The 288,358-nt window shown below is 42.1% G+C and overlaps 2 long non-coding RNA genes across 2 annotated transcripts; both read left to right on the top strand.

The window, feature by feature from the left end:
* Window positions 1-78,924: 78,924 nt before the first annotated feature.
* Window positions 78,925-215,960, top strand: LOC140906683 (uncharacterized). The gene is made up of 5 exons (XR_012157204.1): window positions 78,925-78,981; window positions 130,785-130,841; window positions 151,041-151,079; window positions 154,182-154,301; window positions 215,888-215,960. It is a non-coding gene; the product is annotated as an uncharacterized lncRNA (long non-coding RNA).
* A 1,437-nt stretch (window positions 215,961-217,397) lies between these two features.
* LOC140906686 (uncharacterized) lies at window positions 217,398-218,824 on the top strand. The gene is made up of 2 exons (XR_012157207.1): window positions 217,398-217,684; window positions 218,273-218,824. It is a non-coding gene; the product is annotated as an uncharacterized lncRNA (long non-coding RNA).
* The last annotated feature ends 69,534 nt before the right edge of the window (window positions 218,825-288,358 follow it).

Here is a 288,358-nt window from a genome sequence, read left to right on the forward strand (position 1 = left end):
ACTTGTCTCCTCATTGGTCATTTTGGTCAGGTGCCAGCGAGGTTATCCTAGCTTCTTAATCCTTTACAGGTGAAAGGGTTTTGCCTCTGGCCAGGAGGGATTTTATAGTTCTGTATACAGAAAGGTGGTTACCCTTCCCTTTATATTTATGACGGTCTTTCTTTAAGGATTCCAAAAAAGGGAGCGATGGATGGAACAACCCATCCCCTCATGATTTTGTCCACTGGTGTGGCCTAATATCTGACACCAATTTTGGTTCATTCATTTCTGGTTGCACATTTTGTGTTTTTACCAAGGATGATTTCAACATAGTCCTTGTATCATATAAACATGGTCTTTTTTTGTTTGGAGTAATTTAGCCTCTCTGTCTGGTTCTATTGCACCTGTTTATAACATTCATTGCTGAAAATAGCTTGACCATCTTTTCCTCATTTGTTATGATAGGTTATTGAAACATCTTATGAACTTTAATATACTTTTACAATTGAGCTTACAGTTAGGGTAAATTTGTAGGTTCAATTATCATAACAGTTCTTACTGTCAGTTTTATGTTCTATCAGAGCCGGGCATTAGGGCGATTTACTTAGAATCATAGAATATCAGAGTTGGAAGGGACCTCTGGAGGTCATCTAGTCCAAGCCCCTGCCCAGAGCAGGACCAATCCCCAACTAAATCATCCCAGCCAGGGCTTTGTCAAGCTTGACCTTAAAAACTTCTAAGGAAGGGGATTCCACCACCTCCCGAGGTAACGCATTCCAGTGTTTCACCACCCTCTTAGTGAAAAAGTTTTCATACTCATGGAATTAGTAGCATCTTCATTTGTCTGCCCCCAGTCCTCCACCATATTCCAGTCTGAATTGTATTTTGTTTCTGTCTCTAAATGGAATCTAAAGGAGTATTCTGTTTCTTGGGATATGCTAAACTTTGCAGTGACATACAGTGTACAGTCTCATGTAAATTAGAGCACGATTGAGCCCTACAATTCTCTAGGGATCTCTTTGTGTGACTATTTATAAATAATGTTAAAAGAGAGCTGACATCACATGTAATTAGGGTTAAAGTTTGGAAAACTTCCTGAGGTTTCCTACACAATTTTTTCAGTGAAACTTAAAAATTGTACAATCTTGCATTTTTGATCTGTAAACAGACTGCCAATTTCTTCAGATTTTATATGTTCATCATCATTGGAAGATGTCTAGCTGTTTCATGCAAGTTTGTTTATTTACAAAAATTGCCTTTGGTCAATGACAAACCCTAGAAAAATGTTAGCAGAGCAGAATAATTTTGTTTTCCTTTTTCAAGATTGGTGGAAACCTCAGAGCACCTCAGTCTGTTATTTCAGTAGGGCAAAGTATATTAAGGAATCCCTCTTGTCTTTGGACAGCTGGGTAAGCCCCTAACTAGGACAAACACATTGGGATGCAAATTGTAGAAACAGCTTGAATCAACAACAGGAGTCCATTTTATTTTCTTTAATGAACAGGATCCTTAGCAAATTTTTGCTTGAAGGCACTAATAAATCTGTTCTCGGAAAAATCTGTATCATCATACCATGGTTCCTTTCCTCAAGGTAAAGAAGATTTCCTTTCTCATACATTACTTATCTAAGCTTTAACCTTTCTCCTATCCCCTGAGTTAACTTACAATACAGGTTTTTCTGCAATGATTTATATATTATATTATAAAATATTCAAAGTAAAGTATGCTTTTACTCAAATAGCCCCTTAAGTCAATTTAATTTGCCCTTCTGGATATTTTAAAAAAAAATATTATTGATTGTGTTTTATTCACTGAGTTTTTTTAAAACAAAACCATTTTTGAACTAGATAGTCTTGCCTTATTAATGCTTATTTTTCAAATAAGCTACCAAATCCACCTCACTTATACATATGCTTGAGTTTTTTTAAAAAATGAATTTTAATGTTGAAAATAATTACTAATTTCTTGACACTAGGAATTTTAACTGGGGCACTGATGTGCGTATAGATTAGAGGTACGACTGGGGATTGCAGTTCTTGAGCTGAGAAGCAGAAGCCCCTGACAGAGTGATAGGCTCTGATAGAATAGACACAAGGGAGTCTGGACTGAGTAGGAGTTCAGCATTGAAGGAGTAGGGAGTTTAATTAGTTGAGTGGAATAAGTAAAGATCTGTTAAACTATGTAAAGCACTAAAAGCTTAATTTCAGCTTGAACATAAAGATAACACTTAATGCAGTCTAGGCCCCCAGTTAATGGTATCAGTTTACAATGCACATTGAAGAGGCAGTGTGGGCCAGTAGATAGCGCACTGGAGTGGAACTTGAGAGATATTGGTTCTAGTTCTTGTTTTGCCACTGACCCAGCATGTGATATTGGGCAAGTCACTGTACCTCTATTTACCTTCCCTCCCTTTTTGGGTATGTCTACACTTACAGCTGAGGGTCTGATTACCAGCTTGAGGATACATAATTGTGCAACCTGTCATCAAGCTGGCATGCTAAAAACAGAATGAAGCCACAGAAGCACAAGTAGCAGGGAGAGCTACCTGTGCTGAGTACATACTTAACATCCCTGATGGGCATGTATTCGAGGTGGCTAGCACTTCCTGCTGCTTGCCCTGCCACGGCTACACTCTATTTTCAGTGTGCTAGCTTGATGACAGCTAGTGCAAGTATGTGTCTTTGATCTGGGAATCATGCCCCCAGCTCAAAGTGGAGACATATCCTTAGTCTTGTCTGTTTAGATTAGAAGTCCTTTGGGGCAGGTATGGTCTTTTACTGCATGTCTCTACTACCTAACACAATGGGGATCCAATTTTGATTGAGAACATTTAGGTGCTACTATAATGCAAAGAACAAGTATAGAGCAAAAGATTTAATGAATATCCATGGTAAGGGCCTGACCTATCTGACTGCAAAGCGTGTAGAAGTCACAACTATTTGCCATATGGCCAAGTGGCACATGTATGCATTCAGTGATATCAACTCACTTGGAGACCAAGAAAAGCATCTTGAGGCTACAGGTGTTGAACTAATGAAGCAGAGAGAGAGAGAGAAAAAAATATTTATAGGAAAAAATCTTAGGATACTGAAGAGAGGACCCTGCTCAAAGCTGATTACTTTGATCTTCCAGTTGAAGAAGCCATCCCTATGATAGGAGGGAATCATGCTGGAATGGAAGGACAAACTCATATAATTGGAACCCATCTTCAAGTCATGGTAGAGGAGTTTGATCATTCCTCCATGTATCAAAGAGCCTACTCCACAAGAAGGGGTTAGAGTTGTGAGATGCAGACAGATTGCAGTGATGCAGGATTTGATTATTCACTATATCAATAGCTGCGTATGTGTTGACCATAAGAAAAGTTCATTGACTTTCCTAACAAATGCAAATGTGGCGGAGCATATGAGACAGTAGAAAAGCACTGGGAAGGAGATTGTGTTGGTAGAAAGGGATAGGAAAGAGGTCCTGGAAGATAAATGTAGGTGATTATGAAAGAAGCTTAGCTTCAGAATCTCTGGGATTGCTTGCTCGGAAGTGATGTTACTTCCTGTGATGTTATTGACTTGATTTGAACTGGGACCGTACAGAACATTGTTGCAACCAAGGTCCTATAGTGGCACCAAATCTTATATAAAGGGGGTCAAATGAGGTGCCTAAGACAAGGTTATGGTTTGCTGGTTATGATTATGCTGTCTATATATGTATCATTTTTTGTGGTTGAAGTTATGAATATTGGCTATATACTATACTGTCTATATTTCAAACTTATGCTATGCTTCTGGGTGACACCCCAGACAAGTTTGTTTCAGCTCTGCCTAGCTTGCTTGATGGCCCATTAAGGACCATCAGATATACAACTGACCCATTGAGAGAAGGTCACGCCTTGGGACTCAGCAAGGTATGCAGGGACATGCCTATGGTCAGAACTCTGAGGTTTTTCCAGGCCATGTGATGGACAGCTTGTCTTTGGAACAAAGAAAGAAAGACCACATGGCAAGAGACTATAAAAAGCTACTGCAGCTCCTCCATCTTGTCTTCAGTCCTGCTTCTTACCTTTGGAGGGACTTTGCTACACTGAAGCTTTGAACCAAGGACTGAAAGACCCATCCCAGCTGTGGATGTACTCCAGAGACTTGACTTGAACCTGCAGTTTATTCTATCACTGCTGCAAGCCTGAACCAAGAACTTTTCCATTACTGTATGTAATTGATTCCATTTAACCAATTCTAGCTCTCATCTTTTTATGAATAAACCTTTAGATTTTAGATTCTAAAGGATTGGCAACAGTGTGATTTGTGAGTAAGATCTGATTTGTATATTAACTTGGGTCTGGGGCTTGGTCCTGTGGGATAGAGAGAACCTTTTTTTTTCTTTTACTGGGGTATTGGTTTTCATAACTATCTGTCCCCATAACGAGTGGCATTGGTGGTATACTGGGAAACTGGAGTGTCTAAGGGAATTGCTTGTATGACTTGTGGTTAGCCAGTGGGGTAAAACCAAAGTCCTCTCTGTCTGTCTGGTATGGTTTGCCTTAGAGGTGGAAAAACCCCAGCCTTGGGCTGTGACTGCCCCATTTTAAGCAATTTGTCCTGAATTGGCACTCTCAGTTGGAAGTGTAATGATACTGGTTCTGGCTGGACCCAAGTACAAGAAACTAGATAAAAGGATGCATCTGAATCTCAATATGTGGATGAAAAGATGGTTTAAAGAGAAGGGGTTTAAATTTATTAGGCACTTGTGTAAGGAGGAGTCAATATTCAAGGCATGGGCTCTACCTTACTCAAAGTGGAACCAGACTGTTGTCTATAGCAGACAAACAGGGGACTGAGAGATGAGTGACAAAAATTATCACAGGTATGCAAAGATCTCTTTATGAAGAGAGAATGAGAAGATGGAAACTACAGTATTTCATTGAAAAAAGAGTTGAATAAGAAGGGGAATGATAGAAGTATTCAAAATGGTGAATGGTATAGAAAAGGTAAATTGTGCACTGCTATTTACTCTTTCTCCTAGCATAAAATAAAGGGACATAACAAAAATGGAAGGGCAGCAACAAATAAAGGTAACTTTTTTTATGCAGTGCATAGTTAATCTGCGGAACTCATTGGTACCAGAGATTGTGTCGTAAAGTAGAATTAAAGAAACCTAGTTGAGGTGAGAAAATCCACAGTAACACAGAGCAAGATTAAGAAACATTAGAAGGCACATCACGTTTCATGGCATCAGCCAACCTCGAAACTTAGAGTCTAGAAAGAAACTTCCATTGTGGGTAAATGATCTCTGAATAGTTTGCTATGGGGTAGGGAAGATCAAAGAATGTTGAATGAGACATTTTCCCTTTGCAAAATGGAGTTTAATTAACATAAACATTTTCCACAGGAAAAAAAATTATTTTTGGTAGAATTTTCAAACAAAATGTTTTGTTTCAAATCCATCTATTTATCCACCGAAGCAGTGTATCATCGGAGTTGTAATATTTTGTCCCATGAGGAACCGTGCCACTCAGCCATCAGGAAAGACCATGATGTATCACAGGAGATAGGGGTAATCCAGAAACCAGGATTCAAAGGGAAAAATGGAGGGAGAAGGGACATGGAACTACATTTCCCATGAGGCACTGTGGTGGCTCATGTGGATGGAAAGAGTAATATGAACCTGAAACAAAAAAATTCCATTTGAGTGTCTCAAAATGTTTCATTTTGATTGAAAATGTTGAAATTAAACATTTGGATGCTTCTAAATACATTTTTTTGGGAAACTTTTCGTTTTGTGAAAAGTTTTTGACTTTTCATTCTGATGCCAGATAAAAACAAATGTCAAAATACCAGAACTTCCCTGCAGGGTGGAAATTCTGGTTTTTGATCAGCCCTATTATGGGATTTCTCTCCCTTGCTTTGATTCTGTCAAGTGTCAGAAACATGATACTGGACTACAGGACCACTGGTCTGATCTGTGTAGAAATTCTTACTTTTTACTTATGGTCTGAGTAGTGATGTGGAAACCACTTAATTTAAAACTTCATAAACTATATTACAACTTTTTCAAACCTCAGAAGAAATAACTCTGAAATATTAATATTTAAGCAAGAACTGATGTAGTGATCCTGTATCATTTAGATAAAAACCACCTGGAGATAGTTAAGAGCTTGAGGCTCTGACAAGGATGCTTAATAAACAGCCAGACCTTATCTAGCTGGTGCAGGCCCACTATCCTTGTTGCTAGTATAAACTGATTGTGCTGGCCAAAAAATTAACTGTCTTGCTAACATGAGACAGACGGGTCTTTTTCTTATGATTTTACAGATAGAATGGGTTTGTTTTGCTCTCAAGGAGAGAATAAATTTTCTGGGTGATGAGTTTAAAAGAAAGAAAAACATGACACCCCCAAATTAAAACAAAATTTGAATAATAAGTGTAGGAAGAAATTAAAACTTTAAAAAGTAGGCCTGATCTCATCTGGTATAAATTGACTTAGCATGGACTTTATCGGAACTATGACTTTAATGGAACTATGCCAATTTAAACTAGCTGAGGATCTGGCCCAGTATTTGTATGGTATTACTACAACAGTCTATGAAATAACTTTAAACAAAATATTAATTATACTTGTAACAATGTAGGCTTCTCTCTTCTGGCTGCTAGAAATAGGCCAGAAGCCTATAGAGACAGATGCTGCATTTTTTAATCTTTGCTCTTATTTTCTGGGTGTGTGTGTCTTTGTTTTGTCTTGTGTTCTAGGAAATGGGATTGGACTTTAATAACAACAGCAATAACAAGAGCTCCAGCCCAACTCAACTAACTTCCTCTCTTTTTTCCAGAACGGATAGTTATTACCATCTTTAATATAATCTAAAAGACTGTCAGACCATCGAGGGATTGTTCTAAAAACTAAAAAGGGGAAAAAAAAGGTGATTTAGTTAAAATGAAAGCCTTAATTAATACTTTACAGTTCAAATGCTTTAACTATTTTTCCTTCTTTTTTTTGTATGTTTAATAAAAGGTTAAAAGGATTTTTTTTATGGTGTTTGTCATAAAACTAAGAAGGCTGAGGTGTCTGTATACCAAACCCTGAATCGTGTTTAAAACTGTTTAATGTTGGACATTGACTGGGTTATGTTAACACCTTTGACTCTTTGGACCTCTTTATTCCTTCTAAATGACTGCAACAAACCAAAATGCCCTAACAATTGGGGTGCAGAGATATGTATTTAGTTTGAAAACAATTAACAGAATTTTAGGAGCGCAGTTCAGTTACCTTGGCCAGGATATCAGGTTTTTCAGGGAAACACAATCCAGTTTAAGAGTTTTTCAAAAGCAAGGTAGGACTAAAGTGCTCTCAACAAGAGATGGGAGAGATTTAATTTTAAAGCATGCCACCTATCCCTATATCCGATCATATCTAGTCATGGATGGTACCCCTCTACAGTCAGATTTTCAAAAGCACTCAGTGTTGGCCTAACTCTGCTCCTACTGACTTCAATGAGAATTGTTAGGTGAATGTTAAGGGCTTTCTGAAAAATCTCATCCATAATGCAAGACAACTGTGCAAAATGTACAATGGTTCTATGTTAAGAACTATATAATATGGAGCCAAAACATTTCACCATTTTTTGGTTTAGTGTATGTAGCAATTTGATTTTTACTATGAGTAAGGTTAGCAGGATCTGGCTTTATACATCTGGTCTTGGGATGGTTAAGGGGTATTTCCTGGCAATATTAATGTTCTACTTGTAAGCAGAATCTGAGCTCTCCCCTGATATCTAGTGATGAGCTGTGGAAGAGGACTTCAGGAGCTGATCTCAGTTGCATGGGCACACCCAATCTGTGTAGGTGCTCAGCATGGTGGGATTGCTTGCCCAAATGGTCACTTTTGGCTAGTGTTGGATTCCCAATCTCCTTGTTATTTGGGCAGGAGTAGTAAAGGGTTGTTATCCTTACTGTGTGAATTCAGGGCAGCAGAACTGTATTTGGCATTTCCCAATTGAGGACTCCCCCTCAACTAAATGGCACTCATTCGGCAACGGACATGGATTCCAAACCCCAGTAAGTTGAGAGAGGGTGGGGGCTGACTAAGGGCTCCAGACACCATCTGATCCTTCCTCTTTCTACTGTGTAACAACAGAGCTAATTTAGACTCAACTGAGAGTCTTGTTACATGCTGTAGAGCTGAAATCACTGATACTGAGGTCTAAGTATTAGACCTGTTTGGTGACAGTGTTTCTGATGCAAGAGACTACCCGGTATGCACCAGAAGTGAGACTCCCCCACTAACAGCTGAAATAACTGAGAGCTCTGTTAAGCAGTGGACCCTGAAGACATCTTGGTGAGTGGCCAGCAGGGTGGCTGGTAGAGAGGTGAAGTGAGCGGCAAGCCAGGTGGTTGGCAGAGAGGAGCAGAGTCCCACAGATGAGGGGTGGCGAGTGAGTGCCTGAGCAGTGGAGTGAGTAAGGTACCTTCTTACACCCCCCTCCACCTCCACCCAGGGTAGGAGGTGAACTCTGCGGATAACCCTCTGAACTCTGGGTCTTCACCGTCCAAGGACAATAACTATGAGTGGGTGCAGAGAAGGGATGGGCGCGTTATAGGGACTTTTGGGTTGCTGGACTTAAGAATTTGAGGGGAAAAGGACACTGGCCAACTTACTTGGGGGTGTGTCTTTCGCTCATGGTTTATGTTTATGAGCCCCGTTTGTGGTGTTTCCACAAATTAATGCTGAGTTATTTCCCTCCTTTTATTAAAAGTTTTTTGCTACACTCAGACTCTGTGCTTGTGAGAGGGGAAGTATTGCCTCTTAGAGGCGCCCAGGGAGTGGTGTGTAATTGTCCCAGCTCACTAGGTAGGGGCTCGAGATGATTTTTGTGTTGTATTGTCGAAAAGGAACCCCTAGATACTGAACCCGGCCCTTCTTGTTGCTGGCTTCACCTGGCAGAAGGGTTACATACTGAAATTACTAGTGTGTAATCTCTCTCTCTCTCCGTTTTATGGTGGCAGATGAAATATTTTTAATCTTATATTGCAGTGCATATACTTGATTTCAAGCTCCATTGAGGTATGTTATGAGGTGTATATAGTTGTAAATTATTGGCAGTTCAGGTGATTATAGTGTAGGAGGCTCAGTTACCATACTAACAGGCTTTTTTGTTTAAATGTAAAGTTATGTGTCAATGAATGCAGGCCATACTTACACAATGAGGAACTCTATCGTGGGAAGCAGTTAGGGATCATGATGGATGATTAACTGAATGTGAGCTCCCAGTGTGATGCTATGGCCAAATGGCCTAATGTGATCCTAGGATGTATAAATTGGCCAATAGTGTGCAGGAGAAGGAAGGTTATATTACGTCTGTGTTTGGCTCTGGAGCAGTGGTGGGCAACCTGTGGCCCATCGGGGTAATCTGCTGGCAGGCCTCCAGACAGTTTGTTTAAATTTGCACAGCCGTTCGTAGCTCCCAGTGGCCGCGGTTTGTCATTCCCGACCAATGGGAGCTGCAGGAAGTGGTAGTGAGCACGTCCCTGCAGCCCGCGCTGCTTCCCGCAGCTTCCATTGGCCAGGAACGGCGAACCGCAGCCACTGGGAGCTGTGGGCAGCAGTGCAAATGTAAACAAACTGTCTGGAGGCCCACCAGCGGATTATTCTGATGGGCCACAGATTGCCCACCACTGCTCTGGCGCGCTACTAGAATACTATGCCTGGTTCTGGTGTCCATGATTCAAGAAAGATGCTGATGAATTGGAGAGGGTTTAGAGAAGAGCTACCAGGATGATTAAAAGGTTGGAAAACTTTCCTTATAGTGATAGGTTGAACTTCTTGAGTCTATCTTATTTAAGAAAAGGTTAAAGGGTGCTTGATCACAGTGTATAAATATGGCCTGTTTGATGATATAGTCTGACCTCCTGTAAAAAACTGAGAAGAAAAGGAGTACTTGTGGCACCTTAGAGACTAACAAATTTATTTGAAAATAAGCTTTTGTGATTGCTTCTGGTCTTACAATCTATTAACTGTGTGTCTTTGTTCCACCAAATGAGTTTTTTGAGTCCTTAATTCCTCTAGCATGCTAATGCATGCTCCCACATATTCATGTTCTATATTTTTAGATTTTATTTAATTTCCTTTTGGGAAATCTGCTGAAAAGTTATATACAATATGAATGTAAAACTGAGTCTTTTAAAATATGCATATGATGAACAGTAATTCCTTGAAAACTTGCACCTTGAAATATAGTTAGAAAGTGAAACCCTAAGGAAATAGTAAATTGGGAACTGGCAGCGCTGCAGGCAGTTCTGTCATCACTAGTCAGTTCCTCCTGGAGCTATGAGCTAGTGGCATAAACATAAATTCAGTATATATTATGTATCATCACTTATTCTCTTTAAACAGAATTAAAAGTGAAGGAAAATGTGATAAATAAGGCTCCAATTATGATTCTGCATCATCCCAAACCCCAGGTTGATTCTTCATGTTAGCCTTCTTATTTTGGCCATGAGTCTTTTGCTTTAAGCATGTTCCCCTCTATCAGGTTCCATTTTATCACCAGCAGAACAACATCTGCATTATCTGTTTTTTAAATTTTGTACTTGAATTAGCTTTCAGAAACTGCAAGACAGAGCTGAGCTTGGCTTTCTAGGCCTCCTGTCTGTCTTCCAACTAGCCTTCTGGGAAATGGAATATCTCAAAATCTGGTTTCAGAATATAACAAGTTCTGCAGTACCAGGGAAAGTACCTTCACAATGCCACCCAAAGTAGATAAAAGGCTGCAATCCCCATGGAAAGCTCTGTTATTTTTGTAAAACTAAATGAGTAGACAGATGGATGCCTCATTGCACAGGGAAAATGAATAATTAGGAATATGACTATCAATTTTGGTTCCAATCCTGTTCCCATTTAAACCAGTAGGATGTCGCTGCTGACTTCAATAGGAATGGTAACAGTCCTTTTCTGTGTATCATAAAACATATTGTACATATTTGGAACAATGCTCAAGTAGGTACACAGGCTTTGTGAAACAGATAAAAATGTAAATTTCCAATATTTTGTACTGGTCCACTTCATGATCTATAAGTTTCATTGTTTTTCCAGCAGAAAGTTTCATAGCAAAAACATGAGAGATTTGAAATGCTGGCATCTTTGAAAATATGAAATGATCATACTGATTGAGACTGCTCAGTACACCAAGCCACTAGGATGCCAGTAGCATGCAGGTTGGCAGAACGCACTGTAGGAGATTCACAAGCTAGGCCTTGTAGGAGTAGCTATGGTGGGTCCCAATAATCACTTAGACCCATGACTAAGGGAAAGGGTATTTTACTAGGGCTGGCAGGAAGGAGAAGGTTTGCAAATACCCTAGGTACAGAGACTGAAACAGTTACAGTTCAAAGGAGCAATAGCAATTCTCTCTTGGGTCCTTGGTAGGGTGGCCAGGTGTCTGATTTTTGATCAGAAAGTCCAGTCGAAAAGGGGACCTGACACTGTCTGGTCAGATCTACTGACTGGACACCCAAAGTCCGATTACTGCGAGTGGTAGCTCATCACCAGTTCCAGCCCCTGCTCAGCCAGGGCCGCCACCTACCCGCATTCCAGGCAAGTCCCTCCTGATCTGAGCAGTGAGGGGTGGGAGGGGAAAAGCACTAATGAGAGGGGGGAGGGGGAAGAGGAGTGGATGGGGCAGGGCCTCAAGGGAAGAGGTGGTACAGGGGCAGGGCTTTGGGGGTAATAGGCGGGGCAGAGGCAGGGCTGCAGGGGGAAGAGGCAGGGCAGAAGAGGTTCCAGCACTCCTGCTGGAGTATCTGGTTTTTAAAATATTACCAAGTTGGCAACCCTAGGACGGTCCAATAATAAGTCAGGGCTCTTCAGGGCAAGTGCCTGCGGTGCCTTCTCCAGGCCAGTCTCTATTCCAGGCAAATAGGCTTTTGCAGGTTTACAAGCCAGGTTCAGTTAGCGCCTCTCATTGGGGGCTCATCTTCATGGGCTTTTTGCCCACCCCCAGCATCTCCCAACACAGACCAGCACCCGATTGTGGTATCTAGAACCCCATAGCCTGTTCCACGTACAGCTCTGCATCTGATTCCTGGGGAATGAGTTCTGAATTCAGCTTCTCTCCAGCTCCCTGCTTGCCATGCAGATGCTGCTTCAGCTTCTCTGTAGCTTCTGGATAGCCATGCAGGGGAAGGGTCCCTCCTGAACTTGGCTGGGAGGAAGTGGATGTGCAGTGGGGAGGGGATGATAGAAGTTGTAGTTGTTTTTTTTTTTAATGAGGACCACTTTTGCCCTACATAGGACTATTTAAAATTTGACCTGCAGCAGGTGGGCTGAAAGGGAAGACATCTTGGTGACATTCTTGTCTCATAGATTTGCTTTTGATCATTTCCTTAGAGGGGGTGGTCCTAGACCAGTCTTAATCCTGTGCTAACTCATCCTCTTTCTCCCCCTAGCTCAAAGAGGAATATACCCTTAAGTAGGAATGATGAATAGTGATGAATAAACCTTATATGATTGAAATTTCAACTCAGCTAAGAAATCAAACAGTTTGGGTGATTATCTGAATCATTTACAAACACACTGAGTCTGCAAAATGTATTTGTAAATTCTGTGAGGTCAGCCTTTTCATAACCGTTCTATTATTCTCTATTTCTGATCAAGCCAGTACCTTGCTACAGTACCAAGCCTTTCAGAAGTTTAAATCATCCCCTCTGCTGCAAAAAACAGTTTAACAGAAGTCAATAGAGCTATGACATTTTACACCAGCTGAGGATCTGTCTCTTGGATTTCAACTGGTGCATCAAATACGAGGAGAAGGTGTTTGGGAAATAGTTTTATCCCATCTTTATGTATTATCAGCTATGTTACGTTTGTCTATATGTATCAATAATTTAGGGTAAAATACCTTACAGCAGTGGTTCCCAAACTTCTTCCACCGCTTGTGCAGGGAAAGCCCCTGCCGGGCCGGTTTGTTTACCTGCCGGGTCCACAGGTTCAGCCAATCATGGCTCCCAGTGGCCATGGTTCGCTGCTCCAAGCCAATGGGAGCTGCTGGAAGCGGCGCGGGCCAAGCAGTTTACTGGCTGCAGCTTCCAACAGCTCCCATTTGCCTGGAGCAGCGAACCATGGTCAGTGGGAGCTGTGATCAACCAAGCCTGCAGACGCGGCAGGTAAACAAACCAGCCCGGCAGGGGATTTCCCTGCACAAGCGGCGGAACAAGTTTGGGAACCACTGCCTTACAGGATTGTTTGATTGTCCTTATGCCGAATATTATAATAGGGTTTCTGTTTTGGGGGAGGGGATTTATTAATTTTATTTTTCAGAGTTTTTTTTTTAAATTTTATGTTGAAGTCCCCAAAATAGGGTTTTGGAGGTTTCTTTTTGTATATACTGTGATGAGTAATGTACATTATATACACACTCATTACAGTAGTATATATTGTAATGAGTAATCTTTGTAATATTCTCTAGTGCAATTTAATGTAGCTGTTTCAAACAGCACTACATTAAAGCACCCTAGGGAACCGTTAGTGCATACTAGTAGGGTCTACATGTACCAGTCAATGCACAACATGTTAGAGCGCTTTAGAAATCACACGCCCTGTAGTCTGTATTACTCTTCCCATGTAGACAAGCCCTTAGATACAAGTAACCATTTCAGGTGTTTTTTGGATAAAAACAAATTTCACTGTTTTTGTATTGGGAGCATTTTGTCCATGTTTATTGAGTAAAACCAAAAATCAAAAGATCTAATTATAAACGCAGAAAATTCAAAATTAAGTTTAACCTTAAAAGAAATCCAAACATTTTTACATATGGAAATGCACAGTTAATGCACTCAAACAACTTTAATTCCTTCCTATAGTGACACTGTGATTAGAAGAAATTGTATTTTAAAGCTGCATTAGATTGTTTGTTTTTCATATTTTTCCCTCACTTTCACTACAAGGTGGAAATGAGGTTATTTCAGCTCCTTAGCTGTGCATTTCCATGCATGAATATATTTGGGCTTCTTGTTATGTTAACATTAACTATCAACCAAGTAGGTTTATAATGTTTGTTTTTGGGATAATTGCAACATCTTATTTTACTCTCAAATTCCATTTTAATATAACTTTTATCTGGGAATTTTCTTGCTTTTTTAATGATTATAAATGTCATTCATGAACAGTAAATAAGAAATGAAAGGGAATGTTACCATGCAATATTTATAATGATAGGAAGGTATACAGTATTAACCTTAAATCTTCATTTTTTCCCCTTATTTTAACTTTTAGACCCAGAATCACCAGTATGCTTTGGCTGCTTTACCTCACTCTAGAGAAGAGGAAAGCAACCAGAGCATATGCCCCTGTAGCCTCCCCTTCCTGCCATCTCTGTTGAGTAGATGTGGTGCAATTGGTTGTTTTGAAATTCTTTAGGACTAAAGACATTTTTGCTATTACTCTTCATAACTGAACATTTCTTCTTCAGTGGGGACTGGTGAGTAATGTTCCTCTACAAAGAATTCCATAAATAGCTCTCCCTTTTTTTAGAGGACTTTCATCTCCTGTTGTTCTAAATGAAAAGAAAGTCAAACTATCCTCAGGGAATATATTGGCCTCTAATGCTATCAGGGGTCACCATCTTCCTTGATAGAAAATTGTTTGTCTTTAGTGCTATTGTGAACAATTGGTGGCAGAGGCCTTTTTGGAAAAGGGAATTCTTTATGGAAATATCTATAGAGCAGTATTCATCAACCCATCCTGAAGAAGAAACTTACCAGTACTCTTCATAAATAAAATGGTTGTATATGACCTCTAATCCTTTTTAAAAAAAGTTGTCAGGAAAAGATCCTTAGGTGAAGGCCTAATAGAAAGCACATGGAAAGCAGACTTCATTGAATTCTTCTGTTGGAGGAGGTTAACTCAAGGTTCCATTCTGGTGAGAAGAATGTAGGGGAAAGGGTTGCATGACTGGAAGAAAATATCCTCATAGCAGATTTATTTTAAATTTTTTATTAACCAATTGCTTTTGATTTGTTTTTCCTCTCAGTAGGTTGCCACTCACAACCTCGCATTAAAAAGCCACTAAATTTTTTAGATCCAAATAAAAAGGTAATCTGGGAATCCAAAGAGTGATATACCATATACTTCCAGTTAATATTTTTAACACCTAAGAGCCTATCAGTTTTTATAACCTTGTAAACAAAACACCATATAAACAATATTAAGATGCACTTGTGAGGCATAAACTTCACATATATAAACATGATGGACATTTTGTAGCTATTACTCCAAGGGGTACTAGTGCTGTTATTTGAAATGAGTGCAGTTTTTGTTGAGATTGCATTACTTTTTATTTAATTACTACTTTGGTTTTAAAGATTAGGATCGTTTTGAAGACATTATTATTCTGCACAGCAGCTTATTTGAAACTCATTTATTTTCACTTCTGAATTCCCTGTGCCTTGGCATGTCAATTTTGTTCATTCTGGTGTGTGGTAAATGACAAAAGGGAGATGGTCCAGTTTGTGCTTTTTCTAACCCTTTGAGTACAGTCAAAATTGGTGTAAAAATGTTTTGTTTTTTTAATGGAATGCTAGAGAAAAAAAATGTTATGTTTTAGTGATGTTACATTTATGAATTCCAGATATAATGGAATACAATTAGTAGTTAAGAAATTAGGTATGTAAGCTTACTATGATACAGAAATTTCTAGCACCAAACATTGGAATATACTGATGGATTTACTAGGAGGGGGCTCCTTTCTCCTGGGACTGCATATCCTTCGCTTCCTAAAGACTTCTTATTGGCTGGGTGCCAGAGTTTCTATGTTAATGCATTAATGCAGATTGTACTAATGGCAATGTGAATATATGGGCTATTAAAGCCAATTATGTCACAGCCCAAACAGTATCAGAACTACATGAATGCTTGAAAAATTAATGGGTAACTAGCTCAACAATTCAAATTACAAATGTGGGAGATGGAGTCCTCATCCTGCCTCCCCCCCGCCCTTTTGAAGGCAAAACCAAGGCTTAACTTCCTATAATATTTTGTGTGAGAAAAACACAAGAAATGTAAGTACTGCACAAAATTCAGCTGTTGCTCAGGACCATGAATGCTTTCCATTTAGTGGCAAAAAATGGATTGCTTGTCTGCTGTGAAAAATAGTTTGTGCGTGAACAATAAACAACTTAGTGTTTCTTATGCTAATATCTTTATTAATTCCTTATATTTAAATGTGTGGAATGGTAGAATAGAGCCTCAGGTTACAAAAGCCCAAAGCACAAGATGGATTCCATTTCATAAAAATATTACAGGATTTTGAAAGAGAGATAAAGATATAAGAGATGCCTGTGTAACATTTTTTTAATTTTATAAAAAGTAGACTTCTAGGACCTAATGCTTCAATAGAGGTTTTGTCTGGGAATGGACAGAGAGAGTGGTTGTGTCTCTCTGAGGGAAAAGCTGTAGGAGTGAGGACTGTTTCATAAGATTCCCATTACAGATTGTAGCTGGCCTTTGTGACTCCCTGCAGGAGGCCCTGCGGTCCTACTTCACCCCGACCCTGGAAGCAGCAAAGTGACAGGAAAGGAGAAGCAAAGGTGGGTCCTCCAGGTCTCTCTAGAGAGGCCTCATGGAAGCAGCCAGTCAGTGCCCAGCAGGCTCAGATAAAAGGAGCTGCAGCGGTTGTGACAGTCCCTCAAACCTGGGGTGTTCTTTATACTGCTTTGCTGTTTTTGCCTCTACGCCAGGACTGCTCACAAACAGCCTCTAGCATGTAAGTCGTTCCAGCTATGCTTTTGTGCACTGGCAACCTGCCAGTCACACTCAGGTTTTCACTAGCCTGAATTACACTGCAGCAGGGGTGCTGGAACAATTTGTATAGTGGGGGTGCTGAGAGACATTGAACTAATCTGTAAACCCTGTATCTGATAAAAACTATTTCAAGCCAGGGGGTGTTTCCACACCCCCAGCACCTCTAGTTCCAGCACCTATAATTGCAGGGTGACCCTCCCAGCACACTCCCAGTCCCAGACTTTCCCGAGAAATGTATGTCTTGTACTGCCCAACCCTCTCTTGGACAATACAAGCTCTTCATATGAAGTCTGTCATTTTATTAATAGAAATGATATGCACAAATGCTGTTATCTCAAATGTAGTTTCCCAAACACTTCAATTCAAACACTGTTTTAGATAAAACAATAAAAAGTTTATTAATTTCAAAGAGAGACATTTTAAGTGAATACAAATATTGAGGCATAAAAGTCAGAAATGCTTAGAAGAGAAATAAGATAAAGCAGAACTAATGCCTAACTTAAACTATGTTAAAGTCAAATCAAAGTTTCTCTCACCACATGCTCTCAATAGTCTTACTAGCCAAATTTCTATGCCAGGACCCCTTCTTCTGTGTAATTGCTGCTTCCTTTGTTTCTTCTGGTGTAGTCAATCAATGGACAGAAACTGGGGGAGGGGGAGGAGGGACACCTTGGACTGTTTGTCCCTCACATTCATAGTGTCCATCTCTGTCGTCCATTGGGGGGAGTGGCCCCTCCCACTCTGGGTCTGTGGGAGGCCAATCCGCCTCACTACAGTCTCCCTCTTTGAAAACCTTTCCAGCTGAGATTCAGGAGACAAAATGTATACAGGGGAGGATATCGCATTCTGGTTTCCCTACCTGTTGGAACTCCCTTTGTGCTTGATGACTCTGTTTACTGATTAAATGCAAATTAAGCAGAGCACACTTTCTTTTGTTTGAGACAGACCTGTTTGCCACCTTCTGTTTGCTGATCCGGGCCGTGGTTTGGAACATGTGTCAATAATACCATAAAGTGGAATCTTATAACTTCACCTTACAATGTTGCCACACATTTTTTACCAGAACAATATTGACCAGTAAATTATGAGTTTTCAAATGATACCTCATAAGACATATTTTGTACAAAGATTATTACAATAGTGTGCAAGGAGTGAATACAGGGATACAGACTGTCATAGGGGTTTAGCAGGTCAGTTGCTGGCTGGGACCAGAAGAGTGAAGAAGCGGGCTCTCTCTAGCCAAAGGAGCCTGACATGTAGACTGAGTTTATGGCTTGCTGCACTTATACTGAGATTGCAGAGGAAGAAGGACCTGAGAATGTTGGTCCTGAGAGACAGCTGGAAATAAAAGAGCCTGGTAGGAAGAGGCCCAGGGAGATAGTAGCAGAGGATTGGAGTAAGTGATATGTGGCTGCTGTGTATAAGGTCCCAGGTTTGGAACCTGGAGTAGTGGGTGGGCCAGGATTCCCCTGCTGGCCACAGATAAGGTGGCATAAACCCCAGGAAGGGATGAGGTCTTATTTGGGAGCCTGAACAAAGGGACAAATTTAAAGGACCCAGTGTTGGGGCTGAAGACCCTTGTAAGGGCAAATAGACGGTTAGGTGCTGGACTCTTTAATAACCCAGAAGGGGTTCATTTGGACTTTGTGACATGGACGGAGGGCCAAGCTACTGAAGACCTCCCACAAGGTCATCTAGAAGTCTGCAGGGCACTGCAGGGCTGAGAAAAGGTCTGCAGTACTGTATCTAGTCTCTAGGAGGTACTCAAAAAGTGAGTGGTCCATTGCAATTTCTCTAGTGGGGTTGCCTCCAAATTTTTCCATTTTGGATGTGACAGGATTTATTCCCCTTCTTTTCATACACAAAGAAAATATTCCCAGCCCTCAAGCCCTGTGGATCTTCTGAGATCTGAGAATTTGATTGGAGACATGTATCTGTCCACAGGGGATCCTGGGCTTCCATATCAGCACTACGATTCTTTGCTTCTCCTGGAATTGTGCTGGCAGGAAATCTTTGTGCAGGGGATTCCATAGCCCTAGTAGGATAACAGTATGGGATAGGATTTCATGCCCGCCCCTAGGGGTTAGAGTGGAGGGAGAAGACAATGCATGGTGATCTTGCTCTCCTGTTCTCCCTATCCCATCCTGTTTGTGTGCATGGGTACCTGGAGCTGCAGAGACCTTCCATATGTTGAAAGTCAAGTCAACAATGCCAAATAGGTCTCCTTTCCTTTTGTGTGTGGATCCCCTCAGTGTGCTGATGCTGGTAGGACAATTTCTTCCATTCCTCCCTAGGATTTAGACTATACTGAAAAGTTAAATAACAGCACAGGTCACAATAACCCAGGCTATATGTTAGGCAGTATGGTATAGTGATTGTGGGGAAAATATTTCCAAAACATTGTGTCTGGATTCAGATTTCCTTTTTATTGATATACAAATTACTGAAGAGTGTTTCATGGAAGCTTTGCTACTGCATGTCATCCCATCTATTTATTTAGGGCTTTCTAAAGTGCCTTTTGCCATCACCTTAACATGAAAGGGCAGTTTTATTCTAAAAAGCAGTTGTGCAAAAATGGCACCCTATCTTCAGCACCAGAACTAATCACTCTGTGTCTTCAGTCATATCTACTGACATGTGACAAATAAGCTTTTGCTGCTTTTTACTCATTCAGCCTATAAAGACAGAATAGCTAGGAGTGAACTGAAGATTCTGCTTCATCTTGTGCATCACCATCCAGATTGTTGTTTATGTTCCAGTCAGTTATATGTGTGCAATCCCACTGAAGACAATGAAGTTGTGCACAGATGTCATTGAAATTCTATTTCATGTGCTTCGTGTTTGTTTGGTGATGGTGAATGAGATGGAAAGAACCCAGGTGGGCTCTCAGAGTCCAGGTTTAGATTGCAGGGCAGGCAGACTAAGGGAAAAACATTTTTTAACTTTTAACTGAGCACACTACATATAGAAATTATTTAGACACAATAAACCTGGAACCCTCAATGCCATTCATACAAAGTAACTTTTTAGTGTAGAAAAACACTTAAATCGTATACAAGTTTTTTTTTTTAAATGAGAAAAAGGAGAATTCAAGTACCTTTGTGTTTCCTTAATTAATTCACTTCTGGGTCTCTTTGAAAGGAAACTGACAAATGTGCCTAGCATATTGTATGGATCGTAGATCTTTTCTAAGTAATGCAGACCTCTGGGGACTGAGATCATTCAATTAATTTTACTCACTGCACCTAGAGTTTCCAGTGCTATAGAATCAACTAGGTCATTGATGAAAAGGCAGTTAAATAAGACATCCTTTCCCACTCAAGAAAAGTCTTATTTTTGCATTTAATAATAGTTGTCTGCTGGTGGTGAACAGAGAGGATTTTTTTTTAAAAAAAGTTTCAAATTGTATCTGAAATTAATTTCTCCATGTTGTCATGTAGGGTGTGATTTAGAGCATATACAGTAGTATTCTGAACAAAGAATACATTAATATTTTTCTGCCTTTCTTATTACACTGTATCTGACTATATATTCTCTGTGGCTTGCTGTTGTCTAGCAACAAACTTCTTGGCTAAATTCATTGATTTAGTTAGAATTGGGAATCATGTTTTTCAAAATGAACTAAAACCGAGTGGTTTCAGAGTAACAGCCGTGTTAGTCTGTATTCGCAAAAAGAAAAGGAGTACTTGTGGCACCTTAGAGACTAACCAATTTATTTGAGCATGAGCTTTCGTGAGCTACAGCTCACTTCATCGGATGCATGCCGTGGAAACTGTAGCAGACTTTATATATACACAGAGAATATGAAAAAATACCTCCTCCCACCCCACTGTCCAGCTGGTAATAGCTTATCTAAAGTGATCATCAGGTGGGCCATTTCCAGCACAAATCCAGGTTTTCTCACCCTCCACCCCCCCACACAAATTCACTCTCCTGCTGGTGATAGCCCATCCAAAGTGACAACTCTTTACACAATGTGCATGATAATAAAGTTGGGCCATTTCCTGCACAAATCCAGGTTCTCTCACCCCCTCACCCACCTCCCAAAAACCACACACACAAACTCACTATCCTGCTGGTAATAGCTCATCCAAAGTGACCATTCTCCCTACAATGTGCATAATTAAGGTGGGCCATTTCCAGCACAAATCCAGGTTTTCTCACATCCCCCCCCACCCCCATACACACACAAACTCACTCTCCTGCTGGTAATAGCTCTCCAAGTTTAAATCCAAGTTAAACCAGAACATCTGGGGGGGGGGGGGGGGGGGGGTAGGAAAAAACAAGAGGAAATAGGCTACCTTGCATAATGACTTAGCCACTCCCAGTCTCTATTTAAGCCTAAATTAATAGTATCCAATTTGCAAATGAATTCCAATTCAGCAGTTTCTCGCTGGAGTCTGGATTTGAAGTTTTTTTGTTTTAAGATAGCGACCTTCATGTCTGTGATTGCGTGACCAGAGAGATTGAAGTGTTCTCCGACTGGTTTATGAATGTTATAATTCTTTACATCTGATTTGTGTCCATTTATTCTTTTACATAGAGACTGTCCAGTTTGACCAATGTACATGGCAGAGGGGCATTGCTGGCACATGATGGCATATATCACATTGGTGGATGTGCAGGTATACGAGCCTCTGATAGTGTGGCTGATGTTATTAGGCCCTGTGATGGTGTCCCCTGAATAGATATGTGGGCACAATTGGCAACGGGCTTTGTTGCAAGGATAAGTTCCTGGGTTAGTGGTTCTGTTGTGTGGTATGTAGTTGTTGGTGAGTATTTGCTTCAGGTTGCGGGGCTGTCTGTAGGCAAGGACTGGCCTGTCTCCCAAGATTTGTGAGAGTGTTGGGTCATCCTTTAGGATAGGTTGTAGATCCTTAATAATGCGTTGGAGGGGTTTTAGTTGGGGGCTGAAGGTGACGGCTAGTGGCGTTCTGTTATTTTCTTTGTTAGGCCTGTCCTGTAGTAGGTAACTTCTGGGAACTCTTCTGGCTCTATCAATCTGTTTCTTTACTTCTGCAGGTGGGTATTGTAGTTGTAAGAAAGCTTGACAGAGATCTTGTAGGTGTTTGTCTCTGTCTGAGGGGTTGGAGCAAATGTGGTTGTATCGCAGAGCTTGGCTGTAGACGATGTGCTATATTGATGACATCTTCATCATCTGGACCCATGGAAAAGAAGCTCTTGAGGAATTCCACCATGATTTCAACAATTTCCATCCCACCACCAACTTCAGCCTGGTCCAGTCCACACAAGAAATCCACTTCCTGGACACTACAGTGCTAATAAACAATGGTCACATAAACACCACCCTATACCGGAAACCTACTGACCACTATTCCTACCTGCATGCCTCCAGCTTTCACCCTGACCACACCACATGATCCATCGTCTACAGCCAAGCTCTGCGATACAACCGCATTTGCTCCAACTTATCCTTGCAACAAAGCCCGTTGCCAATTGTGCCCACATATCTATTCAGGGGACACCATCACAGGGCCTAATAACATCAGCCACACTATCAGAGGCTTGTATACCTGCACATCCACCAATGTGATATATGCCATCATGTGCCAGCAATGCCCCTCTGCCATGTACATTGGTCAAACTGGACAGTCTCTACGTAAAAGAATAAATGGACACAAATCAGATGTCAAGAATTATAACATTCATAAACCAGTCGGAGAACACTTCAATCTCTCTGGTCACGCAATCACAGACATGAAGGTCGCTATCTTAAAACAAAAAAACTTCAAATCCAGACTCCAGCGAGAAACTGCTGAATTGGAATTCATTTGCAAATTGGATACTATTAATTTAGGCTTAAATAGAGACTGGGAGTGGCTAAGTCATTATGCAAGGTAGCCTATTTCCTCTTGTTTTTTCCTACCCCCCCCCCAGATGTTCTGGTTTAACTTGGATTTAAACTTGGAGAGCTATTACCAGCAGGAGAGTGAGTTTGTGTGTGTATGGGGGTGGGGGGAGATGTGAGAAAACCTGGATTTGTGCTGGAAATGGCCCACCTTAATTATGCACATTGTAGGGAGAATGGTCACTTTGGATGAGCTATTACCAGCAGGATAGTGAGTTTGTGTGTGTGGTTTTTGGGAGGGGGGTGGAGGGTGAGAAAACCTGGATTTGTGCTGGAAATGGCCCACCTGATGATCACTTTAGATAAGCTATTACCAGCTGGACAGTGGGGTGGGAGGAGGTATTTTTTCATATTCTCTGTGTATATATAAAGTCTGCTACAGTTTCCACGGCATGCATCCGATGAAGTGAGCTGTAGCTCACGAAAGCTCATGCTCAAATAAATTGGTTAGTCTCTAAGGTGCCACAAGTAAAACCGAGTGATAGGCCTTTTAAAATTATTTTTAATTAATCCAAAATATGAAGGGAGTGGTTTAAAAATATTCTCCCAAACTTTCAAACTATCAGGAACCTTATATTGGTAAAAGATGATACTCTAGTATCTCTTATTTGTGTGGTTGATTGCTGAGATATTTAAATATTGATTATTCTTTTCCTCACTTTTGGCTGCTTCTTCTCACTCTATAAGTAAATTCCTTTCTTTTCTTCTCAAATGGTATTTTCTTCTCTTGAAACTTTGGCAGTCTCCTTTGAGACTCTATTTATATGACATGGATTGGCAAACAGGCTTGAATAGCCTTAAATCTGGGAATTCACATCACCTTTCTCCAAGACTCCTCCAGTCTGAATACTGAGAGTCCCAATCCAAAGCACTCCGACACCCATGACCGATATGACTATTTTAAGCAGAGAAGCTTAATTTTGCCTGGGAGGCACAGTCCTAGGTGGGAGGCAGTATGGAAATGTACAAACCGAGCAGGAGCTTCAGAAGATATGGTGCCTGAAGCATGCACCATCCCCCTAGGAAGCACAAGAGTGCCCGGTCCTTCCACTGTCATTCGAGATATTACAGATCCCGTTCCTCTCTGTGCTTGGTCAACTTTGCTGGTTGAAACAAAGAGGACTGGATCATGGCCTGGATCCGCTCTTGCACTCTGAGGGCAGTGGCTGCTATGTGTGCAGCATGTGTGTGGTAGTGTGGAAAGGCACTAGTTCAGCCCATGCTACTTACGATAACTAGTAGCTACCTAGCCCTCAAAGTTTTGGCATGGTTAGGGCCATAACCTTAGCCACTCAGTGTTGCGATGGTTGTCCTGTGTAAATAATTTGTTTCTTTTTAAAAAAGAAATCAGTAATGCTAACTCTCATGATTTTATTGCTACTCTAGTGAGTTTGGGGTGTCTTTTTGCTTATCTGATGAAAGGTGCCACCTCATGACGTTTCCCTTATTCAAAATGGCCACCATTTTCTATTACTTTCAATAGGGCTGAAGCCAGCAAGTTGGCTGCCATTTTCCAACATTCTATCTCCTTGCGAAAGTGAACGTAATGCAAAGTCCATTTATTTGTGTGAGAGTACTGGTGACATCATAGCAGAATTTTCAGAGTCATTCTCAATCCATTGCTAACTCAACACACTCAGCAGTTGACCTTCTAGTGATCTGCCAGACTCCACCTTATCAGTCTCCTCGCTGGTCATCCCCTACTACAATGACTCACCGCTATTCCTTCCAGGATAACTTTCTCAAGATTATTTCCATATCTACGTCTGATGTGATCAAAGTACATAGGTTTGTGCCTGTTGATTTCTGATAACAGGGTCTGCTTCTCTCCAATAATATTTCTAACAGTCAGGCTGCCCTTAATAAAGCTGGCTGCACCTCCCATTGTTTTCAATGAAATTGAAGCCATGCCCACAGGTACAATGGCTGCCACTTGATGGTCTAAAGGGCTAGAAAAGGAACAAAGACTGTAAAATGCAGCAGACTATGAAAGGTGAATGTGGAGAGTGAGCAGGGCACTGTGGGAAGCAGGGAGCAGAATTAGGGGCTTCAGGGTGCCAGGAGATGTGGGGGGGGTGGGCAGGAGGAAGGCTGAGACGGGTACTGGAGTGCTGGGGATGCAGAGGACAGTGATTGTGTGGGAGATGGAGAGGACAGAATGGCAGCTCCCCCCAGCTTGGGGGCAGTGATGAGAAAGGGGAGTCCCCTCTGAGCAGCCAGGGCAAGGCAGTGTTGCCTACTCTGTTCGTACAATGATGGATCACAGGATTTTGGCTCCTGCAGGAAGAGCTCTTGCAATCCTATGAGAAAGTTCTCCAATCCCACAATTTTCAGGGCTGGAAAGATCTGGTGTGCAAGTACCTCATGACTGAGAACATAGACCTGCCCTGCCACTTATCCCTTCAGTGTATGGTTCTATTACAGTCAGTTGGACTTGGGGCAGCAGGAGGCAGTGGAGGGGTAGGATGGGGTAAACTGCTGCTGGGTCTGGGGCCCTGGACCCAGCAGCAAATCTTTCCTGCCTTGTGCTGCCTTGGTACTTCTCATCTACTTGCGATATGGGCAGAGGAGAAAACCTGGGGGCATAGGGGGTAAGTGAGCCGGGGGGCGGGTGTCAAGACAATAATAGGAAATGGGTGGCAGTTCCCACATTTGAGGGGTGAGGAGAGGGTATGTGGGATCTCCATCAGAGGTAGTACAGGCATGCATTTTTGCCTGCATTAAAGATTGACTCAACCTGAAATTATCTCGCACATGCAGCCGGAAGATAGACAGGAGTTAGTCAAAGGATAGACTACAAATTTGATTTGATCATGTTTTTAATGTCTCATGATTAGTGGTGCCAATCTCCTGACATCTTTGGGGATCTGACTCATTATTTTTGCTTTCTTGAAGTAGGCAAGGGTAAGAAACGGCATGCTAAATAATGCTCTCCCTAGTACACAGGAGGTAGTATGTTTTAACAGCCCGAATGCTTCCTGTCACCACTGCTCTGCTAATATACTAATTCCTCCCACAGTGCTGCTCAACTTCATAAGAGTATAATTTGGCCCTATTTTTTTTAATGTTCCTGCATCAGACAAGGCAGAGTGGACATGTAAGCTAAGATGCAAGAGCTATCACCAACTAGGAGAAAATAGGAAAAGAATGGATTGGAACTAGAGCAAGGAAGATGAGAACTTGGAAAGGAGGAGGGTAGGAATGAGGGGACAGGGTGAGTTCTTTGTTTCTATTTGTTTTTATGTCAAAAAACTTCAAATAATTTTTTCTTTTTATTTTTTCTCTTTTAAAATACCCCATACATTTTTTTAATTGGGTTGTAAAACATTTAGGGCCAAATTCATCCCTGAGGTAACTACACTGACTTCAGTCATGGATCTTCGACTGGAGTAACATCATTTTATTATGCTTTCATTATCTGTTTCAGGTAGCACCCACAATGGGGCTAGATAGTTTAGAAACATAACAAAAGGCATAGTCTCTTCCCCCAAAGAGTACCAGGGATTAACTGCCCAATAGAGTTTTTCCAAATGCTTATCTTCACAACTGGAATCCTGCATCTTAGTACTGCAGGTTTGCTTGGCCTCTGTTTTCCCAGGATGTTGGACTGATCATGTTTAATGCTTTACTTTTGTAAAGGTGGTTTTTGTCTGTGTTGGAGAGTAATATCCACTACAAAGGTTGTGACTTTAGAAGATGTGTGAAATGAAGTAAGTGGCACAAAGCAGTAGGTAGCAAAGCACTGTACAATTCAGTGAACAACAAGGTCAATTACTTCACATCTCCTTGTGATTCAGCACAGCTGGAGTGAAAAAAATCATAATGCCTGACTGGCATTCTGCAGCAGTTTAATGTGGAATAATAATGGAGCACAGATCATCAGTTTACAGAAAAATGTCAGTGTGACTGGGCAAACATAAAAAGAGGAAGAAGGAAGAGGGGGGAAACCCTTGGAAATAAAACCCTAGAAATGAAAGGACAGAATACAGCAAAACTTCACAGTGCTTCTTTTAATTCTGGGCCTGGAATACTAATTTTTTCCTGCAAAATTTTCTCCTAAAACTAACTGCTTAGAGTATTATGGGAGCCCACCCCATTCAAACACTATTACTAGTTCTTTGAATCAAAATAGTCTTAGCCAAGATTTTCTAAAAAATGAGCACCTGAATGAAGAGTTGAGTTGCAATGGTAAAATGCTTTAAAATAAATAACGAATGTTGTAATTATACATGTATGCTACAGAAAATGCTTCACTGGGAAACACTTGAAAACAATAAAGATTACCTTTCTAAATGCAGTCAGCTGAAGAACACAGGCAGCAGTTTAATAAGGAAGAATGTAAATAGGGAGGGGAACAGGTGAGGTCAAAACCAAAATTGGCATATGCTGATAATTAGGCAGAAACAAATCTCAAGTAATATTTCTTCTGGATAACTATAAAAAGAACAAACTGTCAATTAGAGTTTTGTGTGTCCCTTCACAGAATTCATAAGTGCTGAATGTAGATTAGGATTTTTTTTAATAGAAGATATAGCTGCACTCAAACTCAAGCTTAATGTGTACAGTGAAATGATAGTATTTGCATTTGTTTAGTATCCACTACAGATAAGGAGGAGAGCATGGATCTTATTTTATGTGTGATGTACATGACGTTTTCAACCTATGTTGCCATAGCTGTGCTTTACCATAGTAATCTACTATGATTTAGGCCACAGGATCTCCATTGTTGTTATTAAGGCCTTGTCAATGAGCTGAGTCCCTCCACATCCTCAACAGTTTATGCATCCCAAGTCAGTGTCTAAACTCACCCCTTTCCTGGGGCTTGGCTTTATTTATAACCAACCAATAACACAGAAATCTAAGCCTCAGCTAGTTCCTTGAGGGGGGAGTTCTTTGAATTTGGCTGTTCCTATGGCTTTCCTCCTGGATTATTTCTGCCCTAGATCTCTTTCCTCTCTTATATCAGATTGGAGTTAAAGAACCACACCTAACAAGTGAGTCAAGAATCCGATGTCATCTCCCTTAGAGATACTAACAGGGAGGTTCAAGAGATGCTGTATTGTGATTCAAAATTATAGCAAAACTAACTCCAGAGGCTCAATAAATACAGAAAAGTTCAACGTGCAGTGGGCAACAAAAAATACAGCCAGCTTCCTTCTTGACATGCAGTAAACTGAGGGAGATTATATAGTGCATGAGAGATTCCTGGCATGGCACTTGTAGTGGGCAAAAGTTCAAAAGTTTTGTTCATAGAAACACTCAAAAGATTGGGGATGAGATTTTTCAAAAGATCCTAAAATAGTTCAGCATTCAAATCTCAGTGGGAGATGGACACCTAACTCCTAAATTCCTTTAAAAATCCCAGCCTGGATGTTGATATGAAGCTTCATTTGAACTAATCAAATTTGTAAAACCGTCCCCTGCCCTGAACTCTTCACTAGGAACATTTTCTCCTTCATCCTTGTGACAACAGTACTCCTTGGGGAGATCCAGAAGCTTTTCACTTGCACTTGTTTTCAAGGACTAAGCCAACCGGCTTTCTGTTTGCTCCTTCTTCAGCCAACAGTCAGTCTCTACCCTTACTCTAGTCTAGAACACTCAGACCATATTCCCATTGGATTTTCCCTTAGTTCTTTAAAAATCTCAATGCCAACCTGTATCTGCACTGCTAAGTATCAGCATTTCCATTTTGAATTTGTGTGACCTGGCATGCACTGGAATCTGGAACATACAGGTATTCAAAAATGAAGTATTAGGATCTAAAACAATTATTTGGGTTTTGATGGAGTATAAACACAATGCTGGTAGAGTTGGAGAACCCAATTAGCCCATTCTGGGCACCTGGAGGGAATACGGTAATTAAGGATTAGATTCAGTGGGGAACACAAGACTGTATGGTAAAGAGGTGTGGGAAGGAGAGGAAGTTTGAAGTTTTCTCTCTAGGAAAGGAACCACAGAGGGGCCTGCAGGAAGGAGCTTGGGCCTAGAACCTCAAAGGAGCCTAAATACCTTTGAAGATATGACAGGTTTCAGAGTAACAGCCGTGTTAGTCTGTATTCACAAAAAGAAAAGGAGTACTTGTGGCACCTTAGAGACTAACCAATTTATTTGAGCATGACCTTTCGTGAGCTACAGCATCCGATGAAGTGAGCTGTAGCTCACGAAAGCTCATGCTCAAATAAATTGGTTAGTCTCTAAAGTGCCACAAGTACTCCTTTTCTTTTTTTGAAGATATGGTTAATAGAAATGTTCCTGAAAGGAGAGGGCAGCTGGGGAGAAGATGACTCCTAAAGCAGGCTTGGGTGGATAAGGAACTAGTTAAAGAGGCGACTACAACGGGCCATATGGAAAAGTGAACTGTCAGGTTGGAGGGAGGTTACTAGTGGAGTTCCTCAGAGATCGGTCTTGGGACCAATCTTATTTAACATTTTTATTACTGACCTTGTCACAAAAAGTGAGCGTGTGCAAATAAAATTTGCAGGTGACACAAAGATCAGAACTATAGCCTATACAGAGGAGGACCGGAATATCATACAAGAAGACCTGGGTGACCTTGAAAACTGGAGATGGGATGAAATTTAATAGTGAAAAGTGCCTTTAGGGACTAACAGCAAGAATTTTTGGTATAAGATGGGGGCTTATTAGTTGGAAGTGACAGAAGAGGAGAAAGACCTGGGTGTATTGGTTCATCACAGGATGACTATGAGCTGTCAATGTGATGCGGCCATGAAAAAGGCTAATGAAGTTCGAGGATGCATCAGGCGAGGTATTTCCAGTAGACACAGGAAAGTGTTAGTACCATTATACAAGGCACTGGTGAGACCTCTGGAATACTGTGGGCAATTCTGGTCTCCGATGTTTAAGAAAGATAAATTCAAACTGGACAAGTACAGAGAAGGGCTATTAGGATGATCTGAGGAATGGGAAACCTCCCTTATGAGAGGAGACTCAAAGAGCTAAATATGTTTAGCCTAACCAAAAGAAGGCTGAGGGGAGATATGATTTCTGTCTATAAATATATCAGAGAGATAAATACTAGGGAGGGAGAGGAGTTATTTAAGTTAAGCACCAGCATGGGCACAAGAACAAATGTTATAAACAGACCATCAACAAGTTTAGGCTCAAAATTAGATGAAAGTTTCTAACCATCAGAGGAGTGAAGTTCTGGAGAAGGCTTCCAAGGGGAGCAGTGGGGGGGGAAACTCTAACCGGCTTCAAGACTGAGCTTTATACGTTTATGGAGGGGATGGTATGAAGGGACTGCCTACAATGGCTTTTGGCCCATCGGCAACTGCCAGTAACAAAAATCCCCAACTGCAGGAGACAGGACACAAAATGGGGTGGCTTCTAGGTTCATATAGAGAATGCTTTCCCAGGTATCTGCCTGGTGGGCCTTGCCTACATATTCAGAGTCTAACTGATCACTGTATTTGGTATCAGGAAGAAATTTTCCTCCAGGTCAGATTGGCTAAGACCCTGGGGGTTTTTCTCCTTCCTCTGCAGCACAGGGCATGGGTCATTTGCAGGTTTAAACTAGTGTAAATGGTGAATTCTTTGTAACTTGAAGTCTTTAAACCATGATTTGAGGACTTCAGTAACTCAGCCAGAGGTTAGGGGTCTATTACAGGAGTGGATGGGTAAGGTGCGGTGGCCTGGAATGTGCAGGAGGTCAGACTAGATGACCATGATGGTCCCTTCTGATCTTAAAGCCTATAAGTCTATATAAGAGATTCTAGGGAAGAAACTGTGAGGGTCAACAGCTTGGGTGGAAGTAAGCTGTCAGGGAGAAAGCCCCAGGAGACAGCATTTTGTCACAGAGTGAGGAAGAACTTTACAGAGCCAAGGAAAAGAGTCTATGTAGGATTGAGCCTAATGTGTTTGGATGTTGTTACCCCAGAAGGGGTGGAACTCTTAGTGTGACCTGGCTGGAGGGCAAATCACTGCATAGAACACCAAAATCTGGAGGGTGAGGCAGAGGGACTGCAGTGCTGGGTCTCTGCATGAAGAGGTGCTGTGGAGTCTATAACATGGAGGTATAAAATTTTCTTGGAAGTGTAGCTGAAAACTAGGGAGGGCCATATGAATGGGATGTTGCTGTGGACCTGATCAAGGGCTGAAAGACTGCAGAGGGAGAAGTGGGAATGAGGGCCTCCCTGTGAGCTAATCCAAAACTATAAATGTTTAGGTACAAGGAATGGACCAACATTTAGGGAGCTTCTTGTCTTTTCTCAAGCAAAAGATGTCCATGTCTAGTGATAATCGGACATGTTTGACAGCAAGTATTGTCTTTTTATAGAAACAAGTCACAGTAAAACCAAGTTGTCAAGATTAAAAAAAAGCTATCCATAATACCAGCAGTAGTGTCTTGCAGACTTGCACTAAACAAATGGGGTGGTACTATATCTTTGACTCTTTAACAAAAACAGATGCCACTAAACACAGAGATCATTTCCTTATCTCTAACTACAGAGATTGTAGTGTACCACCCTCCTGAATAAGAATCACTATTCTTTTACCATTTTAAACTTAACTTGAAATCAAGTACCTGAACATTGACTAGTGACTTGCACTACCCTCCGCAGACAAGTGAGAAAAATAAAATCAGTTTAAATTAAATTAAATGTTATCCCAATTCTATATGTTGTTAAAAACTGCTAATTGAACAGATTGTTCTTCAACAAGAAAGATTCAAGGGCAATGGCTACAATCATACCCTATGCTGTCTAGTGCACATTGCAGTAGGGAGTTCCTAAGCAGCATAATGACTTGCTGAATAACCTGGTAACCACAGCAGAGCTCCGAGGGACATGTTCAAAAGCCTCAGTAAGTAGTGAGTATATGTACCCATTCATGTATGCAAGCAGAGGCTGAGCAGTTTCACTTAAGGAGCCCACCAGCTGCAGTGCCGCACTACAGGGAGCTTTTTGAATTCACCACTAAGTAAGCAGTACATGATAACATTCCCTTAGGGTGGGTTGGGTTCCAAAGCAGCCACACCTGCTTCATTTGTCAGGCCTTTAAAAATGCCCTTTGTTAGCAAATGCAGCTAAAACATTGACTAAGTGCCCCACCTAAAACATTGACTTAGGGCTATTACTTAGCAGACTGATTATATGAAGAGGAGAGGGAGAAAAGAATAATACTACTGCTACAATTTTAATTAATATACATAAGCTAAATGAAGAAATATAGGCCTCAGTTAGACTTTTTGTACAGGGGCTGTGGTGGATTGGTCACATAACTTGTGATAGCAGTGTCTGCTGCTCCCTAAACAACTGCTGTTTTTATACTGCTGTAGCTTTCTCTGTTTTAATATTTTTTAGCTTTAATGCTGTGGGTACCTGGCCTCTTTCAGTGCTATCCAGAAGTAACCCTGCCACACTGCTGCTAATCAACATAATATAACTACAATGTGCTGGGAATATCCTGCCCAGATCCTTGTTCAGGTGTTTGCAACCCCCCTCCAGTCCCCCGTCCCCCCACCAGCCCCTCCTCCCCAAGATGTCCCTAGAGAATCATTCCTAAGGTTTTTCACTGTATATAATGCATGCTGAGATGACCCTTCAGGTATTCACAGTTGAGGTGAATACCTAAATATGGTAGACAATTTCATAAAGCTTATAATTATAGACCTTGCTATCAAGTCTCAGGACTTGTCTTCATTAGGAAAAAGTGTGGTTATGTGTTAGCTAAAACATGTTAACAAACATCTATTAAAATTCTAATATAGACAAGGCAGCTGTAGTTTTAACATGTTGAGAACTTAAGAATGGCCATGCTTTAGCAGACCAGTGGTCCATCGAGCCTAGTATGCTGTCTTCTGACAGTAGCCAATGCCAGGTCCTTCAGAGGGAATGAACAGAACAAGGCAATTATTGCATGATCCATCTTGCGTCCAATCCCAGAATCTAATAGTCAGAGGCTTAGGGACACCCAAAGTATGGGGTTGCGTCCCTGACCACCTTTGGCAATAGCCATTGATGGACATATCTTCCTTGAATTTATCTAATTCTTTTTTGAACCCAGTTATACTTTTGACCTTCACAGCATCACCCGGCAACAAGTTCCGCAGACAGCTTGACTGTGCATTGTGTGAAGAAATACTTCCTTTTGTTTGTTTTAAACCTACTACCTATTAATTTAATTGGGTGACCCCTGGTTCTTGTGTTATGTGAAGTGGTAAATAACACTTCCTTGTTCACTTTCTCCACACCATTCATGATTTAATAGACCTCCATCATATCCCCTCTCAGTCATCTCTTTTCCGAACTGAACTTTCCCAGTCTTTTTAACTTCTCTTCATATGGAAGCTGTTCCATATCCCTAATCACTGTTATTGACCTTTTCCAATTCTAATATATCTCTTTGAGGTGGGTGACCAGAACCACACACAGTATTCAAGCATACAATGGATTTATATAGTGGCATTATGATATTTACTGTCTTATTATCTATCACTTTCCTAATGGTTCCTAACATTGTTAGGTTTTTTGATTGCTGATCAGATAATTTAGACCCTCATCATTTTGTATGTATAGATGGGATTATGTGTTCCAATGTGCATTACTTTGCATTTACAAAATTGAATTTCATCTGACATTTTGTTGCCCAGTCACTCAGCTCTGTGAGATCCCTTTGTAACTTTTCAAAGTCTGCTTTGGACTTAACCATCTTGAGTAAGTTTGTATCATCTGCGAACTTTGCCACCTCACTGTTTATCCCATTTTTCAGATAATTTATGAATATGTTGAACAGCACTGGTCCCAGGACAGATCCCTGGGTGACCCTGCTATTTACCAGTCTTCATTCAGAAAACTGGCCATTTATTTCTACCCTTTGTTCCCTGTCTCTTATCCAGTTACTGAGCCATGAGAGGATCTTCTCTCTTATCCCATGATTGCTTACTTTGCTTAAGAGCCTTTGGTGAGGGATCTTGTCAAAGGCTTTCTGAAAGTTCATGTACACTATATCCCCTGGATCACACTTGTTCACATGCATGTTGACCCCCCTCAGAGAATTCTAATACACTGGTGAGGCATGATTTCCCTTTAAAAAGCAATGTTGGCTCTTTCCCAGCACATTATGTTCATATATGTGTCTGATAAATCTTTTCTTCACTGTAATTTTAACCAATTTACCTGGTACTGAAATTAGATGTATTGGCCTGTAACTGCCAGGATTGCCTCTGAACCTTTTAAAAAAAATTGTAGAATAGTTAATGTGACTCCAGTCATGTGGTACAGAAGCTGATTAAGGTAATAGGTAACATACCACAGCTGGTAATTCTGCAATTTCATATTTGAGTTCTTTCAGAACTTTTGGGTGAATACCATCTGGTCCTGGTGACTTATTAATATTTAATTTATCAGTTTGTTCTAAAACCACCTCTATTAACACCTCAGTCCAGGATGGTTCCTAAGATTTGTCACCTAAAAAGAAAGGCTTAGGTGCAGGAATCTTCCTCATATTATCTGCAATGAAGACCGATGCAAAGAATTCATTTAAATCTTCCACAATGGCCTTGTCTTCCTTGTGTGCTCCTTTAGCACCTTGATCATACAGTCACCCCACTGATTGTTTGGCAGGCTTCCTAGTTCTGATGTACTTAATTTTTTTTTTCTGTTTAGTTTTTGTGCCATTTGCTAGTTGCTCTCGAAAATCTTTTGGGCCTGTCTAATTATGCTTTTACACTTTACTTGCCAGCGTTTGTGTCTTTCTATTTTCCTTGGTAGGATTTCACTTCCAATTTTTAAAGGATGCTTTTTTGACCTTTAACTGCCTCTTTTACTCTGCTGTTTAACTATGGTGGCATTTTTTTTGTTCTTCTTACTGTTTTTTTTAAATTTGGGGTATACATTTTAATTTGAGCTTCTATTATGGTATTTTTTAAAAAGTTTCCATGAAACTTGCAGGCATTTCACTCTTGTCACTGTTTCTTTTAATTTCCATTCAGCTAGTACCCCCATTTTTGTGTAGTTCCCCTGCTTGAAATAAAATGCTACTGTGGTGTGCTGCTTTTTGGTATTTCCTCCTCCCCATACAAGGATGTTAAAATTAATTACATTCTGGTAACTATTATAGAGTGGTTCAACTATATTCACCTCTTGCATCAGATCCTGTGCTCCACTTAGAACGAATTCAAGAATTGCCTCTCCCCTTGTGGCTTCTAGGACTGTTAGCTGGGCAAGATATCCCCTAGGATCTTGATAGTTTATTTTGACTAGCTAATGTGTTAAAACCAGAGCTGGGTGAGACTTTCTGGTCAAAACTTTGTTTGGAGAAAAATGCAGATTTGGATATATCAAAATATTTCACTAATTTGTGTCACTTTTGCCTAATTGTGTGTGTGTGTGGGGGGGGGGGGGGGCACATGATTTTTAAAAATGGAAAAAGTTAATTTGTTTTGAGGAGTTTGAAATGAAACATTCCACTCCTTTCCTTTCCTGGAATTGTTATACAGCTTCAGAAATGTATGAAAAACTTGAAAAAGAAGGGTCTTTTTGTCTTCTCCTCCAGTTCCTGTCCAATCTGAAACCTGGTAGTGCAGATGTGCTGGGGTTCCTTGATTCCTTCATAAGTGGAGATGGAGAAAGTGAAAGCTTAGCAAAAGAGTTTCTTAGTGAGGTATTGATTTTTTTTCTACATCTTTTTGAAGCTCAGTGATTCTACAGTTTCACAAACTGTTACTTTTGTGTGGAGGGGGCAAAGGCATCATTTGTTAGGATAGAACACAAAAAATATGGAATGATGCTATCACAGGGGCAGTAGAAACCAGAGCAATGATGGGGACTACTATGTAATACTGTTTGCGGTAGCTTTCTGTATGAGTTTAGTATTTTCATTTTAATTCTCCTACTAATATGGTTTTTACTTACTTACTCGTGCAATTTATTGGCAGGTCATTGATGCAAAACTTGATTTCAATCGAGTTTTGCTTGATGAAGAACCACAGAATTTAGCCCAGAGCTATTAAAATCTCATGCTTCAGTATAGAGGCTAATCACTGCAGAGGTAATGGAAGGAGTTGTTTTCCATCCATGAACAGTATTTCACAATTAGCTAGGTGTAGCGTGGAGTCATTTCTTTAAAACATCAAGTACTGGCCGCAGATGCAGGCATGTTGCCAGCCTAGATGGATGAATGGTCTGATCACTATGTTTATGTTCCTAAATGGACTAAAACAAGATCAACCACAGTACTATTTCATTTAGTTGCTACTCAGTCCCATGACAACAACGTATGGAGATTACCATTGACTGTCTCAAGGAAGTAGTTCTAATGCAAAGTGTAGCGGACACAGGGAAATAGGAAAAGAACAAGCCCATTATATCTTCTTGCAGCTGCTGAGATGGGAAGTGTCAGCACACTTTGTTGTTCTCATTCTGCCTTGTACCATAAGCTGGATTTTTGGCAAACTATCGAGCTACATGCTGACTACCTCTGTATTCTCCCTCTTTATGTAGGTGATGCTTTTTTCCTGTGTGATCAGAAAAAGAAAATATCACTTCCAAATCAAAATATATTAGAAAAAAGTCAATTATAATTGACTACTCTTTACTGAGAGAAGTGAGCAAACAAGATGATCCGAGCACCTGCAAAGCAATATCCTGTCGCAAATGATGAGAGAAGACAATGTTATAGTTTTTATCTGGGTTGTGCATGGAGACATGGGCACCCAAAAGTAAGAACAGACAAGTACAAGTGTATGCTCTTCTGTAACAGTTGTGATAGCAAGTGTGAGCTAGCTACTTTTAGTATCTACTATGATATGTATTAAATTTTTGTTTTGTCTGTTTTGAACAAGCTCCTTTGTCACACTGGCAAACTTCTAACTCCCTCAATTGGATCTGCACCATAAGAACATAAGAATGGCCATACTGGGTCAGACCAAAGGTCCATCTAGCCCAGTATCCAGTCTTCTGACAGTGGCCAATGCCCCAGAGGGAATGAACAGATCAGGTAATCACCAAGTGATCCATCCCCTGTCACCCATTCCCAGCTTCTGGCAAACAGAGGCTAGGGACACCATTCCTGTCCATCTTGGATAATAGGCATTGATGGACCTGTCCTCCAAGTTCTTTTTTGGAACCCTGTTATAGTCTAGGCCTTCACAACATCCTCTGGCAAAGAGTTCCACACGTTGACTGTGCGTTCTATAAAGGAATACTTCCTTTTATTTGTTTTAAACCTGCTGCCTATTAATTTCATTTGGTGACCCCTAGTTCTTGTGTTATGAGAAAGAGTAAATAACACTTCCTTATTTACTTTTTCCACACCAGTCAGTATTTTATAGACAACTATCGTTTCCTCTCTTAGTCGTGTCTCTTTTCCAATTTGAAAAGTCCCAATCTTATTAATATCTCCTCATATGGAAGCTGTTCCATACCTCTAATAATTTTTGTTGCCCTTTTCTGAACCTTTTCTAATTCCAACATATCTTTTTTGAGATGGGGCAACCACACCTGCATGCAGTATTCAAGATGTAAGCATACCATTGATTTATATAGAGGCAAGATGATATTTTCTGTCTTATTATCTATCCCTTTCTTAATGATTGCCAACATTCTGTTAGCTTTTTTGACTGCCGCTGCACATTGAGTAGATATTTTCAGAGAACTATCCACAAGGATGTCAAGATCTCTCTCTTGAGTGGTAACAGCTAATTTAGACCCCATCATTATATATGTATAGTTGGGTTTATGTTTTGCAACGTGCATTACTTTGCATTTATCAACACTGAATTTCATCTGCCATTTTTATGAGATCCCTTTATAGCTCTTCACAGTCTGCTTTGGACTTATCTTGAATAATTTTATATCATCTACAAATATTGCTACCTCATGGTTTAGCCCTTTTCCCAGATCATTTATGAATATGTTGAATAGGACTGGTCCCAGTAGAGACTCCTGGGGAACACCACTATTTACCTCTCTTCATTCTGAAAACTGACCATTTATTCCTACTCTTTGTTCCCTATCTTTTAACCAGTTACCAGTTCATGAGAGGATCTTCCCTCTTATCCCATGACTACTTACTTTGCTTAAGAGCCTTTGGTGAGGGCCTTGTCAAAGGCTTTCTGAAAATCTAAGTATACTATATTCACTGGATCCCCCTTGTTCACATGTTTGTTGACCCCCTCAAAGAATCTAGTAGATTGGTGAGGCATGATTTCCCTTTACAAAAACTATGTTGACTCTTCCCCAATAAATTATGTTCATCTATGTGTCTGACAATCCTGTTCTTTATTATAGTTTAAACCAATTTGCCTGGTACTGAAGTCAGACTTACTGACCTGTAATTGCCGGGATCACATCTGGAGCCCTTTTTAAAAAATGGTGTCACATTAGCTATCCTTCAGTCATTTGGAACAGAAGCTGATTTAAATGATAAGTTACAAACCCACAATTAGTTCTGCAGTTTAACATTTATGTGCCTTCAGAACTCTTGGGTGAATACCATCTGGTCTTGGTGACTTATTGCTGTTTAATTTATCAATTTGTTCCAAAGCCTCCTCTAATGACACTTCAATCTTGGACAGTTCCTTAGATTTGTAACCTAGAAAGAATTGCTCTGGTTTGGGAATCTCCCTCACATTCTCAACCATGAAGACTGAAGTAAAGAATTCATTTAGTTTCTCCATGATGGCCTTATTGTCTTTGAGGGCTTCTTTAGCATCTCGATCGTCCAGTGGCCACACTGGTTGTTTAGCACGCTTCCTGCTTCTGATGTACTTAAAATGTTTTTGCTTTTAGTTTTTGAGTCTTTGGATAGCTGTTTTTCAAATTCCTTTTTGGCCTTCCTAATCATATTTTTATACTTCACTTGCCAGAGTTTATGCACCTTTCTATTTTCCTCACTAGGATTTAACTTCCACTTTTTAAAGGATGCCTTTTTGCCTCTCACTGCTTCTTTTACGTTGTTGTTTAGCCATGGTGGCACTTTTTTGGTTTTCTTACTATGTTTTTTAATTTGGGCTATACATTTAAGTTGAGTCAGCAGTGTGCCCTTGTTGCCAAGAAGGCCAATAGCATTTTGGGATGTATAAGTAGGGGCATAGCGATCAGATCGAGGGACGTGATCGTCCCCCTCTATTTGACATTGGTGAGGCCTCATCTGGAGTACTGTGTCCAGTTTTGGGCCCCACACTACAAGAAGGATGTGGATAAATTGGAGAGAGTCCAACGAAGGGCAACAAAAATGATTAGGGGTCTGGAACACATGACTTATGAGGAGAGGCTGAGGGAACTGGGATTGTTTAGTCTGCAGAAGAGAAGAATGAGGGGGGATTTGATAGCTGCTTTCAACTACCTGAGAGGTGGTTCCAGAGAGGATGGTTCTAGACTATTCTCAGTGGTAGAAAAGGACAGGACAAGGAGTAATGGTCTCAAGTTGCAGTGGGGGAGATTTAGGTTGGATATTAGGAAAAACTTTTTCACTATGAGGGTGGTGAAACACTGGAATGCGTTACCTAGGGAGGTGGTAGAATCTCCTTCCTTAGAAGTTTTTAAGGTCAGGCTTGACAAAGCCCTGGCTGGGATGATTTAATTGGGGATTGGTCCTGCTTTGAGCAGGGGGTTGGACTAGATGACCTCCTGAGGTCCCTTCCAATCCTGATATTCTATGATTCTATGAGCCTCTATTATGATGTCATTAAAAAGTTTCCATGCAGCTTGCGGGATTTCACTTTGGCACTGTACCTTTTTAATTTCTTTTTAACTAACTTCCTCATTTTTGTGTAGCTCCCTTTTCTGAAATTAAATGCTACCATGTTGGGCTGCTGTGGTGTTTCCCCTGCCACAGGGATGTTAAATTTAATTATATTATGGTCACTATTACCAAGTGGCCCAGCTATATTCACCTCTTGGACCAAATCCTATGCTCCACTTAGGACTAAATCAAGAATTGCCTCTTCTCTTGTGGGTTCCAGGACTAGCTGCTCCAAGACGCAGTCATTTAAGGTGTCGAGAAACTTTATCTCTGCATCCCGTCTTGAGGTGACATGTACCCAGTCGATATGGTGATAGTTGAAATCCCCCATTATTATTGAGTTTTTTATTTTATAGCCTGTATAAAGTCCCTGAGCATTTCACAGTCACTATCACCATCCTGGTCAGGTGGTCAGTAGTATATCCCTACTGCTATATTCTTATTATTAGAGCATGGAATTACTATCCATAGAAATTCTGTGGTACAGTTTGGTTTATTTAAGATTTTTACTTCATTTGGTTCTACGCTTTCTTTCATATATAGTGCCACTCCCCCACCAGCATGACTTGCCGATATCTTTTATACCCTAGTATTACTGTGTCCCCTTGATTATCGTCATTCCACCAAGTTTCTGCGATGCTGCTTATATCAATATCTTAATTTAATATGAGGCACTCTAGTTCACCCATCTTATTATTTAGACTTCTAACATTTGCATGTAAGCACTTTAAGAACTTGTCACTTGTTAGCTGTTTACCATTACATGATGTAATTGAATAGGACTCTTTTTCATTGACTGTTTCTCATTAGATCCTACCCATATTTTATCATCTTCCATCCTCTCCTCTGTACTAGGACATAGAAAATCTCCATTAATAGATGCTCCCCTAAGGGATGTCTCTGTCTAAACCATGTGCTCTTCAGCACATGTTGGCTTTCCCTCAGCCCTTAGTTTAAAAACTGCTCTATGACCTTTTTAATTTTAAGTGCCAGTGATCTGGTTCCATTTTGGTTCCATCTCCTCTCCTCCCAATGTCACTTGTTTAAGAGACCCCTTAAAAAGTAAACTTTTTTTTAAAGTCCCCATGCTTCTGAATTCTTACTCATACACAGCGTTCATTATTTTTAAGAGGGAGAAAAATATTTTTTTCTCAATTCTATTCTCCAGTTTATAGAATCATAGAATATGAGGGTTGGAAGGGACCTCAGGAGGTCGTCTAGTCCAATCTCCTGCTCAGAGTAGGACCTAATCCCCAGCTAAATCATCCCAGCCAGGGCTTTGTCAAGCCTGACCTTAAAAACCTCTAAGGAAGGAGATTCCACCACCTCCCTAGGTAACGCATTCCAGTGCTTCACCACCCTCCTAGTGAAGAAGTTTCCTAATATCCAACCTAAATCTCCCCCACTGCAACTTGAGACGATTACTCCTGGTTCTAACATCTGGTACCACTGAGAACAGTCTAGATCCATCCTCTTTGGAACCCCCTTTCAGGTAGTTGAAAGCAGCTATCAAATTCCCCCTCATTCTTCTCTTCTGCAGACTAAATAATCCTAGTTCCCTCAGCTACTCCTCATAAATCATGTGCTCCATCCCCCTAATCATTTCTGTTGCCCTCTGCTGGACTCTTTCCAATTTATCCACATCCTTCTTGTAGTGTGGGGCCCAAAACTGGACACAGTACTTCAGATGAGGCCTCACCAATGCTGAATAGAGGGGAATGATCACGGCCCTCGATCTGCTGGCAATGCTCCTACTTATACAGCCCAAAATGCCATTAGCCTTCTTGGCAACAAGGGCACACTGCTGACTCACATCCCGCTTCTCGTCAACTGTAACCCTTAGGTCCTTTTTTGCAGAACTGTTGCCTACCCACTCAGTCCCTAGTATGTAGCAGTGCATGGGATTTTTCCTTCCTAAGTGCAAGACTCTGCACGGGTCCTTGTTGTCACCTTAATTTATTGCATTTCCCAAGCAAAGTTTCAGATATTTAAGGGAATTTTCAGTTTAGTAATAAAGGTTTAGAGAGTCTTGAAATGGGATCAAGGAACTTACCCTGGAGAGTGAGAACAGAGGATGTGGGGTCCGGAGTTGCAATAGGAAGGAGGAGAAACATAATTCAAATTCCAATTATGGGAATTAACATTAGAAGTATTGAGGAACAACAGGGTTTGGTGACATAGAGGTTCTTAGATTGGAAACTGCAGCCCTCAAGTGGTTTGTGAAAACTTTCTAGGGAGCCACCAAATGCTGAGATTTTTCATGTGAGCATGGGATGCATTTGACAAAGGAATGCATGGATTTTTCAAAAAAACAGGAGAGGTCCTTTGCTTTAGAATTCTTAAAATTAACTGGCATAAGCTTTGTATAGGTAGCTTTTTAATAACTAACTTAACATTGAATGAACAAAATTGTTGTTGTTTTTGTTTTAAATACAGAGGAGAGCTAAGAAGGGTCACAGATTAGTGGGAAGACACATCCCCAGTTTTATCCTTAAAACAACTACTGACATTGTACAGAACATTTGCTGGTAGTCCCATTGTCGGTTTAGCAAAGGTAAGATACTGCATACTGACAATCAAGCTTAAAAGCGGTATATGAAGTCTTAAGTACATCATCTGATTCTGCCACCAACCAGCTGGAAGAGCAGTTCCTTGCTCCATAGGTAGTCCCATTGAAACCAATTATGAGGAAAATTTTATTGTATAATCGAGAGCAAATGCATGCTTTTGAAGTTAATGGGAGTTCTTTCAGAGTAAGGACTAGAGGTTTTTGGCCAGATATTGTAGATTTTCAGTGGCTATCTGCAGGAAATCAACTGAGATAACTGAAGAGAATTGGGGAAAAGCAAGTGACAATTAACTGTCTGTCCCTCTGCAAGTAAGCAAACAGCTTTCAGAACCTTCTGTTAGAATTACTACACAAACCCACAAGTTATAAAATGAAGGTACAGCCATTCTGCATTATTTTGTCATGTCCTTTGTGAGGCTGGAGTGCCACTGAGCTAGACTGATGACTCCACTGAGACTCTTTCCAAAGCATATTGCCCTGCTGTATGTATATTGCCAGTATTTTGACAGATGTATGGGAAATTGCAGCACAGTAGTGGCAGCAAATTTATGGGTGAGTTCAAGGGAATCTGAGTATCTCTGAGGGTTTGGGTTTTTTTTAAAGGAATAGCTTGGTTTCATGGTAACCCTGCAGTAAGGACTTAAATTAGTTAGTTGTATTCCCCTGCAGAGTGGAATGGTCTCTGTACTGTGCTGAAGAGCATTAGAGAAGTAAATGAAAATACCTAATGCTTTGACTTCACTGCTGGCTGACGAAGATTTTGAACACTTTGAAACAAGCTGAGAATACATTATGGGGTTTTGTTTTGATTTTTCTGTCTGCAGTATATCACCAGGGCCTAAAGAGAAATGACAAGAAGAAAAGAGGAGGATTTTGTGTAAAGCCATATGAAATATGCTTCCCTGGTTTTAGATCTATATAATTGCCTGCAATATACCTCTATCTTTTTAGGCACAGAGTATCATCTTCAGGGGCCTTACTGACTCTAGGGCCAGGTTGTGTCAGTTTGCTACTTTCCTGATGCAAAGCAAAGTTGCATCACCTCATGGGGAATTTGAGGTGAGACTGTGTATAGCTGAGGTACAATCGCTCCTGGATTTCAGGGGGAGCTGAGTGAGTTGTATCTTTCTTTATAATGATGCAGCCTGTTTTCTTTCTTTACAAGCCCTCTTTGTGTATTGTGATGCATTGAGCAAGCAGTCCCTGCACTTCCGAAGCACAAGGACTGCAACTGAGAGAAGCCCTACCACAATGAACGCAAAAGAGAAAGGACCTTGAATACACGCCTTGCTTTGCATACTACTGCAAGGGCTTTATCAGGTCATGACTGACTGTTCAGCAGGCACTGTAAAACCATGATACAGATGTTCACAGGTAATATGACTCATGGCCTCAACTTGGTCTCTATTTGTATACACAACATTGAGCATGTTATTACTAGTGTGCACAAATGATAATATTTATATGCATAAAAATATATACACCATTCATGTATCTCTGATTTCTACCTCTTTGTGTATATAAACACAAAGGATTGCATGTGTACAGAGAGGCATGTTTTGAAAAAATAGCCTTTCAAAAAGCAATTTCAGAACAACCTTATGGTGTATGTGGCCGGTGGTGGTTTTTTGGGTTTTTTTGTGGTCTTCTAATAGTGGATGGCAGTGATCCTAACTGATTCATCAGGTGCTATTGGCAGAGCAGCAAGAGGTGCTTTAGACCTGGCATTCCTTCTCTGTATCACTAAGCAAATATATGTACCTCTTTTAAACGATGAGTACAACTCAATATCTTTTACATGCAACAATAATCTTTATTTCAATTTTTAAATTGTCACCTGTGCAGTGGCCTATAAAATGTTAAAGTTAATGCGATAGCAAACTCAAATAATGATATAGGAAATGTACCTGGAGTCTACTGGAGCCACACATCTTGCATTTTAAGAGGCAGCAGTTGCATGCAATATTCCATCTAATTTTTGACAGGCGGGGTGCACAAAAAATTTCTTCTGTGCAAATTTTTGTGCGTGCGGTGTTTCGCCATGTGCGCAGGGTTTATGATCTGTGTGTGCGCGCACACGCACACAGCTTAGAGGGAACAGTGGTTGCAAAAGTGAGGGTGTACTGGCCCTGATATGCCTGATCTTTCTTAATTATTTTAAAAAAAACCCTAGACTGGACTTGGTCAGTATTTGGATGGGAGAGAACTTCCAAGGGAAAAAGGGATCTGTAAAGCATGTGTCTGTATTGTGTAGTCAACTACATCTTACACTGTTCAGACAAAGGAATATATTGTTAAAGAGTTGGAGTGCAATTGGGATTTTATGCATACATAAAAAAATACAACAAATGCCGCTGGGCATTTTCAAAGGAGTGGGAAACCAGGGTGCAAGTGAGGGTAGTTATATTACTACAGATGAAGACAGAACTGTTTCTTACAGTAGTATAGTGAGTTTTTTTAGCTTTGCAAATAACTCCTACACAGAATATGGCTGGTGAACTTGTGCTTTGATGTGTGCTCCTGGGTACAACTCAGGTGCAGGTCAGAGCAAATTAATATTATATTTAGGAAGGGAAAATAAACTGCGCAAATACAAAATGGGGAATAATTGGCTAGGCAGTAGTACTGATGAAAAGGATCTAGGGTAATAATGGATCACAAATTGAATCTGAGCCAACAGTGTGGTGCAGTTGTGAAAAATGCTAACATAGTTCTGGGGTGTATTAACAGGAGTGTCATATGTAAGACACAGGAGGTCATTGTGCCTCTTTACTCAACATTGGTGAGGCCTCAACTGGAGTACTATGTCCAATTTGTTCTACACGTTAGGAAAGATGTGAACAAATTGGAGAGAGTGCAGAGGAGAGCAACAAAAATGATAAAAGGTTTAGTGAAGGTTTAGTGACTTATGAGGAAAGGTTAAAAAATGGGCATGTTTAGTCTTGAAAAAAGAAGACTGAAGGAGGACCTGATAAGTCTTCAAATATGTTAAGGGTTGTTATAAAGAGGACGGTGACAAACACCTGTCAGGGATGGTCTAGGTATATTTGAGGAGATAAATTAAATGACCTTTTGAGGTCCCTTCCAGCTGTACATTTCTATGATTCTATACTCATGACCAAGTTATATGTTTTCTTAATTTTCCAGTAAAAAATAGTGCCACTAGTAGACGAAAATCAGAAGTTAAGACTCTTGTGCACATAACCCACGGCTGCCCAAGTTTAATGCACTTGCTTTTGTGTCTCATTATAATATCTGTGCCTGTGTTTTCTGGAAGGCACCATACTCGATTAAGGAACATTTTCAACCCTTCCAGTTTGTTCTTGAAAATGAATAAGTGATCAAACCACACTCAGATCTCTGCTACTGTGTGTATGTCTGTCCGATGTAAATTTAAGCCAAATACTACATTAGGTCAATAGTGATTTTGGTATGCAAACCTGTATGCATGTGCAGTTTTTGCATATGCTCACTTGTACAGATAAACAATCAAATTTACAAGCAAAAACTCCCCCGGTGCACAACTTGTTATTCTATAAGATGAAACAAGTTCCAAATTCAAATGCTTGCTAGAATACGTTTCTCACAGTGAGCCAGAGTGTGTCCTGCTCCTCTGCAGGTGCATAGAGTGGGGAGAACGGGGTAGCTAGAGGATTCAAAAACCTCAGTCTTCATATCACCCTTGTGCAACAGTGAGGCTTAATTGAAGTACCTGTATTCCATGGAACATATACCCTATTCTTTCCGTGTGCAACCAGGGGCACAAGATACCCAAAAAGGAGGAGGAGAGCCAAGAAGAGGGGAGCACTATAGTCCTATCCCCATTATTTCTACGGAGAATATGCCGAGGGAGATGTATGTGTGCTAGGGAACTCAGGGTCAGAATTCCTCTAATCTCTTTCTTAGGGTTGCATAGCACTGCACTGTGCACAATGCAGGGCTGGGCCATAAGGCATTATTGAGCCCCCAAACTGTTCTTTACTTGATGTCAGTAAATGGGGAGTTAAGGTTTCTAAAAACTGTAGCTCTGCCCTCCTGCTATATACATACAGGTTACATTACTGAATGGTCTTATTAATGCTCAAATAACATACAATTACTATCAAATGCTATAGCCTATCTATCTAAAGACATATAAAAGACTTTTATATGTTTATCATTTCAACCTCATTAATACTTGTATAGTACCAACTGTGTGCTAAACGCTTAAAGTTGCAATAAAGATCATTTCATTTTCACAGCATATACCGTAGGTGTGCATTGGCAGATAGTAGATGTATCTCGAGATGATATTATGAAAGTTAACCATCTAGATAAGAACGTGATGGAAAAGATTTTGGTCCCAAGTCTTAGCTGCATTAGGGCTCCTTTGCACCACTTGACTAATGCAAAATGACCCTAAAGCAATTTTGCAGTGGCCTAAAACACCCAGTGGTTGGGGAAAATGAGGCACTGTGGGTGCTTCCCTGTACACTAGTGGTCCCTGACTGCCATAGAAATTCCTTGGGGCTATTGACAGCTAGTGTAATTTAGAGCAGCACTGGGGTTGCTTTGTTATATAGGAGACAAGATTTGCAAAGCAGCAAGTCTAGGACTGGTGGAGAACGTAGATGGTTTAAATCCAATTCTGAGTCCCCCTTCTAGCACATTGTGCTGTTTCCTCCTCCACAAAAGAAGAGGCTCAAGCTACTGAGTCCAATAAAACAATGCACATAACTGAATTTAAGTTTGGGATCTGTACCATGGGTTTTGTCTTCCCTAAGCTAGGGAAACCAATCTAGAAGCCATAGAAGCCACATCTGGGGCGGCGGGATGGTTTTACATGTCCCTGAAGATAAATTGATTTGGTGTTTTCTTTACACCCTGAGAACCAAAATGTGCCAGGCTTTTACATTGTTTTGACACTAATAAATGTTGAAGTTCTTTTTTAATTAAGGTACCATCATTTTGTTTAGGAAGAGTGGAATTGAGTGGACCTGGTAGATGCTAATTGAGGGTCCCATCAAACTGACAAACAGCATGTTATTAAATTAAAGACAGTCAAAATGATCAGCCATCTCTGAGATTATAATAGGCAGTAACTGACTCTGGTGACATAATGCATTTCATTAACTAGCAGCACAGCAAGCAAAGGCTCATTATTTCTGTCCCTGAAAATCCCCTCAGTAATGGGATTAGAGTTATGATGGCAGTCAAACCAGCTGATACATCAAATCCATTCTGTAATCCTGTCTCAAACTATGTTGCATTTTATGGCATGAGCATGCAGACTAATTTAAAAAACCTTCTAGGCACAATGTTGTATTAGAAGTTAGCTTATGAATCTGATTTCGTGTCTGCTGAAGGAAGCGTGAAGTTCAATATTCTGCCCTTTCAAAAACACAATATTGTGTTCAACTTTGTAGTAGTGATTACCTGAACCAATGCTCTAGAACCAAACATTCTACCCTATAGTGTAGTTCAAATAAAGGTTTAAACTTTACAGCGGGCTTATATCTCACTAATAGGCCAAGCCAAAACCCTATATGCCTCAACTCTGAGAAAGTTTGGATACATATCACTTGATCTCATATCCCTAACATTTGACTTTTCACTAAAATTCCAGGATGCTGCTTGTTTCTCATATTGAAATATGCAAAACCACTTTCTTGCTCTCAAAATGTAAAGCACGTGTTTCTTTTAATTATATATACAATTCCCCAAAAAATCAAGTTAGACTTCTGCAGAGCAGGATGTTCCTAAAGTCCTGTCCAATGTGCACCACATTGTCCCTCTTGCCCAAAGTGAGGATCCAAAGCTGGTCTATCACTCATTTATGGCTTCATCTCCCTTAGATTTTGCAACAGACTATGCAATATGTGCGTATGGAGTTGTACATACATGTTGTGGCATTCAGCGGGGTGTTCCTACTCAAAACACTTTTTCTTCCTGAATTTCCAGACAATTTGAAAGTGGAAGGCAGCTTGGGTGAAAGTGATCATGGAATGGTAGAGTTCATGATTCTAAAGAATGGTAGGAGGGAAAACAGTGCAATAAACATAATGGATTTCAAGAAGGCAGACTTTAGCAAACTCAGGAAGCTGGTACGTAAGATCTCATGGGAGACAAGTCTAAGGGGAAAAACAGTTCAGGAGAGCTGATAGTTTTTCAAAGAGACATTATTAAGGGACATTATTTCCACTGCATAGAAAAGATAGGAAGTATGGCAAGAGACCTCCCTGGCTTAACCAGGAGATCTTCAGTGATCTGAAAAAGAGTCCTACAAAAAGTGGAAACTAGGACAAATTACAAAAGAGGAGTATAAACAAATAACAGAAATATGTAGGTACAAAATTAGAAAGGCCAAGGCACAAAATGAGATTAAACTAGCTAGAGACATAAAGGGTAAAAAGGAAACATTCTGCAAATATATTAGAAGCAAGAGGAAGACTGAGGACGGGTAGGCCCATTACTTAACATGGGGCGGTGGGAGGAGAGGAGACAATAACAGAAAATGTGGAAATAGCAGAAGTGTTAAATAACTTTTATGCTTCAGTTTTCACCAAAAAGTTTGGACATCTAACTTAATGAACACCAGTGAAAGTGAGGTAGGATCAGAGATTAAAACAGGAAAAGAACAAGTTAAAAATTACTTTAAGTTAGATGTCTTCAAGTCACCTGTGCTTGGTGAAATGCTCATGGAGCTGACAAAGAGCAATTATCTTTGAAAAGTCATGGAAGATGGGAGAGATTCTAGAAGACTGGAAAAGGGCAAATATAGTGTCCATCTATAAAAAGGGGAATAAGGACAAACCAGGGAATTACAGACCAGTCAACTTAACTTCAGTACCCAGAAAGATAATGGAGCAAATAATTAAGCAATCAATTTGCAAACACCTAGAAGATAATAAGGTAATAAGTAACAGTCAGCATGGATTTGTCAAGAACAAATCATGTCAAACCAACCTGATAGCTTTCTTTGACAGGGTAACAAGCATTGTGGATGGGGGGGAAGCGGTAGATGTGGTATATCTTGACTTTAGTAAAGTTTTTGATACTGTCTTGCATGACCTTCTCATAAACAAACTAGGGAAATACAACCTAGATGGAGCTACTATAAGGTGGGTGCATAACTGGTTGGAAAATCATTTCCAGAGAGTAGTTATCAGTGGTTCACAGTCAGGCTGGAAGGGCATACTAATTGGGGCCTGCAGGGATCAGTCCTGGGTCTGGCTCTGTTCAATATCTTCATCAATGATTTAGATAATGGCATAGAGATACACTTATAATGTTTGCGGATGATACCTAACTGGGAGCGGTTGCAAGTGCTTTGGAGGGTAGAATTAAAATTCAAAATGATGTGGACAAACTGGAGAAATGCTCTGAAGTAAATAGGATGAAATTCAATGAGGACAAATGCAAAGTACTCCACTTAGGAGGGACCAATCAGTTGCAGACATATGAAATGGGGAATAACTGCTTTGGAAGGAATACTGCAGAAAGGAATCGGGGGTCATAGCAGATCACAAGCTAAATATGAGTCAACAGTATAAAACTGTTGCGAAAAAAGCAAACATCATTCTGGGATGTATTAGCAGGAGTGTTAGCAAGACATGAGAAGTAATTCTTCTGCTCTACTCTGCACTGATTAGGCCTCAACTGGGGAATTGTGTCCAGTTCTGGGCGCCACATTTCAGGAAAGATATGAACTAATTGGAGAAAGTCCAGAGAAAAGCAACAAAAATGATTAAATGTCTAGAAAACGTGACCTATGACAGAAGATTGAAAAAATTTGGTTTGCTTAGTTTGGAGAGGAGAAGACGGAGAAGGGACATCTTTGAAAACTCATGGCGATCGGGGAAGGTCCCGGATGACGGGAAAAAGGCTAATGTAGTGCCCATCTTTAGAAAAGGGAAGAAGGAGGATCCGGGGAACTACAGGCCAGTCAACCTCACCTCAGTCCCTGAAAAAATCATGGAGCAGGTCCTCAAAGAATCAATTCTGAAGCACTTAGAGGAGAGGAAAGTGATCAGGAACAGTCAGCATGGATTCACCAAGGGCAAGTCATGCCTGACTAATCTAATTGCCTTCTATGACAAGATAATTGGCTCTGTGGATGAGGGGAAAGCAGTGGACATGATATTCCTTGACTTTAGTAAAGCTTTTGACATGGTCTCCCACAGTGTTCTTGCCATCAAGTTAAAGAAATATGGGCTGGATGAATGGACTATAAGGTGGATAGAAAGCTGACTAGATCATCAGGCTCAACAGGTAGTGATCGACGGCTCGATGTCTAGTTGGCAGTTGGTATCAAGCGGAGTGCCCCAAGGGTCGGTCCTGGGGCTGGTTTTGTTCAATATCATCATTAATGATCTGGAGGATGGCGTGGACTACACCCTCAAGAAGTTTGCAGATGACACTAAACTCGGAGGAATGGTAGATACGCTGGAGAGTAGGGATAGGATAGAGAGGGACCTGGACAAATTGGAGGATTGGGCCAAAAGAAATCTGATGAGGTTCAACAAAGACAGGTGCAGAGTCCTGCACTTAGGATGGAAGAATCCCATGCACTGCTACAGACTAGGCAGCAGTTCTACAGAAAAAGACCTACGGGGTTACAGTGGATGAGAATCTGGATATGAGTCAACAATGTGCCTTTGTTGTCAAAAAGTCTAATGGCATTTTGGGCTGTATAAGTAGGGACATTGTCAGCAGATCGAGGGACATGATCGTCCCCCTCTATTCGACATTGGTGAGGCCTCATCTGGAGTACTGTGTCCAGTTTTGGGCCCCACACTACAAGAAGGATGTGGATAAATTGGAGAGAGTCCAACGAAGGGCAACAAAAATGAATAGGAGACTGGAACACATGACTTATGAGGAGAGGCTGAGGGAACTGGGATTGTTTAGTCTGCAGAAGAGAAGAATGAGGGGGGATTTGATAGCTGCTTTCAACTACCTGAAAGGAGGTTCCAAAGAGGATGGATCTAGACTGTTCTCAGTGGTAGCAGATGACAGAACGAGGAGTAATGGTCTCAAGTTGTAGTGGGGGAGGTTTAGGTTGGATATTAGGAAAAACTTTTTCACTAGGAGGGTGGTGAAGCACTAGAATGCGTTACCTAGGGAGGTGGTGGAATCTCCTTCCTTTGAGGTTTTCAAGGTCAGGCTTGACAAAGCCCTGGCTGGGATGATTTAGTTGGAAATTGGTCCTGCTTTGAGCAGGGGGTTGGACTAGATGACTTCCTGAGGTCCCTTCCAACCCTGATATTCTATGATTCGATGACATAACAGTTTTCATATGACATAACAGTTTTCAAGTATGTAAAAGGTTGTTACAAGTAGGAGGGAGGTAAATTGTTCTCATTAACTTCCGAAGATAGGACAAGAAGCAGTTGGCTTAAATTGCAACAAAGGTGGTTTAGGTTGGACATTAGGAAAAACTTCCTAATTTTCAGGGTAGTTATGCACTGGAATAAATTGCTTAGGGAGGTTGTGGAGATTTTTAAGAGCAGGTTAGCAGTTAGATGGTCTAGATAATATTTAGTCTTGACATGAATGCAGAAAACTGGACTAGAAGATCTCTCAAGGTCCCTTCCAGACCTACACTTCTATGATTCTGTGAATATCAGAATTAGACCTCTATCCTTGCCTGCAAGCAGTATCAAGCTCTTAATTTAAATACTGATTCTGACCTGGGTTCTGCTCACAGTCAGTGGACTGAAGGTGACCGTACATCCTGTCTGATGTTACAGTGGCTTTAGGCTTCCATAACTCAGTATCAGCTCTCTGGCAAGGAATCTGCACCCACCCACCATGTCAAGTCCTGCACCAAGCAGAGCTGAGCCAGTGTCAAGGATACGGGCCTTATTATGGGATTTTTCTGTGGCTGGTACAGTCAGTAGGTAAAGTATGTTGGAACTGGAGCGAGAACTTTTGCCACACCAGCCAAAGAGGAAGGGGAGCCATGGTGGAGCTCTGATGCCCCAAACTAGTTAGATGAGTGGAAACTCGGTCTGGCTTTTCAGTGAGGGAGAAGGGGTGGATGGGCTATTGTTCCCCTCACTCATCCTTACATACCCATTGCATAGTATTTTCTCACGTAGTATATCTTCATTAAAATCTATTTGGGATGAATGCTAAATGGAGGGGAGGTATTAAAAAATGGTGTCTCCGTAGTTGGTTTTTGTTGAAACTTGCACTTATCATTTGGGCACTTTCTCCTACTTTATTAGGGCCACAAGCAACTGGTTTAGATTATATTTTTAAACTCTCCAATCCCAGGTGGATTCTAGCTATGTAGCTATCTGCACAATGCGCTGAAGAAGTAAAATGCAGTATAATTTTGGTAATCCAAAAGTCATTTAAATTTAAAATTAATACTTTTTACATGCAAACAGTTCTGTTTGAAGTAAAATTGAAGGTTTGTGATAAATTCAATCTTAGAGATATTTAATTTTGTAGTTTTGCAGCATGGACTGTTACATAGCTCGATGCTATAGCTCAATGTATGTCTGAACAAAATTACCTTGAAAAATCAATAGCAAGTGTCCCTTTTTGAAGCAATAAGTTGATTTATAGCTTGAAAATCCATTTCAGGTCTTTCCTGAGCTCATAATAGGCACGTAGTTACTATTTGTTACATCAGCTTTTTAGCCATAAAGATAAATGGAATGTTACACTTAGAAAGCATCACAAAGGAAAGCAAACTAATAACGTATGGATTCTGTCTCTCTGTCATCTCACCAGCAAAAACTTAAGTCCTGACAAATTAATTTTAAAAGGCAGGCCTATGGAGTGCAGCAGTATCTCAAAACAGCTTTGCTTGCTTTCCAGGCACTTTCATTTAAAGGATCCACCATTATCAGTGGCAATATTAAAATAGTGTTGACTTTGGAGCTATGTGAAAGAAAGCTTATTATAGACAGTGACATCTATAGTACCCAAAAACTTTCTATTATAAGACCTTGTTTTTTAGTTCCTTATAACTTTGCTGAACCTTAACCATTTGGGCTGAGATTTTACATGCCAGGTGTCTGCTTCAGTCTTTTTACTTTATTTTTCCTCCCAGCAAAAATGGTTCAGCCATTTCTTAGAACAAGGTTAAGGGAAAATATTTTTTGCCCATATTAAAAAAAATCCAACAAATTTACAATCATTTTGTCAATGTCTAGTTCCTCTGTGCTTTGGAGCAGGGACTTGACGCTTAACACTTGGGTTGCCATCTGCTGAGCCTGTGGGGAAAAACATTTTAAGTTGGTAAAGTTATTAGCCTCTGAAAATTGCAGTTCACATGAGCTCAGTAGAGACTTGTACAAGTTTGGCAGCTAAATTGTCTGAGGAGTCCATCTACACTGGGCATGGTCCATCCGGGCACTGCAGAGTCTTAGCAGGACTCTTCCTGTGATTGTTCTTTTCAGCATCCAGAGACCAGGCTGTGAGACCAGGCACAGGAAATGAAAGCAGAGGGACACACTCTAGTTTGGAAAGTTACAAAGCAGTTTAACACACAAGAGCTCACTCTGGCTTTTCTTTCTACAGAAGTTGGTGCAAAAAAAAATCCCTAAATCAATATAAATAAGTGCTTTTTTTAATGAAGTTGCACAAACATGATTTTCATGCTTGTTGCCAACAGTAAGAATTCTTTCACACAGATCAAATTATAGTATATTATGCCATTCAAATGGATGACTCCAGCACACTTATATAGGGAAAAGAGACTTATGAAGATAAATTGGGCAAAATAATCAAAATATAATTATGGAAAACAGTTCAAGTTTGAGGCAAAACTATCACAGACTTTCTTTAGTTATGTTTAAGCATGGGTGGAAATATTTTCTACTTATTTTACTACAATTATGTTGAATTATTTAAAATTTGTTGTTTTGTGATGCTTGAGGTGGGGTTGGGGATTCTGTGTTCTAGGTGACTGCGCTTTAAACTTTCTGAAAAGTGGTAATGTGCCAAACGACAAAATTTCTGGAAAAAAAATGAAAGAAAAAAACCTTTATTTTTATAGCGCCTTTCACAAAATTCAGTCTGGAAATGTTTTACAGAGTTAAATTGTTGTTACACTGTTAAATGCAAAATAATAGCATAGGAAGAAAGACATGCAAGGAAGTATATGCAGAAATGCATGCACACAGTGAGCAAAGAAGTGAAGCGTCCTTAAAGCTAACATCCACACTGCTTTCTTTTGCTAGCATATAGTCTTCTGAATGGGCTTGGGTTATGTGAACAGCTAGCAGCTAAAAGCAGAGTTCCAGTAGGAGTTTTTAAGTGGGAGTTTTGGGGGGATTTTTTCTCCTCCCCTTCCTTTTCTTTTCCATAGGGACTAGGAAGAGAAGATGGCTACTGAGATAGTATTATAAGTGATCTGAGGAGTAGAGAAGACAAAAGATGGTGGGATGCAGAAGCTGTGGGATGCACATCATCTTTGAGTGGGCATCTGATAGAAGCTACTTATGCACTAAATGTCACCTGATAGAGCTCATCACAGGCAAGATTCAAGGATTAGCGATGCAGCTGGAGACAGCGATTGAATTCAGACAGGTATTTGAAGCTATAATGCAGGAGAGGAGGTAATACAGACAACTCAAGATGTGTGGACACCTGCTTAACAAAACGACCTGGAAGGTGGACTGCCAGAAGAGGAGTGGGATCCTTGAAAGCATGTGATCATGAAGACAAGGCAGAGGAAGAGACCAGCTAGCAGTGGTGAAATTGAGTTGAATAACAGCCTCGCTGTACTGGAGAATGAGGAGGAAAAAGAGGCAGAGAATGGGATGGAGAGGAGGAAAAGAAGGGAAGCGAGTCCCTGCAGAAGAGAGGAGAAAATGATGGAGATAGCCAGGAACTGAAGCTTAAGAGAAAATGAGGATGATGTACAGGGCACTGCACCAGGGCACAAAACTGATTCATACCAACATCTAGATGAGACAGGTCTATGTGACCGGGAACCTCATACTCAAGAGTCTGTCTGCCAGGAGTAAGGATATGAGATGTGGATGTGAAGCTGAAAATGGTCCTGATGGGATAGGTGAAGAATCCACTGATTGTGCTGCATGTTAGGATGAGTGGCACTGTTAGATTCCCTCTAGAATGGATCAAGAGTGACTACATTCAGCAGGATCAGGTGCTTACAGAAATGAAAGCTCAGGTGATTTTCAGCAGAATACTTCCAATCCCTTGAGAAGGAGAGAGAAGGCATGGCAAGATAATCAAGATTAACAGATGGCTCAAGGATTGGTGCTATGAGGAAAATTTGGGGGACGATGAACCACTGGGAGGCATTCACAGAAAGAAGACTTTTCTTGACTGATGGACTCTACTTGAGTACTGGGGTATTAATATTCTGGGGTCAAGGCTGGCATGATTGATAAGAAGGGCATTAAACTAGGAAATAAGGGTAGAAAGTTGGGAGAGACTTGTGAAATCTCCATGCCTGGCTTCAACACACAGGAGGACGAAAATCTGCTAAATGAAGATACAGTAAGAATTAACAGAACACAAGAAGCTAGAAAACTGGGTGAGATCTGAGAGCAGCTACTGACATGCTTGTACACAAGTGCAAGGAATTTGGGCAATAAAATGGAGGAACTGGAATGGCTGGTGCAGGAAGTAAAATAAGATATTACAGAAACATGGTTGAATAGCACTCCTGGTTGGAATACAGGTACTGAAGGGTATGTGTTCTTTAGGGGAGAGAGACATAAAAGTAAAGGTGGTGGGGTAGCATTGTAATGGGATGTAATGCAACATGGGTTTTTAACATGAAGTGGTTACCTGTAAATTAAATGAGAAATGACAGTGTGCACAAAACAGAATATGACAGGTTTCAGAGTAGGAGCCGTGTTAGTCTGTATCTGCAGAAAGAAAAGGAGTACTTGTGGCACCTTAGAGACTAACCAATTTATTTGAGCATGAGCTTTCGTGAGCTACGGCTCACTTATGCTCAAATAAATGTGTTAGTCTCTAAGGTGCCACAAGTACTCTTTTTCTTAAAACAGAATATGTTTTGAGTCAAAATCACTTTGGGGAAGAATTGTAAAAGAGTTTATGTTGGTGTCTGCTAGAGACCCCCCCAAGGGTTGGACTCAAATATGGACAGTGATCTCTTAAATACGATTGGACATATACATACGCTTGGGAATTGTCTCATAATGGGAGACTTGAACTTTCTAGATATAGATTGGAGAATAAATGCTACTAATACTCGTAGGAGCCCAGTTATTCCCAGATGTGATAGAAGACAGTTTTCTTCATCAAATTGTCACTGAATCACAAGGCGTGATGCAGTTTTAGACTTGTTTTTATTAAGTGGAAAGAACATCATAGAAGAGCTGGTCATAACAAATAACTTTGGATCAAATGACCATGAGCTGATTCAGTTTAAATTAAATGGAAAGATATTCAAAATCAGATTGTCAACTATGATTTTTTTATTTCAAAAAGGCAGACTTTTGGGGGAATTAATTCAAAAAGTCAACAGAACTGAAGAATTCAAAAACTTAAATGCTTGGCATTTCTTCAAATCAGTGATATAAAAACTGTCAGAAATTTGCATCCCAAGCAAGGGGAAAAAACTTGTAGGGAAAGGCTCCAGACCAAACTGGATAAATAACCACTTAAAAAGGTTATAAGGCATAAGCAGAGACCCTTCAGAGACTGGAAAAAGGCGTTGGTCAGCAAAGAAAGCTACATTGTGGAGGGTAGAAAATGTAGGAATAAAGTGGGAATTGCTAAAAGTCAAGCTGAATTAGTTCTTGCCAAGGAAATTAAAATAAATAATAAGAGGAGTTTTATTTATATAAATATAAAGAGAATAAGGAAGGACGAGATTGGGCCTCAATACAGCGTGCATCGGGAGGAGATTATAAATGAGATGAATAGTTTGTCTCAGTTTTTACTAAAGATGATAATATGGAGTGTGGGCATGAAGGCAGGATGCCTGTTGAAAAAGAGTACATAGAAATGGAAATTAGAGGTGAAAGAAAAACTCAGTGCTTAATGAGCTCAAATGGTGGGGTTTAACTGGATAGTTTCAATTCCAGAATATTGAAAGAACTGGCACATGAGATCGCTAGACTAGTAGCAAGGACTTTTTTTTTAAAAAATCTATATTTATATAGTCAGGCGTAGTACCGTATGACTAGAGAATAGTTAAGGTTGTACCAATATTTAAGGAAGGGGGAGGAAGCAATTCATGCAATCACAGACTTGTTAGTCTGACCTGAATAGTATGCAAGGCATTAGAACAAATTGAAAAGGAAAGAATAAGTAAATTCATGGAGGTAAAGGGAAAATGGGGTGTAATGCAACATAGGTTTTCCAAAGGCAGATTGTGCCAGACTAACCTGATTTCTTTTGAGAACATACCTTTTTTGTTTTGGTTTTGGTTTTTTATTTATAAGGGAAATGCAGAATATCTAATATACTTGGACTTCAGTAAAGCTTTTGACATGGTACCACATGGGAAATTATTAGTTAAATTAGGGAAGATGGGGATCAGAACAAGATCTGTTAAGGTGCATAAGGAAATGGCTAAAGGGCAAAAATCAATGGGGTTATGCTGAAAAGTGATTATCAGACTGGAGGGAGGCTACTATTGGAGTTCCTCACGGATTGGTCTTAGGGCCAATCCTTAGCAATATTTTTATTTATGACCTTCATATAAAAAGTAGGAGTGTGCTAAAGAAATTTGCTGATGATGCAAAGTTGGGAAACATCATCAATATAGAGGAGGATGAGAATATTATGTAGGAAGATCTGAATGACCCTGAAGACTGGAGTGACAGAAACGGAGTGAAATTCAGTAGTATAAAGTGCAAGGCCATGAATTTCTGCTGCAAACTGGGGATGCATCAGTTAGAAGTAACAGAGGAAGAGAGAGACCTGTTATGTTGGTTAATTGAAGGATGATGATGAGCCACCATTGTGATGTGGCAGCGAAAATGCAAATGTGATCCCGGGGTGTATCAGGCAAGGCATTTCCAACAGAGATAAAGAAATATTAATGCCATTGTACAAGGCACCAGTAAGACCTCATTTGGAATACTGGTCACCCGTATTCAAGAAAGATTAATTTAAACTAGAACAGCTGTAGAGAAGAGCTACTAGGATGATCAGGAGAGCAAAGGGCCTATCTTTTGATAGAAGACTGGAAGAGTTTGGCATCTTTAGTGTATCAAAAAAGGGCTGAGGGGGTAATGTGATTATTCCCTCTATAAATACCTTAGGGGGATAAATATTGGCTAGGATGAAGAGCTATTTAAGCTAAAGAACAATGTTGGCACCAGAACATATGGATATCAACTGGCCACGAACAAATTCAGGCTGGAAATTACAAGGTTTCTAACCATCAAAAGGATGAGGGTTTTTGGAGGCAAACAATTAATTTTAAGAGAGCTGGACAAATTTATGAGTGGGATTGTATGATGGGGTTACTTCTGATGGGGGAGGGCAGAGCTCAGTAGCTCACTTCCAGTTTGTTATATATTCCTAAAAGCTCATACTTCAGGGTTTCATCCAACCCCCTGCAGGAGTCAGAAAGGGATTCCTCCACCCCAATATATTCTATTTTTTTTTTTAAAAAAATCTCCTTCCTCTGAAGTGTCAGGAAGGGACACAGGTTGGGGAGGGCCTGGGCTCTGAGGTGGCATGAAGCACTCTCTCTCTCTCTCTCTCTCTCTCTCTCTCTCTCTCTCTCTCTCTCTCTCTCTCTCTCAGGTTGTTGAATAATTGGACCTTGCTCACATGTTCAGGGTCTAACTGATCACCACATGAGGGGATGAGATGGAATTATTCCCCAGGTCAGATTGGATAAAACCGATGACACACTGCCCTCTTTCTAGGACTCCAGGACTACCCTTAGGGCAGGCGGGGTGTACACACTGGTGCTGCAGATGCACTGCAGTGGCATCCAACATTAGCAGCAATATCACCTTCAGCACATGTTTTCTCAGCCTTTCCCTCTGAAGCAATGGGACTACCTCAGAAAGAGGGATAGATCCCACAGGAGGAAGCAGTGGGACTCAGGGATTGGCCAGTTCACGCACCCACTCCCCGGGCTGTCTAAGTGCCCATTTTGACTCTGTAGACCAGAGCACTGTTCCAGTTGTTGCTCCTCCCTCCTCATTCCTCTGCCCTTTTGAGGACAGGCTGGCCCAGTTTCACAAAGCTTGGATCTCGAGCCCTTTTGACAACTAGGCCCTAGACACTGTCAGGTGGAGGTTTGCCATCTAGTTCTTCTCCACATTTCCTTCCCAGCCTCCTTCCCTGTCCCTCTTCAGGGACCCCTCTCAATACTGCTCAGATACTGCTCCTCGAGCAGGTCAGCTCTCTGTTGGCTTTGGAGGAGGTTCCACCAGGACATCAGGGGGCATGGTTTTTACTCCCGGTACTTCCTGATTCCCAAAACCAAGGGAGGGAAGAGACCAATCCTCAACCTTAAAGTCTTCAACAAATATATGAAGTATATGAGGTTCCAGATGGTTACTCTATTAACTATACTTCCCATGTTGTCTCAGAATGAGTGGTTCGCTGCTCTGGACCTTCAGGACACCTGCATTCATGTGATGATTGTACCAAGCCATAGAAAGTTCCTTTGCTTCATCATGGAGCTCAATCACTAAATGATCTTCCACTACTCTACAGACTACAAGTAAATGTTCCATAGACCACCAGTGCTCCATGGGTCACTTTGGGAACCTCTGCTTTACAGAGTGTGGCCTGGAAATAAGAGATCCCAAACTCCTAATGCAACAAACAGATTATCATGACTGAGAAGGGATAGCCAAAATACTAGCATAGTTTTGATTAGTTTGGACAACTGATAAATGTGTGCCCTGGATGAGATTAATTGTACTTTTCTAATTGACCTAATTACACCTCCATCGAGTCAAAAATATGACCTGAGCTTCACACTGATCCCCTTCCTTAATTAATCCTCTCGGGGGGAGTGGGGGGCAGGCAGAAACAACTTTTTAAATTGTAGACAGCAGTATCTATAGACTAGGAAGATCCAATTCAAAAAATGTAGAGACAAAAAACCAGTCCTCACAACTGAGTGACTGACCAAGGCAAAGTATTATTAAATAAGTGCATTGAATGTAATGGGCAGTATGCTGCTGCTGAAACAACTGAATCTCTGAGGAAATGGAAGAATTTTGCCTTAGAGACCACATGTTTTCCTAAAATTATAATGCTGTGCTTGGTGCTCTGTTACATGGAAACACATGTACAGTATAGCTAGTTTCATATGCTCACATCTGTTAACCACTTAACATTTCATTTAATCTTTTTTGCTGAATCTTTCTGTAAGTTACCTGAACGTGAGGAAAGAAAAAACCAAAACCACATAAAATCCCCTCTGCTAGCACTTGATTTATCTGGGAGGATTATAGGGTAGAATAAAGGGCAGTCTTGAAAAAATACTCAGGAGAAAAATACAGTATGATAAATTTTTTTTCCCCTTATCACTCAGCAACATAGAACTAGTGAACAGAGAGAAAAATAACAGCAGATATCTTTTCTCATTGTGGCTTAGTCTTCAGAAAAGCGTGTTGTTAATGTTCTGGGCCAGTCTGATGCTGCCCCAGTGGATTTGTGCTGCAATGAAAGACTTAAAGATTCAGGAGCATTCATGGATCTCTGCTGTTCCGACTGTCTGATGCATTGTGTTTGTGGCAGTGAATGGGGAGGGTGTTACAGGTGCCAGATTGGATACATCCCCAGGTAGCTGGGTACGGAATGACATTGCTATTTTGAAGGAAATTTTATGCATTCCCACCAGAGATTATATGATCATAGCTGTTGATATTGCTTCTGGGAAGGGCAGTGACATTTACCAAGAAAAATGTGAATGAAGTGGATAAAAACATACATAGACTTCTCTCAACCCAGCTTGTATCATGCATAGTCCATACTTCAGAAAACTGATAATCGTTGGCATATACCTCTTTTTTTCAACCTGTTCCATTCTCGGTAAATTTGATTTAAAGACACTGATTATATTGTTCTGTTTTTAAGTGCTTGAGTTTTGTAAACAGTGTGTGATCAGTAGCTACATTTACGCTTAGCAACTTTGTGCATGAAATTGTTTGGTTTTGGAGTCTTGTAAGTGCCAGTATATAAATTCCCCTTTATCCCTGAAATCCTGTATAGAAGGTAACATAGAGTGGGTCACCAATATACTAAAAAAAGGTAAATCCCTAATCTATTGTACACGTGAGGTAATCTGTGAAGGGGGCTTTGTCCTGTTTGTGCTGCTGCTCAGAAATTCCAGTAGTAATCTCTTGTGGGTAAATTGGGAGTTATTGATGTAATGTGTGAATGGGGGGGAAGGGACGGAGGAGGAGAAATTTATCCTTAAATTACAAAATATTTCTCCACTAAAAGCAACTTTATAGCCACTGCTCACTGAAAAGCAGCCTGTACCACATAGGCTACTCCCCTACAAATTACCAATCCATTAGCAGAGCATATGGTTACATGATAGGATGTTCTGACAGCAGTGAATTGTCATAAAGTCAATGCAAGTCCCAAAGATGGATTTGGCAGATGCAATTTCTTTTTGGAGAGAGGTGATAAGAACATTATCCTACTCATTAATTGGTGTGAAAAAACTACAGCAACCAATGTCTTAGTTTGACTTAGTGTCACTGAAAGAAATTAATCCCAGATTTGTATGCGGGTAATAAAAAGGAAAATACTTGCTAGGGATAAACCAGTGAGTAAACTTGACCAGGAAATCAAAGTTGTTGTTTTTTAATCCTATGGATTATAGATGTATCAGAATTAACATTTCAGACCTGGGGAACTAGTCATAGCTATTTGACAGAGATGATAGTGATTTACATTCTAGTAAATGATTACTGCAAAACTACATCAGCAGACTATGCAATCTGGCATTTTTCCTAGAAGTCTAGAGTCTGTCAAAAGTGAGGCTGCCCATACATTGTTCAGGGAGGTTAACAATACTTACTCTGTCCTTCAGCTCCTTCATAGTGGAAGGACAGTGCTCAGATAAATTACACAGTCTGTCTTCACTTTATAAAGAACCCAAAGCTCTACACTAGTAAAAATAGCGTGGGGACAAATGGTGGGTGTTGGCTGTTTACATAGCATACTATGGGGAAGATGTGAACATTTTGCAATAGCAGAATGTTGCCAGTCAAAGTAGAGAGACATACCTGGATGAGCCAAGCAACTGAAATACTGCTACAGGACAGGCAAACAACTCAACTGTCTTGCCTCTGAACCAAGTCAGCGTGTTACAAAGGCATAATTGTGAAATCTTCAACATTTCATCAAATGCTTTTTTGTATGCATCAAGCTGTATTAATATATTAATACATTAATATTAATGTATTAATAATAATAATAAATAATATTATAATATTAATAAATATTAATATAAATTTATAAATTATTTATAAATTTATAAATAATAATAAAAATATTAATAATTAATATTATTAATTAATGAAGTTTTTTTGTTGTAAGATAGCGACCTTCATGTCTGTGATTGCGTGACCAGAGAGATGGACACAAATCAGATGTCAAGAATTATAACATTCATAAACCAGTCGGAGAACACTTCAATCTCTCTGGTCACGCAATCACAGACATGAAGGTCGCTATCTTACAAACAAAAAAACTTCAAATCCAGACTCCAGCGAGAAACTGCTGAATTGGAATTCATTTGCAAATTGGATACTATTAATTTAGGCTTAAATAGAGACTGGGAGTGGCTAAGTCATTATGCAAGGTAGCCTATTTCCCCTTGTTTTTTTTCTACCCCCCCACCCCCCGACGTTCTGGTTAAACTTGGATTTATGCTGGAAATGGCCCACCTTGATTATCATGCACATTGTAAGGAGAGTGGTCAGTTTGGAAGAGCTATTGCCAGCAGGAGAGTGAGTTTGTGGGGGGGAGGGGGGGGGAGAAAACCTGTATTTGTGCTGGAAATGGCCCACCTTGATTATCATGCACATTGTAGGGAGAGTGGTCGCTTTGGATGAGCTATTACCAGCAGGAGAGTGAGTTTGTGTGTGTGGTTTTTGGAGGGGGGTGGGGGGGTGAGAAAACCTGGATTTGTGCTGGAAATGGCCCACCTTGATTATCATACACATTTTAAAGAGAGTGGTCACTTTGGATGGGCTTTTACCAGCAGGAGAGTGAGTTTGTGTGTGTGTGTGGGGGGGGTGGGGCGGAGCGTGAGAAAACCTGGATTTATGCTGGAAATGGCCCAACTTGATGATCACTTTAGATAAGCTATTACCAGCAGGAGACTGGGGTGGAAGGAGGTATTGTTTCATGGTCTTTGTGTATATAATGTCTTCTGCAGTTTCCACAGTATGCATCCGATGAAGTGAGCTGTAGCTCACGAAAGCTCATGCTCAAATAAATTGGTTAGTCTCTAAGGTGCCGCAAGTACTCCTTTTCTTTTTTAGAGAAAATATTGTAGGGGAACAGTGGAGAAGCATATCACCTAATACTTCATCTCTAGCTTCTGTGATAGTGTTTTAGGAGATCCTGCAATCTATTTGTTGGTAGATGGATCTCTCTGGAAATAGCTTTATGTGGAGGGTGTGTGTAAGAAAAACTTCCTTCACTAACATTGGCTTATAATACTCTTTAGCAACTTCACAGAATGGTAGTCATTGCAGCTGGATTTGTTAAAGATGTAACTCCAGTGAGTTCAAGAGAAATTAAACAGGGATAGTTCATTCTGCACTGTTTGTTAAAGAAAAAGAAATGATTTGCGGCCACTACCAAACAGGGATTGAAGAACAATGTTAATAGAAAATCCATTGGTTCTAATTCTGCTTGAAGGAGTATAAAATGAAAAATCTCTATTGGCAGAAAAGGTTTATTTAATTATTTATTTTTTTAAAATGTGAGTTTACACAAGTGTTCCTGGGAGGCATTAGTGGGAGTTGTCTTTAGGCTGTGTGTACTTGCAAAGGAACTCAGACTATGTGAGGCTTCTTTGGTTTGTGGTATTGTTAGAGTCTCAAAACTCAGAGCCGATTTATTTAAAAAAAATTCTGAAATGAAACTACTAAAATTGAAATTAAGCAAAAAGTAATTTCACATTGTCTGAATATGGGGCAGGCTGAACCTGGGACATTGAATTAGTTTCACTTTGACATTTTGAATATGTTTATCTCTGAAATTGAAGGCTCCAAGCACCACCTAAAGCTGGTATTTTTTAAAGCTGAAGTTTCAACAATTTTTTTTAAATGTAAAACTCTTTTACTAGTTCTACCCCCACAAAAACAAGTAAAAACAAATTATGGATACATCATTACAATTACATGGATTACAATTATGGAAATATGGATTACTCACAAAACCCCTAATTTAAAAGGACATTATTAAGGTTGCAAAGTCAAGCACTAAAAAGTTAGTGAGTGTTAGAATTATCATTTTATATGCAACTGTTATTTGGTCCCTGTGTGTGTATGCATTATTATACAGTCCTTAATTACATGTTCATATAATACTTTGTCTGCAGGACCCCTGCTTCAGTCAGTGCACAGGATGGACCTGCTCAGGGGACAGTACACAGGCACCCTTAACGCTGGCATTTCTTAATTTTTGAGTGCTTTTTGCAACTTTAATCATATTATTTTTGACATAGTTTATTTATGCATCATGCTCTAGGTTTTTATAAAAGCAAACTGAAAAAACAGAAATTCCATCATCTGGCATTGTATTGTCAGACCTCTATCACTTGAGCTAATGGAGTAACTAATAGAGAGTAGTAGGTTGTCACACTCCATGTGGACCAGCACTAAGGGACAATGAAGCAGAAACTATGCAAGTGGGTTTCACAAATATCTGTTGACAACAGAGGAATGGTGAAACTCAGGAATCTTGGATTCCATTACAGGCACTGGTGAGGACTGGTTATCCAGTGGCCACAGATGGTTCTATGCATTTCCCCTCCAAATTTGACCCCTTCTGCCTTGATCCCTCCAACATGTCCCTCACAGTCCTGTTTGTTCCTCACAATTGACTCCTTGTCCTTGTTCCAGTCTCTTTCTCCTTGCCTCCTCAATCCCAGTCTCTACTCCTCAGGCTTCTCATCCCAGACCTAGTCTCTTTGTCCAGCCATTACCACTTTCCCCTTCTAGCCTATCCTCTGATTTGTCTTCTCCCCCTGACAGAATCTCAATCCTAATCTCCCTCCATGGGTTCCTCATCCAATCTCAGGCCCCCTCAACTCCCTTCCTGGCTGCTTGTTCCAGTCTTTTGTCCCAACAGTCCTTATCTCCACCCCTCCTCTGCTCAACTCCTCAGCAAATCACATTGTGTTTTCCACCCCACCCCCAGACAACTGGCCCTAGTGCCTGTGTTCTTGTCCAGTTTGTCCCAATCTCACCAGACTCCTTGTCCCAATCTATTTCTCTCCCTTTCCCCAGTCCATCTTTTGTACTCTCTACATTCAAATCAGACTGCTTCCTATTCCACACTGCCTGGGTACCAAACTGTGTGTGTGTGTGTGTGTGTGTGCGAGTGATTGAGAGAGTCTCCCTGCTCTCAGTTCCAATGCTTCAGGCTACCTCAGCCTGGAGTGGGCATTAGAGGAAAGTCCTTCTGAGCCCTTGTAGCCCAAGGTGGAACATGTTTAGCTGTTCTGTGGGGAGGATGCGTGTGCAGTCAGATCATACACAGGAGCTGTGAGGGAGCACAGTATGTTCAGTAGCTCTGTGGTTTCATTTGTGGTTTCATTTCATAAATTTCATATAGCAAAAGTAATTATTCATGTTCTACTCTGAATTTTCTGAATATCACATCTTCTGATAGTTCCCCCCATAATTTCCAAAGGTATTTCTTCTTTAATATGCAATCCAACTCATAACAACATGTCTTAACTGTGATTAATTTTCAGAATGTACAGTCATATTGACATTCTGAAGTGGGAATCTTGCCCTCAATAAGCCAGATTGAGGCACGTACTATGTCAATAGACTGCCTCCATTCATGTCATCTTTTAGGATAGCACAGTGTCAGTTAATAGGCTGGTCAGACTTTGCTTAAAGGCATAGGTGCCAGATAATAGGTTTGCTGCAAATGGGCAGTGAGCAAAATAATAAAAGTGACAGCTTTTTTTCAGCAATTCCTTCCTTTGTGCCACCACTGATACACTTTTACCACAGGCCTCTTTTCAGTAGATGACATCTGTTGAAAATAATGTGAGAAAAATGAATATTTGAAAACCCGTTAATATTTCTGACTGCCAATAACACAGGCTGTATTGCAGCGGCTGGCTGAGAAACCAATGATTTGAAGACCATTTGGAGTGCTAAAATGAATGGTGGAAAAATAAAGGACAAATTGAACCACAGAGTACTTGTCATAAGTTGTGCACTTGCCCAGAGAACATACAAAAGTCCATCATTCCTTGCTGGTCAATAACAAGATTTAGAATACACTTTTTAAACGAGGGTCAAGAGGCAGATAAAACAGAATTATTCTGTTCAGGAATTTATTCTGTGTCCCAAGGCTATTCAAAATTAGGTTAAAAATATTGGCTAAATTCTGCCCCCATTAACCAGAATTTGAATTTAAATATTTAATGAATCTTCCTGAAGCCATATCTGGCTAATTTTATTAATAGAAATAGATGTTCCATCTTAAAAATTCAATGGACTCCATCTCCCTAGTCTGTATTCATCTGTCCACAGTTAGGAGTCCACACTGGGTGATTTGCATCCCAAATTTCAATTATTTTCTAGCAGATGATATCACACCCAACATGAGGCATTCCCATTGGCTGAATACCATTTATCTGTTTTTAGGATTTATGTGGACAAATTAATTTTCGTTGTTAGGAATGGCCAGACCACTGTCTGTATTCTTTAGAAACTCTGACTTTGGTGTGGGTGTGGGGTATTTCTGGGAATCATAAAAATCATAAACATGTGAGGCTGAAAGGAACCTCATGAAGTCATTGAGTCCAGCCCCCTGTGCTGAGGCAGGACTAAGCAAACCTAGAAGATCCCTGACAAGTGTGTGTATAAAATGAACAAAGATGAGGTGATAATCATGTATATACAGAAACATCACTCCTGTTGAAGTCGTTTACCCTGAAAGGAACACACCATTTTAGAAGGCACTATGCATAGCCAAATGTTCAGCCATAGTTGTGAATGTGGCATTCACAGTTACAAATAGTAGGAGGCTTGTATGGGATTTTTTTCCCCAATAAGAACAAAATTGGTTCAAGACAAATGAAATCTTATGGAATGGCCAGGGAAAGGATAAAAGTGATTATTTTAAGTTAGCTTAGTATAAAGTAAGAAGTAGGTGCCTAAAATAGAAAATACCCACTGAAACTGAAGTGGTGACTTACTAGTTTGTCTTCTCAATTGTTATGTGATTTTAGAGAAATGTGTATAAATGAATGTATAAGGAATAAACTTCTTGGTTGCTATTCTTTCCTGTGGAAACAATGGCTTCATTTTAGCAAGACATTAATAACTCTCAATGCATTCATAGAGTTTAAGGCCAGAAGGGATCATCAGATGATCTAGTCTGACCTCCTGTATATCACAGGCCATTACATTTTATAAGAAGATAAGAATGGGCATACTGGATCAGACCAATGTTCCATCTTGCCCAGTACCCTACTTTCCAACGGTGGCTAGTGCCAGATGCTTCAGAAGGAAAGGACAGAATAGAGAAATTTATTGAGTGATCCATCCCTTGTCATCCAGTCCCAGCTTCTGGAAGTCAGAGATTTAGAGACACCAAGAGCATGGGGTTGTCCTGGACCATCTTGCCTAATAGCCAACAATTCACCTGTCCTCCATGGAAAAAGAATTAGATAATCTTAACCCAGTTATACTTTCAGCCTTCACAACATGCCCTGACAACAAGTTCCACAGAACGACAGTGTGTTGTATAAAGAAGTACTTCCTTGTGTTTGTTTTAAACCTACTACTATTAATTTTATTGGGGGAACCTGGCTCTTGTGTTATATGAAGGGATAAATAATACTTCCCTATTGACTTTATCCACATTATTTCATATGCGTCTATCATATCCTTTATTAGCTGTCTCTTTTCTAACGTGAACAGTCCCAGTCTGTTTAATCTCTCCTCATATAGAAGCTATTCCATATCCCAAATAATTTTTATTGCCCTTCTCTGTATTTTTCCCAATTCTAATATATCTCTTTTGAGATGGGGCAACCAGGCCTGCATGCAGTATTCAAGGTGTGGGCGTACCATGGATTTATATAGTGGCATTATATTTTCTCTTATTATCTTTCCCTTTCCTAGTGGTTCATAACCTTGTTAGCTTTTCTGACTGCTGCTGCACATTGAGCAGATGTTTGCAGAGAACTATCCACAATGACTCCAAGATCTTTCTTGAGTGGTAACATGTAATGTAGATCCCATCATTTTGTATATATATAATTGGGATTATATTTTACAATGTGCATTACTTTGCATTTATCAGCATTAAATTTCATCTGTTATATTTTTGCTCATCCTCCCAGTTTAGTGCGACCCCTTTGTAACTCTTCAGCTTTGTATTTAATAATCATCAGTAATTTATATCTTCTGCAGGCTTTGCTACCACAGTATTTACCCACTTTCCAGATCATTTATGAATATGTTGAACAGCACTGGTGTCAGTACAGATCCTTGGGGGATCCACTATTTCCCTCTCTCCATTGTGAAAACTGAATATTTATCCCTACCCTTTGACCTGTTACTGATCCATGAGGATCTTCCCTCTTATCCCAGGACTGCTTACTTTGCTTAAGAGCTTTTGGTGAGAGACTTTGTCAAGGTTTTATTAAAATCCAAGTACACTGTATCTATTGGATCACCATTGTCCACATGTTTGTTGACCCCTCAAAGAATTCTTATAGATTGGTCAGGCATAATTTCCCTTTATGAAAATCATGTTGACTCTTCCCCCAACATATTGTGTTCATCTATGTGTCTGATAATTCTGTTCTTTATGATGATTTCAACCATTTTGCCTGTTACTGAAGTTAGGCTTACTGGCCTGCAATTACTAGGATCACCTCTGGAGCCTTTTTAAAAAATTGTCAGCTATCCTCCAGTCATCTGATACAGAGGTTGATTTAAGAAATAGGTTATTTACCACAGTTAGTAGTTCTGCAATTTCATTTGAGTTCTTCTGAATACTTGGGTGAATAGCATCTGGTCCTCGTGACGTATTACTGTTTAATTTATCAATTTGTTCCAAAAATACCTTTATTGATGCCTCAATCTGTGACAAGTTCCTTAGATTTATCACCTAAAAGAATTGCATGGCTCAGGTGTGGGAATCTCCCTCACAACCTGTACAGTGAAGACTGGTGCAAAGAATCATTTAGTTTCTCTACAACAACCTGGTCTTCCTGGAGTACTTCTTTGGCACCTCGATCATCCAGTGGCCGCACTGATTTTTTGGCAGTCTTCCTACTTCTGATATGCTTAAAGAAAATTTCGGTTTGCTTTTGTGTCTTTTGCTTGTTGCTCTTCAAATTCTGTTTTGACCTGCGTAATTATACTTCTATACTTGACTTGATTATACAGAGTTTGGTCGTTTCTGTCTTTCTCAGTAGAATTTGACTTCCAAATACAAAAATATGTCTGTCTCTAACGCTCTCTTTTACTTTGTTGTTTAACCTTAGTAGCATCTGTTTGCTCCCTTTACTTTAGGGTGTATATGTAGTTTGAGCCTCTGTTATGGTATTTTTTAAAAGTTTCCATGCAGTTTTCAGGCATTTCACTTTTGTATCTATTCCTTTAAATTTCCATTTCATAGAATCATAGAATATCAGGGTTGGAAGGGACCTCAGGAGGTCATCTAGTCCAACCCCCTGCTCAAAGCAGGACCAATCCCCAATTTTTGACCCAGATCCCTAAATGGCCCCCTCAAGGATTGAACTCACAACCCTGGGTTTAGCAGGCCAATGCTCAAACCACTGAGCTATCCCTCCCCCCAAAACAGGGCTCGTCCGGGATTTGAACCCAGGACCTCTCACACCCTAAGCAAGGATCATACCCCTAGACCAACAAGCCACTATATAATTTAACTTAACATTTAACTAGTTGCCTCATTTTTGTTAGTTCCCCTTTTTTGAAGTTAAATGATACTGTGATAGGTTTGTTTGGTACTTCCTCCCTCCCACAAATATTTTAAATTCAATTATCTTATGGTCACTGTTACTGAGCTGTTCAGTTTATTCACCTCGTGAACCAGATCCTGTGCTGTACTTAGGACTAATCAAGAATTACCTCTCTCCTTGTGGATTCTAGGACTAGCTGCTCCAAGAAGCAATTGTTAATGGTGTCTAGAAATTTTATCTCTACATCCCATCCTCAGGTGAAATGTCACTATGGGAATAGTTGATATTCCCCATTATTCTTGTGTTTTCTGTTTTTGTAACCTCTCTAATCTCCCCAAGAATTTCAGAATCACCATCACCTTCATGGTCAGCAATATTTTCCTACTGCATTCAATACTGCTCGTATTCTTCAAGCATGGACTTTCTCTCCATAGAGATTCTATGGTACAGTTTGATTCATTTAAGATTTTTACTATATTTGACTCTATGCTTTGTTTCACCTACAGTGCACTCCCCCACCAGTACAACCTACTCTGTCGTTCCTAAACATTTTGTACCCTGGTAGTTCCATGTCCCATTGATTACCATTGTTCCAAGTTTCTCAGATGTCTATTATATCAATATCCTCATTTAATACCAGGCACTCAAGTTCATTCATCTTAATATTTAGACTTCTAATATTCGTATACACGCACTTATAATTTTGTCAAATTTAGTTGTCTGCCTTCATGTGATGTAATTGGATGGAATGCTTTTTCGTTTGACTGTTTCCCTTCAGTTCTTGCCTGTACACCATCAACTTCCATCCTCTCCTTTTCAGTAGGATATAGAATATCCCTTTTAATAAATCCTTCCCTAAGAGATGTCTGTGTCTGAACTGTGTGCTCCTCTGCACCTGTCAGCTTTACCCCAGCTCTTAGTTTAAAAGCATCTGCAGCATCAGAGATCTGCACCCAGATCTGGCTCCTACCAAATGGCCAGGACCAGGGGTCGGCAGCCGTAGTCAGCAGCCAAGGCTAGGGATCAGCACCCACCACTGGCAGCTGGGCCTGGAGGTCAGTAGCTTTTGACTTTTTTAATTTTACATGCCAATTTTCTCCGTGTTAGCCCCACCCCCTTGCCAAGGGATCCTAAAGGGATTAGGGATCAAAGGATGGCAGGTTCGAGCCTCAGTAGGCAGCTCAGCCTTGCCCTAGCAGGCTGCAAAACTCAGCAAAGAGCCCCTGCACACACCACCCTATAAACTTCAAGCAAGCAAGCACACAACAAACTGACAGACAACAAACTCACCCCAATGGTCACATAGTCACTCCTCCTTCACCTGGAGATTTCCCTTGCAAAACTCTCCTGTTTGCTAGCTCCATGCATGAAACTATATTTCATCCACTGACTCCTGTATTGAGAGCAATAATTTGTGTTTGACTAACGTGTATCTTCCAGAAAGGCATTCAGGCTTGATTTGAAGATATCAAAAGACAGAAAATCCACCACTTCACTTGGTAATTTCATCCAATGGCTAATCAATCTCACTGTTTACATTTTGTAAAAGTCCTTATTTCTATTTGGAATTTGTCTGCCTTCAGCTTGCAGCCATGGGTTCTTAAGTCTCTCTCTTCTAGCTTAAAGAGCACTTTTATACCCAGTATTTTCAGAACCATAATCAAGATATCTCTTGATCTTCTTTTGGATAAACTAAACAGATTGAGCTCTAAATTTGTTCCTTTAAGGCCTTTTCTTGAAGCATTTTTGTGGCTCTTTTCTGCATCCTCTCCAATTTTTCAACATCCTTTTATAAATGTGGATACCAGAACTATACACAGTGTTCTACAATTGGTCTAATCAATACTGTATGGAGAGGTGAAAGCACATCCCTACTCCCCTGTTCATACTTCCAAAGATCACATTAGCCCTTCATGCTGAGTTGTTAGCATAAACCTTTCCAGAATCACTGCTTTCCAGGATATAGTTTTCCATTCTGTAGGTATTTCCTGCAATCACTGTTCCTAGATGTATAGCTTTGCATTTTGCTATATTAAAATGCATTTTATTTGAATGGACCCAGCACCAAGCAATCCAGATAACTCTATATGACTGGTTTGCACATATTAAGATGGTCCCAAATCTTCTTTTATAACCTCAGCACCAAACTGTTGTGGAGAGTGCTTGGAAGATGCCCTGTCACACTCGTGCTTTTTCCTAAAATACTTTATTAACTATAGGAAAAATAAATAAATAGGCACAAATCCATGTCCAAATCAGTGTAATTTATTTCTGTAGGGTTTTTTTTTTGCAGACTCAAAAATAAAAATACTGTAAAAAGTGATATTTGTATGTTTGTGAATATCATTTTCCACAGGACACTTAATAGCTACCTGAGAGTGATAAGTGCTATTAACAAACATACAAGTGTCACTTTTTACAGCCTCTCAGCCAGCTAGTAAGTATTCTGTGAAAAATGATACATGTATGTTTCTTAATATCACTTTTCTCAGCAAGTCCCAAGACAAATTAAGTCCTGGGTGGGGGGTCAGAGGGAGAGTCAGCGGGGGTGAGCAGGGGTGATGGCTAGAGGCCGGGGGAGGCAGCGGGGGCCCAGGGGATGGATGCAGGGCCAGGGTGAGGCAGCAAGGGCCAGGGCAATGGGGGTACAGCCAGAGCCGGGGGTAGGCACCCAGGGTGAAAGCCTGCTGCCGCACAGCCAGAGCCAAGGGCCAGCATCTGTCACTGCGCAGCCAGGGCCAGGGGTTGGTGCCCGGGGTCAGTGCCCAGGGCCAGCACCCGCCAGAGCCTGGGGTCGGCGCCTGCTGCTGCTTACCCAGGGCTGGGGATCAGCACCTGGGGCCAGTGGCCACTGCCGGCCAGCACCCAGGGTCATATTCAGGGCCAGTGCCTGAGGTCAGCATCCAGGGGTCAGAGCCCATCACCACATGGCTGGGGTTCGGCACCTGCCGCCGGGGGTCTGCAGCTGCTACTGCGTGGCTGGGATCAGGGATCTTCACCTGGGTCTGGCACCTGCTGCCAAATGGCTGGGGCCAGGAGTCAGCAACCGTGGTCAGTGGCCAGAGGTGGGGATCAGTTCCTGGGCCAGCGGCTGCTGCTGCATGGCCAGTGCCCAGGGTAGGCATCCAGAGCTGGGGCTTGGAGCCTGCCTCCAGGCAGGTGGGGATCTGCACCCGCTCCCAGGGATCTGCACCCTCTGCCATGTGGCCAGCATCAGAGATCTGCACCCAGATCTGGCTCCTACCAAATGGCCAGGACCAGGGGTTGGCAGCCGTAGTCAGCAGCCAAGGCTAGGGATCAGCACCCACCACTGGCAGTTGGGCCTGGAGGTCAGTAGCTGCGGCTGGGGATCAGTGCCTGCTGCCACCCTGCCTGGACTAGTGATCAGCACCAGGGGCTGGCACCTGCTGCCGTCTGGTCAGAGATCGGTGCCCAGGGCCAGCACCCACCAGAGCCCAGGGGTCGCATCCAGTGGCCAGGGTTGGGGGTCGGAGCGCACAGTTGGGGGTCAGCGGCCACCACCAAGATTTGGCGCCGCATGGCCAGAGCTGGGGATTGGAGTCCGCCACCGCATGACCAGGGGTTGGAGCCTGAAACTGCGTGGCTGAAGGATGGGGCCGCGTGGCCAGAGCTGGGGGATCAGTGCCCGAAACACTGCAGCTTGAGCCCAGTGTTGGTACCCAAAGCCCCATGGCTGGAGCCCTGGTCCATGCAGCCAGGCTCCTTAAGTCCCATCACCTGAGCCTGCCACCCAACCACGCCAGGGCTGAAGCCCACCTGTCTCCAGAGGTGGTGCAGGGTGGCACATCCAGGAGCAACAGGGAGGGAGGAGGAGGGGGCTATGCTTTGCTTTCTCAATCAATACCCAGAAGGTCTGGCCACACAAAACGCCTCTGGTGGCCGCATTTGAAAAATGCTGCATTAGACCATGCTATTGTCCTATCTGTAGAGTGTATATAACAAATATATTACAGTTATGGGAACATGTTTTCACACTACCTGTTCGAAAAAAATAATATGCCAAACTCCAGTAGATTTGCACAGTGAGTAACCTAACTCCACTCCATGTACAAAACTCCCTCTTTAAAATCATTCTGTCAAGCACAGCTGATTATGCTAAGAATCATAGAATCATAGAATATCAGGGTTGGAAGGGACCTCAGGAGGTCATCTAGTCCAACCCCCTGCTCAAAGCAGGACCAATCCCCAACTAAATCATCCCAGCCAGGGCTTTGTCAAGCCTGACCTTAAAAGCTTCTAAGAGCTTAAGCCAGTCTTAGCACAAGTCCTCTTGTGGGATCTTTTAATTCTAGAGGACTGTTCTTTGGGATGAGAGGGAATCTTGACTACATGATTTCTATTGCACTGCTCTCAATACTACCAGTGGCCTAGAATTCCCAAACAGCATAAAGGCAAGGTGAATAGTTAACTGGTTTGTGTCATCCCTTCAGTGTTGTTCAAAATTTATGCACAAAAGGATTTTAGTCATGGACAAAAGAGAGTTGATAAAAGAGAACTTCAAAGGGGAAAAGCAATTATGCCCAGAAAATAACTTTGCAGTCTATGCATTTTTGTTAAACTCTCTTTCAGTTTGTCAGCAATATATTACTCTGTATTTGATTCAAATACAAAAGATTTCATCTTTTTTCCTGTTTTATTCCTTCCATTCCTTTCCAGCATGCTCTTCTCTAGTTCTGGGAGCCCATCTGTGATCGTCCTTGTTGGTATATACCTCTACATGACTTGAAGTCTATAAACAGCAACACGTGGAAAAGGAAGCCAAAGACTGGGTCTTAATTTAGACGTGACTAATCGAAATTCTCCAACTATTGTAAGATCACTAAGAAAAATAAAAAAACCTAATGAAGTCTGAAAGGTAGGTCTAATTATGCATATCCCACCGCTGCGTAAGAAAATGACCCATTCAATTTGTGAGTCTGCACCCTGTGCTACGTGTGTAACATTTTTATTCAAATATATTAAACTTGGCCACAGTATCCTTTGGCTGTTATGTTTATATTAAAGTGTATGAGAGTTAGCTCAGGGCTATATGTCTAATCTAAGCATTACTGTGAAAGTTGTCACAGGCAGGTGACACACCACCAGCATTAGACACTTGACGCAGTTACACTTCTTTTAAACCTGCTGCAGCACATCTAAATTAATGGCTCCTTTTGAAATTAAATGTAGGTTAGCCAGATTTTGTTTGTACAGAGCTATTAATTTTCATGGCTACTTTTCTGACCATAGTAATTAAACCTTGCTACATGCCAGAATGAGGACACACATTTTTGAAACTGTATACATAATGTGTTCTGTTTCAATCATTAAATACGTTGTGGTGATTTCCAGAAAACATTGATTTGTTCATGTTACAGGTGTCTGTAAGACTCACTTTGTAGCACTCATCTTTAGATTCCTATACGAAAATTTGCCCTATTGACACATATTGAAATAAAGTTAAGCAAACTATATGGAAAAGGGAGAAGGAATGCTGCAGTGATTGATCAATGTTTTAGATGAGATTTTAAAATAAACCATTTTGCCCCTCTACGGTGATGTACAGTAGTTGGCGTGGTGAAACTTAAATGGTTGAGATACTTTTGGAAAAACTGAGGCCGTTCCATTCCCATGGTGCCAGATGTATATTTCTCCCATCAATGAAATAGACAAGTATCCACAGTTGAGCATGTAGGTGCCGCCATTTTTGTTCAAGCTGTGATTGTACCACCATGAAATTAATCTCATTCTTTATAAAGCATTTTGTGGATATCTAAGTGTAATATTAAAGGTTCTTCAATATTAAATTTATCTGAACTCTGATTAACTACATCTTAGTTAATAAAATAAGTCGTGTTCCAATAGTAATGGACCATGCATCACAGTCTGCTTATCCAAACCATTGTTTTTCTGAAGGCTCCAAGCGTCTTTTGATATAGTGGAATCATCCAACATATGATATCAATAGTGCGTTTTATTGTAGATTGTTCTAGCAATTGACAATTCTTTTGTTTCAAAGAATTACTAACTTAATGTCATATTTTTAATGCTCCTCTCAATAGCAATAAGAGAATCCTAGAAATGTAGGTGTGGAAGGGAGGTCATCTAGACCACCGCTCAGTGCTGAGGCAGGACCAAGTATATCTAGACCATCCCTGAGAGGTGTTTGTCTAACCTGTTCTTAAAGATTTCCAATGAGGGGGTATGACCGGTTGCTCTACTCACTGCTGGATGGTGCCACCTCCTGGGTGCCACCCCGTAATTCTGGGGATTAGCTTGGTCACAACTACACTCCTTCCAATGGCTACACCTGTTCAGCTTCTCCTCTGCAGCCCCTCTCTCACCCTCAGGAGCCGCAGCTGTCCTCTTTGTGACTCAGCCATCTGGACAGGTCACCATTGTGGTTTCCCCTTCTGGGGGGAGGGGAAAAGGGAAGTGCATCAAGGTTCCTGCTCTTCAGCGGTCTCAGGTAGTCTTCCACTTTACTGCCTCACAGTGCCATTCCCATAGTGACTGGCAGGGGAACCCAGGCCCACCCCCTACTCCAGGTTCCAGCTCAGGGACCCTCTACACAACATCCGAAGTCCTTGCTGCCTTTCCCTGAGTTGCTTCTATACCTCCTGGCCCTCCCTTCTCCTCTGGGTTTGCCAGTCTCTTTACTCCCTCTTTTCAGAGAGTAACATTACCCAAATTGTCTCTGCAGCGCCCCCCCCCAAACAATATCCCCTTTCCCCAGGAGTGACTACAGACTCCTTCCCTGCAGCCCCTTCTGCTTCCAATATCCGGTCTTTTGTAGAAGCCTCACCTGTCCCTCACAGGTGAGCTTCTCTTTGAATATCTGCCTTCAGCCTAAATGTCCTCTCTGTGCAGCCTGATTAGCTGGTTGGGCCCACCTGGCCTAATTCAGCTCTTGCAGGACCAGTGTGGGGAGCACACCCCATCACAGGGGGATTACACATACACTTTTGGTAAACTATTCTAGTACTCAACTATCCTTATAGTTAGAAAGTTTTCCCTAATATCCATCCTGAATCTCCCTTTGCTGCAGATTATGCCAATTACTTCTTGTGCTTGTGTTTATTGAATTTCACCTGTTGATTTCAGACCAATTCTCCAATTTATCAAGGTCATTTTGAATTCTCCTCTTGTCTTCCAAAGTGCTCACAATCCTTTTCAGCTTGGTGTCATCAGTAGATTTTATACTGGACCCTGTGAGACCCTCACTAGATACGTCCTCCCAGTTTCACAGCAAACCATTGATAACTACACTTTGAGTTTGTCCTTCATAGCTTGGTGGAACTGTGTATAAGTTCTAGTAAGATCAAATTTAGCAGAGGTGGAGGAAAGATTTATATTAAGAACATAAGAAGCTTAATGCTGGGTCAGACCAATAGTCCATCTAGCCCTGTAATCCTGTCTTCTAATGTGGCTAGTGCCAGATGCTTCAGGGGGAATGAACAGAACAGAGCAATTTTGAGTGGTCTGTCTCCTGTCATACAGTCCCAGCTTCCAGAAGTCAGAGGCTTAGAGATACAGGAGCATGGGGTTGCATCCCTGACCATCTTAGATCCATCATTAGCCATCATCTATGAACTTCTTTTTTGAACCCACTTATACTTTTGACTTTCCCAACATCCCCTGGCAATGAGTTCCACAGGTAGACTGAGTGTTGTATGAAGAAGTACTTCATTTTGTTTGTTTTAAACCTGCCTCCTAATAAATTCATTGGGTAACCCCTGGTTCTTGTGTTATGTGAAGGGGTAAATAACACTTCCTTGTTCACTTTCTCCACACCAGTCATGATTTTATAGACCTCTGTAATATCTCTCCTTAGTCATCTCTTTTCCAAGCTGAAACAGTCCCAGTCTTTTTAATCTTTCCTCATATGGAAGATGTTCCATGCCCCTTATAATTTTTGTTGTCCTTCTCTGTACTTTTTTCCAATGATAATATATCTTTTCGGAGATAGGGTGACCAGAACTGCACATAGTATTCAAAGTGTGGGCATACCTTGGATTTTTATAGTGGTATTGTGTTCATTAATGTGTCTGATAATTCTTTGCCTGTTACTGAATGTAGGCTTAGCAGCCTGTAATTTCCAGGTTCACCTCTGGAGTCTTTTTTCAAAAATCATTGTTACATTAGCTATCCTCCAGTCATCTGGTAGAGGGGCTGATTTAGGCACTTGTTAGTTCTGCATTTCATATTTCAGTTCCTTCAGAACTCTTGGGTGAATACTGTCTGGTCCTGGTGACTTATTATGTTTAGTTGATCAATTTGTTCCAAAACCTCCTCTGTTAACACTCAGTATTAGTATGATGTGAAGGTAAATCACTTGAAAATTTTAATTATGACAGTGTACTGCATTTAATTGTCGATAAACTTCAGTACAGATTTACAAATGAAATAGTATCTGATTTCATATTTCGTTTTGTCTTACCTGTTGTGTAGATAGTAGCTTCTTTGCCATTCAATTTGATGACTGTACTAATTAAAATGAAGATAGGATGTTTCAAGCACTAGTGTTTTACTTTCTTATTTAAACATGGTAAATGATTCAAAGAAATGCTGAATGATACTTGGAAACTGGCAAGCAATATCTAAGCTGCTTTACTTTGTTTTAACCTGAAGGTCAGAAACAAAGAAGTGAACAGAGGAAAGACGCTACTGCTAATCTATTTGATATTGAAATTATTCCAGATGGTTTCAATAAGTGATTATGGCCAGCATAATACCAGAGGGTGCTTGAATACAAGCCCACAATGCCCGTGACTCCTGATAAAGTAGGTGTTTATCCTGATTTCCACTGAATAAGAAACATCTTGTTAGGATATGTACGAATTAACATTTGTCAGTCATTAACTGTCCTCAAGATTTATTAAGACTCCATAGAAAAGTAGCAAAGTTTACATGTTAACTTTACTACCACTCCGACAGCATGGGGAAAGGGAATGGAAGATGACACTCAGGAGAATGAAGGTCTTTAAAGCAGTAAGATCACAACTTTACTAACTTTAATTTTAAGGGCTGCTGGTTGACCTCTTCCTGAACTATCAGGCTTTAACTTGGTACAGTGCAGGGTTAAATGGCCACATGGGATCTGACTAAGGAATGAGGGTTGGTCCCCCTAACCAAACCACCACTTCTGATTTTATGATTTAGCCCACTGCTACATCCCACCACTCTCTCACTGTTAGGAGGAGTGAGAATACAGATGAGGCGAGCTCAGACTGTGCAGACTTAAGGTCCCTCTTCACCCCACAGTCTTAACAGGGTTTAGTCCCTCCATGCTTGCGTTTACCCCAGGGACCTGGCTCCTTTAAGCCTCTTACCATCACTGGACATTGACAGCTCACAGTGATACTATATTTACAGGCATCTATTTCCCGCTCCCCTCTATTTATTTTTTAAAGAAATCCTTTATCCTTATTATCCTCACCTACCAGGCTTTAGGTTCCTGGGAGGAAGGGGTGTGTGTGTGTGTGTGTGAGAGGGGGGGGGGGAACCCACTGGACATCCTGTCAGTCTTTTCCAGAGGGACACATTTGTTCCTGATTCCAGAGATGATCTGATTAGACCCACAGCAAGTCTGGAAACAGCCAGCACTGACAAACAGAGTAATTCTAGGGCACATCAGTTTTAGCAGGGAAAATGACTGCTGCATGTTCAGGAATGATTAAACAAATGGAGGTGTGGAGATTATTGGAGCCAATGAGTTTCCTCACTCCTCTAAATTAGCCACTTGGTGACTAGAGTGAGGCACACACGCCACTCCCCTGGCCCTACCTATGTGTGATCTCCATGCATGTTCTGGAGATGAGCAGAGGAAAGTGTGTGTGTGTGCCCTCCCTCAGACCAAGACTCTAGGTGAAGGGCATTCTTCTGACAATCTGATCAACCACCAGCCCCTTCTAAGGTGACATTTGTCCCTCCCAGAAGGGAGAAGGACAGTCCGGTGAAATACTGGTGATCTGACAGAACCTAGACACTTGAGAGGGTTGCTTGATCTTGCAGTTAAGGCACTGGACTAGGGTGCAGGAAATGTGGGTTCAATTCTCAAGTCTTCCATTGTCTTCATATGTGACTTTGGACAAGTCAGTTAATCTCTCTGTTGCTCAGTTACCCATGTATCAAATGACAACAATGCTTGCTTTGACTGTTTTCCATTTAAATTATAAACTTTCTGTGTAGGGACTCTTAGTATGTGTTTATATGTCACTTAGCACAGTGGGGTCCTGATCTTAATTGTGGTGTCCAAACACCACTATAATACCAATAATAACTTAGTGTTGTAGACAGAAACGGTACATATACATGGTGATTATGTAAAGGTTTCCACTTTCCAAGTTGGGCTTGCATTCTATGTTGAAGGGACCATGGGAGTCAGGAGTGCGGAGGAGAGGAAGAGAGAGAGAGGGGGAGAGAGAAATTCCAAAAAAGACAGAGTCATGCACTTATACCAGCTTTTTCCTATGTTGTATACTCTGTAAAGTGGGCTCTATCCCCAGATTATATTAATTGGCATAGCTTAATTGACTGCAATGGAGTAATGTCTATTTACAGCAGTTGAGGATATGACACAGTAAATATACCGTTGTACATAAAAACGCACAAACAAAAAGCCCCACTCTGTGTTAAAAGAATGTTAAGGTTGCAAAGTCAAACACTCAAGTTAAGAAATGCTAAATTAAAGTGCAATCCTTTTGCACATGATGAGAGTCTTTTTAATTACATGACCACAGCCGATTTTTCCTGTCCCTAATATATAACCCAGATTTCTCTCTAGCTAGAAACACTTTGAAACCTGATTCAATCATGAAACAAAAATTTAAAAGTTTAAATTAAACAACAAGAAGGTTTGTAAACTTGTACTAATATTGCAAACCAGAAATATTTCTTGAAGTTTATGAAAACTCAAGAATTCATTAGGCTTTTGTCATTTCTGCTCAATGACAGTAAAATAGTTGATGCAGTCATTACTGCCGGTTAAAATGATAGAGGATGTGTTGGGTCTCATAATTTGAATTCTACAAAAAAAATCTTTGATTTAAAATGCAAACATGTTGATCATAATTAAGAATGTCCTTCTCAAACAAAGAACCTCTCTTGTATACATTAACTATGCTACTCAATTTCAGTATTGGAATTAGGAGCTCTCTCTCTTGTTCTTAAGAAGAAACCTGGTTAAATTTAAACCTGTGACACTTTTTTTTGACTATCCTGATTGCATACTGATTTCTTTTTGAAGTAAAACCAGTTGATTGGGTTGGCTCTTAATGCATTTCAGACTGATCCAGCTGTTATAGATTGAATTATATTCACTATGCTAATCTTATCGTTCTAAATTACCATAGCAAACTGATCAGTTATTTTTCACTTCAATCAAAAAGTCTTTAGGGCTGGTAACCACAATATAATATTCTCATTTTTGCATAGTTACCATTTCTTTACCATTTCTTTACTTTTCTGAAAAAAATAAATATCATCTTCTTGAATGTCATGGTGTTGAAAAAGCATGGTGTTGAAAAGCATGGATGATGCTTCATATTTAATTTCCTTGGCCTTTTCTGTTAATTCCCATAAAATGGTTACTTTTATGTATCTCCTTTTGTTCTGCATTTTATAATGATCTGGGTTTAATTATAATTGAGCTTCTATATTAATTTTTTGTTTAAAAATACCAAATAATTCCACATAATATTCATTAGCATTAGAGGGCCTTTTAAAACAGTAATATTCTGATTTAAAATAAAACTCTCTCTCTCTCTCTCTCTCTCTCTCTCTCTCTTTCATTTTTATGAAGTATGTCGGGACTAAGCATGAGATTTTAATAATGCTTGAAAATGTGTAAACATTGCATTCAAGGAGAGACACACTTCTACTATGTCATTTTGTATACTACACAAACACTATATCAGATATATTCAATTACATTTCAGAAGATAGGCAACATTACAGAACTTCCTTTGGCAAAAGCGATCACTTTATGCTGTGGAATCTGAGCATACAGATGAGGTGGTTAGCTCATAGCATGTCTCCCCCTTCAAAGATAAAGAGCCATAGTATAATTTTTCTTGCACCAGTGCAAATCAGGAGCAACTCCATTAAAGTCAAACAAGTTTCATGGGTGTCAGACCCCCAAACAGCTAATATAATACAAGACATAGTTAGTTAATTTCTTACCACTATTGGAATGTTCCATAACTTTCAAGCATTCAATTAGGGAAATATTAAATGATTGCAATTTATGCAGTAGTGATGGCATTCTGAAGTTCTTGCAGCATTACAAAAAATTACTGAATTTTAAAGTGGTGCCTCCCACCAATTTTAGAATAGCAGCTGTGAAATAGACTTGTTGCCACTCAGTGGCCTGGTTGAATGTTAGGGGCTTTCCTTTTACCCACTCCCCTGGTTCTTGTCATGCAGACAGAAAGCAGAAGATGAGAAGTCCAAAGTGCAGGCAATGAGATATTTATTGGGGCTAATTTCAAGCTAGCATATCCGTAGCTGTGATGCCTCGGAGCCTTTCCCCAGTGTTCCTGTTCTGTATTCCCACCTTCTCCTTCTTAGCAGGTCCAGATCTACCTGCAGTGCACACCCCCTGGTCCCACCCCTTACAATTTATGGTCTTGTTCCATTTTGGAGGGTTGTCAATCTGGGGTCTTGATACTACCTCTTTTGTATCCCATAGGAGAGGTAAGGAGTGAGGTTGTGTTCTGGCCAAAGCCAGGCCTTTCTTTGACTTTTAGTGTTTCTTATACCTTCTCCCCCATACCTCCTTGCCCCTCCTAACTGGTTGCTTGACCTTGGCTTGAGAGGAGTCAGGCAGCCTTCCAGTGTATGCCCGTATATTAAACTCCCACTTTGTACAGCAACACTTTTAACTCTATCCGTTATCTTTTCTCATTGTACAATAAACCCCATCTGGTTGTGGGAAATGTAACATTCAGTATCTTTGCTCTTTGTTCACACATTTTAGTAAGGATATAAGGGTATCAAAAGTCAAAACCAAAATTCTATCCCAGTCTAACAAACAGGCTTATATCTAACTTTCTAATAATAACTAGGTGTTGTATAGTGCTTTTCATTACCGGATATCAAAGTGAGGTAGGTATAGTTTAGAAAGGAGGTCAGTATCATCCCCATTTTAAAGTTGTGGAAACTGAGCCATGGAGGTGAAATGACATGCCATAGTCACCCAGCAGGCCTGAAGCCAGTGGGAATAGAGTTCAAGTCTCCTAAGCCCCAGTCCAGGAGTCTATCCACTAGACAGCACTGCCTCAAGAATTTCGTATCTCTTCTATCCCCTGTAGTGATATTGAACACTTTATAATAAGATCTGGCACTAATGGACTCAGGGTATTACGATTTAGGACTTGAGTGCATTGACAGAGCTATGGTGAGAAGCTTTGACAACTCTCTGAAGTATGTCTGCCTTACACTGCCCCTATTTCATGAGTATATAATTGACTTATCAGTGTGAACAATTAAGCGCATCTAAGAACTCTTGTCCATTAAAAAAAAATCTTAATAAACCTGTTTCATTACTCAACAGAGAAAAACACTGACCCGTGCCCTCAAATTATGTAAGTAAGTGAAACTACACTGAAGTAAATGGAGCTATGCAGAATTACATTGGATTAGAATCTGCCCCAACGTTTAGAATCTCAAATCTTTGATAAAATATGGATCTATTCAATTTGATATTTTAAGTCCCAGCAATATGCTTGAGTGCTGTACAAGTCATAATATTTATGTGGTCCCTTCCTCAAACAGTTGATAATTAGGGCCTTTGATCTTGTAAAAGTGTTAAATATCTGTCATGTAGAGAATACAAGATAGCATAGTATAATATGAACATTTTATCCAGCCATTCCAAATGCATACCAATAAAATCTTTATATTAGACCACATCACACCATACAATCCTGTTTTCTCTCTTGATGGATGAACATCCCTAAGAAATTCCAATTTTGTTTTGTATCTACAACCTCGTCCATTTCTGCCCCCTCCAAAAGAAAGGGATTAGAATTCCTAGTCTTGAGTGTAATTAATTTTTTTGGTGGTGGGGGGGGGGGGCGACAAATTTGAATTGCCAAAGTATTTGTAGGTGCAAAACAGTGATCCTAGGCTAAACCTTTTCTGGGGTGCGTGTACACATGCATGTAGTTTTAACAAAAAAAGTTCAGCCATTTGATAGTGTGACGTAAGAAGAAAAAGAGTGACTGATTTTTCAGAAAGCGTTGATCACAAATTCTCTGAAAATTAGCTCTCTTTAAGGTGTCTCAAATTTGGCATCCAAAATAACTATTTTTCAAAATGTAGACTATTTTATTTTTAGAAGTTGAATAGTTTTGGATTCAATTAACTAAATTAAAATGATTATAGAATTTACCGTATGACAGTTTTGAAAATCAGTACCTTTACCATACTTTCCACTGGTAAACTGTGTTGTCTCTCCAATCAAGATGAAAGTTTCATTAGTCATATAGTTATTATAATGTTTCTTATATTATACTGATGTTTTCCTTAAAACAGAACATGGATTTGAAAGCACTGGCATTTGGAATTCTATTTTCCTTGACATTCCAGTCAATCTAAATTCTCACGTCTAAGCTACTTTTATTTCATGTCTTGGCATCTTTACAAAAGTCTCTAAATCATTTACCATCATAAAGCCTAAGTGAGAGAGAGAAATTTTCCCAGGATTTATTCTTACATTGAAGCCTCTTTCTGTATGTATAACATTCTGCCAAGAGTTAACAAAATATATACTGTCTGTGACCTATTCTCAATGAATGTTAATCCGTTTAATAAAATATTGGTAAAGCTTATTTTTATGTAGCACTATTAGAGCTGACCCAATTAGACCACAATCATGCAATGGGAGTCGCTAGCCTGGATCCCTGATATACTTGGGACTATAATGGGATATGATAGTGAATCTCAATTTAAGATTGAGGACAGTAAGCACATATATAGGCAGGCTCAGAAGAAGTGCTGAATGTATCTCTGTCCATAAGCTCCATCAGCAGTGTGAGCCTACCACATAAGTCACTTCAGTTAGTATTTGTGCTGTTGTCTGAACTCCTTTCTCAAAGTCAAAAGGTACAAGTGTAAAGTTAACTCTTTATTGAAAGTATGAATACAATTCAGGTAAATGTTAACACAAGCAAATAACTTTATTACACTTTGGGTATGTCTACACTACGGAATAAGGTCGAATTTATAGGAGTCGGTTTTTTAGAAATCGGTTTTATATATTCGAGTGTGTGTGTCCCCACAGAAAATGCTCTAAGTGCATTAAGTGCATTAACTCGGCGGAGTGCTTCCACAGTACCGAGGCTAGAGTTGACTTCCGGAGCGATGCACTGTGGATAGCTATCCCACAGTTCCCGCAGTCTCCGCTGCCCATTGGAATTCTGGGTTGAGATCCCAATGCCTGATGGGGCTAAAACATTGTCGCGGATGGTTCTGGGTACATATTGTCAGGCCCCTGTTCCCTCCCTCCCTCCGTAAAAGCAAGGGCAGACAATCGTTTCGCGCCTTTTTTCCTGAGTTACCGTGCAGACGCCATACCACTGCAAGCATGGAGCCCGCTCAGGTAACCGTCACCGTATGTCTCCTGGGTGCTGGCAGACGCGGTATGGCATTGCTACACAGTAGCAGCAACCCCTTGCCTTGTGGCAGCAGACGGTGCAATACGACTGGTAGCCCTCATCGTCGTGTCCGAGGTGCTCCTGGCCACGTCGGCCACGAGCGCCTGGGCAGACATGGGCGCAGGGACTAAATTTGGAGTGACTTGACCAGGTCATTCTCTTTAGTCCTGCAATCAGTCCTATTGAACCGTCTTATGGTGAGCAGGCAGGCGATACGGATTGCTAGCAGTCGTACTGTACCATCTTCTGCCGGGAAGGCAAGAGATGAGGATGGCTAGCAGTCGTACTGTACCATCTTCTGCCGAGCAGCCATGAGATGTGGATGGCATGCAGTCCTTCTGCAAAGTCTGCTGCCAGCCAAAGATGTAAAAGATAGATGGAGAGGATCAAAACAAGAAATAGACCAGATTTGTTTTGTACTCATTTGCTTCCCCCCCTCCCCTGTCTAGGGGACTCATTCCTCTAGGTCACACTGTAGTCACTCACAGAGAAGGTGCAGCGAGGTAAATCTAGCCAGGTATCAATCAGAGGCCAAACTAACCTCCTTGTTCCAATAAGACAAATAACTTAGGTGCACCATTTCTTATTGGAACCCTCCGTGAAGTCCTGCCTGAAATACTCCTTGATGTAAAGCCACCTCCTTTGTTGATTTTAGCTCCCTGAAGCCAACCCTGTAAGCCGTGTCCTCAGTCGCCCCTCCCTGGGTCAGAGCAACGGCAAACAATTGTGCATCTGAGCTGAGAGTGCTGTCCAGAGCAGTCACAATGGAGCACTCTGATGGGGCTAAAACATTGTCATGGGTGGTTCTGGGTACATATTGTCAGGCCCCTGTTCCCTCCCTCCATGAAAGCAAGGGAAGACAATTGTTTTGCGCCTTTTTTCCTGAGTTACCTGTGCAGATGCCATACCACAGCAAGCATGGAGCCCGCTCAGGTAACCGTCACTGTATGTCTCCTGGGTGCTGGCAGATGCGGTACGGCATTGCTACACAGTAGCAGCAACCCCTTGCCTTGTGGCAGCAGATGGTACAGTACGACTGGTAGCTGTCATCGTCATGTCCGAGGTGCTCCTGGCCACGTCGGCCACGAGCGCCTGGGCAGCCATGGGCACAGGGACTAAATTTGGAGTGACTTGACCAGGTCATTCTCTTTAGTCCTGCAGTCAGTCCTATTGAACCGTCTTATGGTGAGCAGGCAGGCGATACGGATTGCTAGCAGTCCTATTGCACCATCTTCTGCCGAGCAGCCATGAGATGTGGATAGCATGCAGTCCTTCTGCACCGTCTGCTGCCAGCCAAAGATGTAAAAGATAGAAGGAGTGTATCAAAACAAGAAATAGACCAGATTTGTTTTGTACTCATTTGCCTCCTCCCCTATCTAGAGGACTCATTCCTCTAGGTCACACTGCAGTCACTCACAGGGAAGGTGCAGCGAGGTAAATCTAGCCATGTATCAATCAGAGGCCAGACTAACCTCCTTGTTCCAATAAGAACAATAACTTAGGTGCACCATTTCTTATTGGAACCCTCTGTGAAGTCCTGCCTGAAATACTCCTTGATGTAAAGCCACCCCCTTTGTTGATTTTAGCTCCCTGAAGCCAACCCTGTAAGCCATGTCGTCAGTCGCCCCTCCCTCCATCAGAGCAATGGCAGACAATCGTTCCGCGCCTTTTTTCTGTGCGGACGCCATACCAAGGCAAGCATGGAGGCCGCTCAGCTCACTTTGGCAATTAGGAGCACATTCAACACCACACGCATTATCCAGCAGTATATGCAGCACCAGAACCTGGCAAAGCGATACCGGGCGAGGAGGCGACGTCAGCGCGGTCATGTGAGTGATCAGGACATGGACACAGATTTCTCTGAAAGCATGGACCCTGCCAATGCATGCATCATGGTGCTAATGGGGCAGGTTCATGCTGTGGAACGCCGATTCTGGGCTCGGGAAACAAGCACAGACTGGTGGGACCGCATAGTGTTGCAGGTCTGGGACGATTCCCAGTGGCTGCGAAACTTTCGCGTCCGTAAGCGCACTTTCATGGAACTTTGTGACTTGTTTTCCCCTGCCCTGAAGCGCATGAATACCAAGATGAGAGCAGCCCTCACGGTTGAGAAGTGAGTGGCGATAGCCCTGTGGAAGCTTGCAACGCCAGACAGCTACCGGTCAGTTGGGAATCAATTTGGAGTGGGCAAATATACTGTTGGGGCTGCTGTGATTCAAGTAGCCCACGCAATCAAAGATCTGCTGATATCGAGGGTAGTGACCCTGGGAAATGTGCAGGTCATAGTGGATGGCTTTGCTGCAATGGGATTCCCTAACTGTGGTGGGGCCATAGATGGAACCCATATCCCTATCTTGGCACCGGAGCACCAAGCCTGCGAGTACATAAACCGCAAGGGGTACTTTTCAATAGTGCTGCAAGCTCTGGTGGATCACAAGGGACGTTTCACCAACATCAACGTGGGATGGCCGGGAAAGGTACATGACGCTCGCATTTTCAGGAACTCTGGTCTGTTTCAAAAGCTGCAGGAAGGAACTTTATTCCCAGACCAGAAAATAACTGTTGGGGATGTTGAAATGCCTATATGTATCCTTGGGGACCCAGCCTACCCCCTTAATGCCATGACTCATGAAGCCGTACACAGGCAGCCTGGACAGTAGTCAGGAACTGTTCAACTACAGGCTGAGCAAGTGCAGAATGGTGGTAGAATGTGCATTTGGATGTTTAAAGGCGCGCTGGCGCAGTTTACTGACTCACTTAGACCTCAGCAAAACCAATATTCCCACTGTTATTACTGCTTGCTGTGTGCTCCACAATATCTGTGAGAGTAAGGGGGAGACGTTTATGGCGGGGTGGGAGGTTGAGGCAAATCGCCTGGCTGATGGTTACGCGCAGCCAGACACCAGGGCAGTTAGAAGAGCACAGGAGGGCGCGGTACGCATCAGAGAAGCTTTGACAACCAGTTTCATGACTGGCCAGGTGTGAAAAAAGCTACGGTGTGAAAGTTCTGTTTGTTTCTCCTTGATGAAACCCCCCGCCCCTTGGTTCACTCTACTTTCCTGTAAGCTAACCACCCTCCCCTCCTCCCTTCGATCACCACTTGCAGAGGCAATAAAGTCATTGTTGCTTCACATTCATACATTCTTTATTCATTCCTCACACAAATAGGGGGATGACTACCAAGGTAGCCCAGGAGGGGTGGTGGAGGAGGGAAGGAAAATGCCACACAGCACTTTAAAAGTTTACAACTTTAAAATTTATTGAATGCCAGCCTTCTTTTTTTTAGGCAATCCTCTGTGGCGGAGTGGCTGGTTGGCCGGTGGCCCCCCCACCGCGTTCTTGGGCATCTGGGTGTGGAGGCTATGGAACTTGCGGAGGAGGGCGGTTGGTTACACAGGGGCTGTAGTGGCAGTCTGTGCTCCAGCTGCCTTTGCTGCAGTTCAACCATACACTGGAGCATACTGGTTTGGTCCTGCAGCAGCCTCAGCATTGAATCCTGCCTCCTCTCATCACGCTGCCGCCACATTTGAGCTTCAGCTCTGTCTTCAGCCCGCCACTTACTCTCTTCAGCCTGCCACCTCTCCTCCCGGTCATTTTGTGCTTTCCTGCACTCTGACATTATTTGCCTCCACGCATTCGTCTGTGCTCTGTCAGTGTGGGAGGACAGCATGAGCTCGGAGAACATTTCATCTCGAGTGTGTTTTTTTTTTTCTTTCTAATCTTCACTAGCCTCTGGGAAGGAGAAGATCTTTTGGTCATTGAAACACATGCAGCTGGTGGAGAGAAAAAAAGGGACAGCGGTATTTAAAAAGACACATTTTATAAAACAGTGGCTACACTCTTTCAGGGTAAACCTTGCTGTTAACAAAAAGAAAAGGAGTACTTGTGGCACCTTAGAGACTAACCAATTTATTTGAGCATAAGCTTTCATGAGCTACAGCTCACTTCGTCAGATGCATACTGTGGAAACTGCAGAAGACATTATATACACAAAGATCATGAAACAATACCTCCTCCTGCCCCACTCTCCTGCTGGGAATAGCTTATCTAAAGTGATCACTCTCCTTACAATGTGTATGATAATCAAGTTGGGCCATTTCCAGCACAAATCCAGGTTTTCTCACCCTCCGCCCCCCCACAGACTCACTCTCCTGCTGGTAATAGCCCATCCAAAGTGACCACTCTCTTTACAATGTGTATGATAATCAAGGTGGGCCATTTCCAGCACAAATCCAGGTTTTCTCACCCCCCCCTTTTTTTTCCCGAAAACCACACACACAAAGAGTGAGTGCTTTCGTTATATGGTCGAATTTTGCCTCCCCCCACCGCGTGGCTACCCCCTCAACCTTCCCCCCTCCCCGTGGCTAATAGCGGGGAACATTTCTGTTTAGCCACAAGCAAACAGCCAGCAGAAATGGGCTCCTCTGAGTGTCCCCTGAAGAAAAGCACTCTATTTCAACCAGATGACCATGAATTATATCTCACTCTCCTGAGGATAACACAGAGATATAAAGAACGGATGTTGTTTGAATGCCAGCAAACATACACTGCAATGCTTTGTTCTACAATGATTCCCGAGTACGTGTTACTGGCCTGGAGTGGTAAAGTGTCCTACCATGAAGGACGTAATAAGGCTGCCCTCCCCAGAAACCTTTTGCAAAGGCTTTGGGAGTACATCCAGGAGAGCCGCGAATGCCAGGGCAAAGTAATCCTTTCACATGCTTGCTTTTATACCATGTATAGTATTTTAAAAGGTACACTCACCAGAGGTCCCTTCTCCGCCTGCCGGGTCCAGGAAGCAGCCTTGGGTGGGTTCAGGGGGTACTGGCTCCAGGTCCAGGGTGAGAAACAGTTCCTGGCTGTCGGGAAAACCGGTTTCTCTGCTTGCTTGCTGTGAGCTATCTACAACCTCCTCCTCCTCCTCATCTTCTTCTTCGTCCCAAAACCTGCTTCCGTGTTGCCTCCATCTCCATTGAAGGAGTCAAATAACACAGCTGGGGTAGTGGTGGCTGAACCCCCTAAAATGGCATGCAGCTCATCATAGAAGCGGCATGTTTGGGGCTCTGACCCGGAGCAGCCGTTCGCCTCTCTGGTTTTCTGGTAGGCTTGTCTCAGCTCCTTAAGTTTCACGCGGCACTGCTTCGGGTCCCTGTTATGGCCTCTGTCCTTCATGCCCTGGGAGATTTTGACAAAGGTTTTGGCATTTCGAAAACTGGAACGGAGTTCTGATAGCACGGATTCCTCTCCCCAAACAGCGATCGGATCCCGTACCTCCCGTTCGGTCCATGCTGGAGCTCTTTTGCGATTCTGGGACTCCATCATGGTCACCTGTGCTGATGAGCTCTGCATGGTCACCTGCAGCTTGCCACGCTGGCCAAACAGGAAATGAGATTCAAAAGTTCGCGGTTCTTTTCCTGTCTACCTGGCCAGTGCATCTGAGTTGAGAGTGCTGTCCAGAGCGGTCACAATGGAGGACTCTGGGATAGCTACCGGAGGCCAATACCGTTGAATTGTGTCCACAGTACCCCAAATTCAAGCTGGCAAGGCCGATTTAAGCGCTAATCCACTTGTCAGGGGTGGAGTAAGGAAATCGATTTTAAGAGCCCTTTAAGTCAAAATAAAGGGCTTCATTGTGTGGACGGGTGCAGGTTTACATCGATTTAATGCTGCTAAATTGTACCTAAAGTCCTAGTGTAGACCAGGACTTTGACAGAAAAGGAATCTGTGGTGACCAATTTGTACAGACAATGTTTCTCACAAAAGAACTCCTTTAATTCTGATTTTTTTTCAAAGTTGACATTAGCAATAAGTGAAAAGTGTCTCTGCTTAGCTCCCAGCATAACCCCTACCATGACTTTGTATGGTTTCAACACAAAACAGCACAACTATGTTATGTACAAGCTGTTTTTCTGCCTTTTGTCTAATATGCACTGCATTTTAATTTGGGGGCATGAATAAAGGGAAAAGGATGGATCAGAACAAACATTAATTTAAACAGAGAAGTTCTACATGGATGAGACTCTAGTGCATATAATAATTGTAGCACAGTAATGTCCTGCTATTGGCACCTGCAGCCAGTATTAAAATGCTTAGAGGGCTGATTTTGAGGAATGGGTTTGATTTTGATTTTGGCTGTGGGACAGGCTCATAGACATTTGCCTTCCTACCAGAATATTCCCTTTACCACAATGAGGGATCAGGCAGGTTATGTGCTCTACTCATGCCTAGAATCTGATCTGGTTGTCTGAGCATGGGGAGTCCTGTCCTTCTCTACGTTACAAGGCTCCTGATTTAAGCTTATATGGAACATCAGCCTAGAGTTTTTCCAGACTCCTGGAACCCTGGGACTACTTGCTATCTATGTGGCTGCCACTGTCCTTCCTTGGGTCTTTGTCTGCAGCAGAATTGCTTGTGCAAGCTAGTCTGGCCCCCAAATCTCCCCAGTCTGGTCTTAATTGGACAATACGCCCAGTTACATTGTGAGAGATTAACATATTTTTCTGTTATGAAGACTGTGTGTTGAGAATTGCAGATGTAAGGAGAAAGGCAATGCATTGATAGTATCATGCTGTAATATATTTGCAAGATTAAGTACAATCATCTTAAGTGAGTTTTGTTACCCATAGCACATGTATACAAAACCCAAATTGCCTCCAAAATTATATTGTCCAATTCTATATTGGTCGTGTATTAGCTATTTTTTTCCACATTTACTGATGAGAGATACCAGCCCCATAGAAATTGTATGGGGTCACCTGAAACAGTGTGTTCAATAGTTCAGCGAGTCATTGCCGTGAACTTGATGAACACAACTACTGAACTAAGGCAAACCTAATAAGGAAAGAGGGACAAGGTGCGTGAGGTAATATTTTATTGGACCAATTTCTGTTGGTGAAAGAGACAAAAGTTGGTCCAATAAAATATATTACCTCACCCCCGTGTCTCTCTCTCATATCCTGGGACCAGGCTCCAGTAACACTGCAAACAACTAAGGAAAGAGGGACAAAGCTGTACTAGTCAGCATTTTGGTATAACTTTTAACAGCAGGAAAGTGCATGGAACATAATGGTATCCTCAAAAATATACAGCTAGTCATGGTTGAAAGGCAGGGAGCTTTTAGTACTATGTAGGAGAGCAAACCCTATTTTGTTCTATGTAGTGATACAATACTACACATATTCCATTATTTCAGTCCAGCAATTTTTCCCTTTACATTTGAGGGATGGAATTCCTACCTACGTACAGTGCTTTCAGTGTAACCACTCTTTACGTATAATACTACGGAGCATTTGCAAAAGGGGAAAATGCAAGCTCTTTTCCTGGGCTCTCACTTCTCCAATCCAGGAACAGAAAAGGAGACAGCAGTCTTTATGGGGAGGAAGGCAATGCTTCTTGTCATATAGTTTGACTTCATAAAATGAAACTGCCATCCCCTCCTATGATCTTGGCCCCTGGAAGGAAAGTGCAAATGTAATATGGTTTAGAACTCACAACTGAACACTCATATCTCCATGATACACTCAGATAATTAAGCCCAGCACTTAAGTGTATTGGACAAAAGCACAGCCATTCCTAAACCTGCAAAAGAGGTCATGTGCAGTGCTAGGTTATATAAAAGAATATAAATTATTGAATGGAAACTCTTTGCATCTTCACTACTTGGTGTAGGGAGTTGTCAATGTTTCTCTTTTCATTCCGTGTTTGCCTTCTGAGGAAGTGATATCAAAGGCCTAACAGGAAGCTCTGTAAAACTAGAAAATAATACACTAGTGGATTTCATGCAGCTATCTACTATCTTCACTAAGAATGGCAAGGAATTTCAGAAACAGAGAAAGTTTTCTTAAGATATCAGAATATTATTAATGCTTTATTAAAGGGGTTGTATCAGTAAAACTCAGCTATCATAAATACAATAGATCATTGAGTTTTAAACACCAGACATTGTACCTTAGGGCTGTAGGTGTATGGGGCTATCCCTCCCATCAGTCTCAGAGGGAGACCACACCCCCTCACTCTCGGGGCCTTGATATGACAATGGTTACCAGGGAATTAGCAATCTCTGAGGCCTTTAAGAAGAACTAGGCAGCAAGTAGTCCAGGGCTCTGGCTTCAAGCAGGACAGAGAAACAAGCAGTCTAACCAGCTTGGGCCCTCAGGCAGGGCAGAGCACCAAACAGTCTCACGCCCTGGCTCTGACAGATGGCAGACAAATGCAGGCCTCCTGGCCTAAGGTGGGGAGGCTGCCACCTCAGGGGTGGGGATGGCAGCAGGGGTTAGAGGGACCAGGACTCACCCAACTCCACCAGATCAGCAGGGATCCAGCCAAAATTCGCTGACAACAACAAAACTGGGCTATAGTAGGGTATTCCTGGGCTACTTCCTACACTCCTCTCAATGTGTGCCTGTATCTCGGGGTCATCCTCCATCTCCCTGGGGCACACCGCCAGCAGCATTCCCAGTAGCTCTTCAGCGTCTTGGTCATCTGGCAGTTCTGGTGAGTCCTCAGTGCTGCAGAGGTCCTCTTCAGGCTCCTGCTCCAGCAGAGGTGGGAAATATTTGTCTCCTTCAGCGGCTCCAGCCCAACTGAGCTGCAGGGCCCGCCTTTTATATTTCCAGTCCTGACCCTCTGCTTCTGGCGGGGCAGGCATGGTTGTCCTGGCTCCACCCACCAAGGAGTGGGTGGGGTTCCTCCCCATCAGTCTCTGAGGAAGGCCTCACCCCCTTACTATAGGGTCTTTTATTCCATTGCCAAGTACCTGACAGTGACATTAATCTGTCATTACAGTTTGGAGTAGAAGCTCCATGGATGACACATGTTGTTTCAATAGTTGCTCTACACTCAGCAATTTGGAAATTGTTGATGAAGGACTCGGAGTTATAGCTGCAGTTGGCTTCTTTTGCTTCTCCCCACTCCAGTTATGAATGGTTGAAACAGAACAGGATTCAACTAATGTACATTTCCTTGTGCAGTCGAATTCTCTTTAAGTGTTTCATATAAAAGTGGAGGTTAGGTGCCCAATTTACATTGAAATGAGGATTGGATGCTTACCTGCCGCTTATGAATTTGAAAATCTCCCCCTTAAATGCCAATGATGGGGAAAAAAACCCTTAAAGATGGTTTAAAGACCTCTGTAGATGTCTTATGGATAGTGAATACATCTTTACTTTTATTTTACTATGACATATAATTTAAAATATCAGCTCAACCGTTGATTGCTTTAACCGCTCCCTGAAGTGACACGGCAGAAAAACAGATCAAAATTGGCAGGTCAGTGCTCTGAATTAAAAAGGGTTGCACAACTTGGAGTGACCTGTGTCTGTGCTGTATGACTCTCAAAACTCAAACAATATAAATGGATCGATCAATGTTGAATGTACAGATATTTTGCTTCATCACTTTCAAAAGCAAATGCTGTGGGTTTCCAAAAGGTCAAACTATTATTATGACAGACAATTCTGAGATTTTATTTTTAGTCTACACCATAGGAATATAAGAATGGCCATACTGGGTCAGGCCAATGGTCCATCTAGACCAGTATCCTGTCTTCCGACAGTGGTCAATACCAGGTGCCCCAGAGGGAATGAACAGAACAGGTAATCATCAAGTGATCCATCCCCTGTCGTCCATTCCCAGCTTCTGGCAAACAGAGGCTAGGGACACCATCCCTGCCCATCCTGGCTAATAGCCATTGATGGACCTATCCTCCACAAACTTATCTAGTTCTTTTTTGAACCCTAGAGAAAGACCAGTTTACACTGACCCTACTGGATACGAGCATGTAGGTGACTGGATAAGAGCATCCCAAAATTAACTCTGTGAAAAGAAAACACATAATCCATTCCTCAAAGTTATTAATTTCCAAGCAAAATTTAAAAAAAATAATTCTTTGGGTACTATTTTCTCCTCTCAGAATAAAATGCATCAACATTATTTTCCATATCTAGTTATGTGTATCTACAACTATTTTTTCCATACAGCTAATGAAAATATTTCACTTTTTGTTGGGTATTCAGAGTTCTAAGTTCTGAAGTCTTCACATATCTAAGCTTCCACTTGCTTCACTGAGAGTTTTGCTTGAATAAGGAGTAAGGGAGAAACTGAGTGTAGATTGCAAGAAAATGCTGAAGTTATTAGCTCCCAGTCTTTAGATCTGGAGGACTGCTAAGGAACCAGGAGTCAAAATTCTAAGCCCTCCACTGAGACTGTTTAGTCACTGACTAGTGGGAGATTAACCCAAGAATTGACAATGAGAATGCCCAACCAAATCACATCTCAAGCATGATTTGAGAGAGAGATGATCAGTCTCTGAGATTGCCTAGCTGAGAGTATAGTTCATGCTTTACGGAGGGATCATTACCATAGCTATGAATGGCACCTTGAAGTAAGCAGATAGGTAGTGCAGAGCACGAAGCATTTTTGTTATGCTCATAGCCATTCACACAACCTAAAAGATGAGCCACTGTATGCTGTACTAGCTGCACTTCTGAATCCCTTTACAAGGGTGACCCCAAGTAAATCTCATTTCAGTAATCTATCTTTGATCACTGTGGCAAGTTCTGCATTCGAGAGAAACAGTCAAAGGTAAAACAGATTGAAAAGGCACTTTGTGCCAGAGCCTTTATGAGCTGATCTAGGAGAAGTGATGCATCCAGAATGATCTCAAGACAGCATATTGTGTTGGCAAATGCTGTGCATAACATCTTCAGTTGAAGGGGCACTGATGATCCACTCCCATTCATCTAAATCCTTTCCCTCACCGTCACTATTGTTCCCGCCTTCTCTTGAATGAACACGAGTAGTTAATTCCCATCCAAATCTCAACCTCTGTAAAGTTCTAGAAGAAACGGCAGGATCTGGTGTGATGAAAATAAGATGTAGATCTGAATGAGACGTGAGTGTCATTTCCATATGGATGATGCTGGAGATCAAAATCTAGCACTTAACTGCCCCAGTGAAGATAGAATTCTCTGAAGCCCCAGATAAGTACTCTGGGAGAGGAAGAGAGAGCACCAGTTAACTCATGTTTAGATTTCTTAGATTGAAATACAAGCCCAGTCCATTGTTACAAAACTACACAGGTGAATCCACACAGACTCATGGTGTAAGGTATTGACACATACTAATAGACATAACAAAATCACATGAACACTTTAGCAATATTCAGTGTTAGAAGATTATCAATCACAGACAATCATCACCCACAGACACCCTCTCCAAAACTCTAGTATCAGATCCATATCTACCAACTAATCTATAATAAAATTAATAAAGTGATCAAAATTGTTATTTGTATTACAGTCCCACCTAGAGGCCTCTACCAATGCACAGATATGTCGGGTACATCTACACTCAAACAGGAGAGATAATTTTCATTTGGGAGAGATGTAGGCATGCTATCTTTGAGTTAGTGCATTAACAATAGGAGTGTGGCCCCAGTGGTGCAGGTGGCAGGATGGGCTCGCCATTCCGAATATAATGCTGCCTAGGACTGTAGGTACTCAGGCAGCTAGTCTGTCTCACTGTTCATGCCACCACAGTAATATGTCTGTTTTTAGTGCACTAGTTTGATCAAAGCTGCCACAAGCACATCTGTCCAAGCTCAAAATTACACCTCCAGTTTGAGTGTAAGACGTACCCATCGCAAAAGATGGTCTATGACCTGAGGAGCTTACAGATGGAATAGATAAAACAGAAAAGGGGAATGAGAGGAAACAGGCACAGAGATGAAGAATGACTTCTCTAAGGTGACACAGCCAGTTGTGAATAGAACCCAAAGTCCCAGTCTTGTGCCCTGCCACTGGGCCAAACTGCCTCTATGATCAAGCTGCAAGTAGAATTTCTCCAATAATTATTTCCCAATAACCGTCTTCAAAAGATGATAGGTTAAAGATTGGGTGATAATTGGTTAGGTTATTCATAACAAAAGATGGCATCTTGAGCATCAATATGACACCTGCCTTCACAAACAAAATTGTTAACTTAATAATAGTGGGCCCCCGAACTTCCCATCAGGTATCACTAACATTTAACAAAAAGGTTAGGTTAATTTTAACTATTCAATTGTTCCAGCTAAACAAAGTAAAATTAGGGCCCATCTTCCCTCCTTGGTTTAGAGCCCCCATAAATGGGTTTACAAACCCTAGGAGGGAGCAGGTAGTTGAATGAAGCTAGGATTTTAAAATATATTAATTATTTTGTATACACACACTTTATAAGAGGTTTGATACTATAAACGAGATTTAAGATATTTTCAACAAGTGTTTTCTTTTTCTCACTTAGTTACAAGGAAAAAACTAAATGTATTTAAACCAAATAAGCAGATTATAGGAACACTGTCTGTGGGAATATCTTCAACTGCATTTCTAGTATTATCTGATCAAATGTCTCTTAAATTGGTTTAAACTTCAATGGCCAAGTCCAGTTTCTGCGAATATATGGATACAAAATGGATTCCATTTAAAGTCCTAAGTCTGCCAGGTTCTCTTTGCTTCACTAACTTGCTTTGCGGAATGAAATAACACACTTGAGATCTATAATCGAACGTCACTCAGTTGGAGCCAACTCTGCTTGCCACTTGATAGAAATTCTATTTTGCCATTAGCAGTGATTTATGATGAAGCCAGTCTTTATAGAAGTAGTGTCCCCACTCCCAGACTGAAAACTGTGCAGTTCATTTTGAAAGCATTTGTCTCAGAAAATATATTAACACAGGATGGGTAAAGGATGAATTTTGCTCTTCTGCAGCAGGCCAGCCCAAAGCCTATACCACTTACCGCCCATTTAAAATAGACTTAAGTAGGACTTAATTGGTGCATAGGTTTTGAGCTGAACCTGTTCACTCAAACATCCTCCAGTCAATAGTGGCACCAACTACACATTTTCATTTCATTGAGCATGCCAACTTGACCCCCAAAAGAGAATCCTTGACTTTTCTTTTATCTGTACCTACTTTGATTACCATGCCATGTTTTCAGCATACGCTAATTGGAGAATAACTACAGACAGGGTCCATTAGGAAAGTTCTGGCTTTTTTTGTTGCTGTTTTGGGGAAGCTGCAATTTTCATTTTTTCTGTGTTTTATGCGTGTGCACACAACAAACAAAAATATCTCAGCTCATATATAGCTAAGGCTTGATTCTACAACTTGCTGAGCAGTCTGGTCCTGATTAAGCAATGCATTTAAGCCCATATTCAACTTTAAGCATATGAGTAGTCTTGTTGGAACCAATAGGACTATTAATGTGCTTAAAGTCAAATAATATGCTTAACTGCTTTACTGCATCAGGGCCAGCATGCACAAAACCTTGCAAGACTGAGCCCACAGCTAGCTGCACAGACTAACTGCAAGTTTCTCTTCAAATCAAAATGAAAATTCTACACTAAAATAAGGCAAAATTCAAAGTGATGATCTGAGTTATTAAAGTAAATGTGGCGATTAGAAACAATGCTATGTTATATAAAACCATATGACAAAAATCAGCAGCCTTATTGCAATAAAGTAGTCTTATGAATGTATAATATGCATATTCAATGCTAGGTTAGTTTTCAGTCTCCACAGTATAGTAATTGCTGATAGTATGGAATTGTGTGTTCTGCTTTTGCAATGTGGACTACCATTCCTTGGGGGGTAGTGCTTAGAATGTGGACTGAGAAAGGTCAGCACTTTATCCATTAAGCCATCAAGCTTTTTCTTATTATAATAATAGGAGAAAGGCTTTAGCTTGAGTCACAAATGTAAAGTTCAGCAGACTGATCATATCTCATATTGAAAGAACAGTGCAAAAATAGCTTTGTCATAGTACATATTGGTATTCAGTGCCTCTAAATGTCACTACACAATGACAGAGTATCAAATATGTTGAATCATATCACTGAGGATAGTGCAATTTTCAGCTTTCTAAGTCCAATTTATGTTTATAAATGGAAAGCTCAGTTTGAGCCCTACTTATCTGAACAGATAATGCTAGTTAGATTTTATATGAGCCTGCTTGTTTATCTCTAATTATATGCTAATCAATTTGATTTCTCATTTAAACTCTAAGCTATTGCCATGTAATAATCAACCTCACGTTGAAGCAACAAAGCAGCTGTTATACTTACTACATAAGCAGGGTTTAATTTCACTTTTCGTATGATGAAAATGAAGATGGATTCTGTTTCATTGTCCTTACAATATACTGTTCTACAGTGCACTTTTACTTGAGCTGACACGTTTATAGCTACATTATTAAAGTGTAGCATCCAAATATTTACTAAGACATTGCCAAACTATTTTGTTTGTATTTTTTGTTTTATATAGGCAGACAGACTGTTTTTTATTGTATTCTTCTCTTTAAATTTTTTTTGTAGTGAATGTGATATATTTATACAACAAAAATGGAAAGACAAAAACTATGAGAACTGTCTAATCTCCCTCCAAAAGGCCATATGTCTGGAAAAGCAAACCTACATGCAGATGGCAGCTAAAAATCTCTTTTATTTGGGGGCACTGGGGAAAGACTTTGGAAAATTCGGAGTACTTTTTTTCCTACTTGTATACAGTAGCAACTCAGAGTTACGAACACCAGAGATACAAACTGACTGGTCAACCACACACCTCATTTTGAACTGGAAGTATGCAATCAGTCAGCAACAGAGACCAAAAAAAAAAAAAACCCAACAAAAAAGCGAATACAGTAGAGTACTTATTAAACGTAAACTACTAAAAATATAAAAGGAAAGTTTAAAAAAAAGATTTGACAAAATAAGGAAGCTGTTTCTGTGCTTTTTAAATTTAAAATAATATAGTTAAAAGCATTTTTCTTCTGCATAGTAAAGTTTCAAAGCTGTATTAAGTCAATGTTCAGTTATAAACTTTTGAAAGAACAATAATGTTTTGTTCAGCGTAACATGTCAGAGTAACCAACAACCTCCATTTCTGATGTGTTTGTAATTGGAGGTTCTGCTTTAGTTACACAGTTGTCATGGTGACTAGGAAATACTTTAAAAAGTATAGTTAAAAATCTGTTTGCTAATTAAGGTCCTGATCCAGCAAAACACTTAAACACATACTTTAGACATGTGACCCATAGACCCATGGGACTAATCATATGTTTAAGTACTTTGCTGGATTGGAGCCTAAACAAATCCAAAAGTCAAACATTTTTGTTTTTTGTTTTGAGTTAAATACTACATAGATAAAAAAGCTAAAACTCTACCTCTGTCCTGATTCTGGATCTAATTGTGAATTATGCAAAAGGAATCTCCTTCCTTAGAGGTTTTTAAGGTCAGGCTTCACAAAGCCCTGGCTGGGATGATTTAACTGGGAATTGGTCCTGCTTCGAGCAGGGGATTGGACTAGATGACCTTCTGGGGTCCCTTCCAACCCTGATATTCTATGATTCTATGATTCTATGAAAAGTGCGTTGTGTGAGGAGGTGAGCATTTTGATCTCTCATTTCATAGGTCCACGCCCAAGGTGAGCACAAGGTATAATATACCCAAGCCCTTCCCACTGTGCCCCCGCAAATCCAAGCAACACAACCGCCCCCCCCATCACACAAATCTGCATTGAATCTTCTGGCCAAAGTATTCCTTGTTAATGCTTGAAATATTTACAGTTCCAATGGAATGCTGAGGGAATAAGGGTTCAGTCCTGTTTTGGTTGGGAATTTTGGGGTGAACAGGAATGCAAGTTTGGTCCGAGCATAGTCATTGCAAGATAGAGTTTCTGTTAGGGTAGGTACCTTTATGCCAGACAGAGTGTGCATTCACTGGATTGCCAAATCCATTACTGTAACACCGCAGCTCAGTATGACAAGGCAAGAATAGTTATTCCTATTTATTTGCAGTAGTGCCCACTATGTGCTAGGCACTTTCAAAACACTCAGGAAAGATGGGCTCTGCTCCAAGAAGATTACAGAATGATGGAATCCACAACTCTCATGAAAGCTTTTTTTTAAATATCAATGTCTCTTATATTTGGAAATTGTAGGTACTGACGTGGTATTTGATACATGTCTCTATGAAATGTTATCACTTAATTTTATTATTTTTGTTAATATATGAAACAATGCTGTGTTTTTATGATAATTTTAAAGAAAACTAAGAAGACTTGTTGGTCTTGTAGATCAACTTTAAATAGGAGGAAAATTCATGTTAGGGTGGGATTGAGTATATACTCAATGTTTTCTTTCAGAGGCTATGTAAACACTGAATAATCAATTTAGGGGTATGGGCAAGGATTTTTTGTGGTATGAAATATGGACTTTTACCTTTTGTGATTATTTGTGCAGGGATGGCTAATTAGAAGCCTGTGGTATTCAGAAATGTGGCTCATTACTTGCTCTCTGATTTAGATGCTTAGATGGTACTAGCATTAAGCATGTACTCAAGTTACATTGAGTTCAGTCTTTGCAGCTCCTTTTTGACTGCTAGCTCAGCCAATCATGTTCTGTCTGCTCACTCTGGCCATCCTGTTTGCTCTGACAGTGTGTATTTTCAGTGCAAACATTTAAATAAGTGAGGTGTGCCTCACTGACTTTTCATAACTTGTTATGCTATGCTTCAAAATGTGATCGCTCCTGATTTAAGAGAGAAACTCTGTTGTTTTCTAGCTATTTCATCAGATAGCAAAGTGAAATGGAGGCATTTAGTCTCAGAAGTCATTTATTGTGAATATGGTAGAAAGCATTAGAGGAATTGCTATTACACCAAAATCCATAGCATGGAAAAGTAGAAGAATGCATCCCCCCCTCCGCCTCCGATGTGTGAGTGTGAGTGCTGTGGTGACTTTTTCTTTGACTTACCAGAGATATGCACCTTGGAGATGATTGTAATGATTAACTGAATAAAGGTGGATTGTAATAGAGGGCAGGTCTTTGGCCTGAATAATTAATCAAAGGGAGTGACTTCTGTGAACAGAGCAATGTAGTTGGACGCACACAGAGCTATATTTCAGACTAGATTCCAAGGATGCAAGTTGTGGTAATGCCATGCAAAGCTACACACATGAAGAAAAAATATTTTCAGGTATGCAGCTGCAGCAAACGTTATTTAACTACAAATAAGAGATTTGTCTTATCTGTGCATAATATCTGTGCACCTTATTAAGGTCTCATTCACATTTTACTCTGTCCTTAGGGAAACTCCCACTGTAGTTCATTATACATATACATCTGCTTAGTACTTGTCACATTGTGAAACCACTCTGCTTTTCTTGATGGCATTGAGAAGTAGATCATACATGGTGCAGATCCAGCCCAAAGATGCTTTGAAATTATAGGGCCGAATTCTGCTCTCACAAATAAATGACAGCAGAATTTGGTAACAAAATTTATTTTCTAGGGTTCAAATTGTATCTAAATCTTTCATTTTTAAGAAAGCGAAGAAAATTACATATAGCTAAATGTTGAAAACGTTGGTTAATGGGGGGAAAACTAGACATGTATTTGTATGTCTAAAATTGTTATAACTAGATAAGGAATGTCTCACAGAGACTTGATTTGTTTTCTTTTGAAATTTTTCTCAGATGTACAAGACATTTTACTTAAAGCTACTGATTGATGATGGTGGGAGGGACCTTAAACTGATATTTCAGATTATACATTTATGAGGCTGGTTCTGTTGGGACCCAACAGAGAGTGCCAATTCAGGACAAATTACTTAAAGCAGGGCAGTTACAGCCCAAGGCTGGGGTTTTTATGCACACCAAGGCAAACCAAACCAGCCAAACAGAGAAGACTTCGGTTTTACCCCACTGGCTAACCACAAGTCACACAAACAATTCCTTTAGACACTCTGGTCTCCCAGTATCACCACCAGTGCAACATGTTATGAGGACAAATGGTTATGAAAACCAATATCCCAGTAAAAGAAAAAAGGCTCTCTCGATCCCAAAGCACCAAGCCCCAGACCAGGTCAATGTACAAATCAGATCTTACCCACAAATCATGCTGTTGCCAATCCTTTAGAATCTAAAATCTAACGGTTTAGATTTCATAAAAGGAAAAAGATATAGATGAGAGCAAGAATTGGTTAAATGGAATCAATTACATACAGAAATGGCAAAGTTCTTGGTTCAGGGTTGCAGTAGTGATAGAATAAACTGCAGGTTCATATCAAGTCTCTGGAGTACATCCACAGCTGGGATGGGTCTTTCAGTCCTTGGTTCAAAGCTTCAGTGGAGCAAAGTCCCTCCAGAGGTAAGAAGCAGGATTGAAGACAAGATGGAGGAGCTGCAGCAGCTTTTTATATTCTCTTGCCATGTGGACTTTCTTTCTTTGTTCTAAAGACAAGCTGTCCATCATATGACATATACTTATATGTAGAGCTTATTAATATAGCTGTATTCCAGCATTTTTAAAAGCTACACAACAGTTTTCCTTTTCTTTAAAAATTACCTTCAACTTTACAGAGAATTAACACTTGTGTGACTTGTTACTATTCTGAGATAGAGCAGAACCACTAACTGATATAATTGAGGGCATCCTATCACTGGTTTTATAGTATATGTCTCACTGCATTGTATAGAATGTACGCAAGCCAATAAAAACTTAAAATATCCCTATGTATCTTCTTTTTATTGGATGAAAGTTCTGCCTTAATGTCAACTTTCCTTGCTTTCTCGCTGCTAAAAGTTAGAATGCTGGTATTACTTTTAAATGTGTTTTGCTCAGATGAAATTTTAAGAAAGTGCACTTTTTGCACAATCATACTTTACTGGCTCTTTTCTTAAATCATTTATGATAGATGCGGTCTCTTGTCATGCATGGTAACATGAGAAGTGGGTTGCAGGGTACCATATACATTATAATGCAGTTATGTGACCATATGCAAATGGCCATACGATTTAGCTTTTTGTACAAGCTGCTGCATAATTACAGGTTTGCTTTCTAAAAGTTGATCTGAATCTTTCCCACAAAAGTGAGTTCAGTGGGTGTTCTCTGCCTGCTCCCATGCTGCTGCCTTTTGAAAGGTCTGAAGGAAGAGGGAGGGTCTTCTGAAATACAGGGTCTGCGCTAAGGACCGCAGAAGTGAAGATCTGTCCCCGGAACACATGCAGTCCCAGACATCAGCTTCTCTCAGAGGAAGTGGAGGTGGTGTCTCTGCACAGACGGTATGCCATTCAGGCTGGATTTAGCTCCCGTACAGTGCTAGAACCACTGAAAGACTCTCTAGCTAACTGTAATAAAGGGAGATTAAACAGTTGAGGGAGCCAGAGGAGGCTTGGAGGTGAGTCCAGCTACCATCCAAAACTCTCATTTCAACTTCTGTGGGCCTTAGGAGTTTCCATGGCAACATTCAGCCCCTCCAGTGGGGTTGCTAAGCAACAATGCAGATAAATAATAGTACATCTCAGGAGTTTTTATTTGTGGAGTATTTTTTAAATTATTTAAAAATAATATTTAAGCTTGTCAAATTATTTTGTATTGGTTAACGTTGTTGCCATAATTCCCATTTTGCTGTAGAATTCTGTGCAATTTTACTGCATACATCTAGAGGGCTGAACAGTAGTTTGGAACAGAAGCTTGGGAGTTGGAGAGACTGGGACCCAAGGTTGGTGGTAGGGGGAAGAGGGTACCTGGACTGGGAATGGGCATGGTGGGGAAACTGGGACTGGCTGGGCAAGAAGATTCAGAGTCTGAGAGGGAAATGGCAGAGGACTGGAATCAGTGGATCGGGGAATGGTTGAGATTGGATTAGTCGTCATGTGGAGTGACTGGGACTTGAAACCTGTGGGCTAGTGGGGTTCAAAGTGTGGTGGGGCAAGAGAAATTTGACAAAGAACCAAGGTGCAGGGGGGCACTGGCACAGTCTCTTTGGCCAGTCAGTGACAAGAAGGAAGGGAGTGGGTCAGAGGAACACTGAGATTACATGAGGAACCTGGGGAGGGAGATTGAGACTGTGAACTGGTGGGGATGGGGAATGTGTTTGTGGGGCTGACTTGAGGCCAGTGCATTGGGGAGAGAAACTGATCAGATAGGGAGCCAGGCAAGGAGGTAGAATGGGACTGTCAGGGAAAGGAGATTGGGAGCAAGGGTTGAACTGGGATGGGGGAACTGTGAATAGCTAGAGGGGACTGGGATAGGGAATGTGTAGGAGGAGACTAGGATTGGCTGGGCAAGGACAGTGGGACTAGAATGAGAATCCTGAGGAGTGAAGACTGGGACAGGGTAGGTGAGGAGAATGAGAGTGGACAAAGAGCCAGGGATAGGACAGATACAGCACTTGGACAGGCTGGAAGGGACAATGGTGAGGTTTGCAGGGAACGGACAGAACAGTCTATGCATGCTAGAACACACTCCCTTCCAGCCTGGAATGGACCCCCAAATTCCTGAGTCTCACCATTCCTCTGCTCTTAGCAAATATCAGTGAATCCCTCTATCAAATTGTCTATTCACCTTCTAGTGCTAAGCCACAAAGAGGATGGCAACCAACTTCTATCAGTTAATCTGTTTGCATAGGTCTGTGTGGAGGGTTTAAAGCTTCCTACTCTGATGACTCATGATGTGGGTGTCAATAGGATGGAATTTTTGTTTTGTTTTTTTTTAAACTACCTTAAGAGAACATTATAAGGTTGCAAAATCAAGCACTCAAAAGTTAGGAAAAGCCAGCATTAAGGTTACTGTGTGTGTTTGAACCATCTCTCTCTCTTGTTTTTTGTGAAAAAGTTTGAAATGTCTCTGTGTCCCAATGCGTAATGGGAAAATTTCTGAAAGCTCAATGTTTTGTAGGATGCTGTAATCAGGATGCTAGCTTTAGGCTCCTAATTTGAAAATATTGGCTTAACTGCATATATTTTTCGCACATTTTATGAACCCAGTATATTCATGAGGTAGATAGCTTTTATGTGTTATTGACTAGATGTGTTTTTGATCACCCTTCATTTACATCATGCTGAGCACACCCTCTGTGTCCAAAATGCTGAGCAAGGCATTCTGACTGATCTTCCTAATTCTTTGAGCACAATAGTCCTCCATAATATATTGGACATGAGGAGGTGGAACTTAGAAGCCTGTCTTTTATATGCCTGGTCCAGTTTAGCTCCTAGGATGTACTGTAAAAAAGACTTTTCATTTTGATTTTGTATCAGGCAGAAAGCCTTTAATCTTGTAAACTTTAGCCCTCATTTCATTCCTAGCAGCTTAAATGCTCTGTTCTGTTCAGGATGATCCAAAGCCATTTCGTGCTACTTCAGGCTTGGATTAATCTGCTGCATTTTATCCTTCTCTGAACTCATTCTTCATCTTTTCAATTAGTTCAGTGAGCAGCGGGAGCTCAGCCTTCAGGACCTTCCTTGTGGACTCTGCTTTGCGTTATGCGTATGAATCAGCACAACTGTGGCTGATTCAGCTCCCATCTCTGTGAGTGAAACAGAGAGACCATGTGAAAGTGAGATACAGACTCATCCACCCAGAGCTTTGGAGAAACGGCATGAACAAAAGGCAGATATAAGGGAAAGATCACTGAATGTCAGATGACTAGAGGAGATTGGCTAGAGCAACTCAGTTTATGGCAGGTGGCTGGATAAGATTGGTTGTCAGAGTGCCATGTGAGTTGATTTGGAAGTACGTAATAGATGGGGATTAAGGCTCCGTTGTAGCAGGCACCATATGATCACAGAAAAGAGAGAATTCTTTTCCTGAAGGGTTTATAATTTAAAGGTAAAAACCATGACGGGATGAGCAAAGTAGCCATCAGCACACAGACACAGGTGTTATCTACAGTATGTCTATAGACTGTGTGCACACAGTACACAAAAATCTAAAAATGTATAGAACATGTATATTTATTATTTTAGAAATAAAATGTGATAATGTAATTAAAACTATATAGCAATATATGTACATGGGGACAGAATAAAGGTTTCACATGCAAACTTCATTTTGGCATGCTGTAATTCTCTTGCAATAATATTTTTTAATGGAATATATGTTACTGTGCAGGCCTTCGCTTACTGCTCATCACTGAAGGCTCTTTGCATCTGGAAAAAAGAAGTAATGAGATGTGGTAGAGTGGGACAGGAAGGGGAAAAGAATCTGTTAGTATGAAACTGAATGGTAGGAGCTTATCTGGGTGGAATTGGGACATATATAAATATTTAGAAAGCTTGGAATTGTAAACATAAGAATACTGTCACTAATAAGATTTATAACAAGTTCTACATCTGGCATAGAAGGTGAGACAAAGTGAACTGGAAATCATCATGTTACTTGATCACTCATTTTACTTAGGTTACTGAACCCATGAAGTGCTAAAAGCCAGTTAAAGTACATGTCTAAGGGTATGTCTACACTACGAAATTAGGTCGAATTTATAGAAGTCGGTTTTTTTGAAATCGGTTTTATATATTCGAGTGTGTGTGTCCCCACAGAAAATGCTCTAAGTGCATTAAGTGCATTAACTCGGCGGAGCGCTTCCACAGTACCGAGGCAAGCGTCGACTTCTGGAGCGTTGCACTGTGGGTAGCTATCCCACAGTTCCCGCAGTCTCCGCTGCCCATTGGAATTCTGGGTTGATATCCCAATGCCTGATGGGGCTAAAACATTGTCGCGGGTGGTTCTGGGTACATATCGTCAGGACCCCGTTCCCACCCTCCCTTCCCCCCGTGAAAGCAAGGGCAGACAATCATTTCGCGCCTTTTTTGTCTGCTGCCAGCCAAAGATGTAAAGGATAGATGGAGTGGGTCAGAACAAGAAATAGACCAGATTTGTTTTGTACTCATTTTCCTCCTCCCCTGTCTAGATCACACTGCAGTCAGTCACAGAGAAGGCGCAGCGAGATTAATCTAGCCATGTATCAATCAGAGGCCAGGCTAACCTCCTTGTTCCAATAACAACGATAACTTTGGTGCACCATTTCTTATTGGAACCCTCCGTGCAGTCCTGCCTGAAATACTCCTTGATGTACAGGCACACCCTTTGTTGATTTTAGCTCCCTGAAGCCAACCCTGTAAGCCGTGTCGTCAGTCGCCCCTCCCTCCGTCAGAGCAACGGCAGACAATCGTTCCGCGCCTTCTTTCTGTGCGGACGCCATACCAAGGCAAGCATGGAGGCCGCTGAGCTCATTATGGCAATTAGGAGCACATCAACCACCACACGCATTATCCAGCAGTATATGCAGCACCAGAACATGGCAACGCGATACCGGGCGAGGAGGCGACGTCAGCGCGGTCCTGTGAGTGATCAGGACATGGACACAGATTTCTCTGAAAGCATGGGCCCTGCCAATGCATGCATCATGGTGCTAATGGGGCAGGTTCATGCTGTGGAACGCCGATTCTGGGCTCGGGAAACAAGCACAGACTGGTGGGACCGTATAGTGTTGCAGGTCTGGGACGATTCCCAGTGGCTGCGAAACTTTCGCATGCGTAAGGGCACTTTCATGGAACTTTGTGACTTGCTTTCCCCTGCCCTGAAGCACATGAATACCAGGATGAGAGCAGCCCTCACAGTTGAGAAGCGAGTGGCGATAGCCCTGTGGAAGCTTGCAACGCCAGACAGCTACTGGTCAGTTGGGAATCAATTTGGAGTGGGCAAATCTACTGTGGGGGCTGCTGTGATGCAAGTAGCTCACGCAATCAAAGATCTGCTGATATCAAGGGTAGTGACCCTGGGAAATGTGCAGGTCATAGTGGATGGCTTTGCTGCAATGGGATTCCCTAACTGTGGTGGGGCCATAGACGGAACCCATATCCCTATCTTGGCACCGGAGCACCAAGCCGCCGAGTACATAAACCGCAAGGGGTACTTTTCGATAGTGCTGCAAGCTCTGGTGGATCACAAGGGACGTTTCACCAACATCAACGTGGGATGGCCGGGAAAGGTGCATGACGCTCGCATCTTCAGGAACTCTGGTCTGTTTCAAAAGCTGCAGGAAGGGACTTTCTTCCCAGACCAGAAAATAACTGTTGGGGATGTTGAAATGCCTATATGTATCCTTGGGGACCCAGCCTACCCCTTAATGCCATGGCTCATGAAGCCGTACACAGACAGCCTGGACAGTGGTCAGGAGCTGTTCAACTACAGGCTGAGCAAGTGCAGAATGGTGGTAGAATGTGCATTTGGACGTTTAAAGGCGCGCTGGCGCAGTTTATTGACTCACTTAGACCTCAGCGAAACCAATATTCCCACTGTTATTACTGCTTGCTGTGTGCTCCACAATATCTGTGAGAGTAAGGGAGAGACGTTTATGGCGGGGTGGGAGATTGAGGCAAATCGCCTGGCTGCTGGTTACGCGCAGCCAGACACCAGGGCGGTTAGAAGAGCTCAGGAGGGCGCGGTACGCATCAGAGAAGCTTTGAAAACCAGTTTCATGACTGGCCAGGCTACAGTGTGAAAGTTCTGTTTGTTTCTCCTTGATGAAACCCCCCGCCCCTTGGTTCACTCTACTTCCCTGTAAGCTAACCACCCTCTCCTCCTCCCTTTAATCACCGCTTGCAGAGGCAATAAAGTCATTGCTGCTTCACAGTCATGCATTCGTTATTCATTCATCACACAAATAGGGAGATGACTACCAAGGTATCCCAGGAGGGGTGGTGGAGGAGGGAAGGAAAATGTCACACAGCACTTTAAGCACAGCACTTTAAAAGTTTACAACTTTAAAATTTATTGAATGACAGCCTTCTTTTTTTTGGGCAATCCTCTGTTGTGGAGTGGCTGGTTGGCCGGAGGCCCCCCCACCGCGTTCTTGGGCGTCTGGGTGTGGAGGCTATGGAACTTGGGGAGGAGGGCGGTTGGTTACAGATGGGCAGCAGTGGCAGTCTGTGCTCCAGCTGCCTTTGCTGCAGCTCAACCATACACTGGAGCATTCTTGTTTGGTCCTGCAGCAGCCTCAGCATTGAATCCTGCCTCCTCTCATCACGCTGCCGCCACATTTGAGCTTCAGCCCTGTCTTCAGCCCGCCACTTACTCTCTTCAGCCCGCCACTTACTCTCTTCAGCCCTCCACCTCTCCTCCCGGTCATTTTGTGCTTTCCTGCACTCTGACATTATTTGCCTCCACGCATTCGTCTGTGCTCTGTCAGTGTGGGAGGACAGCATTAGCTCGGAGAACATTTCATCTCGAGTGCGTTTTTTTTTCTTTCTAAGCTTCACTAGCCTCTGGGAAGGAGAAGATCCTGTGATCATTGAAACACATCCAGCTGGTGGAGAAAAAAAAAGGGACAGCGGTATTTAAAAAGACACATTTTATAAAACAGTCGCTACACTCTTTCAGGGTAAACCTTGCTGTTAACATTACATACATAGCACATGTGCTTTCATTACAAGGTCGCATTTTGCCTCCTCCCACCGCGTGACTACCCCCTCAACCTTCCCCCCTCCCTGTGGCTAACAGCGGGGAACATTTCTGTTCAGCCACAGGCAAACAGCCCAGCAGGAATGGGCTATACTGAGTGTCCCTGAAGAAAAGCACCCTATTTCAACCAGGTGACCATGAATTATATCTCACTCTCCTGAGGATAACACAGAGAGAGAAAGAACGGATTTTGGTTGAATGCCAGCAAACATACACTGCAATGCTTTGTTCTACAGTGATTCCCGAGTATGTGTTACTGGCCTGGAGTGATAAAGTGTCCTACCATGAAGGACGAAATAAGGCTGCCCTCCCCAGAAACCTTTTGCAAAGGACTACATCTAGGAGAACCGCAAATGCCAGGGCAAAGTAATCCTTTCACTTGCTTGCTTTTAAACCATGTATAGCATTTTAAAAGGTACACTCACCAGAGGTCCCTTCTCCGCCTGCTGGGTCCAGGAGGCAGCCTTGGGTGGGTTCGGGGGGTACTGGCTCCAGGTCTAGGGTGAGAAACAGTTCCTGGCTGTCGGGAAAACCGGTTTCTCCGCTTGCTTGCTGTGAGCTATCTACAACCTCCTCCTCCTCCTCATCTTCTTCGTCCCCAAAACCTGCTTCCGTATTGCCTCCATCTCCATTGAAGGAGTCAAACAACACGGCTGGGGTAGTGGTGGCTGAACCCCCTAAAATGGCATGCAGCTCATCATAGAAGCGGCATGTTTGGGGCTCTGACCCAGAGCGGCTGTTCGCCTCTCTGGTTTTCTGGTAGGCTTGCCTCAGCTCCTTCAGTTTCACGCGGCACTGCTTCGGGTCCCTGTTATGGCCTCTGTCCTTCATGCCCTGGGAGATTTTGACAAAGGTTTTGGCATTTCGAAAACTGGAACGGAGTTCTGATAGCACGGATTCCTCTCCCCAAACAGCGATCAGATCCCGTACCTCCCGTTCGGTCCATGCTGGAGCTCTTTTGCGATTCTGGGACTCCATCATGGTCACCTGTGCTGATGAGCTCTGCATGGTCACCTGCAGCTTGCCACACTGGCCAAACAGGAAATGAGATTCAAAAGTTCGCGGTTCTTTTCCTGTCTACCTGGCCAGTGCATCTGAGTTGAGAGTGCTGTCCAGAGCGGTCAGAATGGAGCACTCTGGGATAGCTCCCGGAGGCCAATACCATCGAATTGTGTCCACAGTACCCCAAATTCGAGCTGGGAACGTCGATTTAAGCGCTAATCCACTTGTCAGGGGTGGAGTAAGGAAATCGATTTTAAGAGCCCTTTAAGTCGAAATAAAGGGCTTCACTGTGTGGACGGGTGCAGGTTTAAATCGATTTAACGTTGCTAAATTCGACCTAAAGTCCCAGTGTAGACCAGGGCTAAAAAGCATTTAGGATTATCAAAGGGAGCCATCCACCATCTAAAAATAAAATGCCAAAATTCAAAGAAACAATTTCCAGTTCAAGTCTTTTCATCTAACAAATGTTTTAGAACATAAAATAAATTCAATAATCAGAAACCATTTTGTTATAAAAGAATTGATTTATCCCTTAATGAACATGGAAGAGGGGAGAGGAAGAACAGTGTAAGCGGAGAGAACAAGAGAGTATGTGTATGAGTGAGCATATGTTCTCTCTCTGACTTATAAAGGACTGTCCCTAGTGTTTTCAAATTGTCAAATATTAATGTGAATGTAACCAAAAGAAGAATTCTACTGATAAACAGTAAGTCAGTTGGGGTCTGTATCAGATTATAATTATTACTATTTTATTATTATTTCAATAGTCCAGTGTTTGACAGAGTTCAGAACAATTGGCAAGTTCATCTCAGGAAAAGGAGTAAGTATTGGTGATCTGGCAGAGATATTTAGGAAATCTTATGGATGTAGATTGTATGGAAACATATACTGATAGTATATTTGTGTCAGCATACATTTTTAGAAAAGAGACATTTCTAAATTACATGAAAGGAACATTTTCATCAGCAAAATTTGAGAGAATGTTAGCATAAAAAGAAAAAGAGGGGAAAAAAGGAGGGAAGAGGAACATAAAAAATCGTTACGATTATTTACCCCAGGTGCACCTTTTGTCACTTTACAATGCTATAAAGTTGACCTTAAAGCCCTAAGAGTTTACAGTTCAACGCCCTCATCTGGCAAGCATTTATGCATATGCTTAACTTCAAGTATACAAATAGTCCCGTTAACTTCAATCCCAATAGCCTAACAAGCTGATCCTATGAATACTAGCAGGCTTGACATTTACTACCATGAGTAGTACAACTGGCTTCACTACAAAAACTGAAGCATTAGGTCCTGAAATTGCTACATCATGTAACAAACTGAATGATCTGAGTGTGGAGAGCTCTACTTACTTTGAAAAAAATGACATATAATTAAAATAGTGTGGAAAAGCTATAATTAAGAGGTGATAGGTCCATTAAGCATTGCACATCTGACTTGTAACCAATGCACTATTCTTCTGAGAGTGTGTATGCTCTTATTGTCTTTTTTCTCCTCCTTCACCTTCAGTCTCTCCCCGTATTTGTCATTTTCTTCTGTTCTCATCAGAGCTGAGAGCTAGATCTTGCAGATACTTACCATCAGTGCTTACTACTGTAAGTAGTCCCACAGAAATCAACAACAGAAAAAAACCCAGGCATGGAGTGTGTTGGGATAGGGGGAGTTAGGAGAGCAAAGCATGAAGACAATAAGGTTATGTAGTCTCTTAGGTAAGCAATACAGGTAGTTTAAGAGTTACTTTTACTATATACAATGTTTATCTGAGCACACTGGTTCTTGTATGGCTCTTATTCAGTATTTTAATGCGGACCATTTTTTTCCAAAGGAGACAAAGCTCTGGTTTACATAAAGGAGTATCTAGAAAGATTAACTAGATCACTTGCCTTCCTGTGACAGATAATTTCAAGGCCTGAATCTTAAACCAACAAGTATACTGAATTCTCACTGAGAATACTGTGTGAAACAGCTGCAGGTTCAGGTGCTCAATTGGTTTGTTGTTGTTGTTGTTGTTTTGGGTTTTTTGGATTCAGCTTTTCAATAATTTTCATGATTAATGATGCTCTAAGAATAGCATTCTTCAGAGCCGCAGCTATAGCTCAGAGTGCCGCACCTTTGTCTGGTTCTGGCCTAGTGACACCAGGTCCTTCACCTATTTCAGTAGCAAAAAAATAAAGCTCCAAGTTCAGCAAAAAAACATGTTTTAAATTTTGCAGCCTTGGGAAGTATTTTTGTAGTTGAACAGAAAGGACTCATTTGACTTTCAGTGTTGAGCTCTGGACATCCAGTCTTGCGCATCCAGAAGGTCACACATCACAGTATGGGACTTAGAATGAGAGAAAGAAAGGGGAGGAGGGAGATTCACAGAGCTTCAAAGGAACCCCTAGAGGGGAAAATTAAATTTCACAGAAGATCTGTTTTGATGTTGAATTCAATTTTCTTCACCAACCTTTTGATCCCCAACAGATTAGTGACTGACCAGAGATTTGTCTCCATTAAATAACAGAAGCTAAAACTCTAACATCAAGCTGTGCAGGTGAGATGAGCAAGGGAATACCTAGTTTGAGAATTCAGCAGGGGAGATAGGCACCAAGCAGTTCAAGTGTTGGGACTTAGGTAGCTTTGCACATGCTTACTGCCAGAAATGCAGGTGCATGTAGGACTTTAGAGGCCTTCACGGTTATGTGGGGTTTTTGAGGCACTACATTTTGGACTTAGTACACTTTGTACTGTTGGCACAAACAAGCACACTCAGGAAAGTTAATGCTGAAACCATCCTTAACCTATGCTACTCTAGTGGAGCATCTTTCATCAAGAAAAATCCCAAAGCATTTTCCAAGTGGTTTTATATAGAAATCACTTCATTCACTCCCACAGTGTATCCTCCTCTGCAGTAAAATGCCTTAAGGTCTAGACCCATACAGGGAGCTGAGATTCAGCAGTACAGGACCTGAAGTATAGGTGCCCTGCTGGCTGGTGGAATCCACAGCCCTGAGCTAGGTGCCCAGGCTCCCTGTCCGCTGCATGGGGAAAGTTAGGTGCCAAAGAATGGAATTCACGGAAGCCAGCAAGCTGAGTGGAGAGCCACTCAAGATAGCTAATGGGAGATGCTGAGAAAAGGGGTGTGGTCTCTCAAAGAGGTTTGGGCACCTAACTCTGGGCTGAAGTGAGGCACTTATATCAACCTGGGAGTCAGCTTTGAACCCTTCCCTGGAGTTAGGGCTGATCAGGGTTAGGCACCTTTCTCACAAAATTCTGTCATAGAATCATAGAATCATAGAATATCAGGGTTGGAAGGGACCTCAGGAGGTCATCTCGTCCAACCCCCTGCACAAAGCAGGACCAAACCCCAACTAAATCATCCCAGCCAGAGCTTTGTCAAGCCTGACCTTAAAAATATCTAAGGAAGGTCTAGGTGGAGGTGTTGCTGCTGCTATACCTAATAGCCCAGTGGTTAGAACATTTACTCCAGATGTGGGACAACCAAGTTCAAATCCTCACTCTCCCTGGTTCAGAGCAGGGAATAGAGTCACTTTCTGTCAGAATGAATGTAGAAGTATTTCATACAAAATGGAACCACTGCAATAGGAAAGATTGAAAGCACCAGGCTTCAAATTATCCTGTAGTCCTCTGGTTAGAGCACTCACCAGATAAGTGGGAGACCTGCATATAACTCTGTTCTTCATGTCAGGCAGTGTAGGGGTTTGCACTCTAGTCTCCCATGTCCTGGGTGAGTGTTGTAAGTGCTGGCCTATTGGTTATAAGGTGGGGGCATCATTTGTGCAGGGCTCGACCTGGGAGGTTGCACTGAGCATTCCTACCAGATCAAGCTCTGCAGGTGAGATGGGCAAGGGAATACCTAGTTTGAGAATTCAGCAGGGGAGATAGGCACCAAGCAGCTCAAGTTTCGGGACTTAGGTAGCTTTGCACATGCTTACTGCCAGAAATGCAGGTGCATATAGGACTTTAGAGGCCTCCACAGTTATATGGGGTTTTTGAGGCACTACATTTTGGACTTAGGCACCTAAAACACTTTGTTATCCTAGTCCCAAGTGTTGAACAGTAGAAAGCAACTGTAGGTTACAGCTTAGGAAAGATGAGAAGAGAAACTTCCAGATGAAACTTCTGAGAGTATTTAGATGGGAAAATGTAACTAATTGTCCAAACTGGAGTTCAGCCAAGACAATGGGACTAAATACTCTTACTCTTGCCAAAATAAACAAAACCACCAAGGAATCTTTAATGACAAGTGGTTAGGACTTCACATTTAAATCACATCTGATTCATACAATGGTCTATGTATAAAATGTGGCAGTATTTACCTCATTTACTTATTCTAAATATTAAAAAAAAAAACCCAACTGTGGTATCTGAACAGTCCAGTTCAAAGTCACTGTCCTGATTTCCAAAGCCCTGTGTGGAACTGATTCTAGCTAACTGAGAGACCATGATCTCCATAACCAGGACTCCTACCTTCCAGTCCTAAAGTGGCATGGGTGCAGGCAGTGAGGGGTGAACCATCAACAGGTTTGGTGTGGATAAACACTCAAAATATGGTTTCTAACAGTCCCAGTCCCTGACTTGACTTTGGCAACCTTGCAAGCTACCGCCCCTTCTTTTCTTGCAAGCAACTCACCCCAACAAGCTCAGTCCTTTTACTGTATCTCAAAAGTCTCCTCTGGCCTTCTGCTCCTGCTCACAAACACTGCTCTGCTGAGAACCTCAACTTGTCATAGCCATGATCAGTCAATATGAAGTTCAGAAACAATACAGACTCTCTGCTATGATCAGTTTCTCTGTTCTGATTTTGTCAACTCTGGCAGGGCTTTCCCATCTCAGAGTGCATTCTTTGCCTCTGATAAAAAAAAGCAGTGCATTCGAGACTTCACCAGAGGCTTGAGCCTCACAAATATCAGAGATCCCATGAAACGTGTCATAGATCATTAGAGGATGGGAAAGGAGACGATCTGTTGGAGGGAGATCAGAATTGGAAAGGCTATGTGGTCTGTTGGCAGGCAGAGGGACTTCTGGGAAGTTGCAGAAGTCGCTAGAGAGAATGAGAGATATCCTGTTGTGGGGAAAAGTAGTTTAACGTCTCAAAAGCAATCTGAAATATTTAAAAAGTTCAGGGAAAAGGCTGAAGAGTGGGTCTACAGTAGTTCAATTTGATTAAAACCTGTTCAGCCATCCTTAGTGACAGACATTCTGAGAGTAACATTAATCAGTTCACTGCTGCTGAATGTATCAGTTATGCTTCATAAACACGCACCTGCTGTGCCGCTGAGTGTACCTGCTGTTTTCTGATCTTTCATTGATTTCAAAGTGATGGGATAAGAAAGGAGGGAGAGCAGAGACAAAAAAGTGAATGATCTTAATGTGGAGGCAGCATCATCTTGTGGATAGGGCACGGGACTGAAAGTCAGGCTCCTCTACCCATCTTCTGAGACTGTAGTAAGTTATTCCACCCTTTGGTACCTCAGTTTCCCCCCCAACTGTAAAGTGGCTTGAGATCTACAAGTGTAAAGTGCTATATAATAGGTAAGTATTATTAATAATATGCCATAGTAATTACTTGATATGGTCAGAGTGACTTGGTTTCACCATACGAATAAATTAAACATATAAAATCTGGAATCCTAACTAGTTTAGAGACACATGTTGGGTTTTAGCTACTAGTAGAATGAGCAGGTGGTGGGAAGCTACCCAACTCTCTGGAGACTCAGTGTATAGAGGGAATGCACAGAGTCCACCATTACACATAACTTGAGAATATTCTTAGGGAGGTGGTTTCTCTTTGAATAATGACAGGACATTTCATGCACAGAGAAAAACAAAGCAAGAGCAAAACAGTAGAAGACTAGATATTAATGTAAAAAACAACAGTGTGTGCTCATTTCATTGATGGGTTGCACTGGTATGATATAAGCAAGTCTCAAGTGGTCTGTTAAAACTAGTAGCACCGCAAAAAGGATTTAACATCTTAATTTATGAACAAATGTTTATCTATCTATCTACCTACTGGGCTGGATTAAAGTAATCTGGGGTCTATAGCACACCCTGATCCGTTCCCCCTAATGCACCACAACTTCAGCACAAAGTGAACAGGCACTGTTGCCCCCCTTGATGTCAAGGAGCCACAAGGTAACACCCTCAGAAGAGAGGACTGAATCTACTCTGGTAGTAGGTAGGTGGCCAGGTAGCTTCCTCCAGGGCTCAAGTGGTTGTTGCTCTTCCCTCTGCTGGAGATTTTTTGCAGACTGAGGCAGACATCACTGCATCAGTTACACTCCATTCACGTTTTGAAGCTTTTTTTTCCCCAGCAGCAAGAGCGAGAAATCAGAAATTTATCATCACACAAGTCTCGGAGCCAGGGCCCTAGACATGAGTCTATTGTATATGTGCCTTCATCCAGTCCTGAATCTATATATATAAAATTAAAAATATCTTCCCAACTAGTTTGTCTGATATCTTTTTTTCTCCCTCCCCATTCTTACTCTTTCCGCATGTCAGATCCATAACCCGGAATTTATTTCTTCATTAAGTAGATGCAGACATGTATTCCACTTAGCTGTGTGCATGCCCAGTGCACCAGAGCAGGAGAATTTTGCTTTGCCTTACTCGCAGGGGTGGCACTCAGGCCCTGTGGCCATAGCCTCTCTTCTGATTATATGTTAGGTGACCAGATAGCAAATGTGAAAAATCGGGACAAGGGGTGGGGGATAATAAGAGCCTATATAAGAAAAAGACCCAAACATCGGGACTGTCCCTATAAAATCGGGACATCTGGTCACCCTAGTTATATGAGGTGGTACCATCTCACCCTACTCCCTCGGTTCCTTCTCACTACCTGTGGCTGGAACTCTGTGGTTATCACCTCACGTTCTCTCACACAGTTTTCTGAGAATTTCCTTTCATGTATATAGTTTTTATATAGATAGTGTTAGGACTAGTTAAGATACTTATTGTCCTGTCTGATACCAGGGTTCAAGTGCTGCCCATTGTGTGTGTGCTGTGATTCCTAATAGTGATCCCCACATGATGTGATGGCTCTGTATAGGTGAGGGGCGTGCTAAAGAGCAGTGCTCTAGCTGTAAGTTGTTCACCAAAAGAGCCCAAGTGGCCAGAGACTTACACTTGCAGCAGCAGCTTCTTGAGCAGTCCATGAGGCCTGTTTTGATACTCAGGCCTGTGCCTGATCAGTGGTTGCCTTCGGACTTGGTGAATAAGGCCACTACATTTTCCAGTGCTGCCATATTCCCCAAGAAACAGAGGAACTGTTCAACCTCATTGTGGGTGTCCAATAAAACTGACCAGAACTATTCCAGGGCTAATGAGGACTCTTCCTTCTCCTCTAAAAAGAATATGGACCAGCAGTGTACCACTTCTGGAATGCAGGATGGATCAGGTCTGTCAAACCACTCACTGGTATCACACCAAGACAACTGAGAGCCTGTCCGTTGAGTCTGGTACCAACAACATCAACCCTAGCACTGTCTGTCTCCCTGCCAGCATCCAGGTAGAATTTTTACAGGAGAATATGAACAAGTTGCTTGACATTCTCTAACTATCTGCTCCATGGTGAGTTACAATCCTACTAATGATGCTGGCCTGGAATCTGCAACGACCCTCTGGAACAGTCCAGCTTTGATACCACCCATGGCAAAGCATTCAGAGAAGCACTAGTTCATCCCCATGAAGCATTTTGAAAGTTTCTGTACTCATCCAGTCCCTAATTCTCTTGTGACTGTGGTGAATTATAGGGATCAGCAGGGTAGATATAAATCTACTCCCAGGGAAAGGTGTTCAACAAGATGAACTTGATGGGGAAAAAAGATTTATAGCTCCTCTTCCATGCAAATGCGTATTGCAAACCAGCAGAAATTGCTATCCAAATATGACTTTATTAACTGGACAGCCATGTCTAAATTTGTGGACAAGTTGTTGGGAGCCTCTAGAGAAGAGTTTTGTTCTTTTGTGGCTGAAGGCTTTTGGTAGCTAAGACTTCACTGAAGTCAGTGTTGGATGTAGCAGATATATTGGCCAGCATTATGGCCTCAACTGTGACTGTGAGGAGGGTGTCATGACAGCAAAATTCAGGCATTGTTCCTGATATTCAACAGATTATTGAAGACATGTCCTTTGATGATTGGGTGCTATTCTCGGACAAGAATGACGAGACCTTGCAGGTTTTTAATCAATGCAGGTTCTCTTAAAGGTTTTTGATCCATGCTGCATTTTTGGGGGTGTGTACTCTGGTGTCAGAGAGATGCCATTATGAAAGTCAGCAGTGGCAGCAGCAGAATCACTCATAGTGCTTCAGTGGGCAGTCCTTCTTTCCAACAAGGCAGAAAGACTACCCCAGGAAGGGGTCATAGATCCCAGAGGCAAAGGCCTTCTGGTTCTGGTTTCAGTCAGTCAACCCCACCCTGGAGACTACTGAGTGCCCATTTCAATTTACGTGTCTGGGGCAGCAATCCAGTCATGATCTGTACATTCCTATCCCCCTTGCTTGGGGACAGGATTGCTTACTTTTATGATGTTTGGGGCTCAATCACCATGGACAGCTAGGTCCTAAGCATCATCAGATTGGGTTGTGCCATCCAGTTCCTTTCCACCCCTCCTCCCCACTCACCTTCCCCAACCCTCTTCAGGAACCCCTCCCATGAGATACTGCTCCTTGAGCTTTGAGAACTGTGGAGGAGTTTCAACTGTAGTAAAAGGGTTGGAGGTTTTATTCCTGGTACTTTCTGGTTCCTAAATCCAAAGGGGGGCTGAGATCTATTCTTCACCTCCACATCCTCAACAAATATATCAGGTACATGAGGTTTTTAAAGGTTTTTGATCCATGCTGCAATGAGGTTCTGAATGGGCACCCTAACAACTATCTTCCACATGTTAAATCACAATGACTGGTTTGCTGCCCTGTACCTTCAGGATGCTTATTTCCATACACCAATTCTCCCAAGCCACAGGAGAGTCCTCTGGTTTGTCCAGGCGAACCAACATTATGAATACACCATGCTCCCTTTTGGTCTATTCTCTGCTTTCTGGGTCTTTACCAAATGTATGGATGTATTGATGGTATACCTCAGGAAGAAGGGAACCCATATCTTCCCATACCTGTATGATTGGTTAACTGAGAGGCAAGTCAAGGGAAGAAGTCCCCTCCCATGTACATGTCATACTACTCTTACTCAAGTGCCTGGGCCTCATTCTCAACAATGGAAAATCAATGTTGGACCCCACTCAAAAATTGAATTAATTGGGGCCCTAACAGATTCTACAAGTTTGAGAGCCTTTTTCTTTAGAGAGCTTTTTTGTTGCGAGAAGTTGGGAATGAGCAACAGGGGATGGATCACTTGATAATTACCGGTCTGTTCACTCCCGATGGGGCACCTGGCATTGGCCACTGTCGGAAGACAGGATACTGGGCTAAATGGACCTTTTGGTTTGACCCAGTATGGCCATTCTTATGTTCTTATGTTTTGCCAACTGGCTGTTTTCAGATGATTTATAACCTCTGTCCGGAACTGCAGTCTCAAACCTCTACTACAGCTTGAATGTGCCTGAGGCTGCTGGGTCAAATGGCTGCATGCAAGTAGGTTGTCCGGTTTGCCAGATTACATATTCACACTCTCCAAATGTGGCTGAAGTTGATCCATCATCCAAACTGTTATCCCTTGGACAGGCTGGTCTGACTTCCCTGCTGATCCTGGACTCCTTACAGTGGTGGACGGTTCAGGATAATGTGTGCCAGGGTGTTCCCTTCACTTGCTCCCCACCAACCAGGACTATTGTGACTGACATCTCCTTGATAGACTGGGTAGCACATCTCAGGTTGCTGAAAATTCAGGACCTGTGGCTGGAACAGGAAGCTTCACTGAATATCAGCATCCTGGAGTTTTGGGCCATCTACAGTGCCTGTCAAACTTTCCAAGATCATATCAGGGGCTCAGTGGTTTATATACTTAGCAACAATACCACTGTGATGTATTATGTGAACAGAAAAGGGAGAGCACCCTTAAGTGTTCTATGTCAGGAGGTGATCAGACTCTGGCAACTCTGGTGCCCTATCACTTACCTAGAGTCCAGAATCAACTTGTGGTTCACACCAGAATTTTTCCCTGAGTCAGAAGTGGTCTCTGAAAACCAGTGTCCTGCGGTCCACCTTCGAAGTTTGGTGGATCCTAACAATCAACCTGTTTGCCATGAGATACAACAAGAAATACTGTTCATTTTGCTCTTGAGGGGATTTCCATCTGTGCTCCCTGAACGATGCCTTTTACCTGGGTCGGGAATTGGCACTCTTGTATGCTTTTCCTCCAATTCCATTCATCCTGCAGGTCATCCTCAAAATGAAATTGGACCATGCCAAGGTCATCTTCATTGCTCTGGCATGGCTGAGGCAATGTTGGTTCTCTGACCTTCTTGTGTTATCGATTCGGCGTCCCATACTCCTTCCTCTTTATCCCAATCTTTTGACTCAGCATCATGGTTACATTTTACATTCTGCACTCAGCTCTTTGCATCTCACTGCAGGCTGCTCCATGGTTAAATAATGAGGCAGAGCAAAATTTGGAGGCTGTTCAACAGATTCTACTTAATGGTAGGTAGCCTTCAACAGAATGACCTATTTGGCTACTTAGAAGCATTTCTCAATATGGTCGTTGGCTCACCAAGTTCAATCGAAGCTGGCTGGTATCCATGGCATTGTGGAGTACTTGTTACATCTTCAGTTGTCAGTTCTTGCATTCAGCTCATTGAGCGTGTACCTGGTGGGTGATTTTGGCATTTCATCCACCAATCCATGGGACATAATGATTGTTGCTTGTATTTGAGTATAACCACAAATGGAAATCAGTTTCCACATGTAAGGTTCAGGAGACATGCCAGGGCAAGTTGGTGTCTATGTTCTTTCCTATTGTTGGCCAAGGTGGCACGATGATATTGTGATGCGTGGGAGGTAGGTATTTTCAAATATCATGGTAGCAAGGTCCTTGGAAGGACTCCTTCATCTCCACCCACTAGTGGAAGAATCAGTTTCTTTGTGGGACCTTAATACAGTTTTAGCAGCTCTGCTGGGACCTCCATTCAATCTTTTGGCATCTTCTTTTTCTCCTTTATGTAAAAAAGCCTACCTTCCTGGTGGCAATAATATCTCCGAGAAGAGTATGAGTTGCAGGCTTTGATTGTTTAGCCTCCTTACACGCAATTCTTCAAAGTGACCTCAAGGCCGCACCCCAAGTTTTTTTCTAAAGTGTCTTCTCAATTTCATTTGAACCAGGTGGTATAATTAATTACCTAGAATCACAGAATCATAGACTTTAAGGTCAGAAGGGACCATTATGATCATCTAGTCTGACCTCCTGCACAACGCAGGTCACAGAATCTCACCCAACCACTCCTGTAACAAACCTCTAACCTCTGTCTGAGCTATTGAAGTCCTCAAATCGTGGTTTAAAGACTTCGAGGTGCAGACAATCCTCCAGCAAGTGACCTGTGCCCCATGCTGCAGAGGAAGGCGAAAAACCCCCAGGGCCTCTGCCAATCTGCCCTGGAAGAAAATTCCTTCCCGACCCCAAATATGGTGATCAGCTAAACCATGAGCATGTGGGCAAGACTCACCAGCCAGATACCCAGGTAAGAATTCTCTGTAGTAACTCAGATCCCACCCCATCTAACATCCCATCGGGCATATCTACCTCTAATAGCTGAAGATCAATTAACTGCCAAAATTAGGCTATCCCATCATATCATCCCTTCCATAAACTTATCAAGCTTAGTCTTGAAGCCAGATATGTCTTTTGCCCCCACTGCTTCCCTTGGAAGGCTGTTCCAGAACTTCACTCTGATGGTTAGAAACCTTCATCTAATTTCAAGTCTAAACTTCCTGATCGCCAGTTTATATCCATTTGTTCTTGTGTCCAAATTGGTACTGAGCTTAAATAATTCTTCTCCCTCCGTGGTATTTATCCCTCTGATATATTTACAGAGAGCAATCATATCTCCCCTCAGCCTTCTTTTGTTTAGGCTAAACAAGCCAAGCTCTTTGAGTCTCCTTTCATAAGACAGGTTTTCCATTCCTCAGATCATCCTAGTAGCTCTTCTCTGTATCTGTTCCAGTTTGAATTCATCCTTCTTAAACATGGGAGACCAGAACTGCACACAGTATTCCAGATGAGGTCTCACCAGTGCCTTGTATAATGGTACTAACACCTCCTTATGTCTACTGGAAATACCTCGCCTGATGCATCTCAAGACCGCATTAGCTTTTTTCACGGCCATATCACATTGGTGGCTCATAATCATCCTGTGATCAACCAATACTCCGAGGTTCTTCTCCTTCTCTGTTACTTCCAAGTGATGTGTCCTCAGTTTGTAACAAAAAATCTTGTTATTAATCCCTAAATGCATGACCTTGCACTTCTCACTATTAAATTTCATCCTATTGCTATTACTCCAGTTTACAAGGTCGTCCAGATCTTCCTTTATGATATCCCGGTCCTTCTCTGTATTGGCAATACCTCCCAGCTTCATGTCATCTGCAAACTTTTATTAGCACATTCCTGCTTTTTGTGCCAAGGTCAGTAATAAAAAGATTAAATAAGATTGGTCCCAAAACCGATCCCTGAGGAACTCCACAAGTAACCTCATTCCAGCCTGACAGTTCACCTTTCAGTGTGATCCGTTGTAGTCTCCCCTTTAACCAGTTCCTTATCCACCTTTCAGTTTTCATATTGATCCCCATCTTTTCTAATTTAGCTAATAATTCCCCATGTGGAACTGTATCAAATGCCTTACTGAAATCGAGGTAAATTAGATCCACTGTGTTTCCTTTGTCTAAAAAAATCTGTTACCTTCTCAAAGAAGGAGATCACGTTGGTTTGACACGATCTACCTTTTGTAAAACCACGTTGTATTTTGTCCCAATTACCATTGACCTCAATGTCCTTAACTACTTTCTCCTTCAAATTTTTTTTTCAAGACCTTGCATACTACAGATGTCAAACTAACAGGCCTGTAGTTACACAGATCACTTTTTTTCCGTTTCTTAAAAATAGGAACTATGTTAGCAATTCTCCAGTCATACTGTACAACCCCTGAGTTTACAGATTCATTAAAAATTTTTGCCAAAGGGCTTGCGATTTCATGTGCCTGTTCCTTTAATATTTTGGATGAAAATTATCTGGGCCCTGCGATTTAGTCCCATTAAGCTGTTCAAGTTTGGCTTTTACCTCGAATGTGGTAATATCTACCTCCATAGCCTCCTTCCCATTTGTCATCCTACCATTATCCCTAAGCTCCTCATTAGCCTCATTAAAGACTGAGGCAAAGTATTTATTTAGATATTGGGCCATGCCTAGATTATCCTTAACTTCCACTCCATCCTCAGTGTTTAGTGGTTCCACTTCTTGTTTCTTTGTTTTCTTCTTATTTATATGGCTATAGAACCTTTTACTATTAGCTTTAATTCCCTTTGCAAGGTCCAACTCTACATGGCTTTTGGACTTTCTTACTTTATTCCTACATGTTCTGACCTCAATAAGGTAGCTTTCCTTGCTAATCCCTCCCATCTTCCACTCCTTGTAGGCTTTCTGCTTTTTCCTAATCACCTCTCTAAGGTGCTTGCTCATCCAACTTGGTCTACAACTCCTACCTATGAATTTTTTCCCCTTTCTTGGGATGCAGGCTTCTGATAGTTTCTGCAACTTTGACTTGTGGATTTAAAGGCCTACTTCGCCTTTAGATCCACAAGTTCTTCAATCCAATCCACTTCCCTTAGTAATTTCCTTAATTTTTTAAAGTTTGCTCTTTTGAAATCAAAAACCCTAGTCACAGATCTATTTTTGTTTATCCTTCCATTTAGTTTGAACTGAATTAGCTCACGATCACTCTAACCAAGATTGTCCCCTACAACCATTTCTTCTATGACATCCTCACTAACCAAAACCAAATCTAAAATGCCATCCCCTCTTGTTGCTTCAGCAACTACTTGGTGAAGGAATCCATCAGCTATCACATCCAGGAAAATCTGAGCCCAATTATTATTACTAGCACTTATCCTCCAGTCTATATCTGGGAAGTTAAAGTCTCCTATGATCGCACAATTCCCATTAGTATTTACTTCATTAAAAACATTAAAGAGGTCTCTATCCAGATCCAGATCCAGATTGAGATCTGGTGGTCTATTGCACACCCAAGCACTATCCCAGGGGAGGCTCTAGTAGTTTTCTTCCCCAATGTGATTTTTGCCCAGACGGACTCTGTCTTATCCATTCCATCGCTTCTTATTTCTTTACAGTCTACCTCATCATTGATACACAATGCTACTCCACCACGTTTGCCTTTATTTCTGTCTTTCCTATACAGCACATACCCTTCAATACCTGTAGTCCTGTCATGACGACTATTCCGCCATGTTTCTGTATCCCTATAATATCTGGTTTCACTTCCTGCACCAGTAGCTCTAGTTCCTCCATTTTGTTACCTAGGCTCCTCTCATTAGTGTACAAACATCTTAATTTTTGCTGTTTGGCCTCGCTTTACCCAATTAGGCACAGACATTCTACTGACAGTATCACCTATTAGACTGGTATGTACACTACCCTTCCTCCTCATGTACATTTTCCTACCCACGGCTGTATCCTTTCTTACTTCGTTTTCTTCCCTCTCAATATTAAAATCCAGTGTGTAGATTACCTGGACATTTCCCAACCATCTCCCCCAGATTCCCAGCTTAAAGCTCTCTTGATCAGTTGTGCCATCCTCCATCCTATACATCCCAAAGCCCTCCTTATAGCACCAGTGCCTGAGCCATCTGTTGAGCATCATAATCTTGTCACACCTTTGTTGCCCTTCTCTTGGAACAGATAGAATCCCACTGAAGATCACCTGAGCCTCGATTTCCTTAAGCGTCTTCCCCAGCCTGGCATAGTCTCCCTGTGTTATTTCCTAAGCTGTATTCAACCCCAGAGGATCAGTGTCTTCACACATGGGATGTCAGGTGATGTCTAGCCTTTTACCTGGACAGGTGTTTTTGTGTTTCACCTCATCTGTTTGTGTCATATACAGACTGAATGAAGGGCAAGCAGTTTCTCCACAGATGATCTCTAGGTGGATCACTTCCTGTATCAAGACAGCATAAAAAGTAGCTCTGACTATGCCTCCTCCAAGGGTGTGATCTCATTCTACACTGATAGCATTTTTAAGTGATTTTTCAATATTGGACATCTATATGGCTGCCACTTGGTCATCTGTACATATGTTTCTGAACAGTTATGCCATTACCATGACATCCAGAGCAGAGGCAAACTTTGGGAAAGAAGTCCTGCACTACTTGTTTAAATAGATTCTGAGCCCCACCTCAGGCAAGTACTGTTTGTGGTCACCCACATAGAATACATAGCTGCATCCACTTGAAGGAAAAACAGTTACTTGCCTGTATTGTAACTGTTGTTCTTTGCGATGTGATGCAGAGGTGTATTTCACATGAGCAGCAGGTATAATAGGCCAGGGGAGGCTAAGTGGGGAGGGAGGAGGCAAGTGGTGGGCGAGCGGGGGGAGTGATGAGAGATGTGGCAAGTGGCAGATGTGTGTGGGGGGGTCAAGCAGCAGCTTGGGGGGTGAGGAGGGATGTGGCAAGCGGTGGCTGGGGCGGGAGGCAAGTGCGAAGTGTTCAGGGCTAGGCCGGAGTGAGGTGGAGTGTGGTGGGGCCGCGGGGGGAAGAGGCAGGACAGGGAGCTAGCCTCCTCATGGGGAAGCTTCACCCACTGCCCTTGCATCAGAATCTATGCTCCTGATGTGTGCGCAAAGGAACTGAGGAGGGTTTGAGGGGGCACACCCTCATCGAGCTGGGGGGAGCCGGGAGGCAAGGGGCTATGGCCATGAATTTTGCTAGGCAAAATTTTCCAGCTCCAGTGTTCTTGGTGCACCCACACCTTTGTGGAATACATGTCTGCATCACATGTCAAAGAACAACAGTTACAATACAGGACAATAACAATTGTTGTCTACCCTCTTCATTTATTTCTGTTTCTTTTCTCACTGCTTGACAGTTTGAAATGTAAAACATTCAAAGTCCAAAAGCTACATAACATTTTTATTTCATGTTTTTCAAATGTCATTTTCACTATGCTATCAACTACTGAGTAAAAATAAGGATGTAAACTACCTGTTTTTTCCCAGCCCTTAGATCATTCTGCTTCTATGCACTGACACAGACATAACGATGATGGTGAATAGGGGCCCAAACCAGAGCTCAAGAAAGTCACTGTGAATCCTTCCATTGACTTCAATAGGCTTTGAATCAGACTGTAAGAGAAGTCATTAGTAATAAGCAAAACTGGAAAATCAATACAGCTGAGCAATGACATCTTGACATTTACCCTGAAAAAATCCATGTGATTGACATTTTTCCCACACTAAAGAAAAGAAAATAACAGCCATGGAATTGTTTCTAATTTCTACAGCATGAGCAGAAAGGAAAAAATGAGAACTAAACTATATCAGTCAATGTTTCCGAGCTCAGATAAAGTTATTTAATTCCTTCACCCTCATACATTTGATCTAGAAAAATATTTGGAAAAGTTTTTTAGCTAGATGTGAGTTTAGATTTCAAACACCCCTGAAAGTATGTTCAGATCTGTTTTTTTTTTATTCAAGCCATCTGTAGTCTTAGGCTCTGATCTTGCAATGGACTCCACATAGGCATAAAGGTTGACTCCCATTGCAGGAACTGGATCTTAGGGAAACCACAAATACAAGAAAAGTGTGTTTGATTCAAAACACAGAAGTCTTGCTTTCTTTTCATCTTTTGCTATTTAGGGTCAGTGTCATTAGCAGCCCAAAGATCGTTCTGCTGGAGCATCTTTACAGAAAAGTTTATATATTTTAACAGGAAATGTTAATTTTTCGGTGGGTACTTAAAACCATCCTTTACAATTTAACAAATAATTTATCCTGGCAATAGAATTTTACAGGACGGGGAGAAAAGAAACAAGCAAAAACAAAACAAAAACACCATATCTATAGAAAATCTCATTCCCTGTTAAATTCCATAGGTTAGAATAATTTCTCTACAACTATATGGGTTAAATGCTTAAGTACTTTTCCATAAATACAACTTACACTCTGGATACTGCTAGTTGTTCCCTTGCTCCCCTTTTCCCTCAATGGACCTGGATGATGTTTCTTTTGTTTTTAGGCATTTTTATAGTACTCATCACTGTAGTATTTGCACGCCTATTCAGTGGGAAATATCCCCTCTTCTTCTCAAGCTGTGGTTGACTGAAGATTCTGCCTTTTTCATCCACATGGAGCAGTAACTTGTGGACCGGAAGGGGCAGTGCCCAGGGGAACTGTACAAATGGACAGTGTTGAGTGTTTGGAAGAGAGAGAAATGTTTGGCTATGATTTTTCATAACACTATTTCATGTTTATTTTTATTTGACTCTACCAAGTGTTTTGCTCTAGCCCTCTAGATCTGTGGTGTCAAATACCCATCCCATAGTCCATATCTGTCCTTGTCAATGTATTTATGTGGTCTACATGTTATATGTAGATTCTGCACAATCTAAGGTTTCACTTTTGGTTCTCAGGGTCATGAAAAAAACCTTCCAAATGTAAAAGAACACTGACGTCTTCCGAAGTGCACAGACAGCCTAAAAGACTGGCTCTGAATGAAGAAAAGGAGTACTTGTGGCACCTTAGAGACAAACCAATTTATTTGAGCATGAGCTTTCGAATGGTGTGATATCCTCTCATTGGTGCGTAACTTGAAGCCCAATGATGGCAATTTTAAATGTTAACATTAACTATTTAATTTATTTTGTCTCTAGATAGGACAGGGGTGTGAAGACCAAAGTGAACTGGGATTTGCTACAGCGTGGTAAATGTGACCCTGTCACACTTTCTGGAGATGCTCATGACCATGAGTGCCTACTTCAGGGCAGACTAGCATGGTGGCTTTTGTGGATCTTAGTCTTAGGTGTTGCTTTCTCTCCATTCATTATACAGGGAGCCTATATTTGTGGAATGAAGTGTTGTTACAGTGATATCTAGGTGCCAAAAAGTTAGGCTTTGTGCCCCCTAAGTCCCTTTTGTGCATCTGGGCCATAAAGATTTGGATATAAAAGACAACTATTTCCTTTATCCCCTTGGGACTTGCCTGTACTGGTAGAACTCTTACACCAAGATAGGAGTCTGGCAAAGTGCCAATAGAGGGATCTTTCGTTGTCTCCCCTCCTCTCCCCCAGGGCTCTTATATGCTATTAATTTATGAAAACATGTTGCTATTATGTTTTTTTATTTTTGTGAATTTAAAACAATGACTACTAAGAAGCTTAAGCTCTGAACCAGTCTGGACAGTATTTATGCTAGCTGATATGGAGTCTGTTAATTTCCAGTGGTGCTAGATGGTAGACTAATATACCTCTTCAGATTCTTCTGACACTAGTATTATAAACAGTTATAGAACTAGATTAACACTAATTACAGAATTTAGAAATAGAATGGACCTAGCAGATCATCTGCTCAAGGGCAGGATTGTTCTTTGCTATATTTTTTGTTTGCTGCATGAAGTCTAGTTCTAAATGTCCATATAGTGACATTTTTTCACTAAATCAGTTCTTGTTATGGCTGAACTTGTACAAATCACTGTATCATCAGTCAAGCTAAAAGTGAATACATTAAAGAACTTTAGTGTTATTTTGTTAATAACTGATTTTGTGCTCTATTTAACGCTAATTGTTGTATATTGGTAACTTGTATAATTGACAACAGGTAATTCTTTCACGAATGGATTTTCCTATCCCTAACCCAGATCCACTAATCTCCGACTTCTAATTGCCTTTTTCAGGAATGTCTGCAACTTTTTCAACACTTCATAACAGTGAACAATTTATCATGATCAGAGGTAAATCCTTCTCGTAACTCTGAAAAATTCAATTAGATTGCATTACAGTTCTCTTATGATAAGATTATGAATAATTTTCTTACTCTTCTTTCAATAGTTAGAATTTTAAACTGCCCTTTTTGCCTTTTTATGATGCATATAGAAGGTGTATTATTTTTAGAGTGGTTTTTTTCTTAATATGTACATTAGAAATTGAGCCTGGTAGATTCTTTGGTAGCTGGAGAGGTAGTGAAATAACGACCTCACAAGAGAATTCCATTTAATAATATTTAGGTTTTGTATTAAATATATGTGCTTCAGAAAGACTGTCTTTGTGTAGGTACTCAATGGAATTCATCTTGTAGAGCAGGGAATTGTCCTCAAGAGTCTGAAAATTCCACAGGACTCTACTTTAAATCTCAACTGCACCTTAAAGAAAACAACTCTCTTCTCTGTGAATGTAATAAGCTCCCCAGTAGCTAAAACTAAATCTGTTGCATGGCAGAATAGCAGAATAAACTCTGGGGCAAGCTTCTGGGACATTATTTATAGTTATAGTGAAATATAGCTTTTTATAGAGAGTTATCTTTATTATCTCTTTTAAGAAAGTGTGGGAGTTGGGGAATTGTGGAATGTTATTGAAGTAAGTTTGTAATGGTTTGGAGAATTTCAGAGGTTTATGAATTGCCTTCCAAATGCAAAGAGAAGGTGTGCCAGAAACCACATTTAACTGCAGAGGCCTTTCAAAAGGAAGGGGTCAGCTATGTAATGTATCAGCAAAATCTGAGCTTAACTCATATGTAGCTAGGTTTATAAACCTTTCAATAAGAATTGATTAAAATTTTAGCAAATGGATGCTGCTGAATTACTATACTCACATAATAGAGTGAATTTTTAGTTACTTTTAAAAAAATTAAACATAAAAGTGTTGATTTGGTCCATCTTTCCTCAGAATTCAGCAGCTAATCTAATACAGGCAGCCAGTTGTTCCAGTTCTCTCTATTCTGGTCAATCATATTTCTACTGATGATATTTGTTTTTGCAGTCATGGGTGATAAAATATATTTATTGGTTTCAGGCACAAGAATCCTGAATTGGTATCCATCTTTTGTCTCATTTCAGCAAATTGGGACGATGGTATATTTTTAATTGCCTACTCCATCTGTTTCCTGTACTATACATCAAAATGCTGCAAGGTGCTTTTGTATCCTCAACTCCCATTGATTCACCTTGTTGGATTAAGCCCATTGTTACCATGATATACTACTAAATGGGGGTTCAGCAAGGATTATATAGGGCAGTGTTTCCCAAACTTGGGACGCCACTTGTTCAGGGAAAGCCCCTGGCAGGCCAGGCTGGTTTGTTTACCTGCCGCGTTCACACGTTCGGCCGATCACGGCTCCCACTGGCTACAGTTCGCCGCTTCAGGCCAATGGGGGCTGCAGGAAGTGGCACGGGCCGAGGGATGTGCTGGCTGCCCTTCCTGCAGCCCCCATTGGCCTGGAGCAGTGAACCGCGGCCAGTGGCAGCCGCAATCGGCCAAACCTGCGCATGCGGCAGGTAAACAAACCAGCCTGGCCCGCCAGGGGCTTTCCCTGAACAAGCAGTGTTCCAAGTTTGGGAAACACTGATATAGAGTGATAATAAATCATTCCTCATGTTCTGCATGGTATTCTTCTGATAATCTAGTATTTTGTTTTCTTTCCCTTAACTGTAGCTGTGTACTATTTCTGTTTTCAATTATTTTTTTTCCATAGTAAATGCTAAGTTCTTTTCTTTTCAATATGTTGGAGGACTGTTCCACTTAACACGGTATTCTCTGATTTGTTTCCCAGCTGGGACCTGTCTCTAAAATGTAGATCCAAACTTTAGTTTTGCAACTATTCAGGTCTCCACGTAAAGTTCATGGCTCTTTGCTATAACTAATAGTTATGTTTCTCCATGCAATATTGAGTTGCAATCAATTTTACTTATTTCACACTTATTTAAGATACGCTTTTCTTAAGCCGAATGTATTTGTGTTACATTCTCTTTTTAAAAAAAAAACCTCAACAGCATTTCTTATCAAATGATATTGTGATCCCTAGATACTAGCGCCTCTCTAACTTTGACTTCACTTTTTTTTTTTCAACCAAACTTGGTCCATTTTCAATCATTAGTTCTCAGATAACCTCCCAACTGGCAGTTGCTTAACAAAGAACACAAGAAAGCCATCCTATGCTACTGCCCTGAGAATGGCTCCTTCTTCAGGGACATATCAATGAGTAATTCTTCAAAATTCAAAGCACAATATGACCCTACAGTTTCCATTAATACTGTCTGTACTGCTTTCTCCATAGAAATACATGTCAGTTAAGAGGCCCTCTTCATGGCTGAGAAACATTTTCTTGATTCTTTTTTCATTCTGTCCATAAGACAGGGGTGGCCAATCTGTGGCTCCAGAGCCGCATGCGGCTCTTCAGACGTTAATATGCGGCTCCTTGTATAGGCACCGATTCCGGGGCTGGAGCTACAGGTGCCAACTTTCCAATGTGCCAGGATGGGGGGTGCTCACTGCTCAACCCCTGACTCTGCCACAGGCCCTGCTCCTACTTCACTCCTTCCCCAAAGGCCCCCACTCCTTCCTGCCCCCTTCCATGAGCCTGCCATGCCCTCGCTCCTCCCCCAAGAGCCTCCTGCATGCTGCAGGAGGCATGGGGAAGGAAGGGGAGGCGCTGATCAGCAGAGCTGCTGGCAAGTGTTGGGGAGCTGATGGGGGGCTGCTGATGTATTACTGTGGCTCTTTGGCAATGTACATAGGTAAATTCTGGCTCCTTGTCACGTAAGTTGGCCACCCCGCCATATGATATTCACAACGTGTAAGCATAATTTTTCCCTTTACGTCAGCTAAAATAATTTTTATGCATCCATACATATAGTATTCTTGTTCATCTATATTGCCACCCTCCTTTCTTTTTACCTATTCATAAGAATATAGGTCTGCATTGGTCCTGGGTGAACTATGGTTTTAAATTGACTTTTGATGTTAGCATGAATGATAGGCCCGATGCAGTAAATAATTGGCTATATACATTTGTTTAATTTATTATAAAGAAATGCTTGGACCAATAGTTAGGGAGAAATATGGCAAATAACAGAAGAAGAAAAGTGTTGAAGAGAGAGAGACCCAACCATTAGTTTTGTCTTAATCTGGCCAGAGGACAAGGTTCAGCACTAAACTTCAGAGCTTTAGCTAAGGTGCAATAACTACAGTGTATAAAAGGCAAGGTTTGTAGGGTTGGGTTTTTTCATGTGTGTTTCTTACCCCTCTTGAGTCATACCATGATGGGAAGATATCTCCTGAACCTGATTCTGTTGTATTGGGCCAATGCTTATAACGGCATTGTGGCTAGGATACAGAATATAAGTGTACCTTTGCTTGTATTTGTATTTTGCATGCAGTAAACACTAAATAAAGGAATACTTCTATGGAAACTGAGTTGTGGTAAACCTTAGTAAATTTATTAGGAAAATTATTTCCAACACTATTCCTTCCATAAACTCTGTACCCTGGTATTTCAGTCTCACACTCAGCATCTCTGTTGTTCCATAATTATTCCTCAACACATTTCATTCGAATACAGACTAATACAGACTAACATGGTCCCATAGAGCAAGGTCAGAAGTCCTCGGTTCTGTTTCCACTTATGCCACTAACCTGCTGTGTATTCTGTGCCTCAGATACCCAATCTGTAAAATAGGCGGAATTATATTTACTCTCCTTTTAGAGAGCTTTGAGACTTGTGAGTATATTATTATTAATTATATTACAATAGCACCTACAGACCCTCAAATTAGACAACCCCTGCTCAAAAGAGCTTACAGCGGTCATTGTAAGTTGGTAAAGGGCATGCTCAGTGAGCATCTTGTAAGATTTTTTCATTAAAGGCCCTGATACAACAAAGCACTTAAAGCACATGCTTATCTTTAAGCATGTGACTAGTCCATTGACTTCAGGGAGAGTGTTCACTACTTTAACGTTAAGCATATGCTTCAGTGATTTGCTTGTTTGAGGCCTCAATGAAATCCTGCCCTGTTTTACAATACCAATATGCATTCTGTTTTCTTGGCCTGGCAGCTGCTAGGACAAATTGCATGAGAACTGAGACTTTAATTGTCTAATTGCAATATATATATATATATATATATATGAGAGAGAGAGAGAAAAATTATCCAAAATATCTTTACATCATGGACAGAGAAAAATGGCAGGCATGGTTTATATTTTAAATTTCTACCATAAAACATCAAGTTATGCAACATGGCAGATTTAACACACTGCTATTGAAACCTTAATTGTGGTTTTTTTTATGTGTTTTTAAATGCAACTTTAGCATAGTATATTATTGTTATTGCATTAGCATGTAATACTCCATCGGTTACTAATTTGAACAAACAGCACTTACTTGGGGGGATTCATTTAAAAATAGTATGTCAGGTAAGACTCAGGTCCTTCTCCTTACAATATATTCCTAGGTTTTCCTATACTTTTCATAAACTTTTTTTTTTAAATGCTCAAAATTTTGAAGGTGATAACTGGAAATTGAGTCTGAAATGATATCCTATCCTCTAGGCTGTATTTTCTTTCAATGGATGAGTAATTGGGTTTCTATCTGAGGATAATGCCTTCTGATAGGCTGGATTCACCCATTTTGGTTTATATCTTTCTGTGAAAACTGATCCTAAAGATTAAAGAATCCATGGCTGTGATTTTAAGTTGGATTTATTGGTACAGTAGCTGCCCAGAAAGTGTAAAAATAGATTGATAGAGAATTTACTTTTATACTCACAAGGATCGTTCTGGACACACATTAGTATTTTCAGAAGTAGATTTATAAAATATTATTGTACATGTATTTGCCAGACAGCTGTCGTATGTAGGGAGTGTATCTCTGATCATGGCTAATTATGGGTAACATGCTCGTCTTTCTTATTTGTACCTGGAACAGTCCCATGTTTCAAGGAAACTGAGTTTGAACCACTCCAAACTGAACTGCCATAAAAATGAAAAACTTTACTATTGTCTTGCTTGCAGATTTGCACAGAATTGAGAGAACGATTTACCCTGTGACTCTATAACATAGAGCCTTATGCTCCCCTCCACGCACAATTACAGAAAATGAAAAACCACTGGAACTAGGAAACAAGGCATGGGAGGGAAGGAGCACCTGCTCTGTGACACTTATTAATTATTATTATTTTATTTTATTTCATTAATTGTATCACCATAGCGACTAGGGCCCTAGTTATTGGCTAGGATCCTGTTATGCTAGGTGCTGTGCAAACAGAGAACGAAAAGATGGTTCCTGTGCTAAAGAGCTTTCAGTCTAAGTACTCCCACCCCCTTTCCTGATCCCTCAAATAAACCTCTCTACAAGGACAGAAACATCAAGAGTTGGGGCTCTACAGATAGTGGGAGGATCAGGGTAAGTGGGGCTGGGTAGACACTTAGTATGATGTCTGTCAGTCTAGGTAGTTATACCTCCTTCTTCACCATGCTTTATGAACACTTTGTAACATATCAGCTTTAATCACTTGAATCCTTTTTTCTTTCTTTCCCTTTACTTGTGGGTTTATTACTATTTTTAATAGTCTCTTTTATACATGAACTCAAGGTCATAAAGTGAGCTTTATATTTTCTTTTGAAGGCAGTGAGGTTTGTGGTCATTCTGATCCCTTCTTGGGAGTAAGTTTTATAGATATGGAGTAATAAAATCATTTACTGCTGACAGCAAGACACAGTTACAAGACAAATTGTCCCACAATCTACCCAATACCCTGGGGAACCAGCGCAGAACTAGAAATGTAATCCTTCATGTCCTAAAGCACAATTACTTAAGCTAAATGATGACTCCTGTACTTTCAAGTAATAATATGAGAAGTATCAATACCAGAGACTCATTCTGTCAAATCCAGTTTATTACAGCGGACTAGATGTCAAGAAGACTCTGTCTCATGTTTTCATGGGTGTTTGACATTTCCATTGTTTTGGAGAAACATAGCTTTCATGGAAAGTTATGACCACGGAAAGTGAAACATTATCTGCAGTAGCTTGGGACTATCCCATTGAGGGCTTTGAAAATTAGGAATGAAAATGTGAATTTTATTGAGGTGCAACTATAAGTAACTGAAAGGAGTGGAACACTGGAAAAATGTGCTCTAAGCCAGTGTTTCTCAATCTTTTTGATACAAGGGGCTGGCTTGCTGCCTTCCTAAACTGTGCCATGGAGATATCAGGAACCAGTGCTGGTTCACAGACTGGCCGTTGAGAAACACTGCTCTAGGCTTTCTAAGTTGCCTTATAAGCAGGCTGCTTCATATTGAACTGATTGGAACTTTTTTTAAATGTCAGAATTTTTGTTCAAAGAAAGATGTAACGTTGCATTAATCAATCCGGGAAGTCAGAAGTTCATGAATCACCAAGGCCAAGTCTGATACTGATAGGATGGGCTGTGGTCTTCTAGTCAGCAACAAGTGGAAGAGGACATTTTTCACAGCTGTGACTTATTTGAGTAACCAGGGCTAATGCAGAGTAAAAAAGGATCTCAATGCCCCAGGTCAACTTGAGCAGGCGTTCTTGGTGGTAGATGATGATTTAGTGATGGTGAGTTATTTCAAATGCCCTCTTCTTCCATCAAACATCTTCTGTGTCTGGTTCATCCAGGTGTTGATATCTCCCAAGTGATGGGATAGTTCAGAGATGGAGTTGTTTCAACTTGTTGGAAAGGGAACACAGAGCTGGGTGTCATACATTGTTGGCATTTGAGTCCATGCTGCTTCCTGAACTACTTAGGGGCTTCATATAGGTGTTGAAGAGGATAATGACGATAACAGATCTGTGGTATTTTGCAAGTGAAGGTTCCAGAGGTAGAAGAGCAGGTAACCATCATGCTCATTAGAGTTTGATCTGAGAGGAGGTATTGGAGCCAAGTCAGCACATTTGCATTAGCCCCAACTTTATTTATGGAAAATCAGCAGTATCCCATGGTAAATTTGCTTTAAAAACCTCCAAAAGATCCAGAAACATGAGGAGGAATATGTGCCATTTATCCCCCTCCCCCGACCCCCCACCACCACTACTCAAACCTGCTGGAAATTTTCAATGTAAGACATAGTGCTGACCACTTTTATTTTACTTTCCTTTTCAGATGGCTGGGGATAGCAGTACTCTTTTCAGTCGACCAAAATAGCTCTGCTGCAAGCAGCATGTGATGTGAGGTGTGATGCTGAAAGCTCAAGCATTACCTCCAGAATGCAGACCTGTTCCTGATTTATAGGGGGCCCATATTTCCTAAAGGGAAAATGGGACACCACGTGGGGCTAGCTTGACCCCTCCCCACCGCATGGGGCTGGCCCAAGCTCCCCTTCCCAAGAGTGGCTGGAGCTGGTATCATTGGTTGCCTGAGATCTGCCTGCCCCTGTGTGAGGCTGAGGCTGGTGTCACTGCTCGTCCGAATCCTGCCTCCCCTGTGCGGGCCTAGCATCACCGCTCGCCCCTGCATGTTCTTCTGCATGCACCCCACTTTTTTGACAAAAGTGAGCATTTGTCCCATTTGCTGTTGCCAACTGATCAAGTTGGCAAGAGCAAATGGGACAAATGCCCACTTTTGCCAAAAAAGTCGGGACGGTCGGGACAGAGCTTAAAAAAAACTGACTGTCCTGGCCAAAACAGGACATATTGTCACCCTAGTGATTTATCTTCTCTGAAGTGACAGGCTATTGTACAAAGTATGTACAAAAGTGTTTTGTTTTTTTTTGGTGGTGGGGGGAGAACAGACTTTCTAATTGATGTTTGTGGTGGGGCAGTGCCCCACCCCCTAAGAAGAAGGGCTGAACCAGGCGAGAGAGGCTGCACAGACCTGCAGCAGCCATCAGAGAAGGCCTGGGGAGAGCCAATCAGGGCAGGGGAGAGGTAGCCAATCAGGGCCGGCCTAGGCCCTATATAAAGGAGCCTAGGAGGCAACCTAGTGACAGAGGATGTGGAAAAAGCTAATGTACTCAATGCTTTTTTTGCCTCTGTCTTCACTAACAAGGTCAGCTCCCAGACTGCTGCGCTGGGCATCACAACATGGGGAAGAGATGGCCAGCCCTCTGTGGAGATAGAGGTGGTTAGGGACTATTTAGAAAAGCTGGACGTGCACAAGTCCATGGGGCCGGACGAGTTGCATCCGAGAGTGCTGAAGGAATTGGCGGCTGTGATTGCAGAGCCATTGGCCATTATCTTTGAAAACTCGTGGCGAACCGGGGAAGTCCTGGATGACTGGAAAAAGGCTAATGTAGTACCAATCTTTAAAAAAGGGAAGAAGGAGGATCCTGGGAACTACAGGCCAGTCAGCCTCACCTCAGTCCCTGGAAAAATCATGGAGCAGGTCCTCAAAGAATCAATCCTGAAGCACTTGCATGAGAGGAAAGTGATCAGGAACAGCCAGCATGGATTCACCAAGGGAAGGTCATGCCTGACTAATCTAATCGCCTTTTATGATGAGATTACTGGTTCTGTGGATGAAGGGAAAGCAGTGGATGTATTGTTTCTTGACTTTAGCAAAGCTTTTGACACGGTCTCCCACAGTATTCTTGTCAGCAAGTTAAGGAAGTATGGGCTGGATGAATGCACTATACGGTGGGTAGAAAGCTGGCTAGATTGTCGGGCTCAACGGGTAGTGATCAATGGCTCCATGTCTAGTTGGCAGCCGGTGTCAAGTGGAGTGCCCCAGGGGTCGGTCCTGGGGCCGGTTTTGTTCAATATCTTCATAAATGATCTGGAGGATGGTGTAGATTGCACTCTCAGCAAATTTGCGGATGATACTAAACTGGGAGGAGTGGTAGATACGCTGGAGGGGAGGGATAGGATACAGAAGGACCTAGACAAATTGGAGGATTGGGCCAAAAGAAATCTGATGAGGTTCAATAAGGATAAGTGCAGGGTCCTGCACTTAGGACGGAAGAATCCAATGCACCGCTACAGACTAGGGGCCGAATGGCTAGGCAGCAGTTCTGCGGAAAAGGACCTAGGGGTGACAGTGGATGAGAAGCTGGATATGAGTCAGCAGTGTGCCCTTGTTGCCAAGAAGGCCAATGGCATTTTGGGATGTATAAGTAGGGGCATAGCGAGCAGATCGAGGGACGTGATCGTTCCTCTCTATTCGACATTGGTGAGGCCTCATCCGGAGTACTGTGTCCAGTTTTGGGCCCCACACTACAAGAAGGATGTGGATAAATTGGAGAGAGTCCAGCGAAGGGCAACAAAAATGATTAGGGGTCTAGAACACATGACTTATGAGGAGAGGCTGAGGGAGCTGGGATTGTTTAGTCTGCAGAAGAGAAGAATGAGGGGGGATTTGATAGCTGCTTTCAACTACCTGAAAGGGGGTTCCAAAGAGGATGGCTCTAGACTGTTCTCAATGGTAGCAGATGACAGAACGAGGAGTAATGGTCTCAAGTTGCAGTGGGGGAGGTTTAGATTGGATATTAGGAAAAACATTTTCACTATGAGGGTGGTGAAACACTGGAATGCGTTACCTAGGGAGGTGGTAGAATCTCCTTCCTTAGAGGTTTTTAAGGTCAGGCTTGACAAAGCCCTGGCTGGGATGATTTAACAGGGAATTGGTCCTGCTTCGAGCAGGGGGTTGGACTAGATGACCTTCTGGGGTCCCTTCCAACCCTGATATTCTATGATTCTATGATTCTAAAGGCTTCCTAGCAAAGAGCAGGGCAGTCTCTCCCTTGTGGTCAAGGGAGAGGACTGGCTCCTAAGCTGAAAGGTAACGAGCAGAGCAGAGCAGAGCAGAGGAAGGGCAAAAGGAGCTGGGAAGCTCTGGCCAAGGAAAGCCCCAGGCTGCTGGCCTAGCTACCAAGGGCCAGGCAGGTGCATAGGGCTGAAGGGGAAGCGGCCCAGGGAAGATAGCAGGGCAAGGGGAGAGAAGGAGGGCAGAGAGGCTGCTGCTAGAGGGTCCCTGGCTCAGGACCCAGAGTAGCGGGTGAGCCTGTGTCTCCCTCCCCTTTCCCCTTGTGCTACACGTGGCTGAAGAGGAGCATGGCCTGATCCAGGCTGTGGCTGGTCCCTGTGACAAGGGGCTAGACTCAGAGGCTGCAGCTGGCCACTACAGCAGGTGCAGATTGTGGACTGCTGATAACACCAAACCCCTGGAAGTGGGTGAGACCGGAGCAGTGGGCACTGCTGGAGGGCAGTGTCCTGAAGCGGACGTCGCCAAGCAGGGAGCAATGCGGATCCGGATGCCAACAGATGGCGAGAGATGGACGGGATGCCACCAGCAGAGGGCGCTCTGCAATGGACAGAGCTAATTCCCAGATATGCCAGCGGAAGGTGCAGTGGTGGTGAGTCCCAACCCTGTCACAATGTCCTATGTGGTGGTGCTTGGTTTCAGTCAGATTAGAGATGCCATGCAGGAAGGTATGGTTGAAGTATTTGAATCAGGAAGTACAGAGATAGATGGAAGGAGGAAAAGTAACCAGACTTTCCAGTCTTTGAACGTTCATTTCTAGTTTTGGTCTGAGCTTTGGGTCAATTCTTATTTTATCCTTCCTGATTTGTCCATCCCAAGTTGTCTATTTAACTGTGATCTCTGCAGTGGCTCTGCCTTTATCCAGTAGTTGCCTAATCCAGGTTTTGTCCACCTCCTCTTTCAGACAGATTAAAGCAGTTATCCTCACTGATTCACTGTATAGATATTTTCAGTGCTGTATATTTTGTATTAAAGGGATTTATTCTGTTCAAGAGAAAAAATATACTTACATTTAAAAATACCAAAGCCTCTGGCCTGATTTTCAAAGGCATTGAGTACCCAGAGTTCCAGCTGACTGTCAGTAAGAATTGTAGTCTCTGAGCATTGCTAAAAATCAGGCTGCTTTTTAGGTGCCTAAAAATGGATTTGAATGCTTAACTTGAAATTTTTTGGCCCACGTGTATGGTTATATATATCCATTTTACTTGGTACCTGTGTGTTTGTTTGTTTTAAAGAATCTGAGAAGTAGGGAATAAACTTTTAATAAACTTATAAAGGAAGACTAAATTGGGTAACCAATGTCACGTAGAAAATGTATTAAAAATTGAGAATAACAGACAATTGATTACTGCAAGCCCTTTGAAAGATCTCACATTAAGCCTTGTTATCACAAGCCACTTTTCATAACTCTTTGCCAGAGTTAACTCATGGTGACATATATGGTAATATTGTTGCATTAGCAGCTGATATTTGCATCATTAGCACAGTTTATGAGTATTGCACTTTCTGAGTCATTAGTAATATTTTTAAGAGGGCCTTGGCAGACCTGTTAAGACTGATTTGTCTGGAAAGCTACTGATTTTTAGCATCCCCTGCTGGGCACCCAAGCAGCTGCAACATTATCCAATAGGGAGAAGCATCCTGAATGACTCTAGCCATAGAGTTTTTGCCTAGAATATACCCCTCAACCTGTAGTGGCTATGGAGACTGGGCTAGAAAGACACTGGACAGAATAATGTAGGGGTTGCTCAAGCCATGTTACTGCAGCTGCGGGAGGCTCTAGAACATGTTGGACAAAAGCTCATGAGGAACAGACAAGGGAAATTCAAAGGGAAAGATGTGGGGAACTCAAGATTGTGGGAGGAAAGAACATAGAGTGAGACAGATGGGGGGAATGGGGAAATTGAGTGTCTCAAGCAAAGAGATGAAGAGGTGATTGGGGAACCAAAGAGAGGAAGATGTGGGGGAAACTTGAGAAGCAATCTCTGAGAGGAATGGGAACAAATTAAAGGGGGGGGGGGGGTGGCTGATGGATTTAACAGAAAATATGTTGATTTGTGAGGAAGGAGGAGCAAGTAATTGAAGGATATGATTGTTGGAAGTTTTATGTAAACAAGGTAATGTGTATATGCAAATCAGAGTTACATTATTGGTATACAATCTACAGCTTTCCAATAGCATCATCAGGTATGTCTCTAACATTTTCATAAGGTCACTTACTGAGGCCATCCTTGGCCCTTTTATGAAATGCTCCCCGTAAACTACAAGATTGTGGAACTTTCTGATGTGTAAGAAAGATGATTCATATATTTCTAGGTGAAAATCATGACACAGCTGTCAAAATTCATGTTGCAATCAATGGAGTTTAACCTGCGCAGGACTGCAAAACAGGACCCTTAAATGAGTTGAGTTGGGGTGAATCTGTGTTTTCCTTCACAGAAAAAAAACTAACAGTGACGACCCTTTGAACATGTGACATGGTTGGAAAGTTTGTCTAGCTCTATAGGTAAAAGCATGAGGGAGATAAGACAAAGAGCCCTCCCTTCTTTGTGGCCTTTGCACAATAGTTGAACACGATACTGTGGTTTTGCTGCCCTTAGCACAGGAACTACACAAGATAAGTGCTGTTGCTGGCATTGGTAGGGAGCGATAATGGCACTGGCAAAACTCTACCCTCTTCAAGCTTGGTTCAGCAGCTGGACTCACCCAGTGACTTTCCTTCTGTAGCCATAGGAGACATTGTGCCCACTTCAGACATAATACCTCCTCAATGTTTCCAATCCGTGTCAATGTCTTAATAGGCCAATAAAGCCCTGTGGTATTATTAAAATCACTGAACTTTAGATGTTTCCTTCTGTTACAGACTGTTAAAGTGCAGGGATATTTTACCTTCCTGTGTTGTGTATATACAATATTCCTTCATTAAAATAGTCTCATAAATACAAGACAATGTGTTTCTTCTGTTTTAGGGAAGAATATATAAAATTCCACCTCCCTTTTCAGTAATTTTCAATGCTTATAAAGCAACCAAAGTGCGTTCTTCAGAAAGAACAACATGAAAGGAAAAGGTTATTAAGAAACAAATCATGTACCATCCAACCAGTAAAAACAAAACTATCAGTAGATTATTCACATCAAAATACAAGTGGTTTGCTTAGAAACTTGCAACACCTGCTGGGACAGAGATAATGCCACTTTTTGATGTGATCTTTAATTACAGTCATTCCCTTCCTTTCTCTGAAAATAATTGAAAAGTAAATAGTGAATGTGAAACATGTATGCTTTATACAAAAGTAATTTTTAATTGTCTCCTAATTGTGGTACTTTCAATTTTAGTTTATAGTCCTAAAAAGAAAAGAAGTACTTGTGGCACCTTAGAGACTAACCAATTTATTTGAGCATAAGCTTTTGTGAGCTACAGCTCACCTCATCGGATGCATACTGTGGAAAATACAAAAGATGTTTGTTTTTATACACACAAATCATGAAAAAATGGGTGTTTATCACTACAAAAGGTTCTCTCAAACATCTTTTGTATTTTCCACAGTATGCATCCGATGAAGTGAGCTGTAGCTCACAAAAGCTTATGTTCAAATAAATTGGTTAGTCTCTAAGGTGCAACAAGTACTCCTTTTCTTTTTGCGAATATAGACTAACACGGCTGTTACTCTGAAACCTGTCTTTATAGTCCTAGTTATTTTAGCCCTAGTCATTTCAGATAAGTTAGATATATTTGGAAAAACGTCATTCAACTAGTCTGAAAGGGGAATAAAAATGCAACTGTACAAATCTTAAAAAAAATAGGACCCCCAACATTTGTAACTTGAAGGTGCCTCAGTAAGTAATGAGAGTTTCTTTAGCATATTCTAGCTGAAAGAGATGTTTCCTGTGTTTAGGATTTGTGATCTTACAACATGGAATTAATTTAAATATCTAAAAACTAAATTAATAGAATGAAATAACTAAAGTCACATATTAAATTAATTTTCACCCTCCATTGAATATATTCAATTTTCTATATTTACTTTTATTTAATTGAAATTACTTTAGAGTGTAATCAGCAGAAGAAAATGTCAGCTTCTAGCTCATTGATGTTACTTGGAACTTTTTGGCTCTGCTTTGGAGTCTATATATGATTTAAGCACGCACAATTTAGTGTAAATGCTTTTCTTCTTACCACATAATGTGACTAGATTCTAAGTGTACTAGTGCTATTCAGTGGCCAGCCAGCAAAGGATAAACTCCTAGTAGTACTAAAAATTATGTTTTTTTTCTCCTATAGCTTAGTTCATAGAGGTCTATGTTTTGTAGCCAAAGGTCCTAGGGTGAAAGCCTGGCCCAATTAAATCAATGAAAGTTTTACCACTGACTTCAATAGAGTCAAGATTTCTACCCTAGATTTCTACCCTACCAGAAGTCCTGTTTTTAGTCAGATTGTCCTACTTTTCAGTAAGCTATTTCAGACCTGCTCCATGCAGACAGAGCCCCATGGACCTCAGTGGGGTTGCACATACAGAGGAGCTTGTTGGATTGGAGTCTGTCTTCATTTCTATCCAATGACACGATGACCACACCATCTTACTGTCATGACTTTATTCATAGAAAGGAAGGAAACCTTCATCCTATGCACAGCACAGAATTTTAAGCATTTAATTTTATTTCTTAAAAAATTTGCTTCCCATATGTTAAAAGCTCTTGTCCTCCTTGAGGACTCGGTCAAAGGTAAGACTGAAAATTAAGCAATGCTGAAATTATCTAGTTGTAAACATATTATCTGATTATTGCTAATTGTAGCAAGGTAGATACCTGCTCCTGCCCTGAGGGGCTTAGAACAGCCCAGGAGAGGGCTGTGGCTGGGGCAAGCAGCCAAGGCTGAGTAGGGAAGTACTCAGCTGGGGCCATGCCCCAATTAGCTCTCAGCTGGCCTTGTAAGTAGGCAGTGAGCCAGGAGCTGTTTTACACTCTCTCTAGTCTTTGGAGAGAAAGGGACCTGGCTACAGGGAGCAGAGAGTACCTAGACTGCAGCAGGGCTGGGGAAAGGCCAAGGGAGCTGGGGAGCTCTGGCCTGGAAAATCCCAGGCTGCGGCCTACTAGAAGGCCAGGCAGGTACTGAGGTTACAAAGGGGGCAGCCCACGGGTAGGCCGAGGCAGCAGGTCCAAACCCCTCCTTGCCAGTGATGAGTGGCTTTTACACTGCAGTCTGCCCCCAATACAAGGGGCTAGTTCAGGGGTTGGCAACCTATGGCATGCGTGCCAAAGATGGCACGCAAGCTGATTTTTAATGGAACGCTGCTGCCTGCCAGGTCCCAGCCGCAGGCCCCGCTCAGCCTGCTGCTGAACCCAGGCCGGCAGCTGGCTGAGCAGGGCCGGTGGCTGGGACCCCGGCAGGCTCCCTCTTCCCCCAGTGTGCTGGATTCCTGCCCCTCCTCCTCTCCCTCCCTGCCACTGATCAGCTGATGGCCCTTGCGAGGGAGGGGGAGAAGTGGAGCCGTAGCGTGCTCGCTCCTCAGGGGAGGAGGTGAAAATGAGGTGGGGACAGGGCCTTGGGGAAGTGGGTTGGAATCAGGGCATATCCCCTCCAGCCCTCTGCCGTGAGCCGCTCTGGGCAGGGGGCTGGGACCACCCCCACGACCCTAGCCCACACCCCATGCCCTGACTCTTCCAACCCCCCTCACATGCCCCCAGCCCTCTGCCCTGAATCCTGCACCCTGCTCACACACACCCAGCCCCCTGCCCTGACTCCTGCACCACCCCACATACCCAGCCCCTCCATGCCCTGTCTCTTGCACCCTCCACATTCCCACCCTGAGCACCAAACAGGAGCTCCTGCACCCCTCACACCAAATGGGAGCTGCCCATGTAAGCACTCCACACCCAAACCTCCTGCCCCAACCCTGAGCCCCCTCCCTCATTCTAGCTCCTGACTAGACCCTGCACCCCAACCCCCAGCCTGCTCCTTGACCCCAAGCCCTGTGCTCAGTGCACTCCCACCCTCAGCTCAGTGCAGAGACAGAGGAAGAGAATGGGCTAGAAGCAGGGAGAAGGCAGGTACCCACTCTATGTGGCCTGGGCCGGGATCCCAGACCGGCAGCAGGCTGAGTGGAGCTGGCAGCCAGGACCCTGGCTGGCAGGAGCCAGTGGACGGAACCCCAGACCGGCAGCAGGCTGAGCAGCTCAGCCCATTCTGGTCTGGGGTCCCGGCCACTGGCCCCACTCAGCCCGCTGCCAGTCTGGGGTTCTGGCTGCCGGTCCCTTGCCAGCCGGGGTCCCGGCCGCAGGCCCCCCCATCCTGCTGCTGACCTAGGTGAACGGAACCCCAGGTTGGCAGCAGGCTGAGCGGGCCAGCAGTGTAAGATCTGCATTTTAATTTAATTTTTAAACCTTTTGAAAAACTTGTTTACTTTACATATGACAATAGTTTAGTTATATAATATATAGACTTATAAAGAGAGACCTTCTAAAAAATGTTGAAATATATTACTGGCATGCGAAACCTTAAATTAAAGTGAATAAATGAAGACTCAGCACACCACTTCTGAAAGGTTGCTGACCCCTGCGCTAGTTGGTGACTGGCAGTAGCCTTACACTGAGGAAGGTGGGGATAGTGGGTGGGGGTTCCCTTAGGGGGAACCCTGAGAGACAGTGGGTGTACTGCCAGGGGACAGCCATCCAAGAGTCAAGGGGCACTGGGTCCAGGAGGGACACGGGGCCAACGGTAAGGCGGATCACCGACCTGCAGTGGGCGCTCCGGAGCCTGGTGAGCTAATTCCCAATGAAGACCAGCAGGAGGGGCCGCACGGGTGAGTCCACTCCCTTACACTAATATTTTTATAAATTAAGTCCAGATTTATCCAGATTCCTTTTATTTTCCTTTAAAATTTTTTGTTGCAGGTGCAAATTGATACAAAGCTCAGTAATAGGATTTGTGCCTATAACAAATGGTCATTCCTTTATGGTGCATGCTAATTTTTCCTTAACACCAAGGGAGGCAGTCCTTAAGTCCTGACCCTAAAGCTATTCCTTCAAACACGGTGTACAAAGAAATACATCAGTGTTACATTTAAGCTGTTAAACTCACTTAGCTTTCCCTTAGGACTGGATTCTGATATTTCACTCAGGTGGAGCTGTAACTTGCTTAGCATGTAGTCCTTTTGGTTTCAGTACTGTGAGAAGGAAGGTACTACTCAACATGTGCAAGGCTATAAGAAACTGGCCTTTAAATTATTTTCTGAAGGATTAGTCAAACAAAAGTATCCAATTCCTAATAGGCAGATGTCCACATCACAACAAAACACCATCAGATACCTGGTACTGACGTTGCTGGCCACAGTCTCAGAAGAGAAGCCAAAGATTGAACTGATGTGGAGACGAAACTACCCACTTGTCCTTAGTGCCTTCAAGTCCTGGATGAGTAGTCTTGTGGGATGTTGTTGGGGAGAAGCTTGTATTACAATGAGAATGCATATGCTGTACCTTGAGAGCACACTGATGGTCAGATATGTGTGCCTATTCATTAGGAACTGGAGGATAGATCCTCAGCTAGTGTAAATTGACATTGCTTCCCGGACTCTTATATTAAGTTAAAAATGACAATATATTCTATTGCAAGCTATTAACTGAAGCATCTTTAGATGGTTTGGAGAAAATAAATGGGAATGAAGCTGCTTCTTCTCAGTTCCTTTAACCACAAATATCATATACAATGTGATATAGCTTGGCAAGAAGCCTTCAGTGCTTAAGAAACTCCAACTAGTGTATAATGCTGCAGCATGTCTCCTCAGTAACACAGGCTATGTAAGCACATCAAACCTGTCCTGCACATGCTACATTGACTTCCCACAGAATGTTGAATCAAGTTCAAGGTCCTGGTACTTATTTCCAAGGTGCTCCATGGCCTGGGTCCAGGATATTATACCATCTACAGCTCCAGGATGATCACTGTGGGGGAAGAACTCTCCACAATAAAGGGTAAAGCTAGTCTGTGTGTCTTAGATAAAACTTTTTTCGGGGCCAGTCCAAGACTGTCATGAATTCCACAGGAACTAATGACCAACACAAACCTCACCAGCTTCTGCTCCAAATGCAAGGCACATTTCTTTAGCCTGCTCTTCTCTAGCTTAAATAAACCACATCCAAGGTCTAAGCTCAGCTCAAACAGCTGAATGAGACCAAATCGAGGGGAGGGGGTCTGGATAATCTCCATCCAAGAATATTAAAGGAATTGGCACATAAAATTGAAAGCCTAACAGCAAGGATTTTTAATGAATCTGTAAACTTGGGGTCATACCCAATTACTGGAGAATTGCAAATATAGTACCTATATCTAAGAAAGGGGGAGAAAAAATGACATGGAAAATTACAAACTATGTTAATTTGACCTCAATTGTATGCAAGGTTCTAGAATAAATTTTGAAAGAAGGCAGGTCTACACTGCAGGTTTAAGTCAACCTAAATTATACAACTCCAGCTATGTGAATAACATAGCTTACATTGACTTACTGCAGTGTCAACACCGCGCTGGGTTGATGGGAGAAACTCTCCTGCAGGGGTGAAAGTAAGGGGGTACGGGCCAGTACAGTGTACCGGTAAAAGGTAGCTGCCAGGACTGGCCCATACCTCTGTCTTTAAAGTGCTGCTGCAGCAGTGCTTTAACATTGAGGCCCCTTTTGTGCCCCCCATTGGTGGCCCTGCTGGGTTCCTACCAGCAGGTCATGCTGACGGGGGGTGCAAAAGGGTCAGCACTTTAATGTCTCTGTCCCTTTTGCCCCCCGGCCACCGACAGTGGGGGAGCTGCTATTTAGTAGGGGGGAAGAAGTAGCTGCCCCGGGGCCACAATTTAAAAGGGCCCGGGGCTCTGGCCGCTGCTGCCATTACTGCAGCAGCACCGGCCAGAGCCCCAGGCCCTTTAAATCGCAGCTGGAGCCCTGGGCAGCACGGGCCAGGGAGGGCAGATGGACTGGCTGGGGGACACTGACCCTCCAGCCCTGCCCCTTCCACTGAAGGCCCTGCCCCTTTTGGGGGTGGGGGGAGGCAGAGTGGCCCCATACTAGTAAGAGCTGCATTTTACTTTCACCTCTGCTCTCTTGTAAACCTACCTTATGCTTCTCATTCTGGTGGAGAACTGGAGTCGATGGGAGAGCAATCTGCGATCTTCACTAGACCCACTAAATTGAACTGCGGTGCATTGATCTTCTTAGTGTTGATCCCCAGTAAGTGTAAACATACCCAAGCGTTTATGGACATAGAGGTTATTGGTAATTGGGATAAAATACGACACTGTTTTACAAAAGGTAGGTTGTTCCACACCAACACAATCTTTCTTTGAGAAGATAAACAATTTTATAGACAAAGGAAATGCAGTAGTTCTGATTTGCCTTGATTTCAGTAAAGAATTTGATACAGTTCCACATAGAAAATTATTGTTAAATTGGAGAATATGGGGATTAATACAAAAATCGAAAGGTGAATAAGGAACTGGTTAAAGGGGAAATTACAGTGGGTCATGCTGAATGGTGAACGGTCAGGCTGGAGGGAGATTACTGGTGGAATTTCTCAACGATCAGTCTTGGGACCAATGTTATTTAACATTTTCATTAATGACCTTGACACGAGAAGTGGGAATGTGCTAATACAATTTGTGGGTGACAAGTTGGGAAGTATTGCCCATATGGAGGAGAACCAGAACATTGGACACTAAAATCTCAAGTCTTTAAATCAAGATTTGAGAACTTCGGTAACTCAGCCAGAGGTTATGAGTCTGTTAAAGATGTGTGTGGGTGAGTCTCTGTGGCCTGCAATGTGCAGGAGTTCAGACTAGATGATTGTGATGGTCCCTTCTGGCCTTATAGTCTATGATAATTTGGAACATTTGATTTTGACCTCTTTAAATCTTATCCCTTTTTTTGTGTATAAACTAAGATTTTGAAGGCTAGATTCACAAAGGAACTTAGGTGTTTTGATGCTGAGCATCGTCATGCCTAAATTTTTAGGCACCTAGAAAATCACTGGGATACAAAAAGCTTGAGTTCCTTACACAATTAGAAGAGATAGGTGCCTCACAATGAATTCACAAAAGCCAGTCTACTAAATAGCAGCTCCCTATCTAAAATAGTCAATGGAAGATGCCCCAGTGAAGGGTACGTCCTACACCTGCCTCCTGTCATTTAGTTCTGTGCCTAAGTCCGGGCTTCAGGAAGGTACCACTCTCTGCTTGGGATTCTCAGCTGCAAACTCTCTCTTGGTGTTAGATGCCTATCCTAGTTTGCAAGAGAAGAAGGAAGGTGACCTCCCTCATATCGCTTTCATTATTTATTCACAGTGGAAAGGCTTCAACAAAAGAGACTGAGGGAGCCCACCTCAAAATATTCTATAAGGCCAGTGGCTAAGGCATGTACCTAAGAGGTAGCAAAGCTTTATTCAAATCTCTTCTCCCTTTCAGCTGGAGGTGGATCATGAACCAGGGGTCTCCACATCCCAGGTGAGTGCCCTAATCAATGGGTCAAACATCATGAGGACACTCTTCCTCCAGCTGTTTTATGTGTATTCACCTATAGGGGCCCAATTTCATAGGTCAGCTCAGAGCACACTTATTGCATTGGACCCTGCAAGGGACTTAGGCAGAGGAATGCCTGTCTTCCCATGGTTCATGCATCATTCTGGGGCTTTGGCATCTGGAAGCCTAGCGTGAGGCAGCAGTGCATGTGGTTAGGGTCAGAACCACAGGCAGCTAGAGACATTTTACTGCAAAGATATAGGTGGAGGGTGAGTTAAAGCACTTATTCAGTGGCAGCTGAGCAAGGATTTTGTGAATCCCAGTATGGCCTGATTCTGGCTTTAGGCATCTAAAGTTGCAGTTAGGCACCTGTGTACTTTTCTGAATCTGGCCCTGAAATGAAAAGTCATTTTGAATAGGTAGAACGGTTTTCAAAATGTCAAAACAGCTTGCAGTACTGTTTAGGAAATCTTGGTCCTTTGCTTCTGGGGGCTAAATCATATCAAGGACCTCGTTAGTCTCCATTGGAGAGGGAGGCATGTAGAAGCTCAGAGAATGAGAACAATTTGCACAAATTCAAGTCAGATTACTTTTAAAGAGCAGCATTGGCTTTGGCTTGAAAAATCTATTGCCCAGCTGAAGGATGAGCAACCAGTTTCCAGTTCTAAAAGGGAGAATGTCACAAGTTTAATAAATAAAAATTGATGGCCCCTTGAATACAAGGGGGGAGGGATAATTTCTGGAGCATCTTTAGTCAAGAGCAAACCAATACTCAAGAAGCCAGAGTTTGTTAGCAGAATGTGCAGTTAGATCAATAAAATATTCAATTGGATGAGCAAAGTATGCAGCTCAATCAGTAAAATGTATAAGTCCTCCAGTATTAAAATAGGCAACTCAATCAAGAAAGTATACTGGCTGATTAGTAAAATATGCAGCCTTTTCAGTAAATCATATTAAAATAATGCAATGACTGAAATATGTAATAAAATTAGGGAAAAGCCTGCAATGTCATTTGTAAAATGTACTTAATGTTTCATGAACTATGAGCATAAAGGCACCAAACCAAAAACTCTGAGACTTGTATCTCCCACAATAAATCTAAAGGAGCTATGTGCTGTAGCGTGGCTGCTGGGAATATATGGACAATGGAGGATTTCCAGTAGATTACCAAGTAGAAGGCAAGAGAGGAAGTAAAATAGTAGTCAAAGTGAGAATTCTTTTCATTTAATAAAAATCTGTTTTGAAGACTGATTTTTGTAAGATTTTCAAGGCCCAATGAAAATAGATCTGGCAGATTACGGAGATATTTCCCCAGAAATGGCTGAAATTGTGGAAGGGAGATTGTGGAAGCTCCTTCACTAGGTTTTCAAAAGGAGGAGACAGCCATCTGTCTTGGATGGTTTAGACACAACAAATCCTGCATCTTGACAGGGGGTTAGACTAGATAACCCTTGCGATCCATTCTAACTCTATGATTCTATGAAATTGCCATTTTGTTTCACAAAAAAATTGCCGTTTTGTTTCACAAGAAAACCTTTTAAAGACAAATGATCAACTTAATCCATCTCTGCTTTATTTGTTCACTCATTTCTCACATTAATTATCTATTTTAGATAGAAGTATTTTAGCTGATTGGTTGCTACAGAGAGCTCTGTTCTATTGAATTACTTACTTTAATATAATGAATATAGGAAATGTTTATAATATAAACTTTTTTAGTGTCTGTGAAGATCATGAAATTGAGACAGACAGTGCTGAGTAGAATGAGACATAGTAAAGAGGAACAATGCACAAGTATTACATAGTTTGCAATATAAATCCCCTTATTATTTGTGTGTGTGATGGGACACTATTTCCCTAGACCACATCCCATAGTGGTCCGAGCACTGGCTAGACATACCACCTAGTGGATCAAGTCTGGGGGTTGGTGGCAGCACCTAGTGGATCAAGTCCAAGGGTGAGCGATAACACCTAGTTGGCAGTAGAGGAACTTGGGCCTTTCCACTCCTCCAGTTTCAACCCCAGGGTCCCAGGGCAAGCAGATCTGGTGTTTGCTGTGGTTCAGGGTATCACTCACCCTGCTTTCTGGGGTTACCTCCTACCATGTCCCAGGCTCTCCTGAGGCACTGAAGGTTAGGCTAATGGCTTGCAATGCATCGCCTCAGAAGGGAGACTCTGCTGTTCTTTTTGCAGTGGCTGGCAGCTCTGGGTTGAGGTCTGCTTCAGGGTGGTGTGGGGCTTCTACTGAATTCCTCCTGCAGGAGCTACCAGTGCAAGTCTGCTCCCTTTCATTGACCCCACTTACTGAGCTTTGCTGCACCCCTTTAAGCTCCATCTCCACTGAGGGCATGCCCAGGAGGTGTGGCTGGGCAGAGCCTTCTGTGACCAAACCTGCAGGGTCTGTACTCCTTGTCATAGTATGCAGGAGGAGTTCCCTACTTCCGTATTTACACCACCAGATATGGTCCAAACTTATCCCGTTCCTGGAGTTTGTTTTTGTCATCAACTTAAATAACAAACTAAAATACAATAAAGTAAACATCAATGTAGGCTTCCTCTTGAGTTTTTCTATTCTTGGAATTTTTACACTAGGACCCCTCTGTTCCTTTCTCTACATGTCCTTCAGAGACCCATTCCAACCCCTCTTGTTTCCTAAGTCCTTAATGATATGGTAATTTGATGATACATTGCTGCCAAAAATCAAATTTTAGAGTGCCCAAGTGCTGCCAGTTGGTGCCCTGTTTACCATGACCCTTCAGGTAGGAAAGCTGCAGGGTGCTGATGATCTGCACTTGTATAACTTGGAAAGTCACCTTCAGAAACACAAGATAGTTATGTTTTCCAAAAATTGGACAAATAATTTTTCATATGTAGTTGGCATGAAGTTTAGGACCAGGATATGCAAAAGGCATTCTCTGGACCAGATTCATTTTCACTGGTGGAACATAGGCCCCCTAATGGTAGAAAGTCCATTGGGGTAGGGGCAAAGCAGCATAATCAGTCTGCGCTATAGTTATGTGAAGAAGGGGGCCCATGTTTGCCCGAGTCTGAATTAGTTGTTTTTAATCATTTGTATTATTGTTGCAGTGTCAGTGATCACTTAGTGCATAAGGTGCTTGCAAGATGTCTGCTTTATTCTGCATCCAGTTCCATGCAGGCTATGCAAAACAACAAGAACTTCACAGCTCTTCACTCAGACTCTATTTGGTAAGCTCAGCCCTTAAATGCACTGTCTCCAATATCATATCTTTCCTTCTAAGCCAAAACTTAACAATAACTTGTTATAGCTCACAATTACAAATGCTTATGTAGCACCCCTTTTCTACCCGGTTACCTTCTTTAATGCCAATCTGCTTGCTTGTTTTGATGGACAGACCTGGGTTCTTCTGGATCTCGCCACCCACTCAGCAGGGTGTATCTTCTTCATTTTTTTGTAGGAATTTATTTAGCGGTGTCTCCACACCCCTCGCTCCTTCCTGGCAGGGTCACCAGGGCAGCTTGGGAGGAAAATTCGAACCACAGGGTAATCCCCACTTACTTGCCAGATAGCTGGAGACTTGCAAGAAATAACACAAACACATACAATATATTCAACACAATAATGCTATTAAACAGGAGACAAATATAATGTAACAGGGTAAATCACTATTTTTAGGGTCACTGGTGCCCAAGCTGATAATACCATGACTTTCCCCAGTCATGTGACCTGATGTAGCAAATGTAAGATTAGTGTCCTGTTGATAGGCGTACTTTGTTGGGGCCCTTGATGACCTATGACCACAATATCTTCTCTGCAGTGGTTTAGCAGCCTGGCTGACTGGGTTCAGTACAGCCCAAAGGACTTACAAGTGGGAGAAGGTGGTAAGTCCCTCCACAGGTCTAATATGCAGCAGGTTATAAAATTCCCAAACCCTTACTCCCTGGCTTGAGGGGACAGTTCAGGGAGTAGGGGATCCCCAAAACAATTTCCCTGACTGACTAAAAGTTGGTGCTCTTACAAACTCCATGAGTGATCCTCAGGTTCAGGGATGACTCTGGACTCCTCAGTCACTGCAGAAGGGCTGATCTATGCTGGCAGGGATCCTCTTCAGGCAGGAGTCAGGCTGCTTAGGTTTCAGGATTTCCCCTCACCTCAAAGGGGTGCAGGGCTCAAGGTGCAGATTACATAACTATACTAAAATCCAAACTGTAGTCTCCCAGCCCAGCATCCAGACACACTCACAGCAGGCAGCAGTCCTGGACTAGCAGCCAGAGCAGATCTGACCATGTGGTGACTGGTCTTACCTAGGGAGCTGGAGGGCTAACTCAGCCTGGTTGGGGAAGTTTCCCAGCAAAACTCTACAAATTGGGAGTCATCAGTGGAGAGGGAAAAGCCCAGCTAGGGGATTTTGCTTTTAGGTTACTAGAGGCCAGTTCTCAGGGGGAACCCTGCATGCAGGCCTGGGACTCACCAGGTCCCCACACAGCCAGTCCTACCCTTGCTCTGGCTGGCTTCAGACTGACTCAAAAATGGCTTCTCTCCTTTCCTGAGCTCCCTGGGAAGGGCATCTCACTCCCTATTGGTTGCCGGGCAGACTCTGAGTCTGTCTTGGCTCCTCCTCCCTACCAGGAACAGTGTGCCTCTCCCTGAGATGCCAGCAGACAGAGCCCCATGAATCTAGGTAATATCCTTGTTGGTTACACTTACAACCAACCTAATAATTAAACTTACTAACAATGTTGCATTAGTCTGCCCTACACTGTCACTTGGACCTGGGGGGTTCCCTTCGAACATCAGTCTTACTGCTATCCGAAGGCAGCAAGTCCATTTGTTCTAGTTCCATTTTCTGGGCAGAGGTTGCTTTAGTTATAGGCAAGCTAGGCAGCTTACCTGGGGTAGCAGATTTATGGGCAGCTGCCTAGGGCTGCAGATTTAGCCCAACTACCCCTCCATCATGACGAAGGGTTGGACAGGCCAAATTTGAGTGGAGTTGCAATCCTGCATGCTGTCTCAACACCTCTTGCTCAAATTTGGCCCAGTCCCCTCTTTCATGATGGAAGAATGGCCAGGTCAAATATATAGGATGTCCGGGGTGGTGCACTGAAATGTTGCCTAAGGTGGCAGATACTGAGTGGCCTCTGGTCTTGGGGCTCCATTGTGTCATCCTGCGGTGGTTTTACCTGTCTGAGACCCTCTTGGGCAAAATGGCAGACTTATTTCCAATTATCTTCTGTCCTTCTTGGAATTGACAAAGGTGTCACTTACTCCTCCTTAGTATGTATCTGTCTGGGTTGGCAATCTCTTGTGAGACACAGCTGTTTATGACCATTGTTTCCCATTATAGAGACACATGGCACCATTTTCAAGAAGTGGTGGCAGCTCCCAGGATCCCAAGTTATAGTGATTCTATTTCGTTTTGTTTTGTCTTATCCAGCACTTCATACATCTTCAAGTTCCTAGTGACTTTGACATCAGTTTTTAATAGTGCAGGCATTCCTGTTTTCAGATTTACATTGAACAAAATGTCAGCAGGTGAGATTCCATACTTCATTGGAGTCTTTCTGTAATGTAGCAATGCTAAATACGGATCAGAGTCTGAGTCCACACCTTTTTCAATAGGCACTTTGTTTTGACTTTGTTTTCCACTAACCCATTGGATTGGGGTGTTGTCATGTAGGTCCAGTGCTCCCAGCATTCCTCACGGTTATGCCAAGGGAACTAAAAGGTATATTTGGCTTTGAGCGTATATAGATAGGAAGTGCCGTGCAAGAAATGGAAATGTATGTCAAGCACAACCCATTTTCATAACCCATTTTTACAACTGCATAAGGTAGTCTTAACTCTATATTGCTAGCAACTAGCAGATAAGAAATGTGATTGTTTCTGCTACTTGTAAAACATGTTATGAAAGTGTAATCAAAACCATAAGAAAGGAATAAGTAGATAGACAAGCATAACTGGCTAAATTGAATTAGATACTAAATATGAAGCTTTGCTTAGAAATAATGGAAAATGGTCACAAATGATCTTCATATTGCATAAAGAATGGAAATGTATGGGGGGACATGATTCACCTTACAGGTGTATAGAAAATGTTAACCACAAATGTGACTTTAACATATGCTAGATGTTGTGGTGGGAGGACATGGAAAATTACAGTAGGGTCTTAGGAGTAACAAGAGAAATAAAACTAAACCAGGCATGTTTAGTCTTGAGGAAAGAGGACTGAGGGAGGACCAGATAAGTCTTCTGACATATTCAGGGCTGTTATAAAGAAGATGGTGATAAGTTGTTGTCCGTGTCCAGTTAATGTTGGACAAGAAGTAATGGGTTTAATCTTCAGCAAGGGAGATTTAGGTTAGATGTCAGGGTAAATTGGCTAACTGTAAGGATGGTTAAGACCTGGAATAGGCTTCAAGGGAGGCAGTGAAATCCCCATCACTGGAGGCTTTTAAGAACAGGTTAGACAAATATCTGTCAGGGATGGTCTAGCTATATGTTGTCCTGCCTCAGCTCAGGAGACTGACTAGATGACCTCTTTAGATCCCTCCCAGCCCTACATTTTTATGATTCTGTGATTGACACACTAGACCATCTTCAGGTCATATTTTAATAATCTATTTTCCCAGGCTGCCTTTTAGGAGATAGGGTAAATGAAGAAATGATAACAAAACTAGCACAGTAGTTGAATCAAAAATAAGTAGAGACAAATGTTATCATTCTTTTCTCTCGCGACAAAGCTCATTGCACAAGTGGGGCTTTAGATCTGTACTCCTTTCTCTCACCTATACAGATCATTCTCTCAAGTATAGTTTCTAGACAGCAGAGATCCTATCCTTTCCTAAAAATCATTAACATATGGAAACCTTAATATTGGACAAAAGCATCTGGAACACATTTGAAGTAGTCTGTGTTTCACAACAACTTTAAAAGAAGTAGTTTTCCAGACTGTTGCCGTACAGCCTGTACATTGTGTACAGCATATAAATATTTCATGCTTCTCTTTGAAATTATGAACCAGGCAAATTTTTTCTAATAACATGAGCGTGTTTATGGCCCTGTAATGGCACATGTATTTCTTACTGAGGGACAGCTTGATTTAGCAGTTGTCAAATTTGCTTAAATAATAGAGCCATTTTTTTAGATTGGGATGCTGACTGTCACTGTGCAGTGTGCCATTTACACTTTCAACCCATGCTGTGGTGACACATACTTTCTTTCAAGTAAACAGGACTCATGCAGTTAGCTTTCAATATCACTAACTCTAATTATTTGTCTTTTTAAAATCTACTCCAATGTTAGCAACACTAAATTGCTGTCCTGGCTGTAAGCAGGAATTTATTAGATGTAAAGGTTACATTTCTTCTGGTGAATATGGAGAATGATCTAAGAATTAATCAATGTACCTTTTACAGAAGATCTATTGATAACTAGCTGGAAAAGTCTTTTGAAAAAAATATAAATTTTGCCCTTTAGATTTTCAACTGCATTTTATGTAGTATAGTTCAAAAAGGTGCCCATTAAATGAAACAAGCAAAGTTATTGCCAACATTCTAAAAGGAAGCAGAAAGTTTATTCCTCCCCTTTCTTATTTCATGCTACAGTAATGATGAGTAGTTTATATGGATCAGGTAAATTGATGACAGATCTGCTGCTAATATCCCACCACCAGAAGCTACCCACACTGGCTCAGCAGGGTCAGATGACTAACCGCAAACTGCTGATTGGACACCACTGGATATAAAATGTCCTGCTCCTATCTCTGATCTGAGAAACAAGTTGCTCGGCTTGTTGCTGATCCAAGACCAACTCCCTGCCTCTTTGCCTGATTCCTACTTTTATTCTTATTGCCTATCACACCTCATCCCTGTTCCTGCTACCTACCATGCCTTCTCCCTGCTCCTGTTACCATGCTTTATTCTTGGTTCCTGCTTCCTCGCCCTGACTCCAGTTGGTGACTCTGCCTTGACCCTTGGTGTGACCATGACCCCAACTCTATTACTGGCTCCAACCACTAGATCAGACAACCCACATTACAAGCTCAGACGGTGATCAGTCTTGATCTTCTTTGGGACTCTTTGTTTGAACCCACAGACTGAATATGGACACTGCCAGGGCTTTTGCCCCACCATTGCCACAGGGCCCAATGAGTCCTCAGGAGCAGATTGCTGCTCTCCAGGTAGAAAACCAGAAACTATGGGACCAAGTACAACAGCTGCAGACAGGAAATCATTCCTTTCAGGAGCAAGCTACAGCACTTGGAGGCATTATGGGTAACCACTCTGCTTCTGTTATGACACCAGTTTGGGCGACCAGCCCCAGCGTTCCTTTGCCAGAGTTATGAGGGTACCCACAGTAACTTTTGTGGGTTCATCAGCCAGTGCAGACTCCTGTTTATGCTCCAGTCCCAGGAGGATGTTACAGATCAAGTTAAGGTGTGACTAGTAGTGAGCGTGCTCACTGGGGAGACTCTGGGATGGGCCTCTCCCTTTCTAGAACAGAATCAGTTGGTAATGACCATCTGCAACTCATTTTTAAAACCATTTGCCAGTATTTTCAATGGCCCTTGAAAAGCCTGCATGGCAGAGACTGCCTTATGAAAGCTCCTCCCCTTCCTGAGTCACCTAGTTCAGATGTTTGGCCACAGATACTGCCTGGAATGATGCTGCACTCCTCCATCAGATTTGGCTCAGCCATTCTGAAGAACTAAAGAATGAGTTGGGACATGTGAACCTCCCCCAGGGCTGCCCCATGCTAGTTTAGAGGCCTTCATAGACCTGTGCATCCGATTGGACACCAGACTGCATGAACAGCACCTGGAATGAAGGAGGAGCCTGTCTACCTCCTCCACATAGTTAAGGTTGAGCCCTCAGGCTAAACAAGCTCGGCCTCGATCAAGTCCATACCAGCTAACACAGGACAGCCCTGCCTGTCCCCAGGTGAACGAGAATGCAAAAGATGGGAGAACCTCTGCCTCTGTTGTGGAGGAGCAGGGCTTGTGGTATCCAGGTGTCCTGTCAAAACCCCTGCTAAGCTGATAATATGGAAGACTAACCCCACCCCCAGTCAGAGGCCAGAGCCTAGGTACCACCAGAGAGAAATCCTGACATTTATTGTAACCCAGAGGTTCCTCATTTATCTTCACTTCCACAGATTACTCTGCAGTTGCAGCTCCTGCAGGTCGAGCAGACATTTCCCATACAATGGGATGTGACTGAGCTGGAAGCCAGGGACAATTTAAAAAAAAATCCATAATTTCTGCAGCCTGGGTCCTCGGTCTCCCAGTACAACCCAAGGTTACCCTGGATCTGATAGAAACATTATCTGTGTCTCCATTGGCCCTGGGCCTGGTTACACAGGAGACTGCACTACTGGGGGGGAGGGATAGCTCAGTGGTTTGAGCATTAGCCTGCTAAACCCAGGGTTGTGAGTTCAATCCTTGAGGGGGCCATTTAGGGAACTGGGGCAAAAATTGGGGATTGGTCCTGCTTTGAGCAGGGGGTTGGACTAGATGACCTCCTGAGGTCCCTTCCAACCCTGATATTCTATTCTAAGTGGTGATTAGTGCACACGGGGAAGTCCTATGATTTAACCTTATTTCTTCCCTACATTTCACCCTGATTTTAGGAGGACCCTGGATCATTCATCATGATCCTCTTATGTAGGGCCCTACCAAATTCATGGCCATGAAAAAAACATCACAGAATATGAAATCTGGTCTCACCCCGTGAAATCTGGTCTTTTGTGTGCTTTTACCCTATAGTGTACAGATTTCACAGGGGAGACCAGCATTTCTCAAATTGGGGGTCCTGACCCAAAAGGGAGTTGCAGGGGGTCACAAGGTTATCTTGGGGGGATGTGGAATTGCCACACTTACTTCTGTGCTGCTTTCAGAGCGGGGCGGCCAGAGACTGGCAGCTGCTGATGGAAGGTCCAGCTCTGCAGGCAGCAGCACAGAAGTAAGGGTGGCAATGCCATACCAGGCCATCCTTGCTTCTGTGCTGCTGCTGGTGGCAGCTCTGCCTTCGGAGGTGGGCTCCTAGCCACCAGCTGCTGCTTTCCAGATGACCAGCTCTGAAGGCAGCGCTGCCGCCAGCAGCAGCACAGCTATAAAGGTAGTAGTACTGCAACCCTCCCCCACCCCCACACCTTGCAATCCCCCCACAACTCCTTTTTGGGTCAGGACCCCTATAATTACAACACTGTGAAAATTCATGATTAAATAGCTCAAATCATGAAATTGACAGTTTTTAAAATCCTATGACCATGAAATTGACCAAAATGGACCATGAATTTGGTAGGGCCCTACTTATCTGTTATGGTCGCAACATGTCATTGCCTTCCTGTCAAGCTTCTATAGGGAGAATTGCTTCTCATTCAAGAATTCGAACCCCAAGCCATCAAGCCAGAGGATTCCACCCCCGTAACCCACATGGTGGCAGTCATGTTGGACCTAGAAACACCATCCCTACATGATGGATTCATCTTACTGTGAAACACCAAGACTACCACAATGTCTTTGAAGAACAGTACACAGACTATCCCTGCATCATGTTTAAGGTGGCCCCTTCAGCCCAAAGCCAAAGTCCCATTCAGGCATATATATTCAATGTCTAAATCAGAATTAGCAGCGTCAAGGTAGTACCTCCTGGAAAACAGAGCTAAAGATTTTATCTGCTGGTCTATCTCCCCCATAGGTGACTCAGTACTTTTTGTGAAGAAGAGAGATAATTATCCGAGACTCTGTGTAGACTACAAGTCATTGAACTAAATAACTGTATGCAATTAATTCCAGAGCTCCTGGACTGAGTATGATCAGTGCAGGTGTTTACTAAACTGGACTTTAGCAAAGCATATAATCCAGTTTGAATCAGGGTGGGCGACAGGTGGAAGACTGCCTTTTGAACAAGGTAGTGACACTTTGACTCACCCCTGTTCCCACCAGTTTTAAGCACCTGTTTAATGACATATTTCAACGTATCAGCGGCAGGGACAGCAGAGCAGCTCACAGCAGGAGTTTGCCTGGGACTGGTAAGTATCCGAGTGTGTGTTTGTTTGCTTGCTGAGGAAGTATCCGAGCGTGTGTTTGTTGGGGGGGCAGTGTGAGAGCCTGAGTGAGTGTCTGATTGGCTGCTAGCCTGCAGGGGGCGGGCAGTAGGGTGTCTGTTTGTTTGCGACAGGGAAGCCTGGCTGTTTAAAAATAGCCAGAGCTTCGCGAACCAGCTGAGCAGCGGGGACAGCAGAGCAGCTCACAGCAGGAGTTTGCCTGGGAGTTCACCTGGAGTGAGCCCAGTGAGGCTTACGTCTTGCAAACTGCTCTGAGGAAGCTCGTAGTAGGAAGGTGATATGGAAGGGGGGGACAACAATACCTACACTGCTTGTTTTGACAGTGGTTCAGGAAGCAGTGTAGGTATTGTTACAGGGACAAACCATCCCAATGAGTCGAAAGAATAGTAAATATGGCAGGCGACCAGCTTGGCTTAATGGTGAAATCCTAGCAGATCTTAAACATAAAAAAGAAGCTTACAAGAAGTGGAAGGTTGGACTTATGACCAGGGAAGAGTATAAAAATATTGCTCGGGCATGTAGGAATGATATCAGGAGGGCCAAATCGCACCTGGAGCTGCAGCTAGCCAGAGATGTTAAGAGTAACAAGAAGGGTTTCTTCAGGTATGTTGGCAACAAGAAGAAAGCCAAGGAATGTGTGGGCCCCTTACTGAATGAGGGAGGCAACCTAGTGACAGAGGATGTGGAAAAAGCTAATGTACTCAATGCTTTTTTTGCCTCTGTTTTCACTAACAAGGTCAGCTCCCAGACTGCTGCGCTGGGCATCACAAAATGGGGAAGAGATGGCCAGCCCTCTGTGGAGATAGAGGCGGTTAGGGACTATTTAGAAAAGCTGGACGTGCACAAGTCCATGGGGCCGGACGAGTTGCATCCGAGAGTGCTGAAGGAATTGGCGGCTGTGATTGCAGAGCCATTGGCCGTTATCTTTGAAAACTCGTGGCGAACCGGGGAAGTCCCAGATGACTGGAAAAAGGCTAATGTAGTGCCAATCTTTAAAAAAGGGAAGAAGGAGGATCCTGGGAACTACAGGCCAGTCAGCCTCACCTCAGTCCCTGGAAAAATCATGGAGCAGGTCCTCAAAGAATCAATCCTGAAGCACTTGCATGAGAGGAAAGTGATCAGGAACAGCCAGCATGGATTCACCAAGGGAAGGTCATGCCTGACTAATCTAATCGCCTTTTATGATGAGATTACTGGTTCTGTGGATGAAGGGAAAGCAGTGGATGTATTGTTTCTTGACTTTAGCAAAGCTTTTGACACGGTCTCCCACAGTATTCTTGTCAGCAAGTTAAGGAAGTATGGGCTGGATGAATGCACTATAAGGTGGGTAGAAAGCTGGCTAGATTGTCGGGCTCAACGGGTAGTGATCAATGGCTCCATGTCTAGTTGGCAGCCGGTATCAAGTGGAGTGCCCCAAGGGTCGGTCCTGGGGCCGGTTTTGTTCAATATCTTCATAAATGATCTGGAGGATGGTGTAGATTGCACTCTCAGCAAATTTGCGGATGATACTAAACTGGGAGGAGTGGTAGATACGCTGGAGGGGAGGGATAGGATACAGAAGGACCTAGACAAATTGGAGGATTGGGCCAAAAGAAATCTGATGAGGTTCAATAAGGATAAGTGCAGGGTCCTGCACTTAGGACGGAAGAACCCAATGCACAGCTACAGACTAGGGACCGAATGGCTAGGCAGCAGTTCTGCAGAAAAGGACCTAGGGGTGACAGTGGACGAGAAGCTGGATATGAGTCAGCAGTGTGCCCTTGTTGCCAAGAAGGCCAATGGCATTTTGGGATGTATAAGTAGGGGCATAGCGAGCAGATCGAGGGACGTGATCGTTCCCCTCTATTCGACATTGGTGAGGCCTCATCTGGAGTACTGTGTCCAGTTTTGGGCCCCACACTTCAAGAAGGATGTGGATAAATTGGAGAGAGTCCAGCGAAGGGCAACAAAAATGATTAGGGGACTGGAACACATGAGTTATGAGGAGAGGCTGAGGGAGCTGGGATTGTTTAGCCTGCAGAAGAGAAGAATGAGGGGGGATTTGATAGCTGCTTTCAACTACCTGAAAGGGGGTTCTAAAGAGGATGGCTCTAGACTGTTCTCAATGGTAGCAGATGACAGAACGAGGAGTAATGGTCTCAAGTTGCAGTGGGGGAGGTTTAGATTGGATATTAGGAAAAACTTTTTCACTAAGAGGGTGGTGAAACACTGGAATGCGTTACCTAGGGAGGTGGTAGAATCTCCTTCCTTAGAGGTTTTTAAGGTCAGGCTTGACAAAGCCCTGGCTGGGATGATTTAACAGGGAATTGGTCCTGCTTCGAGCAGGGGGTTGGACTAGATGACCCTCTGGGGTCCCTTCCAACCCTGATATTCTATGATTCTATGATCCTAGACCAGATTGTGGTGGCACATCTAGATGATATCTTAATTTTTTACAGTAGGCAAGCAGATCATGACCACATTATCTGTGAAGTTCTCACATGATTGTGCCGGCACAGGTTATATGAAAACTGGAAAAGTGTGTATTTGACCAATCATCCATTACATTTTTGGGGTTCATGCTGTCAGCAGACAAATACAAATGGACCCTCAGAAGGTATATGCAATTCAGGATTGTGCTGAGTTCCAGAGCATCTTAGACATCTGAAGGTTCATGGGGTTTGCCAACTTTTACAGGAGTTTTTTTTTCCACCCAAATGTCTTGAGCCCCTATAACTTCCATCCTCCACAAACCTGCAAAGTTTCACTGGCCCCTGGAGGCCTAGCAGGCCTTTGAACATCTGAAGATAGCTTTCTTGTCTTCCCCAATGCAGGTCCACTCTGATTCTGACCAATCCTTTGTCCTTGAGGCTGATGTCTCTGATGTAGGGCAGTACTGTCCTACGAAACAGGGATTCAGCATGAGATGCATCCGAGTGCCTATTCTTCATGAAAACAAATCCCAGCCAAACATAATTATGAAATAGCAGACAAGGAGTTACCTGCCATCAAGGCTGGATTGAAGACTTGGCAACACTACCTCGGGGGGGGGGCAAACTCCCCATCCTAATCTTAACCAACCATAAAAATCTAGAATACCTATTATCTGCCAAGACGCTGAATCCTTACAATGCTTTGAGCAACCCTTCTTAATGATCCTCTCTTTAAACTCATAATATCATCTAAGGAGGCTCTCTCCAATACCACTTTGCCACTATTATTCCTGGGTCAACAATCTTGTCTATATCAATGGCTGCCTATGTGTCCCTGGTAGTTTCCCAAGGTTGAAAGTGCTGCACACAGATCATGACGCTCCTTGGGCAGGTCACTTTGGGCTATCATAGACTTTGCATTGTAGCCCACTCATTCTGGTGGCCACAAATGCAGGCTGATGTTTGGTCCTACGTCTGATCCTGTGACACCTGTGCTCAAATAAAACTACCCCTGAGTGGGCCTTTCAGCCTCCTGATGCCATCCAAAAACCCCTCCCAGCCCTGATCATGCATAACCTTGATTTCTATAGTGGAACTATCCAAAGCTGAAAGCAACAACACCATACTAACTATCATGAGCCAGCTTACCAAAAAGGCCTATTTTGTACCATACTCATGTCTCCTTACTGTGGAAACTACTGTGTGTCTTCTGGTTATACATATCTTCCACCTCCATGGCCTCCCCGACCATCTTAACACAGACTGTGCTCCTAGTTTGTATGCAGGTAGGAAGCTGATGTCCAGCCCCATACATGCACTGCATGCTACCCTCAGACAGACAGTCAATCGGGGTGGATCAACCAGGTACCCAAACAATACCTACACTGCTTCCTGAACCACTGTCAAAACAAGTGGGCTGCATTACTCCCACTTGCTAAATTTCCACATTGAAACATGCTTCTACCCAATCCAGCCCCATCTACTCCAACTATGGTTTGCATCCTTGCTTCCACCCTTCTGTTTACTCATTCCCAATGGTTTCCACTGAATCCAATCTAGTACAGATCATGGCAACCGAAAGGAGCACCTGGAAGTATCAAAGACATGCTACAAATGCCACCTTTTGGCAACACAGCCAAGAAGCCCCACCTTTAAAGGTAGGCCAGAAACTGTGGCTGTGCATAAAACACCTACAGACTGGCTAACCTGCACATAAATTAGATCATCATTATACAGGAACTTTCACAATTATTCAGCAGATCAATCCGTTGGCATTTGAATTACAGGTTCCTTGATCCTGGAAGATCCACCTAGTATTCCATGTCTCCCTTGTGAAGACTTTCCTTGACAATCCATTGCCTGGATGGCATGGGCCTCCTCCACCCTTGGTTCAAGTTCAAGACCATGAGGAGTACCTCTTCCACAAGATCCTGCATTTCCAAATGTGCAGTGGGACTCTACTATCTGATTGACTGGGAGGGCTATGGGACCAAAGAACAATCTTGGGAGCCAGCTCATCATGTGCATGCCCCTGAAAAAGTACAGGCCTTCCACAGGAATCATCCTGAGAGGCCTTGCCCTGTAACATCCAGGAATCACTCTAGACAGCAGAGGGTGGTGTCAGGTCCGCAAGTCTCGAACCCAGGTCTATTGGATTGCTAAGCAGGAGCCTTATCCTCTACATCACTAAGCTGCAAGTGCTGATGAGTAAACTATTGCTAATACCCTCCTCCCCCCACATCAGAAGCTACATCTGCTGACTCAGCAGGGTCAAATGACAATCGCAGACTGCTGATTGGACACCACCAAGTATAAAGATTCCTGTTCCTGTCCCATCCCTTGTCTGGGCCTGTTGCTGTCCAGACTTCTGAGATCAAGTCCTTGCTTACTTGCCTTGCTCCTATTCCTTGTCCCTGTTTCTGTTACCATGCCTGGTTCCTGCTTCCTCACCCTGACCCCAGTTTTGACACTTGCAAGGTCCCCACTAAGGGTCAAAGTCAGTTACTATGACCCTCATGCTACTCCTGGTTCCAATCAGTAGGTGAGACAGCCCACTTTACACACCCTGACAATATGTTGACTCCCAGCTTTTGTTTTTAATATATGCTATAAATATTATTGTTATGGATATTTTTATTTTTTAACTCTTAGAATTTGTAGTCAAATGTTGTTCAAAGCATGAACTAGTTGGAGGCAACTAAGTTTCAATTATATTTTGAAGACCTCTTCATTGAGCACTCCCTGCTCAGGAAACGAATATGTCATGGTTTCCAAGGAGAAAGTTTTAGAGTCTCATAGGCAGATCTTCAATTGTTGTAAATTGGTTCTGTTGATTTCTATGGAACAATGGTTGATTTATGCAATCTGAGGACCTGGCCCCAAAGTGGATTGTTTCCCCCTTGAGAATAAATAAGTGGGACATAAACAAAGGATAGTATATTCCTATTCTAATTTATGAACACATACGTACACTATGAACAAAGCCATTAGATGGCAAAAGCAAACCACATCTTTCAGTAAAAACTGACAGATATGTTATATAGGCACTTTCAGAATTTCAGAAAAACAGCTCCTTGTTCAAGATCCAGCCTGACTGCATCTCTGTGTCTGCTCCTTCTCCTTAGGTAATTTTTCCTACCATGTGTGGGATACTGGCCTTATATATAGCAGAGAAATTTGCTGTGCTACCCACCATATAGATCCCTTTGATCACTTGAAATGCTCTACAATTCCGTGCAAAAAAAAAAAAAGTTTCCAAACTTTAATTCTATCATTTGGATTGCCACTGCCTTGAGCAAGGCTAACCACCGTGTTGTCCACCACCATGTTGGTCTCTCGTGGTGCAGTGCTAGAATAAACTACAAGTGCTAGTATAGAAGCTGCATCAATGCTTCCCGTCCCTGCAGAACTATCCCAGAATTCCTGTCTACCTTTCAGTGACAGCTTTGAAAGCTCAGAGCACTGGCTTTGTCACTTATCCCAGTCTGCTGCATGCAGGGGCCCAGCTGTTCTCAGCTCCACCCGGTACCCTAAATTACACACACACACCACTCAGAGGAATCACACTGTTGTGAGCTGCAGTGATATAAATCTCTAGCATAGAGGCACCCTCAATCTTGTGGTCATCATCATCATGGGAAATCCCAAAGGGATGTGACATCCTTACAAATCTTAAAGTGCTTAAAGTAGTCTGACTGTATATTCAGTTTATGTCCATCACTGGCAATTGTGTCAGGCCACTAAAGCTTTTGGGGGGCCTATGTGAGTGCTAGCCACGTAGTGGCATTCCTTGTTATACATGCTTTAGAATTCATCGGTTTTCTATTCTTATAAAAATATATCCATACTGTAGGGAGCCAGGATGGCTCCCCTCCAAACCAGAGTGTAAAGAGCCACCCTCTCAGCCTGAGTGGGCGGGGCCAGACCAACCTTACGCCAATCCGTGGAAGGGGAGGGGTGGGACAGGCAGTACAAAGGGCGGGGCCCTTTGCCCAGTGAGAGAAGCACCAGGGAGGGAGACAGACACAGGCTGCTCCCTCCAGACCCTGCTGCCGACCCAGGGGAGGCCCTGGGCCAGGAGGAACCTGACCGGGAGGAATCATAGAATCATAGAATATCAGGGTTGGAAGGGACCCCAGAAGGTCATCTAGTCCAACCCCCTGCTCAAAGCAGGACCAATTCCCAGTTAAATCATCCCAGCCAGGGCTTTGTCAAGCCTGACCTTAAAAACCTCTAAGGAAGGAGATTCTACCACCTCCCTAGGTAACGCATTCCAGTGTTTCACCACCCTCTTAGTGAAAAAGTTTTTCCTAATATCCAATCTAAACCTCCCCCACTGCAACTTGAGACCATTACTCCTCGTTCTGTCATCTGCTACCATTGAGAACAGTCTAGAGCCATCCTCTTTGGAACCCCCTTTCAGGTAGTTGAAAGCAGCTATCAAATCCCCCCTCATTCTTCTCTTCTGCAGGCTAAACAATCCCAGCTCCCTCAGCCTCTCCTCATAACTCATGTGTTCCAGTCCCCTAATCATTTTTGTTGCCCTTCGCTGGACTCTTTCCAATTTATCCACATCCTTCTTGAAGTGTGGGGCCCAAAACTGGACACAGTACTCCAGATGAGGCCTCACCAATGTCGAATAGAGGGGAACGATCACGTCCCTCGATCTGCTCGCTATGCCCCTACTTATACATCCCAAAATGCCATTGGCCTTCTTGGCAACAAGGGCACACTGCTGACTCATATCCAGCTTCTCGTCCACTGTCACCCCTAGGTCCTTTTCTGCAGAACTGCTGCCTAGCCATTCGGTCCCTAGTCTGTAGCTGTGCATTGGGTTCTTCCGTCCTAAGTGCAGGACCCTGCACTTATCCTTATTGAACCTCATCAGATTCCTTTTGGCCCAATCTTCCAATTGGTCTAGGTCCTTCTGTATCCTATCCCTCCCCTCCAGCGTATCTACCACTCCTCCCAGTTTAGTATCATCCGCAAATTTTCTGAGAGTGCAATCCACACCATCCTCCAGATCATTTATGAAGATATTGAATAAAACCGGCCCCAGGACCGACCCTTGGGGCACTCCACTTGATACCGGCTGCCAACTAGACATGGAGCCATTGATCACTACCCGTTGAGCCCGACAATTTAGCCAGCTTTCTACCCACCTTATAGTGCATTCATCTATAATGAATAGACCTTGCACCTTATAGTGCATTCACCTTATAGTGCATTCATCCAGCCCATACTTCCTTAACTTGCTGACAAGAATACTATGGGAGACCGTGTCAAAAGCTTTGCTAAAGTCAAGAAACAATACATCCACTGCTTTCCCTTCATCCACAGAACCAGTAATCTCATCATAAAAGGCGATTAGATTAGTCAGGCATGACCTTCCCTTGGTGAATCCATGCTGGCTGTTCCTGATCACTTTCCTCTCATGCAAGTGCTTCAGGATTGATTCTTTGAGGACCTGCTCCATGATTTTTCCAGGGACTGAGGTGAGGCTGACTGGCCTGTAGTTCCCAGGATCTTCCTTCTTCCCTTTTTTAAAGATTGGCACTACATTAGCCTTTTTCCAGTCATCCGGGACTTCCCCGGTTCGCCACGAGTTTTCAAAGATAATGGCCAGTGGCTCTGCAATCACAGCCGCCAATTCCTTCAGCACTCTCGGATGCAACTCGTCCGGCCCCATGGACTTGTGCACGTCCAGCTTTTCTAAATAGTCCCTAACCGCCTCTATCTCCACAGAGGGCTGGCCATCTCTTCCGCATTTTGTGATGCCCAGCGCAGCAGTCTGGGAGCTGACCTTGTTAGTGAAAACAAAGGCAAAAAAAGCATTGAGTACATTAGCTTTTTCCACATCCTCTGTCACTAGGTTGCCTCCCTCATTCAGTAAGGGGCCCACACATTCCTTGGCTTTCTTCTTGTTGCCAACATACCTGAAGAAACCCTTCTTGTTACTCTTGACATCTCTGGCTAGCTGCAGCTCCAGGTGCGATTTGGCCCTCCTGATAACATTCCTACATGCCCGAGCAATATTTTTATACTCTTCCCTGGTCATATGTCCAAACTTCCACTTCTTGTAAGCTTCTTTTTTATGTTTAAGATCCGCTAGGATTTCACCATTAAGCCAAGTTGGTCGCCTGCCATATTTACTATTCTTTCGACTCATCGGGATGGTTTGTCCCTGTAACCTCAACAGGGATTCCTTGAAATACAGCCAGCTCTCCTGGACTCCTTTCCCCTTCAAGTTAGTCCCCCAGGGGATCCTGGCCATCCGTTCCCTGAGGGAGTCGAAGTCTGCTTTCCTGAAGTCCAGGGTCCGTATCCTGCTGCTTACCTTTGTTCCCTGCGTCAGGATCCTGAACTCAACCAACTCATGGTCACTGCCTCCCAGATTCCCATCCACTTTTGCTTCCCCCACTAATTCTACCCGGTTTGTGAGCAGCAGGTCAAGAAAAGCACCCCCCCTAGTTGGCTCCTCTAGCACTTGCGCCAGGAAATTGTCCCCTACGCTTTCCAAAAACTTCCTGGATTGTCTATGCACCGCTGTATTGCTCTCCCAGCAGATATCAGGAAAATTAAAGTCACCCATGAGAATCAGGGCATGCGATCTAGTAGCTTCCGTGAGCTGCCGGAAGAAAGCCTCATCCACCTCATCACCCTGGTCCGGTGGTCTATAGCAGACTCCCACCACTACATCACTCTTGTTGCACACACTTCTAAACTTAATCCAGAGACACTCAGGTTTTTCTGCAGTTTCGTACCGGAGCTCTGAGCAGTCATACTGCTCCCTTACATACAGTGCTACTCCCCCACCTTTTCTGCCCTGCCTGTCCTTCCTGAACAGTTTATAACCATCCATGACAGTACTCCAGTCATATGAGTTATCCCACCAAGTCTCTGTTATTCCGATCACGTCATAGTTTCTTGACATCACCAGGACCTCCAGTTCTCCCTGCTTGTTTCCAAGGCTTTGTGCATTTGTATATAAGCACTTGAGATAACCTGTTGATCGCCCCTCATTGCCAGTATGAGGCAGGAGCCCTCCCCTCACAGACATTCCTGCCTGTGCTTCCTCCCGGTATCCCGCTTTCCCACTTACCTCAGGGCTTTGGTCTCCTTCCCCCGGTGAACCTAGTTTAAAGCCCTCCTCACTAGGTTAGCCAGCCTGCTGGCAAAGATGCTCTTCCCTCTCTTCGTAAGATGGAGCCCGTCTCTACCCAGCACTCCTCCTTCATGGAACACCATCCCATGGTCAAAGAAACCAAAGCCTTCTCTCCGACACCATCTGCGTAGCCATTCGTTGACTTCCACGATTCGACGCTCCCTACCTAGGCCTTTTCCTTCCACGGGGAGGATGGACGAGAACACCACTTGTGCCTCCAACTCCTTTATTCTTCTTCCTATAGCCACATAGTCCACAGTGATCCGCTCAAGGTCATTCTTGGCAGTATCATTGGTGCCCACGTGGAGAAGCAGGAAGGGGTAGCGATCCGAGGGCTTGATGAGTCTCGGCAGTCTCTCCGTCACATCACGAATCTTAGCCCCTGGCAAGCAGCAGACTTCTCGGTTTTCCCGGTCGGGGCGGCAGATAGATGACTCAGTCCCCCGGAGGAGAGAGTCCCCGACCACCACCACCCGCCTTCTCCTCTTGGGGGTGGTGGTCGTGGAACCCCCAACCTCAGGACAGCGCATCTCATGCCTTCCAACCAGCGGAGTCTCCTTCTGCTTTCTCGCCCCAGACATATCATCTGGTCCACTCTCCGCAACGATACCTGTGGAGAGAACATGAAAGCGGTTAGTTACCTGTGTCTGTGTTACTGGAACCCGGATATTCCGTTTACCTCTTCTGGAGGTCACATGTTGCCAAGCTTCTTCAGGAAGGCCTGTGGCGACCAGGACTGCCAGCCGCTGAGTACCTGGGGGAACTGGAGGGGCCTGGCTGTAACCCAGGCCAGCGTGAGCCCGACACAGAGGGGGAGCTGGAGCTGCCAGCAGCTGAATAACCTGATGAGCTGGGGGGACCAGAGAGGCCTGCTTGATAGACCAGGTAGGAAGTAGCTCAGGGGCAGAACTTCACCGTGGGGTGGGGGTGTATTTGGTCAGCAGGGCGCGGATGGTCCCCCACTGACCCAGCGGCAGGACCTTTGCCTCCTGCCACTGTCAGGGCCCTGGGCTGGAATGCAGTGGAGTTGGGTGGGCCTGCGTTCCCCTACCCCGGCCAACCTGCCTTGGGTAGCAGAATCGCACGCTGCAGACTTGGTGCAGGCGCTCCCCCCGGCTGGAGGGGCACGCTGCAGACTCGGGCTGGCACACCTTTTCCGCTAATTCCCCTAGCACCTGAAAGGTATGACTAAGGCCTGCCTGTGGGACCATAGCTCTCCATTGCCCCCTAGGGGCTCGGTGTACCGATTGAAACCTGTCACACATACCGTTAAAGCTGTACCAGTGCTGATGGAGGCCGCTGCTGGCTTTGGCTCCAAATAGCCTAGTTTCTCATTTTATCCTGTCACTTGATATGGAGCAGTTGACTGAGACAACGAAAATGTCAATCCGGTGTTCCTAAGCCTTCTTCGGTGCCCACGTTTCACTCCCATGCAGGGTTCGTGGAACTGGTTTTATATATCCGCAGCTTTGTAGCAACACTGATGGCATGATGTACCCACAGAGGCTGCTGAAGTGCTGAAAAATGGCAGTGGCTGCTGCTATATGAGTGTCCACATCTTTCGAGCATCCTTCAGCACTGTCTGTGATGGTGCCCAAATACTTGATGGTGTCACCTGCTTCATGTCCCATCCAGACAGGTTAATATGTGTCACGTTAATTTTATATATTTAATCCATTTAATGTGTCTCAAGTTAAATGGATATGTTCATTCAGGCTGCCGTCTCATCTCCTAGTTTTTTTTCTCCCACTGTGACTCAAGGATATTGCTCTCTCACACCTTTGTTTTTTCCCCATCCTACCTCCTCTCAGCTCTTTCTTACCCACTTAGCACTTAACCTGTTGCCACTCTATCGTCTTTTATTCCTCCTCTCTTTTGAATGCCCCAAGAAACCATTCACCCTGGACTCCTCACCCTACCTGTGTCCCTGGGTCTCAATTGGCACAGCATAAGATTCATATTGGGATGCTTCCCCCTGTGAACTAATCTACTTTCATGTGTTTCTTAGAACATGAAATGAATTAGTAGCCCTATGAAAAGGAAAAATGTCTCCCTTAAGAAAGGTGAAAGCTGATATAATATTCCTCCAGGAAACCAACCTCATTGAGTCTGAGACTCAAAAGCTTACATTTGGATAGGTGATGGCATTTTTTGTAATTACTTGGCTAATCTTATAAAAATATATCCATACTGTAGGGAGTCAGGATGGCTCCCCTCCAAACCAGAGTGTAAAGAGCCACCCTCTCAGCCTGAGTGGGCGGCGCCAGACCAACCTTATGCCAATCCGTGGAAGGGGAGGGGTCAATCCTGTTCAATAAAAAGCTGAACACACCAATCCTATCAACTGATAAAAACTCTTAATTAAGTTCATATCTCCAATGTCAATGCACTCTTGTTAACCTCTACACCCTCAAGAAAGATGATCCCTGGTTTTTCAATCAATTATTTTCAAAATTAATTGACCTCTCCCTAGAAAATTTGCTTATCGGGGGGGGGGGGACTTTGATAGACCTGCTTTTGGACAGACGGAGCAGACTCCAGCATTCTCAGTTCTCCTCTAGGCAGACCATTATTGTCCAGATGGAGGAACTGGGTGTAAAATACATGGAGGCTACAGCAGAATCTATACCTTTTCCTCATCCTCACATTCCATATACTCATGAATCAATTATTTTTTGGCATTGGGTAGCTTGGTGAGTTCTGTTCTTAATAAAAAATATAAGTGATTGTGATCTCTGATCACACACCTCTGGTGTTGCAGCTCTCATCTCTTGAAAAACTAGGGCTACAAGAAGATGGAGGTTAAACTCCTCTTTCCGTCTCGACACATAGTTTAAAAAGTTTGGAGAACGAAATACAAATTTTCTTTGAGACTAATGGCAACCCCTCCATATCCAGAGTGACCTGGGACACTTTCATGGCATACTTAAGGTGCAGGATAATATCCTATTCTTCCCATAAAAATAGAGACAGGCAAACTGAGCTAGTGAATCATAGAATATCAGGGTTGGAAGGGACCTCAGGAGGTCATCTAGTCCAACCCCCTGCTCAAAGCAGGACCAATCCCCAACTAAATCATCCCAGCCAGGGCTTTGTCAAGCCTGACCTTAAAAATATCTAAGGAAGGAGATTCCACCACCTCCCTCGGTGAACTTAATGGAAAGGCTCAAGGAGGCAAATCTCAGCTGTGTTGATCCCCCCTTCTTTGGATAAATTCTGAGGGGTGACCAATCTCACACATGAAATTAATAAAATAACATCATTGCAGGCTGAATTTTCACTGAATACTAAAGCAGAAGTACTGGAAATCTGGCAATAAAGCTGGGAAACTACTACTGCCTAGTTTAGTGAATTCACTAAAAGCTAATATCCAACAATTCCCTCTGGTCTGAGCCAGCTATTTTGATAATACTATAAAAAAAGTATTTATGAACAATTCTCTAAATTCTCCCAATGCTTGCAATTAGAGAACTCCCTCCCCAATGATCAATTACTTGAGGAATACACCCCAAATCTGTAACTCCTCCGTCTAATAGAAAAGCAACAAATTTGGCTTGATTCCCCATAACGTACCTCTGAAATGATGGCTGCCCTAAGTGACATGAAATTGGGTAGGGACCCAGGACTATACAGCTTTCCAACTTAATTTTAGGCCCATTCAAAGACACCCTGGCACCCAAACTAGCTGAAGTATACACTCAGGCTTTTGATAGAGGCACTCTGCCCTCTTCAATAAATGAAGTCCTAACTCAGTCAAGCTGAAGCCTGACAAAGATGTCCAGGAAGTTGCTAGTGATGGACCAATATTGTTAATCAATTCTGATATTAAAATCCTAGCTGGGCAGTTAGAAAAAGTAATAAGTAACACAGTGCACCGGGACCAGGTGGATTTTAAACAAGAGACATGAGTCAGACAACACTTGTCGACTTATCAATGTATTGTTCTACTATCAAACCACCTCAAACCAGATGACATTTTGTCATTGGATGCACAAAAATCTTTTGACAGGTTTAATAAGAAGTATTTGTTCAGCATGCTACAAAATTTGTATTTGGTTCCTCTTTATTTTCTGGATTAGACTTTTGTACTCCAATTCTAGCTCCCATATTGTACCCAATAACTACAACTCCCTCCTTACAATTTGCACTATGCTACTAGGAAGGTCTATGCCCTGTCCTATTTGATTTGGCCTTAAAATCACTGGCAATACAAATTAGAGTGCACCACGAGATCCAGGATATAAAAATAGGATCCCAAGAGACACAAATATGCTTATATGCAGATAATATACTTTTATTCATCACTATACCACTGCAGACCATCCCCAACATATTACAAACTCTTGAATGCTGGAGCACCCATGGGGAAAAATTAGTGGGTGCTCTGTACCCACCGGCAGCCAAGCTGCCCTCCCCCCGCCCCACCTCCTCCTCCTCCCCCCATGAACGCACCACGTCCCCGCTCCTCCACCTACCTCCCACTGCTTCCCACCTGGCTGCCGCCAAACAGCTGTTGAGGGAGGGGAAGTGCCAAAGAAGACTGGTAAGCCCGAAAACAGACCATCCATGAGGTTTGCGAGGAATCTATTGGCCTTGCTACCCGCCACCATCAGGACTGATTTGATAACAACAACACTGAGATTACAGCCCTTTTGGACCATAAGAGAAAAACTTTCTGCGACTGCCAAAACCAACCACTATCCAGTCAGAAGCAGAGCTCTTTCCATCAGCTCAAAACTGAAGTTCAAAGGGGGATCCGAGAAATCAAAAACAAAATATGGGAGGACAAAGCAAAATAAATCCAAACATTCGCTGATAGACATGATATGCAGAGATTTTTTGTGAGACAAAGACCCTGTACGGGCCAAGCTCATGTGGCCTCATACCTCTGAGATCTGAAGATGGTAGTAGCCTTCTTAAAGATAACAAATCCATCAAAGAGAACAGGAAGGAACACTACCAAAAGCTTCTAAATTGAGAATCGACTGTGACTGATGCACCATCGACTCCATCCCTTAGCACCCAATCTGGGAAACTTTTGCCAACCCACCGACACCTAAGGAGGTTTTCAAAGCAATTAAACAAATGAAGAACAACAAAGCACCAGGTCCTGATGGCATACCAGCTGAAGTACTGAAAGTTGGGGGGAAATACTGACTAATAAGCTTCACTTGCTGCTTCTCAAAATCTGGGACACCAAAGAAATCTCTGCAGACTTACGTAATGCTAACATCATGACCATTTTCAAAAAGGGAGACAGGGCCAACTGAGATAACTATTAAGGCATTGTTTTCCTCTCAGTCGCTGGGAAGATTCTTGGTAGAGTCTTACTGAATCAACTGCTCCCTCTTGCAGAGGAAGTACTTCCAGAGTCTTAGTGTGGCTTCAGACCATCATGAGGCACAACTAACATGATATTATCAGCGAGGGAGATCCAGGAAAAATGTCAAGAACAACATCAGGAGCTGTATATGGCCTTTATTGATCTGACCAAAGCCTTTGACTCTGTCAACCTTGAGGCTCTGTGGAAAATCATGTCAAAGTTTGGTTGCCCAAGCAAATTTATCATTGTAAGACTCCTCCATGACCAGATGACTGCCTCCATCCTGTGCAGTGGCTCTACCTCTGAGCCCTTTGTCATCCGAACTGGCGTAAAACAAGGTTGTGTACTGGCACCAACCCTTTTCTCCATTGTCTTAGCAGGCATGAAAACAGTAAACAAAGACCATCTACCACAGGGCATTGGCATCCAATATCGGATTGATGGCAACCTCTTCAACCTTTCTTGTCTCCGTGCCAGAACTAAAGTAATATCGGCAACAATAACTGAACTCCAGTACACATATGATTGTGATGTAGTTGCACACTCAAAGAAGGATCTTCAAACAGCCCTTAATTGCTTCTCTGAAGCTTACAAAAGCTTAAGGCCAACTCAGAACACAGCAAAACAAAAGTTCTCCAACAGCGAGTCCCCGCTCAATCATCAGACCCAGCAAGGAAGATCTACATAGACAAAGAAGAACTGTAAAATGTAGAATACTTTGCCTATCTTGGCAGCCATCTCTCACAGAGGGCAGACATAAATGTCGAGTTTCAGCACAGAATTCACTTTGGCAGACTGTCTTGCCAGGTATTCAACAATCACAACATCAGAACACATACTAGACTTTTAGTTTATAAAGCGGTGGTAATCCCAGCTCTCTTCTACGGCTGTGAGACTTGGGTGACCTACAGAAAACAGCTGAAAAACCTGGAACACCAGCAACAGCACTTTCTTTGGAAGATCCTAAACACAAAGTGGGAGGATTATTGCACTAATGTCAGTGTCCTCACAGAGGCCAACATCTTCAGTGTTCGGGCCCTGATTATCCAGCACCAGCTGAGGTGGAACGGGCACTGTGTGCGCATGCCTCATGTATGCTTACCGAAATAATTGCTGTATGCCCAACTCACCAAAGAAGAAAGGAAACTGGGAGGCCAAAAGAAATGCTTTAAAGACACTCTCAAGATAAACATCAAGAGTTGTGGCATCGACACCACACACTGGGAAACGATAGCCCAGGACAAGGATAACTGGCGAAGACTTGTCAGAGAGGGAATGTCCACTTTTGAGGAAAATCTCCTTGCCCTGATTGCAGAAAAATGCCAGGAAAGACAACTGTCACGGAGCAATCACGGCCCAACCCTGTCTTCTAACACCATCTACAATGTCTGCGAATGAGCCTGTGGCTCAAGAACCGGACACCTCAGTCACCAAAGGACCCATGAAAAATAAAACCTGTGAAAGAGATCATCCTCAACCTTGAGGGATCGCCGACGACGATATCCTTAATCTTGCACTCTCCCGGCCTATATATATATATATATGCATCCACAGATATAAATTTGGCTCTAGATATATGGTCCCTGTTTTTGGAAGCATCAAATTGGTTAAATTCCCCATCAGGAAGCCTTTTGTTCAATGCTCTCACAAAACCCTAGACCCCTCTAATCTCCTCAACCCATCCCATCCCTCCCTCCTCAACCCATCCCCTCCTTTTCTCCCTGTCCTCTTTCTCTTATCATTCCTCTCCTATTCTCTTTACTTACCTGTCAGGCTGTTCTCTGGTCTTCTTTTTACTGTCAACTTTGCATTTTATGTTCTGCTTATATCTTTATCTGAAAGAGAATAATTCCGGGAATTAGTTTATTATCTTACTTTACAAAGAACCCTAAACTGGTGCCAAATAACAAAATGACCATTATTATATAATTGTACAGGCAAATATTTTTAACTAGTCAAATATCCTTTGTTAGATTATTATTTTAATGAAGCAATTGATAATTAAGAAGTTTTATCTTACTTACCTTGCTGTAAAATCTGATATTGACTTTCTACTCCAGGTTAGATACCTTTCTTCTCTTTGTTGTCTTTGCTGTTTATGTTAGCTGTGCTAGAATAAACATTAAAGAATAAAGAAAGAAAGAAAACAAATGATCTTGAAGAATTTCTGTCTAAGTTTTGAGGGCATGTTTGCCACCGTAATTAAAACAAAACAAATAACTTCCAAGTAAAGTGAATGAATTGATAACTAAATGAGAATTGGGAATTTGCACATGCTGATGCTGAAAATGGAAATCTGAAGAGATTTCTGATGGATGGGGAGAAAGAATGGACCCCAATTTTATTAAGCATTCTAATTATTTGAGAGTCCCTGAACTTTAGAAAACAGACTCTAAAACAGACATATGGAGCCGTGAGTTTTATGCTTCTGTGCTCTAGAATTGAAATGTATTTAAATAACCAGTTCCCCTAAGGAAATGGGATAAATCACTTCTAGATTCAAATAACTGTCACTTAAGAATTAAATTTCCTATGCTACTTCCTGCAAGATTAAAGCCAGCTTTTAGTTTTTCAAAGAGACATTTAGGTTGAAATTTTTAATGTGCAGAAGAGATTTTAATCCACCCTGCATAGATCCTGACCTGCAGTGGCGGATTCAGAATTAGTGGAGCCCTGTGCTGAGCTTCATTTTTGGGGGCCCTTTTTGGGACCCAGCCACGAAAAAGAACATTCTCTCTTATCTCCCCCCCTTGCCCTCTTTTTCATTTTTTTTTCTTCATCCTCCTCTCAGTAATAGGAAGTAAAGGAAAATAAAGTGAGTGTTTTTGTAGTCTAACTTATTTTTTCCCCAGAGCACTTGAAAATCGCTGAGGGTCTCGGCGGACCACTTAATGGTCTTTCCAAATATTGTTTGTACCATTAGCTAACTATTGTAAAGCGCTTTGGATAAGAATGCTTTATAAAAAAAATGTAAAAAGACATTGGGGTGAGGGGTCTGGCCAGGATTTAGGGTGCGGGAGGGGGCTCAGGGCTTGGGGTGCAGGGTATGGGAGGAAGTTAAGGTGCAGGAGCAGGCTTGGGGGTTGGGGTGCAGGGTCTGGCTATGAGTTAGGGTGCGGAAGGGGGTTCAGGGCTGGGGCAGGGGCAAGGGGTTGGGGTGTGGAGCGCTTACCTGTGGCAGCTGCTATTTGGTGCAAGGGGTGCAGGTGGGAATGTGGGGGGGGTGCAGGAGTCAGGGTGGGCAGGGGGTTGGGTGTGTGTGAGGGGGTGCAGGAGTCATGGCTGGGGGTGCAGGGTCTGGGAGGGAGTTAGGGTGAAGGAGCGGGCTGGGGATTGGGGCAGGAGGTCGGGTTTGGAGCGCTTACCTGGGGCAGCTCCCATTTGTGAGAGGGGTGCCGGTGGGAATGTGGGTGGTGGGTGGTGAAGGAGCTCCCGTTTGGTGCTCAGGGTGGAGGTGGGGATGTGGGGGGTGCAGGAGTCAGGGAGGGCAGGGGTCTGTGTGTGTGTGAGAGGGGTGCAGGAGTCAGGGCTAAGGGTGAGGGCTGGGGTTGTGGGAGTGTTCCCTGCCTCACCCTAGCCCCCTGACCTTAGTGGCTCATGGCAGGTGGCTGGGGGTTGTATGTGTGTGGGGAATGCTGGGGCCCCGCCTTTGCTCTGCCCTGCCCCGATTCCACCCCGTTCCCCAAGGCCCCGCACTCACCTCTTCTCCACCTCCTCCCCCCAAGTGTGCTGTGGCCCCGCTCCTCCCCCTCCCTCCTGGAGTGACCTGAGTGCTGATAAACAGTTGTTTGGTGGCGGGGGGAGTGCTGAGAGGGAGAGGTAGGAACATGGTGTTTGGGGGAGGAGGGCAAGGGAGGAGCTTGGCTGCCTAGTGCTGCGGATCCTGCAGTAGGAGCCCCAGGAGCTGGCAGGACAAAGCTTCTGCCCCCACAGCTGCCCAGCCCTGGGGCCCCCTGACATTGGGGGTCCCATGCCAGGGCACCCTGTATTTACTGTAAATCCACCTCTGCTGACTTGGAATCTGAGCACTTAATGACATAGGAAACAGGATGATTTGAAAATGTTTACCTGCTGATAAATGCTTTACTGTATGTTTCTCTTAAGAGTCAGGTAATTCTGTTCACTCTCTTTAGTGAATTTAATCCTTTTAAAATATCATAGTTGCTTTAAGTCTTGTTTTATCACCTATCTTCATTTTGTAGTGGCTACTGAACTCTTACTTTCATGGTAAAGAATGGCAATGATTCTCTTGTTCATATTTGCTGTTTGTGTGTGGCAGATAGCATGTTAAAGACTATCTTACTGTTCTGGGCATCTGTCTTTCCTCCCCGTCTTTCTCCTGTGGTGATCTTTCATCCCATGAGAGCCATTTGAATCTCTCTTTGTAGAGGACAGAAAGAAGGAAGTCAATGATTCTGACATCTTTAAGACGTCTGATTGTATTTAATATGATTATATTATTCAGATTAAAAACTGTACATGCATAGGACAGTAAATATCTTTTCTGAGACTTTATCTACTAGTTACAAGATTTGATAAGAGAGAGAGGCACATGAGGAACATCAGAGAGATCTAACCAAGCTAGGTGAATGGTCAACCTGATGGCAAATGAAGTTCTGTTTTGATAAATGCAAATAATGCACATGAGAGCAAAACATTTCAACTCCTGCTATATATGCAGGGTTCTAAATGAACTGTATCAACTCAGGAAAGGGACTTGGGTGCCATCATGGACAGCTTAATGAAGATCTCTGCTAAATGTGCAGCTGTGGTCAAAAAAGCAAAACGAGGCATAAGAAATGAGATTGAGAATAATATACTAAATATTATAACCTCTTCATATAAATCAATATTGCGCCCTCATCTGGTATATTGAGTGACATACAAGTTACCCCATATCAAAAAGATTATTTCAGAGTTAGAGAGTGTTCAGAAGAGGATGATGAGAATGCTCAAGGGCATGGAAAAAAACTCTAATGTGAAGACAGATTGAGAGGAATTGTTTATTTTAGAAAGAAGACTAATAAGAGGGACATAATTATATAAAAATAGTGAATGGTAGAGAAGATAGATCAGGAGTATCTGTTCTCCATGTCTCTGAATATAAGAACAAGAGGACATTCAATGAAATTAAAAAGTAGCAAATTCAAAACCTATACAAGGAAATACTTTTTCATACCACACATACTTTGACTGTGGAATTCATTACCACAGGAAGCTGTTGACACTAAGAGTTTAGCAAGATTCAAAAAGGGATTAAACATTTATATGGATAACAAGACTATAATTAATGATAAAAATGGAGAATATATTAACCATCTTATTGCAGGGTTTCTGCCAATCTCAAATGACTGAAGATTAGGATAAGACCTATATCTGTCTCCTGTGGAGTTCTTACATTATCATTCAAAGCATCCAGTACTGGCCAGCATTGAAGACAGAATACTGAATTAGATGGACTTTGGGTCTCAACCAATACAGAAATTCACATGTTGCTGTTTTTATATGTGTCAAGGTTCCTCCCCCACTCTGAACTCTAGGGTACAGATGTGGGGACGTGCATGAAAACCTCCTAAGCTTACTTTTACCAGCTTAGGTTAAAACTTCCCCAAGATACAAATTAATTTTATCCTTTACCCTTGGAATATCCACTGCCACCACCAAACTCTAATTGGGTTTACTGGGAAACGTAGTTTGGACATATCTTTCCCCCCAAAATCCACCCAACCCTTGCACCCCACTTCCTGGGAAAGGTTTGGTAAAAATCCTCACCAATTTGCATAGGTGACCACAGACCCAAATACTTGGATCTGAGAACAATGAAAAAGCATTCAGTTTTCTTACAAGAAGACTTTTAATAGAAATAGAAGTAAATAGAAGTAAAGGAATCGCCTCTGTAAAATCAGGATGGTAGATACCTTACAGGGTAATTAGATTCAAAACATAGAGAATCCCTCTAGGCAAAACCTTAGGTTACAAAAAAGACACACAGACAGGAATAGTCATTCTATTCAGCACAGTTCTTTTCTCAGCCATTTAAAGAAATCATAATCTAACACATACCTAGCTAGATTACTTACTAAAAGTTCTAAGACTCCATTCCTGGTCTATTCCCGGCAAAAGCAGCATACCGACAGACACAGACCCTTTGTTTCTCTCCCTCCTCCCAGCTTTTGAAAGTATCTTGTCTCCTCATTGGTCATTTTGGTCAGGTGCCAGCGAGGTTACCTTTAGCTTCTTAACCCTTTACAGGTGAGAGGATTTTTCCTCTGGCCAGGAGGGTTTAAAGGGGTTTACCCTTCCCTTTATATTTATGAAACGCCCCCCAAATCTCAGCTAGGGTGAAACGCTGGCTGGGATTTCTTCCTGGAACTCTAGGAAAAACAGAGTTAATAAGACACATGCATCTCTAAATATACTACCAAGTACATAAAGACTAACAATATTTTCCACATCTCAAGGACGATTTTAACCAGTTGATTCTGGGAAACTTTCACAGGAGAGTGCATCAGCCACTTTGTTAGAAGCTCCTGAGATGTGTTGGATGTCGAAATCAAAATCTTGGAGAGCTAAACTCCACCAAAGAAGTTTTTTGTTAGTTTCCTTGACGGTGTGAAGCCACTTCAGTGCAGCATGGTCGGTTTGCAGGTGGAAACGCCGTCCTCAAACATATGGGCGTAGCTTTTCCAGAGCATAGACAATGGAGTAACATTCTTTTTCACTGACTGACCAGTTGCTTTCCCTCTCAGACAGTTTTTTGCTGAGAAACACTACAGGGTGGAATTCTTGATCAGGTCCTTTCTGCATTTTAACTGCTCCCACACCACGCTCGGACGCATCTGTGGTTACTAGGAACGGTTTGTCAAAGTCTGGGACCCTTAGTACAGGGTCAGACATGAGTGTCGCTTTAAGCTTGTTAAAGGCCTTCTGACACTTTTCGGTCCACTGAATGGCATTTGGCTGTTTCTTTTTGGTTAGGTCTGTCAGTGGGGTGGCAATTTGGCTGTATTGCGGTACAAATCGTCTGTAATAACCGGCCAAGCCTAAGAAGGATTGAACCTGTTTCTTTGACTTTGGGATAGGCCACTTTTGGATAGCATCCACTTTGGCCTGTAGGGGGCTGATAGTTCCTTGACCCACCTGGTGTCCAAGGTAAGTCACTCTGTTTAGGCCTATTTGACACTTCTTAGCCTTAACAGTTAGTCCTGCCTCCCTTATGCGCTCAAGGACTTTCTGTAGATGTTCCAGGTGGTCTGCCCAGGAATCCGAAAATATGGCCACATCGTCAAGGTAGGCGACTGCATATTCTCCTAATCCCGCTAGGAGACCATCTACAAGTCTTTGGAAGGTAGCGGGTGCATTTCGCAGCCCGAAAGGGAGGACATTAAATTCATACAGCCCGAGATGTGTGGTGAAGGCTGACCTTTCCTTGGCAGATTCATCTAGCGGTACCTGCAAGTACCCCTTGGTTAAGTCCAAGGTAGAGATGAACTGGGCCCGTCCCAGTTTCTCTAATAGTTCATCTGTGCGTGGCATTGGATAGTTGTCTGGGCAAGTTACAGCATTTAGCTTACGGTAGTCCACACAAAAACTTATTTCCCCATCTGGTTTGGGAACTAGAACCACTGGAGATGCCCATGCACTTCCAGAGGGGCGGATTACACCCATCTGTAACATATCCTGGATCTCCCGTTCTATAGCAGTTTTAGCTTGAGGAGACACCCAGTAAGGTTGGACTTTAATTGGGTGAGCATTACCTGTGTCAATGGAGTGGTATGCCCATTCAGTCAGTCCTGGGGTGGCTGAGAACGTTGGCGCATAGCTAGTGCACAGCTCCTGGATCTGCTGTCGCTGCATACGCCCAAGGGTCATGGAGAGGTTCATCTCTTCCACACCACCAGCACTTTTCCCTTCATAGTAGATACCTTCAGGCCACTCAGCGTCATCTCCTCCCTGGGCTGTAAACTGACAAAACTTTAATTCTCTGGAATAAAAGGGCTTTAGAGAATTAATATGGTACACCTTAGGCTTTCGGTTGGAGGTGGGGAATGCTATGAGATAATTAACAGCTCCCAGGCGCTCCTGGACCGTGAATGGCCCTTCCCATGATGCTTCCATTTTATGGGCCTGGAGCGCCTTTAAGACCATGACCTGGTCCCCTACTTTGAAGGAACACTCTCTGGCATGTTTATCATACCAGGTTTTTTGCTCTTTTTGAGCATCCTGTAAGTTTTCTTTAGCAAGGGCTAAAGAGGTTTGGAGGGTGTTTTGTAGGTTGGTTACAAAGTCCAGCATGTTAGTTCCTGGAGAAGGTGTAAATCCCTCCCATTGCTGCTTCACCAACTGTAAGGGCCCCTTAACCTCACGGCCATATACAAGTTCAAATGGGGAAAACCCTAAACTGGGGTGTGGTACAGCTCTGTAGGCAAAGAGCAACTGCTGCAATATTAGGTCCCAATCATTGGAGTGCTCATTTACGAATTTACGTATCATGGCCCCCAAAGTTCCATTAAACTTCTCCACCATGCCATTTGTTTGATGGTGGTAAGGAGTGGCAACCAAGTGATTTACCCCATGAGCTTCCCAAAGGTTTTCCATAGTTCCTGCCAGGAAATTAGTCCCTGCATCTGTGAGGATGTTGGAGGGCCAACCTACCCTGGCAAAAATGTCTGCTAGTGCCTGGCATACGCTTTTAGCCCTGGTGTTCCTTAGAGCTACTGCTTCCGGCCATCGGGTGGCAAAATCCATGAAAATCAGTATGTACTGCTTTCCTCTGGCTGTCTTTTTCGGAAAAGGACCCAGAATATCCACAGCTACTCGCTGAAATGGAACTTCAATGATGGGGAGTGGCTGGAGAGGGGCTTTGACCTGGTCTTGGGGTTTTCCCACTCTTTGGCATACTTCACAAGACCAGACATAGGTAGAAACATCCTTGCCCATTCCCTCCCAGTGGAATGACCCCCCCAAATGGTCTTTGGTCCTGTTCACCCCAGCATGGCCACTAGGGTGATCGTGGGCTAAGCTCAAGAGCTTGGCCCGGTATTTAGTTGGAACTACCAACTGTCTCTGAGGATGCCAGTCTTCCTGGTGTCCCCCAGAAAGAGTTTCCTTGTATAAAAGTCCTCTTTCTACAACAAACATGGATTGATTAGAAAAGCTGAGAGGCGGTGGGTTGCTCCGTGCCGCCGTCCAAGCTCTCTGGAGGCTTTCATCTGCTTCCTGTTTGGTCTGGAACTGTTCCCTTGATGCTGGAGACATCAGTTCCTCATTGGATTGTGGACCTATGCGTGGTCCCTCTGGAAGCGATGTAGGGGATGGGGCTGTTTCCATTGACTGTGAACCGCTTTCCGCTGGTGCACTATGTTGGGGTTCAGGCTCCAGCTGAGCCTCTTGTGTAGGGTTATCGGCTGCTGCCGGTTCAGGTTCGGTGGGGCCCTCTGATGGTGAGGTTGCAAGTACTGGATTCAGTGCGGACATGGGGTCTGGTGTTGGTTGTTCGGCTGGTTCCGGTTCTGGGACTGGTTCTGTCTGGGTCTCTGGGACTGGATCCACTACTTCTGTTGCAGACATTGGCCTGGGGTCCGGGTCCATCACCTCTGACTGGGTCTTGATAGAAGTTTCCGGAACAGAGCTAGGCCTCACGGCTTGTTTAGCCTGGCTACGGGTGACCATTCCCACCCTCTTGGCCTGCTTCACATGACTGGCCAAATCTTCCCCCAACAGCATGGGGATGGGATAATCATCATAGACTGCAAAAGTCCACGTTCCTAACCAGCCCTGGTACTGACAGGCAACTTGGCTGTAGGCAAATTGAAAGAGTTGGACTTGAAGGGTTGAATCGTCACTTGGATCTCTGGGTTGATTAAATTGGGGTCCACTAAGGAAGCATGGATAGCTGACACTTGTGCTCCGGTGTCCCTCCACACGGTGACCTTCTTCCCGCCCACACTCAGTTTCCCTCCGCTCCAAGGGTATCTGGGAGGTATCTGGGCCTGCAGACCTCTGGTGTGATTCCGGTGCAATGAACTGTAATCTGTTGGGGTTCTTGGGGCAGTTGGCCTTTACATGCCCCAGCTCATTACATTTAAAACATCGTCCAGCTGATGGGTCACTGGGGTGAGGTGGGTTGCTGGAGAACGGGGTGGTGGGACGATAAGGGGTCTGGAGGGTTCTTTGGGAGGTAGGTGGGGCCTTGGGCAGCCCCCGGTAATAGGGTGTGGTCTGGGGTTGTCCCTTCTGGTCTCCGCTCCAACTGCAACCAGTTTTCTTCTTCTCTGCCACCTCCACCCATCTGGCTCCAATCTCTCCTGCCTCAATTACAGTTTTGGGTTTCCCATCTAGGATGTATCTTTCTATTTCCTCAGGAACACCCTCTAAGAATTGTTCCATTTGCATTAGAAAGGGCAAATTTACTGGAGATTCAACACTTGCTCCTAATATCCAGGCAACCCAATGTTTCACAATGTGGTAGGCATGTCGGGTAAATGACACGTCTGGTTTCCACCTTAGAGCTCTGAACCTCTGATGAGAATGCTCGGGTGTTATCCCCATTCTGACTCTCACCTTGGATTTAAACAGTTCATACTTGTTCATGTGTTCTTTAGGCATTTCAGCCGCCATCTCAGCTAAGGGTCCACTGAGCTGTGACCTCAGCTCTACCATGTATTGGTCGGTAGAGATGCTGTACCCAAGGTAGGCCCTTTCGAAGTTTTCTAAGAAGGCCTCAGTATCATCACCTGCCTTGTAGGTGGGGAACTTTCTGGGATGGGAAGTGGTACCTGGAGAAGGATTGCTAGGGTTTGTTGGTATATTCTGCTGAGCCTTTACCTTCTCCATCTCCAGTGCATGCTTCCTCTCTTTTTCCTTCTCCTCCTCCACATGCTTCCTCTCTTTGTCCCTTGCCTCCATTTCCCTCCTGTTGGCAGCCTCCTGTACCTCCTTCTCCAGCCGCATGAGTTCTGTCTGTCTTTCATGTTCCTTTTGTTTTTCCTCAGCCTGAAATCTGGCTAATTCCAGCTTTTGTTGTGCCGTGGATTCTGTCATCCTAACCTCTCTATTTTTAACTAACTTTACACCCGAGGTTTAGAAATAAACAAACAAAACTTGGCTGTAAAATTTTGCTGTGCTGGAATAGAATACCTATTCTCTGATAGTGATTGTCAACCTACAGAAAAAGACAATTCCCTTTGTCTCTGCTCTGGCCCCAAATCAAAGCAAAAAACCTCCAACTACTTGGAAACCTACTTACCAGCAGACCAAAGGAAAAAAAAATCCTTTCAAACATGTGCTCCTTGTAAAAAAAAAAAAAAATCAAAATCCTAAAGAAAAGCCCCTGCCACTTTTGTCTCCAGGCAAATGGGTAGAACACCCCCCCACACACACACACACCATTTACTTTTAGGGAAAAAAAGAAAAAAAACTTCTGGTTTACCAAGACTGTGAATTTCCCTGCAGGAGGTTAAGTATCCTGCCTCCAGGCAAAGAAAACCTGCAGTTCACAAAGATAATCCCCTTTTTTCTCTGCTCTTGCCCCAAAGCAGAGAAAAAACTAGCAGCTTTCCAGCAGCTCCAAAGGAAAAAAAAATTTCCTTTTTAAAATCTGTATTTCTAGTTAAAAAAAAATCTCAAATTGATCTCAAAATGATTTCAGGTTAATCCCACCGCTCTGCCACCATGTCAAGGTTCCTCCCCCACTCTGAACTCTAGGGTACAGATGTGGGGACGTGCATGAAAACCTCCTAAGCTTACTTTTACCAGCTTAGGTTAAAACTTCCCCAAGGTACAAATTAATTTTATCCTTTGCCCTTGGAATATCCACTGCCACCACCAAACTCTAACTGGGTTTACTGGGAAATGTAGTTTGGACACGTCTTCCCCCCAAAATCCTCCCAACCCTTGCACCCCACTTCCTGGGAAAGGTTTGGTAAAAATCCTCACCAATTTGCATAGGTGACCACAGACCCAAACCCTTGGATCTGAGAACAATGAAAAAGCATTTAGTTTTCTTACAAGAAGACTTTTAATAGAAATAGAAGTAAATAGAAGTAAAGGAATCGCCTCTGTAAAATCAGGATGGTAGATACCTTACAGGGTAATTAGATTCAAAACATAGAGAATCCCTCTAGGCAAAACCTTAGGTTACAAAAAAGACACACAGACAGGAATAGTCATTCTATTCAGCACAGTTCTTTTCTCAGCCATTTAAAGAAATCATAATCTAACACATACCTAGCTAGATTACTTACTAAAAGTTCTAAGACTCCATTCCTGGTCTATTCCCGGCAAAAGCAGCATACCGACAGACACAGACCCTTTGTTTCTCTCCCTCCTCCCAGCTTTTGAAAGTATCTTGTCTCCTCATTGGTCATTTTGGTCAGGTGCCAGCGAGGTTACCTTTAGCTTCTTAACCCTTTACAGGTGAGAGGATTTTTCCTCTGGCCAGGAGGGATTTTAAAGGGGTTTATCCTTCCCTTTATATTTATGACAATATGCCTTTTCATTATTATCCTTTTTAATATACCTCTTCTTTGCTCACGAAAGCTTATTCTCAAATAAATTTGTTAGTCTCTAAGGTGCCACAAGTACTCCTTTTCTTTTTGCGAATACAGACTATCATGGCTGCTACTCTGAAACCTCTTCTTTGACTGGAGATCTTGGGGTGGGGGTTCATGTCTCAGTGAGATTTTTATCATGGATTTGAGCCCCACTTTATTTTTTAACTTTATATGTTGGGGTGTAGTGGAGACGTAGTTTGTAAGTCATTGTTGAAGTTACATGCTTTTGCCACGCATGTAACTGATTTGATACTGATTTGTGTTGGTCTTCAGAATAAATTTAATTCATCTGTTCTCCAAAAAGATTCTTCTCCTTAAACCTTAAAAGAGTTTCTGATGTTCTGTATCTGGGCCCCTTTCACATTGAGGAATATTAATTTGGCCTTAAAATATGGCCATATGAAAGAGAACACAGTAATGCTTAAGACATGTATGACTGATAGTTGTATACTTACACAGCAATGAAATAATAAAGCTTGTTATCAGTTGTATTAGAGGTCACACTGGAGGATCATAATGAGTCCTAATGATCTAATTATCAAGATTCTGCAAGACTTCATTTTCTGCTCCATGATATGTGATTATCTGTGTCACATATTGAAAATAATAAGACGGCAATTGCCATTCGAAAGAGATTCCAATGTCATTTTCCACTTCATTTCCTCTTAATAATAATAATAATAATAATTATTATTATTTATTATTAATAATAAAAACTTCTACACCCTTTTCCTTCAGGCACCCTGTAGAATTAAAGCAGTAGTAATTTAAAATGGCAGTTTCATTTGTCAGCGTATATTCTATTTCTCTTCCTGGAATAGGGTGTAACAAAGAGTTGTGTTTCAAATTATTTAATTAATGTGATGTGGTAACGAATTTTAAAGAAAACTTACTACTTTGGAAGTGTAGTTTGGCTAAAATCCGCCTTCTTCTTGAGGACAAATGCTGCAAATGAGATGTAAAAATATTTTTGAACAGTTAAGCAAAAGTTTTATGCTACACAAATATATTCCTCTCTATCAAAGCCTTCTGGAACTAGTGGCTACACAAATATAAAATAAAGAACAGATGGCAGTTTTTGTCTGGGGGCTCATAGTCCTTAATAGACTGCTCAAACAAAGCTTTGAAAGGCTCCAAGCCTTTATAGCTCAGTTATAAAAGAAATATATTTCAAAAGAAGAAAATTGCATCACAATGACCATGTTAGTTTGTTACAAATCCTATCAACATTTACCACTACACACACACACATTCTCTGTCTCTCTCTAACTAAATTAGGAGAGGAATGGAACATGAAGAGAGAAATATTAAAATTAGTAAATAAGCGGAAAAGCTATAAGTGGTATTGAGCATCTTCTGTTCCCCTTGTTTTTTCCTAGGGAAGTATTTTCCCCACAAACTACTTACCTGTGTACTGATGTTACTAGCATAAGTTGAAAAATATGTGTCCACAGCTGTACAGCAAGCTCCATTTCTCAGGAAACAAAGGGTCACTGCCCCCTTCTATGATGTATATCTATTCCAAGAAGAATATAGGATTGGAAGGGATCTCCTGGGTCATCAAATCCAGTCCCTGCTATAATTCCATTATATAATCCCATTCATAAATTATCAAACTACATTTGAAAACTTGTTAGGTTGTTTGCCCTTATTACTCCTTTTAGAAAGCTGTTCCAGAACATCATTACTCTGATGGTTAGGCACCTTCTTCTAATTTCTAGTCTTATTCATGACCAGTTTATACCCACTTGTTTTTGTTCCAACATTATCCTTGATCTTAAATAGCTCTTCTTTCTCCCTGGTGTTTACCCTACCAGTATATTTATAGAGCACTATTGTATCCCCTCTGTGCGTCATTATTCTGGAGGAAATAGAAAGTTGCAGCCAAAGTTGTCTAGAAGTGAAGTTTGCATTACCACTATGAGCCAGCTTCTCCATGTGGTTTACCTTCTGTGGTCTGGTAGATTTTATAATATAATTAACATTATTTAATTGGTCATACTGGGGTTTCCATGTTCCCCAATGGGGATGCATATGAGCATCTAGGATGTAGGGGTCCCAAGGACTATAATTAGGAAAGTATCAGAGGAGTAGCCATGTTAGTCTGTATCCACAAAAACAAGATACATCTGAAGAAGTGGGTTTTTTACCCACATAAGCTTATACACAAATAAATCTGTTTGTCTTTAAGGTGCCACCAGACTCCTAGTTGTTTTTATAGTTAAGACCATAGAGAAGACATCAGTGCTAGGGAATTAGGAAGATAGCACGTGAAGGAGCTAAGGGGTGGGGTTGTGAAGTGGATTTCCCAGCTACCATCCCTGCCCAACTCACATTGCCTACCCAGTTTCCAGTTGCAATAACCAGCCTGGTTCCCTAGTCACTGCTTGCATAGTTTCCATGATCTCTACATCATTATCCACTGAATTTTAATGTGTATTAGTTTTGGGGGGATGTGGAGGAGATATGTAAAAAAAAAAAAGAAAAAGAAAATGGAACTAGGCAGCAATACAGGGGAACTGGGCTAAGAACTATAGCTGGAGTGGTGGACAGACCAAAGAGACCCGGGAGTTAGCAGGGAGTCCCATTGACCAGCCCTACTCCCAGGTCCCGTTTGTCGTAGCTTGAGCCTCCTATACACATTGTAAGGTTTACCAACATCAGTGCATCCGTCCAGTTCATCACAATCACACCAAAACACATAACCTTAATTCTGGCCTCACACTCTTATGTACAAATAACATTTTACAGACTTATATGGGGAATGTATCTTAAGCTGGTTGAAATCAGAGTTAAGGTTGTACATTTAAGTGTGAATATGAGAAACTGGGGTCCTGGTTTAGGAGTTACACAGGTGTAAAAGTGAAGTAACAGTGGTGAATCATACACTGGATGTGTGCAGTGTGGGTGGTTTTACACTGGAACTGAAACTGAGCTTTTGGTAGAGTTGTTGGCTCTGATTTTCTGTTATGCTGGAATTAGCCACATACTAGCAGTACAAAGCATCCCTGAATGTCAATAGATCTAGCCAATGAACAATTGCCACGGCATAAGGAATCCTTAAATGACATAGATCTGTCATCACAACTCTGTGTCATCACATCATTCACTGTGCGCTCTGGCTGCTGGCATAGGGGTTGGGCATGGGGAAAGGGGAATGGGGCTTCCTTATACCTTTTTGAAATGGTGTCCACGTCTGAGCGCTGTAATCTGTCCTGGGGATGACCCAGCTTCCTCTGTAGCTCAGAATTAGGGTACATAAGGGGGATTTAACGCCACCTATTTAACACCTTCCCTCTCAGATTTATGCCAAGAACTCCACAGCCACATTGGTGAAATAGTTCCGAGATGTATTTGAGTGTATTGGTGGTGTTTATGTGGTTTATTTGGAAAGATGTGAGATGAAATTGGTGTGTATATTAACATTGGATTAACTGGTAATTTCCTTTATATTTGATTGTGTTGGTAGGTAATTAGTTAACATTTTTGGTTGGGGAATGTCATTATTTAAAAAAAGTGTTTGAGAGGTTATTCCTAATCCCAATGTATATACTGTAAAATGTGTAATTTGAAAATATATAATGTATATAAATATAGCTGGTTTAAAAATACTGTTCTTGTTATTCTGACAATAGACTCTTAATTTTTTTTTAAATGAAAAAAGATGACAATGCAGGGGAAATAATCCTATGTACTATGGACAGACAATATATTTTCTGAACTTTATTGTTTAGTTTACATGCTCATCTGTAGGAATGTATAAGACACTAAGCCTAGATAAAGAGTAGGGCTTAATATGCGAAATGCAGGAAGTCATTTATATTGCTTTAATTAAACCTCATTATGTTTCAACACTAATCGTTGTCAATACTGATATTTCTAAGTCAAATATTTTAGCTCCTTTGTTTTTCATTTTTCTGGCAGCATGCGTGGGAAAGATGGTGAGTAATCTATCTGTTTCTTGGCAAAGCTTAAGGTACCTATGTTTGCAAAAAGTAGATTATAGAGAGAAGACGTCCTTCAAATCAAAAATATAATTTTTAACTAAACAAAGTTTGTTAATTATGATGAAATGCATAATTATTTTCCATTACCAGCTTGTTTTTAATTATGTCTGTCAAATATTTCTAATAAGAAAAGCTATAGGTGGCATGATGACTTGATTAATATTCAGCTAGGACTTGGATTTGAAAATATATTTAAAATCTAAAGTTCACCCCATAGGAGACTTCTGATTGTATCTATATCATGTTCAGTGGAATTGGAGTCAGAGGGCCCATGTTCCCTGGAGAGTCTGTTATTGGCTGGACATCAGGGAGTGAGTGAAGTTAGGGTGGAAGCAACTCAGTCACATGGACAGAGAAATATACAGGGTTTAATAAAATTCCACTTGTTCGATTTAACTTGTATTTAGTTTCACTCTTTGTTAATGAAACAGTATCTTGGAGGTTATGTGGCCAGTGTCTTGGGGAAAGGTACAACCTGCAACATCATGCTCTTTTTGATACATATCCTATTAAACACAGAAAAATGTTATTTGGACAGTCATGTGAAGGGAAGGCATGGTTTGAGGATATAAAAAAAGACATAGAAGCTTTTGTCATGAATATTAAATTGAAACACTTCAAAGAGTTTTCTGAGATTAGTCACTTTAGGGGCCCCCCCCATTACTTTTAACTCTATTTGATTTAGCAAGAATTCACATTCTGTGGTTTTTTGCTATTATGTCTGTGCAGAACTACACTACTGTCTACAGTATCTAAGCAGTAGCCAAGGGATCCTGAATTTTTTCAATCACTCCATCTAAGAATCGTTACCTATGTTCCATCTGAACTATAGTGGAGCATAAGAAAATATTATATCATTATTGTTGTGATTTATGGAAGATGACCCTAGTTGTCACCAAGCAATTACTAAAACAATGACTAATCTCTGAACTGGGTACGTTAACATAACAAATGACCATACATGAGGCAATATCTTGTAGACTGACTGCTGCCCCAATGAAGCAGAGAGTCACTAAAGGGAAATATGCAGGTTTTCTCAATATTGTTAAATGAGATACAACCTACAACAGCCCTTCTTGCAGGTATTTTAGGTTCCATACTTGTAATAGTCATATTGTGGTCTATCCATTAACATATATATATATATATATATATATATATATTTTTAATATATCTTTCTCTTTTTTATGAGGGCTCTTCCAAAGACAAATATAGTATTAATGGAGCTTGTTCCCACCTCAGTTTTTATTACATTTGCAATAATTTATATCATTACTCTATCATCTGAAAGGTGTGTAAGTTAACTGCACTTTCAGAAAAGCATTTCTTCCTGCTGTTGTTGTATTGTATTTGTCCCTCTTGTAGCACCATCATCATGTCATTGTCATAGCAATGTAGAACACAGCTCTCTTCTCTTAGAGCTGCTTTTTTCTTTCATTAGAATGCAACTCTATTAATCATAACTCTGGCAGCTTAATGCTTGGATTGCAGCATAAAATGTAATCTATTAAAATCTGTTCCAGGCAGTCTGAGTCAGGCACTAAAATATTTATTACTGTTTTCTGCATTTTTGGCTTAAAGGAAACTGTATAAAATAAATAAATAAAGATGCAAAGTTGATATATCTCAATGACCAGTAGTTTGGGGAAAAATTTATAGGAGTATCCCTCATGTAATATATGCCGTGACAAGTAAGTTCTGTTCACTGCTCTTGCATTATACCATAGACACCAAGATTTTGTGTGTCCCTTACTAGAATCACCTAATCACACAAAGTACTTGTTTTTCTTCCCCTCCCAGAAAATGAATATATTGACGTCTAGAATCATGGCACCAATGCTTGTTGAAATTGTTTGCCATGTCAAAAGCATGCTGCTGACTCATGATGTTAAAATGTACCTCTTTTTTTTTTAAAAAAAGTGTGCTTGTGTGTGCTGTGTAGTATGTGTGTGACATATACATTTTATTATATATATATATAATTTTTATAGATATATAGATAATATATATCTATATCTTTCCTTTCTTGCCCTTCAAAAATCGGTGCATATGGTGCTCATAAAGGGCTTCAACCAATGCCCATTGAAGTATAAGAATTCACAGAAGCCCTAAAAGCCTATTTCAGGGGTGCATTTTTATTTCTTTATTTATTTGCCTATGACATGAACCAGTGTGTACAAATTAGCATATATTATCAAACAGTTGGTACAAGTCAGGAGAACCCCAAACCTTTTTACATGATGTTCCTTCACTCCAATATTTGAATACTAGGGAAGTATCTTATTCTACCGTAATTTTAAAAAATTGTTCCTTTGGGCCCAATTCTACTACTTGTCCACTGGGTAAATAAAGATGATTAAGGGAAGCAGAACTGGGCCATCAGAGAGGGAAGGAAGGAAGAAGAACGAATTTCGCTCTGTGTATACCAGTGATGAGCTTGGACCATAACATCATATTTAAACCCCCCTTCTTCCAAATTGTGGGGAAACTTGTATTTGGATTCAATTTCTAACCTTGGATTTGAAAGCCATCTCTAACTTAAACCTCCCATAGTAAAAGAAATGTACATTAAACAGATTGCCTAAAGCTCCTTGTTACTGTGGGGTTATTACTTCTTGAACAGAAGTGTAGTAAATATAAAAACTGTGAACATTCCTGCATATAAACAAGATATGCTCAGCAGAGTTAGTGTATAACAACCTTCAAGAATACAACATGAGCAGTGCTTCTGGTCCTCCTGAGCCATCTGCCTGCCAACTCCGTACATCTCTTCCCTTTGTTACATCTCACTACTGTGTGAAGACAGAGCTACACAGAAAACAATAGAAATGAAAATAAACATTAGAAATAGATCTGCTTTAAAAAAAGGAAAAAAGCCAACAATAGCAGCAAACCTTGAAGGTGAGACAAACTGAATCAGCAATAGTATGTACTCCCTTTTCTTATCAATCGTACACAGACAACCTACATAATATATACGCACTAGTAATATCAAACACATCAATTTTATTTCCCTCTGAATGCAACTTAATAAATACCATTATCACAATATGAGGATATTGCCTATACACAGTCCAGCTAGTGATTCCAGTCCTATAACTGCTCAAAGTAGTTACTCTTTCTTATTTATTGCAAATTTCATGGCATACATGGTACTTTGAAAATATAGCCACTGTCACCTCTGTCTTGCTGAGAGAGCCAAGATTATAAAACAATGGGAGCAGGAGGAAGCCCTCAGAGATCAGTAGTTGTTTTGCCATTGACTTGAATGGGAGCAGAATTGGCCCCAATGTCCTTAGTCTAAGGTGGAGCAAATTGATAAAAGAGTATAAGTAGAATAAATATAGTGTTAAATTGTGGCCCCATTTACATTAATGGGAGTTTTGCCAATTACTTCAATAGGTTCAGACTTTCAACTATAGATTTTGAAGCCATGAAGAGCAACTTCACCATGTTTCTAGAAGCTCTGAAAACTGCATACCAATTCTACAGAGACTAACATATAGCCAGGATGTGAGGAATATGGTGTGTATAGGAGGGTCTCATAAATAAATTAATGTAGGCCATTTCATCTTCTGCATCTTTCTTTCCCATTTGGTATAGTATATCCCATAGAAACGAAAATTTCATTCAATATTAAGGGTGCACAACACGTAGGTGAAGCAATAACATCACTGATGTCAGCAGCAGCAAAATCTGCTGGTGCAATTGAGCCCATTTCCAGTTGTTATACAGATAAGGAACATATGGCTATATAAAGCCTTTTCTCATTACCCTATAGTGGAGCAGAGCTATTGAAATCAAGCTATGTCTATACCAGTGAGATTTTTTTTGCAACAGAAGGTTGACAAATATATGAAGTTTTCTTTCATGCAAACCGTATTCTAAAGTTATATAAAAGAGAGGCCTGATTATGCAAAGTGCTGAGCACCTTCTCTGAGGTGCAGAGCAACCTCAAGTTTTACTGAAGTTCATGACAGTTAAATGCTCAGCATTTTGCATGATCAAACGTTAAAGTGATGCTATATTAATCTAGCAACTTTAATAATTCTTACTTGCTGATATCACTGCAAATCATTGGCCTAGAAACCTGTTCTGCAGCCTCCTCCCTGAAAAACCTGCTTTTTTTCCCCTTTGTACTGAAGCCTGAAGTCCAGTAAATCTTATGCATGAGCTGTAAACTTTGCAGAAAAAAAGTGTTCTGTGGATCTTGTGGCTGAAATCTACACTTGATCTCTGAATAATCTGTGTAGCTTGGAGAAGCAGAAGTGTCCTTATTTTGCCCCTCAGATGGCTGGGTTAAAATATATATTTTTGGCAGGAACTATTTTTCTTTAAGGCATATTAATGGGCTGAGAGTAGTTCATAAATATTCTGTTACAAATTCTCTGTTAAAATTTGTATATATAAAACCAATTTACTTCAGAGGTAAATGGAACCAACTTATTCATTTCTCACTTTTGCTTGTGTATGTGCACTCTCTGATGCTTTATTTGCAAAATTGTAGTAACATTAATATTCTATGTCTATGAAGAATTATTAGTTTTGTTGCGTAAAATAAAAGGCATTATCTTGGGGTCTAGTACTGTTTCTAGAATAATGGTAATTTAATACTTACTAGGCCTGACTCTGTTCTCACACCAGTGAGAATTAGGATGAGTTCATTGAGGATTTAACTGAGACCAGAAAGAGGCCCATTAGATCTATCTATGGCCCAGATCATCAGCTGTTGTAAAGGCTCCATTGAACTCAATGAAACTCCACTGATCTGCACCAGCTGAGCACCTGATCCATTGCATGAGACACCAGCCCTATCAAATTCATTGGGAGTTTAATCATTGATTTCTGTTCGTCAGGATTTGACCCATAGAGTTTAACAATGAAATGTAACCAAGGTTTGCAGGCTAGAAGGATAGAAACTCATCCTTCCCTAACCTGCTGAAAATGACTATTAAAAAGACATGCCTACATTAAAAATATTGAGCTATTTCAGCAGAGGATTTGGACCACTACAGGCAAATAGCCTCTTAGGGTGGGATCCATGAAGGTATTTAAGCACCTAATTCTCAGTTCTGGCTCCACTGCAATCCACAAAACTCCTGCCGAATGCTGTAGGCACCTAACTCGTAAGTTTTTCAGAGCACAGTTTCCCGTGACACCTATGTTTTTCCTCTGAGCATATATACTGCTGTTTCTCGATAGGTTTCCAAATGCCTGTCTCCAATCCAAGCCCCATAATAATCCAATAACCAGAGGAAGACAGGGGTTCAGCCACCTAACACACCTGAAGGACCTGATCCAGAAGGTGGCCTTTTGAGCACACCTGAGAGATTGGGTCCCATACAGAATGGACGAGGAGGTGGTGGTGGTGGTGGCCCAGTGGTTAGAGCACTCACCAGGTTAACTTCAGTACTTGGAAAGATAATGGAGCAAATAATTAAGCAATCAGTTTGCAGAAACCTAGAAGATAATAAGGCGATAAATAACTGTCAGCATGGATTTGTCAAGAACAAATCATTTGAAACCAACCTAAGAGATTTCTTTGATAGGGTAACAAACCTTGTGGATAGGGGGAAGTGGTAGATGTGGTATATCAAGTGCTTTAGTGTGGGTTTTGATACGGTCTTGCATGACCTTCTCATAAACAAACTAGGGAAATACAACCTAGATGGAGCTACTATAAGGTTGGAAAACTTAATTGGTTGGAAAACTGTTCCCAAAGACTATTTATCAGTGGTTCACAGTCAATCTGGAAGAGCATATCAAGTGGGGTCCTGCAGGGATCAATTCTGGGTCCAGTTCTGTTCAGTATCTTCATCAATTATTTAGATAATGGCATAGAGAATACACTTGTGATGTTGCACTCCATATGTTTTATGGAAATATGCTTATGAGTGTGAATATGATGTAACTGGAATATGCTTTATGCAAAAAGGTATTTTGTAAGGTATCATAACAAAGGTTATAGCCTACTGAATATATTCCTCCTATTTGAATGCATGTATCATTCTTGTATCTGAAGCTAGAAATATGAAGTATAACTCTGAGGTCTTATTGTAGTTATGCAAAATGTGGGCCATTAATGGTGATTTAGAATCTTGATGGCTCCCATTGACTAGGACAATTGGTTGTAAATGGTTTATTTACCCACAAGCCTTCCTGTGTACGTGTGGGCCAACCCGGGAAGAATGGAAACTAGGGGTCTTACAGTGACATGTGACCATGTCACATGATACTGGAATCCATCTTAATCCTTGTACTTTTCCATTGATGAGGCAGGGGTGGGAACAAGCACAGACAAAAGATTCCTGCCTTGTGCCAAAGCTATAAAAGGGGGTGGAGCAGGACACAAGGGGATGCCAGTCATGAGAAAACTCCCGCTTACCACCTGAGAAGTCTTCTGGAACTAACAAGGACTTTACCGGGGAAAGGATTGGGCCCAGACTAGGAAGAAGTCTAGTCTGTGAAATAAGCTTATTGGAACATCTCTGAGATATTACCTGTAATCAGTTTCTTAATGTATAGGCTTAGACTTGCATGTTTTTGCTTTACTTCGTTCTGTCTGTTATTACTTGAAACCACTTAAATCCTACTTTTTATACTTAATAAAATCACTTCTGTTTATTAATAATCCCAGAGTAAGCGATTAATACCTGGGGGGAGCAAACAGCTGTGAGTATCTCTCTATCAGTGTTATAGAGGGCAGACAATCTACGAATTTACCCTGTATAAGCTTTATTCAGAGTAAAATGGATTTATTTGGGGTTTGGATCTCATTGGGAACTGGGTGTCTGGGTGCTGGAGACAGGTAACCTGCTGAGCTGTTTTCAGTTATGTATGCATGGACAAGACCTGGGTCTGTGTTTTATCAGGCTAGCGTGTCTGGCTCAACAAGACAGGGTTCTGGAAGTCCCAAGCTGGCAGGAATAACTGGCTCAGAGGTAATCTCGGCACATCAGGTGACAGTCCCAAGGGGATCTCTGTGGCTGAACTCGTCACAACACTTACCGAGTTTGTGGACAATACAAAGCCGGGAGGGGTTGCAAGTGCTTTGGAGGATAGGACTGAAATTCAAAATGATCTGGACAAACTGGAGAAATGGTCTGAAGTAAATAGGATGAAATTCAATAAGGACAAATGCAAAGTACTCCACTTAGGAAGGAACAGTTAGTTGCGCACATACAAATGGGAAATGACTGCCTAGAAAGGAGTACTGTGGAAAGAGATCTGGGTGTCATAGTGGATCACAAGCTAAATATGAGTCAACAGTGTGACACTGTTGCAAAAAAAGCAAACCTCATTCTGTGATGTATTAGCAGGAGTGTTGGAAGCAAGACATGAGAAGTAATTCTTCCACTCTACTCTGCGCTGATTAGGCCTCAACTGTGTCCAGTTGTGTATTGTGAGTATTGTGCCCAGTTCTGGGCTCCACATTTCAGGAAAGATGTGGACAAATTGGAGAAAGTCCAGGGAAGAGCAACAAAAAAGATTAATATGTCTAGAAAACATGACCTGTGTGGGAATATTATAAAAATTGAGTTTGTTTAGTCTGGAGAAGAGAAGACTGAAAGGGGACATAACAGTTTTCAAGTACATAAAAGTTTGTTACAAGGAGAAGGGAGAAAAATATTGTCCTTAACATCTGAGGATAGGACAAGAAGCAATGGGCAGTTTAGGTTAGACATTAGGGAAAACTTCCTGTCAGGGTGGTTAAGCACTGGAATAAATTTCCTATGGAGGTTGTGGAATCTCCATCATTGGAGATTTTTAAGACCAGGTTAGACAAACACTGTCAGGCGTGGTCTAGATAATACTTAGTCCTGCCATGAGCGCAGGCGACTGGACTAGATGACCTCTTGAGGTCCCTTCCAGCCCTATGATTCCATGATATGGGAGACCCAGGTTTAGTTCCCCTCACTCTGCCAGAAGAGGAGAAAAGATTTGAACAGGGATCTCCCATCTCTCAGAAGAGTTCTTTAACCTCTGAGTTATGGGCTATTCTGAAGCATTTGATTTTGGCTGCCAGATTTTAGATGGACAGCTGGTCTGATCCAATCTAGCAATTTCAGTATCACTGGATTTGAAAAATAAAATAAAATGCTTTTCAATTGGGTGCTCCCTTTTTCTTGGCAATCACCCAGTTCCTTTGTCAAGATGAAATATTCTACTCACTTGTCAGCTTGGTAGTTTATGCTCTCCAGAACTAGATCATTGCCTTGAAAAACAGAGAGCAAGTCCTATTATCCCTTAAACATATTATTGTGGGGGGAGGGAGATTTTTATAGGACACTAAAAACATCAACTCTTGTGATTTGTTAAAAATATGTCACCACAGAGATTTATCTGGGAGGGGGGAGGAGCTCAGGTTCAGCTTTTTGCATGGATTGCCTCTCATTCAGTAAAACATCATTTAAAGTTCAAAGCAGAGATAAATCAGCATGCTATGATCTGTAGACATCCTTCTCCTTCAAACTATATTATGCTGTGTTACTTTGGCAGCAGAACACCCATTGAAGTGTACTGAATGGTGGCACATTATTCACACTGTTTAGATATTGGTAAGAAATACCTGACATTCTGGATTTTTTTAAAAATATGAATGTATATAGCACATACCATTAATTCTATCCAGTGATCACAGCATGGCTAGCTACTTACATAATATATTAATTTAATAATGATATTGTGGTTCAGGGCTGTGTAAATGAAATATTTATTTTAATGCATTTTGCAAGCCTCTGCATAGGATACAGAACTACAACTAGGTAAAACTAAGCCCAAACCATAAAACTGGATCTGCTGTGTCCTCTAAACTTCAGAGATGTTCAGGTTCAGATCTAAATGGGCATCTCCACTTTGCAACTCTGTCCTATTATACACATATATAGGTAATTGATTTCACTTTGGTAATAAGAATAAACTCAGTGGCAAATGCCACCACCCCTACAATGATACCCTCCCTCTCCATCCTGTAGTGGACTGACATTTGAAACTTCTGAGTTTACTGTCAAATACACTCTTGTCCCTTTGGGTCCCTGGGTCCAGATTCAAATCAATGGGAGTTAGGGTCTTAAATATCTTTGTGGCTCGGGGCCTTGGTCCTGCAAACTTTCATAGCCAAACTGACAATTAGTCCTAAGAAAGACCTCTGTTGCTTTGTGAGTTCATAAGGCAAAAAAAAGTGTGCTGTATTTGCTATTTAATATCTCCTTGGTGGGTTTTTTAAAATTTTATTTCTGGGAACGGCACATTTTATAAATTAAGTGACTGGGGAAATTTATTAATCCTTTGTTCATTTTCTTTCTCTTGCAAAAAGTCCACTCCTCGAGACCAAAGCTTTCTGGCTGATCAGAAGCTGTGACATAATCCCCACAGTACTGAATGAGTGAGGTTTCCATTCATTCCACTGATAGATTGATCAGAGAAAGGTATGTGCCTTATTAGCTGAGCAGAATGGTTTACTTAATGGACTTAATTTTATGTCCATTAAAAGAAAAGTGATTTTAAATCTGTGTACAAATGGGCAAACAGGACTATATCCAATAAGAACAGTCCTGAGCCTTCATCTCAAACTGAATCTGAACACAAAGTTTCTGGAGGCATGAAAAAGAATTTGACATATTTGCACTTCCAGGTTTGGGTCAGAACCAAATTTGGAAGTACTGAAATGCCAGAGAAGTATTGCTATTTATTTGTATTGTAGTAGCACCTTAGGGTCCAAACTCTTGAGCAGGGCCACATTGTGCTAGGTGCTATACAATCACCTAACAAAAAGACAGTTCCTGGCCCAGAAAGCTCTTGGTCTAAGAATCTGTTTTCATGGTGTTTCTGGCCCAGAGTAAACTTAAGAAGATATGATCAAAGTAAATTTCCAGGCAGATGTATACTTTGTATGAGTTTTGGTAAATTCAGATTAACTTTGCACAAATGTGCAACTCTTTGGATCCTTAATGACATCATGATTCTAATTTTTCAGGTTCACTCATTGCGAGTCATTATGACAGCTGTTTATTGGGGAAGCAGTATAACTCAGTGACAAGGGCATGGAATTAGGAGATCTGAGTTCTTTTCCTAGCTCAGCTGCAGACTGCTGGCGGGCAGTGACCAAGTCAGTGCCTTAGTTTCTCCATCTAAAAAAGGTGGAAAATGACAGTGACCTCTTTGTAAAATTCTTCGAGATCTTCTGTCAAGGTTCCTTCCCCACTCTGAACTCTAGGGTACAGATGTGGGGACCTGCATGAAAAACCCCCTAAGCTTATTTTTACCAGCTTAGGTTAAAACTTCCCCAAGATACAGACTATTTTACCTTTTGCCCTTGGACTTTATTGCTGCCATCACCAAGCGTCTAACAAATATATAACAGGGAAAGAGCCCTCTTGGAAATGTCTTTCCCCTCAAAATCCTCCCAAACCCTACACCCCCTTTTCCTGGGGAAGGCTTGATAAAAATCCTCACCAATTTGCATAGGTGGACACAGACCCAAGCCCTTGGATCTTAAGAACAATGAAAAAGCAATCAGATTCTTAAAAGAAGAATTTTAATTGAAGAAAAAGTAAAAGAATCACCTCCGTAGAATCAGGATGGTAAATACCTTACAGGATAATCAGATTCAAAACATAGAGAATCCTTCTAGGCAAAACCTTAAGTTACAAAAAGACACAAAACAGGAATATACATTCCATTCAGCACAGCTTATTTTATCAGCCATTTAAACAAAACAGAATCTAACGCATATCTAGCTAGATTACTTACTAAGTTCTAAGACTCCATTCCTTTTCTGTTCCCCGCAAAATCAACACACAGACAGAGAGAACCTTTGTTTCTCCCCCACTCCAGCTTTGAAAGTGTCTTGTCTCCACATTGGTCATTGTGGTCAGGTGCCAGCGAGGTTATCCTAGCTTCTTAACCCTTTACAGGTGAAAGAGTTTTTCCTCTGGCCAGGAGGGATTTTAAAGGTGTTTACCCTTCCCTTTATATTTATGACATCTTCTGACAAAAAGTGCTATATAATGTATTACTATAATTACATCACAGTGACCACCTTAAATAATTTGCTTATCTCCCCTATTATATTCACCTTTTCTTTAAAATACCAGAAGGCATTCTTTCAGGGTACAAACGGCATGCTGCATTGAGAGAATAATTAAGAGTAAGCCTGTGAAAGGAGCTAAATGAGATTTGATTGTTTTGCAAAAATGGGCCCTCGGGGATTATTTTGCTAGGCTATACCCTGTAGTGAGACAATTATATAACTGGAGCTTCTAAATAGAAGTCCATTAACTATCATAGCAGCGATGTAATAATATGGAAAAATACTGAGAGCAAGGTGTGTATTTTGAAAGGAAAATGTAAATGTAGGCAATATTTGTTTTCATGTAATGTAAGACAAGGGGAATATGTTCAATAGTATGGCAGTTGAAATTATGTAAAGTGCTCCTTTTAACAGCTGTTTTAAATGGGAAGAGCCTTCTGAATGAAGGACCTGGGTCAGGTCTGGGACTTCCTTCCTTCCTTCTCCACACCCCTTTGGTCTTCTAGGGCCCATGTTTGTTGACTGTCAGGGCATGCTGCAAAGACTGTCAGTTCTTCCAGGCTATCTCATGGCATGTGGGTTGAAAAAGATATGAGTGAGTAGAGGGGAGGATATTTTTTGCAGGGTAGAATTTTTTTAAAATATAGAAATGGATCTGTTTGGATTTTTGTAAATGGTTTTATAAAATTCAAATTAATCCAGAGTTTTAGATTCAGTATGTGCTTGATAAATTCCAATAAATTACAGAAATTATTGCAGTGGAGCTCATGTACAGATCTCAGTTCAGTGCACTTTCAAATGTTCACATAATAGAATGTGTTATAGATTACTATCAGAAGTAATGGGAGGGTTCTAACCATAACCACAGGCTACTGCCCTCCTGGCTCAAGTCCGACTGTAGAAGAAGGAAAATGAGGAGATGCACTAGGGCCAATACTGCACAATTGAAGTCACAGGAAGTTTTGTTATTGACTTCACTGAGACGGGGATAGGGTCCACCCTGGGCATAATGTTGCATTTTGAAAAAGAGTTAGGGTCTACTAATGTGAGCAAAGAAAGTCTGAATTGTAGTAGAAATTGCTATCCCCTACTCCATATCCTGGACATAATAATCACCCACATACTCAAGCAATTTGGTGGTTTCAGATGGTCTGTATGACAAGTAAAAATGATCATTCCCTCTGCATGTGGTGCATTTTTCATTAGAAACTATCTATGTATCTCGAAACAGTGAAATTGACTATAGACAAAGCGTTGTCAAATGCCACTAAGTCTGTGCGCGTGTGTGTGTAATACAATATTCTAATGTCTTTAGTGTAAGTGTTTTTAGGTGTTACTTGTAAGTTAAAAATAGTAAGTTAAAATATCACACTTCTGCTAGATTTTTTTAAAATTCCAAAATATCCCTTTCATATTCTAATTGAAAATATAGGCGAGGACAGCTGCCATCTTTTAGTTAAAAAAAAAAAGCTTACTAAAGGACTTGTTACTGACATACAGCTGATGTTTTCTTTTAGTTAGGGGAGAGTCCATTTAAATTCTAATCATAGGACCTGATTCTGCAAACACCTCTGCATGTGTTTCATTTGAAGCATGTGACAAGTGAAACAAATTGGAAACTAATGGTATGTCTACTTTGGGGATTTAATCTGAAGTTTTTGATGAGCATCAGGTAAGTCACAGTATGTAAGTCACAGCAATAGCCTGCACATGGAATGCCTGTTCCATTTTCAGTTCACACCATGGGAACTCCCAGTGGTGGTTTGCTGCAAATTAATGACATAGTCTTCTTGGTGAGTTTCCCATGGTCCTTTGCTTCATTGCTGAGAAGCATGGCTCCTGGGATTGTTTATACTGTGAATTGTGGGAAGCCAGATGGCTTCAATTAAAAAAAAATCCATGTTTCCACTGTCTCCACCTCAACTTCCTTTCTGGTTTGGCCTGTGCTATTTTTGAATTGCTGCCTGCTTGCATGGACCTGACAGTACTCTGTGCCACTAAGGCAACAACAGCATATACAGAGCCTGCTTGAACGGTATTACAGCAGTCAAAGCCAGAAAAAATTGGCATTGGGCTTTGCCCGTTGCGCTATCAAGCAGACGATGAAGGAACAGGAGAATATACTCGGCAGGAGCAGCAGCTCCTCAGGCAGCAGGAGAACACTCTGAAGCGGTGGCAGCAGGCCAAGGAGAAAGAGGATGATCCCAAGCTGTTGGAACTAAAGGACTGGTTTCAGCTACACAGCATTTAGTGATATGTCTTGGCCTGGGAATCCAGCATGGATTGGTGGGAAAATATAGTTCTGTAGACCTGAGATGACCAGCAGTGGTGAGAGAACTTCAGGAAGGGAAGGGCTACTTTTTTCAATATCTGTGCAGTATTGTCTCCAGAGCGGCAACAACAGCATACTAATACGCAGTATCCCATCCTCGTGGAGAAGCGGGTTGCCATTGCCACCTGGAACTGGTTCCATGCAGAGTGTTACTGATCTGTAGCCAACCAGTTTGGTGTGGGGAGATCAACTGTTGGGGTCATTTCCATGCAGATCTGCTACGCTATTGATAAGGTACTGCTTAACAAGGATCACAAAACTAACTAATGCTCAGGAGATTACTGATGGCTTTGCACACATGGAGTTTCCAAACTATATTGGGGCAATTGATGGAGTCCATGTGCTTATCATTTGCATGTCCTGGCCAGGGTGCAGAATTTATAAACAGAAAGGGGGAGGGTATATCTCCATAGTGCACCAAGGACTGCTTGACCACCGTGGAAGGTTCACAGACATAAATGCAGTGATCTGGAAGGGTCCACGATGGAAGGGTCTTTTGGAACTCTATTCTATCTAAATTAATGGAGGAAGGACTCATTGGCCCCAGGACCACTGTGGACATAAATGGTGTGGAGATTGGTCCATGAAGCCATACACAGGCCACTTGGACAGAAGGAAGGGAAATTTTAACTAGCACCTGAGTAGTTGCAACATGGTGGTAGAGCGTGCATGTGATCATTTCATGGTGCTGTTTATGAAATAGGTTGAAAACAACAGATCATTTTATGTTGTTGTTTATGCAATAGGGTGGAACCAGCAGGAAATATTTTTTTTAGCCATTATAACTTCATGTTGTGCTCAGCTGAACATTTGTGAGAACAAGGGAGAAAGCCGTAATGATGGGTGGGAGGCTGAGGCGCTGAGTCTTACTCAGCGGTTTGAGTAGCCAGCAAGGTGTCCCACAGAAAATGCTCATGCTTGGGGGGATGTTGTCAAAGATGCGTGTTAGTTGTATATTGAGCTTCATGCCTGAACACGTGCTGCTGTTAGCCCATGGAAGGAGTGTGGCAGGGAGAGTCCAGCTCTGAAAGCAGCAGCAGCTGTGGAGCTTCCTGCAGCTGTGGGAAATTCATGGAGGTGGAGGAGGGTCTGATCTCCCCCATGCTGCTAGGAGCGCCACAGCTGGGGGCTTTGAGATGCTAGTCCAGGTCAGGCTGGGGAGGGACAGAACTTACTCTTCCCCTGCACGGCCGCTCTCGGGGACGACATAGGTGTCGACTCCATGGGTGCTTCAGGGCTGAAACACCCATGGGAAAAAATGGTGGGTGCTTAGCACCCATGGGCAGCCCCCCATCAATGCCTCTCCCTCCCCGCAGCGCTTCCCACCCACCTGCAGCCCCACGGAGGAGCGCTTCCCCCTCCCTCCCAGCGCCTCTCGCCTGCCACAGATCAGCTGTTTCGGTGTGAGGAAGCGCTGGGGGAATGGGGGAGGAGCAAGGGGCTGGAGGAGGAGCGAGGATGCAGCACGCTTGGGGGAGGGGGTGGAACTGGGCGGGAAGAGGCGTGGCAGGGGTGAGAAGAGGTGGGGCGGAGCGGGATGGGAAGAAGCAGGGCTTGGGTGGGGCATCGGGGGAAGGAATGGAGTGGGGGTGGGGCTTGGGCAGAGCTGGGAGGAGCACCCCCTGGCAGATTAGAAACTCGGTGCCTATGGGGGAGGATCAGACCCACCTCCAGGTACCACACCCAGCTGGGGGAAGCTCCCTGGCTGCTGCCTTCAGAGCCCAGCTCTAAAGACAGTGCAGAAGTGAGGGTGGCAATTCCGTGACCAACCTACAACAGCTTTGTGGCCCCCCACAACCTCCTTTTGAGTTGGGACCCCCAAGGTTACAACACCATGAAATTTCAGATGTAAACATTTGAAAATGTGAAATTCACCAATTTTAAAATCCTCTGGCTGTGAAATTGATCAAAATGGACTGTGAATTTGGTAGGGCCCTACTTATTGTTCATATTCCAGACTGGGCATGGTTGCATTTTTTTTTGTTATGTATATATGAATTTAACTACCTGAGACTCTTCCCAGTCTTGGGGAAATCTCAGAGACAGTAAGTGGTCGGTGTGTGAGGAGGGAGCGGGGTGCATTGGGATTTCTGTCTGCTGTATATGCTGTTAGGAAGATTGGAGTGGGGTGAGGTGTGTTGGAATTACATTCACAATTTGGTTTTGCAGTTTTGTTTGCACACTGGAGGTGCTTGTATGGCACTGGACAGTGTCAGCTGACCAAGTCAAGGGCAGTCTACCCTAGTGATCGAAGTGGGTGACAGTAGTCCAGTGCCAAGCCAACAGTCAAATTGGAAGGCAGGAACTGGATGCCAGAGCCAAGGTTCAAGCTGGTGTCTGTGGTCAGGAGCCAGAGCCAAAGGTCAAACCAGAGGGCAGGAACTGGAGCGAGCAGGATAGCAGGAAAGGAGGGGCTCAAGGCACGGGCAGGACAGAGGCAAGGCTGGGTGCAAGGCAGGAGTGTCAGGAATGAAGTGACGCAGGAGCCAGCACAGTGGTGGGCGAGAGCATTGAGAAGCCAGTGAGCTGTTGCTGCTGCTGGCTTAAGAGCCAGCCTGCTGGCCCTTCCAGTCAGTCAGGTGGTGTGGCTAATCAGGCAGCCTGCTGCAGGCCAGCTGCACGGATGTGGCTGCCTGGAGACAAGCTCTGCTGCAAGCCCTGATTCCTGGCTGAGAGGCATAGGTGCTAGAACTAGGGGTGCTGGAGGTGGCTTGAATTGGTTTCCATCATTCAGGATTTACAATTTGGTTCAATGGCTCTCAGCACCCCCACTATAAAAATTGTTCCAGCACCCCTGCATAGAGGTTATAGGGGCGGGGGGATGACAAACTTGATAGTAATCCACTCTACATCCCCTTCAGGCTGTCCTCACTCTTGCCATTACACTGAGGACGTGATCGTTCTCCTCTATTCGACATTGATGAGGCCTCATCTGGAGTACTGTGTCCAGTTTTGGGCCCCACACTACAAGAAGGATGTGGATAAATTGGAGAGAGTCCAGCGAAGGTCAACAAAAATGATTAGGGGTCTAGAACACATGACTTATGAGGAGAGGCTGAGGGAGCTGGGATTGTTTAGCCTGCAGAAGAGAAGAATGAGGGGGGATTTGATAGCTGCTTTCAACTACCTGAAAGGGGGTTCCAAAGAGGACGGCTTTAGACTGTTCTCAATGGTAGCAGATGACAGAACGAGGAGTAATGGTCTCAAGTTGCAGTGGGGGAGGTTTAGATTGGATATTAGGAAAAACTTTTTCACTATGAGGGTGGTGAAACACTGGAATGCGTTACCTAGGGAGGTGGTAGAATCTCCTTCCTTAGAGGTTTTTAAGGTCAGGCTTGACAAAGCCCTGGCTGGGATGATTTAACTGGGAATTGGTCCTGCTTCGAGCAGGGGGTTGGACTAGATGACCTTCTGGGGTCCCTTCCAACCCTGATATTCTATGATTCTATGATTCTATGAGGCAGACAACTAGGAGCCAGAGAATGATCTTATTCAAAAAGGCAAAAGGCAGACCAGCGAGATATTCTGTGAAGTTATTCACCAGGATGGTCCCCCCAGAAGTGCTGAAGGAGTGGAAGCAGCTTACAAGCTATACCAGGGGCAGGTGTGTGTGGCTATTCCCTATATTATGAAAAGCAAAAATTGAGCAATTTCTCAATCTTAAACTCTACTATAGCCTCCCTGCAGATATGAAGAAAGTGCACAGGAAAATAGGTAGGGTCCTCCAATGAGTGTCAGTTAGAATGTGTGTTATGAGGTGTTACAGGGTCCACTCATCACAGCGGTGTCTCCTGCTGTCATTCATGGGGATTAGTTCTGCCAGTCAGTGCACCCTCTCCTGATGGTGCCTATCTGGTCATCTTCACTGCCTGCAGACTTGCGTCAGACTAAATACCACAGCATTCTCTTCATGACTCGACCCTCTGGCCATGTCATGATCTGTGTTTCCCCCTTCTGGGGTTAGGTATTACTGTGCACCAGTCATGCCACTTCCCCAGTGGTGAATGGGAGGGACCTGAGCCCACCAATTACTCCAGGTCCCAGCCCAGGGACCCTGTGGATCGCAGCCTGCTGCTGTGCCTCTTTAACTTCTGTTCCTGCTGCTTTAATTCCCTGGGCCACTTCCCTGTGGCCCCAGTACCTTCTTTGCCCTCTTCTCAGGGCATTCAGCCAGCTAGTCCCAGCAGCCAGCTAGGAGCTCCCTCTTGCTCCCCGGGTCCCTGTTAGCAGCTGCTCTGCCCAAGGTACTTCCCTTCCCACAGCCCACTAGGAACACAGTCCTCAGACCCTGAGCTCCCAGCAGCCACTGACTCTTCTCTGCCCTGCAGCTCCCTTTTATGTGAGCCCACTGGGCCCTGATTGGCTGTTCCATGCAGCATCCCTCCAATTGGCTGCTTCCTGCACAGTCTCCCTAGGTTGCTTGTAGGAGTCACATCCATTGTTCCTTTCTGGGACAGGGTGTGGCAGGTCCATGATGCCTTGATTAACCCCTGCAGGGTGAGTGTGGGGTAGAAACCCAATCACACAAGGCATTTGTACCTCAGCTGATAGCTGTATTGTTTGTATTGTGCCATTACTGGTCAAACAATATACATTTAAATCTCATGTAAACTGTGAACGCTCACCAAACTTATTTTCCTGTAACCATTGTCACAACTGTTGAATTTTGCACAAGTGAATTTTTTCTTTGTTCATCTTTGCCACGGGGCAGGGGGCAGTGTAGAGGTTGGTGGCTGCCATTTGAGACAGCAGAAGGAGGGAGGTTTTGCTGGTCAGAATTGATGAGGGAAAGGGAAAGGAAAATAGGCAGATGAGCAACTGCCTTTCATGCTGTGATCCTGAAAAGAGTCAACAGTTGTGACTTTAGCATGTCACAGAGACCTATTGCCTGGGTGGAGCAGCTCCTATTTGGAAACATGTACAGGGGTGGGGTGTATGTGGGGGTGTGTGTCTAAACAGACAGCATGGGCCAAGGGATGGAGGGGAGCAGAGACTGGATACTCTGAAGGGCTACTAGCTCACATCTGCCTACAATGATAGTGGCTATGGGGTACCAAGAATGGCAGTATGGCACAATAACAATACATTTCAAAGATAAATGCTTTCATTCCAGAGCTCCTTGCAGGGGATCTGCTTCTTCAGCCCCAGTCTGGGTTCCTGGTTGGGACCTGGACTCAGGAAATGCATGGCAGGATTTGTGGTCCATTACAGCAGGACAGAATGGGGGCTGTCAGGGTCTTGAGTCCCCAAAAGATCCTGGAGTTCAGGGGACGGCTCCTCTGCGGCATCTTCCTGCTCATTCTCCAATGGGTCTGGCCAGTTGTCCTTGGTGGTGGGGAGAGCACAGGCAGCAGATTCCGCCTGGTGTCTGGGACAAGCTGTATTATAATTTTCCAGGTCATCAAAAAATGGACAGGGCACATGGCCCCTGCTGAATGGTCACCTATTGTCCACTGATTCAATGTACTTTTTTCCTGAGCTACTAGATCTTTATCTAGCACCTCTCAGCATCCTGGTCATGGCTCCATGCAGACATCTGCTGTGCAGTGTCCACAAAAAGGAATATATTCCAGTGGCTGACCACAAGCAATTCCTGAATTGACACTTCTCCCCAGATGATGATGAGATCCAAGGTCTCAGTATGGCTAAAAACATCTGGGTAAGGCTAGCTGTGGGGCTTCTGGAGTGGTATCATGGTTACATCACAAAAATCCAGGAGCAAATGGACAAAACCTGATTCTGTGCCAGCTTTCAAAGGGGGCAGAGTTGGCCTGGGGATGTGACAAAAGGAAAGTGGAAGTCACACAGGTGAATGGACAGGTCTTAATGGCTGATTGCAAAGCACTGTAGGATAGCCATTGGACCCATGCAAAAAGTGGTGCACAGCAATTGCGTCCACATGAACAACAGACCAAACTAATTCAAGTCTACATACATCACAATTATAGCACAAGTAACAATTCAAAGCAAACACTTTGTAAGCAGACTCCAGGGTTTGTAATAAATGCGGAGTTAGGATGCAGTGATGGATTGCATTGTTTGTATGCAAGTGTTTTCAAACCAGATTATTTCAATTTGATCTGGTTTAAACCCCCAAAACGAAAAGTAGAGAGATGCTTTTAGATTTGTCTGGAGTCTCTGAAGTATGAAAATAACTGAATAAGCTGCTTACCTTTAACTTGAAATACAATAAAAACTTTTATGCCCATATATCACTATGTATTTGTGTATAAGTGAGGACTTGTATGGTATGACTAACCTGATGATAATATACAGAGAAATTTTGAAGTCAATCAGTGGCACCACTCATGCTTAAATTTATACAGATATTTAAGTACCTTCCTGAACTGCGTTCTTCATAAAGATTCAGTTATAAAAAATGTACTTCTGCATACTCTAAAAAAATTCTCACTGTGGAATACCATTACTTTTCATTTCTTAAATATGTGTAAAATTACTATTATTAAAGTTAAACAATGCTGCCATTATCTTGTATCAAGAAGGTTATGTATCAAAATATTTCCTTTAAAAGCTGGAGAGCTTCAACAATACATATCAGATTTGAAAACTCTCTCAGTGATTCAACCATCTTAGATTATTTATTGTGCATACTGATTTTGCTGCTGTTTCAGAAAATAATCATGTCTTTGTGCTCCCAATATATCATAGTCACATTTTTCATAACTTTAAAGACAAGTAACAGCCAGTGCTGCTTTTCCTCCCATTCCAGCCCCAAAACACTTAGCTTTCTCTTCCCATTATATTCTTATAGGCATAGGGAACTGTACACAGTGAAATTGTCTTTCTAACTCTCTGGACTGAATTATATTACCCTATAAGCAAAAATATTGGATAAAATAGGTTTTGCTTAGTTATACAGTTCTGTAGTACTACTTTTTGTATATTTTAAAGGATTTATATTATTTGTAAGCACTTTTGATGATTATTTGTGTATCAGCAGATGGATAGTGATTTACGTAATTCAAATTCAGTTTTCCCAGGACAATAAAAAAGAAAGTAGGATTAGGTAAAATATTGAAAAAATGATGCTGACTTCTGTAGAGGGCTCAGTACATTAATGAGCCATTGAAGATTCAATGTGAAGGAACCTATATTGTCTTTTCCTGCAGGAGTTCCAATTTGGAAAAAAAATGTGATTTTGCTCTTTTGCTACAGCTAAATAGGACAGTTTTAACTTAGTATCGCACCCTATAGCTTTGGACTCTTCATGTATTATTTCTGCATAAGATAAGCTATTATTTTATTAATTCTGCCATTTATATGTTGGTAAGTAAAATATTCTGATGTGTTTTTTATGTGCAGAAAGACATTCACTTATTTTCCCCTATGATTTTATTCTTTATTTAAAAAAAAATAGCAGCAGGATGGAAAAATTCTTTGAATATGAGTCCAGACCATCAGTGTGTGTTTATTTACACAATGTGTGTGTGTGTGAGAGAGAGAGAGACAGAGAGAGAGAGTATATTTTTTAATATTTTGGATAATCTATCCCATACAGTCAAATTGAAAATGATTCACAATATACCATATATACTTGTTCACAAGCCAAATTTTTTTAATAAAAAAGGGAAGCATCAGAGAAGGGGGTCAGCTTATGAACAGGTATAGAGAGGGAGAGGTGAGACACAGCCCCTCCCCCCAACAGAGGGAGGAAGGAGAGGCAGCACAGCCAGCAGAGCCAGAAGGAAAGAGGCAGGGCCAGAGTCTCTCTGCTTCTGGGCACGCTGTTCTCCCCCCAGCCTCCGAAGCAGCTACAGCTCTGGGGCTGGCAGGCTGCAGCTGTGCCACTCGGCCCTGCCCACCAGAGCAGGTTGCGGCCGTGCCACCCGACCCAGTCTGCTGGAACATGCTGCGGCCACGCCGCCTGGTCTGGCCTGCCGGAGCAGGCTCTTGGAGCAGCTCCAGCCAGGCCACAGATGTCCTCCCCTGGCCCTCCCCAGATAAGGTGGGAATTACAGGGTCATCTTATGAATTATAGGGTCTGCTTATGAATGGGTCATAAAAATTTTCCATGTTTACTTATCCATTTTGGGGGGGTTGGCTTATAAACAAACCACCTTATGATCGAGTATATACAGTATGTCAGTGTCATAAATAAAATAGAAGCTTGCTGGACGTGAACAAACCACAGCATACTTGACAGATATTATTAAAGCATGTACGTGCTAGCCTTACCTAAATGCATGGGGGAGCATATTAAGGCCATCAAGAGAGCAACAAATAATTAGGCACAGGCTTTAAATCACTGCCCAAGTTGGGGGTAAGGACAGGCTACCACACGATGGAAAATGCAGTGTACAGTGATGTCATGTGTACCTCTTTAATCTCTCACATACCTGTATTACTAAATTGGCATATTGCACTGCCATAGAAAAACATATTTAGGGTGTGTATGTACACATGCATGTGCACAAGGAGTCTTTCTGCACATGTGCCTTCCATGTAATGATCAAACTCTGCAGTCTCTGTGCTCTTTTGAGCAACTGCTGGGGATAGGCTGTTAGTAGGTGAGACCATAGTCCTGCCTCTCTTGCACTGGTCATGGAGCTGGCTGGCCACCCATACTTGTCTGTGCCTAAAGGTAATAACATAACCAAAAATGTGTAGCTGAAACATCCAGAATGTGTAGCAAAGAGCCACAATTCATAGCACTCACTTTTTACTGTGAATACCTACAACTGTATGTTTGTATCACTGAAAGTAATATCCATTGTGTGAATTCCTAGCTGCATTAAATATGTAATGCCTTACTTTTTGGCTTCCTCTAGTTATTTTTTGTTTTCAAAGGAGTTAAGGAAAGAATGTTATATATTTCTATTTCATCAAATACTGGTAGTTAGTACAGAACTGTAATACTAAATGTTATTTCCCCACAATTTGTTGTTTTTTATCTCTCTGTAGTTCTTCTATCATAATGCAGTCACCGCCACAGGACTGGATGGGCAGCAAATGAAGAGCATGACAATCAGGGTAAGAAGCTGTGACATTATCTGATTAAGATATGACCATGCAAAAGCTTTGTTGCTACCACTGTTATATAATTACAACCAATTTTATACAAAGTGTGGCGCATCACCAGAAAAGGTTAAACAACTGGCAGGCTAATTGACCCAAATTCAACCCTTAGAGACATTTTGGTAGATAATGTTTGTGGTTTTGTGTGTTTACATATATATTGTTAAAAGTTAACAATGTAATCAAACAGTCCCTGTCTATGCTGTATTCTGTTAATTCAGAGATCAAAAGGACATCTTAACATTTAAATGAACTGTAAACACAGGATATCACTGTAGTCCTGTCTCTTTGAAATGTATAACAAATCACCTGAGAATGGTGGGAAACAGTCACTTGCCTTATGTTAATCTGTGCAGCTAATTACCGGTGATGCTTAGGAAACAGGTCCACTTCAAAGTCCCCATAATTGTGGGAAGCATGCCAGAGCTGGAGGGACATGCTGGTTGCTCCTGGGGAGCCACATGGAGCCAGGTAGGGAGCCTGCCAGCCCCATGCTAACCAGACGTTTAATAGCCCAGTAAGCAGTGCTGATTGGAGCCGCCACGGTCCCTTTTTGACTGGGCGTTCCGGTCAGAAAATGGACACCTGGCAACCCTATCGGTCAGGGTTACAAAAGGCTATTGCTGTTACATGCTAGGATTCAGTCTCTGGTGAGTTAAAAACCAAGTTCATTCATATATGTTTATCACTCTACTGGACATCTGTATAGACAAGATTCTGATCTTGTAAACCCATATGCATCTGAGCCCTGGTCTACACTAGGACTTTAGGTCGAATTTAGCAGCGTTAAATCGATGTAAACCTGCACCCGTCCACACGATGAAGCCCTTTATTTCGACTTAAAGGGCTCTTAAAATCAATTTCCTTACTCCACCCCGACAAGTGGATTAGCGCTTAAATCGACCTTGCCGGCTCGAATTTGGGGTACTGTGGACACAATTCGATGGTATTGGCCTCCGGGAGCTATCCCAGAGTCCTCCATTGTGACCGCTCTGGACAGCACTCTCAACTCAGATGCACTGGCCAGGTAGACAGGAAAAGAACTGCGAACTTTTGAATCTCATTTCCTGTTTGGCCAGCGTGGCAAGCTGCAGGTGATCATGCAGAGCTCATCAGCACAGGTGACCATGATGGAGTCCCAGAATCGCAAAAGAGCTCCAGGATGGACCGAACGGGAGGTACGGGATCTGATTGCTGTTTGGGGAGAGGAATCCGTGCTATCAGAACTCCTTTCCAGTTTTTGAAATGCCAAAACCTTTGTCAAAATCTCCCAGGGCATGAAGGACAGAGGCCATAACAGGGACCCGAAGCAGTGCCGCATGAAACTGAAGGAGCTGAGGCAAACCTACCAGAAAACCAGAGAGGCGAACGGCCACTCCGGGTCAGAGCCCCAAACATGCCACTTCTATGATGAGCTGCATGCCATTTTAGGGGGTTCAGCCACCACTACCCCAGCCGTGTTGTTTGACTCCTTCAATGGAGATGGAGGCAATACGGAAGCAGGTTTTGGGGACGAAGAAGATGATGATGAGGAGGAGGTTGTAGACAGCTCACAGCAAGCAAGCGGAGAAACCGGTTTTCCCGACAGCCAGGAACTGTTTCTCACCCTGGACCTGGAGCCAGTACCCCCCGAACCCACCCAAGGCTGCCTCCTGGACCCAGCAGGCAGAGAAGGGACCTCTGGTGAGTGTACCTTTTAAAATATTATACATGGTTTAAAAGCAAGCATGTGAAAGGATTACTTTGCCCTGGCATTCGCGGCTCTCCTGGATGTACTCCCAAAGCCTTTGCAAAAGGTTTCTGGGGAGGGCAGCCTTATTGCGTCCTTCATGGTAGGACACTTTACCACTCCAGGCCAGTAACACGTACTCGGGAATCATTGTAGAACAAAGCATTGCAGTGTATGTTTGCTGGCATTCAAACAACATCCGTTCTTTATCTCTCTGTGATATCCTCAGAAGAGTGAGATATAATTCATGGTCACCTGGTTGAAATAGAGTGCTTTTCTTCAGGGGACACTCAGAGGAGCCCATTCCTGCTGGGCTGTTTGCCTGTGGCTAAACAGAAATGTTCCCCGCTGTTAGCCACAGGGAGGGGGGAAGGTTGAGGGGGTAGTCACGTGGTGGGGGGAGGCGAAATGCGACCTTGTAACGAAAGCACATGTGCTATGTATGTAATGTTAAAAGCAAGGTTTACCCTGAAAGAGTGTAGCCACTGTTTTATAAAATGTGTCTTTTTAAATACCGCTGTCCCTTTTTTTTTCTCCACCAGCTGCATGTGTTTCAATGATCACAGGATCTTCTCCTTCTCAGAGGCTAGTGAAGCTTAGAAAGAAAAAAAAACGCACTCGCGATGAAATGTTCTCCGAGCTCATGCTGTCCTCCCACACTGACAGAGCACAGACGAATGTGTGGAGGCAAATAATGTCAGAGTGCAGGAAAGCACAAAATGACCGGGAGGAGAGGTGGTGGGCTGAGGAGAGTAAGTGGCGGGCTGAAGACAGGGCTGAAGCTCAAATGTGGCGGCAGCGTGATGAGAGGAGGCAGGATTCAATGCTGAGGCTGCTGCAGGACCAAACCAGTATGCTCCAGTGTATGGTTGAGCTGCAGCAAAGGCAGCTGGAGCACAGACTGCCACTGCAGCCCCTCTGTAACCAACCGCCCTCCTCCGCAAGTTCCATAGCCTCCACACCCAGATGCCCAAGAACGCGGTGGGGGGGCCTCCGGCCAACCAGCCACTCCACCACAGAGGATTGCCCAAAAAAAAGAAGGCTGTCATTCAATAAATTTTAAAGTTGTAAACTTTTAAAGTGCTGTGCTTAAAGTGCTGTGTGGCATTTTCCTTCCCTCCTCCACCACCCCTCCTGGGCTACCTTGGTAGTCATCCCCCTATTTGTGTGATGAATGAATAAAGAATGCATGAATGTGAAGCAACGATGACTTTATTGCCTCTGCAAGCGCTGATTGAAGGGAGGAGGGGTGGGTGGTTAGCTTACAGGGAAGTAGAGTGAACCAAGGGGCGGGGGGTTTCATCAAGGAGAAACAAACAGAACTTTCACACCATAGCCTGGCCAGTCATGAAACTGGTTTTCAAAGCTTCTCTGATGTGTACCGCGCCCTCCTGTGCTCTTCTAACCGCCCTGGTGTCTGGCTGCGCGTAACCAGCAGCCAGGCGATTTGCCTCAACCTCCCACCCCACCATAAACGTCTCCCCCTTACTCTCACAGATATTGTGGAGCACACAGCAAGCAGTAATAACAGTGGGAATATTGGTTTTGCTGAGGTCTAAGCGAGTCAGTAAACTGCGCCAGCGCGCCTTTAAATGTCCAAATGCACATTCTACCACCATTCTGCACTTGCTCAGCCTGCAGTTGAACAGCTCCTGACTACTGTCCAGGCTGCCTGTGTACGGCTTCATGAGCCATGGCATTAAGGGGTAGGCTGGGTCCCCAAGGATACATATAGGCATTTCAACATCCCCAACAGTTATTTTCTGGTCTGGGAATAAAGTCCCTTCCTGCAGCTTTTGAAACAGACCAGAGTTCCTGAAGATGCGAGCGTCATGCACCTTTTCCGGCCATCCCACGTTGATGTTGGTGAAACGTCCCTTGTGATCCACCAGAGCTTGCAGCACTATTGAAAAGTACCCCTTGCGGTTTATGTACTCGGCGGCTTGGTGTTCCGGTGCCAAGATAGGGATATGGGTTCCATCTATGGCCCCACCACAGTTAGGGAATCCCATTGCAGCAAAGCCATCCACTATGACCTGCACATTTCCCAGGGTCACTACCCTTGATATCAGCAGATCTTTGATTGTGTGGGCTACTTGCATCACAGCAGCCCCCACAGTAGATTTGCCCACTCCAAATTGATTCCCAACTGACCGGTAGCTGTCTGGCGTTGCAAGCTTCGACAGGGCTATAGCCACTCGCTTCTCAACTGTGAGGGCTGCTCTCATCTTGGTATTTATGCGCCTCAGGGAAGGGGAAAGCAAGTCACAAAGTTCCATGAAAGTGCCCTTACGCACGCGAAAGTTTTGCAGCCACTGGGAATCGTCCCAGACCTGCAACACTATGCGGTCCCACCAGTCTGTGCTTGTTTCCCGAGCCCAGAATCGGCATTCCACAGCATGAACCTGCCCCATTAGCACCATGATGCATGCATTGGCAGGGCCCATGCTTTCAGAGAAATCTGTGTCCATGTCCTGATCACTCATGTGACCGCGCTGACGTCGCCTCCTCGCCCGGTATCGCTTTGCCAGGTTCCGGTGCTGCATATACTGCTGGATAATGCGTGTGGTGTTTAATGTGCTCCTAATTGCCAAAGTGAGCTGAGCGGCCTCCATGCTTGCCTTGGTATGGCGTCCACACAGAAAAAAGGCGCGGAACGATTGTCTGCCGTTGCTCTGACGGAGGGAGGGGCGACTGACGACACGGCTTACAGGGTTGGCTTCAGGGAGCTAAAATCAACAAAGGGGGTGGCTTTACATCAAGGAGTATTTCAGGCAGGACTTCACGGAGGGTTCCAATAGGAAATGGTGCACCTAAGTTATCATTCTTATAGGAAGGTTAGCCTGGCCTCTGATTGATACATGGCTAGATTTACCTCGCTGCACCTTCTCTGTGAGTGACTACAGTGTGACCTAGAAGAATGAGTCCCCTAGACGGGGGAGGGGGGGAAGCAAATGAATACAGAACAAATCTGGTCTATTTCTTGTTTTGATCCACTCCATCTATCTTTTACATCTTTGGCTGGCAGCAGACGGTGCAGAAGGACTGCATGCCATCCTCATCTCTTGCCTGCCTGGCAGAAGATGGTACAATACGACTGCTAGCAATCCTCATCTCTTGCCTGCCTGGCAGAAGATGGTACAGTATGACTGCTAGCAATCCGTATCGCCTGCCTGCTCACCATAAGATGGTTCAATAGGACTGATTGGAGGACTAAAGAGAATGACCTGGTCAAGTCACTCCAAATTTAGTCCCTGCGCCCATGTCTGTCCAGGCGCTCCCAGCCGACGTGGCCAGGAGCACCTCAGACATGACGATGATGGCTACCAGTCGTACTGTACCGTCTGCTGCCAAAAGGCAAGGGGTTGCTGCTACTGTGTAGCAATGCTGTACCGCGTCTGCCAGCACCCAGGAGACATAGGGTGACGGTTACCTGAGCGGGCTCCATGCTTGCCGTGGTATGGCGTCTGCACAGGTAACTCAGGAAAAAAGGCGCGAAACGATTGTCTGCCCTTGCTTTCACGGAGGGAGGGAGGGAACGGGGGCCTGACAATATGTACCCAGAACCACCCGCGACAATGTTTTAGCCCCATCAGGCATTGGGATCTCAACCCAGAATTCCAATGGGCAGCGGAGACTGCGGGAACTGTGGGATAGCTACCCACAGTGCAACACTCCGGAAGTCGACTCTAGCCTCGGTACTGTGGAAGCGCTCCGCCGAGTTAATGCACTTAATGCACTTAGAGCATTTTCTGTGGGGACATACACACTCGAATATATAAAACTGATTTCTAAAAAACCAACTTCTATAAATTCGACCTTATTCTGTAGTGTAGACATACCCTGAGTGTGCTTATGCGTGTCAGAGAATAAATATGTATGTGTTTGTAGGATCAGGGCCTAAACTGTAAAACATCATGGAGGCTTGCTTAGTAGCAGGCAATTCAAAATAGTAATAACTTCTGTGGTAAACACGATAGATTTAAATAGAAATCATGGTCATGACATGAAGCTTTACCCAAAGAGTGTAAAATAAAACCAAACATTTTGAAAAATCAAGCAGTGGGGATGGGGGAAGTAAAAAGACTCAACTCCATGAAGAGGTTTCAGTAATACTGTCAGGTGATGGTTTCCATCAGCAGAATGCATGTGAGAGCATTCCAATAGAGAAACACCAGCTTTAAAGCAAAAATATGTCACTTAGCAGTGCACATTAATTAGTTAGGGATGACCTTTGCCATGTGTTCTGCATCACATACCACCATCACCAATGTTCTACTTTCAGCACTCAGATCACAGGTTACCTAATACTTTAGAAAATTACAATAATCAATAATGACAGGTTTCAGAGTAACAGCCGTGTTAGTCTGTATTCGCAAAAAGAAAAGGAGTACTTGTGGCACCTTAGAGACTAACCAATTATTTGAGCATAAGCTTTCATGAGCTACAGCTCACTTCATCAGATGCATACTGTGGAAACTGCAGAAGACATTATATACACAGAGACTATGAAACAATACCTCCTCCTGTTGTACCAATAAAATAAAAACCAGCAGGATCTTATTAAAGGGAAAAAGGCAAAATACCACATTTATTGTGAATACAGAAAGAATCATAGTAAGCAGTTAGTTATAGCTATAACATTCCATTCAATCTCATATTTATTCTCACATTCATTCATTCATACAAACACACACATACACACCCACACACACAGGTTCTGCAAGGTTGTTATCATAGTTACCAGCCTTAGAGTTGCTCATGCCAAGCCACTGGCCAGGTGGCCTGGACATGAGGAGGGAGCAGGGCCTTGTCAGATGCTCATCTGATGCTCCTGGAAGTTGGTTTGCAGAATCAGACCCCAAAGTTCTCACTTTTTAGAGTCTATTTTTATAGGAATTTCTTCCTATGCCAGTCTATGGGAATTGCTTCATCATGCTGTTGCTGAATCAATCAGCAGATAGCACATTCCTGACGGCTCCAAGATGTTATCTTGTTCTTTGGTTCTCCCATCCTTGAGACTGTTGGGTGGATTCCAGTCTGCCCTCCGGGGGGGGGGGGGGTCCCTCTGGTTATTTCCACTTTACGCCTTCTTCAGCCGATGGACACTGGATTCTCAGGCTGGCACCTCCCTGATCATTCAGTTATTATCCACACCAAGCATCCATCTACATACATCCTCTATCTCTATTTTAATCACAATTGTTAATACAACAAAAGGGTGGGGAGTCTCTGGGTGCTGTTTCTGTTGTTAGAGTATTGCTTTGAGTCTCTCTCTCTGTGAATTGCTTTGAGAATAGACTCTGTCTTAGAATGTACTAACACAATTAGCAGCTTGCAAGTTTCACACATAGAGGGAGAGAAACAGTACCAAAAACCAAGAGACCTCTTAATTAGTAATACCCTGGAATTTAAACTCTGGGGAATCAAACTCATTTGTGATTTTAATACAGAACTTCTTTAATATGATGCAACATAATCCCCCTTTTGACACTAAGATTTATAATCGTCAGTGTCACTTTCTATGTAGCCTATTCAAGAGAAAGTACTGTGAGGCAATTTGAGTTTGTGATTCCAATTCATGCCACATACATGATCCTAGTGATGTATCTTTATTACAAGGTTCTGGGGCAACAGGCAAGGTGAGGCACACCCACTTTTGAGGAGTCCATTCGGTACAACCTCTAGTGTCCAATAGCTTCCCTCCCTCCCCAGCCCACTGGCTCAAGGTCCAGGGTAGCCAAAAGGATCCCATGTGTAATATGGGGAGTGGGTTAACCTTCAATACCTTTGCCTCCAGGGACTGTTGATGTGCAATTTTGACAACAATTTCTCCCATTAACAAGTCTGGTTTACAATACTGGAAACATATTGCATCCATTCATATTGATAAGTGTCAAACAATGATCTCTTTCTTTTTTAACAAATGCATGAAACCCTTAATATTTCCCAATATGACCCAGAACATTTTGTGTTCCAAAGTAGCTAGTGCAAGTATCTGCATTTCAGTGCATCCCATAGCTATGGCTGTGTAGTTTCCTATTCCTAATTTTTTTTTTTTATGGATAAGCCATGTGGTAGTATTAAGCCATTACTAAAGATTCCATTGGCCTTTTAGGTTACCCAGACCAATTTGGACCAAGTCTACATTGGCATGTACTTGTTTTTGTATCAGGCTGTCCTGTAGCTGGGACAGAAAGTTTAATTTATTTTTAAGTTCCTGCAGGTCTTCAGTATTTTTTTTTAAACACACAACAGTGCTAGCAACAACACAAAACACAAGACAAAACATAGAACACAGAACACAATTTCTATTGTGACAGTAGATTCATGGTATTGGGTTGCTTTTCAGCTGGCAGCTTTTCCTGATTTTCTGAAAGACAAAAAGAACATGTTTCTACCCCTTTTGGGGTGGCAGATTATTGCTTAAAATATTTCTTTTACAAATACCCTTGGTGATTGCAGGCAAAACAGAGAAATTGCCCCCATATTTTCCTGTTTTTGTTCTATAGGCAGGCCAGGTTTCACAGGCTTTTATCTTTTAAGGGTTATGGGGAAATTATCCCACTGGTTAGTCATTAAATCCCTGAGTTTTCCTTCTTATACAGCAGACCAAGTTTATAATGTTTTTCCTGCTGTGTTAAGCTTTAAGTTTTATTTACGGGTAATAACTGAGAAGCATCATTACCATACGACCTTAAAGGATTTTTCCAAAAATCATACACACTATACGTTGTTACAGGGATACTTATTATCATTAAATTTATTAAAATTATCTTGTTATCCCATGCCTTTTATTTAGACAATTTGTTTGTTGACCAGGTATGTCCTTTATCTGCAGCTCCTTTGTGCTGCTAGTTCTTTCCTTCCTTTATCATTTAGGTAATTTGCATTTTCACAGAAACTTCCTGCTTTTGGATTTAAAGCCATCAGCAGCTCAGAGACTCTATCTTAAAAGGGACACAATCAACTTTCACCAGAGTTTTGATTACTTTTAACTTCTGCTTCCAAAACACACAGCAATCTGAAAAAGAAAACCCAACCTATTGTGGCTCCTTTTGGAGCCCTAATAGCATTTTAATTAAGTAGCATGGTATGTTTGCATTTCTTTTGCCCCTTCTACAATATACCCTGCACATGTTCTGGGGCAAATGCACATTCCTTCCATAGTTTAACTTCTATAACATTATCCAGATCCATTTTTACATAAGGTGTCACTATTTCTTTTTTTGCTTACAGAGTTTTCATGTACCTTTATCAAAGTGACAGTCTGATTACTCAGAGCCATTTTAAGACTCAGTGTTTCTAACATTGCTCCTTTTTGTTTTGTGCACCTCACCCCTGCTGTTGCTTCAGAGAGGCACTGTCTTTTTTTAATTTTTTTTTTTACTACAACTCTCATCTGCTATTTTGTTACAAAAACAAACAAACAAAAACCAAACAAACAAAAAGAATCCAAAATTGTTTTTTATATTCTCCTGATTTTGACTGCCCTGCTGCAGCCACAACTTAAAAACATTTTAAATTTTGTAAAGCATTGAGTTACCTTTTAAGGGTTAAATGCCAAATCCCAAAGCCAAACAACACTAATTACCTGTGTCTAGCAAAAAGGTCTGTCAGTTTTGCAACTTTGAATTAAAGAGTCAAATGGATTTTTAGTGGCATTATTTAAAACAAAAACAAAACTAACTGGTCCTTAGAACTTTACATATTTACACACACACAGACAGATACATACACATTTTCTTTTCCTTAACATCCCTTCCACACTGCTCTGTTTTTTACATCTTACATTCCCTTTATACATTTGAGGCAGTTAAGTTCCAATAGAACCCTCTTATGTTCTTTTAGGAAATTTGACTGAATTGTCCAGTCAAATGATTTTAATCAGATAGTTTATTTTTGCCTGGCTAATTTACAGACATTTCTTTGGAAAAGGGCCCATTTTTCTTTCAGAATGGCTGCAACCAAGAATGCTCTTTCTCTAACACTTTTCCTTTTTAACATTTTCACAAAGTTTAGCTGCTTAATTCCCTCCAGCCTCAGCAGAGTTAACTTTTTTTTTTAAACTCTCTTTTCTCTTTGTAATTATGCCTGGGGGTACCGTACATAGGGCCTTCTCCCCCTTTACCTGCATCCCTCCAGCCTCTGCAGAGTTAACTTTTTCACTCTTTTTGTATTCCTGGAGTGCCTCTTTCACTATTTTCAGCTGGCTTTGGGTATTTGTAGCCAGCACCTTCCAATTGTCTGCTCCCTTTTCCATTTGTGCCTTTTCCTCTTTACATGAAGACAAGCGGAGGGAAGAATCCTTACATGCCTCCCACAACAACCAAATTGCTGCTGCATCTCTTTTGGCAGCACTAGAAGGTTTGTATATGAGGATATACTGAGCCAATCTATCCTCTAGGTCCGAAATAGTGCAGACATCAGCTAGGGCTTGTTTAGTCCAAGGACTGTGCCCAAATTTTTGAAGGATTTGTTTAAAAGGTGTAATTTCTTTAACAAAAGGTGAGGTTGGAGTTCCTTCTGACTCCATTCCTCCCTCTGGTACTGGCTTACCCTGTTTTCTTTTAAACATCTTAACATGGATATTTCAATCTCTTTGTCACTGCTGGTATTACTTAGCAAGTGACACAGCCTAGATTCTGAAATCATAGCTTAATCTATGCGTTTTTCCCCTGCTACCTTCCCGGAGGCCAGCAGGTCCCCTGCTACCTTCCCAGAGGCCAGCAGGTCCAGTTAACCTATTTCTCCCTGCTACCTTCTCGGAGGCCAACAGGTCCGGTTAACCTGTTCTTCCCTGCTATCCTCTCGGAGGCCAGCAGGTCCCCTGCTACCTTCCCGGAGGCCAGCAGGTCTGGTTTAATCTGTTTTCCCTACTACCTTCTCGGAGGCCATCAGGTCCCCTGCTACCTTCTTGGAGGCCAGCAGGTCTGGTTTAATCTGTTTTCCCTACTACCTTCTCGGAGGCCAGCAGGTCCCCTGCTACCTTCTCGGAGGCCAGCAGGTCTGGTTAACCTAATAGAAATGCCTAGCTCACTAGAGCTGGCGGTGTGCACACCAATATTTACAATAACTGAGGTTTTTTACCAATATTCCCCCTTTCGCAATTCTCCACCAAAATGTTATACCAATAAAATAAAAACCAGCAGGATCTTATTAAAGGGAAAAAGGCAAAATACCACATTTATTGTGAATACAGAAAGAATCATAGTAAGCAGTTAGTTATAGCTATAACATTCCATTCAATCTCATATTTATTCTCACATTCATTCATTCATACAAACACACACACACACACATACACACCCACACACACAGGTTCTGCAAGGTTGTTATCATAGTTACCAGCCTTAGAGTTGCTCATGCCAAGCCACTGGCCAGGTGGCCTGGACATGAGGAGGGAGCAGGGCCTTGTCAGATGCTCATCTGATGCTCCTGGAAGTTGGTTTGCAGAATCAGACCCCAAAGTTCTCACTTTTTAGAGTCTATTTTTATAGGAATTTCTTCCTATGCCAGTCTATGGGAATTGCTTCATCATGCTGTTGCTGAATCAATCAGCAGATAGCACATTCCTGACGGCTCCAAGATGTTATCTTGTTCTTTGGTTCTCCCATCCTTGAGGCTGTTGGGTGGATTCCAGTCTGCCCTCCGGGGGGGGGGGGGGTGTCCCTCTGGTTATTTCCACTTTACGCCTTCTTCAGCCGATGGACACTGGATTCTCAGGCTGGCACCTCCCTGATCATTCAGTTATTATCCACACCAAGCATCCATCTACATACATCCTCTATCTCTATTTTAATCACAATTGTTAATACAACAAAAGGGTGGGGAGTCTCTGGGTGCTGTTTCTGTTGTTAGAGTATTGCTTTGAGTCTCTCTCTCTGTGAATTGCTTTGAGAATAGACTCTGTCTTAGAATGTACTAACACAATTAGCAGCTTGCAAGTTTCACACATAGAGGGAGAGAAACAGTACCAAAAACCAAGAGACCTCTTAATTAGTAATACCCTGGAATTTAAACTCTGGGGAATCAAACTCATTTGTGATTTTAATACAGAACTTCTTTAATATGATGCAACACTCCCACCCCACTCTACTGCTGGTAATAGCTCATCCAAACTCATCCACTCTCCTTACAATGTGTATGATAATCAAAGTGGGCCATTTCCAGTTAAACTTGGATTTATGCTGGAAATGACCCACCTTGATTACCATACACATTGTAAGGAGAGTGGTCAGTTTGGATGAACTATTACCAGCAGGAGAGTGAGTTTGTGTGTGTATGGGGGTGGGGGGTGAGAAAACCTGGATTTGTGCTGGAAATGGCCCACCTTGATTTTCATACACATTGTAAGGAGAGTGGTCACTTTGGATAAGCTATCACCAGCAGGAGAGTGAATTTGTGTGGGGGGGGCGGAGGGTGAGAAAACCTGGATTTGTGCTGGAAGTGGCCAAACTTGATTATCATACACATTGTAAGGAGAGTGATCACTTTAGATAAGCTATTACCAGCAGGAGGGTGGGGTGGGAGGAGGTATTGTTTCATGGTCTCTGTGTATATAATGTCTTCTGCAGTTTCCACAGTATGCATCCGATTAAGTGAGCTGTAGCTCACGAAAGCTTATGCTCAAATAAATTGGTTAGTCTCTAAGGTGACACAAGTACTCCTTTTCTTTTTGCGAATAATCAATAATGTAAGTAGGAACAAAATTGGCAATAATTTAGGACTAATGTCAGCTTCACATGTGCAATAATTTTCCCCCATTGATTACTGAAACTTTCCAGTTTAAGATACTGTAACTATGATAGATTTTCAGTCGCAACCATAAGCTAAAAGAAAAGGAGTACTTGTGGCACCTTAGAGACTAACCAATTTATTTGAGCATAAGCTTTCGTGAGCTACAGCTCACTTCATCTGTAGCTCACGAAAGCCTATGCTGAAATAAATTGGTTAGTCTCTAAGGTGCCACAAGTACTCCCTTTCTTTTTGCGAACACAGACTAACACGGCTGTTACTCTGAAACCATAAGCTAAATATTTCTCTTTCCTGGCTCTCACTGATGTCATTTGCACAAAGCCTCAAATCATCACTCTTCAGAACCACTAGGATATAGGTGTTCAGGCCTGTCTGTAAAGGCCTATGCTCTAAGAATTTAGGTGTATTCTTATTCCTTGGCTAGTTAGAGGTATAAAAGAAAGAATCAAAATCACTGTCTGCTAGTGTAAGGTCCTTCTCTATCTGTGACAGTCTGAGGCCCTGTGCTTAGGCTAAGGCCTTTGGCTAAGCAACAGAGGCAGCCATAAGCTGGGAAGCGACCGGTCACATCCTCACATTCCAAACTAGTCACATTGAAATAAGGTGCTATTGGGCTGTTAGGAATACAGTCCTGTCCTGATAGTGCCTATCACCTCCAGAGAAAGGGAAGTGTCTAGAAAAAGTAAAAGGAAACTTAGTTTGATAGCATCCTGTCTGGCAAGAACTCACTTATCAATAGCTGGGATGTGAAATCCTCACTTTTGTATTGTTTTGTCATTATATTTCCCACTTTGCTATTGTTTGTCTGTATAATCTCTGTCTGGTTCTGTGATTGTTTCTGTTTGCTGTATAATGAATTTTGCTGGGTGTAAACTAGTTAAGGTGTGGGGTATAATTGGTTACATAATCATGTTACAATATGTTAGGATTGGTTAGTTAAATTTCAGGAAAATGATTGGTTAAGGTATAGCTAATCAGAACTCAAGTTTTACTATATAGTCTGCAATCAATCAGGAAGTGGGTGTGTGTGGGGGGGGGGAATGGGAACAGGGAATGGGGGTGGGGAAATTGGAATCATGTTTTGCTAAAGGGAGAAATGGGAACAGGGAATGGGGCTGGGGAAATTGGAATCATGTTTGGCTAAGGGCAGAAATGGGAACAAGGACACAGGTGTAAGGCTCTGTGGTGTCAGAGCTGGGAAGGGGGACACTAAGGAAGGAAACTGGAATCATGCTTGCTGGAAGTTCACCCCAATAAACATAGAATTGTTTGCATCTTTGGATTTTGGGTATTGTTGCTCTCTCTTCATGCGAGAAGGACCAGGGAAGTAAGTGGGTGAAGGAATAAGCCCCCAAACACACTCTCTCTTAGTATATCACTACCTTCTCAACTAGAAAGCTCTCCCTTGGTTCCCAAGCAAAGTCTCAATGGGTGACACTCATCTATTGTGTAACACTTTTGCGTTCACTGGAGCTATACCTAATATTTAATTCATAGAGTAAAATCCTGAGTCCACTGAAGTAAATAGGAGTTTTGCCACTGGTTTCAGTGGGACCAGGATTTCACCCAGTCTTCACAGTGTATTTGGAATGCACTGGCATAATTTATACACTTTCAGAGGCATTAATTTACATTTAACATTTATTTGATCATATATTTTTTGGTTGTCTTGTTTTCCTATTTATGTTAAGAGTGCTGAGAGTTTGGTAGGATGATGTTTGCTTCAGAGGTTTTAAACCTAAATAAAAAGAGTCCAGATGGTTTTCCTATTTCATCCTGTAATATTTCCCCTCTTTACTCACTACTAACCCAGAATGGATTTACACATAAAGATTTGTTTTGTTACCTAATAAAGGTCATTTTCTGATCAGATACGCCAATACAATTCCGTGTGAAATTAATGTAAGATGTACTAGTTTAAATGAGAGCAGATGTTGGCCCAACAACTTTAAAGCAGATGAGAATTTCCCCATAAATGTGACCCACTTTCTCAATATTATATGGATACGTAATTATGTTTATAATTAGTTGGTGTTTCATTCCATGGAATTTGCTCACAGTTTGTAGAAAGCAGCATTTTATGTTAGAAAAGATGACTGAAAGCTGACATGGGCCCTGCCTGTGCTGTAGTTTGTTTGGAGACATAGATAATGACAGCCTTGTAGTCCATAATCTGGCATAATACAAGCTATGCATTAATTTAAAATTGAAATAAACAAATACCCCAGAATTTAGTCTGGTGAGAAAAAACAGCCCTTCCACCAAAATATAAAAACTACAGGGCCATTCAACTAGCTAAGGCCTTTTTTCAGGGACAATTTTATATAGCAGGCAAAGCACAACAGGTATCAAAACATCTGAAATGTAACCCCTCTCCAACAAAAATGTTCCACACCTCAGAATTTCTAACCTGCATTCTTAGATTCAGAGTTTAACCCTGGGTAGTCTCCAACTCTCGTTCCTGGAGGAAGTGGTTTTATTGCCTCTCCTGGGCTTAAAGTGTCTGTGTAAGCCTTGCAGTGGTCTGAACAACTTTCACTAAAGAACAGTTTGCCCAGATTGTGATTTAAACCAGGATTGGCGTTATATGTAAGTGAAGGAACCATGTTGCAATAGGATCTCCCAGAGAAAATACTGGCTGATTTGGCTGGAATTCCCTCTCAGGCTCTAAGGAGTGGTTGGTGGAATGGAAGCTCTGTCGGCGTTTGTATGGATGCAGTACGTGCTCCTCTCTCTGCCAAGGTAGCTCTGCTATTTAGAGACTAAACATTCAAGTAATACATGTGCTAGCCAGTAATCCCATGGCTCAGTTTCCACAAACATTTATAGTATCTTGTAATTAATGTCTTCCACATAGTTCAGCATCCATCATATCTCAGTCAATCTGGGTTTGAATGTGGATGACATGAAATCTCTCTACAAAAAAAGAAAAAAGAGAAAGTGACAATTGACAGTCACTGAAAGGAAAACTCTACTTATGTTGCCCTGTCCACTATTCTGAAAGCATTATCCATGATAAGAAGCACTTGTCACAATATATAAACTCTGAAATTTACTTCAAAACAAGCTTTAAATTGTGATTGGCATGTCTGAGCTACTTGCTGGCGGTGACCATCTTTTGGAAATGTAGTATCATTTGGAACACTGGCATTGAGCCTAAGAGTGGTGCTAGCCATTTTGCCAGCCAAAGCAGAAAATATTTTTGGTACTCCCCACCCCCTCAAATGGCTAAGCAAAAATAAAAAGGGCAGCCAATCAAAAGGCAGGGTGGTGCACCAGGGCAGTGCCTCATGGAGGCTGACACCATGGGCAACTGCCCCGTTCGCCCACCCCTAGAACCAGCCCTAAGTGAGCCCATTATAAGAGACCTTAAGCCAGTTTCCATCATGCTTTAATACTCTGTAATTTGATTCTATAAACACTGATGGTTATATTGTGGCTTTTAAAATCACAGCCATATTAGAAAGAATCCATTAGTGTGGCACACTATCAACAGCTGCAAGAAGATAGAGGCAGGAACAATGGCTCTATGGGCACTGTTAGACCACTCAGAAGTGGCAGTTATTACACCTTTTCAGTGTACACTTCCTACAGGTACTAGCTAGTGTAGGAGAAGGCAGAGCCACAACCTAATGCCTGCTTTGCCTTCCAGGACTGTCCAGTGTCTCTGATGGTACTAAAACTTCTTTGTGATCAGAGAATGAAAGCACTAGAATTCTGACTGTCCATCTCAAGGTGTGCAGTGAGATTCATTGAGTCCTCATTTCCCACCCACCCCATGCATCCACTAATGAACAGCCATAATCTTCTGTTAAGCATCTCATTTAAATATTTATTAATAGCAATACTTAGCACTTATATAGCTGATATATATAATATAGAATGTAAGTAAAAATGACCTCTAGAGTCGGCATTTTCTGACAGCTAACAACTATCCAAAGGCGTGGGCCTTTAAGCTGTAAGATCATTAACTTAAGGAACTGTTCAGCCCAGAGGCTATTATTGCTTTTAGAAACCATGCAAAATTAAAAAGAAATAAAGTACCATTTTTTCCTGTATGCTGCATCTCATGCTATCAATGCTGATGCTGTATTAGTAATGTTCTTACAGTCATTGACTGATATAGTGACAACATGAAATTAGGACTTCATTCTCAACATTCCATTAGTCTTCAACTTCCATTCCCCCACTGTTTTTTGAAAAAAATCTTTGCCAGTTCCTGATTGGGGCAAGGGACAGACAGACCTGATTGACGTTTTTAAGTGCTATCTCCAATTTACTGCATCTTTATTTTGCTCATTAAAGTTATAAATGAGTGACTAGGCAAGGCTCAGCATTGCTTTTCCTCTTTAAGGGCCAGGTAAAATAAAAACGGTGGGTTTTCATATAGCATAACGTAGTATGGAATTATGGGGCACAAATTTGTCATTCACTTTGAAATGCTCCTTTCTGCAAAATGCCTACGTAAGTGCGGCACAACACTTATGTTCCAATTAAGCCTTTTTGAGAATTTCAGTAGAACACAGGCTTTGTGTTGACCCTCTACAAGGGGATGAATTTGATACAGGAAACTCCAGTAAGAGAACGAATAGGAGTCAAATTGATCCAACTTTCAGACAAATAATGCATTATTTCTCTTCCTTACCCAACAAATTGTGTGAATTTGGTCCTCATAAAACTTGAGTGACTAATACCACTAACACGAGCCATACTACAGGCAGCTTCAGCTGGGTGCATTGCCAAAGCAGCTCAATCCTGACCTGAAACATGCTTGGTATTCCAGGTCTGGGTATTTCTGGGTGTATTCTTATTTCTGTGTTGTGAAGCTTTTGTTATGCAGACGTACTCGGTACTGAGATTTTGGGAACTACTACAAACCATCTCATTCACTCAGGATTTAATGGCATGTTTCTAAAATGGTGCCTTATAGGCTGAAGATGAGGATACTTGATATTCTGTGCAGAGTTTTGAAGTTGGAAACCTGTGAAAAATTTCAGAAAATTCTCACCATTTTATGCAGTTATTTTTTTGTAAATTGCCCCCAATCTCCTTCTTACTATTACTCCAATATGATAGTGTGGTAAAACTAATCCATGTTTGGTCAGTTGCACTGGAGTAGCTAACATACTTCCCTATTCTTATTTTAATAGATTTGTTCCATTTTCTTTATCCTTATTCAATGATTTATTAGATGTGTATGTATATGTATAGGCTGTTACTGGACAGAAAAAAAAAACTACAGGTAGTTAAAAATAATCCATTGCATACTGACAGGAAGATGGATTTTATTAATTGTGTAGTTTCTTGCAGACATGTCCTTTTATTCTCTGGGAAAATGTGCTCATTTTATGACAATCTAAGCCATTTTGAAAATGAAATATTAATATTTCCTGAAAGGAAATTAGAATTGCTAACGTTGCAACATCCATGTTAAAAATAAAAAGAACTTACTTTTTCAGATCTGACCTATTTATTACCTATCGGAAATAACTACTGCTCAGAAGTAATTTAATTTGAAAGGAGATGTTTGGGGTTGAATTTCTAACTCCTTGGTAAAATTGATTCTGTGATATGTTAACTTACACAGAATCAGAGCAGTATTTGAATATAGGATGTGACTGGGTATGTAGCTGTTTCATTGACATTGAAAATCAGAAGTTATTTATAAAAAAATACTATAGACATAATTTGAGACCTGGTTCAAAGGATTAGAGATGAATAATAGTCAAATGCATTTATAAATTCAGTAGATTAAATGTTAGATGAATAAAATAATGTTGTGAGTGTTGGGAAAGGTGTTCCTAGATCAATAAAACTGCCAGTATTATGCCAGAAGTTAGTCTCCTCTGCCACAATGTGTGTTCTCATTCAAAAGGAAACAAGAAAAAAAAATAAACTAGAACTGATGTTCTGATATTGCACTTTGTTCCTCGTGTTCCCCTTCTCAGCATATGAACAGTTGCACATGAAACTCCTTATTCATGATGGATTCCACCTAAGCCCTCCTTCCATGGCAGAGAAAGAGTGGGCTAAGACTGAATATCAAAGTACGGCAACAACTTGGGGTTTTACAGACAAATGAACAATGACAACACTTAAACCAACACCCTGACCCTCCCCAAACCACTTCTTCAAATACCTATATTCTGGACAGCAATGACCCTGAAAACAATTTAGGAGACCTGGTAGACAAGCAACTGAACATAAGGCAAAAAGAACCAGGGAATATAGTGTAAGGGTAGGGTGGTGATTTTCCTCTGCATACAGCATTGGTGAGGCTGCTATTAGAATACTGCATCCAGTTCTGGTGTCTTCTTTTAAAAAAAATGTTTAAAATATTGGGAGAGTGCAGAAAAGAGCCACAAAAGTGATCCAAGGGCTGGAGCAAATGCCTTATAGCGTGTCACAGGGCAAGTGTGCCCTGTCTCCTCTTGGGTTGGGGCAGGGTCATTACTTCCCTGCGGTTGCATCCTTATGACCACCCTTTACCTTGGGGTGGTGAGGACTAATGGTAAAAGTCAATATGGCCACTCTCTCTGTCAAGGTTGTGTGGCTCAATGGCCTGAGTCAAAATGGCTCCCCGGTTCAGGGTGTATTGTCTAGCAGACAGAGTCAGTGTGGCTGCCTGGCATAGCAAGACAGCATGGCCGAGCGGCAAGAGTCAGTAGGGATGCCCTCTCTCAAGGCCGCTCTCAGCACTGCGTGTCCCAATAGACAGAGTCAATAGGGTCATCCTCCCTTGGGGCTATGTGGTCTAGTGGTCAGAGTCAGTAGGGCTGCCTTTTCTCAGGGCTGTGTGGCCTAATGGTCAGAGTCAGTAGGGTTGCCCTTTGTCAGAGTTGCATGGCCAGAGTCAGTATCACTGCCCCTTCTGTGGGGCTGCATGGCCTAGTGGCAAGTATGCCCATCACCAGGTCAGGGGCTAATCCGCCCAAAACACACTGAGCCCATTCAACACCCCAACTAGTCTCCTGAAGCTACTTTGTACCCAGTCCTGATTCCAGGATCCTGGCATCTCCATGGGCTCTGGGCTCCTCGGTTGGGGGCAGCTACCAACAGTTCCACCACAGTTGAGGCATCCTCCGGCATCACAGCATCCCTGATTACCACCATCTGGGGCTTCTGCCGTTTTAGACTGGAACTCACAGCATACATCCTCTCTCCTCAGCAGTCAGCCCTGAATGAGCTGAGCTGCTCCCTTTTATACCTAGTCTCCAGCTGGAGCATGCCCAGCAGAGCTTTGGGGGCATGACCTCCTTGGCCCAGAGAATGGAGTTAACCCTTACAATACCAGTGCGGGGCAATTGCGCCCTGTCACACAGTGACAGAATTAAGGAACTCAATCTGTTTATTTTATCAAAAAGAAGATTGTGAAGTGACTTGATTAGAGTGTGTAAGTACCTTCACAGGGGGAGATACCTATTGGTGAAAGGCATAACAAGAACCAATGTCTGGAAGCTGACACCAGACAAATTCAAATTAGAAGTTAGGCACAAAATTTTAACAGTGAAGGTGATTAAGCGTTGGAGCAAACTACCAGAGATAGTGATGAATTTTCCATCTCTTGATATTTTCAGATCAGGACTGGATGCCTTTCTGGATAAAAAGCTACAGCCAAACACAAGTTATACTTTAATCAATCACCATTTATTGGGCTCAATACAGGGATGATTGGGTGAAATTCAATGGCCTGTAATATTCAGGAGTCAGATTCGATGATCTAATGGTCCCTTCTGGCCATGAGTGCTATGAATCTATGATAATGTGGAAGTCTATACCCTTGTCACTCAATAGTCAGACTGTTATTTGTTATGTTCTTTCTTATTGATACCACAACTTCAGGGGTATTTTTGGAAGGTGTTTTACTTTTATAAAGATGAGTTTGGACATCTGGACAGAAAGAGAAATAAATATGTAGACTAGCCTCATAAGAATATTCCATTTGCATGTGAGAGAAATAGATCCAGATACTGTGAGAGGGTTTGATAGGTTCTTTCTAAACAGAACAAGAAAGTCCAGACAATCTCTAAACTTAAATGGGTCTCATTCTTTTGTGGTAACAGGCTGGTAGTACTTTCCTGAAACATTCCAATCTGAAAACAGATCTCGATCTGTTTAGAGGTAAGTGGGTTCTGCTGACTCAGTGAAGGAGGTGACTTGTTATCCCACCTAGTTATAAAGGGATAGAGAGGCTGTCATGTAAGAGAGGATGTAGAGTGTGGGCTGATCTACCCTAAGGGAAGAACCATATGATCAGCCAAACCTGGGAAGGAGATTGGTACTAATTTTAATGCTAATAAAACCAAATCTGTGGAAGTGGAGAGTTTGAACTTCACTGTGTGGATTCTATTTGTAGAGCATGTTGGGTAAAGGACTTGATTACAAGATAGTTCAAAGCAGATGCAGAACACAATTAACTCTTGAATCTGAAAATTGGAATAAACTAGTGTTTACTACATTGAGTGCCTATCAAACTTAAACTTAAACTTGGAAAGTAAACTAGATGTCTAACATCTGTTGTTAGAGCTAAGGAAAGGCCAGATGCACAAGAATGCATTTTGTCTTACTGATGTCTCATTTTCAACTGAGCAAGAAGTTTGATATGAGCAGAAGCATCCGTCTAATAATCATGTTAAATTGCAATGCTGTTCTCTCTCTCAGCAACTGGTTAATTCAATCAGAGCACATACATTTTTCATCAGTCTTTAATTTGCTTAATTTTGGTGAGCTGTTGTCTTAGAAAATTTCCTATCTTTCAGCCCTAAGACGATAGGGTTGATGCCTTGTGCTATTCTTTCTCTGTCATTTCCATTTCAATATAGATTTTATAGTTCATTACCTGTCAATCAGTTTTAAACGACGCTGTATTCATTTTATCATGTTCTGTAAAACAGTTGTATGCTTCTTTCAATGTCTTACATTTTTTCTGTCTGAGCTCTATTTATTTCTCTAAGCGCTGAAACCATCTGTAGCTATGCTCATTTTAACGTGTATTTATTTTAGCAAATGCAGTATTTTGTTTTATATGGCATTCATTTGGGATGTTTATTGAAGCAAGTGAATTCTGACAACAGCATGGAAAATTCTTTAGCTGTGACAAACAATTTTTTCCCCACAGTATGTTTATTTGTCATAAAAACTCTGAGGACTAAGTTTTCAAACAGTGCTTTTCAAGATCTCACTAAGATGTAACAATGTACTAAACAACAAATGAACAAAAAATATATGTTCATAGGAACAGTTTCAGTTCTTGATTCTGCTGGACGTTTGGGGGCATATTTTGGTCCAGAACATGGGCTCTGCACTACTCTGACCATGCAGAGACTCCATAAGGTTGCCCTCACTATACGGTGAAGAGTTCCCTTGGTACATGTAAATTCTTAGCTGGCATAGAGCTAGCAAGACCTCTTTTCCACCTAGCCTCCCTTCGTCCTCTTGGCAGGTCAGTTTGTTGTGGAGTGTTACAAGACTGCTGTAAAAAAAAAAAGAAATATCTGTAGTTAACTAAAAGAACACACTCTGTGTGGGCACATAAGAAAATGTAGTAGTTTTGTTCATAAGTTAGCAGCCTTAATAAAGTTGTTGTTTTTGCACTGTAAATGGCTTTCTAATTTGAAGCTCTTAACAGGTGAATTTCTGAAGGAGGTTGCCTGTGCATATGGGTCCATTTCCAGAGAGATGAGGAAGCTGGTCTTGGGACGGAGTTTGTCTAATCCCAGAGACGATGCGGGAGTGACAGGGACAACGTAGGAAGCGACCCAGGGAATGCATTTCAGGGTATTGGGACCCAAAACCTGTGTCACGGTACCTTGTTTCAAAGGGCTTTGGGTCAGAACCCAGTGGAGAAGGGCAGACCCAGGTTCCCCTACTCTCCCCACTTTCATCACTAGGCAATTCTACCCCTGATATTGTTGCTAGGCAAAGTGGCCCCTTTGAACTCTCACCAGCAATGACAGGACTTCCACTGACTTCATTTAGGCCAGGATTTCACCTCAACCGTTCAACATGAATCAAGCCACCCCTGGCCTGCACCTGCTCCCTCCCAAGAATCATGAGATTGACTTAAAAATCATGAGATTTTTAATTAAATAATAAAAATTGTGGCTTTTCTATTTGCCTTCTGGGTTCTGAGCCTTTAGGTCACACACAGGTCATATTTTTAAGCTCTTCTCCACAACTAGCTTATGCAATTTTTTTTTAAAGCAGAGATGCTCTCACATAATCACAAGGTTTCAGAAAAACACCAGGGCCTTTCTGTTTTGTCTCTGGCAGCTGCTCTGCTGGCAAAAGCAAGCTGTCCCTCTCAGCTCCCACAGTCAGCTGGCTTCCCGTGGTACAACTCGGAGGCTTAACCCCAGTGGCTTGGAGTCTCAGTGGCTTGCTGTCAGGAGGCTGTTGCATACAACTGCTCCTCCATCAGCCCAGAATGAGCTGAGCTACTCGACTGGAAGCATGCCCAGCAGGAATGAGGGGGCATGGCCTTTTGGGCCAAGAACTGTCCTTTATCCCTTGCTTTGCCAGTGTGGGGTTGGTACACTCCATCACACTTTCTGAAAGGGCAAACTTTAACAAATAGGTCTGTTAGTTCCATGTAACAAAATATTATTCTAAACTGTTTACTCCAATATATGCTTATTCCTATAAGAATATATTTCTATCCGATTCAGGCTTAGGTGCTACTCTTTACAGCAAGCTACTAAGTCAAATGGCTGTAGTGCTATTAAAAAACAGACACGGACCTACTCATATCTAAATTTGTGTATCTCCTTTATTCTCTCAAGGACACTGCCTTAATTAAGACATTCAAATTCCTTAGCCCTTTGCAGAACTGTCGTCTGCTTTGGGACATGTAGATTTTTTTAACCCTTTTATTTCTACATCAGACAGAAGAATACTAAAGTATTCTATTTGGGGGATGGATTTCTAATATTTATATGGCATCATTGATGTGAATGACATTTTACAGGTCTATACAAAGACAGACATACACAGAGTATTTTTTTAAAGAAACCCTACTGCAATGATATGAGAGTGAGAGCACAGTGAAAAATGACAAACATTGGTAAGCAGGGAAATGTAGTATGTGTGAGACAGCACAACAGAAGCACTGTTTTAGGGAAGCATTGGTTTTTAACGTGTTCATGCAGAGCTGATTTTATAAGCTGTTCTGTTTCCTACTTTTCTTGGGGTTTTTTTTGTTTTGTTTTGTTTTTTTTTCTTTTATTGTTCATTGTTCATATGCCCAAGCAGGAGGAGATAAAATAGGACTGATGATCAGAGGTAGATGAAAGTGCCTTCTTATTAATGTTTAATTCATTAAATTAATTGATTAAGCACAAATATTTCAAATTTGTTGACAATATATACCTCCAGACCAGTGGCACCAGTATGGGCACCCACATGGCCCACAATATGCCAACCATTTTATGGCTGACCTCAGCTCTCGTCCACTCACACCCCTTCTCTACCTACACCACATTGATGACATCTTCATCATCTGGACCCATGGGAAGGAAACCCTGGAAGAATTCCACCACGATTTCAACAGCTTCCACCCCACCATCAACCTCAGCCTTGACCAATCCACACGGGAGGTCCACTTCCTAGACACCACAATGCAAATAAGTGATGGTCATGTTAACATCAGCCTGTACGGAAAACCCACTGACCACTAAGCCTACCTTCATGCCTCCAGCTTCCATCCCGGACACACCATACGATCCATTGTTTACAGCCAAGCGCTGAGGTACAACCGCATTTGCTCCAACCCCTCAGACAGAGAACAACACCTACAAGATCTTCACCAACAGAACCAACAGAACTCCACTGGCCATCACATACTGTCCTCAGCTAAAACCTCTCCAACGCATCATCAGTGATTTACAGCCCATCCTGGACAATGATCTCTCACTTTCACAGGCCTTGGGAGGCCGGCCAATCCTCGTCCACAGACAACCCGCCAACCTGAAGCATATTCTCACCAACTACTACACACTGCACCATAGTAACTCTAACCCAGGAACCAATCCATGCAACAAACCTCGATGCCAACTCTGCCCACATATCTACACCAGCGACACCATCACAGGACCTAACCAGATCAGCCACACCATCACCGGTTCATTCACCTGCATGTCCACCAACATAATATACGCCATCATGTGCCAGCAATGCCCCTTCACTATGTACATCAGCCAAACTGGACAGTCCCTACGTAAAAGGATAAATGGACACAAATCAGATATTAGGAATGGCAATATACAAAAACCTGTAGGAGAACACTCCAATCTCCCTGGACACACAATAGCAGATTTAAAGGTAGCCATCCTGCAGCAAAAAAACTTCAGGACCAGACTTCAAAGAGAAACTGTTGAGCTTCAGTTCATTTGCAAATTTGACACCATCAGCTCAGGATAAAACAAAGACTGTGAATGGCTAGCCAGCTACAAAAGCAGTTTCCCCTAACTTGGTGTTCACACCTCAACTGCTAGAAGAGCCCTCATCCTCCCTGATTGAACTAACCTTGTTATCCCTAGCCTGATTCCTGCTTACATATTTATACCTGCCTCTGGAAATTTCCACTACATGCATCCAACGAAGTGGGTATTCACCCATGAAAGCTTATGCTCCAATACGTCTGTTAGTCTATAAAGTGCCACGGGACTCTTTGCCGCTTTTACAGATCCAGACTAACGTGGCTACCCCTCTGATACTTGACCAACTCTAGTCACTTGGTATTTTTATTCCAAGAGTAGATGACTTCCAAATGCAAAGAATCTTTAAGACTTCCATGTGAATACTCATGGTGAATTCATGTTTGCCTGAGTATTTGGGACTCTAAATCTCCCCACTGTATTTTCCACTGAATGCATCCGATGAAGCTTATGCTCAAATAAATTTGTTAGTCTCTAAGGTGCCACAAGTCCTCCTTTTCTTTTTGTGGATACAAACTAACACGGCTGCTACTCTGAAACCTTACTTTTGCCATGAACACATCTGTAAGCAAGGGTTTGCTTCTATGAATGTTCATGCAAGCTGGAAACACAAACACTGATAAAATTTATGGTTTGTTCAAGCCAATATTAGTGAATATATTTTTGCAACACTTGCCCACTTCTAGGAACGAACGTTGCCTCCTTTTCGTGTTGTCTGCCGCCATGGTCTTCAGATGAAAACACAGAAGTTCCAGTTCAGGAAAGCATCCCTATTAAGGAGTTAAGCATTGAAATCAGTGGAACTTAAGCACACACCTATAATTAAGCATGAGTTTAAGTGCTGTCCTGAATTTAGGTCAGAAAGAGATAATCAGAAAAAAGGGAAACTTTTTAGCTATTTCTGCTGCTACAGCTTCCTCTCAATGAGAACATAAATGTGTTGTCTTCCTTAAAGTCTCCTGAATTATTTTGATCCATCTTTTTAGTCCTAATAACCTCAATTATTAATTAATTTGAGTACTAATCATGGGTATTTACAACTTTTAAGAAATGGTTTTAATAAATGACCCCTTACCTCCATCATGTCTGTAATATTGCAAGGCAGGAAAGCATGAATCTACATTATTAGTAATCTCACACTGTATCACACTTATAAATTAAAATTAACTGAAGCATGATGTTAATTTTTGTGTATAAAAACTGTAGCTGTTGCCAGCTTTGTAATTGCTGTGTGGTTGCAAATATCCTGGCAAACCTGTCGGTATTTTTTTTCTAATTTTGATTTGCATTCAGGGTAAACACATGAAACTTGGACCAAAAGTTACCTGCAAAGAATCTTGCTATGCTCAGTCATTCTCGGGAGAATAATAAAACAAGATTATCGGAAATGTTTACAGAACCAAAAAAATTGATTTACTGGCACTGCACTATCATTTCTGGAATTACTGCTAGAAATGGCTTCCCAGAATAGGAGATTGATATATATCATAGAGTGTCACAGTTAGGTCCAGGTAGTAGTTGCTATGATGTCTCATTGCTCTGTCAAATGACTAACACAAGATAAAACCAATCAAAAATGTGACTGGCGTCTGATTTCCTCTGGGCTTCTTATAACTGCAAGTTAACAAATAGTAGTTGTCTTTGCATTTTTTAATATTCCAAAATCATCCTTACTTCCATTTAATTATTCAGAGGAGGAAAAGGAATGGAATAACCACATGAAATGTTATCACTTTCTGTGGGCAACTCCAGATAACAGACACAAGGTAACAACTAGATATTTCCGTGCCTTTGACAGAACTTATTCGACCAAATGTTGTTGGTGTTTTTATGATACTACTGCTGAGCATATCTTTAATCTTTTATGATTGTAACAGCAAGAGGCCACCCAAACAATTCAAACAAGCAGCTTGACCAGGAACAAAAGTAATATGCATTTCCATGGGCTAACATCGATATTTGAACATATATTTTGGAGGGCAATGCAAAAGAAAAGTTTTTTGATGATGTGGTGTAGAAGGGGCAAACCAGTTTAAATTTTGAAAAAACGTACTTCCTGGAGATTTGTGGCTTAGCATTAAGATTCATGCTATTTCAAAAGTGGTTCAAAAACTGCTATAGTTTTATCATTCCTAATCACTGAAGTCTGTCAGAAAATGGGCAGGTGCTGGAAGTCATGTGAATCAGGTCAATATCTAGCTCATTCTGCAGACAGACCTGAATTGTGTTTTTATGTAGGGTCAGGGCTATAAATGAGCAGTATGCTACTCTTTAGCCTCACTTACACAGTTAAGGTAATCTATTATCCTCAGCAGAACTCCTGTTGATGTCATTTGTTTATTGACATTTCTATGACACAAATCAGCATGATATTTGAGCACCTAAAATCCAGTAAAGAATTAATCATGTGTGGTACAGAAGTATTTTTATTCCAGGGTAGTCCATGCACAAAAAAGCAAGGGGAATTAATGGAAATAAAAGGAGTCCATAGGGAATAGATGGGAATGATTCCTCCTCATGGTGCATCAGGATCTGGCCCTCTCCCCCCTCAGGGAGGGGCCTTCAGGCAGTTGTCATTTAGGAAAGTTGTCATTTGTCCATCAGCCCTTTCCTCAGGAGCTGCAGGTCTGTTCTCTTCCCAGGTCTGCCAACAAGTGAGCTCCTGTGCTCCTCTTTTAAGCAATTCCTTAATTGCCTGAGCCCAGAGCAGCTTCTTAACTGCTTGTTGTCCTTTGCAGGGTTTATGTACCCCATCATGCTCCTCATCGGCTGATTTCTAGAATATCAGTTATGTACCGATAGTGTGTATTGATAGAGCATTTTATAACTTTTTAGCTGTAGTGCAAAATATATGCATCAAGCAAACTTTCTGACAATGTATCTGCCATGGCACAAACCCTTCCACTGATTGGGAGAGCTGGAGGAGGGTGGGGGAAAGAGATTGACTGACTACCAACCTGGGTAGCCTAAAGGACAGTTCACTGAGCTGGGAAAGAGGAGATAGGAGTTCAGATATGATATCTTCTATTTGCTGTTTATATTTTCAGGCAACATATTACTCTTGTTATTGACCAAGGCTATGAACCCCAGCTCTAGCCAGCAGTCAGAGAAGACCTTCATGAAGGCCGCCTCCAGCTGAGAATTATGTTGTCACTGCTAAATATGGAGGGTTTTTCTTGGTGTAATTACTTTCAGTAACTTTTAAACATCTAAGTTCTTAGTGCTTTACAGGGCCATGTCACAATCTCTCTCACCCTTCAGGAGGGTCAACAAGGTCAACAGTGTAGGTTCTCATACCTCCCTCTGATACCCAGGCAGGTGCAGCACCCCTTCTCCCTGAAGTAAAACCTTAGCAGTGACGTCTTCAGAAGAACTTCTCATACACATGGATGTGTGAAAAGTCAGATGTGCTGATCTAGGAATATAACTGACATAAAAGTATATAAGAAAACTGTTAAGATGTGTTAAAGAGCAAATTGGATGATGGTGGCTTATGTATTGCTTAATGATATCTGTTGGAGATGGAAATGAAAGTCTGTTAGATCACTGAAGTGTCTTATCAACAGCATTGTAAGCAATATGAAGGGGGAAAGCAATGCACAAGTCTTTCTCTTTAACTTATTTCCATGCCTGTAAGATGTTGGGTGTCATGATGCAACCTTAACTGTCACTAAACTGTTTTGGCTTATTAGAGTGTGTGTGCACATGCACATACCCATGTGCTTGTTCAGTCTACAACTCAGGAAATATAAACCCATGTGAATTGAAGTAAAAAATAAATTTGTCAAAGCCTCTGTGAACCATATCTGAGTTTTGCCTGGGCTTTCATTTCCACTTTTTCTTGCTATACATGGAAAAACAAATATGAAATCAGTATTATGATTCAATGGTCGGACATATTGCATTTCTTAACTGTATACCCTTCACAATAGATGGGTGCTTATGGAGGAAAAATAGTCACCGCCTGAACATGCAGTTTCTTTGCAAAATTACTGCTATCATCCCCGTAAATGAGGTATCTGGACTCTTCTCACAGTACTCTTATTTCCTTGATGATTCAGATTCAGGCATTGCCTCTAGATAACAGATGGCTCAATGGTGATTCAGGATGCTAATTAGACTGTTGCAATTTCTTGCTAACCTTAGATAGACACAATCCTTTGACATATGATTACCACTATGCCATTTTTAAATGCTAACTGATACCTACTAAACTCCTTTTGTAATGAACCCTTTATAAACATGGTTTTGTTGGTTAACACCGGTATAATGAAACACATGATACCAGCAAGACAGTAATTAAATGCACCGTGGCATTTTAAAAGAGTGATTTACATATTATAACAGTTAGATAACTAGTAGGGGCCCTTCAGATAGAATCTGGAAATATTTGCAATAGGTTCACTGGAGGTTCCATAATATGTTGGTGAAGAGGTATATCCTTCCTTAGGGAGAGGTTTCTCGGGGGCGTGGTGGACAGAAACAAAATAAGGAGCCCATCATCCTGAATAAAACAGAGATAGTTTGAAGGGAAGAAGGAAGAAGCCCAAAATCTGATTTGCACCCAGTATGCAGTTGGACCCCGCTTCTGGGATACCCCCTTATGTACTAGGATTTCACTGAGACTGCCTGTACCTCTAACCTGGGATACCTCTCCCTGTTTTGCTGATTTAGGCTCTCCAGGCTCTGGCAGCACACACACACACAGGTAGGGACGAACCAGCTGTGGAATCATACAGAGTCTGCAAATAGTTCTCTATGAGAAGGCTCAGCTAGGAAATTGTCCAACACTCAAGTGCAGCTCCCCTCTGGAAAGCACACCCAAAATAATATTGTCTTGCACTGTAGAGAAACCTATACAACATACGTTCATAAATTTGCCCCCTCCCTCAATGTGGAGGAAGATATGCACAACTTCTTTCCAGTTAGAAATTGCACAAACTGGGTTTAATAATAAACAAAAACAAGTTTATTGACTATAAAAGGCAAATTTTAAGTGAGTATAAGGGATAGCATACAGAACAAGGTGGATTACTAAGCAAATAAAACAAAACACAGATACCAAGCTTAAGATCTTAGAGACTGGTTTCAAGAAGTAATTTCTCACCCTAAATATTGTTTTAGGCAAATTACGGAGCCTCTGTAGCTTAGAGACCCAGGTATTTCTCTTTGCAGACTAGACTCCTCTGTCTCAGTCTGGACTCAACGCTTGCCTTTCCCACAGCTCAGTTCTTTTGTCTCTTCGGATAGTTTCAGCTGTCTTTCTTCTTGAGCAGGAAGGCAATGGAGAAGAGTCCTGTTTTTCTTACTCCCCAGCCTTAAATAGAATTTACATAAGGCAGGAAGCCTTTGTTTCCAGTGGAAAAGTACCAGCAGTGTTCAAGGTGGCACTTTTTACCAGGTGACATTATCACCTGACCTTGCAGTGTCAAAGCAACCATGAAACCAGATTTATTTGCAATGTCCACAGGAAGGAACTCCTGGAAGATGGGGGATCCACATCTTCCAAGACTAATTGTCTTTTTTCCTAATGGCCCATTAAAGCTCACTGCTTATTGTCTGGTGGGCATCTCCAAATAAAAACACAGTTGTAATTGTTACATAGTCAATATTCCTAACTCCAGATACAGAAATGATACATGCATACAAATTGGATAATCACATTCAGTAATTTATAACCTTTCCAATGATATCTTACATGCACTGTCTTGCATAAAATATATCTTAATTATGCTATATTCATATCATAAGCTTATTTCCATAAAGAATATGGAGCATCACCTCACATCCAGATCTTATAAAATAAACTTCTTGTAAACTTCTTTCATGTAAGAAATAATGAAATGTCTAAACATAGTAAAACATCAATGTATACTGAATTCATACATATTATTTGTTGAGAAATGTAAGCTACTGTATACACTGAATGTAGGCCACATAAAAAAGATGCATTAAAAATGTGTTCCACTACTGAAATTTCCCCATTGTGTATATTATACAATTAGGTGCATCAAATAATGACATGGATATGATCTCTGTGATATAGCTGCCACTCTTGAATAATGAAGAAGTGACGGAACAATACTGCAGTGTGTGCAAACCTCACATTATCTCAACCAAATGCATACTATCCTATATAAATGATTCAGATATACTCTATACTGAACAGTCCTTTGTGGGTTTGGCTTTGTGATAGCAGAAGCAGAGGGTATTATTTTGTTCTTAGCCATGCACTGTGACAATGAGGACATATTCTGTACTCATCGTTTGTCAAAAATAGCAGTGGATTTAAAAACAACAACCCTATGTTAAATCAAATGAAAGGATGGCTGGATTCACTGATGTCGCCTTTTCTTTTTAAACTGAGGGTTGGAATGAATATATAGTCTTTTTCAAGTTTTTATGTTTTGGGTCCTGTGACGGGACAAGGCCTGATGACTATAGAAAAGTAGTGGGAGATAGATATATTAGCTCCAAGATAAACAAATCCCTGGTACCAGGATAAGTAAAATGGCAGCTGCTCGGGGCCAATTAAGAACTTCCCAGAAGGCAGGGAGAAGGCTAGGTTGATTGGGACTCCTGAAGCCAATCAGGGGCTGGCTGAAACTAGTTAAAAGCCTTCCAGTTAGTCAGGTGGGTGTGCATGTCAGGAGCTGTGGGAGGAAGTTGTGCTGTTGGAGAGACTGAGTAGTACACACCATATCAGGCACAAGGAAGGAGGCCCTGAGGTAAGGGTGAAGTGGAGCTTGAGGAAGTGGGGGCTGCTGTGGGGGAAGTAGCCCAGGAAATTGTACATGTCCTGTTTCTAAAAGGTGAGCTACCATAGCTGATACTATTAGGGTCCCTGGGCTGGAGCCCGGAGTAGAGGGTGGGTCCGGGCTCCCCTTCCCCCCCGCTTTGCCTCCTGATTAATCACTGAGACTGGGAGACAACAGAGACTGTGCAAGGGAGGATAGCTTCCTCTCACTTCCTTTGCTGGCTTACGATGAAAATGGCTCAATAGACTGTGACCCTTGTCTCTAGAGAGAGAAAGGTTACGTGGAGGGTCACAGTGAGCCTCTGAGGCTAGCGAAATCAGCCAGGAAACTCACGACCCACGGAGGCAAGGACAGAGCTTTGTCACAGTCCTTTACCTCCCTATCTTCTACTTAGGAAAAGATCATGCCTCTCTGAAGGTTTGTTTAGATGAACTGTTTGTAGCCATCCCATTTCAAAATCGGGTAGATCAGAGCACAGTAGGGAACTTTTAGTGCATGATAGTAGGGTTGCAAGCTGGTGTACCAGTGCACCAGTGCCCTCTCTGGCCCTGCAGAGCATTATACCAGAGTTGACTCTGTCTTGCAGGGTGGTCAGTTGGTCCTTCTTGCCTGAGTCCTTCTGGGGTGTATGGGTTTTTGCCTTATTCCTGGCAGGGTCAGCTGGTCCTGGTGCCCAGGGGATTTGGAAACCCCCTCAGTTCTTAAGTCTCTGAGGGGGCTGGTAGGGGACCTCAGGCAGAATCAGGACTCTACAACTCCAGCTGTGCCCTGAACTCCTGCCTATCTTCCCTGGTTTCTGGAGGCTGTTCAGCCTGTTGGTCTGGTCATCACTTCTCAGGGTGCTGTCTCTGAGAGGCTTCTCAGCAGCTTGCTGGCAGGAGTTCCCTTCTCCAACCTTGCTTGTTCCTCTGGCAGCTGCACTACACACCGGCTTCCCAGCTCTTTTATCCTCCCAGCTACTGTGAGACTGCCAATCAGCTAGCAGTACTTGCATTAACCCTTTGCTTGCTGGGCCAGCATGATGCATATACATCCCGTGGCAAGGGGCCACCCAGACAGTTAGTGCATGGCATAATAGAGCATTGTAGATTTACAGCCCTGCTTTCCATGTATTAACTATTCATGTAGACAAGCTCTGAGTGTTTGGCTGTCATCAGCAAGGGGTGGGGCCAGTTTGTAAGGATCCGTGGGCCTAGAACTGGGACTGGGGAGCCTGGGACGGTTGACATTACCACGTTGCCACCGTGACAGCATACAGAGCCACATCCAAAGAACACTGTGGAAATTTGGTACTGCAGGAAGTACCACCAAAAGGATCCAGAGCGAGAATTCAGTTCTGATTGGCCAAAAATACTCTTTAACCTTGGAGGGTTCCCCAGGATGTTATCTGGGTAACCACAGACTTCTGGTCTGCTGTGATTTCAGACCGCAGCTTGCTTCCTGATCTCCAGTCTGTGACCACAGCCTGACTTTGACCCTGACTTTTGCCTTCTTATTCCAGCCTGGTGCTGCCTCTGATCTTCGGGCTCCAACCCCAACCTGACTCTGACTCTTGCTCTTTGATCCCAGCTCTGGCAATTACTCCAATTGCTGCTCTCTGGCGACTGCCTTCTGGCTGTCCTTGACTTGTGGACTCCTGTCTTGCTGTGACTACTAGGCCAGATTGCCTACACCTCAGTCCCTTACAGTTTGCCAAGACCCACTTTTGACCCCCTCCACAGAGGCCCTTTAGCAGGGTTTTGGAAGGGGTGGGTCTACTATCACCCACCGGACCCACTGGTGTACCAGATCTGCAAGAGAGGGTCGCTGAACTTCAAACAGAGAGCCATGTGTTGTGGTCCCAAGTGGCACAGCTCCTAGCAGAAAATCAAACACTCTGCAATCAGCAAGCATGGTCCCAGGAGGAGAAGTCCATACTCCAGTCTCAGGTTGGTGCATGGCCCTCCAAACAGGGTCCTACGATCCCACTACCTACATATTTTGATGCGAACAGCTAGAAGTTCAGGGGGTTCCTGAACCAATGCAGTCTCCTTTTCCTGTTCCACCATTTAATGTATCCCATTGATCAGGCCAGGGTGGGTCTAGTGATCAGTTTGCTAGCTGGAGAAGTGCTGGATCGGGCCTTACCCTTACTGGAACAGGACACCCCAGTGTTAACTGATTGGAATATCTTCCTGAAAGCATTTTCCACATTTTTTTATGTCCTCTATCACAATCACTCAGCAAAAGCTGCACGATGAAGGCCTCAGCAGGAGTGAGGGCCAGCTGCTTTGTATGTCGCCCAGTTCCAGCAACTTGAAGCTGATGTTGAATGGAACGATGTGGCCCTGCTGCACCAATGTTGGGGTGGATTTAGTGAAAAGGTAGAGGATGAGCTAGCCCATGTTGAGACACCAGCCAGCTTGGATATTTGTATTGATCTCTCTTTCTGTATTGACAGAGGGCTGTAAGAACGAATGGAGGAGAGGAGGGGCACCTGAGATCTCCTGAGAGATCACTTTAGATAAGCTATTACCATCAGGAGAGTGGGGTTGGAGGAGGTATTTTTTCATGCTTTGTGTGTATATAAAAAGATCTTCTACACTTTCCACAGTATGCATCCGATGAAGTGAGCTGTAGCTCACGAAAGCTTATGCTCAAATAAATTGGTTAGTCTCTAAGGTGCCACAAGTACTCCTTTCCTAAGCCTGAGTTTCCATCTCACTGAAAAGTATTGGGAGCATGCAGATGTTTTGGAAAAGAAAAATGAGATGCTTCCTCTGTACTGGGACTACGATGGCCCCATAGACCTGCATCCTGGGGTGAAAGTCCCTTATGGACAGATCTATGAAATGTCCAAGTCAGAACTGGCAGCCCTTGATGTGTACAGACAGAAAAACCTGGCCAAGGGCTTCATCCAACTCGACTGCTCCGGCAGGGGATCCAGTCCTTATTGTTAAGAAAAAGGATAGAACACTATGCCTTGTGTAGACTATCAGGTCCTAAATCAAGTGATGGTCTGAAACCGGTATCCCCTGCCCATAATCTCAGAATTATTACATTTTATGCAGTCTGCCAGAATTTTCACCAAACTGGACCTCTCGGGGACTTAAAACCTACAGTGCATTAGGGCAGGAGACAAATGGTAGACCGCCTTTTGAATACATTGCGGGCACTTCTAATATTTAATCAAGCCATTCAGTCTGACCAATGCTCCCATGACCCTTCAACATTTTGTGAATGACATATTTAGAGATTCCTGGACCAGAATGTAGTCATCTATCTTGATAAGATACTCATGTTTTCTGATAACCATGAGCCGCATTGCTACTATATTCATCCATCCTAGAAAAACTGAGGAAACGTGGCCTATGCATGAAAATGTAAAAATGTACCTTTGATCAATCCTCCACAGAATTTTTGGTTATATCATTTCCCCAGAGGTCATTAAGATGAATTCCCAGAAGTTGAAGGCCATCCACAACTGGGCAGTGCCCAGGTCCCCTTGGGAGTTACAGTGCTTCTTGAGCCTTGTAAATTTTTAACCGATGGTTCATTCCAGGTTTCTGAGGGCAAAAAACCTCCATGAAAAACCTCCTCTGCAGGGATGTCAAACTTGTTGGGATGCTTGAATCTCACCATCAAACAGCTCAAGGCTTCTTTCACTATCACTTCCATTATAGCACATCTAGACCCAGCCCAGGCATTCACAGTGAAAGCCAATGAATCCAATGTAGGCATTGGGGACATACTCTCTCAGAAGCATGGCCCAGAGCAAGTGTTGCACCCCTGCATATACTACTCCCAAAAACTCAGCACTGTTGAACAGAATTATGAAATATTAGATAAAGAACTGCTCATGATTTAATCAGCCTTCAAAGAGTGGTGCCATCACCTCAAGAGAGCCCAACTCCCAGTGCAAGTTTTTTCTGACCATAAGAAGCTTGGATATTTGCATAAGGCTTGAGCCTTGAACCAAAGACAGCTCAGGTGGGCATTATTCTCTTCTCAGCTCAATTTCATTACCATCTATTGCCCAAGAACCAGGAATGGGAAAGCCAATGCCTTATCCCAAAAGGAGGAATACTATCAAGAGTCTGAGGAGCCTAACCAAGGACCACTCTGTCTCCTAAAACCTTGCAATTTCTTTACATCAAGGCCTGACTGATCTAATCTGATCCAGTTCATGAGGTGATCTGTTAGTCCAGGAGGTCATGGAACAGCCTGGGCAAATGAAAATCAGAACATAAACATAATGCTCCACACAGGACAGGAACACATACCACAGTGGTGTTAGTCTGTATTCGCAAAAAGAAAAGGAGTACTTGTGGCACCTTAGAGACTAACCAATTTATTTGAGCGTAAGCTTTTATGAGCTACAGCTCACTTCATCCGATGCATTCGGTGGAAAATACAGTGGGGAGATTTATATACATAGTTTTTTCCCCTCCATTCTCCTGCTGGTAATAGCTCACCTTAAGTGATCACTCTGGTTACAGTGTGTATGGTAACACCCATTGTTTCATGTTCTCTATGTATATAAACTTCCCCACTGAATGCATCAGATGAAGTGAGCTGTAGCTCACGAAAGCTTATGCTCAAATAAATTTGTTAGTCTCTAAGGTGCCACAGTACTCCTTTTCTTTTTGTGAATACAGACTAACACGGCTGCTACTCTGAAACCTGTCATTATGCAAGGCACAGAATTTAGCCATATGGAGTGGAAATCTATCAACTTCATGAAAAAACTCATACAGATACAGACAGACATCATCTTCCTTTCCAAATGCAAACAGATGGACATTATACCAAAAGGACTGAAGGTAAAAAATCCATTACAATCTACATACCACACAAACTATGCTGACAGCTTGTGCCACACGCTCTTAAAGAAACTGTGGAACCACCTGATCAACATCCTCTACAGCAAACAGGGAAAGATTAAGAATGAGCTCTCAAAACTGGATACTCTCATAAAAAACCAACCTTCCACACAAACTTCCTTGTGGCTGGACTTCACAAAAACTAGACAAGCCATTTACAATACACACTTTGCTTCTCTACAAAAGATAAAGGACACTAAACTATCTAAACTACTACATGCCACAAGGGGCCACAACAGTGGTTCCCCTAACCCACCCAGAAATATTGTTAATCTATCCAACTATACTCTTAGCCCAGCAGAAGAATCTGTCCTATCTCGGGGCCTCTCCTTCTGCCCCTCCACCCCCACGAACATGATACAGTTCTGTGGTGACCTAGAATCCTATTTTCGACGCCTCCGACTCAAGGAATATTTCCAACACACCTCTGAACAACATACTAACCCACAGAGAGCTTCCTACCAAGACTACAGAAAGAAGGATTCTGGGTGGACTCCTCCTGAAGGTCGAAACAACAGACTGGACTTCTACACAGAGTGCTTCCGCCGATGTGCACGGGCTGAAATTGTGGAAAAGCAGCATCTCTTGCCCCATAAGCTCAGCCAAGCAGAACACAATGCCATCCACAGCCTCAGAAATAACTCTGACATCATAATCAAAAAGGCTGACAAAGGAGGTGCTGTCGTCATCATGAATAGGTCGGAATATGAACAAGAGGCTGCTCGGCAGCTCTCCAACACCACTTTCTACAAGCCATTACCCTCTGATCCCACTGAGGGTTACCAAAAGAAACTACAGCATTTGTTCAAGAAACTCCCTGAAAAAGCACAAGAACAAATCCGCACAGACACACCCCTGGAACCCCGGCCCGGGGTATTCTATCTGCTACCCTAGATCCATAAACCTGGAAATCCTGGACGCCCCATCATCTCAGGCATTGGCACCCTGACAGCAGGATTGTCTGGCTATGTAGACTCCCTCCTCAGGCCCTACGCTACCAGCATTCCCCGCTATCTTCGAGACACCACTGACTTCCGGTGATCTTCAGGAAAACATCATCCTGGCCACTATGGATGTAGAAGCCCTCTACACCAACATTCCACACAAAGATGGACTACAAGCCATCAGGAACAGTATCCCCGATAATATCACGGCAAACCTGGTGGCTGAACTTTGTGACTTTGTCCTCACCCATAACTATTTCACATTTGGGGACAATGTATGCCTTCAAATCAGCGGCACTGCTATGGGTACCCTCATGGCCCCACAGTATGCCAACGGTTTTATGGCTGACTTAGAACAACGCTTCCTTAGGTCTCGTTCCCTCGTGCCCCTACTCTGCTTGCGCTACATTGATGACATCTTCATCATCTGGATCCATGGAAAAGAAGTCCTTGAGGAATTCCACCATGATTTCAACAATTTGCATCCCACCATCAACCTCAACCTGGACCAGTCCACACAAGAGATCCACTTCCTGGACACTACGGTGCTAATAAGCGATGGTCACATAAACACCACCCTATACTGGAAAGCTACTGACCGCTATTCCTACCTACATGCCTCCAGCTTTCATCCAGACCACACCACACAATCCATTGTCTACAGCCAAGCTCTATGATACAATCGCATTTGCTCCAACCCCTCAGACAGAGACAAACACCTGCAAGATCTCTATCAAGCATTCTTACAACTACAATACCTATCTGCTGAAGTGAAGAAACAGATTGACAGAGCCAGAAGAGTACCCAGAAGTCACCTACTACAGGACAGGCCCAACAAAGAAAATAACAGAACGCCACTAGCTATCACCTTCAGCCCCTAACTAAAACCTCTCCAACGCATCATCAAGGATCTACAACCTATCCTGAAGGACGACCCATCACTCTCACAGATCTTGGGAGACAGACCAGTCCTTGCTTACAGACAGCCCCTCAACCTGAAGCAAATACTCATCAGCAACCACATACCACACAACAAAAACACTAACCCACAAACCTATCCTTGCAACAAAACCCATAGCCAACTGTGTCCACATATCTATTCAGGGGACACAATCATAGGGCCTAATCACATCAGCCACACCGTCAGAGGCTCATTCACCTGCACATCTACCAATGTGATATATGCCATCATGTGCCAGCAATGCTCCTCTTCAACAGCATGAGGCTAGTCTGTTAATTGACAATGTCATGGATGGCTTCTACTTTTTGTAATTTCAGCAATTTAATGTCATGTTTATTATTTGCTTATTAAATATAAATATTGCTGCTTGTGGCTGCAGTCACTGAAATATTTCTTTCCTGGTATGCATGAACACATTTTGTGGTTATTTCAGTGTTAGTTTTATTATGTATAACTTGAACAACAGGAAGCCAATTTCTGAGGGCAATGGGTGTGGGTGGAAGCTAATAGAAAGACACCTTTATGCAGGGGAGGCTATTCCTCTTCATATGCTACTATGTGCTTAGTTATTATTCCAATCATGTGTCTTTTTAGTTCAGAGTATTTATTCAATTTAGAAGGGATGTGACTGTCCAATGTTTTAATCTAGTATATAAAAAGTAATTTACGACAGGGTAGGCACATAAGCCAGATTTTTAGACTTGGATGCCTAAGGGTAGGCTTCCAAATCCATATAGATAGGATGGGCTTGATTTTCTCTAGTGCCAACCCTTTTTTCTTCCTGGTTGACTTCAGTGGGAGCTGTGGATGATCATCCTTTCTGAAAGGAGGCCACTGTTATTGATGCTTCTAGAAGTGTATGGAACAGTCCAAAGGTGAAACAATGTTACAGATGTGGGGCTGTGGAATCTGGATGCTCACAAAGGTTATTTTTACATTTATTAAAGGATAAAAAAGTCCAAGTGGGCACACAGACACTTAAAAAATACTGCAGCTCCATTTCTGATCCTTTTTAATTAACTATATTAAATATTTAAACTTGTTAATGCAAAAAAAAACATAGATAATTTTTATAATCCATAGATAAATATATACTAGAACAAATTATACTATGTATTAGCCTGATCCAAAGCCCATTGAAATAAATGGAAAGATTGCCAGCGGCTTCAGTGGGCTTTAGATCAGGTTTTATGTGCATTACTTTCTTTCTAGTTCAGTGGATTCCTTAAGAAAGTTTATTAGTATTTGTTTACTTAGGTACTTCTTCCTACCCTAACAATAATCCATCCAGTCAGACATACAATTGGCTATTGAATATAGCTGATCAGAACACTTTGACTACATTTATATTCATCTAAATATGTGTTTTATTGAAGTCAAACATTGCACAGAGATGTATGAATTTCAACAAAGTTTTCAATGGAAAATTTTAAGGTCCAGAGTGGACTATCTTGTCATTTCTTGAGAGAGAGAAATCAAAAACCTGATCTATTAAATCTGAAAATGGACATTTCAACATCATTCCATTTTGCAAAAAACATTCAAAAGGTTTTGTTTTTATTCCAATGTGGAGTGTAAACAAATCTAGAAACCTCCAGAGTTATGAGGAAACAGAATTGTCATCCTCTGGCCAGCTCTATTAAATTATTAAATATATAACAAACGCTATAATTAGAGGTGCTTTTTGCATTATATTGCAAGAATGTGAAATACATAAATAAGAATTGTAGATAACATCAGAGTGTCCCTCTAGATGGGCACCAATCTGCTGTGAGTGGCCCCAACTCCTGAGTTCCACATGCTACTTGGGTCTGGTTAGTGACTGATTTCTGTTCCTAGCTCTGGGTCTCTCACACGCACTTCTGAGGTGCAGGTCCCATTTCTGACACACTTTTTGAACAGTGGGCCCTTACTGTCCAACTGCCTTAGACCCCCAAACCAATGCCACAGTCCTCCTAAGGCCTAATTGTTTAGGTTTGTTCCCTCGGAGTCCACTTACCTGTATGAGCTCTTGTTTCTGAATATACCCTTTCGGTAAGAATGTGGCAAGGAATACAGGTTTAGCACAGGAATTTCTTAACTACAGGCACTCTCCTCTTGAGCAGCACTATTGAGTTACAGATGTGTGAACAATAACAAACAGTCCTGAGGAGGCACCTCCTCCCTCCAGTCTGATCTCACCCCTTCTGTGGGTCTGAATTTGGTCATTGTTAATAAGATAGGCAGATTTTCTTGGCTCTGCTCTCCTCCAGCTCTTTTTTCTAGCTTATGGCTATGGACTGGCCGCTTGCTCAGAGAAGCAGCCTTCTTTATAAAACCATCTCTGACCCTCCTGTTGACCATGTACTTCCACTCGAGAAAGTGCAGGCTCCAGCATGCCCTCCCTTCTCCTTCCTACATTGTCCTCTCTGTAGCGAGTCATTCAAAGTCACTGGTCGTACCAACTGAAAACACATTGTTCCATTAAGAGGGTAATTCCATGTTGATGGCCCTTGATGGCTCTGTGCCAGGTTCCCAGACACAGATATGCAACTAGGCATCAAACTGCCAGTACAAAATGAATGCTCCAATCCACAATGGACGTTATAGTGCACCATGAATGTCACACTGCAAAATGAAGATTATAATACAGAATGGAGCCCCTGGAAAAAAAAAGACTAAATGGAATAGAACACAAAACAAGATGGAAGAAAGAGAAAAACATGGGTTCCCAATATGACAGACATTACCTCAGTCTGTCACAAACAGAAATATATAATAAAGCAAAAGAGAGAGGGAGCCCCCGAGAGAATAAGGGAAGGGAGAGTAATACCAAAGATGATCTATCAAACTGAGAACTAAGCCATAATGTCCATGAGTTATTTCCAGTAGAGATTATGAGTTCCTAATAGCATAGTAAAATGGTTTGTATTTAGCCTAGGGTGAAACAATATCCCTTCATTAAGTTCTACTTAGCATTTAACCATATTTATTCAGATACATGTAGATTTTAGATTTTATGAAAGGTTTCTTTTCCCCTCTACTTTTGCTATGTCCAGTCGGGAATTAATAAATGGTTCTCTATTGTGTGCTGCCTTGTCTTTCCATAATGCTAAGAGGCCTCAAATTAGCTCAATATTGTTTAGGTTTAGTTATTGTTCAGTGTAAATATATGTCGTCTTGATCAAGTATTAACAAATTAGTGTATGGTTCTAAAATGTTCTTGGCAGAGACTTATGAGAAAAGGCTGAGTAATCACTGGCTATATACTGTTAATTACCTAATACAAATTGCTAGAATATATTATAACACAAAGTATGCTGTAGCTCTGTAAACCTTGTTATTAGTATTTTTAATTAAACAATGATAAAAAGTTGATAAATTTTGTTTGCTGTAACGAATAATCAGTGGCACTTGCATGTACTGTATAATTTTGCAGTGTCCACGATATTAGAAGTTGAGAGATTCCCTTGTACAGAGTAACTGGTAGAGCTGGTCAGAAATTTCCAACAAAACTCTGTTTTATTCACAAATGCCAGGTCAATGAGCCCTAAATTTCCTGAAAAAGTGAGCTGGCTTCAACAATCTTTTGCTGAATCACAGGTAGGGTTCCAATGAAGGCTGATGTGGTCTGCCCCAAGATTGGGGTGGGGAAGCACAGGTGTCTTCGGTACATGGTTTTGGAACAGTGCCTCCATGCATACTGATCCAAATGATAAAAATCATTAACTTCAAAGGGCTTTGGATTAGCTCCCAAACTTTCAGGAAGCATCTGTGTTGAGTGCTTAAAACAGCATTTGCACAACTGTTTTTCTCATGCAAATATGTATGCAGTTGGTGATGCAGAGACATGGTACTACAAATGGAAAGGATTTTTTTTTTAATTGCCAAAAAGTTGTTCTATTTGACTGTGCGTTTTTAAATGATTAATCGATGGTAGCAATTATGGTAGAACCTGGACACCTCATCCAAGATCATTGACCCAATATATGGGGTGCCTTATATATGTAGTAAGAGGTAGTATCCGATGAAGTGAACTGTAGCTCACGAAAGCTTATGCTCAAATAAATTTGTTAGTCTCTAAGGTGCCACAAGTATTCCTTTTCTTTTTGTGGATACAGACTAACATGGCTGCTACTCTGAAACCTGAAAAGCTTGTAATCCCAATAGATAAGGTAAAACTACATAGCATTTTGGAGCCTGCATCGACAGATTTGGGCTAGCATTCTAAAAATAGTTGTGTAGTCAGAGCTTTGAAGTTATGGTCAGACTGGAGCTCCAGCACTGAAGCCCATCCACAGCCTCTTTCAGAAATAGTGTTGTTACCTTTATTTTACAGATGGAGAACTGGAACACAGATATAAGGAGTGACATCCTGACACCAATGAAATCAATGGCTAAATTCCCCTTGACTTCAGTGGAATCAGGATTTCACCCTGAGTGCCTCATCCAAAATCACTCAGGAACTCTGTGTTATAGTGAGGAACAGAGCCAGAATCTCTGAGTCCTCGTCCAGTTTCTTAATGCCAAGACTATCCTGTCTGTTTTCCACAGTGTTCTGCAGAGTGTTGTTTGTTCCAAAGATTTCAGACAGCCACATCACAACATACTACACATTTAGTATTTGTTGAAATTCTGAAGCAAATTACAATTGTTTCAAGAATAAAGGAGATGGGATTTCACACTTATCTAAATGTCATGGCCCAGAGTTAAAGGGGGAGAGCTGATGACTGAACATGCAGGTACAGTAGAGTCCTGACAGGATGGCCAGCCCTAGATCAAATAGCACCCCAGCCAAGGAGCATCTTTGGCACCCCTCCTCCATTTGTTAAACTTTTGAATACTTTATTTATTATTGAATTTGTAGCCCATTTCACAACTTTGATGCACAATTTGCATGCATGATTTATCCCCGTCATATAAGATGATAAATTTGCACGTTAGGATCTGTAAATCTGTATTTATTCATATATAAGCAAATACAAATAATTTCCTTTAAACTTATAGACACTTTTAAATTTAAAAAATAACTAAAATGTACTAACATCAAGAAATTGAACTGGGCACCAACATTGGGTGGACCAGTATTAAATAGTGTTACAGTAGGTGACAGCCCTATAATGTAAAACCGAGTCCTTTAGTTCAAAAGGACACTTTTCTTGTCTTTGCCTTTGCGAACGGAAGCTCAGCTTCAGGGAGATCAAAAGACTGGCCAATGGCATTTTCAAGTGATAAAATAGCAAGCAATGTCAGTCTCTCATCAGCCATTGTCGATCAAAGATATGTTTTAATGAGCTTGAGCTGCGCTCACCACTTGCGACTGTGACCGACAGCATGGCCAGAATCCTCAAAGCTATCCACACGTTAGGAAAAGTGTCCTTCAGCCCTGCATCATGAATAAATTGGAGAACTTGGAATTGAGAGTGCTTCCCATGTTGCAAAATGTGATGGATGTTGTCCAATTTGAACATAGAGATCTTTATTGTTGATGTCTAAACATTCCCCATGCATCAGCGTCCAGTGAAGGTCCATACAATTTTCCAAGAGTGTTTTCCTGTCAGTCAGCAGCTTACTAAAGTCATACAACCCCCATCCCCACCCCCTGATCTTTTCATGGTGCTTCATTTGTTCAAACCTTTTTCTTGGTGGACATTTGAGCAGAGTCAATGAGTGAGCAAAAAACCTCCCACTTTCATCTGATGCAACTGGGTTGAAGGAAGGGCAGCCACAAAGCACAAAGGAAGCTCTTTAATTCAGTGCAAGGATCCTTGCCTGGACACCACTGTTTCTTCCCTTCATGTTTGTGCTGTTTTTGTAGTGTTGGCCGTGGCAATACTGAAGCTTTATTTTATTCTCATTCAAAACATTCATAAACAGTTCTGTTAGGCCTTTTCCAGTAGAGTCATCCACAGACCATAAACATGTAGAGTTTTCCTTTTCTTGGATACAACCATCCCCGTTGTCAACAAATCTTATTGTAAATGACATCTTTTCACTGTGAATAATGTCGGAAGTGCAGTCAATTCACATATTACTTCGCTTTGCTGAGCTGCATCAATATGTTATCAAGCACCTTCCTTGCCATAAGGTCAATTTGTTTTGAATTGTTTTGCTGCAGTAATGGTCCATAGCTTCTTTACAAACAAGTAGACATAGGTACTCATGCATGACATTGTCGTATTTCCCAAGGAGCTCTACCAAACCGAGGAAATTACTGTTATGTTCAGTGAACAACTTAGCAGACAAGCCCCAGAAAGCCAAATTATTCTTTGCAAGGTAGAGGGTAATTGAGATCAACGCTTAAGCATTTTCCTCCAATGCTGGGTTTCTACATTAATAATGTGCTGGTTTTCTGTGTCTATGCATTTATTCAGCTTGAGCCTGGACTTGACCTCCATCCATTTGGAGTAGGCCATAAAATGGCCAGGTGACTTTTCATGTTGCTTCAGAGCATCAGCTAAATTATGCCAGTAACTGTACCTGACTTGGCATGCTTGTTAAATATTTTGCAATAAATGCAGAACACTTTGTCAGTTGATTTCAAGTAAACTAGCCAACTCCAATTCAGTTTCTCACTATTCTCAAGCACTCTTTTGCAGTGTGACTTTGATGATAAAGAAGAATGGGGCTGACATGAAAACGAGAGTAATGACAAAGAAAAATCTGGTTTCCACGAAAAGGAGAGAAACGATAAAGAAGAATCAGCCTCGCATGATGACAGAAACAGTGGTGACAAAAATTGCACACCACAAATCGATACATCAAATCCTGCTTTATGGCCAGTGCCAGTGATCCTAAACTCTGCCAATACTGGTCATACCATTTTGAACGGACTGGGCAAAATCGAGGAAATCCAGTAAATGAGCAGAAACGAGATTTCTCACTCTCCTCACATTTCCATTCCTTATCCTCAGGTAAAACTGCTAATTCCTCACTAATAGGACTTCTATCATTTATCTTCTTTCCTCAATTTCTTCTGCACTGGGATGATCTGTACTACCTACAGCCTGATCTATGTTGTTCTTTTTCAGATATTTCCCCATCAGATTTGCCCCTTGCTTCAAACTAGATTGACAATTGAACTTTTTGCTTCTGATACTGAGCTCCTGAAGGCTTCTTTGTGGGAATCTTTTATTTTCCCTTTTGTCACTAACAACAAAAACAGCACCTCGAGCCTGACGCCCCCCAAGTCTGGCACCCCAGGCAGTCACGTGGGTCACCTGTCCCTAAATCAGCCCCTGCCTTAAAGTATAGTAGAAGAATGTGTGGAGAGAGAGAAGAAAGGGACTAACATATGAGGTTGTTTGTGACCAGATGGCAAGGAGTTAATTATAATAAAGACCTCACAAAACTGAAAAGTTGTCCGCTATATGCCAAACCAAATCTAAATGAGCATGTGACTTAATACTTAACTTTGGACAAGTCACTTAGGGTATGTCCATACTACAAACCCCGCCACCTGCGGCAGAGACCCACCCTCTTGCCAGGTGTCAGAGCCTGGGCTCTAGCCCGAGCCCAAAAATTTAGACTGATATTCTTAGTCCCACAGTGTGATCCCGAGTCAGTTAACTTGGACTCTGAGACTCTCTGCTATGGGTCTTTTTTTTTCTTTCTGTGTAGATGTACCCTTAAACTCTCTGTATCTCAGTTTCCCCATCTTCAAAAAGGTGGTGGAGATGCTTAAGTACATTTTAAAGGTGTGAATTTGAGCTACATAGGTTTGTCTTCACTGACACAGCAAGATAACATGAGATAGTTATCTTGCTGTAAAATCTTGAGTGAAGACAAGGTAGTGGGCAGTGTTCACCACAAGGCATCTAGGCAAGGTCAATACTATTACTATCCAATCCCTCCACTCCACATGATTGACCTCACCTAGTTTACCTGGCAGTAAAAATGAAAGCAAATTGTCTCCATTATGTTATTACAGAAGAATAACTAACATGCATTAATTATCCTTGTCAGTGAAGACGTAACCATAATTGTGCTGTATTACTGTTAAGGTGCAGGTGAAGTGGCTAGTTCAACAGTGTTTTCGAGTTACTGCCCCAATCCTGCAGTCCTGATGCACATAAAACTCACTCTGGTTTCAGTGGCAGTTATGCACACCGTAAAGATTGCAAGTTCAGATAAAATATCAGTATTTAAACTAGAGACGCTTTTGAAGTCCCTCGTTTCAAATTATTTGCTTATTAGATGTTTTGGAGTATTCCAAATTGTGGATTTTGTGTAAATTTGGCATAATGCAGAAAATGAAGGAAAAGTGAATTCCTTTTCCCCCCAGCATCTCTGATGCAGTGCTATCTGTCTCCAAACCAGAGACAAACTGAAAGGGCTGCAGCAATGCCACAGATAGATTAGGTAATAGATATTCAGCTATAAATGTGTCTCCTTAAGGAGAAAGCTTCCACCTTCTGATAATAGATCTATTAGCACACTACACACAGTCTAAGTAAATATGCTTCAGATTATCCAGGCCAGAAGTAGAATGACAGAATAACTTCACAGTACATGTTCTCATTTGAGAAACAGAAGGTGAGTTCAATTAAAGCTCAGTCCTTCACAATTGAGCCAGTGAAAATTTAACCATTTATTTTAATGACAGTAGCTTAGGCCCACAGTTCTTGTGTTTAGAGTACTGAGAATTTCTAGAAGTCAGTACCAGCACAGTGTCTGTGTACACTATTTTCAGGCTTATTTTCTTTTTTATACAGAGTCTATAGGCATGTTCACCAGAATTTAAACTTCTACAATAGATCTTATTATGGCTTTAGTCTACGTTCCAGACAAAAATCTGGAAAGCTAGCCTGAATAAATCATTGTTATAGAAAAACCCTAATGGAATAATTCAAATACATCAGAAAAAGTGACGTCTGTTATTAAGACTAAATTGCATTGATACATGCTACAGAGAAGCTCTGAATTTACAAGGAACAGAAATGTGAGTACATATTATCTTCACAGCATTTCTTTAAGAGTAATGACACACCTTTTTCTGTGATGTAGTGAGATCAGAGTGCAGCTGTCTCTTAAGGACTTATCCATACACACAAATGGGTCACTGGTTTAACTTAAATGGGGTTAGTTGAACAGGTGTAGCTTTGTGTATGGACTCACTTCTACTGGTTTAAAACTGGTTATACTGGATTAGCTTGTGTCAGTAAATGTTAGGCACAAGCAAAACCCAGTGTAGACCAGGTTTAAAGTGGAGTATCCGTCCACAAAGCTGCAATGGTTTAACTAAATCTGTACAAAGTCACCCTTTTCAGTTGTATCAGTAGAAATCCATGTGTAGACCAAGCCATAGTTCTGTATTCACCACAGTTCAATGATCTGCGTACAGTAAACTGGGTGAAATTTTTCAGCCAGAACTTTTTTCACTCAAAAGTGCAGATTCAAGATGACTGAAACATTTTGCAAATTTGTGTCAATTTCCGGAACTTGTTTTTTGCTGGGGCAGGGAAGGAAGAACTTTTTTTTGGAAATGTCAAATGGTTTATGTTCTGTAATCTTGTTGTAGTTGTGTCGGTCTCAGGATATTAGAGGACAAAGTAGGTGAGGCAATGCCTTTTATTGAACCAAACACTGTTGGTGAGAGAGACAAGCTTTTGAGCTAATACAGCTCTTATTCAGCTTTTGTTGGATCTGAAGAAGAGTTCCGTGTGAGCTCAAACTCTCGTCTCTCTCTCACCAACAGATGTTGGTCCAATAAAATATATTACCTCATCCACCTAGTCTCTCTAGACAGTGATTTTGACATTTCTGAAATAAAACATTTTTATATTTCAGATTAGATTCACAAAGGGACTTTGGTGTCATTCACAAAACTAAGGAGTAGGTGGTACTGCCCTCTTGTACCTAATAGCCCATGGTCAGAGCACTCACCTTGGACATGGGTGACACAGTTTTGAATCCCTGGTCTTGAGCAGGGACTTTAATCCACATCTCCTGTGCTTTAACCACCAGGCTATAGGGTGTTCAGAGGTGTGTGTGCTCTCTGCTGAAGCTGTTCTGCTTTGTATACATAGCTAAATAGTCATTCGGCCAGAGAGAGAGAGAATGAGAATGGCTGTACAGCCTGGTGGCTAGGGCACTCAACCTGTAACAATATTTTGTGTTTTGTTTTTCAGACCTGAAAAGTCAGCTGTTCGCACAGCTCCAGTGAACAGTCAAGTAGTTAAAGAATGTGCTAGGGGATTTTGGATGCTTAAGTTGTGAGATATTACATTCAAGGACAGTTTTCATAAAAATATTTTAAAAATAACTGTCTACAGTATCACCACGGGATTTTCCCATCCTCACTCAACACCATTTCTCTAAACATTACACCAGGGAAAATAGAAAGCAATGGGGAAAAAGAGAAAGAGATTAACTTACTGTGGACTTTGTTTTTAACTGAATGGGTTGCCTTTATAATCCACCCTAAATCAAGTACCTGGCATGTGATGGGTTCTGTGTATGGATTGGAAGTGGCATACAATACAAGTGAGCTGTCCATATCTGGCACATACGTGTCTGAGTTTGCATTTCCTTGCTAGCTAGTCAGGTTCTAATTAGTATCGAGGGACAAGTGTTGAGACAAAAAACATGAATATCATACTATTCACAGGTTGCAGTGTTTCTTCATTACAAGCTTGATATTTGATTGGTTTTTTGGTTGGTTTTTTTTTTTTTTTTTGGTTTTACTTGTCTCTCCCTCTTTATAATTTTTATTAGATTCTGCAGTCATTTTTCACAACCACCTAGGAGATGTTTTTTTTATAATCATATGAATTGCACTAGCGGTATCAGTTACTTCAATTCCTTTGATTTTTGATGACACTTGAACAATTTTTGATTTTACGCCTATATCAGGTCAGTGGAAAAGGAGAAAGGGCTGACCATTCAGTACCACTGTCAGGGTGCTCAGTAGCATCACTATGGCTGAAGCTAGGCTGTGTTGTTGGCGCTGTCTCTTTGACACATTGTTAAATATCCGTTGCTGTGTGGTCCTGAGAGAGCACTAGTAGAAAGGAAAGTGGTAATAACATGTCCGCCTCATTCAGGGATGGTTGATTAACCAGAAGAACTTTCAGAGCTTGTGAAACTGGGACCTCTAGCAGTGCCTTGTGCTAACTTTCCCTTTGCTACTTTGTTATTATATTTCACATTTAGATTTGTTACAGACCATTAGTTTGCAGCTGTGGGCTGCTTATATGAAATTTCATCAAAATATAAACCTCAAAAGATGAAAATCTGAAATGACAAAGTTGTCGCAGTTGTTAGGGGGCTTATTCCTTCACCCTCTCACTTCTCTGGCCCTTCTCGCATGAACAGAGAGCAGCAATACCCGAAGACCGAAGGTGCAAACTATTCAATGTTTATTGGGGTGACCTTCCAGCAAGCTTAAATCCAAGTTCCTTTTTCCTTATTTTCGAATCCCAACTTACTTCCTGTTTGCCCCTAATTTATATAGTAATATTCTCAGCTTTTTTGGTTAGCCCATGATCAAGAAAGTTCCTGGCCCCAAGCTTCTAATTAGCCCTAGTGGTCTGCTTCAGTCTCTTTGGGCTGTATTTCTGGAGACCACATCACCCCAGGCCTTTCTGTCTCTCTTCCTTCTCTGAGTGCTGTCCTTTTATAGCAGGCCTAATTTCCTCTAAGGCTGTAACTGTGGATGCCTGCCACCATGATTGGTGGTGGTGGCAGCTGAGTGGGGGTGTGACCAGGCTGCTTGCCTGTAGTCAGTAGAGGCTTCCCTCCTCCTTCTGCCTCTGCTTAGTATGTGGTTTGTGGACCCCATTACACAGCCCATAACGTATTTGAAGACTGAGTAGGTATTGATAGTAATCTTTTTTCAAGACTTAACATGCCCAGTTTTTTAACCTTTCCTCATGGATCACAGGGTGTAGCTAGCCTTTGTGGCTCTGTGCAGGAAGCCCCGCAGTCTTACTACTCTTCACTGCAGGAAACAGTCATATGACAGGAAAGGAGCAACAAAGATGGGTCCTCCAGGTCTGCCTAGACAGGCCTTGCGGAAGCAGCTAGTCAGTGCCCAGAAGGCTCATATGAAAGGAGTTGGAGGGAGAGAGTAGGTCAGTTATTGACTGGGCCCAGAATAATGAAGAAGCGGGGCTCCTTTCTGGCTAAAGGAGCCTGATAAATAGCTAGAGTTTATGGCTAGCTACATGTATGCTGAGATTGCAGAGGGAGAAGAAACTGAGGATGTTGGCTCTGAGATAGAACTGGTGATAAAAGGGCCTGGAAGGAGGAGGCCCAGGGAAATTACAGGAGAGGATTGAGGTAAGCAATCCATGATGGTTGTTTATAGAGTCCCTGGGTTGGAAATCCCAAATAATGAGTGGGCCTGGGTTCCTCTACTGCCACAGGTAACGGGGTGTATATCCTCAAAGGGGCAGGTCTTATTTGGGATTCCGAACAAAGGGCTGAACTTAAAGGGCCCATCAATTAATATTCTGATTAAGAAGTTTATCTTTTGTGAATCTTCTTACCCTATGCACAACGTGCCTTGGGTGACATATGACCAGGATTCATCACTAAATTTGGTCTGCTGCTTGGATCATTAGCTTCCCAGCCTGGGCCAGGTACTGACAGGGAGCGTGACATGAATGCTGATTTCTGCCTCCCTCCCCCCATCTTTTTTGAATTAGTGTGGGTAAAGGAGAACTATAAATGAGTATATATACCCTTTGATCTATTATTGGACAGCAAAAGGTGAGGAACCTTTGCTGAACTTGGAGAAACTAGCTGCACAGTCTTGTGAAGGCACTAGAAAGCTTTCAGCAGACAACCAGGCTTATTTAACCATATTGTTAAAGTCTCTGCCTGACTCTAAAATGCCCTGTGTGGGTTTTAGAAATAATTCTGGAAAGAACACTGATAATGGCCACACTGCAGAATAAGGATAGTGTCAAGAGACAGGGTTAAATGGCTAACTGAAGATTTAAAATAAAAAACGGTCAGGTATCTGTGGAAAAAAATCTACAGTAAAAAGGTAGCTTTGCCTGCACATGTGGCAACATTGTATAAATGTTCAAATCAGAAGAACTTCTTCTGCAAAATTCCATTCATCTTTTGCCTTGGGATCTGCAAAGAATAAAATGACCTACATCTTATTTTTACCTAGGTATTTTATATAACCCTTAGCAATTTAGTACATGGGTGCCTTGTAAACATTAATATATTTATCCTCACAACAACCTTTTGAGCTAGAGCAATGCTGTTATTCCCACTTTATGGATGGGAACCAAGGCCATGTCTACATAAGGAACAATTTACCAGTATACGCATACCTGTACATTATACTGGCAAAGTATTCCTAGTGTGGATGCAGTTTATAACAACAAAGTTTTACTTTTGCTAGAATAGCTTATTCTACCCTGTGACGGGGTGTACCTACCCCATACTGGTTCTCAGGGGTTAATCACACTCTGCAATCTGAAGAGGCCATGCCCTCTCACCCCTGCCGGGTGTGCTCAGACCAGAAGCAGAGCTTAAAAGCCTACTCTGTGGGCTGACCGTAGAGGAGACAAGATGGGTGTCGCAGGCTCCTAGCAGGAAGATGCCAGAGCTGTAGGCCATAGAGGTCAGCCATGCTGAGACCCTGGTGGACACCCAGCCAACCTCTGAGACTGACAGAGAAGAGACCACTGAGGCCATGAGATTATTGTCACTATAAATCAGGGTAGGAAATGACCCCAGTATTGGAATTGTAGCAACTAATCTGTAGCAACTGAGACTAATCACAAAAGTATTGGTTCCTCAGTGCCCTGAGTCGAGACATGGTGGAGAAAGGAGGGCCCTGGTCCCCCTACCTCGACTGCACCCACCACTGGGTGCAGTCATGACCCCTTAGGAGTTGGGCTTTACCGTCAAAGGGCCTCCACATAGACTCTGGCCACTGAGTCCTGTTGCCCTGAGCAGAAGGTCTTCCATGTAGACTCTGGCCATTGGGCTAGAAATGCCAATACATAGGCTCTGGCCACTAGGCCCCACTGCCATGGGAGTCAGGGCCACCATATTGACATGAAATACTAGGGCACTTTAGTCATCAAATCCCCATTTTGTTTCCCCCACAGCCAGACACCCCATTACAGGGTATACCCACCCTGCGACACATCCCCTATCCTGAAACAAGCTATACCAGTAAAAGAAGAGTTTTGCCAGTATAACTATATCTGGTACATCACGATCACACTTTCACAACCATTACTGATGTAGCTATGCTGGCAGAAGTCTGTAATGTAGACATGGCCTGAGGCTGCATCACCAAAATCAATGAGAGCACGATCAGATGCTAAGGCCCAAGGTCATCAAAGGTATTTTAGCAACTAACTCCCATGGATTTCAATGGGGAAAAGGGGCCTAAATACTTTTAAAGATCTCTGCCTAAGTGACTTGCCTATGTTTACACAGGAAATCTTTGGCAGATCTGGGAACTGGTTCCAATTTAGGAGATCTGGGTTTTAGTGCCTTAACCAAAAGACCATCATTCTTCCTCTTTGCTAGAACACTATTGGTGAGAGAAAGAGAGGTTCCAAGGAAATTTCTGGTATCAAGCTTCCCAGATGGTTATATAAACTTTCTGGGTGAAATCTTAGCACCCTTAATATCAATGGCAAAACTCCCATTGACTTCAGTGCCCCAGGATTCCCCTTGCTATCACTAAATGCAACTCGTGCTTTACAAGACAGTGCTGCAGAAATACAGGGAGGGAGGACTATCTTGTAAAATGAGTCACTGTAGCAGCAAGGCTCTAATTATAGGAATAAAAACAAGCTCTCCAACTTATTTAAAGTTGTGCACTGGCTCTTTAGAAGCACATGTCTTATTATTACATTGGGCCCTTGGCACTTTGTGAATTTGGTCCTTTCAAAACCTTACATAACCTTACATTATCAGAAGTTACCATTTTATTTTATTGTATTATAACTGTGATATTCAATTCACTTGACCCATCCATAATTTTGGGGTATCTTTAGCTTAACACATCTTTACTATTTGCGCTGCAAAATGCAGTCTGATGTCTGATTTACTCTAAACTAATAGCTATTATTGTTCAGTACTACCTATGGCTGTTCATGGTAAGAAATCCTGACCTTCAGCTCCCTGAAAAATGTAAGGAGACCCCAGATTGACTCAATTATCAAAAAACTGACTAATGCCTATTGTTTTGAAGGTGCCCTTGGGGTAGTAGTTCAGCAACATGTTTTACTACCTACTTGTCTCAGCTTGTTCCATCAGCCTGTTCTGAAAATTAGAGCAGATGAGTTGGATTGAATTAGGGGCTCCATGGAAACAGTTATATTCTCTAGCCATAGAGTTTTGCTAGTTCTCCAAAACATTACTGGAGATCATGCATATGGATCTGGTATTGCATTCAGAGCTCAGTTTCTGTGAATAGAAAATCTTCCACTGTCTACAAAACTTTGATACAAAGAGCTTAAATATTTATTGATGAAATGAAAGATCATTTTGTTCTAATGTATCAAAATTATTGGGTTGAAGCTTGTCCAGAATACTAATATTAAATGAAATAGAAAAATATGTTAACAAAAATTCGAGCCAGATTGAAATCTTTCCCTAAAAAACAGGAAAAATAATCTCAACGAATAAGATATGGTGGGTGACAAGAAAGAAAGATCATAGGGCCTGATTCTGCCGCCCTTATTCATTCTGACTAGTACACTACTTCGCAAGTAGTCCCAAATAAATCAATGGGACTACTCACCAAGGGCCAGATTTGGATAACCTTATTCTGTGAGTAGCCCCATTGAAGTTAGTTTCTTTAGATGTAGAATTAGGATACTAAACATTAGTACAAAAAGAAGAGGAGTACTTGTTGCACCTTAGAGACTAATAAATTTATTTGAGCATAAGCTTTCGTGAGCTACAGCTCACTTCATCGGATGCATCCAATGAAGTGAGCTGTAGCTCATGAAAGCTTATGCTCTAATAAACTTGTTAGTCTCTAAGGTACCACAAGTACTCCTCTTCTTTTTGCAAATACAGACTAACATGGCTGCTACTCTGAAACCTAAACATTAGTACCAGATCCTTAGGGAACTAAAACAAACAAAAAAACTCAACAAAGCACTACCTTGTATCTTTTCTCTCCTGGTATAAGTGCAAAACTAGATTCATAGGATCTTAAAGCTAGAGTGGAGACCAATTTCTTATGTCAGGTTAGAGACAGGAAAATAGATCTGTTAGGTCTGTCAGGATATTTATGTGAAGTTTATCACTGTGGGATCCGAAAGCCTTTGAAATTATGAGATAGATTTTAACTATCAGCCTAAACTGTACTACTCTAACAGCGGCCTCAGAAAGGGCTGGGACACACTTCAGAATCACAGTTCTTCCCCTGCTTCCTCCCTGCACCCAGAGGAGTATTATTGCTGCCTTTACCAGCAGTAAATTATTACTTACTCCTTTCACTAGCTCAGCTAATCTGCCTAGCATGTACAGGGGGCAAAGCCTCCTACCATTTCCCATGCACTCCTACCCACTCTCCACCAACCTATAACTCTACTTATTTCTATATAATATTGTGATGATTGGACCTCCAAATTTACCCTAATTCTGAGCTCAACTGTAAAAAAGATGTGAAAATTCATAAGATGCCACAATAACTGATATTAACAAATGTTGAAGAAATGTACAAAAGGGAGAGAGACTGAATTAGTGTAATCAAAAAGGTCTATTGATATAACTCAAGGGCTCTGTTCAGATGGTGCTTGGTAAACAAGAACAGTGTTGAATCAGAAATCAGTGAACCAAAATTGATGTATTGGAAATTAGGCCTAATTGGTGGACAAAATAATGAGACAAAATAATGCCCCTCACCCCCTTTCTGGATCTTTAAAGAAAGTGGCTTTGGCAAGAAAAACAGCCTACTAGAGCGAGCTTTGTCATCATGGCTTCTACACCCACCATCTCCTGGGATCCCAGACCTTCATCCTGATCTTTAGATCTCCTGACCCACCAGGCCAAAGAGGGGGAGCCAGATGACATCATCACCTCTACTGGCTGCAGCTGAATCCCCAAAACTACCTGGGATGAAAGGGGATAAGACTTTAGCAATAACAGCAACAACAACAGGTTCTTCTTTCCCCAAAAGGACAGCTATTATCATCTTTGATACTACCTAAGAGACCCTCAAACAAGAGGTTTTTCCTTCTCAAAACTCTCTCCAGCTAAAGGCAGAGGGAACAGAAATGTTGTTACAATGAAAGCCTTATGTATTACTCTGCATTTCAAATGCTTTTACTGTTTTTCTGTTTCTTTCTTTAATAAAAGTTTAAAGAAGACTTTTAATGCTGTATTTGCCATGCTACTAAGCAGGCTGAGGACTCTGTATCCCGAACCTGGACCTTGTTTAACATGGTTTAATGTTGGCTAATAACTGGGTCATGTTAACACCTCTGGCCCATTTATTCCATCTAAATTAATACAATAGCACCCAGGTCTAGATAGCCCATGTAATGACATAAGGGGGATTTCTTACTACCCTGCTGTGGGTGCATAGTCTGAATCAAATTCTAGATCTCACAAAACAGATCGCTGAGGCCATCCCCTGCAGGTGCACAATGTAGCCTCCTGATAGAAATTGTATCTACTAATAACAATACACATCATCCTTGCTATAAGGCTAAGGAGAAAGTTTTGCCCATGAGAGTAATGTGTGTTTGTTAAGGTGGGAAGCAGGATCATATAATAGAGGAATTATTACTTAAAATATACCAAAATAATGAAAATAGTCATTTCAAGATTACTTTAAATAATCTTGCATTTGCTCCCAAGGTTTAAAAAAACCTCAAACTAATGAAACAGATAGTAAGGGATGGATAAAAAAACAAGTAAGGGATTGATAGAAAGGGATGGATAGAACAAAAACAAGTCTGAAATGTCACCTGCCTGTCCATCTTAACCTGACTTTTTTTTTTGTGCGATTTGGAAAATTCTTATGCATTTTTAATACCCCAGGAATTGATGTGCCTTTGCATTCCCGGCTGTGCCTTTGTATTCCTGACTTCTAACTCAGAAATACCACCAGGCTACTGTTCTAGTATGTCTAAACCAGATGAAATCAGGAGCACTGGAAATCTTATGAGATCTGATGACATCTTATGAGATTGGATGACATTTCCAGCCCAGTAATTTCTTATTTCCTTTTGCTGTATTAGTTTATAAAGGAGAAAGATAGTAGGCGAAGGTTTCTTGTAGATGGTGAGTGTTTAATTACATCACTTTAGCTAGAAAAACAGCTATTTCAATCTCTCATCTAGAAGAATTCTTGAATGATATTACCCATTGACTGTATGGGAGGTATCTTAGCTTGTTGGACCGTAGGGACCATCTTTATAAAGCAACTCTTTTCATGTCATTGCTTAATGTGGGACGGGTAACAGCACTGGTGACCTTTCAACCATAAAAATTCCATAGAAACACATATATGAAATGTGCTATGAACATGTGTGGAGAATTATTTTTTCAATTGTCCAACTTGCACAGGTTGTACCTTCATTTTATTCCATGATGCAAGGTCATGCAATGCATGACCTCATAACCACCATGCTTATTTATGTGCTGTGATTGCATCTTAATGGGGTTTGCAGAAATTGAACTTCTTTGCTTGCCCTTTTTGCAGAATTTAGTAGATTATTTGCTTAGTACTGGTGACGGATCACACTATTGTTAATAGAACTGGTCAGAAACTATTTTAACTGAACCATTTTGCATAAGGGAATGCAGTTCTGTCAACATTTAAATGCTTCATAAAATCATATTGATTTTTGCCAAAATTTTGTTTAGGTAATAAACCGAAAGAGACATAGTATCCTCTTTTGATATATTCTGAATGACATATTTTGATATTTCCTTTCAAAATGATTTGCTATTTGTTGTTATATAACATACTGTAATATAAAGTTAAACTAAAGTCAAAACTGAAATGCAACATTTTGTTATTTTTTTAAACTAAACATTTTGATTGACCCAAAATGATATTTGTTTTTCTGGCATTTTCTCTTGCATCAAATTTCAAATTTTTGAGTTTTATTGTTAATCGGAATGAAAAGAAATGTTGAAACCACAAAATCCTCCACAAAACAGGATGTCTGTTCTCCTCACAGCTCTAACTGCCAACTCCAAGCATTTAAAAAAAGTCATGAGTCAGGCTACCAAAATTATGAGACTAACAAATAAAATAAACTAGTTTTGGGGGTCTTATCTTCCTTCTGTTTTTTGAGCTTTTAGGGGCTAATGTTTTCAAGATGCTCTCCACAACCAGGAGGGCTAGACATTTTTTTAAATGAAAGCTGAGTTTCTCATGTAATCTTGTCTCCAGGAACTGGAAATATCACCCAATATTTCAATACTGACAATAAAAGCACAAGAGTTGCCAACATTGTGATCAAATTATACTCACCTAGTATTTTATATGTGGCTGCTGTGTTTCAGTTTGAATATGTATTATGTGTGTCTCTTTTTCTTTTAGGGAGCAAATGGTGAAAAAGTGCTTACAATTCAATGCATATTCTTGAACAAACCAGTAAAGAGTCTTATTTGGTTGTGGTACTAAAGGGTTTGTTTTCATTGTTCTACTCAGCTGTATTGCTCTACTGATATTCTCATTCACAGTGGCATGGCACATAGGGGTATCAATCTTGTTCTTAACATTATGTGACAGTCTCCTGTACACAGCCCATATGGATACTCATGTTATCTCTCTCAGCAAAAGCTGAGCCCAAAGTGACTCTCTTTCTGTGACCACATGCTCAGATGTGCATACAATGCAATGGTAGCCAGATATTTACTGATTGAGCATATTTCTATCTTGGTATTTATATGGCCTCCATCTCCATAGTACCTAGTTATATTAAATGATCGGAATTATCATCCACATCTTAAAAGTCTAACTGCTAGCATCCTAAAAGTTAGCTTCTAGTGGGGTTCAGAAAGGAAGGCAACAAAATGCTTGCTGGCTTCCACTGAGTTAGCTGAGATGGACATGGAAGAGTAGAATGAGACCTTTGTTTCTTCTCCAATACACAAAAAAAGCTAAATTCCTAAACATATGGAGAAAGGAGTGAAACTGGAATCACATGATCTACTAAAAAAACAATTAATATAGCATAAACCTCTACACCCTCAGCTGATGTCACTGTCAGTGGTGTGCCTCATTTTTCTACAGTTCCTAGGGTGAAAATATGTCTTATAACTGAGAGTTAAGTGGGACTTAAATTATGCATCGACCTTGTGCTGGCCCCTTGCATAGGGTGAATTTCACCCTCATTCAGCAGACCTTTCTTCAATTCCCTAGAAACAGTGTCAGCAGTTGATGATTTGTCAGTCAGTTCTGCATTCTGTCTGAGTGGGTATGTCTGCACTTGAAAAAAATGACCTGTGGCATGGCATGGTCATGCTTGGCCTTGGTCAGTTGTCTTGGGCTCAAGGGGCTTGAGCTGTGGGGCTGTAAAATTGCTGTCTAGATGTTTGTGCTCGGGCTGGAACCTGAACTCAGGGACCTTATGAGGGGAGAGGGGCCCACAGGGACTCAGGCCAGCTGCGAGTGTTTAATTGCTGTGAAGATGTACCCAGTAAGGACAGCAGGGTTAGTCCTTCATTGAGTAATTGCCATTGATATGGATGGTGTCTGATATCAGTTACAGACAAGACTCATTTGGTGATGAGTTGCACAGACTGCAGTATTAATAATAGTGGTTATCACAGTGATAGAGCTGCATTACTCCACAAAAAGATTTACAAAGCAAATATGAGTATTATTGTATAACACAAATATTCTGCAATACTCACTCCAAACTTTATTTTCTATGATGCAGCAGTACCCCAAAACAGCTATTTTTGGGGAGGATGGGAAGGAAGAAAGGGTAACAATTATATTTATTTACTCAGAAGGAGATGATTCCTATATTTTTAAAAATACAATATTTAAAATAAAATATGTGAGATGTTTGGGATCAGGGTGGAATGCAGTTTACTGTTGAGACTGATATATATATATATATATATTGTAAATTGTGTTTCTCTACCGGAATGTTGTATTTTCCCTTAATTTCTCTTTTTACTATATCTTGGTTTTATCAAACATGTTGCTTGCTTTTTGTGAGCCACCTTAGTAGCTTGGGAAATGTTTAATTTGTTACTTATTATGTAAATATCAGAAAATACTATTTACTATTTGAATTGTCTGAAAAAGTATTTAAAAAATAAAAAACAAAACAAAGAACTCTTAACTTTCCAGTATTCCTTGCTGCTGTGTTTAGCGGTATCAGGAAATTACATCATTGCACCTTTTGAGTCATGTTCTCAAACGTGGATGAAATTGGCACTATGACTTTTAATTGTATTCTTGCGAAACTTCAGAGGCCAATGTTTTCTGTTAAAATTATTTTGCTCTAGATTTTATTATGTAGCTGAGCAGTGCTTGAAGTGTGTAGAACACTTCTTAAATTTCAAATGTGAGATGTTACACTTTGTATTTTCTCCTTCCAAATAAAAATAATCCAATTTACCTGTCTATCTGATGAACTACTAGCTTGTTGACTGTTCTCTAATAAGTTAACTTAAAGAGATGTATAATTGTTTCATATTTAAAGTCTTAATGTGGTCTCTATTGACCAGTATTGGAAATTTATTATAAGCAAAAGTCATGTTATTTATCACTTTCTAATTAGTTTTAGTACACTGAAAGAGGAGTGGATTTGGATTTTTTTTCCAGATTTGTAAAGCACTCTGATGTACTCTTAATTAGGTGAAAGGAATTCCACATAGTAATTTCTCCCTGAAACTATAATGTAAAAATGTACAGATTTGTTTTTGTTTGTTTGTTTTTAAATCACGTGGTAAAGAGAAGAGAGGCTACTATGGAGGAGTGCACTGTAGGCAATCATGTTTTTCAATCCCTATCAGTTTTTTTAATAGAATAATCACTGAAAAAAGTCATCCATTTTATCACTTTTATAGTGTAAGTTCAATATAATTTCAACAACATAAAATAATTCAAAAGCTTTATGCCACAATTATAATGTATTTGTTTTTGGCATTTTAATAACACCATTCTCATGGTTGTATATTTAATATAAAGATTAGAATTCTTTAAACTGTTTTTAATGCAGATGATGAACCAAAACTGAGAATGTTTCTTGAAATGGTGCTTTTTCAGTCTTTGAGTTAAATAATTATTATTGATTTTTTTCAGGCTGAACCACTGTAAAATAACTAATACCATTAAAATTAAATATAAACTTTATTTAAATCTGACCATTAGATATACACCCAACAAAACAAGGAAAAACTGAGCAAGGAGTGTAGTGAAGTCTTAATAAATGCCAGTTATTCTCAGACATCTTGGCATACTCTATGCTCCTTTACCAAGGGGTCCCATGTAACTTAATTTTGAGTTCAAGCTGAATTATTATAAATTAATGCACATAAAAGACAACAAAAAAGTACTTGTACTCATGTGCATGATTGTGGATGCCTTTTTTTCTGAGCAGTTCATTGTCTTTTAAACAGGTGAGAAATTCTCTCTCCTATGACGAGTCCAAATAACTAAGCTGTGTGCTGGGGATGTCCGTGTAAGGAGGATCGGAAGATTAGCTGCTGATTGAACACAAAACTAACCTCCTACATTAGTTTCCTTGGAAATGCCACAAAAACATAGTTCCTTACTATACTGCCCTTCACAGAGAGCATATATATAATCAGTGCATGTTTAAATTTCCCCCCTCCCCAAATGTAGTAGGTGTTCAACAAGCTGAGCAGAGTTAGAGAAGGAATTCAGCAAAGTCAGATGGAAAGTCAAGTTATCTCACTTTTGCTGTTCAATAGTGTTTACCAAGAAACTGAGTCACAAGGACAATTTTTATTTTCATTCTCAGTCAGATATGCTAGTCAGTCAATAAATCAAGGATTTTTATGGAGTGGACTATAGGTAATATAAATTTAATTTGTCTGAACTTGATTATTGACTTTCTTATAGTGCCAGACAATAGGCTTCTTAGCCTGAAGCACTCTCAGCGTTTTATATCCAAGATGAGAAAATTCACCAACACATTTATTGAGCCTTTAAGAAAGACAGCATCATACTAAAGACTCATCTGCAAAGTACAGAACAACCTTGAAAGATTTGTGCAATATTTGAGATCGTTTAATAGTCTCCAGAAAGCTAAATATGTCACATTAAACTTTATCTTCCAACTTTTTTGCTTCTCATAATCTTATCCCTATTTTTTTCCATCTTCCACTGTAATATTATTGAGCATCTCCTCATAGTGCCAGATTAGATAGTCCTTCTGATTTTGTTTAATTAAATGGGCAGGCAGTTAGATCTAGGGGAAATGTGTCTTGCTTTTTGTTTTTAGAACATGTGTATCTCCCCAATAAAGCTTGTTCCTTTCCTCTGTATCCCCTGAAAAGACTATTATTTTACATGCAAAACTGCTGTCTACAGGAGATTGTATAAATATAATTGTGTCAGATACTTTATCTAACCATTATCTTAGCTTTTTCTTATTAATTTTAAGTCATATGAAAATATTTAAAGGCTGCATCAATCATGCTTGTGACAATCAAGTTACTGTAAAAGCAGTCTGTGATATGGTTTGTTTGGTTCATAGATTCACAGATACTAAGGTCAGAAGGGACCATTATGATCATCTAGTCTGACCTCCTGCACAACGGTGGCCACATAATTTCACCCACCCACTCCTGAGAAAAACCTCTACCTATGTCTGAGCTATTGAAGTCCTCAAATCGTGGTTTAAAGACTTCAAGGAGCAGAGAATCCTCCAGCAAGTGACCCGTGCCCCATGCTACAGAGGAAGGCGAAAAACCTCCAGGGCTGGAGGAATCTGCCCTGGAGGAAAATTCCTTCCTGACCCCAAATACGGCGATCAGCTAAACCCTGAGCATATGGGCATGTGGTTCTATGGGTACTGGGGCAAAAAGGTGCTGCCAAACCCTAGGTGCCTCCTAAGGACACTAGGAGGTTGCATCTGGCCTCAGCACTGGTCATCCACCAGATATGCCTCCTTAGAAGCCATTTTTCTCCAGGGGCACTGGGAAATCCTTCAGTTTGGTTTGATACAGGCTGTGTGCACTCAGATCATCCTGCCAATGGCCCTGTATCCATTGGTGAAAAGGGACAGTATGCTTTTGCTCCCAATATTGCCAATGATTCTGCCTTCCTGAGCCTGAGGAGAACGATGGTACCTTCTGCAGCTTGTGTCATCATGTGGGGAATCCCTGCTGTACAGGAATGGGCACAGGGAAGCTGGGAGTGCCCTGATCATCCTTTCTACTGCCACCAAAATACCTCAGTTACCATGACCCTGAAGTCATGTATTCAAGAGGGGAAATGCTGACACTCTGCCTCTGCTCTATATATTCAACAGCCCAACTCCCTTCATCTGCATGTACATGCTTGCTGAACCAGAGCTTCAGCCCTTTTGCATCTATCTGCAGGAGAGAGTGCAGAACGGGTTTATCTAGCCATCTACCTCTCCACCAGGGGCCCTGATCATCTTTTATAAAAAGGATGGTGCTCTAAGGCCTGCATTGACTGTCAGGCCCCCAAGAAGGAGACTGTTCAGAACCATTACCTGCTCCCCCTCATTCATGAACTGCTAGATCAATTATGCTCTGCCTGAAATTTTATGAAGTTAGACCTTTATGGAACTTTTTAACTGGTGCAGGTCTGAGAAACAGATGAGTAGAAAACATTGAACACTGGTCATACCATTTGGTCTGTGCAGTGATCCCATGAACTTTCAGCATTTTCTGGGACATGCTAGGTTGGTTCATTATCTACCTCAATGACACTTTTTCCAATGACCCAAGCACAGCACAACCAGCACATATGGAATGTCTTAGAGAGGCTTTGCCAGCACTCTCTGTATGGCAAGCCAAAGAAATGCTAGTTCAACTAGGACACACTAGGGTTTCTCGGCTACATCATCTCTTCTGAAAGATTGACCATGGACCCACACAAAGTGACAGCCATCTCCAACTGAACAACATCCAAGGACATCCATGGGGTACAACACTTTCTAGGCTTCATCAGTTTCTTTAGACAGGTGAGCTATGATTTCTTGGGGTTGGTCCCCCAATCACAGCCCTCCTACTGAAGGGAGCTCAGTTTCCTTTGTCCCCAGAGGTTGAAAGCAGCTTTTGAGTGCCTATAGCTGAAATTTATCATTGTGCCATTCTTGGTTCACCTCAGCCTGGGCCAGCCATTCATGGTGGAAGTGGATGTCTTGAACTTTGCGCTGGAAGGAGTCCTCTCCCAAATGGCTGCCTCCAATGGTCAGCTTCACCCTTGGGCTTTTTACTTGCACAAGCTCACACTCAGTGGATCAAAACTACAACATCCTTGATAAGGAGCTACTGGCCATCAAAGCAGCCTTCGATGAATGCCAGCCTCTCTTGATGGGCACTAGGTTCCCAATCCATATCCTCACTAGTCACAAGCACCTAGAATTCCTCAAGACAGCTCAGCACCTAAATCAGCAACAGACCCACTGGGCCCTCTTCTTTATACCATTTCACTTCATGCCAACCTACTGCCCAGGAACTAAGAATGGGAATGCAGATACATTATCCCCAAAGGGAGTACTGTGAACCTGTGACCAAGGGACTCCATCCACCATCCTTAAGCCACCAAATTTCATTTCAGGTAATACAGTCTGGTTCCTGCTGCCCAATAATCCCATTCATATCCACCAAGCCCCCTGAACAATGCCAATGCCCAGACTGCCGCAACCTTCACTCTTAGTGATGGAATCCTGTATTGGAAAGGGCGCATCTACATACCCAATGTCCCACACAGGCTACAAGTTCTACAAATCTGCCATGATGCTCTTCTGGCAGGTCACTTCAGTCAACTCAAAACCCAGGCCCTGGTGTCAAAGAGTTTCTGGTGGCCACTTCTACAGGCTTCAGTCACAACTTATATCTGATCCTGTGATCTCTATGCCCAGAGTTAGACTCCCCAGGCAAATCCTCTTGGTCTTCTCCAGCCCTTGCCCACTCCATTCCGGCCTTGGGCCATTGTGTTGATGGAGTTCATTGTGGAGCTACCACCTTCCCAAGAGTACACCATGATTTTAGTGGTGGTTGAGCTCCTGATGAAGGTGTTGCAGCCTCCCCAAAACCTAAGAAATGGCTCACCTGTTTGAAGTCAACATCTTTTACCTTCATGGGTTGCCCACAAGTGTAGTATCTGACCAGGGGTCCCAGTTTGTTTCCTGCTTTTGGTGGAAATTTCTGTGACTCCTGAGCATCAAACCTCATACCTCCACTACTTACCACCCTATTACCAATGTTCAGACACAGAAAGACAGTCATGTCCTAGAGCAGTATCTATGCTGCTTTGTACATTATCACCAGTAGTATTGACTGGCACACATTCCCCAAGTCAAATTTGCTTACAACAATTCTACACATGCCACAACCCAACAGAGTTCTTTCTTCATGAATTATGGGTTCCACCCTTGGTATCACCCAGAAATACCCCTTGACTTACCACTGCCTATCATTGCAGATCTCACTACACATATTCACCAAATATGTTAGGAACTCAGGTGCCAGTTAGAGGCTGAGACAGCATACAAGTGCCATGCCCATTGACGCATTTAGACATCTCCAACCTCACGGTAGGGGACAAGGTTTAGCTATCCTCCCAAAACCTGTGATCCACCGGTTTATCTGCAAAACTAGATCATGAGTAATTAGGACCATTTTCAATCACAAAATTTGGTAACTTTCTGATTGCAGCTGCCAGAATTCCTTAAGATCGATCCCACGTTCCATATCTCCATCTTAAAACCATTCACTGAGATTCCTTATCCACACCATACTACTCCTCCCCCTCCATTGATAACCAGGCAGGACCAAGAGGAATACATGGTTCAGAAGATTCTGGACTACTGCCAAGTCTGGGGAAGACTCCAGTATCTGACGGTGTGGGATGCAGCCCAGGAAAGTGGCTGTGGGAACCCATGGAACCCATTCATGCCCTGGCCCACTTGCATGCCATCCACTGGGCCTAACCCCAGAAATCGTCCCTAAGGGATCCTGGGAGACAACCCTGAAAGGATGGGTCTGCTGGCCAGCTAGGACCAGCTGCTGGCCTGCTCCCTGACTAACTTTGTTGCTTTGGAACTGATGGAGTAGGCACAGCACCTGAGGCTGCTGGATCAGCAGTCCTGCTTGTAAGCCTGGCACCCACAGCAGAACAGTGGCTGCTTGCTGTGTACCATGTCTGCAGCTGCACTCACCCTCCATCTGCTTCAAGCCTGCTTCTAGCCCCGTTCCTGCTCCAGTCCCAGCCCCTAGCATGTATCTGCTCCCGCCACAACCCTGAGCTCTGTCGGGACTTCAGACTCCCAACTCCACCCTTCGGCTACACCTGCTGACTGTGATTCTGGTTAAACTTTTTAGCTTTGGCTTTGGTTTCTGACTCTTGGCTACACATTATGATTATGACTCTGTTTTATCCTCCAGCTCTGGCATTTGGCTTCTGCCTGACTGCCCATAGCCTACTACTCTACTAGGCCCTTATGGACTTTCCAGCAAGCTAGGGTTTAGGACTAATCTATCTCCCATTTTCTTTTGACAGAATGCTAGGAGAATGAGCTCTTCCTTCGATCTTTTATTAAAATTCCTTAATTTCACATTTACTGGTAGCAATTTGATGGTATTGTATTAGAAGAAAAAAATCCTCTTCCCCCTTTGGATATTGTGCTGTATAAATCTGGGAGGCTATTGTGATTGGACAAACTAACAACACAGGGCACATAAGTATCTAATCAAATGGTTGGCTTTATTGAGTTTAAAGAACATTCACACCAATAGCTTTAGATTCTTTTTTGGCATGTTCATTCCAGATGAGTATACTTGTACTTGGTGTATGCTCATAAATCAATGGTACTGATACTATCCTGGGGTACTTAATTCTTCTAAATCAAGCCCAACCTCATGTGATCATTTCAGCTTCTAGGAAAACTCTCTCCTTCAAACAAAACACTTAAATGGGTATCTCACTCTGCAAGTCCAAAACAGTTAAAATCAATTTATGTAGCCTATCATGTCAACTGTGTCTTGAGAATATTTTCAAGAAAAAATAATTCATGAGATTATAGTATATTGCCTGAAGCAGAATGGAGGAGGATGAGTAAATTTGAATATATTACATTGTATAGCTTCTGAAAATAACAATCAGAGAACAAAGTATGCATAGATATGGCTGGAAACTCTCAGCTCAGAGTTCAGCCTTCTTTCTGGCAAGGTTTCAGAGTAACAACCGTGTTAGTCTGTATTCGCAAAAAGAAAAGGAGTACTTGTGGCACCTTAATTTAATGTCTTCTGCAGTTTCCACGATATGGATCCGATGAAGTGAGCTGTAGCTCATGAAAGCTCATGCTCAAATAAATTGGTTAGTCTCTAAGGTGCCACAAGTACTCCTTTTCTTTCTGGCAAGGGTGTCTCAAGCCACTTCTCCTGAGTAATATAAATGCTTTCTGGGGTGCACTCTCCTTTTTTGCTGCAGGAGAGGAGTGTGAGGTGTGTGTGTGTGTACGAGAGAGAGAGAGAGAGAATCTGCTGCTCCTTGTGGAATAGGATGGGGGAAGTGGTAGTTTTATACAAGGCATCGTCACTTTTTGAAGCTAGTGCTATACCAGGAGTTCAATTTCTTCAAAGATGTTTTGCCTTTACAGACAAACCTGAGACTTTTTATTCTCTGAGATTGGACATCTCTTGTAATGGATCTTTTAGGTTAAGAGATAATCACTTGCCTATAATTGTTGCTCTCAGAAAAAATAAATGTCACGCAATAACTAAAAGAATCAATATTTTAAATATACATAAGTGTGTGTAAAAATGTATGTAAGCATATGTGTATTTGTGTTCATGAATATCTGTATGTGTACACTTATAGAATGTATGTATAATAATATATTGCTTATATTTGGTTACTGTAGGTGGGATTTTGAAAAGCTTACTCATTGACATCCGATGGGAGCAGAGCCTATTCTTTGGGGTTCAAATTCCCTGTTCTTGCCTTGCGGTATCCGGACCCTGATTGTCACAGAATGGCAGATATTTTTTCTTCTTTTCATGTTCCCAACAAAACAAGATAGGCCAACTGCTTTTTATTCCAGTTAAGCCTTAAGAGTTTAAAACTCAGTCTTAAATGTGCCCCTGTAAACTTTTTATATCCTAAAATAAACTTAATTTGGGGGTTCTTTAGAATTATATCTCTTTAGCTCTTTATTTTAATTCTAATACAGTGCTGCTCAGACCTCAGTGGTTCAGGAGCCAACTAAATGATCAGCATTACCCCAAAGAGCCAAGAAGTGTGAATTAATTGTTTCATTTAGTATAGTACTATTCATATTTAAACAGTATGGCAAGAAATATGTAATTATATATTATATTATTAATATATTAATTATATATATATATAATTTAGTACAAGTTGATAACTTAATTGGTAAATAACATAGTAAAAGCATCCTGATTGGTTAATAACTTAGATTGGTTAATAATTAAATCAGTGTAATAATACCATATGCTGCAAAGAGCCACAGAAGACACACTAAAGAGCCACTTGTGGCTCATGAGTTGCAGACTGAGTATCACTGTTGTAATAAGAAAAGGAGTACTTGTGGCACCTTAGAGACTAACCAATTTATTTGAGCATGAGCTTTCGTGAGCTACAGCTCACTTCATCAGATGCATGCCGTGGAAACTGCAGCAGACTTTATATATACACAGAGAAAATGAAAAAATACCTCCTCCCACCCCATTGTCCAGCTGGTAATAGCTTATCTAAAGTGATCATCAGGTGGGCCATTTCCAGCACAAATCCAGGTTTTCTCACCCTCCACCCCCCCACACAAATTCACTCTCCTGCTGGTGATAGCCCATCCAAAGTGACAACTCTTTACACAATGTGCATGATAATAAAGTTGGGCCATTTCCTGCACAAATCCAGGTTCTCTCACCCCCTCACCCCCCTCCCAAAAACCACACACACAAACTCACTATCCTGCTGGTAATAGCTCATTAAATTAAATCAGTGTATTAATACCATATGCTGCAAAGAGCCACAGAAGACACACTAAAGAGCCACTTGTGGCTCATGAGTTGCAGACTGAGTATCACTGTTGTAATAAGAAAAGGAGTACTTGTGGCACCTTAGAGACTAACCAATTTATTTGAGCATGAGCTTTCGTGAGCTACAGCTCAATTCAATAGTGAGGGGGGTGAGAGAACCTGGATTTGTGCAGGCAATGGCCCAACTTTATTATCATGCACATTGTGTAAAGAGTTGTCACTTTGGATGGGCTATCACCAGCAGGAGAGTGAATTTGTGTGGGGGGGGTGGAGGGTGAGAAAACCTGGATTTGTGCTGGAAATGGCCCACCTGATGATCACTTTAGATAAGCTATTACCAGCTGGACAATGGGGTGGGAGGAGGTATTTTTTCATATTCTCTGTGTATATATAAAGTCTGCTGCAGTTTCCACGGCATGCATCTGATGAAGTGAGCTGTAGCTCACGAAAGCTCATGCTCCAATAAATTGGTTAGTCTCTAAGGTGCCACAAGTACTCCTTTTCTTTTTGCGAATACAGACTAACACGGCTGTTACTCTGAAAACTATTGTAATAGGTTATAGAAAACAATTAATGAAACCATTTGCTTGTTTGTTATTTTCAATAGTCTTTCTTTTTGTGAGCTAAAGAAGCCTGTGTGGGTTGGTCCAGCACAATAGTTCTTACTACAGTTGAGGCTATATAGTAACATAATCAGCAATCAGCAGAGTGGAAAATAGGGCTGTGATCCAGTCCCAGGCTAGAAAGAGTTAAAGGTGAGACTTGGGCCCAGGAAGCCACACCTGCCACACCTGTGCTAGGTTTGGTCTTAAAGGGGCAAGTCCAGCAGTTGGGTATAGGATGGGGAAAAGTGTAGATGAGTAGCTCCTTCAAGAAAGCAGCTGCTAGCTGGGAAGGAAGGAACTATGTGGGGACTGTGGTTGGCTGGCTGGCCAGAGTCTGTTGCTGAAAGGGAGGCTTAAGGCATGAAGATCATGACTAAACTTGAGCTGCCTTTCTGAGAGGCAAAGAGCTACTGGGTAAGGAATGACAATTGCCTACTGTGCCAGGGACTAGAGCTAGAACCTAGCAACTTGGAAGAGTCCTTTTTTTTGTATCCTTTTGGCTTTGTTTTTGGAGGATTTCTTTGCCCTGGAATGAGTTGGACACTTTGAAATCACGTGGCTAGCAGGTGAAGTTGATGATGTTATAGCCAGATATGCCGCGTCTTGATCTGATGATCCTGGCTGTTCAATATGGAACATAACATACTGGTATTTGTAGCCTTTTCAGACTTCACTTCATATTAAAGATGACAGCAGTGGTGGGCTGTATTGCAGGGGGAAAGTGAGGCAGAACACTCCCAGGACCACATCCTGTTGCATGGGGTGTGCTTGAGGCCATGCCCATGCCCAGTCACAAGGGCTCATCCTTCATTCTAAAGATAGTATATCTATGAGGCAGAAAAGTTGTCATGCAACATCATAGCGACAAATGTGCCTTTTCAGTTTGGCTCCCTCCCCCACCCCCAGTGTAATCTGTTCACTGGTGTCTCTTAGTAGGCTGGATCAGACTTTATGTTGTAGATCTATTGATTTCTGGAAATTCTATGCATCAAATAAATAGATACATAATTTCCACTAATATTAATGTAGCAGAATTCTTCAGGCAGCTCTAGTCATCTTAACTATTATGTTACAGTATTACATACAGTTCTTCCCTGAGGGTATGCCTAGATACTAATGTATCTTTCACACTAATATACTTTTTTTGCAACAATGTAATTCATGCCTCCCTATTTGTTAAACTTAGAATCAGCTGAAGCAATTTAGGCCCAGATCCACAAAGATATTTAGGCTCCTAATTTAGGCTGAAATCCGTGGAGGTTAGGAGCTAAATACCTTTGTGGATCTGGGCCTTAGTATTCTATGTGTGAGGAAGAGGGGAGGAGTAAATCCTATTGTCTCCATACTCGTTTTTCACACCTGGGTAGATGGTAGACTTGGACACCACCAGCAAAATAGGCTGTAGGTTATAACACAATAAATTCCTTAATCTCTACTCTGCAGAAGAGGCAAAGTGATCAAAATCATATGAACCTGGTTCCCCATTCCAGTGCACTAGTTTCACACAGGTGTAACTTTACTGGTATAAGTAGGGCTGTCTGAATAACTGAATATTCAGTTTGGGTCCATGTCCAAATAAATAAATAAATTAAATTCATGTTGACCTGAAGTGAAAATGTTTCCAAATTTTTTCACAAAAAAAATGCCAAAAAATTATTTTGGATTGACCTGAAACTAAGCATTGTTTCAATTGTGAGGTTTTAAAAACATTTATACTTTTTTTAAAAATAAAATTGAGTAAAATTCCAAAGCAAAACAAAACTTTTCCAAAAATCAAAACTTGTTGAGAACTGTTTCAGAAATGCTGAAACAAACCACTTCAAAAACTTTTCTTTTTTTAACCAAAACACTTCTCCAAAATCGACTCAAATTCACAAATTGTTTTGGTCAACCCAAATCTCCATTTTTCAGTGAAAAAAGATTTTGCATGAAAAAAAGTATGCAGTTCTGATAGAATGTCTTGAATGTCATGAATGTGATGTCACGTGTGTATATGAATTATTCTTTTTTTTCTCCCTACACTAAGAAAGTACTTTTCTTATGGACAGGTGTGTTTAGCACTATGCTTCATGTATTATGCAGTATTCATTTATATATGCCAATGGCTGTTTCCTTAATAAGAGGCGTAAGTCTAAAAATGAAGTAATTGAATTGCCTTTAAGTGTAGTCCTTTCACTTTAATAATATGCTCAGAAAACAGACCTTTTATATAATTATTTTATAGTAAAGAAAAGACAAGGTCACATCAGAAAAGGTTTCTTGTTTCACATCACTGGAATGTATAATGCAAGAGCTTGAAAGCTTGGATTCTCTTCTGCTGGTGCACCATAGACTAGGTCAAGGTTAATTAGATATCTTTCATTTCAATGCATTCTAATTAGAGCTGCAGCAAGCTGTTTACCAGAGAACGAAGCTCTAGTAAACACAAATGCTCCTGGCTGTCTATATACATATGGTTTTCCAGCTATCTGTTTGTCTGCTCTCAGGCTCACAGAAGGCTACTTTCAAATATAAAATGCTTTTTCTTCATATTGTTGTCCTTTGTCATGGGCTTTGTGATTCAACAAAAAAGGGAACCTCCATACCTGTATCTAGACTAGAGGCAGTTTTGCACATACTCGAAAGAAACAAGCAAAAATTTAGACTGTTTCTACGCTAGAGACCTTACAGTGACATAGCTGTACCGATGCAGATGCATTGCTGTAAGGTCGCCCATGTATCCACTGTATGCTGACAGGAGAGAGCTCTCCTGTCAGCATAATTAAACCACCCCCAAAAAGCAGCAGTAGCTAGTCAGCAGGAGAGCATCTTCCACCAACATAGCACTGTCCGCTCCAGTGTGTTTTTTCACACCCCTGACCAATGAAAGTTTTACCAACAAAAGTGCTAGTGTAGACATAGACTTTGATGGGAGTGGATTGGCTATTGAGGTACCACTTGGTGAAGTAGTGAGGGATGTGAACAGGAAAAATTAATAACAGTGACTAGAATGGAAGAGGCAGAGGGAATTAGGGGAAAAAATCCCCAAGTGTCTTAAATATCTTAGAAAGATATCTTCTGACTTCTCTCTGTGATTTTGGAAGAACCAACATAGATAATCTGCTCCTTGAAAATTCACCTTGTCTGTTACAGGCCGGGACAAGATTTGACAAGTTTTAGTTCTGCATAGGTGTTCACCCAGTG

The sequence above is a fragment of the Lepidochelys kempii genome, chromosome 1, assembly GCF_965140265.1.
Source record: "Lepidochelys kempii isolate rLepKem1 chromosome 1, rLepKem1.hap2, whole genome shotgun sequence".
Lineage (NCBI taxonomy): Eukaryota > Metazoa > Chordata > Testudines > Cheloniidae > Lepidochelys > Lepidochelys kempii.